The 272,296-nt window shown below is 40.9% G+C and overlaps 18 protein-coding genes and 1 long non-coding RNA gene across 41 annotated transcripts in view; 9 read left to right on the top strand and 10 right to left on the bottom strand.

Annotated features, from left to right (window-relative positions):
- The first annotated feature begins 3,008 nt into the window (after positions 1–3,008).
- LOC131105568 (uncharacterized) lies at positions 3,009–3,407 on the top strand. Its single transcript, XR_009119960.1, has 2 exons — positions 3,009–3,182; positions 3,253–3,407. It is a non-coding gene; the product is annotated as an uncharacterized LOC131105568 (long non-coding RNA).
- Positions 3,408–5,146: 1,739 nt separating this feature from the next.
- Positions 5,147–28,140, bottom strand: cnot10 (CCR4-NOT transcription complex, subunit 10). 2 transcript variants are annotated; one of them, XM_058053826.1, is made up of 20 exons: positions 27,907–28,140; positions 24,045–24,136; positions 21,271–21,432; positions 21,059–21,209; positions 20,274–20,413; positions 20,087–20,161; positions 19,934–20,017; positions 17,108–17,225; positions 16,813–16,962; positions 15,709–15,911; positions 13,543–13,664; positions 13,278–13,457; positions 11,309–11,389; positions 11,129–11,242; positions 10,901–11,031; positions 9,218–9,250; positions 8,153–8,280; positions 6,246–6,321; positions 5,371–5,493; positions 5,147–5,295 (listed from the first exon to the last, which is right to left on the bottom strand). In XM_058053826.1, the coding sequence occupies exons 1-20, from the start codon at positions 27,920–27,922 to the stop codon at positions 5,255–5,257; spliced, it is 2,220 nt and encodes a 739-aa protein (XP_057909809.1). In that variant the 5' UTR covers positions 27,923–28,140; the 3' UTR covers positions 5,147–5,254. The 2 variants fall into 2 exon arrangements, with proteins under 2 accessions (XP_057909809.1, XP_057909810.1); XM_058053827.1 differs by having other exon boundaries at positions 20,274–20,410; positions 27,907–28,138.
- A 3,904-nt stretch (positions 28,141–32,044) lies between these two features.
- LOC131105337 (calcium homeostasis modulator protein 5-like) lies at positions 32,045–37,181 on the top strand. Its single transcript, XM_058053348.1, has 2 exons — positions 32,045–32,745; positions 35,129–37,181. The coding sequence occupies exons 1-2, from the start codon at positions 32,203–32,205 to the stop codon at positions 35,516–35,518; spliced, it is 933 nt and encodes a 310-aa protein (XP_057909331.1). The 5' UTR covers positions 32,045–32,202; the 3' UTR covers positions 35,519–37,181.
- Positions 37,182–39,516: 2,335 nt separating this feature from the next.
- Positions 39,517–48,667, top strand: rwdd1 (RWD domain containing 1). The gene is made up of 7 exons (XM_058053895.1): positions 39,517–39,695; positions 39,998–40,063; positions 41,020–41,150; positions 41,647–41,790; positions 44,967–45,099; positions 46,590–46,652; positions 48,411–48,667. The coding sequence occupies exons 1-7, from the start codon at positions 39,623–39,625 to the stop codon at positions 48,521–48,523; spliced, it is 723 nt and encodes a 240-aa protein (XP_057909878.1). The 5' UTR covers positions 39,517–39,622; the 3' UTR covers positions 48,524–48,667.
- A 1,242-nt stretch (positions 48,668–49,909) lies between these two features.
- On the bottom strand, positions 49,910–57,650 carry LOC131105597 (amine sulfotransferase-like). Its single transcript, XM_058053894.1, has 7 exons — positions 57,503–57,650; positions 54,232–54,375; positions 53,929–54,146; positions 53,726–53,852; positions 53,558–53,652; positions 52,699–52,879; positions 49,910–50,875 (listed from the first exon to the last, which is right to left on the bottom strand). The coding sequence occupies exons 1-7, from the start codon at positions 57,633–57,635 to the stop codon at positions 50,751–50,753; spliced, it is 1,023 nt and encodes a 340-aa protein (XP_057909877.1). The 5' UTR covers positions 57,636–57,650; the 3' UTR covers positions 49,910–50,750.
- Positions 57,651–64,769: 7,119 nt separating this feature from the next.
- Positions 64,770–86,958, bottom strand: zufsp (zinc finger containing ubiquitin peptidase 1). Of its 4 annotated transcripts, XM_058053889.1 has the most exons (12): positions 86,834–86,851; positions 86,437–86,561; positions 83,315–83,789; positions 81,591–81,689; positions 79,839–79,934; positions 79,657–79,754; positions 78,100–78,268; positions 75,957–76,151; positions 73,395–73,560; positions 71,934–72,094; positions 69,314–69,534; positions 64,770–64,945 (listed from the first exon to the last, which is right to left on the bottom strand). In XM_058053889.1, exons 3-12 carry the CDS (start codon positions 83,778–83,780, stop codon positions 64,898–64,900), a joined length of 1,719 nt encoding a protein of 572 aa, XP_057909872.1. In that variant the 5' UTR covers positions 83,781–83,789; positions 86,437–86,561; positions 86,834–86,851; the 3' UTR covers positions 64,770–64,897. The 4 variants fall into 4 exon arrangements, with proteins under 4 accessions (XP_057909872.1, XP_057909873.1, XP_057909874.1 ...); XM_058053890.1 differs by lacking the exon at positions 86,437–86,561 and having other exon boundaries at positions 86,834–86,958; XM_058053891.1 differs by lacking the exon at positions 86,834–86,851 and having other exon boundaries at positions 86,437–86,648.
- Positions 86,959–87,058: 100 nt separating this feature from the next.
- Positions 87,059–107,345, top strand: kpna5 (karyopherin alpha 5 (importin alpha 6)). The gene is made up of 14 exons (XM_058053893.1): positions 87,059–87,163; positions 89,046–89,179; positions 89,255–89,356; positions 89,443–89,542; positions 90,491–90,585; positions 91,988–92,119; positions 94,603–94,691; positions 94,765–94,864; positions 94,957–95,120; positions 97,914–97,992; positions 98,075–98,200; positions 98,270–98,397; positions 101,241–101,419; positions 105,198–107,345. The coding sequence occupies exons 1-14, from the start codon at positions 87,070–87,072 to the stop codon at positions 105,383–105,385; spliced, it is 1,710 nt and encodes a 569-aa protein (XP_057909876.1). The 5' UTR covers positions 87,059–87,069; the 3' UTR covers positions 105,386–107,345.
- Positions 107,346–109,206: 1,861 nt separating this feature from the next.
- On the top strand, positions 109,207–135,773 carry cnih4 (cornichon family AMPA receptor auxiliary protein 4). 3 transcript variants are annotated; one of them, XM_058053899.1, is made up of 5 exons: positions 109,207–109,234; positions 130,558–130,635; positions 130,749–130,861; positions 133,361–133,501; positions 133,610–135,773. In XM_058053899.1, exons 3-5 carry the CDS (start codon positions 130,764–130,766, stop codon positions 133,635–133,637), a joined length of 267 nt encoding a protein of 88 aa, XP_057909882.1. In that variant the 5' UTR covers positions 109,207–109,234; positions 130,558–130,635; positions 130,749–130,763; the 3' UTR covers positions 133,638–135,773. The 3 variants fall into 3 exon arrangements, with proteins under 3 accessions (XP_057909882.1, XP_057909881.1, XP_057909879.1); XM_058053898.1 differs by lacking the exon at positions 109,207–109,234 and adding an exon at positions 130,028–130,151 and having other exon boundaries at positions 130,567–130,635; positions 133,610–135,772; XM_058053896.1 differs by lacking the exon at positions 109,207–109,234 and adding an exon at positions 130,423–130,458.
- gprc6a (G protein-coupled receptor, class C, group 6, member A) lies at positions 113,301–128,322 on the bottom strand. Its single transcript, XM_058053882.1, has 6 exons — positions 127,988–128,322; positions 125,706–125,985; positions 123,400–124,203; positions 121,049–121,264; positions 119,813–119,936; positions 113,301–118,476 (listed from the first exon to the last, which is right to left on the bottom strand). The coding sequence occupies exons 1-6, from the start codon at positions 128,188–128,190 to the stop codon at positions 117,374–117,376; spliced, it is 2,730 nt and encodes a 909-aa protein (XP_057909865.1). The 5' UTR covers positions 128,191–128,322; the 3' UTR covers positions 113,301–117,373.
- A 338-nt stretch (positions 135,774–136,111) lies between the features above and the next one.
- Positions 136,112–154,866, bottom strand: LOC131105594 (WD repeat-containing protein 26). Of its 5 annotated transcripts, none has more exons than XM_058053884.1 (15): positions 154,398–154,866; positions 154,234–154,326; positions 152,659–152,758; positions 152,489–152,545; positions 151,009–151,145; positions 147,853–147,950; positions 147,331–147,487; positions 145,171–145,309; positions 144,943–145,083; positions 144,369–144,488; positions 141,988–142,133; positions 141,718–141,796; positions 141,355–141,484; positions 141,093–141,287; positions 136,112–139,956 (listed from the first exon to the last, which is right to left on the bottom strand). In XM_058053884.1, the coding sequence occupies exons 1-15, from the start codon at positions 154,406–154,408 to the stop codon at positions 139,934–139,936; spliced, it is 1,626 nt and encodes a 541-aa protein (XP_057909867.1). In that variant the 5' UTR covers positions 154,409–154,866; the 3' UTR covers positions 136,112–139,933. The 5 variants fall into 5 exon arrangements, with proteins under 5 accessions (XP_057909867.1, XP_057909870.1, XP_057909866.1 ...); XM_058053887.1 differs by lacking the exons at positions 154,234–154,326; positions 154,398–154,866 and adding exons at positions 153,341–153,436; positions 153,527–153,992; XM_058053883.1 differs by having other exon boundaries at positions 154,234–154,866.
- Positions 154,867–159,110: 4,244 nt separating this feature from the next.
- On the bottom strand, positions 159,111–190,635 carry adcy3a (adenylate cyclase 3a). Of its 3 annotated transcripts, none has more exons than XM_058053139.1 (21): positions 190,464–190,635; positions 185,240–186,359; positions 181,768–181,917; positions 180,388–180,518; positions 179,516–179,627; positions 178,628–178,755; positions 178,022–178,180; positions 176,754–176,913; positions 175,776–175,895; positions 174,920–175,062; positions 173,994–174,155; positions 171,600–171,687; positions 170,391–170,507; positions 170,051–170,319; positions 169,896–169,977; positions 167,572–167,730; positions 165,941–166,087; positions 164,014–164,127; positions 163,811–163,937; positions 161,565–161,689; positions 159,111–160,491 (listed from the first exon to the last, which is right to left on the bottom strand). In XM_058053139.1, exons 2-21 carry the CDS (start codon positions 185,912–185,914, stop codon positions 160,312–160,314), a joined length of 3,348 nt encoding a protein of 1,115 aa, XP_057909122.1. In that variant the 5' UTR covers positions 185,915–186,359; positions 190,464–190,635; the 3' UTR covers positions 159,111–160,311. The 3 variants fall into 3 exon arrangements, with proteins under 3 accessions (XP_057909122.1, XP_057909123.1, XP_057909124.1); XM_058053140.1 differs by having other exon boundaries at positions 163,811–163,934; XM_058053141.1 differs by having other exon boundaries at positions 170,391–170,428; positions 171,632–171,687.
- A 2,360-nt stretch (positions 190,636–192,995) lies between these two features.
- Positions 192,996–202,322, top strand: preb (prolactin regulatory element binding). The gene is made up of 10 exons (XM_058053142.1): positions 192,996–193,153; positions 193,966–194,156; positions 195,873–196,071; positions 196,362–196,612; positions 196,689–196,769; positions 196,858–196,985; positions 198,972–199,145; positions 199,241–199,313; positions 200,402–200,561; positions 200,635–202,322. Exons 2-10 carry the CDS (start codon positions 194,022–194,024, stop codon positions 200,724–200,726), a joined length of 1,293 nt encoding a protein of 430 aa, XP_057909125.1. The 5' UTR covers positions 192,996–193,153; positions 193,966–194,021; the 3' UTR covers positions 200,727–202,322.
- A 9,321-nt stretch (positions 202,323–211,643) lies between these two features.
- scn1ba (sodium channel, voltage-gated, type I, beta a) lies at positions 211,644–225,110 on the top strand. 3 transcript variants are annotated; one of them, XM_058052834.1, is made up of 8 exons: positions 211,644–212,469; positions 217,623–217,676; positions 217,792–217,868; positions 220,050–220,216; positions 221,753–221,990; positions 222,163–222,304; positions 223,750–223,824; positions 224,262–225,110. In XM_058052834.1, the coding sequence occupies exons 4-7, from the start codon at positions 220,055–220,057 to the stop codon at positions 223,814–223,816; spliced, it is 609 nt and encodes a 202-aa protein (XP_057908817.1). In that variant the 5' UTR covers positions 211,644–212,469; positions 217,623–217,676; positions 217,792–217,868; positions 220,050–220,054; the 3' UTR covers positions 223,817–223,824; positions 224,262–225,110. The 3 variants fall into 3 exon arrangements, with proteins under 3 accessions (XP_057908817.1, XP_057908818.1, XP_057908816.1); XM_058052835.1 differs by lacking the exon at positions 217,623–217,676; XM_058052833.1 differs by lacking the exons at positions 217,623–217,676; positions 217,792–217,868.
- Positions 225,111–227,243: 2,133 nt separating this feature from the next.
- On the bottom strand, positions 227,244–266,644 carry gramd1a (GRAM domain containing 1A). Of its 5 annotated transcripts, none has more exons than XM_058052824.1 (25): positions 266,593–266,644; positions 264,959–265,363; positions 264,726–264,816; positions 258,840–258,957; positions 253,405–253,604; positions 253,158–253,260; positions 249,818–250,596; positions 244,639–244,861; positions 243,205–243,225; positions 242,968–243,052; positions 242,785–242,888; positions 241,003–241,098; positions 240,702–240,782; positions 240,510–240,628; positions 238,498–238,786; positions 236,588–236,741; positions 236,318–236,464; positions 234,690–234,811; positions 234,406–234,548; positions 234,123–234,226; positions 233,823–234,047; positions 233,667–233,751; positions 230,230–230,337; positions 230,034–230,154; positions 227,244–228,294 (listed from the first exon to the last, which is right to left on the bottom strand). In XM_058052824.1, the coding sequence occupies exons 7-25, from the start codon at positions 250,267–250,269 to the stop codon at positions 228,190–228,192; spliced, it is 2,784 nt and encodes a 927-aa protein (XP_057908807.1). In that variant the 5' UTR covers positions 250,270–250,596; positions 253,158–253,260; positions 253,405–253,604; positions 258,840–258,957; positions 264,726–264,816; positions 264,959–265,363; positions 266,593–266,644; the 3' UTR covers positions 227,244–228,189. The 5 variants fall into 5 exon arrangements, with proteins under 5 accessions (XP_057908807.1, XP_057908808.1, XP_057908809.1 ...); XM_058052825.1 differs by having other exon boundaries at positions 264,730–264,816; XM_058052826.1 differs by lacking the exons at positions 253,158–253,260; positions 253,405–253,604; positions 258,840–258,957; ... (1 more) ...; positions 264,959–265,363; positions 266,593–266,644 and adding an exon at positions 251,965–252,467.
- Positions 257,339–262,384, top strand: si:ch211-225p5.8 (uncharacterized protein LOC555567 homolog). Of its 2 annotated transcripts, XM_058052831.1 has the most exons (5): positions 257,339–257,526; positions 259,311–259,477; positions 259,553–259,787; positions 259,859–260,027; positions 261,476–262,384. In XM_058052831.1, the coding sequence occupies exons 1-5, from the start codon at positions 257,472–257,474 to the stop codon at positions 261,519–261,521; spliced, it is 672 nt and encodes a 223-aa protein (XP_057908814.1). In that variant the 5' UTR covers positions 257,339–257,471; the 3' UTR covers positions 261,522–262,384. The 2 variants fall into 2 exon arrangements, with proteins under 2 accessions (XP_057908814.1, XP_057908813.1); XM_058052830.1 differs by lacking the exon at positions 261,476–262,384 and having other exon boundaries at positions 259,859–260,128.
- LOC131105729 (potassium voltage-gated channel subfamily E member 2) lies at positions 264,974–265,409 on the top strand. Its single transcript, XM_058054138.1, has one exon. It carries the CDS (start codon positions 265,005–265,007, stop codon positions 265,407–265,409), a length of 405 nt encoding a protein of 134 aa, XP_057910121.1. The 5' UTR covers positions 264,974–265,004.
- Positions 266,645–267,240: 596 nt separating the features above from the next.
- dnajc28 (DnaJ (Hsp40) homolog, subfamily C, member 28) lies at positions 267,241–269,498 on the bottom strand. Its single transcript, XM_058052829.1, has 3 exons — positions 269,076–269,498; positions 268,856–268,994; positions 267,241–268,384 (listed from the first exon to the last, which is right to left on the bottom strand). Exons 1-3 carry the CDS (start codon positions 269,076–269,078, stop codon positions 267,243–267,245), a joined length of 1,284 nt encoding a protein of 427 aa, XP_057908812.1. The 5' UTR covers positions 269,079–269,498; the 3' UTR covers positions 267,241–267,242.
- A 192-nt stretch (positions 269,499–269,690) lies between these two features.
- The window catches only part of LOC131105309 (uncharacterized), a 3,129-nt gene continuing 523 nt past the window's right edge, over positions 269,691–272,296 (bottom strand). The window contains exons 2-5 of one of the 2 annotated variants that reach the window (XM_058053299.1): positions 271,592–271,882; positions 271,255–271,299; positions 271,099–271,182; positions 269,691–270,099 (exon numbers count right to left, since the gene is read on the bottom strand). In XM_058053299.1, coding sequence (XP_057909282.1) covers positions 269,924–270,099; positions 271,099–271,182; positions 271,255–271,299; positions 271,592–271,838 — 552 coding nt within the window. In that variant the 5' untranslated portion in view covers positions 271,839–271,882 and the 3' untranslated portion in view covers positions 269,691–269,923. Of the gene's footprint in view, positions 270,100–271,098; positions 271,300–271,591; positions 271,883–272,296 lie in introns of both variants that reach the window. The other variant, XM_058053298.1, reaches the window with a different exon arrangement.
- pycard (PYD and CARD domain containing) overlaps positions 271,935–272,296 on the bottom strand; it is a 9,180-nt gene continuing 8,818 nt past the window's right edge. For all 3 annotated transcript variants that reach the window (XM_058053301.1, XM_058053302.1, XM_058053300.1), the window contains one exon: positions 271,935–272,296. This exon is cut by the window's right edge and continues 673 nt beyond it. The gene's annotated coding sequence lies outside the window, so the exon portion shown is untranslated.

The raw sequence follows: 272,296 nt of genomic DNA, 5'->3' as shown, positions 1-272,296 counted from the left end.
CTGCAACTTAAACTGTGAAATTCCGCCATCTGGTGGGCACTTAAAATTACTGCAACTTAAACTGTGAAATTCCGCCATCTGGTGGGCACTTAAAATTACTGCAACTATACTTGGGAATTTCCGCCATCTAGTGGTGTTTTTAAGCACTGCTAATCTTCTTGGGAAATTCCGCCATATAGTTGTCACTTGCATGCATTTAAAATACTATAAATACTATTTTAGAGAAAATAAAGATAGAAACAAATGGATTTAAAGGTCCAAAAAAGTACACAACAAGTGGAGTGGCAGGCTGCAGCGTGTCATTCGGTCTGCAGAGAAGGTGATTGGCTGCAATCTCCCGTCCCTCCAGGATCTGTACGCTTCCAGGACCCTGAGGCGTGCAGAAAGGATTGTGGCCGATCCCTCTCACCCCGGACATAGACTCTTCGAGACGCTCCCCTCTGGCAGGAGGCTGCGGTCCATCAGGAACAAAACCTCACGCCACAAGAACAGTTTCTTCCCGTCTGCTGTCAGCCTCATCAACAAGGCCCGGAACCCCACATGACACTCTTCACACCCCACCTCTGCCTCATCCTGCCACTTTGACACTTTGACACTTTCATTGTATACGTTACATTAACGCTCAGTTTGGACTCTTAGGAAAACAATCAGACTGCACTTCCGGAATAACAAACAAAAACAGACTGTGTACATATATTTATACTGTTATTCTGTATATTTTGTATTTTCATATTTTGTATTTCATATTTTCTCTCATTCTTTTTTAATAGATGTGTATGCACCTACTACACCAAAACAAATTCCTAGTATGTGTTTGATCATACATGGCAATAAACCTTTTCTGATTCTGAGTGATTGTAACCCGGAAATACTGGAAAACATTCCTTATACAAAGTGTGACATTATTTGTAAGTACTAACATGACTAGATTATTGCAAAATAATACTTCCATTGTTGTCAACAGATGCTCCACTCGTATAGACAAGTGTTACAGTTGGTTTAGCCTTAAGCTTTTACAAAAAGTACAAGTGGTGATTAAGAAGAGAGTAGTTGTCAGAGCTGGGAAAACATGTAGGCCAATTATAATGACCTCCATGTGGCCGGCTAACATTGTACTGTAACAGCCAGAGCAACCTTTACAGCCAAAGCATTAGTCATGGCACTCGTGTATGAATTGCATATCTTTTGTCATCTATTCATTTATCCTGTGTTATTGTGCTACATGTATGAAGGCCATCATGTCATTTACTTGAACAAGTCTTCCTACCTGTGAAGAATGCCGACGCCATGTTGTTGATGGTCTGCCAACACGATTACATGAGTCCTTCCCCGGGGGCCGACAGACTGCTGATGGACGCAAAAGGTTGAAGCTCCAGAAAATGCCGTCTTCTGCGTGCAATAGGTGAAACTGTCCACTGGAGAACCTATGGCATCAGATGACGCTCCCATTTGGAGCTCATATTGAGATGGATGCAGAGGGATCCCACGGGCTGTTAAGCGACAAGCGGCTTTTCATCTGTAACAGAAGTTGTAAGATTAGCTGCTATTCCTTTGCTGTAATGAAATACTTAGTTTTATAAAATTCATTCCTGCATTGAATACTTATTATTATTATTATTATTATTATTATTATTATTATTATAATACATTTTATTTGTATAACGCTTTTCAAAATACTCAAAGACACTTTACAGAAGAATGGAGTTGAATAAAGTAAGTAAACAGAATAGAAGAATCACCAAAATACAACATTCATTGGTTAATACACAGTTAAAACATGAGTAAAAGCGGGGCGGGGAACAGCAGTCAGATATAAAAAAGTTAGACATTAAAAACTGATTTAAAGAGGTGGGTTTTGAGTTGTTTTTTGAAGGTGGGAAGGTCAGGGCAAGCACGGAGTGAATGGGGCAAAGAGTTCCAGAGGGTGGGGGCAGCGATGGAGAAGGCTCTGTCTCCCCAGGTTCGGAGCTTGGTTATTGTAATGATGCGGTGTACAGAAGTAAGTTTTTTTAGTCGCCATTAAAATAGACCGAATAAGGGAGAAGGGTTATGAGTGTGCTTTCTCCTCCGTTGTCACAATGATGCTCAAAGATAAAATCGGCGGCTTACACTCACCTAACACCTAACACTCACCTAACCTCGCCTCTGACGGCAACAAGTTCCAACACAAACTGAACACGCCATGCACGCGACGTAACCAGGACATCAAGGGATTTTCACGTCAAACGAAATATTTCCAAATAAACCACTTTTAGCTTCAGTTGTCATTGACTATGACGAGGGTAGCGAAACATACTTTTAAAAAATCGTTGTCAATTTGGGCCAAAGTCGTTCACATTATGTTATGGATTGCAAATGAACCGGTTGAAACAATTGCTTCCGTCATTTCGAGCATTCTGCGCGCCAATTATGTCCACAAAATGGCGACCTCGGCTTCAGCTCGTCAACTTCGACATCGTTTATATACTGTATATTCTCCTATTGTCGGAGCGAAACGCCACTATTCGTGCTTCAACGTGATTTAAAACTTTGATACTGACCTTGTAGCATTGCTTGTGCGGCGTCTGAGTTACATGGCAACTCCAGTGTTCTCCGTCAGGGTGTTGGAACGCCGACTCTATACCGAATTAAATTGGCGCCATTGAAAATGATGGTGTTGTAAGACAAACCGTTTACTTCGGCACTTCTCCACGGTCGTGGCGGTGTTAACTGTCACTATTTTCAACCCCAAACCGTGGTAAGGGGCGGCCTGACTTCGTCAGAGAAAGACAGACAGACAGGTTGCCTGCTGCTTCCGGTCAACTTTCTTTTTCGACTAGCCAGCAACGACAGAACAGCGCGCGCGCGCACACACGAGATCCCCGCACTTCCTGGTTCACGCTCAACCCGCCCCACATAGCTGGCCAAACACATGCCTGCAACAGCGTTGAACACTTCAAAAATTAACCCGGATTTTGCATCCACCTCGCGGGAGCGCGCACGCTCAGTTAAAACCGAAAATAAGTGACGCTGCGGGTTTTTTTCGCCACAGGATTTCAGATTAACGAAGATAGTATACCTTTTGTCTGCTTTATCAGTTACTATGAGATACCTAAAGCACACAGTATATGAAAACTTCGATTTATTGGCTTGGTATTTGTTTGGTATGTCAAGCATTTGACGCATGCGTATCCAGGAATACGGTGAGTGGAGCGGGTTAGACATTTACAATGTAATTGTGGCGCTTTGTAACACATTTCTTCCGCCATTTAGGTATTTCTGCATAACTAATGACAAATATGACCAAACCAACCAAACCACAAGGAAGAGTTGTTAACAGACAGTGAATGAGGCATGATGCAACAGTCGATCTCACCCGTTTGACATACTTTGGACTGTAAAATGAAAAATAAAAGTGTTGAACTTGGGGGTTCCACTCATTCATTCATTATGTGGCAACACAATGGTTATTTGGTGAATTTTAAATTCCCCATCTGCAAATATGGGTGCATGCATTCTACAGCGGGTGGATTTTGACCTGCCGAGATTTGCATGCACCCCCCACTTGGACCAGTATAACTGCTACATGTCTATAGTTCACATTATTGCTTTAAAGACATCCATCTCTCATGTGGATGTCATCACTTGAAAAAAAAAAAAGTTCCCATGTTGGAAATATGGGGTGCATGCATTTTACGGCAGGGCAGATTTTTGACCTGCTCATCTACACATTTCTTACATATAGTACCTTTAAGACTGACAGCACTCAGTCTGTGACCATCGCTGTCTATGGTCCTGAAGTCTCAGACAGGTCACAGCCCAGAAGGTCCTGCAATCAAACACATAGGATTTCTGAACATTTACACCTCTGACCACAACAGTCATAGTACATAGTACGGCTGACTTGGGGGCGAGAGGCGGGGTACACCCTGGACCGGTGGCCAGTACACCACAGCTGTAAAGTAAAGTATTACAATATCAAATTGCATTTTGTGAAAACAAACTAAATGATGTTGTAAATAGTACAGGCTATAAACATTAAGCATAACATCTTAAAACATAACCATCTAAAATGATCCTTATGCAGACATCGTCCATATCTTCTGGTCTGCATCTCCCCTGGCAGTAGCTCTAAGGACTTGGTCCAGATCATTGTCAAACTCGAGCCGCTCTCTTTCCATGTTGGCAGCAGGCCACATGACCCGGCGATGTTCGGAATGCCTGACACAGGGTGGGGATTGTGGAGCTTGGAGGTTCTGGGCACTGTGGGTTGACTCCGGGCCCGGCTCCTCCTGCGTCTCACCAGGTACTGGACCTGTGCATTGCACCACCAGCTTCCCCGTCAAGCATTTCATTTTGGTCTGGTGGATCTTCAGACCACGCTGGTTCTTGCAGACTTTGCCACATGGACAGGCTGCATTAGTTGTCGTTTTTCCATTAGCAAGGGTCGTTGCCTGATTGTCCGTCCTGTTGGGGTGCTCATCCTCAACCCCCTCTCGGGCACCCCTGGGGGTATGATTCTGTTGGGTTCTCCGTAGCTTGCTTGTGGGTGCCCCCTCATGGGAGCAGCAGCTTAGGTTGATAGCCCTCACCGCCCCGGTTACTGTCTTTCCAGTTGTCAGCTGTCTCTCCAGCAGTCGCCGTCCTTTTCATGGTTGTCATCCGGCCTATTCCCGGAGGTCACTGGCTTAGCCAGGTCAACTAGTTCTGACATACACTTTCGGTGCAACTTAGACACATCATCAGTGTTGTATTTTAAATAATGTACCTCGTACCAAAGTACGAAGTACATTTTTAACTTATCTTTTATACATTTTAAGAAATTTTTGTTTTTGTGTTACTACCCCAACCTTCCAAAAATGACCCGGTCAGGTTGTTTTATAGAAATATCTTCATAATGAAAAATTGCTATCATTTCATATTCCAGGTATTCCTCAAAAACATATTTGTGATATCATGTCGTTCACATTTTTTACTTATCTTTTATACATTTTAAGAAATTTTAGTTTTTGTGTTACTACCCCAACCTTCCATAAGTTTTCCTTTCTTATCTGATCACATTAGTAGTCAGCAATTCACTTGACCGTTGAAAGCTTCTCAGATGAGAACTTGATATATCTCGGTATATCATGGTTGAGACTATAAAAGTATTCAAGACAGTCACACGTCAAAGTAAATAAAAATGTATTTTTGCAATTCAATTCATACACACAGATCCTGTGGTCAAAATGAATTTAAAAGGTCGAGAAGCCTCAGTCCATGATCGCGTATCACATCAGTCGGCCGCCAGATTTGCATTTAACACACGCCCGGATGCTGAGAGAAGAAGCATAATAAATATCAAGGCTCCTCAGAGTGTCTGGGTGGTCTAACGGACGGAGGCTCATTTACGCTGAACTTGTGTGAAGGACGAGGGCAGCTGGATGGCTTTGCGGGAGTCTGGGGACAACCTCTGGGTGGCCGTGGGCAGCAGTTGGTTCCGTTTGATGATCTGCAAGGCCAACTGCGTGTTCCCTACAAACATCACACCAGAATAAAGCCAAAATGTTAAGAGAATTTTTTTATACAAGAATAAACCTGTGATATTTGAATTATTTGTACATAATAATTCAATTACACGTGTGTACACATGAAAAGGGCTAAAATGCTACTACGCCGATATTAGCATGCTAGCAATGCTAAAATGTCAGCAAGCCAAGTGCTTATATATGTCTACTTGTGAAAATGCAAAAAATGCTAGTATGCTAACAAGTAGCATGAAGTCCTACATTTATTTTATCTACATATTTAGATTCCTTGACCATGAACCATGGAAGAGTATGCTAACATGCTAATGTTAGTAAGAGACTAAGGAGCTGTCGATGGAGAGAGAGAAGGAGTCAACTTTAGATAAGGTGGATTTGGTGCCGATGAGTAAGAATTCAGTTTTATTGCTATTAAGTTTCAGAAAGTTAGAGGTGAACCATGATTTTATTTCAGAGAGACAGGAGGTGAGGGAGGGGGGCGGGAGTGTGGAGTTAGCTTTGGAAGAAAGGTAGAGCTGGGTGTCATCCGTGAAGCAGTGGAAGTGAATGTTAAATTTGCGGAAGATATGGCCGAGGGGGAGAAGATAGGTTATGAAAAGAAGGGGCCCCGGGACAGAGTCCTGGGGCGCACCTGTGGTGACTGGAGAGGGGTCGGAGGAGAAATACTTAAGCTGTATGAACTGATTGCAACAATGACATGTTTTCATGTAAAGTAAATGATAATAATAAGTGACAGCTGACCGTTCTGCAACTCCAGGTAGACTCCCAACAGGATGGCTTCAGGTGGGATCTCCTTGGTGTTCACCATAGAGGCAGCCTGAAAAAAACGACACAAATCCACATCAACTGCAATGCACAAAAAAACAATTAAGCCAAGACCGTAGCTTCAAAAAAACGGAAACCCTAAAATAAAAATAAAATGCTGAAAATGGGGGCGGCATGGTCGTCGAGTGGTTAGCGCGCAGACCTCACAGCTAGAGGACCAGGGTTCAATTCCACCCTCAGCCATCTCTGTGTGGAGTTTGCATGTTCTCCCCGTGCATGTGTGGGTTTTCTCCGGGTACTCCGGTTTCCTCCCACATTCCAAAAACATGCTAGGTTAATTAGCCACTCCAAATTGTCCATAGGTATGAATGTGAGTGTGAATGGTTGTTTGTCTATATGTGCCCTGGGATTGGCTGGCGACCAGTCCAGGGTGTACCCCGCCTCTCGCCCATAGACAGCTGGGATAGGCTCCAGCCCCCCCGCGACCCTCGTGAGGAAAAAGCGATAGAAAATGAATGAATGAATGCTGGAAATGGGAATGAGTATCTGCACTGTTACTGTTAATCAGCTGACAAATGACCTTAGGCATGCTTGATGCCAGTGTTTCCGGGAGACTAGTGGGAATGTTGATCCAGGTGGTGAAGATGCCTTCACGGACGGAATCCACTGTCTGGAATTGATGGCCATTTTTGTTAACTTCCCTTTCCCAATTGTTCCCCATTGGATTTAGATGAAGGGAACGCACTTGATGGTCCAAAATAGCGAGCTTATTGATCTGGAAGAAGTTCTTATTGAAGTGCAGCGTTGTCCTGTTGAAAAAGCCAGAGGGATGCCCTGCAACATCTCCACATAGATGGCTGTCGTTTCACGCCCCTGCACAACCTGAAGCTATATTGTTCCCGTTGAATGATGATCATGATGGCTTCCACCTTTCAATGTCCCATGTTTGGTGCCCTCCTGCCAATTCCGGCTAAGTTTGCTCACTGTGACACCACAATGAGCCAGACTTCATTATATGGGCGTGCCCGGGTACCGGCTGTTAGCTGTGCAAGATGAGTGGGCATGCTCTGAGTCGGGTCGTGGGTGGAATAAATTAAAAAAAAAACCAGAGTGTTTTGGAAAGCCAAGGAAATACAGCTGGAATAGGTGCAGATTCTGGAAGATGGAGAAAGCTTTCTGTGCTGGTTATTGTGTGTAGCTGCTCTATACAAGTCCACAAGTCAATACAAAGGTCCCCTTTAAGCATTTGATGAGCTGATGAACAGCTTATTTCAACTTTAATGCTGGTTTGCAATAAACTGAGACCAGTCCAGAGTACCTCGCCTCTCATCTAAAGTCAGCTGGGATAGGCTCCAGCATACCTGTGACCCTAGTGAAGATAAGTGGCAGAGAAAACGGGTGGATGGACGCTTACACAGAACACTTTTTTGTCGCACTCATTTCTGGCTGCATGGTGACCGAGTGGTTAGCGTGCAGCTAGGAGCTAGCTAGGAGACCCGGGTTCGATTTCCCGCTTGGGAATCTCTGTGTGGAGTTTGCATGTTCTCCCCGTTTGTCAGTTTTCTCCATGTACTGGCCTCTCGCCCGAAGACAGCTGGGATAGGCTCCAGCATGCACGCGGTATAGAAAATGGATGGATGTACTCTCATTTCTTCCTTTTCCATTTTCTCCAACAGTCCATCTCAGTCCATCTTTGATCTCAAGCTCGGCCAAGCCTTCCATAACCATAGCCCCCACCTTGTGGTGGCACAGCAAGCAAATGAGGCGCATTCAGGGACATCAGGTCATGACGCTATTTTTTTTCCAGTGGCGACCGACTGAAAGGAGTTGACAATCAAATCTTTACAAAACCAAATTCCAACTTGTGCGGGAACCCCGGTTACCTGATGAAGGCACTTGCGAGCTTTGTCATATTCGCTGCGCAAGCAGTACGCGCTGCCCAGGTTGAAGAGCATCATGGCCCGAGCTGACGCCACGCTGCTGGGATAACACAGAGGCGTCTGCTTCCCGGCTGCAAACACACAATGAAAACTTGCTCATTGCTGCGTTTCAAGTAAAACTTCCCCCCCATCATCCACAACAATCCTTCGGTGAAACATGAACACACATTTCTCTCTTTACTGTGCCTTCGAAAGAGAGACTAAGCATGTCGGAGCTAACGGTGCACGGAACAGGACAAACCCATTTGGATTATTGTATGAAGTCACAACACAATGCCTTGCTAGTGTCACCGTCACTGGCATTGGCTCAGGCCACTAAGGTAAGACTCCCTACTGGAAATGCTGCTGTGTTTGGAAATCATGCCTTTCATGTGTATCCTAGAAGATTGGGGCAACAAGCAGAAAAGTTGCTCAAATCTGAGATTCCGTCGAGTGGTTAGCACGCAGACCTCACAGCCAGGAGACCAGGGTTCAATCCCACCCTGGGCCATCTCTGTGTGGAGTTTGCATGTTCTCCCCGTGCATGCGTGGGTTTTCTCCGGGTACTCCGGTTTCCTCCCACATTCCAAAAACATGCTAGGTTAATTAGCCACTCCAAATTGTCCATAGGTATGAATGTGAGTGTGAATGGTTGTTTGTCTATATGCGCCCTGTGATTGGCTGGCCACCAGTCCAGGGTGTACCCCGCCTCTCGCCCGAAGACAGTTGGGATAGGCTCCAGCACCCCCCGCGACCCTCGTGAGGATAAGCGGTAGAAAATGAATGAATGAAAACCATAAAATGTTAAAGTTTTGTTTTTGTTTTTGTTTTTTTTTAGAGGGTTTTATCCAAAATTTTATTTTATCCAAATAGGTGTGTCCCATAACATTCATTGTTAGCTCCCTAATGCCAACTGTTTTTCTCACTTTGGCCTGCACAGACATGGGAAATAAATATGTGTTCATGATTGACGTAGCGATAGTGGATGATGGGAAAGAAAGAGTCGTTAGTATTTGGGTATACACTTACAGGATTCAGCTGGCTCATCTCCTTTATCAGATCCTGCTCGGGGAAAGCAAAAAAAAGGAGATTACGCATATTGTGGTGATTATGTGAAATGACCATAAATTTCAAACAAATTTAGTTATAAATGACCCACTTTCTGCGTTTGAGTTAAAAATATGTTTCTGGTCTTGCCCTGTGTTTATGAGCAACGACTGACAGGTGGCGCCAAATCTATTGAAATGTAATGGTAATGGTTTTGGTTCACTTGAACATGCATCAGATTACAATTGAGTGCATCCCATAATCAGTTCCCAGTTCCACATGTCCAAAAGAAGTAGGAAGAAGCAAAGCTTATTAAATCCTACCCCTCCATCTGGTACTTTTACAATCGCTAACTGTTACATTTGTTCACTTCCTGCTTTCTATAATACAGTTTAAGGTTTTTTGGTTTTTTTTAAATAATGTACCTCATACCGAAGTACTCGGTGATATGAGCATCCAATGCCATAATGTGTACCATAGTGCGTGTCAATATAGTGATATATATAGCACATCATGACTGGTTCAAGACTCTTCATCCTTGGATTTAGCAAACATCAACTGCTTGTATTGTTTCTTGAATTGGCTCATCGTTGTGCATTGTTTGATTTCCTTACTCAATCCATTCCATAGTTTGATTCCACATACTGAAATGCTATGGCTAGCATAACGTAGTCCTAGCATAGAAGTGTTTCAAATGTACTTCTTCCCTGAGATCATATTTCTCCTCTCTTGTAGAGAAGTATTGGATGACATTTTTAGCTAATTGCTTATTTTAGCCTTATGCATTATTTTAGCTGTTTGAAGATGAACTATATCAGCAAGTTGAAGTATTTGTCATTTTACAAATAAGGAGTTAGTATGTTCTCTGTAGGCGGCATTATGAATTATCCTTACTGACCTTTTTTGCAGTACATTTAGCCAGTGAAGATTGCTTTTATAGTTATTAGCCCATATTTCCACACAATAAATAAGATATGGTAGAACCAGAGAGCAATAAAGAGTGTGGAGTGATTTCTGATTGACAACAAATTTTGCTTTGTTCAATACTGAAATATTTCTGTCCACCTTATGTTGTATATTTGTAATATGAGGTTTCCAGCTCATATTTTCATCTATTGTGATCCCCAGAAATGTATTTTCCTTCACCCGTTCAATGTCTACACCGTCTATTTGTAGCAAACATCAACTGCTTGTATTGTTTCTTGAATTGGCTCATCGTTGTGCATTGTTTGATTTCCTTACTCAATCCATTCCATAGTTTGATTCCACATACTGAAATGCTATGGCTAGCATAACGTAGTCCTAGCATAGAAGTGTTTCAAATGTACTTCTTCCCTGAGATCATATTTCTCCTCTCGTATTTCTGTATAGGGAAACTGTGGTAAAGCATTCATTCAAATTCTCAAATTAAAATTTGTATAATGTGGTACTACAAATAGTAAATGTAACCAAGTATGAGAATTACCTACACAATAATATCCTCATTTATGGTAGTTAATTGGTACCAGAACTGACCGTGATATGCCAATTGCCGCAAAGTAGGATTCCTTACTTTTGCATGGAATATTTTCATAGACTGAGCATATAAAATCTGTTGACATGAAGAAGACTCATGCACGGATGTGTTCTGGTGTTCTTGTCAAAAGAATCGTAAAAGCAGTAGACCTGGGTCTTGCTCGCTGCTCTGCGTGCCCATCGACACGTCGTTGACATTCTCTGGGTTGAGGTGAGCGATCGCGTCGGAGATCCTGTCAAGTGACATCAGCGCCTCAGCAGCGTAGAGGTGACCGAGGAACCTGAACGCAGCAAACCCAACGGCTGTGTCATTCCAAGCATGGAGTCAAAGGTCGAGAATCGTTCGTGTCAATGTCAAGTTCCAGGCCAAAAACGTACTTGAGGGATCCCGACAGCTTTGATTGATGGAGCAGTTTCTCAGCGTGGTTCAGAGCCATCAGGTTATCGCCCAGTGCTAATGCAACGTAGGCACTGCACGCCAAGATGGAGCACCTGCACGTGACACGTCATGTAGCATTAACAACCGCCCCTCTGCATGTGCACACCCGGTTTGATTACCTGAGGTTTTCCACTTCCTGTTTTCTGAGAGGAGATGATGGCGCTGCAGAGAGTAGCTTGTCGGCTTCCTGACCTTTACCGCTGTCCAACACATGACGTGTAACAGAAGAGTGTGACATAGTTGGTAATGGGTTGATTTCATTTGAACATTTGACGAGACTTAAGACCAAGGGGGGCCGAGCCTTTTCTGTGGTCGGCCCCAAACTACGGAACTCTCTCCCCTCCCAAGTAAAAAAAGCCCCCCAACATCGAAAGCTTTAAGTCTCGTCTTAAAACCCACTTTTATTCTCGGGCTTTTAACTTGGAGTGAGTCGTATGGTCTTGTGTCCTTTAGTTCTTTCTTTTTATTTTAATTGCTTTTATTTTTTATACTAATAACTTGGAGGCTACCGTTTAGGTGGCTAGCTCTCTAGTTTGCGAGTTAGCATGTGTCTCAAGACCCTGCAGTTGCGCAATATGTTGTAAATAAAAAGAGTATAAATGTGACTATAGTCGTGTTTTGTCATGTCTACAGGGCTCTAATAATGCTTTGTTCATTTTAATATGAAAAAAATCATTTGTCTATCCACCAACAATATGTGCTTTCTTAACTTTTTATTATTATTATTATATTTATTTATTACTGATTGATTTTCTTTATTCTTGATCTTATTTTGTGTTTTGTTGTTTTTTTTTGGAAAACCTGATGCGGCCCAGCCTCGTCCAGACCCTAGCTCCAGTGGCCCCCTGGTAAATTGAGTTTGAGACCCCTGCCATACTGCCAAGAGTTTTTTTAAAAGCGGTTCTTGTTGGGTGTTGGTAAAACACGGACTGTGTAATTCCGGTGCTAATTTGCAAACCAATCCTTGCCAATCTTGAAATGGACCAATCAGAATCCTTTATTTAGACCGCGGTCCGCAGTCCGCATTTTACCCACACCCTGAATCTTTCTTGTTGGCGATGAACCAATGAGCGATGGTTTGACTAGGAAAACATCTATCATGGCGTCCCTGCCAACATGGTCTAATTCTTCAACAACTTGTGAAGGAAAAGAGCAAAAAGTGATGAAGCAGTGCCTCCTAAACAAGTATTAAATATAAGTAATAAAGTAATAAATGTGTCTATTCAATAATGTTTGATTGTGGTGCACAACTTGTAAATATCACTGCTTACTACGACTACCATGTGTAAGGTAGTATGGCATGCCATGTTAACATACGTTTCAGACATTCCTCCAAATACAATGCATCGGTACTATTATCTGATGAATTATCAGCATATTCGGGCAAGTAGTTCTCACCTTAAGGATTCCCCATGGGCAAGTCATTTTTGGTTTTAATGTAGAGCCCTGTTTTTAATATTTAAATATCTATTTTACTATTTAATTTCTTAAATGATCTTTTAGTTTTGGATTAAATCCAATTTGTGCCTTTTATTTATTGTATTTTATTTTCACTTTTTATTTTACTAGTCAGTGCAGCACTTTGGAAATTATATTTATAAAATGTGCTATATAAATAAAGTGGATTGGATTGGATTTGAACATGCATCAGATTCCAATTGAGTGCATCCCACAATCAGTTCCCAGTTCCACATGTCCAAAAGGAGTAGGAAGAAGCAAAGCTTATTAAATCCTACCCCTCCATCTGGTACTTTTACAATCATTAACTGTTACATTTGTTCACTTCCTGCTTTCTATAATACAGTTTAAAGTTGTTGTTGTTTTTTTTAATAATGTACCTCGTACCGAAGTACGAGTTGATATGAGCATCCAATGCCATAATGTGTACCATAGTAAGCATCAATATAGTGATATATATAGCACATCATGACTGGTTCAAGACTCTTCATCCTTGGATTTAGCAAACAAGAACACTATTTACTGTTCACATCAATGACGACATTTACCCCCAACAGCGGATCAGATAAAGATACGTTTCCTAAGACCGGGAGAGATTGTGTACATGCTGCGTGTGTGCGTTTGTCTTACCTGCAAGCATCGCTGTTCTCGCTGCCGCTCTCTGTGCTTCCTGACTGACTGGAGCTCTTGGAGCTGTTCTCCGTCTTTGCATCCTGCTGTTGGTGTTCAGGCAACAGCAGGAGAGCGTTCCTTAAGCAGATGGCTGCAAACTCCATACTGGCTACTGGGATGGCTGCTGATTGGCCCTCACTGCACAAAAAAAAACCAAGGAGATTGGATTTGAATCACAAAGACGTCCATGATGAAAGTCAAGGTAGTGAGTGTATGCACTAACCTGTAAATTGTGTTCTGCATGGACTGGGAAGCCAAAACAATCTTGCGATGGTAGCCCTGTCCCACAATTGACTGAACGATTCCTTTTTTACAAGGCAAACCTTTGTTTTCCTGTTCCGAACCCTGAAAGCAAACAATGACAAAAGTCCTCTTAGAGAGCAAGCATTAAAAAATTCCAAAAAACATTCCAAATGAAATTGCACTTGATGTTTATACAATGAAGTGCAAACACAGTAGATCCCTGCTGTTTGCGGGAGTTACATTCTGAGTAAGGATCGACCGATACATCGGCCGATCAATATATCGGGCTGATATTTGCGTTCTTTACTTGAATCGTATCGGCCGATACGCGCGAGGTTTCGCCGATATATTTTTCCGCCACATGATTTACAGACAGGCATCACATCGATGCTAGAAAGAACCTAAACTACGATAGAAAAGTTTTGCATATAGTTGAATATTTACTAGGGATTGACCGATATGGTTTTTTTGGGGCCGATGCATATACTGTTTTTTTTCCATTACCCTTAGCCGATGGCCGATTTTGCTTGTGCCAATATTTGTGGCCGATACTGCTTTTGATCCCTCAATTTACATGAAAAAATGACCATGATAATAAATATTACAGGTCTCATGTTTAAACAAATATTTATTGAAATGTAAACACTAGGGATCGACCGATATATGGGTTTTTTGGGGCCGATGCAGATACCGATTTTTTCCCCATCACCCTTAGTCGATGACCGATTTTGCTTGGGCCGATATCTGTGGCCGATACTGCTTTTGATCCCTCAATTTACATGAAAAAAATGACCATGATAACAAATATTACAGGTCTCATGTTTAATATTTACAAATATTTATTGAAATGTAAACACCGAACACAGTAGGATTCAGCTTTCTTAAACACATTTAAAAGGCATTATCAACTTTAAAAGGAATAAATATTCAACTATGTGCAAAACATTTCTGTCGTAGTTTAAATTTATCTGGCATCCATGTGATGACTGCTCCTTCGCAGCGTATCGGCCGATACCGATACAAGGAAAAAACGCAAATATCGGCTCGATATATCAACCGGCCGATGTATCGGTCGATCCTTAATATTTACTCCTTTTAAAGTTGACCTGTAATATTTGTTATCACTGTCATTTTTTCATATAAATTGAGGAAGCAAAAGCAGTATCGGCCACAAATATAGGCCCAAGCAAAATCGGCCATCGGCCGGAAAAAAAACATATCGGTCGATCCCTAATTCTGAGAGTAATCAATATGCTGGTGAAAATGTTGATTTTTGGGTTTTCTCCGGGTACTCCGGTTTCCTCCCACATTCCAAAAACATGCTAGGTTAATTAGCCACTCCAAATTGTCCATGGGTATGAATGTGAGTGTGAATGGTTGTTTGTCTATATGTGCCCTGGGATTGGCTGGCCACCAGTCCAGGGTGTACCCCGCCTCTCGCCCGAAGACAGCTGGGATAGGCTCCAGCACACCCGCGACCCTCGTGAGGATAAGCGGTAGAAGACTCGGTCCAGAGTTGAGTTTTAGCTTGGCGAGCGTTACGGCTGCAACAGCAGCTAATGTTAGGGATTGTTGCGCTTGTTGCGATGGAGTCTGGTGCGTGTGTGTCTCGCCTAACATTACTCACACCTCTAACCAGTGTAGAATACTACATATCAGGTTTTCTGAATATCTTTTATTTTAAAAAAATGCAAAATGTGCTTAAATATGCATATTTTTTCCCAACCAACCATATTCAACCGTTGCGCTTGTTGCGATGGAGTCTGGTGCTTGTGTGTCTCGCCTAACATGACTCACGCCGACTGACCAGTGTAGAATAGTACATATCATCAGGTTTTCCGAATGTCTTATTAAAAAAAATTGCAAAATGTGCTTAAATATGCATATTTTTTCCCAACAGACCATACTCAACCATGAAAGCGGCTTATTTTCGGGGGGGAAACAAAAATCCACAAACGTACAGGATAGTGAATGCTGGGAATGTGCGAGGATCTACTGTCCCTCTAAGAAGCTCCGACGCCGACCGCTGTACAATAAGTTTTCCACAAAACACACACTATCCTTATGGACTCACCGGACAACTAGAAGGTCTAAAACCAAGACAACTCCAAGATGAAATGAAAGCAAAAGGCTGAATGACTCTTACCCCTTTATTGGCAGAGATGCAACACTCCGCAAGCCGCAGCCACAGCCGAGGGTTGGAATGGTAAACCTGCACAGCCTCAATCAGACACTCGAAGGCGGCCAAAGGTCTGCCGATGTGCAGCAGCTGGATGCCACAGTTGTAGAGAAGCTCATAGCGTTTGTTGGCCAGGAGAGCACACATGGGGATACCTGTGAATTTCTTGGCTGAAGGCAGAGTGAGCAAGGGGGGAAAAAAAGGGAGCAAATAAAAAAAAAACAGTAAAATGACAATGTAGAGTTCTGAGCATCATGGGAATGAATGTTATACCAAATTTTTTTCAACAGTTTATTCTCGAGTGTTTTCCCTCTAAAAACAAGAATTAGGTGCACAAGTTTGAATTTATTTTGAATTTTCCCACATACATCATCCTCTTAACCCTTAGATGCACAAGTGGGTCAAAAATGACCCGGTCAGGTTGTTTTCTTCAAATATCTTCATAATGAAAAATTGTTATCATTTCATATTCCAGGTATTCCTCAAAAAACATGTTTTTGACATCATGCCGTTCACATTTTTAACTTATCTTTTATACATTTTAAGAAATTTTTGTGTTTGTGTTACGACCCCAACCTTCCATAAGTGGGTCAAAAATGACCCGGTCAGGTTGTTTTCTTGAAATATCTTCGTAAAGAAAATTTGTTATTTCATATTCCAGGTATTCCTCAAAAAATATGTTTTTGATATCATGTTGTTCACATTTTTAACTTATCTTTTATACATTTTAAGAAATTTATGGAACCCTAACTTATTACATAGATATTTCAAGTATATAATATACATTATTATAATATTTATCATAGTATCTCAAATGTTTTTTTTTTTGGCATATACCATGTCTATATAGCTCGAGAAGACAATATTCTGTGTGCCTTGAATCAGTGATCATTACAAGAGGAATGGCCGCTACCAAAGGGACAGCTTATGGGATTGAATGAATTAACGTAACTGAAGTGAACTGAATGTCATTTTCCCCAGGTCCGGTCTCAAGGTTATGTTCAGGGGAAATGTGAAATCAAACCTTTCCATACCAACAAGAAATGTTAGAGAAGAAGACAACTGACCCACCTTGCCCGTTACCGCCGTCTCCAAGCTGTGCGCAAGTGTGGTCGTTCTCTTGTAAAGCCTTCTTGAAGTAGAAAATGCCGAAGTTATGTTTCCCCATTGCAAAGTGGATGCAGCCGAGATTGTTCCAGAACATACACCGCATACACTCGCCTGAACGCAGACCAGAGACAGTTCAAATGCCACAAAGACGACAAAGCTGTTCAATGTTGCATTCATGCACATTGACATTTTCATCAATTTCATCAAATTTCATCTGAGCTTCTCCAGACATTTGGAGAGGAACAATATGTGTCACCTGTCTTGATGGGTCCAGGGTGTTCTGCTATGTTGGAGCTGTTGAGCAGCTTCACTGCTTTCCGGTAGTTTCCTCGCAGATATTCAAAGTTACTCTTGAGGAATAGCGAAGGCGCAGACTGACATGGAAGAGAAATTCACCTTCGTCAATTCAATGATGTTTAACAATTTATTTAACATATTTAGCCATGCTAATGCTAATTAGGTTGCAGAAAGTGTCATACATTTAGCATTAACTTTAAATATTATGGGAACATAAGTCATAATTGTGATTTTAAAAAAATTCAAGGAAAAGTTGCAATTGTTGGAAAATTTAAATGAATCCTAAGGAAAGAAAAAAACATTGTTTACAAGAATAAGGACAAAATAATGTCATCTTCGTAGCATTGAGTTAAATTTTAAAAAACCTTTTTTAAAAAAAAAAATATTTTTTTTAATAATATGAGAAACATAATGTGGGGAAAAAAGGACAACATTATGGGAATCATGTCAAAACATAATGGGGATTAAGTCATCATTACAAGAGGAAAATGTACAAAAAAAGTTAAACGTAAAAAAAAAGCAGAAATGAAAAAAACATTGTTTACGAGAATAAGGACAAAATAATGTAATCTTCGTAGCATTGAGTTAAATTAAAATAAAATTTAACTTTTTATAAATAATTTTAAATTTAAACTTTTTAATATTATGAGAAACATAATGTGGGAAAAAAGGACAACATTATGGGAATCATGTCAAAACATAATGCGTATTAAGTCATCATTACAAGAGGAAAATGTACAAAAAAAAGTTCAAATAACGTAAAAAAAAAGGCAGAAATGAAAAAAACATTGGAACGACAAAAGAAGTCTCAATTTTATGAGCATAAACTGACATTATAAAGAAGAATAATGTCATTTTAGTAACAGAGTTGAAATATTAAAGAATACACGTATATTGTTGTAAAGTTATCAGAAAAAAACAAAACACAATTTTGGAAGTTGAGGTTGGGGGAAAAGATCCATACTATTATAGGAATAAAGTCAAAATTTGATGTGAATAAAGTAATCTTAATTAAAAAATGCACAAGAAAAAGTTGAAATAGCTAGAAAAAAAATCCCAAAAAACATAATTTTAAGAGAATAAAATGTAAATATTTTTACGAGAAAAAGTTACTATTTTATGTGAATAAACTGGTAATATTATGAGGAAGAATAATGTCATTGTAGTAGCATGGTGTTAAAATATGAACGCAAAAAGAGTAATATTTAAAGGGGGAACTGCAATTTTTTGGGAATTTTGCTTATGCTCAATCTTAATGCAAAACAGGAACACATTTCTTTGCCTTTTCTGTGCATTTTAACGTGAGAAGACAAGTTAATATGAGCTAGCTAACAACGGACGTCATGGGAAATACCTATTTTTATGCTAAAGCCCTCACAAAAAAAGCCAACAGTGTTACATATACAAGTCTACCGAGTCTTTTTAGCGGGCTTCATATTCGAAATAGGTGTATCCCAGTGACAGCATTGTTAGCTATCATAACTCCTTTTGTTGTGTCATAATGCACAGAAAAGGGAAAAAGATATGTATTCATGTTTCACATAAGGATTGTGAATGATGGGCAAAATTCCAAAGAAAAATGCAGTTCCCCTTTAAATACTATGGGGAAACAAAAAACTTAAAAGTTAAAAAAAAATGACATGAATAAAGTCATAATTACAAGAAGAAAATGTACGAGAAAACTATGATGTAATATTATGAGGAAGAACAATGTCCTTTTAGTGGCATAGATTTAAAATATTAAAGAAAAAACATATTTTTTGTTGTAAAGGATACATAAAACAAAAGTTGTCATTTTAGGAAAATTAGGGTAGGGAAAAAGTTATAAAATTATGAAAATTAAGTCATAATATTACACAAAGAAAATTTTTACATTATTTACGAGGAATATTTTATTTAAAAAAAGGGGGAAAACAAAGCACAAAGTTAAGCTCATACACACCTAAGCTGAGATGTTGTGTTTTTTTTTTAAATACTGACCCCTATTAGGTAAAAAAAAATGACATGAATAAAGTCATAATTACAAGAAGAAAATGTACGAGAAAACTATGATGTAATATTATGAGGAAGAACAATGTCCTTTTAGTGGCATAGAGTTGAAATATTAAAGAAAAAATATATTTTTTGTTGTAATATGATACACAAACAAAACAAAAGTTGTCATATTGGCAAAATTAGGGTAGGGAAAAGTTATAAAATTATGGAAATGAAGTCATAATATTGCACGAAGAGAATTTTTACATTATTTACGAGGAATATTTTATTTAAAAAAGGGGGAAAACAAAGCATAAAGTTAAGTTCATACACACCTAAGCTGAGATGTCGTTTTTTTTTTTTTTAAATAGTGACCCCTATTAAGTAAAAAAAAAATTAAAATGACATGAACAAAGTCATAATTACAAGAAGAAAATGTACGAGAAAACTATGATGTAATATTATGAGGAAGAACAATGTCCTTTTAGTGGCATAGAGTTGAAATATTAAAGAAAAAATATATTTTTGTTGTAATATGATACACAAAACAAAAGTTGTCATTTTGGGAAAATTAGGGTAGGGAAAAAGTTATAAAATTATGGAAATGAAGTCATAATATTGCACGAAGAATTTTTTTTACATTATTTACGAGGAATATTTTATTTAAAAAAAAAAACAAAGCACAAAGTTAAGTTCATACACACCTAAGCTGAGATGTCGTTTTTTTTTGTTTTTTTTTTTAAATACATCTAACTGTGTTGTTTTACGGAATATCAAAACGCATGATTTCATGAAAAACATGGAGACTCACGTTTCCTGCCGTGTTCATCACGGACTTGATCTCCCTTTTACACGCCTTGGAGGATTTCATCTGAATGTAGGCTCTGACTTTATACTGCAGAGGAGGAGTAATAGCTGTGAACAGCAGGTAGAACCCAAACAGCGGAGGAAGTACACCATATACCTGATGCATCTTGGATTTAGCTGCCTCGATCATTGCTGAGAAGTCGGCCTTCTGGCTCCCCCCGTTTTTGTTGTTCTGAAAACAAAGGACGGGGTGAAGTGCTTGCAACGTTGACAGATGCTGAGGTTCAACTGAGGTTCAACTTAACAGCGAATGAACGACAATGTGAGCAGCGGGTCGTCCGTACCTCTCCTTTGCCGTTCTTGTTGCTTCCTTGCACAGACAGTTTGTCCAGCACCGCCAACAGGTGGAGGGCCTTCTCAGGCTGGAAGGTGAGCAGGTACAAATCCACCAGCAGAAAACACACAGCCTGGGAGAACTTTTCTTCTAGGACAAATACCACAATGACTCCATGCCACAACTCCATGGGTTTCCTTTTAAAGCAGGGGTGTCCAAACCTTCTTCCGGCCAGGGGAAAAAAAATTCATATAAATATAAAAATGAATAATAAAATAATAAATAAATACAAATAATAAAAACAATAATAAAAACGTATATTTCAAGACATGCATCTCATCTTTGTCGTATACAGTAACTATGGCCTTTTTCCCCATTTTGTGGCTGTTTTGTTTTTACATTTAAATTATATATTTCCTCACAATATCACAAGACCTTTTCCTCTTAATATTTTGACTTTATTCCAATAACATGAATGCTGATTTTTCTATTTTGATGCATGTGGCTTGTGTTGTTTTTTTTTGTAGTTTGTAGTTACAAATGTAAGAGTTAGTGATTGTAAAAGTACCAGATGGAGGGGTAGGATTTAATAAGCTTTGCTTCTTCCTACTCCTTTTGGACATGTGGAACTGGGAACTGATTATGGGATGCACTCAATTGGAATCTGATGCATGTTCAAATGAAATTAAACCATTACCATTTTCAGAATGTGGCACCGCAGGCCAGAGTTTGGGCACCCCTGTTTTAAAGCAATCAAACATTTCCCAATGAAGACATATCCTTCAGCATTCATACCAAATGGTTCCAGGAACTGATAAAGTCTCTCTCCGATGGAAATGGCTTCAGAGTATTGCCGCATATGATAGTGGATGATGGCTTGATTGTAGTACAACAAGCTGTTCTCGACGTCATCCAGCCCATCCACGTCCTCCGTTGCTGTGTGAACCTGGACGGAAGACAAAGTCTTGTCTCACGATCCACCAGGCGATCTGGTTACAAGCGCTTACCTGGTTCTTCATGGCCATGAGGCTTTGCTTCAGAGTTCCGGTGGTAGTCTGACCGCTCTTGTAAAACTCCACAACGGCTTTATTCAAAGCGATCTTGTAGTCCTCCTTGTTCAGCTCCTGCAGGGCTTCCAGGTGCCTGAGAGACTCGTTGTACTTACCGGCCTGCCAAGACAGGACTGGCGTATTTATTCTCATTGTTCTCAAACGTGGGGGAAAACTTCTGTCAAATCATGCTGTTTTATGAGCGAATTATTAGTCAGAAAATTAGCATATTGAAGCAAACCATACGTATTTATTTCCTAAATGAACTTACAAGCATAAAAATGTTGAAATGATGTACAAGGTAAGGCACTGAGATAAAGCATTCAAAGATGATGTGATGATATGAAGTATTCTACAGTGGTCACTAGGGGTCAGTAATGTTACTGTAAGTGTTGGCTGAGACGCACAAGCATCAGATCCGATCGCCCAAACAAAAGGCTTTTATTGACAATGTCGCACAGGCCTTATGTCTTAAATGTCTTATTTTGTCTTATTATGGTTACTCTATTGGGCAATAGGAGTGTAAAGCTGAAATTTAATGTCTAGATCAGTGATTTTCAACCACTGTGCCGCGGTACACTAGTGTACCTTGAGAAACCGTCAGGTGTGCCGTGAGGAATTATCCAATATCACTTTTTATAATTAACATTTATTAATCATCATTTGCAAATATGATGTCAATAGCCATTATGTCAATAGTATACATGGACCCAAATATTACAATTCACATTGGAATATTCCTTTAACCCAGGGGTCTCAAACACGCGGCCCGCAGGACACTAGTTTGAGGCCCCCGCCTTGATATGAAAGTTTAATGTTTAAGTTTGATACGGATGCTGTATGGTATCATGTACCCAGAAAAAATGATTACGTTTGATTCATGTTCATGTTAAAGGTTAAATAACTGTTAATAGTTATCCTCCCTATCCGTGTGGAAGTGGTAAGTTTTTGGCTTTTTAAGTTTAAAGGAAATAGCTTGGAGGCTACCGTTTAGTTCGCTAGCTCTCTAGCTTGCGAGTTAGCCTGTGTCACATGACCCTGCAGTTGCGCAATATGTTGTAAATAAAAAGAGTATAAATGTGACTATAGTCGTGTTTTGTCATGTCTACAGGGCTCTAATAATGCTTTGTTCATTTTAATCTGAAAAAAAATCCTTTGTCTACCCACCAACTATGTGGTTTCTTAATTTTTAATTATTTGCAGTTTTATTATTATTACATTTATTTATTACTGATTGATTTTCTTTATTCTTGATCTTATTTTGTGTAGAAAAATAAAAATGTTATATAAAAGATATTTGAGAACAGTGGAATGTTTTATCAGAGCTTTTCTTGTAGAAAATCGGAACCAAAACAAAGTTTATTCATTTTTCTGTTTTTAATAAATGCGTTTTTTTTTTTTGGAAAACCTGATGCGGCCCAGCCTCGCCCAGACCCTAGCTCCAGTGGCCCCCAGGTAAATTGAGTTTGATACCCCTGATCTAAACCCTTCTATACTTTATTCACAAGTGCAGTTTTATTAAAAAAGAAAATGTATATCTATATAAAACATGTCCTGAGTTTAATTATAAAATATTAGCAAGATTGAATTTGATCTTTTCCTGTTTAAATTGATCCCGGGTGCGTTCTTCCAGCGCATGCTCAGATATGACGTAACACGCAGATCCAGACGTTCTTCACTTTTAAAAATGGAGGCCAGCAATCGGCACTGGACTAAGCAAAGTTTGTTTTTGATTCAAACTAAATTTCAAGACTGGACAGACGAAAAACTGCCAATACGGAGTTATTCCAACAAGTGAAAGAAAAACTCGGGGAAGCCATATCACGTGATGTTGATGTTTACGTTTTACTGGGCATGCCCTATTGACTATTCTGGTTGATTTTCACGGCGCATGTAGACAAGAGATTGGAATATTCCTTTCCATGGATACCATTGTTTCCCAAAAGGTCATTCGGAAAGAGAAGAAGTGGTGATGTAAAAACGTGGCTACTGTGGAGTGTCTGTGGTGTAAAGACTGGCAGAGCAATGTAATATTATATGTAATATAATATAATGTAATATTGGTCCGTGTGGCAACACCTACCTTGTTCCTCCCATAGACTTATTGATGCACGTGTGAGGTCGTGGGGACATTTTGGAACATTTTTGGTTCGTGGTGTGCCACAAGATTTTTACAATGTAAAAAACGTGCCGTGGCTCAAAAAAGGTTGAAAAACACTGGTCTAGATGACTCTAATAATGTTAAATACTATATATTTAGAAGGTCGGAAATATGTCTTAAATGTCTTATGTTTATCTTATGTTATTTCTTTCTTATTATGGCTGTTATGTTGGGCAAGAGGTGTATAAAGTGACTATGGGGTGTTATTTCATGTCTCGAGGGCTCTAATATTAAAATGGTTTGAATTTACAAGGTCATAAATATGTCTTATTTTTTTCTTATTATATGTACTATATTTGGGTAATAGGAGAGTAAAGGTGTAAAGGTGACTCGTGTCGAGAGGCTATCTGAACAAAACATTCACATCTCGTCTTATAGGTGACAAAGACAAACCCTTATTAGTATAACTTCTCGTAACATATCTTAGCTTGAATGAATTGATTTTATTTTTAGAATATGCAGAGAGTGGATGGACACCCCTGCTGGATATGATCAATACTTGGAGTTAATCATTCGGAGTGTCTTTCCAAGCAAATGGTGCCAATTCTAAGAAAAAAAAGACAACATTTACCAAGAAGGATTCATACGCGCAGGCGGCCATTTCTTTCTCTTGGTCTGTCATTCCGGGCGAAGACGCGTTGTCGTGCTTTGTGTCGTTTTGCTCTGATGGGACAGAAAAACAAGACGAGTTGAATCTTCTACAGACATTCGTATCCATATATATATATATATATATATACCTACTTGTTTTTCAAGGGCATTGAATGTTTTGGTGAATTTTTGGCCAAATAAAAATATGTGTAACACGCTTCAAATCAAATCAACTTTATTTGTAGAGCACTTTTCCTGCAAAGACATGCAACACAAAGTGCTTTACAGAATTCAAAACAATTACCACAATTAAAAGGAAAAACAATTACTAAGAAAGCCCCTCCCTCCCACCCTCCATACTAGACACACACACACACACACACACAGTAGGGAGACATGGCATGGCTTTGAGGATCAAGGAAACGCCACCTTTGGGGCCGTCCACACTGGGAGGAGCCGCAGGCAGTGTCATCGGGGGACCAGCACCCGGGCCCCCCGACTCCGACAGACGGGCGGACCCCCACATCAAAGGGAGGAACCCCCAGCCGGCCGGGTCGAAGGGACCCAAGGATGGCGCCCCCTCAGCAGACCCGACACAGCCCCCAGTGTGGAGGCCCCCCGAGGAAACACTGGAGTTAAAAGCCAAAGACTAAGAGCATAAAATAGGACTAAAAATATTTTTAAAATTTTAAAATATGAGTTAAAAGCCTGATTAAAAAGGTGTGTCTTTAATCTTTTTTAAAAATATCAACAGTCTCCGCAGTCCTGAGGCTCTCCGGCAGGCTGTTCCTCAGGTGGGGGCCATAGTGGCTAAATGCTGCCTCACTGTGGGTTTTGGTTCTGGGTTTTGGTATTGTTACAAGGCCAGTGCCGGAGGGCCGCAGGGTCCGCGGGGGTTGATATGGTAAAAGCAGATCAGAAATATAAGACGGTGCAAGGCCGTTTAGACATTTAAAAACCAGTAAGAGAATCCATCCTGAAGCGGACGCGGAGCCAATGTAGCCACTTTAAAACTGGTGTAATGTGTTAATCCTTATTTGACAACAATTTAACAATATTTCACAAAACTAACGTTTATAAAGTCCATGTTATTTTTTTACTATTTTATGTCAGTGCATAAAATGTCCATAAATGAAAAGTAAAAATCCTTACATTTCCATTGGGTGATTTTGCCCAGTATTTCAGAAAGGGATGTCGCTCACCCAACTTTTTCAATGTGATGTCAGCCTCTGCACACATTGCTACAAAATCTTCAACAAACGGTAGTGGTCCACAATTCTGACCATTATAGGACCATAGATCTCCTGAGACCTCCTTATTAGAATTCATCACTACCATTTATAGTAGGGGTGTCCAAAGTGCGGCCTGAAGTCCATTTCTTTTTAATGACCTATGGCACATTCTAAAAATACTCATTATTAAAAACTTCATTCATTCATTTTCTACCGCTTATCCTCACAAGGGTTGTGGGGGGGCTGGAGCCTATCCCAGCTGTCTTTGGGCGAAAGGCGGGGTACACCCTGGACTGGTGGCCAGCCAATCACAGGGCGCATATAGACAAACAACCATTCACACTCACATTCATACCCATGGACAATTTGGAATGGCTAATTAACCTAGCATGTTTTTGGAATGTGGGAGGAAACCAGAGTACCGGAGAAAACCCACGCATGCACAGGGAGAACATGCAAACTCCACACAGGGACGGCCGAGGGTGGAATTGAACCCTGGTTAACCCTGCGCTAACCACTTGATCGCCGTGCCACCCCAAAAACTTATATTTCAAGACAAAAATGCATCTCATCTTTGTCATATACAGTAACTGTGGCCTTTTCCCCATTTTTGGCTGTTTTGTTTTTACATTTTCCAAATATTTCACCTCTTTTTGTAAATGTTCTTTGTCATACTATGACTTTATTCCCATAGTATCAAAACTTTTTTCTCTACTTCATTTTCCAAAAATGACAACTTTATTTTGTTTTGTGCCTCAGGAAGCACAAATCAGAGGAAAGACAGTTGGAATAGGTGCAGAATCTGGAAAATCTTTTCTGTGCTGGTTATTTGGTGTAGCTGCTCTATAGGAGACCACGACTCAATACAAAGGATCAAAAAAATAACATAATAGGTCCCCTTTATATGATATATTTCCTCACAATATCACAAGACCTTTTCCTCTTAATATTAATATTTTATTTCAATAATATGAATGCTGATTTTTCTATTTTGATGCATGTGGTTTTGTTGGGTTTTTTTGGTAGTTATATTTTAGAAAAATACAAAACAATAAAAAAAAAATTATATCAGAAAGGCAGGAAGTGAACAAATGTAAGAGTTAGTGATTGTAAAAGTACCAGATGGAGGGGTAGGATTTAATAAGCTTTGCTTCTTCCTACTCCTTTTGGACATGTGGAACTGGGAACTGATTATGGGATGCACTCAATTGTAACATGATGCACGTTCAAATGAAGTTTGGGCAAAAAGGGTGGTCATTTTAACAATAGCTGAAATATTAGGGGAATACAGTTAAACCAAAAGTGGTCATCTTTTAACAAAAAAGTCACCATTTTACAAAAATTAGGTTGTAATATGAAGAAAAATATATTTTATATATCTGCTCCGTTTTTAGTGTTTAATAGTGCTTCATTAATTGTTAATTGTGCCAGCTTTTTGTCATGTCTTTTACCTTTAGTATTTCAATTTAATGCTGCTAAAATTACATTATTGCTCATATTATGATGCTATTCTCATAAATTATCATTTAAAAAATTATATATTTTTTTCTTAATATTTGGACTTTGTTCTCCTAACATTTCTGCAACTTAATTTGACAAAAACTACTTGTTTTGTTTGTCATATTAGGACTTTTTGTCATGTCTTTTACCTTTAATATTTCAACTTAATGCTACTAAAATTACATTATTGCTCATATTATGATGCTATTCTCATAAATTATTATTTAAAAAATTATATATTTTTTTCTTATTATTTGGACTTTATTGTTATACATTTACTGCTGTTTTGTTTTTTGGTGTTCTTATTCAGAATATGCAGGAGACCGATAAAAAAAAACGGCAAAGAGACGCACTTTGGACATTTTTCAAGCACTGGATCGGTCACTGCATACGAGCCTGCATCATTTTTTAAAATATATTTAATATATATATATATATATATATATATATATATATATATATATATATATATATATATATATATATATATATATATATATATATATATATATAATAAAATATATTTTGTATTAATTGATATGTAAAATGTGTCTAACCCTGCAAATGCATATGTACACTATAATTGAACAACACATCAACAGAGATTTGTGAAAATAAACATCAAAGAAAACATAAAAATATCGATCTAACCACTCTTGAATGATTCCACACCGATAGTATCGCGGTGCCACCGCGATGATATCGATATTTGGATCGAGCCTCCCACCTCTCGTGCTTTGCGTCGTTGTTTTGAGCCATTTCGACATATTCGTGAGCTGACGTTAGCACACTCCGTCATGAGACCGTTCGTCCATCCCAAATCAACTCCCAGCGCATCGGTATCATTGATGCTCATCACAAAGCACAGAAAACACACACCATCCCAACACGTACAAACGTATGGCAGCGATGCAGGCGCATCAGTGAAGCTCGGAGGAAAGTACATAAACAACTCTAAAAAATGAACACAAACTAACACCCGAACAGCGGCTATTTACACCATGTGTTAGCAACCACGGTGTTTAAGCATGAATTACGTCTACGTTCAAACGCCAATTCAACCGACTCCTAAGCTAAAGCTAACCAGCTAGCATGAACTAATCACCTTACCTGTGTTTTCTGCCATGCTGAGATGTGACTTGGGGCGGTAAGAGATTCAGTTTTCAGTTCTGGTGCCGATTAAATCGCTGGCCTATTTCAGCTGCGTAAATATGAATTCTATGTTTGCACACTGTAGTGTTTCACACAGAAGGTAGCTCACACAAACACACAAAAAAATCTGTCACTTTCCCATGCGTCTTCTTCCTTGTGGTTGTCGACGAGTTGCATGGAACTGCAGCGCCCTCTCTGTATTGGAGTGGAACAGATGCATATAATACCATTTATTTTTTGTCCAATTATTCCGAATTCAAACCACAAACTCATTCTAAAAAATGTGAAAAGAAATGACCTTGATTACAAATTACATTCAGTAATCACGCATGTTATCTGATATGAACTCTTACAGGAAAAAAGGAAGATATACAACAGACCGAGTAGAACACATACAACGCATTTGTTGTGTTTTTAATTAATAACATTTGTTAAATATAGGTCACATTAGGTGTTCATGGTAAATGTATTCCCTACATGACTCTTGTTTATGTTGAGTAACCAGAATATAAGTCTAAATAATTCAAATAGTGACATTATTACGATTTCTGCTATTGGGATGGACAAATAACAGCATTTAAATAAAGTAACGTAGCAGGGGCGAATAATGCAATAGTTACTTTTTTAAGGTAACATGCTCAACACTGAATATTTGACACCCTATTAAATCATTGGAATTGTTCAATGGTTTAATACAGCGCCCGCATTTTGGAGATGAAATTATTTTCAGCCCCATTTTGATGAGCTTGTTGGGTATCGAGACACAGATCTGACCATTTATGAGCCCGGTGACATCATGATGTGAAAATTACATGAGTGAATTTCCTCCCATCACAAACTTTGGGTCATACTGATGATTTTTCTCATTTACAGTACGCATTTATCAATTACCATTTTTAAACTACAACCTGTTGAAATAGTAATATCAAAACTGAAGGGTTAATAATGAGACATGTTCATGGGAGCAATGTCCGCTCTCCTTGGGATGGCTGCGTCTTCCAGCACATGACGTGCTCCAGTCCTTAGGTAAAAATGCTGACAGAAAACCAGGATCTTGTTTAGTCTTTGTAGCAAAATTCTTCTGTCTATGAATAACGCTGAGACGAGTGATTAGGGACGTGTCATGTTAGTCCGCCAGATACAATAATAATATTGCTGTAGCCTGGTTAATATACAAGTCTGTTATAAAATGAACATTGTTGGTGTTTTTTTTTTGTGAGATCTTTGTCACGATGTGGCCGTTACGCCCTCATGACAGCTCTTTTAGTTTCCTTCTTTGCCTCTGTTCTATCAGTATTTTTAGTTTTTATGACAGCAATACAATGTTGTTTACTCAGTGTTTTTCCATAGTCTTTACTAGTGTTTGATGTAAAATTAACAACAATTTTCTGCAAATATTATGTGAAAAAAAACAAAATACCCATGTTGATTTAAAAAAAAATTTAGCAAGTTTGACAACATTCAAGCGTATGCTTTCTGTAAATTGTTACAGTTTACAGTCTATCCTGTAAGAATATTTACACTTCTACTGTAATTTTTACATAATTATTCTGGCAACCACAGCTGCCAGTTTTTTTTTTTTTTTCATAAAAACTACGGATTTTTTTTTACAACGTGTGCCCATGCCCTTATTTTGTCACTACTTCCTTTGTTGTTCGCTTTCTAGTTTAGTTTCTCCTTGAATGCTTTTATTTTTGTATTCACTTCCTGTCTTGCCTGGTTTCCGTTTCCTATCTCCCACACCTGTTTCTAATTTCACTCCATCCTATTTAGTTCACGTGTGTGCTCCCACCGTTTGTTGTTTTTTTGTCATTTGTTTGCCTTGCTAGGCCAGTTGGCGTGTGTTCTGTTTATCTGCAATCATTATTAAAAAAAAACTATTTAATAGCTATTAACTGTTAATAGCTTCATGGGGAGATGAAGCCCCATGAGGCTTCGAACCATTTCAGTCAACTGGTTCGAGATTGGATTCATTTCTTGAAGCTTCATGTGCAAACGACACCACCTACTGGCCTGGGATACAATTACAGGCGGCTGGATCTTCATGTGTGATGCATTGAATGCTGATCTGTTTTGGCTCTTGGAAATGATTATGTACTACAAAAAATGTATAACCAAATGATCAATCTACAAAGTGTAAGTGTAAAGTGTAAAATATACAGTATATATAAAATACTGAACGTTTTCTTGTCCATAAATGCCATGTATTATGTGCTATGGCTAGCTTCATCATGGTTTTATGTCACCTCGCTGGCATGGGCTCAGGGAAAGTGCTTGTGTAACTTGGACAGAATATGGGAGATTTAATTGATTTTTATTCAATAATAATTTTTTCTTAATTTTTGGTTTAAGAAAAAATATTATTATTTTTATTGTTATATATATATATATATATATATATCAACAAGGGTCTCATCGTCTCTTGTTTTCTTGTGGCTGATAAAAACGTGTTCTCTTTCATTTGCACAATGAACATAAGTTGTGTTAGTAATACTGTAATATATTACTATTATAATGTGGTACTATTAACCTTACCATGGATGGGTGAAGGGCCAGTTTTCAGCTGGCTCCATATCTTCTTTCTCTGAACTCCAAACTAATGTAACCATAGTAACCAAACCCTCCAAACTATCAACAAACACTATCCACACGCACACAGAAATAATGTGTTTTCTCAATGATGGGACCAATTTTTTAAATGCAATTCCCCTTTTAAAAATTTTATTTTTTCTGTTTTATTGTTACATTCTATATTTTAAATTGCAAATGGCCCTGTCACCACCGGCCTGGTGTGAGTATGATGATGAAAAATGATAATTGCAAACCCTGAAGGCCCCGTGCGTACTTCCCATGTCAACCTAAATGACTCATTTCCAATCCTTTCCTGACCAGTGAAAGCATCAGCGGTGGTTGTTCTGTAATGCTAATTTCCCCACAGCACAAATGGATGCTAATGTATATCCGGTGTGCTGTTGGTATCTCATGTCAACATCTTTTGCAAGGCACTCATCCCGAGTGCTCTTGTGAGGATGTGAGGACGTCCGACATTCTGCTGTTACGCTAATGGTCTCGTTCCCTCTCGGAAAAATGGTACGTTCTTTTTGGAAACTTTAGACTGAATAAGGTGTTGTTCTGCATGATTTGTGGCGTGCGTGTTGTCCTTTGTCCCAAAATGTGATTTCATCATGGGTTGTAATTTGATAGACGCGAGGGTGACCGTATTCGATACTCAAATGATACTTAGTTTACTACACAGACGACACAGATTCCAAGGAAGAACACTGATTCCAAAACCAGCAGAACACAGGAACTCAGGACCCTGAGCTCGCATGCTTAAGTTGTGGAATGCAATCCACAACTTGTGCAGCCAATCCCAGGGCATATATAGACAAACAACCATTCACACTCACATTTATACCTATGGACAAATTGGAGTGGCTAATTAACCTAGCATGTTTTTGGAATGTGGGAGGAAACCGGAGTACCCGGAGAAAACCCACGCATGCACGGGGAGAACATGCAAACTCCACACAGAGATGGCCCAGGGTGGAATTGAACCCTGGTCTCCTAGCTGTGAGGTCTGTGCGCTAACCACTCTACCACAGTGCCGCCCTGGAGTTTGATTAGATTATTAGTACGTAGTATACACCTTCCCAAGTATCAGCATTTGAGACCAAACATGAGGTGTTTGGGGACCCCTGCAAGTTAAGATATGCCTAAGATATGCCAAAGATATGCCTAAGATATGCCTAAGATATGCCTAAGATATGCCTAAGATATGCCAAAGATATGCCTAAGATATGCCTAAGATATGCCTTTATTCGTCCCTCAGTGGGGAAATTTGTTTAAATGATTGCTGGGTTGATGGGCTTCCATGTGTTTATGTTTGCACGCATGCAGGCTTTGTTGTAAGACGCAGGCTACGCGTCCATGTTGACAGGGTGGTGATCGGAAAAACAGGATTCGCAGGATTCTTGTCGCTGCGTGCAAGTCAAGTGGGACAGCGCAGGAAGAGGGGAAAGGGTGTGCATGTGTAACGTAAAACTGGATTATTCTCTTAGGAGTAATGAGTGGGCTGGAGCAGCAGAGGAACCGAGGGAGGAGTCTGAGGGGAGTGCACCAGTCCAAGGGAGGGGCACGGCTGTTTTTGTCTTGAGCTGGAAGACAGTCCTCAGCTGACTCCAGCGAGACAATCCACTTTTTCATTCTGCTGTCTCTTCTTTTCCGGTTTATTCCTTCACCCCCGCTGGCACGATGGATAAATTCCAGACTGTCCTGCGCTTCCTCATGAACCAGAAGGCCACCATTGGCTACAGTTTTATGGCTCTCCTTACAATAGGCGGGGAGCGAGTCTTCTCCATGGTGTCTTTTCAGTGTCCCTGCAACCACGACCAGAACTTTGCCTATGGGCTTACGTTCCTGCTGGGCCCCGCTGCTGTGCTGCTGGTCTTGGGTCTGTTCTTCAACAACAGGTTGTGGAGGCTTTACACGGGATGCTGCCTCAATCCCATGAAGCTATGCCCCCGCGGGAACTGCTTTGGCTGCTTCCGAGTGCTGACGAGCATCTTCACCGGGGCGTGCGTGGCGCCGTTGATGTGGCTCTCCGTGGCTCTGCTCAATGGGACCTTTTACGAGTGCGCCGTCAGCGGTCTGGATGAAAACGTGGTGGTGGATCTGTTTTGTAAAAACAAAACTATGACGTGTCGGGAGGAGCTGGCCCACGTACCGTGTGGCAGGTCCAAGTTGTCTGCTGATGAGCGCATGGATCTGCTGCTGATGTTCAGAGCTCAATCTCAGGTAAGGAAAGTTGATCTCAGTCTAGTCATGTACAGCCGTGCTTACAGTAGACCTGGACCTGGACCTGGACCTGGACGCACCCTCGCTTTAGTGACGAGACACAACAAGCCCTGACTTGCAACGTGGAAGGAGACAGAACTCTGCTTGTCAACTCGGTTCTATACAACTGAAAAATAACATGAGCTTGTTTTGGTAATGGTTTTATTTTATTTTTATTTGAGATTATGATTAGATTACTATTATTAGTATCAACTCCACTCTTTGCTCCTTTTCCCATTTTTGCTGTTCTATTTAAACATTCCAAATATGTCAACTTTCTTAAATAATCGTGGCAAATCTTCTACTTGTGATATTTTGACTTTATTCCCATAGTATTTTAACTTTTTTACCAACGTAATTTTCCAAAAATGACAAATTAATTTTGTTCTGTTTTTCATAACATCACAACACCTTAATATTACCACTCTATGCCAGAAAATACATTATTTTATTTAGCGTATTCTTATTCAATTACAACTTTTTTCTTAATATTTTGACTTCATTCTCATAAAATGACAGCACTTTATTCATTCCATCAGTTATTTTTCCAACTATGTTAAGTTTCTTCCTGTAAATTTTCTTTTTGTAACTATGACTTTATTTCCATATTATTTCCACTTTATTGTCATTATGGCCGAGTGGTTAGCGTGCAGGCCACACAGCTAGCAGACCTGATTTCGATTCCACCCTCGGCCATCTCTGTGTGGAGTTTGCATGTTCTCCCCGTGCATGCGTGGGTTTTCTCCGGGTACTCCGGTTTCCTCCCACATTCCAAAAACATGCTAGGTTAATTGGCCACTCCAAATTGTCCATAGGAAGACAGCTGGGATAGGCTCCAGCACCCCCGTGACCCTTGTGAGGAAAAGCGGTAGAAAATGAATGAATGAATGAACTATTTTAGATAGTAGAATACTATCTAGTATTCTACACTGGTCACTAGGTGTCAGGAATGTTACATTGATGACCAGACGCCACAGGAAGTACTCATGATCATGTGACTCTCCCAATTGCCATACAATGTCTTATTTTTTCTTATTATGGCCAATATATTCCGTAATAGGAGTGTAAAGGTGACTATAGGGGTGCTATTTCATGTCTAGAGAGCTCCAATGTTAAAATACGTATTTAGTAGATCATTAACAGGTTTTCAATGCACTAATTATAAAAAAAAATTCCATCTATAAACTAGGAATCCTAAAAAATCAGTAGATCAGGGGTGTCCAACCAGTACATCATGAGCTGCCAGTAGCTCCTAAACACGTTTCTATTAGCTCTCCAGGCTTAGCTACTTAGCTACTTGCTACTTATTCATTTATTATCAACTCCTATACCCACTATATTAAAAAAGGGATTCCTTCATAGTTAGGAAGCACTTTGGGCATGTGGCCAATCACAGTGGAGTGGGTGTGCCCGGAGGCGGGTCATTGGTGGAATAAATTAAAACAGACCGTTTTAGCGGGAAGCACAAATCCAAGGAAATACAGCTGCAATAGGTGCAGATTCTGCAGAATCTCTAATTTTTCTGCGCTGGTTATTGTGTGTAGCTGCTCTATAGGGGTCGAAAACTAAAATCATGCTGTTTGGTAACAGCAGAAAGGACACGCACCAGCAAATACAAATAGACCATGTGGACATTGAAAGGTGAACAAAAATCAATTTCTGGGGATCACAATAGATGAAAATATGAGCTGGAAACCTCATATTACAAATATACAACATAAGGTGGACAGAAATATTTCAGTATTGAACAAAGCAAAATTTGTTGTCAATCAGAAATCACTCCACACTCTTTATTGCTCTCTGGTTCTACCATATCTTACTTATTGTGTGGAAATATGGGATCATAACTATAAAAGCAATCTTCACTGGCTAAATGTACTGCAAAAAAGGTCAGTAAGGATAATTCATAATGCCGCCTACAGAGAACATACTAACTCCTTATTTCTAAAAATCAATGTCATGTCATTGTATGGTCATATCACCTTGTACTTCGGTACGAGGTACATTATTTAAAAAAAAACAAAAAAAAACATTAAACTGTATTATGGAAAGCAGGAAGTGAACAAATGTAACAGTTAGTGGTTGTAAAAGTACCAGATGGAGGGGTAGGATTTAATAAGCTTTGCTTCTTCCTACTCCTTTTGGACATGTGGAACTGGGAACTGATTATGGGATGCACTCAATTGGAATCTGATGCATGTTCAAATGAAATCAAACCATTACCATTACCATTACCATTACCATTACCATTACCATTACCATTACCATTACCATTACCATTACCATTACCATTACCATTTCCTGTGTATTGAAGCATCATGTCCAGTTTATTCTTCCTCTCCAGATTCTGGGCTGGTGCATCATCATTATCGCCGCCACTGCCGGGCTTCTTGGCACCTGCTACACTAACTGCCGCTCCAAAGTCAGCTTCTTGCAGCTCACCTTCTGGAAGCGCTACATGGAGAAGGAGAAAGAGCACTTTGACACCTATACACTCGAGTACGCCTCCAAACTGGCGGAAAGAAACTTGAAGAGTTTCTTTGACAACAAGGATCCTGAGCCATTCCCTTTCCCCAACCACAAGGCTTGGGAGGAGATCTCGGCGCTTTACACCTTCTCCAGGAGCGAGCAGTATTACAGCACCCTGCAGAGGTACGTGGAGAGGGTAGACAGGGACTTTACACCAGAGAAGAGACCCGTCATGGACTTGGAGCGTGGAATGGAGATGAGCTAGAGCAGAGCAAAACAGCAGACTGATGAAACTCTTCCAGGAATGAAGAATAAAGACTCAAGACGGGCACGACTACAGATTACGGGATAAATCTGTAATTAACTAATTAATTCAATTTACTGCATTTTAATCCCATTCAATCTACAGTATCATCTGGAAACGAACAAGTATAATAACTAACACTAATGCAGGGGTGTCTAAAGTGTAGCCTGGGGGCCATTTGCGGCCTTTCGCTGTTTTTTTTTTAAATCATCCAGCAGCACGTTCTAAAACTATAACAGTAGAAATGGAAAAATCAGCAATTTTCCAAGAATACAGTAAAAATTTTAAGATTTAAGAAAGGTTGAAATGTCACGAGAATACATCCTGGCTGTCGCCCGCCTCTTGGTTAAAGTCAGCTGGGATAGGCTCCAGCATAGTCCACGACCCAAGTGAGGATAAGCGGCATAGAAGATGGATGGATGGATAATGTTAAAAGAAAAATTCCATTTGACAAGAATTAAGTCAAAATATGACGGGGAAAAAAGTTGTATGCTATTAAAGAGAATACTGTAATGCCGTTTTAGTAGCGTGGAGTTTAAAAATTAAGGGAAAAAAATCTTACTTTTAAAGTCTTAGTTTTGGGGGAAAAAAGTTATGAAAGTAAGGGAATAAAGTCATTATTTACATGTAGACCATTTACACAGATTATGTCAAAAAAGATAACATTTTGGATATTAAAAACAGCCAAATCAAGACGACAGTCAAAGTAGAAAGAGGAACAAGTTGTAATCAAACAAGAAAAAAAATCTAACCACAATAAGGTCCTAATATTACGAGTAAAGATAAACAAATAATTTTAGTAGCATAAAGTATAAATATTTAAAGACAGCCGTTATTTTCTTAAAGTTGCAATAGATTACAAATATTTGTCATTTTTCTAAAAGAAGTTATGACATTCATTCATTCATTTTCTACCGCTTATGCTCAAGAGGGTCGCTGGGGGTGCTGGAGCCTATCCCAGCTGTCTTTGGGCGAGAGGCGGGGTCCACCCTGGACTGGTGGCCAGCCAATCACAGGGCACATATAGACAAACAACCATTCACACTCACATTCATACCTATGGACAATTTGGAGTGGCTAATTAACCTAGCATGTTTTTGGAATGTGGGAGGAAACCGGAGTACCCGGAGAAAACCCACGCATGCACGGGGAGAACATGCAAACTCCACACAGAGATGGCCCAGGGTGGAATCGAAGTCGGGTCTCCTAGCTGTGTGGCCTGCACGCTAACCACTCGGCCGTAATGACAATAAAGTGGAAATAATATGGAAATTAATTCATAGTTACAAAAAGAAAATTCCCAAAGCTGCGCTTTTTTAAAAGAATTATTTCAAAGTGGCCCTCACTCATAAGCACTCATGCGCTCCCAAAACACTGCAGTTTGCAAGCATGCAAACTGAGACACTGCAAAACGTCAATGAATTGAACTGCTAATTTCTAGCAAAACTCACCTGTGTTATGTTACATGTATTGAAAGATTCCTCCTAATGATGGTATTTATTTTTGCACTAAACATGTACAAGCACCAGGCAAGATGCTTAAGAATATTGTTTCAGAACAGCAGACGGTCATTAAAGTGATGATGAGGCTGTCAGGATGAAATACTGTTGTGTTGTTAACCTGTTTGAGCCATTAAACAATTAAAAAAACACTTGTGTCATGTTCTTAAATGGGACCTATTAGGCTCATTTTAATGGTAATGGTAATGGTTTGATTTCATTTGAACATGCATCAGATTCCAATTGAGTGCATCCCATAATCAGTTCCCAGTTCCACATGTCCAAAAGGAGTAGGAAGAAGCAAAGCTTATTAAATCCTACCCCTCCATCTGGTACTTTTACAACCACTAACTGTTACATTTGTTCACTTCCTGCTTTCCATAATACAGTTTAATGTTTTTTTTTGTTTTTTTTTAAATAATGTACCTCGTACCGAAGTACAAGGTGATATGACCATACAATGACATGACATTGATTTTTAGAAATAAGGAGTTAGTATGTTCTCTGTAGGCGGCATTATGAATTATCCTTACTGACCTTTTTTGCAGTACATTTAGCCAGTGAAGATTGCTTTTATAGTTATGATCCCATATTTCCACACAATAAGTAAGATATGGTAGAACCAGAGAGCAATAAAGAGTGTGGAGTGATTTCTGATTGACAACAAATTTTGCTTTGTTCAATACTGAAATATTTCTGTCCACCTTATGTTGTATATTTGTAATATGAGGTTTCCAGCTCATATTTTCATCTATTGTGATCCCCAGAAATTGATTTTTGTTCACCTTTCAATGTCCACATGGTCTATTTGTATTTGCTGGTGCGTGTCCTTTCTGCTGTTACCAAACAGCATGATTTTAGTTTTCGACCCCTATAGAGCAGCTACACACAATAACCAGCGCAGAAAAATTAGAGATTCTGCAGAATCTGCACCTATTGCAGCTGTATTTCCTTGGATTTGTGCTTCCCGCTAAAACGGTCTGTTTTAATTTATTCCACCAATGACCCGCCTCCGGGCACACCCACTCCACTGTGATTGGCCACATGCCCAAAGTGCTTCCTAACTATGAAGGAATCCCTTTTTTAATATAGTGGGTATAGGAGTTGATAATAAATGAATAAGTAGCAAGTAGCTAAGTAGCTAAGCCTGGAGAGCTAATAGAAACGTGTTTAGGAGCTACTGGCAGCTCATGATGTACTGGTTGGACACCCCTGATCTACAACATATGAACTCAGAGTGGTAACGCAGCACCGCTGGAGCTGTGGACCTCAGAAGCCGGATGTGAGGGTGCCGCATGGACATACAGCCTGTCCGAAATTAATGCCCCTTTTCCGGCCAGAGCGTGCTGCTTCTGGCTTCAGGCGGATATTTCACGTTCATGTTCACAAAAACGGTCCCTGGTGAAATTCTGTTGACGATGAAAATATTTTTTTCTTGCTGGGAATAACCAAATACAAAAATCACCTCTGCCTGAACTTGTTTCATAAACAAAGAAGTAGCCCTTTGGCAAGGGCAGAGAGCTTATTTGCCTTTGGCGCCCCGAAGGAAGTCCATACATCTGTGACATCACAAAGGGACAGTTTTACCACGCCTTCTGAAACCGAGTGTTTTGAGCCATCCCAAACTTCTTTCAGGGCTCACTTCCAAATGTGCAAACGTCATTATCTAAAACTTTGACATGATTTAACACAAGAACACAACATTCTAACTACATTTATAGTTCAGAAAAGTGGTCCCCAGAAAAAAAAGTCCCCTCTGTCCTCTTTCAATTCAATTCCACTCTCAGCCATTTCTGTGTGGAGTTTGCATGTTCTCACCGTGCATGCGTGGGTTTTCTCCAGGTATTCCGGTTTCCTCCCACATTCCAAAAACATGCTAGGTTAATTAGCCACTCCAAATTGTCCATAGGTATGAATGTGAGTGTGAATGGTTGTTTGTCTATATGTGCTCTGTGATTGGCTGGCGACCACTCCAGGGTGTACACTGCCTCTCGCCCAAAGACAGCTGGGATAGGCTCCAGCACGCCTGCAACCCTCATGAGGATAAGCGGTTGAAAATGAATGAATGAATGAATGAATGAATTGAACATTTAATTTTGTTTTATTTCGATTTTTAAATTATGTATACTTACATTTCCTCATTTAGCTTTTCATGTACTGCACTGTTTTTGAATTATATTTCATCATGTTGTCATATTTGTTTATTTTGGTTAAAAAAAAATAATACAACCTTTTGTCGCCTTATGATGACGCAACATTCACCATGATTCGGTTTTAGTCTGCAGACCTAAACAGTAGATCACAGATCTACTATTACAACTCGACTGATTATGTTACCGTGACACCAACGACGGAATTATAATTACGAATAAAAGCCGAATATTGTTAAATAAAATTATACCTACAGTTTTAATGATGCGTATTCACATTGTAATTAGATCGTACTGTGACAAGTGTCAGACAAAAAGGCAAGATTACAGAGATCATCGATCGAGACACGCACGCTTGCTAGCTGGAAGTCCGTGATGCCTTTTCCGGATCCCAAATAATTCCCAACTACACAAACATGACAGACTACGCCGAAGAGCAAAGAAATGAATTAGAAGCCATCGAGTCAATTTACCCGGACTCTTTTACAGGTGTGAAACAATGAATAGAAATGACGAGTGAACACATGCTAACACTTGGCTAGCTGTAGCAAAACAAACGTGATTCGTCTTGATGCTTCCTGTTCATTATGTCAGCAGAAATGTAACTTGAAAATCCCCTTATAACGCTTGCCATGGCAAGAACCGGTGTTGATGTCACCGCACTCAGCTTGTAGCAGTATTTGACAGACAAGCTGAAATGTTTACAACAGCTCACATTAGCTTTTTTTAAATACAGCTGTATTTTTTATGAATTATTTTCATCATATGCATGTATTACTATGTGATTGCAGTGTTTTCAGAGGATCCCATCAGCTTCACGATCACTGTCACGTCTGATGCTGGGGAAAACGGGGAAAGTGAGTATGTTGTCTGTGTTGCTTCGATCGAAGCCCAGCAGATCCCTTAAAGTACAGCACCTCTACTTTTATTAATGGATGGGTTGGAAACAGTGCAGGAAGGATCCATCCATGTATCCATTTTCTATGCCGTTTATCCTTACTAGGTTTGCGGGGGTATGCTGGAGCCTATCCCAGCTGACTTCAGGCAAGAGGCGGGGTACACCCTGGAATGGTCTCCAGGTGGAGGAAGGATAACATTGCTTATTCACTTTTTACACTTCATTGCGTAGCTGAGCGCTAAAGAAAAGGAAAGCCATCGCCACATAATTGGAAATTCATTCATTCATTTTCTATCGCTTTTCCTCACAAGGGTCGCGGGGGTGCTGGAGCCTATCCCAGCTGTCTTCAGCGAGAGGCGGGGTACACCCTGGACTGGTCGGCAGCTAATCACAGGGCACATACAGACAAACAACCATTCACACTCACATTCCTACTTATGGACAATTTGGAGTGGCCAATTAACCTAGCATGTTTTTGGAATGTGGGAGGAAACCGGAGTACCCGGAGAAAACCCACACATGCACGGGGAGAACATGCAAGCTCCACACAGAGATGGCCGAGGGTGGAATTGAACCCTGGTCTCCTAGCTGTGAGGTCTGCGCGCTAACCACTCAACCGCCGTGCAGCCCTAATTGGAAATGAACATCAAAAAAGTATATCGACTTTATTGTCAACGTTAGAGGGGTCATGGATTTGGTGGGCTGTGACAAGGAGATCAGTGAGGAAAACTAAAGTGGGACAATAAAACACAAGGAAGTACTCCATTTCATTTTTGTAGTACAGTGTGTATCATTTACTAGGTTCCCACATACACCAAAACTTGTTCCACAGTCTAGGAACGGGACCTCCTGTACAAGTTATGATATGATAGGAGGTTGATGGCGTGATTCTCAGCTGACTGTTTTACCTCCCAGCCGTGGAAGCCACTTTGAAGTTCACCTACGTGGAGAAATACCCCGATGAGCCCCCGCTGTGGGAGGTCCACTCCCAAGAGAACCTGGAGAACAGTGATGTGGAGGGTATCCTCACGTTGCTACAGCAACAGGTCTGTATGCGAGTGTCACAGAGTGGACATAATAAGAGAATAAGCCCTTTCAGATGGAAATACAACTCTGCTTGTGGAGGACAGGAAGTGACTTGGAGGTTCAGAGTTGAGTTTTAGCTTCTTGTGCGTTATGGACCCAAAAGTAGTCCTTGTTATCATAATGATTATGATGTTATTATTGTGCATGTTGTGAGATAATTATAACCGGCAGTAAATGCCTGTCTGACAATTACTGACACCTAGTGGCCAGTTAGGATACTACATTCACAATTAAAATGCTGCTTCTGCCTTGTATTTGCATTTTAACACATTTAGTTAATTTAGCAATGTTTATGCTTAAAAATACTTACTTTGGTACAATTTGCTTAAAATAAATTTTTGACTAATAATAGGCCATATTCAATCACGAAACAGCGATCGTTTATTAACGAATTTGTGAAAAACGGCGAACCGTGATGTGGCAAGGGACGATTGTACATTTGTTTTTCGTCTGCAGGCGGAAGAAAATCTGGGAATGGTGATGATTTTCACCCTGGTGACGGCTGTGCAGGAGAAACTCAATGAAATTGTGGACCTGATAAAGAACAGAAGAGAAGAGGAGAAAATGCGTAAAGAGCGAGAGGCAGAGGAAGCAGAGAAGGTAGGACGGTAGTGTTTTATTTTCACCGTATGTATGTGTACAGTGGCACCTTGCTTAGTGGCATCAGGGGCGGATTTAATCATTTGGAGGCCCGAGGCAAATTTGACTTTCTATCTCATAATTCTGACTTTCTTATGTCATGATTTTGACTTTATTTCATAATTAGGACTTATCCCAAAATTTCAAGCTTTTTATCTCCTAAAAAAAGACTTTTCTTCTCATAATTTTGACTTTTCATCTCATAGTTTCAGCTTTTTATGTCATAAAAAGGCTTTTCTTCTGCTAATTTTGACTTTCTATCTCATAATTGTGACTTTCTTCTGTCACAATTTTGACTTTATTTCATAATTAGGACTTATCTCAAAATTTCAAGCTTTTTATCTCATAAAAAAGACTTTTCTTCTCATAATTTTTACTTTTTATCTCATAGTTTCAGCTTTTTATGTCATAAAAAAGGCTTTTCTTCTTCTAATTTTGACTTTCTATCTCATAATAAAACGGCGCTTGCATCGGATTTTACCGATACCCACAAACGCATCACAATTAATCTAGATTTCACCTGTCAATTGCATCCATCCCCGGTGAATGAGCTGATGCACTCATGATACATCGATATATCAATTAATATCGATTATTTTCCACACCCTTACTAGCGTCGTGCTGAATCATTTTGCACATGTGCAGTAAGATGGAATAGTCCATCGCATGAAAAGGGAGCTTGATGTGGTCGAAACCATCATGATACATTTTGATGTCGTTTTCAGCACATAGATTAAGGCTAAAACAGTGATATATATACTTTAAATAGTTTTTATGATAAGTTTGAGGGGCCCTTTCCTGTGTTTGCCCAGGGCTGGACAATAACGATGTACCGATGCCCGGGGCAAGTTCAAACCAAATTGGGGCAAGTAAATCCAATCAGTGATATTCCCGTGGGGCAAGTGTACTTTGGCATGCCATACTGCCAAGAGTTTTTTTAAAAGCGGTTCTTGTTGGGTGTTGGTAAAACACGGACTGTGTAATTCCGGTGCTAATTTGCAAACCAATCCTTGCAAATCTAGAAATGGACCAATCAGAATCCTTTATTTAGTCCACAGTCAGCGTTTTACCCACACCGGTTCTTGTTGGCGATGAACCAATGAGCGATGGTTTTACTAGGAAAACATCTATCATGGCGTCCCTGCCAACATGGTCTAATTCTTCAACAACTTGTGAAGGAAAAGAGCAAAAAGTGATGAAGCAGTGCCTCCTAAACAAGTATTTTATTAGCGGTTAGCAAATCAAATGATGGCACAGGTGAGTGAATCACATTGCTGTGACAATTTGAAGTGGTCACAATGAAACACCACCCATTAGATCCAATACCAAGTGCTGATTTTGCACAAGCTACAAAATCTAGCGCTTCCATTTCCCGCTGGATTTTTCTCACCTTTGCTTCACAAATTATTGTTTGACCGTTGAGCATTTTTTTCCGGACGAAAAACACTTTACTAGTACACAAATGTGTCTATTCAGTAATGTTTCATTGTGGTGCACAACTTATGAATCCAGATTTCCATGCAACGTCATGATCTATGTAGGAAAACAACCACAAGAAATGATCATCATTTCATCTTTATTTGAGATTCTCATGTGATGCCACAAAAAATTGATCATTATCATTATGGCAGTCTTTTCATTTTACATGGGGCAAGTTGGGGCAAGTAGTTCTCGCCTTAAGGATTCCCCATGGGCAAGTCATTTTTGGTTTTAATGTAGAGCCCTGTTGCCTAATAATAGTAAGTCTGCCCCTCAGCGTCGTCAATTTGTTCCAGAAGGTCCAACTCAAACCAAAACAGACTCTAACTAAGGCAGGTTTTCCCGTAGAAAATCATGACAAGTCAATTTGTTTGTTCTCATTTTAACACAAAACACATTTTATGCACAATACTGTATTTTCTCCTGAGTATAAGTCGCACCAGCCAAAAATGAACAATGAAGAAGAAAAAAAAACATATATACGTATGTTGCACTGGACTCTAAGTGGCATTGTTTTATAAAATCAGATACCAAGTGGAAAGTCAAGTTACAGCAGTAATAAAATGGAACGTGAATAGGTGGAATGGTAACGTAACATATGAACAGTTATTCACATAACTATAACTTAAACAACGTCACATAACTAGTTTAATTGCGGCTTGTAATCCGCAGAATATGACTTTCCTTTTGGGGCATTTGTGTTTTGTCTTTCTCAGTTGTTGTGTACATTTTGTGTACAGGTATGGTAGGAATAGAAGATACTGGCACGCAAGCGTAGAGCAAATTCTCATGGCTGTCAGTGTGAAGAAAAAAACAAACGTGTGGCCACCTTGCAGCCCCGCGTCTGGCAACCATTCCAAATATACAGTAAATGGAGACAATTATCAGGAAAATAATGAAGCCGAAATCAAGTAAACGCATCAAAAACCTAAGCCAATGACAACACATTTGCATTTGTCATGATATAATAAATGAAGAAACAAGTAAACAGGGAAATGCACATTTTTGAAATGGAGATCAGGGTGCAACCGGCACTGTTTTTCACACAAATGTGCGGCTTACAATCTGACGGTAGTGATTGTAAATGTCTATGCCGCTGAGGTATTCCCCATCAGCTGACTGAAGTCATGTGACAGCTCCCGGTTGACATTATACTATTCATTCATTAATTTAATTTCTACCGCTTTTTCCTCACAAGGGTCGCGGGGGTGCTGGAGCCTATCCCAGCTGTCTTCGGGCGAGAGGCGGGGTACACCCTGGACTGGTGGCCAGCCAATCACAGGGCACATATAGACAAACAACCATTCACACTCACATTCATACCTATGGACAATTTGGAGTGGCTAATTAACCTAGCATGTTTTTGGAATGTGGGAGGAAACCGGAGTACCCGGAGAAAACCCACGCATGCACGGGGAGAACATGCAACATTATACTAGTATCACAATATTTCATCTTTGGCACGTCATCCAAAATGGCTACGTAAACAAACATGTCACATGGAATTCATTCATAATTTGTTTAATGTTAACTGAAAACATGCTAACCAGAGCGGATGTTAAGCAAGGCTCCAGTGTATATGCTATACAACACTGTGTAGAAGCTGTGCCTGAGACGCCAAACACGTGGTTAACGTCTCCCGGTCTGTCTCTGACTAGGTGGCGTTCCAGGGCACGGTGGTAACCATCGAGAACTTCCTGGCATGGAAAGCCGCCTTCGACTTGGACATGGCCGAGTTACAGAGGAAAAAGCAGAAAGAAGAGGAGCAATCGGGGAAAGCAAAACTCACCGGTACACTTTGATTGAATTTTTGGTGGTGGGGTGTCCTTTCCACACGTTAACCTTCCTCTTGTGTTAGGGTCGCTTCAGGGGGTTCTCATTTTGACCGCTTTTCCAGTATACCAGCAGAAAAACAAGGTCCAGACATGTGAGGGGAATTCACTCATTTTGTTCAGACTGATGGCTGATTTCACATTTACAATTTGGATCATGGAAAGAATGGCAAGAAGTACAGTGAACCAAGATCTGGACCTGTTCTGCTTTTTCATTTCACTTTATACTAAAGTTGTGTTGCTGAAAACAATCACTTTTTATACCTTTTCTTCACATGAATATATATGGGGCAAAATTCACCCCAACACCATACATGTTTCTTTAGTCATTCATACTCAAATGAGAAAATAAATACAACTAATTGATTTAAGAGATATGTTCTATATCCCTCAGTAATAGCCAGGTAACAAAAGAACCTTCAATTTATGAATATGATTGTTTAGAGGTTGATTTGACCATTTTTGGAAATAGAAATGGAGGGGTATAGTGACAAAAAAAGGCCTCCATGCCCACACCAAAAGTATTAAAAGCAACATTTTCATGGATGAGGAAGCCTAAGAAGGTAACCAAGACATGAGAAGCTAATTTGATGCTAACTTATTGTTTTTAGTGTATTTTATATCTGATTTAATACATGGGTCAAAACCCACCTGTAAACATAAGAGATGATATATGTTAAGAAAGCTAACACAAGAGGAAGGTTAAAAGCTTCACTTTCTAAGCAAACTATATTCAAGTTTTGGAATTCATTCATTGATTAGAATTTCTGTACTCGGTGTTGGAAGCATGTGCAGCAGGGGCGTCCAAAGTGAAACATTTTCCATCGTGAAAAATGAAAAGATTTTCATACTTTTAGTATCATTTAACTTTGAATTTTCCAACTACTTTATTCCAGTATATTTTCATCTCCTAAAAATGACTTTATTTACATGATTGTTTGACTTTAGTAAAGTGGTAAAAAAAACTTTGGACACCTTCTGGAGTACTGCAAGTATGTACTATGTACGTTAGGGGTGAGAATCTTAGCACTGAGGACGATTCGATACACATCTCGATGCACTGCCAGTGATATGATACATGGAATTTTCTGGTGATACGATGCGATACCATTCACCCTCTTCATGATACGATAATCATTTAGTTCAAATCAATGCAATCCCATATGATATGGTGCGATTTCTTGCGATATGATGCAATTCAACGTGATGCATATAAGCAAAGGCAAAAAGGCTGTTCTAATCTCAGCTGCTGTACTGAACACTCGTTCGGTGGGGGGACAAATAGCTCCTGGACAATTTGGTGAATGAGCCGATGCACTCGCATGCCGCGCATCGATGTATGGATTAATATCGATTATTTTCCACACCCTTAATGTACATGTGTGTGTATGTATCAATGTACACACATTAGCAGCTTGTGTTCAACTAACCAGCAGATATCCAATGCAGGTAAACAGCTGTTTGAGAGAGACCACAACCTGGACACGTCAGACATCCAATTCCTGGAAGACGGTAAGTAAGATCTTAAGGAAGACAACAGTACCGTTTCAATATAAAGTAGTTGATGACGTGATGGAAGCCATACTGTATGTTCTAATTATATTCTTTATTAACACTTTATTAACACTCTTTATTAACCTACTTTTGTCAAGCCATTCAAAGCATTCCAACGTCAAAATGTTCAACTCGTTTTGAAATGTCTTTATATGAAGTATTACATTTATGTACACTAGAGGGCAGTGTTTCCTGCAGTAGGAGTTAACAATGGCGGCTGAACTAGTCATTCATCATATTAACTGTGAGTAGGGCTGCCACAATAATGGTTAAATGGTTAAAATAAAAAAAAACGATTATTATGATGTCCTCGATATGGTACGCATGTATTTACCTGTATGCGTGTTCGGGCGACTGCTCTTCTCTCTGTGACACACAGGCTGGATGAAATGAGGTTTGGCTCTGTATCTGCCTGTGATCGGACAGAGTGGGCATTCATCTCATTTCACCTCTTTGTGGAGGCGGGGCTACTAGCTACTACCAGTTAGCCAGCTCCGTGAGCTCCCGGAGCTTAGCGCGCAGGCCACATAGCGAGGAGACGCGCGTTCGATTCCCCACTCTGTCATCTCTGTTTGCACGTTCTCCCCGTGTGTGTGTGTTTTCTCTCCGGGTACTCCGGTTTCCTCCCACATTCCAAAAACATGCTAGGTTAATTGGCCACTCCAAATTGTCCATAGGTATGAATGTGAGTGTGAATGGTTGTTTGTCTATATCAAATCAACTTTATTTGTAGAGCACTTTTCCTGCAAAGACATGCAACACAAAGTGCTTTACACAATTAAAAACAATTACCACAATTAAAAGGAAAAACAATTACAAAGAAAGCCCCTCCCTCCCACCCTCCATACTAGACACACACACACACACACACACACACACCTACACACACAGTAGGGAGACATGGCACAGCACTGAGGATCAAGGAAACGCCACCTTTGGGGCCGTCCACACTGGGGCCGCAGGCCGTGCCATCGGGGGACCAGCACCCAGGCCCCCAGACTCCGACAGACGGGCGGACCCCCACATTAAAGGGAGGAACCCCCTTTTACATCCTTGGGTCGAAGGGACCCAAGGATGGCACCCCTCAGCAGACCCGACACAGCCCCCAGTGTGGAGGACCCCCCCCCCCCGGGGAAACATTGGAGTTAAAAGCCAAAGACTAAGAGCATAAAATAGGACTAAAAATATTTAAAAAAGTTAAAAATATGAGTTAAAAGCCTGATTAAAAAGGTGTGTCTTTAATCTTTTTTAAAAATATCAACAGTCTCCGCAGTCCTGAGGCTCTCCGGCAGGCTGTTCCTCAGGTGGGGGCCATAGTGGCTAAATGCTGCCTCACCGTGGGTTTTGGTTCTGGGTTTTGGTATTGTTAAAAGGCCAGTGCCGGAGGACCGCAGGGTCCCTGCAAGGGGTTGATATGGTAAAAGCAGATCAGATAAATAAGAAGGTGCAAGGCCGTTAAGACATTTAAAAACCAGTAAGAGAATCTTCAAATCCATCCTGAAGCGGACGGGGAGCCAATGTAGCCACTTTAAAACCGGTCCCTCTGGTCCTCGTATATGTGCCCTGTGATTGGCTGGCGACCAGTCCAGGGTCCAGTCCAGTCCACAATTATCGTTCAGCAAAATTGAATATGTTGACAAGCCTACCTGTTGCTGTATATAGTGATATCATTTCCAGAATATTTTTGAGTTTCTGGACTGTCTCTTCCTATTTCAGCTGGAAACAACGTGGAGGTGGATGAATCCTTGTTCCAGGACATCGACGACTTGGATTTGGAGGATGATGACCCTGACTTTGACCCTTTAGAGATGGGCAGTGATGAGGACTAAAGCTGAGAGGAAAGACTGAATGTGTAGAATATGATGAGAAGATCCGACAAGGCTTCGTTTTTTTTTTTTAAAGATGCTAGCAGCTGTTGGAATATAAAGACGTGTTTTTCATGAATGCTACATATTAAATTAGCTTCAAATGCTTTCCTTGGTTCTGGTGCAGTTTCTACATGCAGGACATCAATCCACTTTATAAGTGGCACAGATGCACTGCCAGCGATACGAGACTTTAACCATACATGGAATTTTCTGGCGATACGATACGATTCACCCTCTTCACGATGCAATAATCATTTAGTTCAAATCAGTGCAATCCCATACGGTATGGTGCAATTTCTTGCGATATGATGCAATTCAACTTGATGCAAATAAGCAAAGGGAAAAAATGGAATTCAGTATGGTCCTACAAAAAGGATTTGGTTTTATTCCTTATTGGCATTTGGCAGTAAATTCAACTAAAGTGCTGGTTGTCTTTTTTACTATGCACCACTTCTTCATCATTCTTTTTGCCATCTTAAAACAGCAACAACTTTTCAAAAACAACTTTCCTCCTTTCACATCGACTATGTAATTCCAATAGCAGTGGTTTAGTGGTGGAGTAAAACAATTAAAATAATTACTGCTGTAAAAAACAGTACCAGCAACAACAAAGTTAAAGTGACACTTTCAACAGTACAATCAATGTTTGTTTATATTCCTGTCTGCTAAACATACTGCTAATATGAATCACTAGGAGCTCGGCTAATACAGGAGTGAGGGCAGAAAGTAAAACAATTTATGCCCTTTTAAAATAGTTTCAAAATTCAGGAAGAAACCAACTGCTCTGCTGTTCTAATCTCACCTGTAATACCTCCAGGACAATTTGGAAAGCAGCTGAAGATCCACTGACCTGATTTGCTTGGTTTTTCCCCGGTGTCCGACGAGGAACGAGACGGGGAGGCGGCGGTAGACTTGTCCGTGTTGTGGTGTCCCCTTCTCAAGGGGGTCTGCATGTTTGTATATATATATATACTATATATATGTATATATATATATATGTATATATATATAATATAATACATTATATAATATAATATAAAACAGAAAAAAAAAGAAAAAAAACAGCAATAAATGGTCCAAATACTGAGAGGAAACAGTTGTAATCTAACAAGAAAAATAATGTTTTTGTCATAATATGAGGAATAATTTAGTAATGTCAAGTTGAAATAGTCAAAGAAAAAAACATTAGTTTTTAAAGTTAAACTTAATCAAGAAATAAAAATAAGTCATACTTCATCAATAAGTCAAAATATTGAGAGAGGTAAAAGTTGCAACATAACAAGAAAAAAAGTATTTTTTTGGCCATAATATGATGAAGAAAAATAATGTCAGTATCAAGTTGAAATATTCAACAATAAAAGTCATTGTATTTATTTATTTTTTTGTCATAATATTATGAGGAATAACAATGCCATTTACTAGCGTCAAGTTGAAATAGCCAAAGAAAAAAAACATTAGTTTTTAAAGTTAAACTTAATACACATAGAAAATGTTGTTGTTTCCTAATATTCCTAATATTACAAGTCCAAATGTTATGGGATTAAAGTCATAATTACAGGAATAAAAATTTTCAACAAGAAAGTTGACATTGTTGGAAAATTTAAAAGAAAAAATTATAGTAAAAAGTCATAATTTCAGAAAGAAAATTTCCAAGAAGAAAGTTGAAATTGTTGGAAAATTAAAAAGAAAAAAAACAGCAATAAATAGTCCAAATATTGAGAGAGCCAATCCCAGGGCACATATAGACAAACAACCATTCACACTCACATTCATACCTATGGACAATTTGGAGTGGCTAATTAACCTAGCATGTTTTTGGAATGTGGGAGGAAACTGTAATGTCGGGAGGGCTCGAATGATGTTAAAAACAAATTTAGAAGGTTTGCCTATGAAACTATTCCATGAATAAATAAAGATGGCTACTTCACGGATGTTTAATTATCACAGTGGGGTGTGGAACCACTTTAGGGTGACAAAGGAGGGATTTTGTTTACTTTTGTTTCACTAACATGACTACACACAGACAGTCTGAATAGAAATGCACATCCATGTGAATATTGTTTTTTACAGCTATACGAGGAACCAAAGGTTCAAGAAGAAGAATGCCTGCAGACGCTTTTCACGGCTACAACGGCAGGAGCAGAGGACAAAGGGAACGGAAAAGGTGAAGGCGCTTTGCATGTGCTGATCACGCCATGTCTGTCATGTCCCACGTGAACGACACTGGGAAATCCTCCATCTCCCTCTGGAAGACCTGGTCAAAGATCTCATTCTGGGCCACGGTGAAGTGGTTCTTCCAGTCACCGATGGTTCCTTGAATTTGCACAAAGGAGAACAACGCTGTCATCTCTGGTTTACTAACATGGGATCCAGACTTGATCGGACTGGATGGCTAACTCAGGGCTGGTCCAGCAGGACCACAACTTTCATATTTAGTAAAGATATGCTAAGAAGTGGCATCATCTTAGCTTTGGCGTAGATGTGAAAAGCACATTTTTAAATATTTTTTTCAAAGTTTTTTTTATCGCAAATTTACTTCATTTTCATTTTATTTGGACTTTATTCTCATAATATTAGGACTTATTACCCAATTTAATTTTTTTATAATGACAACTTAACTTGTTTTGTTTGTTCCTCATAACATTATGACTTATACTTACTTAATATTTACTTTTCTTTTTTCTCAAATTATGACAAAAAATTCAGACTACAAGTCTTGACTTTATTTACTGTTCTTTACCACATTTTTACTATCATTTTTTTCTTTTAAATTTTCCAACAATGTCAACTTTCTTGAATATGACTATTTCAACTTGACGCTACTAAATGGCATTATTATTCCTCATAATACTATGACAAAAACATTAATTTTTCTTATTAGATTACAACTGTTTCCTCTCAGTATTTTTGGACTATTTATTGCTGTCTTTTTCTTTTAAATTTTCCAACAATTTCAACTTTCTTCTTGTAAATTTTCTTTCTGAAATTATGACTTTAATCCCATAACATTTTAACTTTCTTGTCACATTAGCATTTTACCCACAACATCATTTTCCAAAAATTACAACTTTATCTGTAGTAATTTTAACCTGGCTTTTGTAAAAAAAATGATAAATATATATACATATAAAATATAAATAAATAAAATGACTTTTATTGCTGAATATTTCAACTTGATACTGACATTATTTTTCTTCATCATATTATACTATAATGTTGTTTTTTTTTCCAACAATGTCAACTTTCTTGTTGAAAAAATTCATTCCTGTAATTATGACTTTAATCCCATAACATTTGGACTTATATTAGGAATTTTAGGAAAATTTTAGGAAAAACAACAACATTTTCCATAAATGACAACTTTATGTGTATTAAGTTTAACTTTAAAAACTAATGTTTTTTTTCTTCTCTTTTTCTTTCAACTTGACATTACTAAATGGCATTATTATTCCTCAAAATATTATGACAAAAACATTTATTTTTCTTGTTAGATTACAACTTTTTTCTCTCAATATTTGGACTATTTATTGCTGGGTTTTTTTTCTTTTTAATTTCCCAACAATTTCAACTTTCTTCTTGTAAATTTATTTTTCTGAAATGATGACTTTAATCCCATAACATTTAGACTTTCTTGTCACATTAGCATTTTACCCACAATATCATTTTCCAAAAATTACAACTTTATCTGTAGTAATTTTAACTTGACTTTTATAAATAAAATGATAAATAAATGATAAATAAACAACAAATAAATAATTTATTATTTATAAAATTTGTTTATAAAATAATTAAATAATCAATTATTATTTTATTATATTTATTATTATTTTTAAATAATATAATATTTTATATATATATATATATATATATATATATATATATATATATATATATATATATATATATATATATATATATATATATATATATATATATATATATATATATATATATATATATATATATATATATATATATATATATATATATATATATATATATATAAATAAAATGACTTATTGTTGAATATTTCAACTTGATACTGACATTATTTTTCTTGATCATATTACGGCCAAAAAAAACCTTTTTTTCTTGTTATATTGCAACTTTGACCTCTGTCAATATTTGGAGCTTACCTTTCCTCATGAATCTGCCCATGTGGTGATTGAACAGGTCATCTGACACGTGCTCGTAGTTGGCCTGAGGAATCTTCTTCATGTTGCTGAAGGTGCTGTACTTCACCACGTCGGCCAGCTGCTCCTCCGTCAGCTCCTTCCCGAGGAACGTGCAGAGCTTCTTCACTGACACGTTCAGATCCTGCACATGAGCACAGCCGCCGGTCATTCGGGATTCTTTCATACGGTCCTCGTAGAGAGGTTGTCTAAGAGCAGGGGCGCACTAAGTGTTTGCAGCTGAATCATATTCCAAAATAGGATTTCATAGGGAAACATATCAGTGGCGGATGATATTTTGAAATTGAGAGTTGGACAATATCGGCATATTGGTTTTTATATGTGACATCCCTAAGTATGAGAATCAAGTTCAAATATTATGGGAATAAAGTCAGAGTTGAAAATGGTGGAACATTCATTCATTCATTTTCCACTGCTTTTTCCTCACGATGGTCGTGGGCGTGCTGGAGCCTATCCCAGCTGTCATTGATCGAGAGGCGGGGTCCACCCTGGACTGGTTGATGTTGGAACATTCATTCATTCATTTTTCACCTCCTAGCTGTGAGGTCTGCGCACTAGGCTCCAGCACGCCCCGCAACCCTCGTGAGGAAAAAGCGGTAGAAAATGAATGAATGAATGAATGAATGAATGAATGAATGAAACATTTCAATTGAAGAAAGTTTAAAATGTTGCAAAAAAAAAAAAAAGCAGAAATATTTCCGAGAATAGTCCAAATATGAAGAATACTAGTAATGCATGCATCTATTCTTCGCTGGCAAACGTTTGGACACCCCTTGGTCTAAGATGCCGCATGAGCTCCTACGTGGATCATTTCCTCATAGGTGATGAAGAACATGTCGATGTCGTCCCTGTGGGAATACCAAGTCTTCACGTGCTGGAACCAGCCGGAGCCAAACACTGAAAGCAGGAACATCCCAACGTTATACGCCTCCGCCGAGACCACGGTCACGGTCCGGCCAAACCATCTCACCATCTCCTCGGAGGAACTTCTCAAAGAAGTCTTCAAAGCTTGTGGGTGTGACCAGCATCTTTGCAAGATGATGGAAGTGGTAGTAAGAAACCAGGACATCTTTGGGGTTTCTCGCCACGTAGATCACCTAAAATGGTTCCAAAGAGGTTTCTTTGTCCTCTGTTTTGAGTTTGCGCGGATGCAGTCGGAGCTACAAAACATACCTTACCCTTCTTCTGCCTGAGGGCCGCGGGCATGAGGTGGTAAGGAAGGTGGGTGACCCTCAGCCTGGGTGACGGTGCAGTCAGGAACGCCTCTCTGCTGCCGATGACCTCAATCCAGGGAACGAGATCACCGTTGCAGGGCATCTTTGCGGCGCTGTAAACCGTCATATCGCCCTTGGCCTCCAGGAGCAGCAAGATCTGCTGCATCCAAACCGTCCCTGTGACACAACACACACATGTAGGACGTCCATTCCCTGCTGATATGCATCACCTTCTTCTCTACTCCGCTCCTCCATCACGTACCTGATTTGGGATAGGTGACGACAAAGATGTCAGAGTCTCTCATCTCCAGTTTGCTGATTCCGTCCACATCGTCAGGATCGTGAATTCCACGAATGAAATTGAAGCCTCTGTGTGCCGCCAGTTCATGTTTATGGTCCATTCCACCTCACAGGGAACACAAGACATCCTCTTTAAACCAGCACAGGCGGCAAGTATGTGACAAGTATCATGACACTAAACGCACCGTCATTCCTGCACATTGCTATAAAGTTGGGCGTCATTTATGAATATGTGACAATACTGGTCAATTGTACAACATACATGTACCGCTGTACACGGTCATCCCTCCTTTTTGGCTGATATGTGCTTCCAGGACCCCACCCTCATACGTGAATATTTTCATAGTTACAGCATAGAAAACCTGTTTACCATCTTATAATCAACATTATTAGAGCCCTACAGACATGAACTAACACCCCTATAGTCACCTTCACACTCCTAGTACCCAACACAGTAGACACACTAAGACGTACAAGAAGACATACATCCAAAACCTGTTTAACACCTAACCCTAACCCTACACAGGCTTTTAATCATTATTAGAGCCATCTAGACATGAAATAACACCCCTATAGCACATATTAAGACATACAAAACATGTTTACAACACCCCTATAGTCATCTTTACACTCCTATTATTCAACATAGTAGTCATAAAATATACAAAACCTGATTACGACCTTCTAAATGCGCTTTTCAACATTAGAGCCCTGTACACATAAAATAACACCCCTATAGTCAGTTCTAAACTCCTTTCACACAATATGGTACACATACCAAGAGAGACTAAGACATAGAAAACCTATTTATGACCTTCTAAATGCGCTTTTCAACATTAGAGCCCTGTAGACATTAAATAACACCCCTATAGTCAGTTCTAAACTCCTTTCACACAATATAGTAGACATACCAAGAGATACTAAGACATAGAAAACCTATTTATGACCTTCTAAATGCGCTTTTCAACATTAGAGCCCTGTAGACATTAAATAACACCCCTATAGTCAGTTCTAAACTCCTTTCACACAATATAGTAGACACACCAAGAGATACTAAGACATAGAAAACCTGTTTACGACCTTCTAAATATGGTTTTCAACATTAGAGCCTTCTAGACATGAATTAACACCCCTATAGTCACCTTTACACTCCTATTACCAAATATAGTAGACATAGTAAGAGATAATAAGATATACAGCAGAAGACATAAAAAAACCTGTTTACGGCCTTCTAAATATGTTTTTTTAACATTATTAAAGCCCTCTAGACATGAATTAACACCCCTATAGTCAGTCCTACACTCCTATTACACAATATAGTAGACATAAGAGAAAGTAAGACATAGAAAACCTGTTTAGCACCTTGGAAATGTGGGTTTTACCATTATTAGAGCCCTCCAGACATAAAATAACACCCCTATAGTCAGTCCTACACTCCTATTATACAATAGAGTATACATGTTTTTTTTTACTGGCCGGTGACACATTCTAATAATAGAATTGAACAAAGTTGAAATATTTGGAAAAAAATCTAGAGGAATAAAGTCAAAATATGAAAAATATGACAAGGAAAACAATATTCTTACAAGAATAAACTTGTAATATATTGAAAAAAAATAGTAAGTAGATATTGTAAGTAGTACTAAATACTATTAAAAGTACTAAATCATTTTAGTAGCATAGTTGAAATAGTCAAGAAAATATCATTCATTTGTAACATTGTAACAAAATGGCAACATTAGGATCCAGGAGGAAGTCCGAGCAGGGGTAGAGGAAGCCCGCTGTCCCGGGACAGTCGGGATGCGGCCCCAGGGAGCATGGACCCGATGGGAGGAGGCAGCTGACCGGAAGATATCGTGGACAGAGCTATGGCCATCTGAGCCACACCGGATTGAGTTCCTCGTCCGGTCGGTGTACGATGTGCTCCCAAGTCCGTCCAACCTCTTTGGCTGGGGCTTGGCGGAGAATGCCCTCTCTGCCGGAGTGCTGGATCACTGGAACACATCCTCAGCTGCTGCCCAAGGGCACTGGGGGACGGGCGCTACCGCTGGCGCCATGACCAAGTGCTGCGGGTCATTGCAGAGGCCATCAGCACAGGAATCTCCACCAGTAAACGCCATCAACCAACAAGGCAGTCCATCGTCTTTGTTAGGGCTGGGGAGAAGCTGAAGCAGTGCCGGAATCGAACAGGGGGGCCGCTGGCGACAGCCCGAGACTGGCAGCTGAAAGTCCACCTAGGGAGACAGCTCAAATTCCCAGAGAACATCGCAGTGACCACTCTCAGGCCAGACATGGTCCTGGTGTCAGAAACAACTCGGCAAGTGGTCCTGCTGGAGATGACTGTTCCCTGGGAAGACCGGACGGAGGAGGCCTTTGAGAGGAAGAGGGCCAAGTAGGAGGGGCTGGCAGACGAATGCCGAAGCAGAGGATGGAGGACCCGATGCAACCCCATGGAGGTCGGGTGCAGAGGATTTGTAGGCCAGTCTCTCATTAGAGCACTCAAGATGTTGGGAGTGAAGGGTCAGCACAACAAAAGAGCCATCAAGAACATCACTGACGCAGCAGAAAAGGCGTCCAGGTGGCTGTGGATCAAGCGGGGAGATCCGTGGAGAACAACAAAAGCTACTTAGACACAAGCCGGGACTGATCAACCCGGCTGGGTCACCTGGGCGAGGGTGTCTGTTGTGAGACCCGAAACCCCAGTGAACCCAGGATCCAACACTGGTGATGTGTCTTAGGTTGCACCCAAAGTCCCAACTGGTTGGGGGAAAAGTCATACACTGTGAGAATAACATTTACAATCAATTTATTTACAATATTATGGGAATAAAGGTTAGATTTACTACAAGAAACTTGAAATATTTTTGGAAAATACAAAAAAACATCGGTATAAAAAAGTGGAGAAAAATAGCAAAGAGTGAAGTTGATCCTAATTGAACATATAATATTACTATATATAGAATATGCTTTGTCACCTTTATGACAGGCTTTTAATGTCACATTGTAAGTTGATGCCAGTAATTGTTCCTGTAAGCTTGCCCTCCATTTCCGTGTACAAATGGAAGAAACTACGAGCGTGTAGTTGAATATGTTGTTGAATATGTCTGTCAATCTCCGTGACGGAGTCTCCGTGGCTAAAGACGTCTCACTACTTCCGTCCACTTGGTACAGGACCTGCCTAAAGAGCGGCTGGTAAACTACCAAGAAAGTCGGGCGTGTTTGCGCGTACTTACTCGGCTTGCTGCTCCCGAATCCGACACAGAAAGCGACCTGGTTTGACGTCCTGTGGAAGAACTCTGATGGATCGTCTTCATCGCTTAAATACGCTGCCAGGTCCCGCCTCCTTCCTCGCTGATGCCTGCACATCAACCGTGACACTTTTAAGCCATATCGGGATTGGAAAACACGTCATTTTGAAGGCTAAAACTCAATGTAGTGATATTTACTAGCTTACTGTTGACTGCATTTCTGAGCTGTTTATTCAGCGCGGACAGGAAGTGAAGTAGAGCGCTATTATGTGTTTATTGTGAAGGCCGGAAGTGTGCACCTCTGGTGTCACCGTCACACATGACTAGATTGGAATTGTAATGTTTGACAGCATAACAATTGTGAAATGGAAATGAGCTCGCTCACCTGATACGGTGAAGCCATATCCGGGATGGTCACGTGACAAGCACACCAGAATGGTGCTTATACGTGACTTGTCAAGCATAGATCACTTATTTATTTTGTGCTGTCTTTGAGAGATTTGGTTTCATGTCAATCGTGTCTCAGATATTCAAAAACCTTTTTCGTGTGTCCTTACAGAAGGAAGAAATACATTTCTGCCTTTTACGAAAATAATTTTACTGCTTTTATGGCTTTGCTGCTGCCCATGTTGCTGTACAGATATTACATTTATACACATTGACACGATTTTTATTAGACGTCCGTTTTCCGCCACTGAAAAAAACCCTCCCAGCATAATGATGAGATACTAAGTGCGCATGTGCCGACTGTCATGTGATGAAGGACGCGGTGAAGGTGAAGTTTTTATCTTAGAAATATGACTTACCTAATAATTTCATCTCATGACTTCAAATTTTCCATAATTATGACTTTCCTATTTAAAAATTATTTGTTTTTATGTCATCATTTTGACTTCTCAAAATTCAGATTTGACTTTTTAGCTCATAGTTCTGACTTTTTATGTCACAATTATGGCTTTTTTCATTTTCTACCGCTTTTCTTCACGAGTGTCGCGGGGGTGCTGGAGCCTATCCCAGCTGTCTTTGGGCAAGAGGCGGGGTACACCCTGGACTGGTGGCCAGCCAATCACAGGGCACATATAGACAAACAACCATTCACACTCACATTCATACCTATGGACAATTTGGAGTGGCTAATTAACCTAGCATGTTTTTGGAATGTGGGAGGAAACCGGAGTACCCGGAGAAAACCCACACAAGCACGGAGAGAACATGCAAACTGTTGGAAACTGGTGGAATTGAACCCTGGTCTCCTAGCTGTGAGGTCTGCACGCTAACCACTAGATCGCCGTGCCGCCGAGGATGCACACAATGAGCTTTAAAATAATAATTTCTGAAAAAAACTCTGGAAACCGGAGTACCCGGAGAAAACCCACGCATGCACGGGGAGAACATGCAAACTCCACACAGAGATGGCAGAGGGTGGGATTGAACTCGGGTCCCCAAGCTGTGAGGTCTACACGCACACCACTCAACCTCCGTGCAGCCCCAAATATGAAAATATTCCATTCATTAATATGGAATCCTGCTTTTTCACTCACATGGTCGGGTATGGAACCGATTAAGAATAATAAACAAGGGATTTGTTTTACCTCAATTAAATATTTTTATGCTTGAAAGTGCTTCATGTAGGCAAAATAATATGTAAATGATACCATAAAAATTTGTAGCGCAAATAAAAAATGGATGTTTGTTAGCAAATGTTGCTAATAAAATATTGGGTAAATATGGGCTAATAACTATAAAAGCAATCTTCACTGGCTAAATGTACTGCAAAAAAGGTCAGTAAGGATAATTCATAATGCCGCCTACAGAGAACATACTAACTCCTTATTTGTAAAATGACAAATACTTCAACTTGCTGATATAGTTCATGTTCAAACAGCTAAAATAATGCATAAGGCTAAAAATAAGCAATTAGCTAAAAATGTCATCCAATACTTCTCTACAAGAGAGGAGAAATATGATCTCAGGGAAGAAGTACATTTGAAACACTTCTATGCTAGGACTACGTTATGCTAGCCATAGCATTTCAGTATGTGGAATCAAACTATGGAATGGATTGAGTAAGGAAATCAAACAATGCACAACGATGAGCCAATTCAAGAAACAATACAAGCAGTTGATGTTTGCTAAATCCAAGGATGAAGAGTCTTGAACCAGTCATGATGTGCTATATATATCACTATATTGACACGCACTATGGTACACATTATGGCATTGGATGCTCATATCACCCAGTACTTCGCTACGAGGTACATTATTAAAAAAACAATCTTAAACAGTATTATGGAAAGCAGGAAGTGAACAAATGTAACAGTTAGTGATTGTAAAAGTACCAGATGGAGGGGTAGGATTTAATAAGCTTTGCTTCTAAGCATGATTATTGACTTTCATCATGGGGTTGGTAGCTATTTTTTTTTATGTATAATTATTATTTTAATCAATTTTTTTCCATGTATAGTTCAGGAGAACCAACGACAGCCATCCATCAAACTCCCCATCAGCCTGGAGAGCAAATGTGAAATTTGGAGAAGAACCTCTGCTCTAACCTCAGAACTGGTTTGTCAGAATGGCTGAAATAAATAATAATAGATAAATAGATATATCCATAAACAATCCGATATAACCATATAACAATCTTTATGAACATTACCAAATGTGTAAACATTATCAAGCATTATTTCAGGGTTATTGCTCCCTGGTTCTACCACATCTAACTTATTATGTGGAGATTTGGGGTAAGGATGATTTGATCATGTAACATTCCCAAAGCAGCAAAGTTTCTGCTTGTCGGAGAACTGTTTTTTTTTTAATTGCTTGTTTGTCAACAGGATTTTTATTATTGATGATTTCTTCAGTGGTGCTTCTTCCAGCATGGGATCCGGCTTGAGAGCTGAGGCCATTCAGAAGGCTGTGAAGAAGTACCGTGCTTGGCTGAGAGTGTACAGCCACACCCATACGTATCAGGAAGCCCGCTCTTCTGTGACATCACAAAAGAACAGTTTTACCACGCCCACTGAAACCCAGAATTTTGAGCCATCCCAAACTTTTTTCAGGGCTCACTTCCAAATGCGTAAACCTCATTGTCTGAAACTTTGGCATCATCAACACCAGAATACAACATTTCTAACTACATTTACAGGTCAGAAAAGTAGAAAAAGCATAATAGGTCCCCTTTAAAATGTGTCTGTGAGATCTTGAACATTTTCAAGCAGAAGAGGAGTACATTTTAGGTCCAGTTCCTCTTGAAATAAACAAAGCCTACACAATGATCACTCCGCCACAAATGTTAGAAAAGATTTCAAACTAGTTCTCGGGTCAAGAAGTATGGATTTTCACACAGCCAGGTTGCATATTGAATGAAACCACAGGAAACCAACTGAAGCCTACATATTGATATTTTTCATTGTTATGGATCCATGTTGGTGCCAATGTTAGGTTTCGATATTATCCATACCTGGATCAATCCGCCCACCACTAAAAGTCTAGTACAGGGCTCTCAAACTCAATTTACCTGTGGGACCCTGGAGCTGGGGTCTGGGCAAGGCTGGGCCACATCAGGTTTTCCAAAAAAAAACACGCATTTATTAAAAACAGAAAAATATACAAACTTTTTCAATGCTTTGGTTCCGATTTTCTACAATAAAAGCTCTGATAAAACATTCCACTGTTATTGTTAATATATTCATTTTTTTCTGCACAAAATAAGATGAAAAATAAATAAACAAATCAAGAATAAAGAAAATCAATCAATCAGTAATAAATAAATATAATAATAATAATAATAATAAAAAGTTAAGAAAGCACATATAGTTGGTGGGTAGACAAATGATTTTTTTCATATTAAAATGAACAAAGCATTATTAGAGCCCTGTAGACATGACAAAACACGACTATAGTCACATTTATACTCTTTTTATTTACAACATATTGCGCAACTGCAGGGTCTTGAGACACATGCTAACTCGCAAACTAGAGAGCTAGCCACCTAAACGGTAGCCTTCAAGTTATTTCCTTTCAACTTAAATAGCCAAAAACTTACCACTTCCACACGGATAGGGAGGATAACTATTAACAGTTATTTAACCTTTAACATGAACATGAATCAAACGTAATCATTTTTTCTGGGTACATGATACCATACAGCATCCATATCAAACATTAAACTTTCATATCAAGGCGGGGGCCTCAAACTAGTGTCCTGCGGGCCACATTTGGCCCGCGGGCCGCGTGTTTGAGACCCCTGGTCTAGTAAATTTTCCTCCAATTTTGGCTCGTATTGCACCGTCAACCAATCCCTCAAAAATGGGTTTCTGCTCTTCTTCAGCTTGTTGGTGATCTAATCTGATGATGACGGGCGGGTCTGTCCTTATCTCATAGTTGTCGAGTTTTCCGCCACATTCTTTCCAGCTATCAACATTTTTGTCTTTGATTGCTGAGGCACGTCTTGCTTGCTGAGTTTTAGTCAGGTTCTTAATGACCACCAAGGTCTAACCTTAACCACTTGTCATAAGTTCCTCAGTAAATACTGCATTTTGTGTACTTTATTGTAAAGTGAGAACTTCTTTTCTGACTCACTTGTTGCCTTGTTTTCGATGGATCACCAAGCTCTTGGTTTGTTGTGGCATTTGGTTAAAATCTATTAAAGGGGACCTATTATACTTGATCCTTTGTATTGAGTTGTGGACTCCTATAGAGCAGTTCCACACAATAAAATAGCTTTCTACATCTTCCAGAATCGGCGCCTTTTCCAGCTGCATTTCATATGTCACATGCCTAAAGTGCTTCTATGGTAATGGGAATGGTTTTATTTCATTTGAACATGCATCAGATTCCAATTGAGTGCATCCCATAATCAGTTCCCAGTTCCACATGTCCAAAAGGAGTAGGAAGAAGCAAAGCTTATTAAATCCTACCCCTCCATCTGGTACTTTTACAATCACTAACTGTTAGTGACTAACTGTTACATACACTTCCTGCTTTCCATAATCCATAAAGATTTTTTTCATTTTAATAATGTACCTCGTACTGAAGTACTCGGTGATGAGCATCCAATGCCATAATGTGTACCATAGTGCGTGTCAATATAGTGATATATATAGCACATCATGACTGGTTCAAGACTCTTCATCCTTGGATTTAGCATCCTTGTATTTCTTAGGATTGCGAACTGCGAACAAACACGACTTTCTAATAAAGTGGGTATAGGAGTTGATGACAACTCATTGTCGGACACACTTTGTCAGAGGCGTTGCTGGTGCCATGGAGCGCAGAAGCCGAATGCGAGGGCGCCGCGTCGACTAACTGCAGACAATCTTAGCACAACACCGCTAGTGAAAATGTCATCATTACACTTTATTTGCGGGGACTACCAAACTGTGGTTCGCTCTACCTCTGTGGACGCACACAGCGTGTCCAACATTAATGTATCTTTGCCGCTGAGAGCGCGTTGCTTTTGGATATTTCACGTTCATGTTCGCAAAAACTGTCCAGAAAAGCACAATTTAAACATTTTCAAGCTGTAGAAGTGAAGCAAATTAGCCTCCAATTTTGGCTTGGAATTCCCCACTGAAAAGTGGAACTTCCTGTTTGTTAAGATTTGATCTAATTCTTGGGTTCCAATTTTTTGCTTGTTTTTAAGCCGGAGATGGATGGTCACTGCCAACGTCAGCCCCCGTGGAGGTGTGTGTCTTGTGGGTGTTAGTACTGCTTCAGAAGCACTTAGACATCCAAATGGAGCATGTTTAAGATATAAACCTCCATGTGCATATGCCGTGTGGTTTACATGGATGCAGTGTTGCCAACAAGGCTGTAAATTCTAAAAGTCCATAGCATCTTTCATTAATTGTCCCTACTCCACATTTTCTGGTTGTTTCTCTCCAGTCTTGATGTTCATCATTGCAGGCTCCCTAAATGCTTCATTTGTCTTTTGTTGTTGTTTTGGCAACAAGCTGTTCCAACTGGTCTCTATCTCCTCATCTGTGTGTTCTGATGTGGGTGCAAACACCTGCATGATAGTCACAATTCCCGCTCCTGCAGAGGGCGTGTATTTAACCCTTAGATGCACGAGTGACTGGACCCTCCACTCTTCCATAAGGGGGTCAAAAATCACCCATACTAGAATCAATGCCTTTTTATGACAATGTTGCCAATTTGGTTAGGAATAATCACTTGTATGATATTTAGTATTATATTTAGGACCACACAAGAATGATTTCATGTTAGAAACATCTTCATTTTTCACTTTTTTACATCTTTGAAAAAGAAAATGACCCCGTACAACAATAGAAAATGGGAGGATCCATTGTGTGTTGCATAAAGGGAAGTTCAAAATGTCAATGGCATGATATCAAAAATAGGATTTTTGAGGAATACCTGGAATATGAAATGATAACAATTTTTCATGACAAAGATATTTCAAGAAAACAACCTGACCGGGTCATTTTTCACCCACTTATGGAAGGTTGGGGTAGTAACACAAAAACTACAATTTCTTAAAATGTATAAAAGATAAGTTAAAAATGTGAACGGCATGATATCAAAAATAGAATTTTTGAGGAATACCTGGAATATGAAATAACAATTTCTCATTACAAAGATATTTGAAGAAAACAACCTTGACCCACTTCTGCATCTAAGGGTTAAGAAGGTTGCTGACCTGTTAAAGGCTCATAGCAGTGGTTCTCCTCCAAATTTCACATTTTGCTGTCCAGGCTGGTGGGGAGTTTGATGGATGGCTGTCGTTGGTTCTCCTGAACTATGCATGGAAAAAATAATTAAAATAAAAATTATAAAAAAATTAGCTACCAACCCCATGATGAAAGTCAATAATCATGCTTACATTAGTTACTTCGGTACGAGGTACATTTAAAAAAAAAAAACACCTTAAACTGTATTATGGAAAGCAGGAAGTGAACAAATGTAACAGTTAGTGATTGTAAAAGTACCAGATGGAGGGGTAGGATTTAATAAGCTTTGCTTCTTCCTACTCCTTTTGGACATGTGGAACTGGGAACTGATTATGGGATGCACTCAATTGGAATCTGATGCATGTTCAAATGAAATTAAACCATTACCATTACCATTACCATTACCATTACCATTACCATTACATTGATGTGCTTCTTTTGGTCTCCGCTTTGCTGTCTTGTCAGTGCTGCATTTGAGGAAGTGTCTCCCACCCCTGATGTCTTATCAGCCGAATCACTAATTAATATTACCTGCTAAAATGACAGAAACAGATTCATTAAAAAAAAAAAACTTTATTAGCAAATACTGTATAGAGCAGAATACTGTACATCTTCAAGTGATATATGTAATACTCATATTAAAAGAAAAAGAGATTGGTGAGAAGATTGGTGGGAAAAGTGTTTGAGTTCACGGGATCCTTTCAGCACTCAGTGTCCGAGAGTTCAGGATCCTGACCTGTTAAAACAGCAGCAATGAAACATAGAAAATCAGACCAGCGCCTAACCCGAACCAACAAAGCCTAGTCATCACAGCACACTGGCTGGGAGGAGTTTGTAGTCGTCCGTCGGATTTTGCGCAAAATTTTTTTTTAATGGTACCATTTACATATTATTTTGCCTACATGAAGCACTTTCAAACATAGAAATATCGAATTGAGGTAAAACAAATCCCTTGTTTATTATTCTTAATCGGTTCCATACCCGACCACGCGAGTGAAAAAGCAGGATTCCATATTAATGAATGGAATATTTTCATATTTGGGGCTGCACGGTTCGAGTAGTTCGCGCTTAGACCTCACAGCTCAGAGACGCAAGTTCAATCCCACCCTGGGCCATCTCTGTGTGGAGTTTGCATGTTCTCCCCGTGCATGCGTGGGTTTTCTCCGGGTACTCCGGTTTCCTCCCACATTCCAAAAACATGCTAGGTTAATTAGCCACTCCAAATTGTCCATAGGTATGAATGTGAGTGTGAATGGTTGTTTGTCTATATGTGCCCTGGGATTGGCTGACAAAACAGTCCAGGGTGGACCCCGCCTTTCAACTGAAGACAGCTGGGATAGGCTCCAGAAAATGAAAAAAAAACATAATTGTGACATAAAAAGGCGGAACTATGGGCTAAAGGGTCAAAATGATGAGATAGGAAAATATGAATTATGAGAAGTCAAAATGATGACATAAAAACAAATAATTATTAGATAGGAAAATCATAATTATGGAAAATTTGAAATTGCAAGATAAGTCATGAGATGAAATTATTAGGTAAGTCATATTTCTAAGATAAAAACTTCACCTTCACCGCGTCCTTCATCACATGACAGTCGGCACATGCGCACTTAGTATCTCATCATTATGCTGGGAGGGTTTTTTTCAGTGGCGGAAAACGGACGTCTAATAAAAATCGTGTCAATGTGTATAAATGTAATATCTGTACAGCAACATGGGCAGCAGCAAAGCCATAAAAGCAGTAAAATTATTTTCGTAAAAGGCAGAAATGTATTTCTTCCTTCTGTAAGGACACACGAAAAAGGTTTTTGAATATCTGAGACACGATTGACATGAAACCAAATCTTCTAAATAACACCCCAGTAGTCAGCTTTACACTCCTATTACCCAATATAGTAGATAGAATCAGAGATGGTAGGACATAGTAGACATAAATAACAGATTCACATGTTCACATTTACAAGTTTTTTTTATCATTGGAGCTCTTTATACATGAATTAACACCCCTATAGCCACAGTCATGATTCATTGCTGATAATAGATTGTCCTTGAACTTAAGTAAAACTAAAATCCTGCTGTTTGCTAACAGCAGAAAGGACACGCACCAGCAAATACAAATAGACGGTGTAGACATTGAACGGGTGAAGGAAAATACATTTCTGGGGATCACAATAGATGAAAATATGAGCTGGAAACCTCATATTACAAATATACAACATAAGGTGGACAGAAATATTTCAGTATTGAACAAAGCAAAATTTGTTGTCAATCAGAAATCACTCCACACTCTTTATTGCTCTCTGGTTCTACCATATCTTACTTATTGTGTGGAAATATGGGATCATAACTATAAAAGCAATCTTCACTGGCTAAATGTACTGCAAAAAAGGCCAGTAAGGATAATTCATAATGCCGCCTACAGAGAACATACTAACTCCTTATTTGTAAAATGACAAATACTTCAACTTGCTGATATAGTTCATCTTCAAACAGCTAAAATAATGCATAAGGCTAAAAATAAGCAATTAGCTAAAAATGTCATCCAATACTTCTCTACAAGAGAGGAGAAATATGATCTCAGGGAAGAAGTACATTTGAAACACTTCTATGCTAGGACTACGTTATGCTAGCCATAGCATTTCAGTATGTGGAATCAAACTATGGAATGGATTGAGTAAGGAAATCAAACAATGCACAACGATGAGCCAATTCAAGAAACAATACAAGCAGTTGATGTTTGCTAAATCCAAGGATGAAGAGTCTTGAACCAGTCATGATGTGCTATATATATCACTATATTGACACGCACTATGGTACACATTATGGCATTGGATGCTCATATCACCCAGTACTTCGCTACGAGGTACATTATTAAAACAAAAACACCAAAACCTTAAACTGTATTATAGAAAGCAGGAAGTGAACAAATGTAAGAGTTAGTGATTGTAAAAGTACCAGATGGAGGGGTAGGATTTAATAAGCTTTGCTTCTTCCTACTCCTTTTGGACATGTGGAACTGGGAACTGATTATGGGATGCACTCAATTGGAATCTGATGCATGTTGAAATGAAATAAAACCATTACCATTACCATTACCATTCCCATTCCCATTCCATGAACGTCTCATCTACTCTACTTCAGAACTACTACTAATCGTTTAAACTGTGTGCCGTGTGCAAGTCAGTGAGGAAACGGTAGCTCTTTCTTCGTTCCTCTGTCCACCAGAGAGAGACAGAGGAACAGAGCCCAGAGGGAGGCTGACGTCATTGCAGCACCCCGGCAGCAATAGCCAATGAAGTACTTAGCTGAGACAAAATGCATTATAGGAAAAAGTTAAAATTGCTGTTTCTCTTTATAAATACATATTGTACAATCCTTAGGTATACCTTTTGTTAAGTAGCTGTGTGATGATGTTAGCATTATTTGTAAGATGTCAGACTGTGACCTCCTCCGTTTGAATTACCTACAACAGGCACAATAATCCCTCGTAAAAAGCGGGCTACTGTTGTGACCGTGACGCACACCAAGCTGAAATGCAACATTGAACCCCCTACGTCTCTTCCTGTCCGCCTCCGTTCAGTCATGGTTGGCAGAGCATTTCCTCCAGCTCAACCAGGACAAAACTGAGGTTTTAGTTATAGGTCCTGAAGGCCAGAGAGAGAGAGACTTTTACCAGCCGAATCAGTTAAAAATTTGGGTTAAAATTTGTTGACCGAGCTAAATTTTATCCCACATATCAAAAATATAACAAAAATCAGTTTTTATCACCTTAAGAACATAGCAAGAGTCCGCCCGTTTCTCTCTCAGGCCAGTACGGAGGTGCTTTTATTTCCTGTCGCTAAATTACTGTAATGCCCTGCTCTCTGGTCTTCCCAAAAAAAGTATTTGAAATCTCCAATTATTACAGAACTTACATTACACCGGTTTTAAAGTGGCTACATTGGCTCCCCGTCCGCCTCAGGATGGATTTGAAGATTCTCTTACTGGTTTTTAAATGTCTTAACGGCCTTGCACCTTCTTATTTATCTGATCTGCTTTTACCGTATCAACCCCCCCCGCGGGGTTGACCCTGCGGTCCTCCGGCACTGGCCTTTTAACAATACCAAAACCCAGAACCAAAACCCACGGTGAGGCAGCATTTAGCCACTATGGCCCCCACCTGAGGAACAGCCTGCCGGAGAGCCTCAGGACTGCGGAGACTGTTGATATTTTTAAAAAAGATTAAAGACACACCTTTTTAATCAGGCTTTTAACTCATATTTTTAACTTGTTAAAATATTTTTAGTCCTATTTTATGCTCTTAGTCTTTGGCTTTTAACTCCAGTGTTTCCTCAGGGGGGGTCCTCCACACTGGGGGCTGTGTCGATCTGCTGAGGGTGTGCCATCCTTGGGTCCCTTCGACCCGGCCGGCTGGGGGTTCCTCCCTTTGATGTGGGGGTCCGCCCGTCTGTTGGAGTCGGGGGGCCCGGGTGCTGGTCCCCCGATGGCACCGACGGCTCCTCCCAGTGTGGACGGCCCCAAAGGTGGCGTTTCCTTGATCCTCAGTGCCATGCCATGTCTCCCTACTGTGTGTGTGTGTGTGTGTGTGTGTGTGTGTGTGTGTGTCTAGTATGGAGGGTGGGAGGGAGGGGCTTTCTTTGTAATTGTTTTTCCTTTTAATTGTGGTAATTGTTTTGAATTGTGTAAAGCACTTTGTGTTGCATGTCTTTGCAGGAAAAGTGCTGTACAAATAAAGTTGATTTGATAAAGTAGAGTATGAACATGACCATAGGGGTGACTTTTCATGTCTCGAGGGCCCTAATAACGTTAAAAAGCGTATTTAGAAGGTCATTAACTGGTTTACTTTGCTCTAACAATGAAAATATTCCTTTTATAAATAAGGAATCATACTTGGCGGAAATTAACTCATCATGGTGGGGTTTGTCAACAATCGATGTTTCATGACGTACAACACGCAAATAGGCATAGCTGGATAGGCTTTCTTGGAATAAACCATATATAGGAAGAAAAGTGAGCTTGTTGCTTTTTTGAGTGAAACAACAACAAATGTAACGGTGGCTTTGGCACTGTTCCAGGTGAGCAGAAAATAAGACACACTCACCCGTTTTTCTTCAGCCGACAACATGCCCTCTACTGCCACCACTTGGTACTGGGTTTGTTTCAGGCTGCCAGGGAGTTTTCGGATATGGCGCAGAGCTGCGGAAATGGTGTCTTTGCTTAGTAACTTCCTGGTTTCGGCCGAGGAAATACCAGGATCCAAAAGCAGGAGGCACAAGTTCCCGTTCTTCCGCTGCTCCAAACCCACGATGCAGCGACTGTGGCCTAGGGGCCAGGGGAAACAGGAAGCAGTGGAAAGGTTAAGAACAATGCTGGTGCTTGCGTTTCCACTCAAAGTAGGACACAAATAACTCGAGAAGCACGTAACTTGGCGCCAGTGTTGCTGCTTTACTCCTAATCGGATACTTTTCCCAACATTTTAACACCACAATGGAATAAAACTTCCTTTGTGGACCACTTCATGTCTACTGCCTCTTTCTTGTCAGAGTACACGCTGCTAAATAGTTTAACCTTGCCAGACCTTAAGTCTTAGTGACTCGCTGGAGCCTACCCCAGCTGACACCAGGACACCGAACCACTCACACCGACAGACCACTTTCGGCAGGGGTGTCCAAAGTGCAGCCCGAACCAAATACAGTATATCAGGGGTCTCAAACTCGCGGCCCGCGTGCCAAATGCGGCGTGCGAGACGCTAGTTTGAGGCCCCCACCTTGATACCAAAGTTTAATGTTGAAATGACAGCTTAAAGCTGTGTGCACACCGGACACAATTAACATGATTTTGCCCCGCCCATACTGTTACCCTACCCTGTTACCCCGCCCTGTTTTGCTTTGGATTAGCAATGAAGCTAAAGGCTTATGACGCTGGGTACAAATAAATGCAGGAAATGATTTGGAATAAAAGGGAAAATACACGTCAAGATAAAGCATCTCATCAAACATGTTGTTAAAGTTACCACACTGAGTACCATGCTAACTTGCTAATTGGGTACAATTATTGAGTTTCATTAATGTTCATGTTGAAGGTTAAACTGTTAATACTGTACATTTGAATATGAAAAAAATCATTTTTCTACCAACTGTATGTGGTTTCTTACATTTTTCTTATTTGCTTGGTTTTTTTTGAAAACCTGATGCGGCCCGGCTTCACCCAGAACCTAGCTCCGGTGGCCCCCAGGTAAATTGAGTTTGAGACCCCTGCAGTATATTATTTATTTTAGATTAAAATATAAATTAACTACTTAAAAATCTGAAGTAATTTTACAACAATGAAGTAAAAATAATCTAATGGGAAAAAGTCACAATAAATTCATAGTATTTATCCAAAAAGTGGAAAGTTAAGAACCGTAATTTACGGCGTATTAAGATGCACCAGTGTTTGAACTGCACCAACTACAGATCTGTGCATATAGAAGACGCACTGTTCTACCAGCCGCACATGTCCAGGTAATAAAATGGCATATTGTGGCATGCACAAGTCCATGAGGACCAGGTAGCTCTAGCCAAAATGAAAAAACTCAACAAAATGATCAACCACAGTAGGAGGTCACAGTCCGACATCTTACAAATAATGCTAACATCATCACACAGCTACTGAACACTCAAAAGGTATACCTAAGGATTGTACAATATGTATTTATAAAGAGAAACAGCAATTTTAACTTTTTCCTATAATGCATTTTGTCTCAGCTAAGTACTTCATTGGTTATTGCTGCCGGGGTGCTGCAATGACGTCAGCCTCCCTCTGGGCTCTGTTCCTCTGTCCCTCTCTGGTGGACAGAGGAACGAAGAAGTAGAGGAGATGTCACAAGATTTGAATACAGCCAGAAATTAGAAAACCGCAGGGTTCAAAGTTGAAGAAAAATGTTTCGTTGGAACATTTAACAAAAACGCAGAAATGGAAAAAAAACGCTGTAATGTTACAAGAAAAAAGACAAGATATTAAAGGGGACCTGTTATGCAAATTTTTCCACCCTTTTTCTTCAGTTGTGGTCTCCTATAGAGCAGCTGCACACAATAACTCACAAAGAAAACCTTTTAGAGTTTCCAGAATCTGCACCTATTCCAGCTGCATTTTCTTTGATTTGTGCTTCCTGCCATACAGGTCTGTTTTAATTTATTCCACCCACGGAAGCACAAATCAAAGAAAATGGAAATGAACCATATAAGGAAGTCCGCCCCTCTGTGACATCACAAAGGAACAGTTTTACCACGCCTTTTGAAACCAAATGTTTTCAACCATCCCAAAGTTCTTTCAAGGCTCACTTCCAAATGTGCAAACGTCATTATCTGAAACTTTGGCATCGTTTAACACGAGAACACAACATTCTAACTACATTTATAGGTCAGTGGAAAAAAGTGGAAAAAGCATAATTATGCATAATGCATTAAGCATAATCTTTCACAGAAAAAAAGTTGCAATCTAATGGGAAATTTTACAAGAATAAAATAAGAGGAAAATAATGTCAGAATCAAACTACCAAACTGGTAAAGTGGCATCCTTTCATTTTGGAAAAACGTTTGGAGACCCCTAATGTGCCCTGTCTATCAATGTTGGGCCTGGCGCTGCCTGTCAAGCCCTGCTAGAGCGAGCGGACACAGGCTGCAGCGCAAGGAGAGAATGTAGCAGATATCCAAATGGCGGAAGGTGGTCTTTGTGTGCACCTTGATGCTGCAGGTACAGCGGGAGCAGGGATGTCTGGATCAGTCTAGGAGGCAATCTGCTACTGCTGCTGGACTGACTGAAGTACCGTCTGACCCACTCAAGGAGCTGGGGATGGGTGCCTCCTGGGCCTGTGGGCTGGTGGAAGTCAATGATGCGGCCACTGAGGAAAAAACACCATTTTTTCTCCTGAATGCCATCATGGAAATGTGGTTTTCTACACTTGTTATTGTTGCTATTATTTTATGATGAATTGACAAAATCTTGTTATGGTATAAGTTTGCGTGTGTTGCCTTGACTGTGGTGATGTTTTGGTTCATTTTTTTCTAATTAATGTTGAATAGCAAACTGGAATAGATGAATTACGTGACATTATCTTTATTACCATGTTTTCCATCCCGACCCCGGATTAAGACCCTGTCCACACACAAGCCTTCTTGGGATTTTTTTTTTTTTTTGTCAATTTGAAAAGAAAAATTGTGTCCACACAAGAACGGATGGCACACCTCGGTGGGGTGCTGTAAACAAACATGAGGACGGAACCACATGAAACTATAAAACGAAGAACGCATGTACATAAGTCCGCCATCTTTCGCCTTCCAAGGCTTATTTAGACTTATGATGAAGTAGAATTTCTCCTGCAAGCCATTCTGGAGAATAAGACAAGAAAGTATCAGGAGAACGATGACTGGTGTGAGTCCTGTTTGTCAAAATATTCAGATCGGCAATGGGCTCGCCATGGGTCGGTGATGTCACCGTTTTTGCTTGTCTACACGGAAACAACAAGCTGCCGTTTTCAGATTTTCCCACTCTGTAATGGGTTTTTAAAACCATTACAGGTCACCCAGAACACCGTTTCCATGTGGTTGAAAAGCTGAAACTATGGAAGCATTTGTGTGGACATCCCTTGAAATGAATGATGGAGTCCCAGCACTCAATCATTTTATTGTGAAAACCCAAAGCTACGCCACAAAGCTCGCTATGCAAGCTCAGAAGGTGCTCACTGAGGCAACTGAGTCTAAGATAGCGAGCAATGTTTGTATGTACACCGGAATTCACAATGTTTGCGGAAAGACAATATTACCTGATTCCTAGCTCTTACAAACAAATTTAAATTATTCACACAGCAACTTAACACTCAAAAGGTACATAGGAAATATTATATAGATATTGTCAAATATAATAGGAAATACTAATAGCCACAGATTAGCCATGCCGCTGCAAAAGCTGCGGGGTTCTGAGGAAAATAGCTGCTTATACACCAAAATTCATGATGTTTGCGGAAAGACAATATTACCTAATACCTAGATCTTTCTAACAAATTTAAATTATTCACACAGCAACTTAACACTCAAAAGGTACATAGGAAATATTATATATTGTCAAATATAATAGGAAATACTAATACGGAAATAGCTGCTTATACACCGGAATTCACGATGTTTGCGGAAAGACAATTTTACCTGATTCCTAGATAGGTAAGTAGGACGTAGATCTCAGTGGCTCCAATCCAAGCTCGCGTTCCTTGTAGCCGATGGTTAAAGTGGGATGCACCTTGAGGATCCAGACCCTCTTTCCATGCCTCCTCGATCATACTCTGCATCCGTGGAATACTTGGCACTACTTTGTCTGTGGGAGAAGGTGAGAAAGAACCCACTTGAAACGTTGACAAAGTGACTGAACATCATGTGCAGTATACAAGGTATGCTAGTGTACACGTTCATCTCATGGATTTACTGTGCAGTGTTTGTCAAGAAAAAGTATTTTATTGCACTGTGATAGTAGTTACTGGGTGATTGCAGGAAGTGTTGCAACATCTGTTCACAATCCAATGTAAGAGACATTTCCAAATGTTAGTGGGGAAGAACAAAAACAAAGACCGGTGGCTGGGGATTGGGTAACCCCATAGCAGTCATCAGATATAAACAAGATATCACCTTCTCACCTATCTGAAAGTTGTCAAACGGGCTCAACTGCATTTTCAACAGGTTTACAGCTACAGTGGAACATCCAAAAGGTTCACAGTGTCACAGTCTGTTCTATGTGTTTGTGTGTGAAGTGAAAAAGTGTTGACGGAGAGAAGGGTACGACCGTTGTTCGAACCTCTGCAGGGCTCGACAATAACGATGTACCGATGCCCGGGGCAAGTTCAAACCAAATTGGGGCAAGTAAATCCAATCAGTGATATTCCCGTGGGGCAAGTGTACTTTGGCATGCCATACTGCCAAGAGTTTTTTAAAAGCGGTTCTTGTTGGGTGTTGGTAAAACACGGACTGCGGAATTCCGGTGCTAGAATCGTTTATTTAGACCGCGGTCCGCAGTCGGCGTTTTACCCACACACTGAATCGTTGTTGTTGGCGATGAACCAATGAGCGATGGTTTGACTAGGAAAACATCTATCATGGCGTCCCTGCCAACATGGTCTAATTCTTCAACAACTTGTGAAGGAAAAGAGCAAAAAGTGATGAAGCAGTGCCTCCTAAACAAGTATTTTATTAGCGGGTGACCGTTGGCTCCATCAAGGCTGTCCTTAGTCATCGATTCTGACCCGGATAAGCGGACGGAATGGAATGGAATATTGCAACTTTAAAATAGAGACATTTTTTCATTACACTACGACTTTCCCCAAAATATTTTGACTTTATTATCGTAAAATATAGCAGTTTTTCAACTATTTTAGCATTCTTGTAAATTTTCTTCTCACAATGACTTTGGTATGAGTGGTATGAATGACTTTTCATACCACTGGAACTTTTGTGAAGCCTAATTTTCCAAAAATTACAACTATGTTGTTTTGTTTGTTTTTCATATTACGACTTTATGCCACTTTTTTTCTTAAATCAAGTGGTTAGCGCGCAGACCTCACAGCCAGGAGACCAGGGTTCAATCCCACCCTGGGCCATCTCTGTGTGGAGTTTGCATGTTCTCCCCGTGCATGCGTGGGTTTTCTCCGGGTACTCCGGTTTCCTCCCACATTCCAAAAACATGCTAGGTTAACCCTTGTATTATGTTACGGGTCAATTTGACCCGTTTCAGTTTTTGTGTTGACCAAAGTACTGGTTATCCTTTCTTTTTCTTCATGAAATTTTGTGACTTTTCCTCATCTAGGGTCATGAACACAAAAACTGAAACGGGTCAAATTGATCCGTAACATAATACAAGGTTAACTAGCATGATTTGTTAACCCTTGTATTATGTTACGGGTCAATTAGACCCGTTTCAGTTTTTGTGTTGACCAAAGTACTGGTTATCCTTTCTTTTTCTTCATGAAATTTTGTGACTTTTCCTCATCTAGGGTCATTAACACAAAAACTGAAACAGGTCAAATTGACCCGTAACATAATACAAGGGTTAACTACCATGATGCTAGCATGATTTGTTAACAAATCATGCTAGTTAACCTTGTTAACCTTAACTGAAACGGGTCAAATGGACCCGCAACATAATACAAGGGTTAACAAATCATGCTAGTTAACCTTGTTAACCTTAACTGAAACGGGTCAAATTGACCCGCAACATAATACAAGGGTTAATTAGCCACTCCAAATTGTCCATAGGTATGAATGTGAGTGTGAATGGTTGTTTGTCTATATGTGCCCTGGGATTGGCTGGCTACCAGTCCAGGGTGTACCCCGCCTCTCGCCCAAAGACAGCTGGGATAGGCTCCGGCACCCCCCGCGACCCTCGTGAGGAAAAGCGGTAGAAAATGAATGAATGAATGAATATCATATTATTATATTACAAGTGTATTATTAAAAATAATAATTAATAATAATAATAAATAATTATTAGAATAATTAAAATAATAAAATTATTAAAAAATAATAATTTAAAAAATAATTATTATTTTTTTTAATTTTTTAAATCAAAAATGGTGCTACTTCTGGGGGCATTTGACTTTGGCACGTCCACTGTACGTAATATGTACCTTTTGTCCCCCAGTTGGAGCTCTGTCATCGAGCTTTCTACAGTAGTAGAATAGTAGTAGTATGCATAAACCTGAGGTGGGCTGAGTGATGGCGCACCTAGAAAAGAGGATGCAGATGCATATGCATCCAGTCTGTGCAGAGAGGACAGCAACATCTGGAAGTTTCTGTAGCCGCAGCCCCAGCCTTGGTCACCCGTTGAGGAGCAGTAGTGATCCGTGTCTGAGCTGAGCCACACGTGCACGCAGTCTTTGCATTCGGACTGATAGTACTCGTACAATGCCGCCATGACACCTACACACAGATACAGAGTGCATTAGAAAGCAGATGGCTAAAAATGTATCCCCAACTATAATATTCTCTTTATTATTGCACTGTATGGTGGTTGAGTGGTTAGCGCGCAGACCTCACAGCTAGGAGACCAGGGTTCAATACCCTCGGCCATCTCTGTGTGGAGTTTGCATGTTCTCCCCGTGCATGCGTGGGTTTTCTCCGGGTACTCCGGTTTCCTCCCACATTCCAAAAACATGCTAGGTTAATTAGCCACTCCAAATTGTCCATAGGTATGAATGTGAGTGTGAATGGTTGTTTGTCTATATGTGCCCTGTGATTGGCTGGCCACCAGTCCAGGGTGGACCCCGCCTCTCACCTAAACAAAGCTGGGATTTTAAGGTCATGCCACAGTATCTCAATAGGATTCAGGTCAGGACTTGGACTAGGCCACTCCAAAGTCTTCATTTGGTTTTTCTTCAGCCAATCAGAGGTGGACTTGCTGATGTGTTTTGGATCATTGTCCTGCTGCACAACCCAAGTTGCTTTCAGCTTGAGGTCACCAAAAGATGGCTGGACATTCTCCTTCAGCAGAATTCATGCGTCAGCCTCAGACCATCACACTACCACCACCATATTTTACAATTGGTATGATGCTCGTTTTCTGAAATGCGACTTTTGTCTGGTATTTTTGGAATTTTCTTCAGCCATTCAGAGGTGGACTTGCTGGTGTGTTTTGGATCATTGTCCTGCTGCACAACACAAGTTGCTTTCAGCTTGAGGTCACCAAAAGATGGCCGGACATTCTCCTTCAGGAGAATTCATGCTTCCGTTTATCACAGCAAGAGAAGCAGCAAAACAGCCAGACCATCACACTACTTCCACCATATTTTACTATTTTAATGATTTCTGAAATGCAGTGTTACATTTACGGCAGATTAAGATAAAGTTCAACTTCTGTCTGGTTAGACCAGAGAGTATTTTCCAAAAGGCCTTGTGGATCATCGAGATGTTTTCTGGCAAAATGGAGACCAGCCTTAATGTTCTTTTTGTTCAGCGGTGGTTTTGGTCTTGGAATTCTGCCATGCAGGCCGTTTTTGCCCAGTGTCTTTCTTATGGTGGAGTCATGGACACTGACCTTAAGGGGGACCTATTATGCTCATTCTACGGCCCTTTGTATTGAGTTGTGGACTCCTATAGAGCAGCTACACATAATAACCAGCACAGAAAGCGTTCTAGTTCTTCCAAATCCAAATTTCTTTGGATTTCGTGCTTCCCAATCTCTGCTTGGGCATCTCTGTGTTTAGTTTCTCCCCAAGCTAACTAACTGCAAATAGACAGCACTCGTGACTTGTTAAATCCATGTCCAAGCATGGCCTATCATTATACTGGCTGTTTGAATTATTCAATATTATACAATTGTGTTGTACAACCAGAAGCTTGTTATATGAGGATTTTCCCCAATAATGGGAACTTAAGTTTGTTCAAATCTGGAAAACAGAACACACACAATAGAACCATGAAGTGTTATTTTCTTTTAACATACACATACCCTGAGTTCTGGTCCTGCCATCATCAACTCCAGAACACATACCCTGAGTTCTGGTCCTGCCATCATCAACTCCAGAACACAGACCCTGAGTTCTGGTCCTGCCATCATCAACTCCAGAACACAGACCCGGAGTTCTGGTCCTGCCATCATCAACTCCAGAACACAGACCCGGAGTTCTGGTCCTGCCATCATCAACTCCAGAACACAGACCCTGAGTTCTGGTCCTGCCATCATCAACTCCAGAACACAGACCCTGAGTTCTGGTCCTGCCATCATCAACTCCAGAACACAGACCCTGAGTTCTGGTCCTGCCATCATCAACTCCAGAACACAGACCCTGAGTTCTGGTCCTGCCATCATCAACTCCAGAACACAGACCCTGAGTTCTGGTCCTGCCATCATCAACTCCAGAACACATACCCTGAGTTCTGGTCCTGCCATCATCAACTCCAGAGGCAAGAGACTCCATCAGCTCCACCCTCTTACAGTGATACTCTGCAGGGGCCATGACACCCCTGGCCACGTCTCTCTCCATGGTTCTTTCCATCTGCGTGCGATAGCCGCCCCTGCCATCCAGGCCAAACTGCCTCTGCAAAAACACATCACACACAGATCAGGGTAATGTGCAGGAACATTGAATAAGAACATCCGTAAGACTCCTGACTTGTATCTTTGACAAGTTCTACATTTTTGAAAGTAGAACTTTTGAAAAAATAACATAATAAGCATGATATAGCATTGTTTTTTAAACAATGGTTGTCCATCATCCACAATCCTCATGTGATACAAGAACACATCTTTCTCTTTTCTATGCATTCTAAAGATATCAAAACAGATAAAAATGGGACAAACAAATTCCGCCTAAAAAGCCTCCAACAAGGTTTCCTGGTTTTACATACATGCCGTGACCATGTAGTAACATGTGCCACTACGCAAGTACGCAAGTACTTCTTGGGTGTAACCATGTTAATAATAATAATAATAATAATAATAATGTCACTGCAGCATGGTTAATATGCAGGTCACATTATGTAAATGGTGTGTTGTTGGCAGTTTTGAGAGTTTTTTTCAGAAATTATTATTTTAAAGCTGATTGTGTGCATCCTCGGCGGCACGGCGATCTAGTGGTTAGCGCGCAGACCTCACAGCTAGGAGACCAGGGTTCAATTCCAACAGGTTCCAACAGTTTGCATGTTCTCCCCGTGCTTGTGTGGGATTTCTCCGGGTACTCCGGTTTCCTCCCACATTCCAAAAACATGCTAGGTTAATTAGCCACTCCAAATTGTCCATAGGTATGAATGTGAGTGTGAATGGTTGTTTGTCTATATGTGCCCTGGGATTGGCTGGCCACCAGTCCAGGGTGTAGCCCGCCTCACGCCCGAAGACAGCTGGGAACTCTTTGCCCCATTCACTCCGTGCTTGCCCTGACCTTCCCACCTTCAAAAAACAACTAAAAACCCACCTCTTTAAATCTGGTTTAATGTCTAACTTTTTATACCTGACTGCTGTGCCCCGCCCCGCCCCGCCCCGCTTTTACTCTTGTTTTAACTGTGTATAAACCAATTAATGTTGTATTTTATCTTTTACTCTGTTTACTTGTTTTTATTCAACTCCATTTTCTGAAAAGTGTCTTTGAGTATTTTGAAAAGCGCTACACAAATAAAATGTATTATTATTATTATTATTATTATTGGCTGGTGGTCCTGTCATGTGACCCCCGCAGGAGGCATCGACTGTTAATAACAACGAAAGAATAAACAAAGCAACTGTCAACGACTATCACAACACAACCACAATATGCTCTTTGCAATGTAAATGCAATGTAGTGTAAACCAAGTCAGGAGAGAGTTGACGTTGATGTACATTGGCAGAACACCAATAAAGCAAGTGACTGGACATGAAATCCCATTAAGTGAAACATTTCAAATACGTGAGCTATAATATAATGCAGTGTGGTTTGCTCTGTCCATTTCAGACCTGCAACTTCTTAAACTCCTCTTTTTCTTCCTCCTTTCTTTTCTCCTCCATTTCCTGTTGGAGTCTCCAGGCCAGCTTTTCGTCAGAATCGGAGCTGCCTGTGGAAGAAACCAGAGTCGTAGCATTGTGCAGTTGACAAAACTCTTTCTAATCAGATACATTGAAGAGAAGCGGAATAACACCTGCTCCGCTGTCTAAATGCACTTCCACGTGTTCCTGCAGAGAGACGCTGTCGTTGCAAACAGCGGGGCACATTGGGCACGTATGGATGTCCTCTCCTAAAAACAAAAAGTCCTTTGACTTTTATTATAACTGTCAAATGATAAAATCAATCAGTACATTTACACACAGTCAATATTCCGCTTTCTGTAAGATTTGGAATAACCGATTAAGCTAATTAACTAAATTAGAAAGGTATGGAATCAGAGGATTAGTTCTGAAGTGGGTCAAAAGCTACTTAGCTGACAGGAAGCAATATGTAAAGCTAGGAGAACACACATCTACACGTTTAAATATTACGTGTGGAGTGCCACAGGGGTCAATACTGGGAGCAAAACTGTTCAACTTTTGCATCAATTACATTTTTCATTGTCACGAAAGTCTTAAAGTTGGTATTATTTGCAGAACATATACTGCTTTTTGTCCCAGAGGAAGCTCGGAAGAAATCATTAGAAAGGTCAGAGATGAAATGATCGTATTAAAAAGATGATTTGATAATAGATTTTCCTTGAACAGAAGTAAAATTAAAATAATGCTGTTTGGTAACAGTAGAAAGGACAGGTACAAATACAAATGTGTAGACATTGAAAGGGTGAGGGAAAATACATTTCTGGGGATCATAATCGATGAAAAAATGAGCCGGAAAACCTCATATTACAAATATACAACATAAGGTGGACAGAAATATTTCAGTATTGAACAAAGCAAAATTTGTTGTCAATCAGAAATCACTCCACACTCTTTATTGCTCTCTGGTTCTACCATATCTTACTTATTGTGTGGAAATATGGGATCATAACTATAAAAGCAATCTTCACTGGCTAAATGTACTGCAAAAAAGGTCAGTAAGGATAATTCATAATGCCGCCTACAGAGAACATACTAACTCCTTATTTGTAAAATGACAAATACTTCAACTTGCTGATATAGTTCATCTTCAAACAGCTAAAATAATGCATAAGGCTAAAAATAAGCAATTAGCTAAAAATGTCATCCAATACTTCTCTACAAGAGAGGAGAAATATGATCTCAGGGAAGAAGTACATTTGAAACACTTCTATGCTAGGACTACGTTATGCTAGCCATAGCATTTCAGTATGTGGAATCAAACTATGGAATGGATTGAGTAAGGAAATCAAACAATGCACAACGATGAGCCAATTCAAGAAACAATACAAGCAGTTGATGTTTGCTAAATCCAAGGATGAAGAGTCTTGAACCAGTCATGATGTGCTATATATATCACTATATTGACACGCACTATGGTACACATTATGGCATTGGATGCTCATATCACCCAGTACTTCGCTACGAGGTACATTATTTTTTTTAAAACCTGAAACTGTATTATGGAAAGCAGGAAGTGAACAAATGTAAGAGTTAGTGATTGTAAAAGTACCAGATGGAGGGGTAGGATACAATAAGCTTTGCTTCTTCCTACTCCTTTTGGACATGTGGAACTGTGAATTGATTATGTGATGCATTCAATTGTAACCTGATGCATGTTCAAATGAAATGAAAGCATTCCCATTACATGCCTGAGCAAACAGGGTCATTCCTGTATACATGGTAATTGTAAACAACACATTTCTGATACGTGTTATTTATAGGCTTTCGAGGGCCACCTGTTGTGCTGCCATACACACCCCTACTGAATGAATACACGAGCACCATGCACAACCAACTGTCTTGTCAGCCAATGGTGTGTTCAATACCTTGGACACCATGATGTTCCTGCAGATGTAACTCCACATGCTCATGCAGGATGAGGCTGCTGCTGAAGACGAGCGCACATATGGGGCAAGAGAACAGCCCTGGAAAGAACCGCAACACAACAACTTTAACATAAGCATTACCAAGCTAAACTATCGCCTGGGGGGCCATTCAACAACAGGAAACATTTTAAAAACAGCCGTTTTATTTCCACTAATTACTCTTAAGATATGGAGAGAAAAGAAAAGTCAGCATTTTAAGAGAATCTATTTGTTTTCTTAAGTCGTAATATTATGAGAAACAAACAAAACAAATTAACATAGTAATGAGGAAAATTATTTTGGAGAAAAAGCTTAAATATTATGGGAATAATTACAAGATAAAAACTTAGTTGAAATATTTACATAATTAAAAAAATGTCATCATAAAGTCTAAATATTACAAAAAAGTAATATTTTAAGAAAAAAGTTTACGAATTTTCAAGACTAAACCAGAAATAGTGTCACAGTAGTAGCATAAAGTTGAAATAAATTCATTTTTTTGTTATAAAAGTTGTAATATTATCAGCAACTAAGCATAAAGTTGCAATTTGGGGAAAACTAAGATGAAGAAAAAGTTAATAAATAAAAACAATATTATGGGAATAAAGTAGGGCTGCAAAGATTATTCTATTTAATTATAAAAAAAAGATTAAAGAGGCTACAAAAAGCAGCAAGGCAACAAAAGAAAAGGAAAACAAAATATAAAAAACAGACAGAAGATGTGGCTTGTACTTGTTTGTTCATTTATTATTGTGTGACTAAGTGACGAGTGGTCCCATTGCCTTACGTTTTTGTTGTGTTACCGTCATTTCATTTCATTTCATTTATTGTATTTTTAATGGTTGCAAACCCCTGAACTGAACTTTCACCAACAAGACTCAAAAAAACTCCATTAAAGTATTATTTCGTTTCCTTTTTTCAACCAAAAAAAACCTTATACTCAGCAACTTAAAGAGGACATAATGTGCTTTTCTGACCTATAAATGTAGTTAAACAATGCCAAAGTTTCAGATAATGAGTACTGCGTATTTGGAAGTGAGCCCTGAAAAAAGTTTGGGATGGCTCAAAACACTCTGTTTGAAAAGGCGTGGTAAAACTGCCCCTTTGTGATGTCACACAGAAAAGGGATGTCATGTTTCATGACTGTAAATGGGCAAACATCAACATCACCGAGTTTTTCTTTCGCTTATTGGAATAACTCCGTATTGCGAGTCCATCCAGTCTTGAAATTTAGTTCGGATCAAAAACAAACTTTCCGCAACTGTCCAGTGCTGATTGCTCGTATACAACGTTTAAATTCTTTCCGTTTGAGCAAATAAACCGAATACAATTGGAATATTAGGGTCCATGTATACGTGGCTACATGATCACAGCATGTATATCCAAACGATGCACCGTTGTTCGGGGCTTCGTCGTCGAAATAGGTGTGTCCCAATGACATACATTGTTAGCTAGCTCATATTAACATCATATCATTTTCTGCTGACATCATGCACAGAAAAGGGATGTCATGTTTCATGACTGTAAATGGGCAAATACCCCCCCTCCCCCAATATGCACCTTCCTTTTATGAAGAAAATTTAAGTATTTGTGCTGGTGGGAGGCCAGAAATATACTAGTCATCAATATCCCAAAACTGACAAAATAAAAAATAAAATATATATAAAATAAAAATGAGAAGTTACCATTATTTGTAGAAGACGGACTCTTCTGTTTGGATAAATATCCAGCCGCTTTCTGAACAGGAATGCTGGAGACAAAACCCTGCTTTGGTGCTGGACTTCCAGAGGTTGATGCCACGACTGAAGCCACCTCAGACACCCCACTTGGCGTGGACACGCCATAACTACCGTGCCGGGGGGGAAAGGGATCAGCATCATCAGCACCACGTGATCCATTAGCTTCTAAATCTGAGCCGGCAGCAAAGCTGCTGCTGCTGGTTGCAGTCGGACCGCCAGTTGAGGAGTGAGGTGAGTCATGATGTTCGTCAGGGTGGGCGGCGCCGATATGGAAGGCGAGTTCATCGTGTGACACCCCAGACAAAGAACACAATGGGCAGCGCACATCATTTTCCAGGTGACTTAGGAGAAGATGCGTCTTCATGTCCTCCTCCAACAAGATTTCCTCGCTGCATATCTCGCACGTCAGCATGACCGCAGCCTGTTGGCAAACATATTACAACTTTCATCTGGAGCAGGGTTCTTCCAACGTTTCACACACAGGCCATTTGGCTTGAAAAAAAAACACAAAAAATAAATCAACTTTTTCTCTGCATCCACAAGGGCTACATCAGTGTGTCCAAAGTGCAGGGTGGGAGCCAATTGCGGACTGTGGCTTTTTTTAATTGGCATGTGGCATATTTAAAAAATAGAATTTAAAAAGAAAACAACAGCAAAAGCTAAAACATCAAGACGAAAAAGTGATACAAAAAATTCACAATTCATTTTTGTGACTTTTGGAAATTGAATTCAGTTTACCCACCCTCGGCCATCTCTGTGTGGAGTTTGCATGTTCTCCCCGTGCATGCGTGGGTTTTCTCCGGGTACTCCGGTTTCCTCCCACATTCCAAAAAAAAAAAATGCTAGGTTAATTAGCCACTCCAAATTGTCCATAGGTATGAATGTGAGTGTGAATGGTTGTTTGTCTATATGTGCCCTGGGATTGGCTGGACACCAGTCCAGGGTGTACCCCGCCTCTCGCCCAAAGACAGCTGGGATAGGCTCCAGCACCCCCCGCGACCCTCGTGAGGAAAAGCGGTAGAAAATGAATGAATGAATTCAGTTTACAGGGCTGGACAATAACGATGTACCGATGGCCCGGTGCAAGTTAAAACCAAATTGGGGCAAGTAAATCCAATCAGTGATATTCCCGTGGGGCAAGTGTACTTTGGCATGCCATACTGCCAAGAGTTTTTTTAAAGCGGTTCTTGTTGGGTGTTGGTAAAACACGGACTGTGTAATTCCGGTGCTAATTTGCAAACCAATCCTTGCAAATCTTGAAATGGACCAATCAGAATCCTTTATTTAGACCGCGGCCCGCAGTCCACAGTCCGCATTTTACCCACACCCTGAATGGTTCTTGTTGGCGATGAACCAATGAGCGATGGTTTGACTAGGAAAACATCTATCATGGCGTCCCTGCCAACATGGTCTAATTCTTCAACAACTTGTGAAGGAAAAGAGCAAAAAGTGATGAAGCAGTGCCTCCTAAACAAGTATTTTATTAGCGGCAGCAAATCAAATGATGGCACAGGTGAGTGAATCACATTGCTGTGACAATTTGAAGTGGTCACAATGAAACACCACCCATTAGATCCAATACCAAGTGCTGATTTTGCACAAGCTACAAAATCTAGCGCTTCCATTTCCCGCTGGATTTTTATCACCTTTGCTTCACAAATTATTGTTTGACCGTTGAGCATTTTTTTCTGGATTAAAAACACTTTACTAGTACACAAATGTGTCTATTCAAAAATGTTTGATTGTGGTGCACAACTTCTAAATCCAGATTTCCATGCAACGTCATGATCTATGTAGGAAAACAACCACAAGAAATGATCATCATTTCATCTTTATTTGAGATTCTCAGATTCTCATATCATTATGGCAGTCTTTTCATTTTACATGGGGCAAGTTGGGGCAAGTAGTTCTCACCTTAAGGATTCCCCATGGGCAAGTTATTTTTGGTTTTAATGTAGAGCCCTGGTTTATCTAGCGGCAAATCACAAAAACAGTTATCTCACGGCGCTTTACATAAATGAATAACAACGTTATAAATGAAAAACAGAGAACCAACTGAAACCCACATGAGCAAGAACTTGGAGACAGAGGCAAGGGGAAAAACTCCCTCGAGGGAAGAACCCTTAGACAGAACCCAGGCTCTCATCTGTGTTGACCGCTTGGTTTAAAATAGAAACAAGAATAGAATGGAGGGATGGATGCTACATCAAGCCAAAGGTCTTGGTCTTCGTCCATTTTAACAACGTCGGCATTAGCAGGTTAACACCTAGCATAGTGTGCAGCTATGAAAATTGCTAAAAATGCAAATATGCCAAAAAAATTGAAAGCTAGCAATGCTAACATTTGTAACAACTAATAGTGTCTAACTATGAAATTGACGGAATGTTCTTAAATACAACAAGCAGGCAGCCTATGCTAATAAATAACTGACTACATATTTGTACTAGTCCTAAAAAGCCCACCATTTTTATGCATCACCGATCATGTTTTTTCCTCAAGCTTTGAGAATTCAAACGTTTTTCTAACAGCCCAACAAACAATGATTAGCTCAAAAGTACATTTTTTAATAACTACATATTTTCCAGGGGCATTTGGCACTATTGGATACATCGGTATCTGAATCAGCAGCATAAAATCCTGATCAGAGCATCCCTAAAAGCTGGCGGCGTGATTATGTTAGCTAGCATAGACCTACAGCGTCAACCACTGATGACGTCATAGACAAGGGGACAGAGCTGACCTCCACTTCCTATTTCCATGTACCAGCGAGTTATTCGGATGCTAGCAAGGAATTTTTTTTGACAAAAATCCAATAAAAACACAGATTGACTCATGGAGTGTTTTAATAACACAACAAGGTGCGAATCATGTGGTACGCGACCTGGAGAACGTACACCAAATTTTGGTGTAAACTAGCCAAAAATTAAAGTTAAATCTATTGTGCTGATTTACAATATGCTGCAGGCCAATCAAAACTCTAATCTAAAGCTCTAATCAAGGGAAAGGTGATTAAAAAAATCAATTTGGAATAAATACATATATATGAAAGAGTTGAATAGGACACCTACATTATTTTGAAGCGTTGAAGCACCACTTGAAACCAGCTTGCTATCGCTCCATTATCTTGCAACCAAACAACTGTATGGCGGAGCTTTATTCAGTTGAAAATGCTTGTGGAATGTCAGATTTTTCCCTAAAATGTTGAAGAAAAAGTTGAGGAATTTGACTAACGTGAGGTAGGTATAATACAGTATTTGTCAAACGATCTTTCAGCTAGTGATGGCCTGGCTGCATGCTGTGTAACGTTATAGGGATTTTAAAATGAGGATTTTGAGAGCCACTACGTGATTATACTCACTAGGTCATACAGAGCTCGACACAAAGACATTAGCTTGAACGTACATTGTTGCGTTTCACCGTCACGCCACTTCGGCAACTTGAATTAATGCGGGGCGGATGACTTACCCAAACAGAAGCACGATATCTTAGGCAATGACCGCGAGAGTTGGAAACTTCCGTTATAAAGTGCCATAATAATAAAACGAAATGCAGATAGACTTACATTTAATTACATCAATATTTATCAATATCATATACCTGTGTAATATTTTATATTCTCCTACACTTTCTATTAAATTTAGGTCAGTTACAAGACACCGGAAACTAAGCGACAGCTGGCGGAAATGACGTATGTCTTGTTGATGCGAGGTGTTTTCTGGGAAAGTGTCATCTGGACGCCATTTCCACTCCAGACAGAGGAGGATAATAGTTTTGGAGAACCTGCGAGCTTTGAAGGTACAGTAGAGTTAAACCGTATTTAGAATCAGTGCCCGCGTTTGCTGGAGAATGTCGTTATCGCAGTTGAAGTTCAGTTTTGTGCACAATGTCCAATGAAAAGAGCTGGTTCAGCAAGGAGCTCAGCTAGCTCGCTAGCACTGATGTTTGATTCGAAACATGTAAAGGGATTATCATAAATATAGTCAGCTACAAGTAAGCACAAAGCTCATTTGGTTGCAACACGTAGGGAGTTCCGGGAGATGTGTGTCGACATCAAAAGCTGTGCAGCGTTAGCATGTTGTTAGCCCTTTGGACTCCCCTTCCCGAGCCTGACAAAGGCTGCTGTCCAGTATACATTTAGATGATTGAGTCCCCTGTTCACTGTCGGGATGTTTTTTCAATGGACAACCGTAGCTATTCAATATAGGGTTTGTGTCTCACTCAGCCTCCAGTCCATTTGCCACACCTCGGTTGCTGCCCACTTCTTGCGGTTCTGTCAGGTCTTAGGTGCTGCTAAAACCTCAAATTTTCATGGAAGTTGTTTTTTTTAGGTGTTTGTTGCGACACAATTGTCGGAGAAACGGGAGTTGGAATGTTTGCCTTGTGTGTGTGTATAGGACAGTACGGATATTGCGTTGAATAATAACTATTGACAAATATCCATCCATCCAACACACACTTTAATTAGGTGGGTAAAAAGTAAGGGTGCTCTGATCGATCGGCCACCAATCGGTATCAGACGATGTCATCCTGGTCCCAACCTTGTTGTACTTGCAAGGTAGGGGAAATTTTGTACGGATTTTGGAGCATGCAGACACTATGTAGCACTTTTAGTGCAGGAGGAACTTTTGTTGTGTGCCCGTGAGCATGCACGTGGTGGTTGCATGTCGGCCACGGCACTTCTCCGGCTCCAAAGAGCTCTCACAGCTTGCGTGGACCATGACGAGTAAGCATTTGAAATGCGCGTTGTGCACACTGATTTCAGCAATGGTGCCAAGCTGACTTGGGAGTGTCTGCATTTTTGTCTCCTCTCTGGGATGCCGAGGGCAGAGAAGAGGGAGTCTGCTGCATCTGCGGTCCACAAGGCAGCGGATGTGGCTGGAGGGGCCCAGCAGAGGTGGATAAACCATAAACCTGCTTTTCATTCAGGTTTTCAGTTAATAATGTGAGAAGATGAGTTGTGGATCCCAGCATTTTGTTCATGTTTGGCTTGAAATAAGCTATGAAAATAGACAGACAGAATACTATAGTAATCCCTGTGGGATTCCCCCGGGTAAATTCTTACAAAAATGAGTTACGCTTGGTAATTTTCATTTTGTAAAAGTAGCTCTCACAAGAAAATTGTTGACCCCTAATTTTACTATGGCCTGTGGTGGAAAAAGTTTGGGCGCCCCGCTCAAACGCATACTCAAGTTTTAATGGACTGTCTGCCACGTATAGGCGGCTGTCTAGAGGGTGCTGTCGTTTGAATGTGCTGCAAGCGTGATAACCTGCCCTCTTCCCGCTCCAAGCTCCGCCTCATGTAATACTGACCTTGTGATGCACAGACATGGTGGCAGCAAGCTTACTAATTATGGATGACAATCAGCTGAGAGGAAAGTGGAGAGCTCAAAACTGCACAAAACTGAAAATAGTTATACTAAAGTGAGAGCACAAAGGGAATAAAGCCAAAACTATAGTCTGCAATGTGTGACATACACACGCTCACTACATGTTTTTATACTTAGTTGACGTGGGAAGCTTTTGGCATCAACGGAAATGCAAATTTCCCCACTGAGGGACGAATGAAGGCATATCTTAAATAACTACTCTGCTCACGGCTGTTCAAACATTTTGAAAAATGATGCAGAGTGTATTTGATGACTAAATTGTCCTTTTTGATGCTGCTTTGTGACCTCAGACACAATGGCAAGCCCGGGTAAAGACAACTACAGGATGAAGAGCTACAAGAACAAGGCCTTGAATCCTCAAGAGATGCGTCGAAGAAGAGAGGAAGAAGGAATTCAGCTTCGCAAACAGAAACGAGAAGAGCAGGTAGCTCATCACCTCATGCCAATGTTAACATTTTCTGGGTGTAGAAGGTTAATATGGCATCATCTCTCTCCACAGCTATTTAAGAGGAGAAATGTATGTGCGCCTTTAGTGGATGAGTCAATGTCAGAATGTCCCATCCAGGATCCTGACATCAGCTCCACCGTACCCGTTGCCAGCGTAAGTCGGGTAGCGTCATCATCAAAACCCTTTAGTGTCATCGTCAAATCCCTTTGTCCACTTGTCTGATGTTGGCCACTGTGCAGGATGGACTCATAACACCTGATATGATCCAGATGATCTTCTCGGAAGACCCGGACCACCAGTTAATTGCTACACAAAAATTCAGAAAACTGCTCTCCAAAGGTTTGTACAACAAGGGGGTGACGCAAAAGAAAACTGCATCATCTCTCGACTCTAAACAGGCACAAAGAGGGTACACTCTCTACATTGATTTGCACTTCATAGAACAACGGCCAACAGAGTGAGATGGGGGGGAGCAGGAGGAGGCGGGGTTGCTAGCACAGCCAAAAAGAGTGGAGTCTCACGCGAAGTAATGCAAGGTAATGTAGTAGAAGCTCAGGAAGGAAAAAGACGAGTATAATGCCACACATACTGAATTGTTTTCCAAGCGGTAGCCTCGCCACATAAAAGGTAACAAAATGAACCTACTGACTGTCAACACTCACCGAGTCGTTGGATTGCCAACTAAATACCAAGGAATCATAACAGAATGTCATGGCAAAAGAAATACTGCTTTATAACACTTGGGAAGCCAGCATTTCGGGAAATGCTGCAAATGTTTCACAGACAGTACGAACTGCCCTAGGACTACCACACTTCTTGTTAGATTTTACTTTTAATAGTTTGACTTTAGCCTTGTAAAATTCTGATTTGTCTGGTTTTGCTGTGTTTTTAATTGTTCTTTTTTAGATTATGTTAATAATGTGCCACAGGCCAATAAAGAAAGAGTTGCAGACTGCAAATGGCCCCTGGGCTGCACATTGGACACTGTTGGACACTTAATTTCCCTGTGGGGAAATGTTCCAGTGGATCAATGACACCTCTGAAATTGTAAAAACAGAATCCCCATTGCATATTACATTTCTTTTCAAAACTTGCAGTAGATAGAAAATCGAAATAGTGAGCATTTGTACATCTTTATTGTGAGCATTTTTGTTTGGATTGATTGCAAAATACTGCCAGTTTACAAATAGTCATATACAAGTGAAGATTTAACTGGTTTTTCGAATGTAGAAGAATACATTGAATGTGTGACCTATTATTCAGCCACAGTTGATTTTTTGTTTTCAGAGCCCAACCCTCCCATAGATGAGGTCATTGCCACTCCCGGCGTTGTGAATCGCTTTGTAGAGTTTCTGAAGAGGAGTGAAAACTGCACATTGCAGGTAAAGTGCTTGCCTGGCCACACATGAAATTCTATTCCACCAAGACATGGAGGCACATCTCAGTGCACATTGTTTCAGTACTAATCACACAGAGACTAATTAAAAACGCTGTGGAAGTTGATGCAATTCAAACCACGTGTTTGCAATATGTTAACGTTTTCACAACACCACATGAAGTGTGACCAATCACAGCGGGGCTGGAAATCCAGCTGGAATAGGTGGAGGTTCTGGAAGATGTAGAAAGCTTTCTGTGTGGGTTATTGTGTGTAGCTGCTTTATAGGAGTCCACAACTCAATACAAAGGGCCCAAAATGAGCATATTAGGTCTCCTTTAATAAAATGAAAACAAATGTCATATTTTAAATCTATGCTGATAAAATGACATTCATTTTTAGCTTCATTTTTGTTTTTTAGAATTACCTTTTTCCCTTAATATTGTGACTTTAGTTTGGTACCTTTTCCAAACATTTCTTGTCATTTCGGAGCACGCAAGCTACAATTTTAACAAGATGAACAGCCCTAGCTGCAGACTTGCTTATGGGGTCGGTATGGCACAAAAGCAAACATTTCTTGTCATTTTTATTTTTTATATAATAATATAATATATAATATTAATTTTATATATATAATATTTTTACCTCATGACCATAGTATAAAAACTTTTCCCCCAAACTAATGTGCGCATGTCTGTGCCGTGCTTCTAATGACATTATTATTCCATCATATTTATTTTTCATATTTTTCATTTTCCATCATATTTATTTTTGTAAAATTGCGAACATTTTTCTGTAACAATGACATTTTTCTCTCAATATTTAGATTTTTTTTTTCAACCATTTAACTTTCTACTTGTTAATTTTGCTCTTATGACTATTACGTTATTACCATAATATTTTCCACAGCCTAATTTTACAAAACAACTTTATTCATTGTTTGGTTTGTTTTTCATGATATCGCAGCTGTATCTGAAATGAAAAAATCTCTTTCTTTAATATTTTGACTTTGTTACTGAAATAATTTTATTTTTCCTCATATTATTTGCAATGTTACTCTCGTAAAAATTAGGACTTTCTTTGATTGAAACATTTTTCTCTTAATATTTGTACTTTATTTTTGTAAAATCTCTGCACATTTTTCCATGTTTGCTGTCTATTTTTTGTTAAATTCTATTATTAGAATGTGTCGCAGGCAAATTGTACTGTTGCACTGTTATACATGTTATACACCGCTCAAACAGAATCATTTTCCACTTAGTACTTACTATTTGAGGTATTTATGAATGGAAAGGTTGCATCAAACACACCAGACATGTCTACAAAGGCAGTGCTGTCAAAAGCCGCCTGGCTTCATCACGACACGGAGTTGCTGAATCGCCATTGACTTCTATTGTCATTTCTTTCAGTTTGAGGCAGCCTGGGCATTAACCAACATCGCCTCGGGCACCTTCCTGCACACCAAAGTTGTCATTGAGACGGGTGCTGTGCCCATTTTCATTGAGCTGCTCAATTCGGAGTATGAGGACGTCCAGGAACAGGTGAAAACACACAATGATTCAATGTAGCAACAGCATTCTTAACATTACCGATTGATTGTTTTAGACTCTAAAATACGCTATAGCAAGCCATTCCATTCTTAGTGTGGACTAAGAACGCGTTGGAATGAAGCAGGGCTGGGCGATATGGACCAAATTTCATATTCTGACATGTTTAGGTTGAATATTGATATACAATATATATCCCAGGAATATATATATCAGGAACCAAAAAGGGGGAGCACATCACGCCAGTTTTGGCCTCCCTGCATTGGTTGCCTGTTCGCTTTAGGATTGATTTTAAGATTTTATTGTGTGTTTTCAAAGCGTTGAATGGGCTGGCTCCCAAATACATCTCGGACCTCATCCAAATTTACTTTCCAGCGCGGTCACTGAGGTCCGAGGGCCAGCTCCAACTTGTGGTGCCCAAGACGAGACTTAACACCAGGGGGGACAGAGCCTTTTCTGTGGTTGGCCCCAAGCTATGGAACTCTGTCCCCTCCCAAGTAAAAAAGGCCCCCAACATCGAAAGCTTTAAGTCTCGTCTTAAAACCCACTTTTATTCTCTGGCTTTTAACTCGGAGTGAGTCGTATGGTCCTGTGTCTTTTAGTTCTTTTTATTTTAATTGGTTTTATTTTTTTATATTTTCATTGCTTCGCTTCTTGTTTTTAATATTTTAATATATATTTTACTATTTTATTTCTTTGATATTTTAGTTTAAATTCAATTTGTGCCTTTATTTATTGTATTTTATTTTTACTTTTTTTATTTTACTAGTCTGTGCAGTAGTAGTGTAGTAGTAGTGCGTAGTAAAGGGTTGCTCAAAGCTTACAGCTGCTCCCGGAGTGTAAACAATGGAGTACGCGAGCTACAATTTTAAGAAGATGAACGGTCCTAGCTGCAGACTTGCTTAAGGGGTCGGTGTGGCACAAAAAACAATAAGAAAGTAATAAATAAGCACTATTAAACTCTAAAATGTCTCTGCACCAAATTCTGTCTATATCCATATGAACCATATGCTTGTCCATTTCCGCCACGGAGTCGCAGTGGCTCATTAGGTGGAGGGCGTCGTCCAGTAACCGGAACGTTGTCCTTCACCCACTGGGCCACCTGACCACTGTGATGTCCCATATTGCTGTTTGCCCTTCATGCAAATACAGCTGATAAAGGACTAGGGATGTAAAGCTCTGTGATGGACTATTCCATTCCATTCGGGAAACACACCTTATGATGTATGTTTTAAAAACCGTACAATTCGTTTCTATGGTGTCAGGAAATTGGGAAGCTCTGGATTCAAATCTCCACTTGGGTATCCCTGTGTGGGTTTTCTCCGGGTACTCCGGTTTCCTCCCACGTTACCAAAAAAACATACATGGGCTCTACATTAAAACCAAAAATGACTTGCCCATGGGCAATCCGTAAGGTGAGAACTACTTGCCCGAACATGCTGATAATTCATCAGATAATAGTACCGATGCATTGTATTTGGAGGAATGTCTGAAACGTATGTTAACATGGCATGCCATACTACCTTACACATGGTAGTCGTAGTAAGCAGTGATATTTACAAGTTGTGCACCACAATGAAACGTTATTGAATAGACACATTTGTGTACTAGTAAAGTGTTTTGAATCCGGAAAAAAATGCTCAACGGTCAAACAATAATTTGTGAAGCAAAGGTGATAAAAATCCAGCGAGAAATGGAAGCGCTAGATTTTGTAGCTTGTGCAAAATCAGCACTTGGTATTGGATCTAATGGGTGGTGTTTCATTGTGACCACTTCAAATTGTCACAGCAATGTGATTCACTCACCTGTGCCATCATTTGATTTGCTAACCGCTAATAAAATACTTGTTTAGGAGGCACTGCTTCATCACTTTTTGCTCTTTTCCTTCACAAGTTGTTGAAGAATTAGACCATGTTGGCAGGGACGCCATGATAGATGTTTTCCTAGTCAAACCATCGCTCATTGGCTCATCGCCAACAAGAACCATTCAGGGTGTGGGTAAAACTCGGACCTGATTCGGTCTAAATAAAGGATTCTGATTGGTCCATTTCTAGATTTGCAAGGATTGGTTTGCAAATTAGCACCGGAATTACGCAGTCCGTGTTTTACCAACACCCAACAAGAACCGCTTTTAAAAAAACTCTTGGCAGTATGGCATGCCAAAGTGCACTTGCCCCACGGGAATATCACTGATTGGATTTACTTGCCCCAATTTGGTTTGAACTTGCCCCGGGCCATCGGTACATCGTTATTGTCCAGCCCTGGGTATGAATGGTTGTCTATATGCGATTGGCTGGCGACCAGTTCAGGGTGTACCCCACCTCTTGCCGGAAGTCAGCTGGGATAGGCTCCAGCATATCCGCGACCCTATGAGGATGAGCGGCATAGAAAATGGATGAGTGGATGGTTTGTAATGAATGTGTGGTGATCAGACTCGTAGTCCAGGAAGAGTTCTGCTGATGCATAGTGTTTTGCAGGCGGTGTGGGCTTTGGGGAATATTGCTGGAGATAATGCAGAGTGCAGAGACTACGTGCTCAACTGTGACATCCTGCCCTCTCTCCAGCAGTATGTCCTTCCTCCTTGGTCACTGTGTTCTGTTCATGTGTTGCACACTGCGTAATCTTCCATCCTGTTCCAGGTTGCTTGCAAAATCCAACCGCCTCACGACGACCCGAAATGCTGTTTGGGCTCTGTCCAACTTGTGCCGCGGGAAGAACCCCCCACCGGATTTTTCCAAGGTCAGTTGTCTCTGAGTGGAAACTCCATCGGTTTGTGTAATGCAGGTTTCATTTGAATGTGAATTTATCCTTCTTCCTTTAATGGGCACTAGGTGTCGCCGTGCCTTAGTGTGCTGTCCAGGCTTCTTTTCAGCAGTGATCCTGATGTGCTAGCTGATGCTTGCTGGGCTCTGTCCTACCTGTCTGATGGACCCAACGAGAAGATCCAGACAGTAATTGACTCTGGAGTCTGTCGCAGGCTCGTGGAGCTGCTCATGTAAGATGAGAGGCTACTGCTAACTAGCTTACACGTTTGATTTATTTGGTTTTATTTGGTTTATTGCTTGCTACAGGGCAGCACGCCGGTTGAGTGGTTAGCGTGCAGACCTCACAGCTAGGAGACCAGGGTTCAATTCCACCCTCGGCCATCTCTGTGTGGAGTTTGCATGTTCTCCCCGTGCATGCGTGGGTTTTCTCCGGGTACTCCGGTTTCCTCCCACATTCCAAAAACATGCTAGGTCAATTAGCCACTCCAAATTGTCCATAGGTATGAATGTGAGTGTGAATGGTTGTTTGTCTATATGTGCCCTGGGATTGGCTGGCCACCAGTCCAGGGTGTACCCCGCCTCTCGCCCGAAAACAGCTAGGGTAGGCTCCAGCACCCCCGCGACCTTCGTGAGGAAAAAGCTTGCGCCATTCATGCTCAACTTTCAGAAATGTGACAACCAAGGACCTGTTTTACGTCTTTACTCCAAGTATTAGTACAACCCAGCAGATGTTAGCTCACCTTATTTGTTCTTAGTAAATGAAAGAACGTACTATACTGCACTGTGTACTGTAGAGTACTGTGTGCTAAATGAAACATACACCAGGAAAGTAAATATTGGATCCCATCTTAGTCTTAGTCATCTTAGTCTAGGGTCAGTCTTCAACTGATTAAAGAGCAACACGGCCGACAGAAAGCAATATGTGAAGCGAGAAAACAAATATCTCGTGTGGCGTACACTAAGGGTCGAAAAAGCAAATAAAAAGCATCACAGATGAAATGATTGTACAAAAAAGATGGTTTGATAAAAATAGATAAAAATCTCTGAACCTAAGTCACACTAAAATAATGCTGAAAGATTATTTCCCTGTTTGCATGAATAACCAACTTTACACAGATCATTGAAAAAGAATTTGTTTTATAGATCAATTACACACATACACAGTACACATTTTGTGGAATAATAATAAATATAGCAACTTCTTATCATTCATTCATTCATTTTCTACCGCTGGTCCTCACGAGGGTTGCGTCTTCGGGCGAGAGGTACACCCTGGTGGGTGGAATCGAACTCAGGTCTCCTAACTGTGAGGTCTGCGCGCTCACCACTCTTTAGGTTGGGGGAAAGGTTATATGAGAATAAAGTACACATATTGTGTGAATAAAAAGAAAATGTTCAAGAAGAAAGTTTAAATAGTTTGGAAATAAATGTAAAAAAAAACAGCTCTAATTTTATGAGAAATAAAGTAAAAATATTATAACAAAATACACTCGGGGGGGCTGCAGAACAGCCCCCAGCGCAGAGAGCCCCCACTGAGGAAACACTGGATGTATGGGATAAAAATATTTAAAAAAATATAAAAATGAATAAAAACTATAAAAACAAAAAATAAGAATATAGAAAGTATATATAGAAATAATAATAATAATAATAATAATAATGACATAAAAAGTAAAATAACCATGTGTAAAAATATAAAAACATTTGGTTAAGATCCAAAACAAAAGGTATAGGGTATAAAATAACCATTAGATAAAAGTCAAATTCAAAGGTTAAAAAAAAAGAGTATACTAAGAGCATGAGTTAAAAGCCAAATGAAATAGGTGGGTCTTGAGTCTATTTTTAAAAATCTCAGCGTTCTCTACGGCCCTCAGGTCCTCCGGGAATACATAACAGGCCGGTGTCGGAAGACCTGAGGGTCCGCAAGGGTTCGTAACTTAAAAGCAATTCAGAAAGATAAGAAGGCCCACAACCCCTAAGACATTTAAAAACTGTTAAGAAACCTTAAAATTGATCCTGAAACATACAGGGAATATGAGAAAATGAAAATTATGTTGTTATTTTTCAGAAAATGAGGTTGTGGAAAAAGGAAGAATATAAAGGCCCCTTCGAGGCTGTTTTGTGATTAAGGGCTATATAAATAAACTTGACTTAAAGTCCAAATATTCTCAGAATAAAGTTTTTAAAATATTACAAGAAAAAAATGAAAAAAGGATGTTTTTATGTTTTGGGCCACTGTCATGCTGCAAGACACATCTTCAGAGATTGGCTGAGACCTAGAGGTTCTCATCCAAGACTATGAGGCCATAGAACAGGGTCTCAAACTCAATTTACCTGGGGGCCACTGGTGCTAGGGTCTGGGCAAGGCTGGGCCGCATCAGGTTTTCCAAAAAAAAAAAAAAACGCATTTATTAAAAACAATCAATCAGTAATAAATAAATATAATAATAATAATAATAAAAGGGCAAATAGTAAAAAGTTAAGAAAGCACATATAGTTGGTGGGGAGACAAATTATTTTTTTCCGATTAAAATGAACAAAGCATTATTAGAGCCCTGTAGACATGACAAAACACGACTATAGTCACATTTATACTTTTTTTTATTTACAACATATTGCGCAACTGCAGGGTCTTGAGACACATGCTAACTCACAAGCTAGAGAGCTAGCGACCTAAACGGTAGCCTTCAAGTTATTTCCTTTCAACTTAAATAGCCAAAAACCTACCACTTCCACACGGATAGGGAGGATAACTATTAACAGTTATTTAACCTTTAACATGAACATGAATCAAACGTAATCATTTTTTCTGGGTACATGATACCATACAGCATCCATATCAAACTTAAACATTAAACTTTCATATCAAGGCGGGGGCCTCAAACTAGTGTCCTGCGGGCCACATTTGGCCCGCGTGTTTGAGACCCCGCCATAGAAGGAATATACCCTTTGTAATTGTTGTGTAGAAAACAGAGGAGTGTTAAGTGGTGACTTTTAATGGCGTATGTTCTGTCTGTCCATAGGCACGGCGACTATAAGGTGGTGTCTCCTGCTTTGCGTGCGGTGGGCAACATCGTTACAGGAGATGACATTCAGACCCAGGTCCATCTAATAACTTGGCTAACGTCTTGGTGAATCCTATGTACAAACACTAAATGTTGCTGTCTGCTATTGGTCGCCCCAGGTGATCTTGAACTGTGCAGCACTGCCTTGTTTACTACACTTGCTCAGCAGTCCCAAGGAGTCAATCAAAAAGGAGGCCTGCTGGACCGTGTCCAACATCACTGCCGGAAACAGAGCTCAGATTCAAGTCAATGTCTCATTTTTAAGATGTTTGCTGCGTCCTGTTACTGTAGCTTGACGTCCCTTCTCTTACCAGAATGTGATTGATGCCAACATCTTCCCGGTACTGATTGAGATCCTTCAGAAGGCAGAGTTCCGCACAAGGAAAGAGGCAGCGTGGGCAATCACCAACGCCACCTCTGGTGGCACCCCTGCACAAATACGGTACCAAATGTTTGCCATGCTGGGGTAGCTTGAAGTGTATTAGGGTTATTAGGTGTTTCTTTTAGGCATTCCATTCAGTTTGTGGAAGAGATCTCAACATGGGCCAAACCTGTTATTTCATATAGCAATGGTACCCTGGCCAAAACCTACAATTCAACCATATTGTTGAGTGCAGCTTCAGGATGGAGGGACTTTCTGTTTGTTTAGACCAGTTCTTCCCTAACTTTTTACAGTGGCGTACCCCTTAACCTTCCTCTTATGTTAGCTTTCTGGTGTCATCTCTTATGTTACCGGGTCGGTTTTGACCCATGTATTATTATCAGCTATAAAATACACTAAAAAACAATAAGTTACCATCAAATGTGCTTCTCATGTCTTGGTTACCTTCTTAGGCTTCCTCATCCATGAAAATGTTGCTTTTAATACTTTTGGTGTGGGCATGGAGGCCTTTTTTTGTCACTATACCCCTCCATTTCTATTTCCAAAAATGGTCAAATCAACCTCTAAAGAATCATATTCATAAATTGAAGGTTCTTTTGTTACCTGGCTATTACTGAGGGATATAGACCAGCTTCACCACCAGCAACCTCTTCATGTGACTCACATCATCTTTGTCTTCCTGATCATACTCCACGTTGTCCTTCTGCTCATCTCAATGGTCACCAAAAATGTGGTCCAGATCTTGGTTCACTGTACTTCTTGCCATTCTTTCCATGATCCAAATTGTAAATGTGAAATCAGCCATCAGTCTGAACAAAATGAGTGAATTCCCCTCACATGTCTGGACCTTGTTTTTCTGCTGGTATACTGGAAAAGCGGTCAAAATGAGAATCCCCTGAAGCTTCCATGATGAGAAGAGGAGCTGGTTGTCATTGTGTTGGCTAATTGGACACTTAGGATATCAGTTTTGGCTCAAAATATTGCTTTATAGTCATATTATTATAACCGGGTCCAAACCCACCCTAACAATACAGTGGTCATCATTTCAACCAGACCATTTTAAAATGTAGTAAAAATGATTATTTTGGTTTTATTTTTTTGAAATAGAGTTTCCTGACAAAGTCAAAAAGCCTTGATGCAATAAACAAATGTTATGGGATTCTTTTTATGCATTAAAATGTTGCTGACCCTAACACAAGAGGAGGGTTAAGACATTTGACCTGAAGCCATGTAACCTTAAAAAACATAAAACTTTTGATATTATCACCCGAACAATAGTCTTTTATTGCTGCTTTCAATTATCTCACAAACGGGCACAATAATAACATACAGGAATAATAATAATAATGACCATAATAATAATAGCCCACAAAAAGCTAACACTCAACCCCTGACATCACATCCTGTCCACCACCGATCTGTCCTAAATCTAAAAGGTAAACTGTCTTAAAAGGCTTGTTTTCTGTGATTTGAAATACAATATTGGGTAATATGGATGTTAAGGTGACTGTATTTCATGTCTAAAGGGTTCTAATAATGTAAAAAACTAAAACAAATTAGAAGATCATAAAAAGTTTTCTATGCTATACCTCCCAATTCTCATTGGGAGTGACCAGGATGGATAGGATCAGGAAGGAGTACATGAGAGGGACATTACATGTCAGAGGGCTTGGAGATAAAGTCAGTTATGGGCCAGACTGAGATGGTTGGGAGTGACCAGGATGGATAGGATCAGGAAGGAGTCCATGAGAGGGACATTACATGTCAGAGGGCTTGGAGATAAAGTCAGTTATGGGCCAGACTGAGATGGTTGAGACATGTCCAGAGGAGAGAGTGAATATATTGGTAGAAGGATGCTGCGTTTCGAGCCTTCAGGTAGGAAGCGTAGAGGAAGACCAACGAACGAGGACATGAGGGTAGTTGGTGAGACAGATGCAGAAGACAGAGTTGGATGGAGGAGATTGATTTGCTGCAGCAACACTTGAAGGGAAAAAACCCAAAGAGAAAGAAGCTAAAGAAGGAAACTTTGGAAATGCGCTTATCATAGTCTTAGATGGCTTGTTTTCTGTGATTTTAAATACAATATTGGGTAATATGAATGTAAAGGTGACTATATTTCATGTCTAGGGTTCTAATAATAATAATAAAAACGTAAACAAAATTATTAGAAGATCATAAAAAGTTTTCGATGCTGAACCTATGAAAATATTGAATTTATAATTCTCATTGGGAGTGACCAGGATGGATAGGATCAGGAAGGAGTACATGAGAGGGACATTACATGTCAGAGGCCTTGGAGATAAAGTCAGAGAGGCCAGCAACCCCTGAAGGGAAAAACCCAAAGAGAAAGAAGGAATCTTTGGAAATGTGCTTATCATAGTCGGGTCTGGAAGCAATTAACCCCCGACAAAGTTTTTTTAATTTGAGGCAAATTACAGAGGCTGACAAGGCCTTCTTTAATAGTCCTTTGGATGGGAGAGTACATTGGTGGAGCTTTAGCGGGACGTTCGGTGAGGGAGCAAGTAGTCGCCAGACCCTTTGTCTTCCTGGTCATGTCCGATGAATTATTTTATTGTTTATTAGTTATTTTGGGGTTATGAGCTTAGCCTTCTGACGGGCGAGTGTTAGACATACGGCTACGTTAGCTGCTGTTTGATGATCGCACCATGAGCCTCCAACGCACCATACTCTGTCACCTGTTTGTTGACGCCCAAGACGTTAGTTAGGGTAAGACACCACAATGCACGCAGAGATTGCATGTGATTTTTCACCAAAAGTTGGAATTTGTCCAAAAAGTACACCAAGCGCATAAAAAATTCCAACATTTACCATATGCACACATAATCCTCAGTCATGAATGAAAACTCCTGCTGAACTATTTTTCCCTTTTGTTGTGTGCCCAGGTACCTGGTTTCTTTGAACACTATCAAGCCCATGTGTGACCTTCTCACGGTGATGGACTCCAAGATCGTGCAGGTGTCACTGAATGGTCTGGAGAATATCCTCCGACTGGGAGAACAGGAGGCCAAACAGAACGGAACGGGCATCAACCCTTACTGTGCTCTTATTGAGGAGGCTTATGGTAAGGTTCTACACCTGAACACACCTTAACACTTGTTAGACGAAAGAATCTTCATCCATACAAACCATGACCATGGAATGTAGGGATTTAGCTTTGTGTTGCTTGGTGTATACCAGTGCTTCTCAACTGAGACCTCCTGAAAGGGGGGGTGCGAGAGGGTTCGTTTTAATGCAGACCTACCAACACGTACACATGTATAGTACTCAAGATGCTATTTGACTCCTGAATATGCTTGTATGCTCTCTATTTTGTTGCACTTTCAAGTTCAGAGAAATGAATAAATATCAGTTTCTCTCGTGTTTCAAATTTGGGGCCCAGGCAAAAATTGTCCCTTGGGGGGGGCCATGACAGAATAAATTGTGTTATTTTTGTATAAAAATATTTATTTATTTATTTAATTTGTAATTTTTTTTCTTGAGAAGCACTGGTGTATACATAGCGGTGTATGACTTGCAATTCTCAGCAAAAAGCCCTAGGGGGTAGTGTTTTCCTGAGAGTGAGCAACTACAACTCTTGTTCACTAGCTATTGAGCTTCCTGTGTAGTCGTAGCGAATAATTCCTGGGTTGATTGATCAGATATCGGCAAAAAACAAAACAAAATTTGATTGTATCGGCCTGCATGTTAAATCTCCGATGAATTGGCACTCCTGACACAAGCAGTCGGTTCTAGACTGTGTATGATTAGTACTTTAACGTTCCACACTACAAAATAAATAATTAAAGCATTTATGATTTCTCATCTCATCTCTGCTATTTGCAGATGATGTGGTCTTATGGCCTCTTCAGGCTGTGACCTTCAGCGTTTACTGGGACGGTTTGCATCTGAGTGTGAAGCGTCTGGGATGAGACTCGGTACCTCCAAATCAGAGGCCATGGTTCTCAGTCGGAAAAGGGTGGAGTGCTCCCTCCGGGTTGGAATGAGGTCCTGCCCCAGGTGGAGGAGTTGAAGTATCTCGGGGTCTTGTTCACGAGTGAGGGAAGGTGGGAGCGTGAGGTCGACAGACGGATCGGTGCAGCCTCGGCAGTAATGCGGTCGCTGTACCGGACCGTCGTGGTGAAAAGAGAGCTGAGCCGGAGGGCAAAGCTCTCAATTTAGCGGTGGATCTATGTTCCCACCCTCACCTATGGTCATGAGCTTTGGGTCATGACCCAAAGAATGATGGCGGATACAGGCGGCTGAAATGAGTTTCCTCCGTAGGGTAGCTGGACTCACCCTAAGAGTTAAGGTGAGGAGCTCAGCCATCCGGGAGGGGCTCAGAGTAGAGCCGCTTCTCCTTCACATCGAGAGGAGTCAGTTGAGGTGGCTCGGGCATCTAGTCCGGATGCCTCCCGGACGCCTCCCTGGTGAGGTGTTCCGGGCATGCCCAGCCGGGAAAAGGCCCCGGGGCAGACCTAGGACACGCTGGAGGGACTATGTCTCACAGCTGGCCTGGGAACGCCTTGGTGTCCTCCCGGTGGAGCTGGAGGAGGTGGCCGGGGACCGGGAAGTCTGGGCTTCCCTACTAAGACTGCTGCCCCCGCGACCCAGACCCGGATAAGCGGAGGAAAGTGGATGGATGGATTTATGATTTGTGTTGATATCGGTATTGGACTTCAAGGCAGTGTCATATCGGGAGATACGGAGGGAGGGTGACACCCCTAGTTGCGCCCATGTGACCTAGTCTGCTAGTCTTCCGCTATCTTTGTACAAGGGTTGGCAGATGAATGCAAATAAGTTTGGATTCCATTTCCTAATGATTATTGATTCCAATGCTGTCAAAGGCAGGGTTAAACCACGTTTGCATGGTTTAAATGAGGGTTCTTTTTGTTCTTTCATCAGAAAAAAAGATATCTATAGACGTCTTTGGCAGTGAATGATTTAAGAAAGAAACCTTTGAACTGATTTTGGGTTTCCATGGGACAAAAACAAGCTCCTAACTAAACGCAGTGCTCGATTGTTTTTAAAACAAAATGTCAATGTGATCAAGAGTCACATTAGTAGTCTGAAACCAGAAGCTTGACAGATGACTCTAGCTGTCTATCTAGCTGCCGCCAATTCATTTATCAAAGTACAGCCAGTGACAAACTGGCAAAGTGCGTCTGCTAAGAGTACATGTCGACTGTTTTTTTTGTCATCGGCTTTGAAAGGTATTTATCGGTAACATGTTTATTTTTATGGAGGGCGTGCCACCGTCGAGTTGAGTGGTTAGCGCACAGACCTCACAGCTAGGAGACCAGGGTTCAATTCCACCCTCGTTTGCATGTTCTCCTCGTGCATGTGTGGGTTTTCTCCGGGTACTCCGGTTTCCTCCCACATTCCAAAAACATGCTAGGTTAATTGCCAACTCCAAATTGTCCATAGGTATGAATGTGAGTGTGAATGGTTGTTTGTGCCCTGTGATTGGCTGGCCAATGTACCCCGCCTCTTGCCCCAAGACAGCTGGGATAGGCTCCAGAAAAAGTTCAGATTTTAGGGTTTTTCAAACAAACCCCTAAAGTCACTCAGTAGTGCCCCCCTTTAGTCCCACCCACTCGTTCCACAGATCTTCACAAAATTTATAGTGAAGGGCTGCACGGTGGTCGAGTGGTTAGCACGCAGACCTCACAGGTAGAAGACCCGAGTTCAATCCCACCCTCGGCCATCTCTGTGTGGAGTTTGCATGTTCTCCCCGTGCATGCGTGGGTTTTCTCCGGGTACTCCGGTTTCCTCCCACATTCCAAAAACATGCTAGGTTAATTAGCCACTCCAAATTGTCCATAGGTATGAATGTGAGTGTGAATGGTTGTTTGTCTATATGTGCCCTGGGATTGGCTGGCCACCAGTCCAGGGTGGACCCCGCCTCTCGCCCAAAGACAGCTGGGATGGGCTCCCTCTGTGACCCTCGTGAGGAAAAATCGGTAGAAAATGAATGAATGAAGAATGTTTTTTATGGAAATCAGACAATATTGATTGGAAGCTTATTGATCTGAGTATCTCTAACAGTTGACTTATTTTGTTCTGTGGAATGTTAGAAAATGGTATATTACTTAAAACAGACAACACTAATCCGCAATGCAAGTTCCCCGTGTACACTGTTTGAGTTTGGTCGTATTAAACTCCCCTGGTTCTACGTTTCTTTGTGCCAGAGGCACAAAGAGGTGATGATGCAACTCCACAATAGAAGAGATCATGTTTTATGCAGTTTTAAGCCGGAAAAAACGACCATGAGGTGGCAGAAGTGTATTTTATAAGAGCCCGGCCTGCATCTCTCCCATAGAAATATAGAAATACACTCGCTAGGGCAACCAGGAAGTCAAAAGGCATCTGGATGTTTAGCAAGAAGGACGTTACGCATTGAAATTGCAACGCGTAAACGCGCAAACATGTGAACACATATTTCAAGTGCAAATGTAACCATTTTTTATGGTTTATATTTGTAAGAAAATGGTTATTGTCACGTAAAACTACAATATTTTTGAGTTGCTCATGTTGTGGCAGACATTTTGACTAAATATATATAGATACATTTATTCCTTCTCTTTTTTTGGTTGATATTTTATTGCAAATTCCATATGTCCAACTTCTGATTACTAAAGAACTGAAAAAGGTAGAACCAAATGTTTTTTTTTCCTGATGAAAGATGAGAGTCTAATCTTTTGGTATACGTATAGCCATGTCTATGAGCCTTGAAGAATCAGTTCAAATCCTGAAAAAGGGCCGATACCAAGAGTTCATTTAGCTAGCAGTAGCAGGCACACTAGCATCCATGAGGACCGATTCGGGGGGGTTTCATGATTGGCACATCTCTGCTGCTTCAGGCCTGGACAAGATCGAATTCCTGCAGAGCCACGAGAACCAGGAGATCTACCAGAAGGCCTTCGACCTGATTGAACACTACTTCGGCGTGGATGAGGAGGACGCCAGCCTGGCACCACAGGTGGACCAGGGCCAGGGCCAGTTTATCTTTCAGCAGCAGGAGGGACCCATGGAGGGTTTCCAGCTCTAACGCAGACCTCAAGGATTCGTACCTTGGCCACATGTTCACATCCTCAACGTCTTACAAAGAAACTGGTGTGAAGAGGCGTGGGGTGTGATTACTGAGATACTGTGGGCAAATTGATGTTGCCCTGGCATGTGGGGGGCCTGGAGGGGCACTAGTCCCCATGCCGCTGAACAACTCCCCGTTTGGATATAATTCTGCTACAATTGTATCTTTTTTGGCTTCCTGTGATCTTATTTGTACGATTCTGAATTGTGTCAATGCTACTTGTGTTACAGTTGGAATACTAGTTAGTATACATATCTCCATTTGAATGTGTAACTACCTCTACAGTCCTCAGACACACAGACACGGAGGACAAATCAGTGAGCAGGTGGTGTTTTTCTTCTTTTATTCTCGTGCAAAATGTTGCAGCAGGTAGCGGATGGAAATGCCGTGCAAGTTGTAAGCCTTCCTGTTGATTTCCTTGATTACTCATCCGAGAGTAGCGCCTGTTTCTGTTCAAGATGAACGTACGTGACAGAATTGGCTAATGTGTCGTGTTTTAGTGTTGCAGTTCATTCATCAATACATTTAATGCCTTTCTGCAACATCACTGATGTTTATTGATGCAGCCGGATTTGTTTATCGCACATGTTGAAGTAGTCCGCTTCTCTTTAATACCTCCATTCATTGATTATGATCAGCTGTCCTTCGTTAGAAGGCTATGCTTCTCACCCATTGGGCTGTTGAGTTTCCTGTCGTGACGTTCATCCTGAAAAATAAAGCCCTGCTTGAGGCCAACACCGCCTGCTCCTTTAATTGACACGTAGGATCACGTCGGGGTGGTAGTTAGATGCCGCATGCACTGTTGGTCTCAAGCAGGACTTTATTCAACACAAGGACAAGACAGGAAACATCGAACACCATCCATCCACTATGCTACTTATCCTCATTAGGATCCCAGCTGACTTTGGGCGAGAGGCGGGGTCCACCCTGGACTGGTGGCCAGCCAATCACAGGGCACATATAGACAAACAACCATTCACACTCGCATTCATACCTATGGACAATTTAGAGTCGCTAATGTTTTTGGAATGTGTGAGGAAACCGGAGAAAACATGCAAACTCCGCACAAGAGACGCCCAAGCGGAGAATTGAACCCGGGTCTTCCCTGTATGGCCAACATGCCAATCACCCGGGCCCATCGAATACTTGCGCAAACCCAGTCCACAGACCACGCCCTACAACCCAATGGGTGAGAGGCATGCCCTCTCGTGTCCGCCACGCCATGCATATTGGATTGTCTTTATATATGAAGTGTTCTTTTTCTACTTTAGTCATTTGGCATCAATATTTCCTGCGCGTAACGTGATTACTGATTCATGTCAATTGACGGAAAACATGAAATGTTCTATATTTGCAAGAAATAGAAAATATTTGTAATGCAGAATTTATTTCATCTAGGCCATTCTACAGTGTATAGTTTTCTAATATCTGTGGTTTGTAAGATTGTATAGACACTAGGGCTGTCAATCATTAAAATATTGAATTGCGATTAATTGCGTTTTATTTATAGTTAACTCACATTTAATCATGGCACAGAAGCGCTTATAATAAGTAGGGATGGAAATCTCTTTGTGGTAAACAATTCAGTACACATGCACTTCAAAAGCTATATACCGTATTTTGTGGACTGTAAGTCGCACTTTTTTCATAGGTTGGCTGTTCCTGCAACTTGTACTCTAGAGCGACTTAAATGAAATAAATGAAAAAAATGTTTTTATTCCATAAACACTGGACACCTTTTGTGTTCATGTTTATTTTTTGTGTAGCTGAATTAGCATTGTGTTAGCATATCTGACATCGATTCAGCCTGTTCTCTAGTCTTTATTGGTAGATCTTGCCTTCCAAGAGGACCTAATGTCTGTTTTGGTCAAGTAGTTTGGAAAATAAATTACCAGCAAAAAATGCCACTTATACTCCAGTGTGACTTATGGATGTTTTTTTTCTACCTAATTATACATTTTTGGCCGGATGGTCGGTTTAGACCAGGGGTGGGCAAACTACGGCCCGGGGGCCACATCCGGCCCGCCAAGTGTTTGAATACGGCCTGCCCGATCTTTCCAAAGTATTTCATTTAAACTCAACATGCAACCTGGCATCATGGCTTGAGCCAACCTTTTGATGGTTTTTATCAATTTCGTTATTTGATGTGGTCTGTTGTTTACAAAGTGCTCCTGAAAAAAGGGACACGAGCACATAATAATAATAGCAATAATAATAATATAAATAATAATATATAAAATATATATAATATATAAAATAATTTAAAATAATATATATATAATATAAAATATTTCAATACAAATATACAATTATAAATAATAATAGCAGATTGCATGACACTTTTCACTTTCATACCAGGTGGACTGTTATGTGTAAAATATATAGTCTGGCCCCGTGTCAATTTTGTTAAATCAATGCGGCCCGCGAGTCAAAAAGTTTGCCCACCCCTGGTTTAGACCCATGTATTAAATCAGATATAAAATACACTAAAAACAATAAGTTACCATCAAATGTGCTTCTCATGTCTTGGTTACCTTCTTAGGCTTCCTCATCCATGAAAATGTTGCTTTTAATACTTTTGGTGTGGGCATGGAGGCCTTTTTTTGTCACTATACCCCTCCATTTCTATTTCCAAAAATGGTCAAATCAACCTCTAAACAATCATATTCATAAACTGAAGGTTCTTTTGTTACCTGGCTATTACTGAGGGATATAGACCAGCTTCACCACCAGCAACCTCTTCATCTGACTCACATCATCTTTGTCTTCCTGATCATACTCCACGTTGTCCTTCTGCTCATCTCAATGGTCACCAAAAATGTGGTCCAGATCTTGGTTCACTGTACTTCTTGCCATTCTTTCCATCATCCAAATTGTAAATGTGAAATCAGCCATCAGTCAAATGAGTGAATTTTTTTATGCATTAAAATGTAAAACGGGTCGGTGCCGACCCTAACACAAGAGGAGGGTTAAACTCCGCAGCGAGTTATAGTCCGGTAAATACGGTATTAAAAAAACAACGATGCTATACCACGTACAAATGATAATCCCCCAGTTTTACAAGTTTAATGAAAGCGGTGACTTGTCCCACTTTGTTAGACAGTCCTTAAACTCAATTTTCTTCCAGGCTGCTGATGTACTACTATGCTGTGTTTTTTTCTTTCATCTCATATTTGCTCCCAAATGTTGACATTGCATAAAGCATGTGCCATCAACGTCTTTTCTTGTGAGGGCTAACATTTACAAATGAAAATGGCCAAGAGCTGTTTTTCCAACACTTATTTTCATAGCTTATTTCAAACCGAATATGCTTGGTTTAGCAGAACATGAGCAACAAAACTCGTATTTTATATTTCAGAATGCACTGCGTTCTATTGTTGTCACATTATGAACTGAAAAGCGTCTGTATTCATTTAGTGTTTTGATTTATGTTGTTCCTCACATAGTTTCATACAATAAAATGAGTTAGATCGTTGTATGCTTTGCTGATGTGTAAAAAAGAATTCCTAGTTACATTTGCGCCTTCAGTCGCGTTCACGTTGACACAAGCCCCCAAATAGCTGTCCTTGGCTATGCCGGAGGGTAACTAGCAGCTCGTAACACAAATTATAGCTCGCAGTTTAAAGCAGCTAAGAGATAGCGCTTATCTTTAAAACACTGGTTAGTTGGGACACATAGTACAGTGTGTCAAGGTTTCACTTTATAAATGACAATTAAAAAAATGATCTCTACTCCCCGGCATTTGAAAGGCGTCCACGTCCAGATTGATGGCGGCTTTATTTATTTAGATCACGTGTCACGTCACAGGTAAGTGGGTGCGCATGGTGGCTTGTGAATGTAAATGCGTGCGTGCGTGTGTGTGGTTTGTTTATAGACGCACACAGCTATACATAGCTATACATAGCTATACATAGCATAGTATCAACCACGAAGTCTCGGAGTTAAACAGTTACCGTGATATCAACTCCGGAAGCTAGCAGCTAACTTGACGCGTTCAGGTACCCGACCAGCGTAGTAATTCCGAGCAACGCACACATGTCAGCCTGAAATAAACCAGAACAGAACAAGGTGTAACTAGGAGTCTTTTGTACAGTTTTCATGGATTAATTTGCTGTGTTCTTTTGGACACAGCTGCAATCTCCGTGAATGTATTTGTTCAAAATAAACACGATATATAAGGCATTACACATAACCTACACTGGAAAATACAGTCCACGGAGGTGCTACCTGTCCATTAGATGGCAGCATGCTTGTTTTTTTCAATTCAGCTCGATCCCGTGTGTGTGTTGTCTAGTGTGTTGTCTAGTGTGTTGTCTAGTGTGTTGTCACTTCACAGCCAGATTTGAACATTTGATTTTCTTTGGGGCCAAACAGGGCGTACCAAAATATTCTATACAGGACTGCGGTTGGACATCACCGCAAAGTGCAATCACTGATTCTGAGGATTTAAAGGTCCTGAGTTCCATTTCTAATGTCCCAGTAAAGTTTTATACAGCTACAGTGTTGTGAAAGTGTTTTCTTGGTTGTGACTAGGCCACTCCAAAGTCTTCATTTGATGGTTTTTCTTCAGCCAATCAGAGGTGGACTTGCTGGTGTGTTTGGATCATTGTCCTGCTGCACAACAAGTTGCTTTCAGCTTGAGGTCACCAAAAGAAAAAAAAAAGTTCATTCATTCATTTTCTACCGCTTATACTCACGAGAGTCGCAGGGGTGCTGGAGCCTATCCCAGCTGTCTTCAGACCCTGGACTGGTGGCCAGCCAATCCTAGGGCACATATAGACAAACAACCATTCACACTCACATTCATACCTATGGACAATTTGGAGTGGCTAATTAACCTAGCATGTTTTTGGAATGTGGGAGGAAACCGGAGTACCCGGAGAAAACCCACGCATGCACGGGGAGAACATGCAAACTCCACACAGAGATGGCCCAGGGCATTCCTGCTCTAGTTACATTAAACACAGCAGCAGGCTAATCCAGGCTTCTTGCTTGTTTTCCACCAGCATTCCTGCTCTACGTCGCCAAATAGGAGAACCTTTGGTGGTATATTGGCGCTATCACCTCCTCATCCTCTTTGAGGAAAAAAATGAACAGTAAAAAATATATCCTACAGCCAGATTTTAACAACCAACTTCATATTAATCTTTGTTTTATTCATTCATTCATTTTGTACCGCTTTTCCTCACGAGAGTCACAGGGGTGCTGGAGCCTATCCCAGCTGTCTTCGGGCGAGAGGCGGGCACATATGGACAACAACAAAATTGGCAACTCCAAATTGTCCATAGGTATGAATGTGAGTGTGAATGGTTGTTTGTGCCCTGTGATTGGCTGGCCAATGTACCCCGCCTCTCGCCCGAAGACAGCTGGGATAGGCTCCAGCACCCCCGTGACTCTCGTGAGGAAAAGCGGTACAAAATGAATGAAAAGGTTCTCCTATTTGGCGACGTGGAGCAGGAATGCTGGTGGAAAGCAAGTGAGGCGCCTGGATTAGCCTGCTGCTGTGTTTAATGTAACTCAAGCAGGAATGCTGGTGGAAAACAAGCGAGGCGCCTGGATTAGCCTGCTGCTGTGTTTAATGTAACTAGAGCAGGAATGCTGGTGGAAAACAAGCAAGACGCCTGGATTAGCCTGCTGCTGTGTTTAATGTAACAGTCAGGTACTAGAGGCGTTCATCTGATTGGTTAAGATTATATATGGCTGTGTTAAACCCTCTCGCGTCTTCTCTCCTCCGTCTTTGAATGAATGAATATTTCATGACATTATTCTTGCAAAATTACATATTTTAGTTAGATTACAATTTTTTCTTCTTTTCAGGGTTGACGTCTTTCTTGGAAATGTTGATTTTCCCATTTTTGCTGTTTAGTTTTCTTGTTATATTTGAATATCACTGCTTTTTTTTACCAGGGTAGAAATGTTCAAATGTTAGCACGACTTTGTTATCAAAACAGCTCTTGAAGTGAGTTGATGCGAGATAAAGCACATCTGTGGGAGGAACGTGTGGGAGGCAAACAAAAGCTCTGGTCCTGGCACGGTGCCGTGTGGCATTGTACAGATGTGGATTCCTGGACTGGTTGGACCGGCCGAGCAACTTCTGTTGGCTGCGGAACGAGACAGGACTCAATCACAAAGAATGAAGATGAAGTCCATGCCGAACAAGTTTAATGAAGTAATCATGTTTACACGTACACGGTCATAACGTGGGAGTTGGCCTGCGTGACCCTTTCTGTGCCTTAGTTCCTGTTTCCATGCTCTTATTTTGTAGTCGCTTCCTTTGTTGTTCCTTGTATTATTGTAGCTTGGTTAATATACAAGTCAGTTATGTAAACGGGACACTGTTGGATTTTTTTTGGTCAGAGCTTTTGCGTCAAAATAGGTGTTTCTCATGACGTCCGTTGTAGCTAGCTCATATTAACTCGGAAGAAATATGTCTTCATGTTTGACAGAAGGATGGAAAACTCACCAATATTTCAGAGTATTTCAGGCAGGGGTGAAAAAGTTCAGATTTTAGGGTTTTTCAAACACAAACCCCTAAAGTCACTCAGTAGTGCCCCCCCTAGTCCCACCCACTCGTTCCACAGATCTTCACAAAATTTATAGTGAAGGGCTGCACGGCGGACGAGTGGTTAGCACGCAGACCTCACAGCTAGGGGACCAGGGTTCAATTCCACCCTCGGCCATCTCTGTGTGGAGTTTGCATGTTCTCCCCGTGCATGCGTGGGTTTTCTCCGGGTACTCCGGTTTCCTCCCACATTCCAAAAACATGCTAGGTTAATTAGCCACTCCAAATTGTCCATAGGTATGAATGTGAGTGTGAATGGTTGTTTGTCTATATGTGCCCTGGGATTGGCTGGCCACCAGTCCAGGGTGTACCGTCTCACCCGAAGACAGCTGGGATAGGCTCCAGCACCCCCGCGACCCTCGTGAGGAAAAGCAGTAGAAAATGAATGAAGTCTACAATGAAAGGACACCAAAAACGTCTGAAGAACCCATGTTCCAAAACAAAGAGGAAGTCAGCCATTTTTATCCGTAGAGGCCATTTTGGGTAAAAATGAGGGACTTAGAGCAAATGAGCCCAAATGAAAATCAAACTTTGATGGTGAAAGTGGCTAGAGAAGATGAGATCTTCATCATCATTGGTTGGTTCATTTGATGTGATATCATTATTATTTCTTCCATACAGAAGAAGTCATGAATCCATGTTGCAGAAAAGTACGCATCACTTCACTCAACAGCGTCTGTATTTCGATGCAACAATGCGTGACGATTATGATTCTTTATTGGTTTGCATGTGCCGTGAACATGAGATACAATCATTTCAACATGGGAAATTCACTCGTTACAGTATCAAGCGTAAAATATGACAATAAAGCCATCATAAATAATAACTTGTTTTCAGACCACTACTTTAGTAAGTACAAATAGCTGCACAGTGGTAAGACACTGGATATTGCATATACTTCGTATATACCTGTAACACCTTTGGAATATTGCACAATTAGCATTAATTAGCATCTAAAGCAGCAAACCGCAAAAGATGAGCAACCCATCAAAATACATGACTGAGAAAACTACAAGTACAAGTACTACATTACTGTAGCTACAAGCATGTTGGGTTGTACATGACAACACCAATACGGTGGTACTCGCTCATTCTTATACAGTTTCTAGCGTTTTGGTAGATACGGTATCGTGTGTGGTGCTGAGCTGGGATTCGGGAATTGGGCTTTTGGGGTGATGGCCTGCTAGTTCGAGCCAGACCAAGACAGAAGAAGAATGCTGAGCGCAGTTGGACAGTGTAGAGCAGGGGTCTCAAACACGTGGCCCGCGGGCCAAATGTGGGGGGGGGGGGGGGGGGGGGGGGGTTTCTACATGAGCAACAAATTCAGCTCAACATCAGAAAATCATTCCACAATCGTTTGGAACGTTTCAAACAAAACATATCAGTATCACCAATACTGGCCTTCTACTTGGTATCAAATGGATACCAAAATGTGCAGTATCGCCCACCCCCTCTCTTTGTGTTACGTCGTGTCCCCAGAAGAGAAACCGAAAGAGCTATGAGGGTCTTTTTGTCGGAATGTTGACATGAAAGTTTCTTCTTCTCTTGTCGTCTGCTTTGTGTTGCTCGCCCGACCAGAAGGACGAGTCGGACAGTCTGGGATTTTCAATACACGGGAAACTCGATGACAAAGCCTGAGGCTGCCGACGCTTTGGCTGGAACAATCAAATAGTTCATTGTCTTCAATGGGACTTTATTCTCAGAATATTTTTGCGTTATTCCCATATTACAACTTTTCCCCCACTCAAATTAAAAAAAAAAATACAATATTTGTTTTCTCATACTATTACGCCTTAAAAAATGTTATATTTGAACTCTTTGTCATTGTTTTTCATGACCATATTAGCACCATTTGCCTGTCAATATTCTCATTCATAAAGTCTTTGTTTTCTCGGGGCATTCAATCCATCAGGTAGAGCTGTCCTATCTAGTCTGACTGCTGTGTGTCCCACCGAGTGTTTTAGCATGAACTCTCCCATATAAAGCCTGAATCAGAATCAGAATCCCACTTTATTTGTTGTTTATTTGTTTCTCATAATATTTTGACTTTGAAATGTAATGTTATACTCCTGAAATGATGCTAATTTTGTACATAATATTACACCATCATTCCTGTAAAATTGCAATGTTTTCTTGCGAGAGTACAACTTTTTTTCTCTTAGTATTTGGACTTTATTATTGTAAAATGACTGCTGGTTTTTCTACTTTTTCTACTCTAAGTTGCATTTCTAGAATGTACCACGGGCAAAAATAAATGCCTTCTCTGTGTCCGTCCTTCACCACCTTGCGGAGCTAAAAAAATGAACAAGTGATTGACTAATAAATAGAAATAAGAAATGACTTGTTTAAGAAGTGGCGTGTGTGACGTCAGCTAGCAAGAGTTGACTATTAGCTGAGAGTGATGTTACATTCATGAGACGACAGCCACCAGGAAGTACGCTGTCAATGCTGATATGTGATTTATGTCTAAGATGGATTGTTTTCTATTAGTGTACTATGTTGGGTATATACGTACTATGTAGTGTACTATGTTGGGTATATACGTACTATGTAGTGTACTATGTTGGGTATATACGTACTATGTAGTGTACTATGTTGGGTAATAGGAGTGTAACGATGACCACAGGGTGTTAACAATTCCATGTCTAATGACGGTAAAAAGTAGAAGGTCAACCAGGTTTTCTATGCTTTCAGTACAAAAATGTTCTATTTATGAATAATAATTGAATCCTACTTGGCGGAAATGGACTTATCACGATGGAGGCTGGAACCAATTTACCTACTGAAGAGCTTTAACTGAACTCAAATGCTGTATGGAAAATGGAAAATTATTGGTAAAGTGGGAATTTTGGAATGTACAAAATGTTTTGACACTGGAATGCTTTGATCTGGTTGAGAAATGTGGAAAAATTCTATTCATTTCCATGGGAATTTTGGAGCTGGAAAGTATGGAATCCTGAAGAAAATTTTGAAACTTTTTTTGTTGGAATAATTCGAATAAATCGTTAAATGTGGAAGGAGACTGATTCATTATCAACTCCTATACCGACTAGATTAGAAAGTAAGGTTTGGCAGTAGTCCGGAAGTCCTCGGAAAAAATTGGGAGTGTGACCAATCACAGCAAAGTGGGCGGGCTGTGGGTGGAATAGATGAAAACAGACCATTTTGGAAAATCCAGCTGAATAGGTGCAGATGCTGGAAGTTTTAGAAAGCTTTCTGTGCTGGTTATTGTGTGTAGCTGCTCTATAGGAGACCACAACTCAATACAAAGGGCCCCTTTAATATTATGACTTATTATTATTATGATGTAACTCAATCTAATTTTCCTAATATTCCCACGTTATTATAAACTGTCAGTTTATGAAGCATGAATTTGACATATAAAAAAAATATTTTCTAAAGTCATAATAGAAAATAGAATGAAAATTTTGGAAAATCGTTTTGGGGAAAAAGTCATAATATTATGAGAATAAAGTCCAAATATTATGGGAATAAAGTCATAACATTACAAGAAAAAGGAAATATAAATGTGGAAATATTTGAAAAGAAACAAAAAAGTGTAATTGAAGGCGAAAAGGTTTTTCACTACGTGCAAAATTTCAAAATTTTGAAAAATGGCAAACTTTTTTTATTGGAATAATTCGAATAAATAGTTAAATGTGGAAGTAGTCCAATTTTTTCTGATGCGGGCAATTACTCGTCCAAACGTTTTCATGTTGGAATGGTTTGAATTGGTTCCGAAACCAGAACGCGAGACAAATTCTTACTGAAAAATCATCTTTTGCTGCAGGTGATGTAGCATTGGAGAAAAAATAATGTTTGTTTTCTCACAGGAAATTTGTACCGTCTGTCAAATGTTGGCAGCATTTCTGGAAATGCTGGCTTTCCAACTGTGTTAAAGAGCAGCATTTCTTTTGCGATGCAGAAAAGTACACTTTCTGTGAACATGCACCACTTCCTGAACGCTGCTTCGTTTGGCTAGTTAGTTTGTTAGTTTGGCGAGTTGTCAAAGTGATCTTTCACTCAGCTAGCAACGAGTGAAAGAAGTCTTTGCCCGGAATACAAAGGCAGGGCGTGACTCTGACATTGTTGCCATCATGGACACATTTAATTACGTTCATTAAAAAGCCTGAGCAGCTGCAGTAAACAAGTCACACCCAATGCAATGCGGATGCTGAGGCCTTCACTTGTCACACTGACCAGAAACGCTATTCTGTCATCTTTCCTGTCCCCTTGTCAATAAGATTCAATGATAATTATGTCTTTGCATGTCAAGAACGGAACACGCTTTGCTCGTCCACATTCCGGAATGCCTTTCAAAGTCAACATCTTGATTGTCGCTTCTTAATCCTGGCTTGCTTCGAGACAGACAAGAACAGTCTCAGTCTCTTTTGCATGTTTATTTCAGCCTGCCGGGCCTCGCTAATCAAAACAGGGGTCGGGTGCAAGGATCCGCGACTGTTACTATCAAAAAGTACATTTTGCCCCTTCGGCCACTCGAGAAAAATAGTCTGGTGTCACAAAACATTGCCTTAAAACAACACGAATGGAAGTTGTTGTTTATTTTGGGGGTTTGGGGACCCCCCAAAGGGGCCTTAAAACAACCTGGATGGAAGTGAATGTGTAATGGATGCTAAGAAACGCCCAGATATAAATAAGGGACGTTGTTGTTTGTTTTGGGGGTTTGGGGACCCCCCAAAGGGTTGAATTATATTGAAGAATGAATCTTTCTGGGAAATTGAATTGCACTAATGTCTTTTGTGTAAAGTGTGTCGTTGACCTCGTTGGTTAAACCCCACTCCATGACGCCATAAGAAACACGCAGCAGAGTGAAATGTTTCTGTTTAGCTTGCCAGCTAACATGGTCTTTCATGGCCGCCGGTTCGAGCCCGTCATTTTGCTCCATTGTATCCCAACGACTGTCATTTGACACCACTGCCTTCTTCTTTGGAGGATAAATACACTGGGTCTTGCACCAGGTTCTCAGACCAGATCTGTCCTATCCAGTCCGACTGGTGTTTGTCCTAGCTAGTCTTTGATGAGAGGCGAAACGTCTTGTAAAACAACCTGAACAGTCCAGATGCAATCGATTTTGATGTCCATTTGATATCCCTGTTCTTCCTGTCTTGAGTGAGTTCTTCCTTCCATGTCGGCCCAGGTCCACATAAGACCCAAACGGTATGTTAAGATGACAACCTAAAACAGGAAGGTTTTTTTTCTTAAATTTGGTTTTTTTTGGACCTTCCAAAAAAATTGTCTGAAAATATCGATGACATGCACACCAGGCAAAGTGTTCCAAAACTACTGGGACTGGTTTCCAAATGTGGTGATGTGACCCCCGAGAGGAACGTGTGAACAGTTTGTAGTTTTTGACAATCCAGAAGCTAGAGGCTGATGCTTCTTTTGTAGATACGAAATCCATTTATCGGACCTTTGAAAGAAACTTTGCGACTGTCACTTTCCTCCACGGCAGCTTTGGTATCTTCTTTAGGCAAGGAGAAGGACGAAGACGGGCTGATGGTTTGAACGCCGACTGGTTGGTCCGCCACGGAGTTTCCAGACACAGAAAAGGAATCGGTACGTTTGACGGTATACTGGTAAAGCTTTTCCCTGAAAGCGCTACAGGTGTTTTGGTCTTTCCTAAAAAGCATAATGTAGCACTTTGGGAAGAAGTGACAGCCCAGGATTCCGTAGTTGGACATGAGTATGATCACCATCTCCACAGCTGGAAGATACACTCCAGATGTTGTGATGTACACGGGGATGAACAGCAGCCATGAGATGAGGTACAGCAGCATGCTGAAGGTGATGAATCTAGCCTCGTTGTACTGCTGTGGTAACTTACGGCCGATGAAAGCGCAGACGAAGCAAACGAAAGCCAACAGAGCGATGTAACCCAGCATCACCCCAAAAACCAAATACGACCCCTCATAGCAGTCTTCCAAAATAGTTTTGGGTTGCAAAATACTGTGACTGTATGGACTTTTGAGGACCAACCAGCTGATGCAAATGGCCGCCTGTACGCCCACACACGCGACGATAATCAAGACGGACTGGTAGACTTTCCGCAGAGCCCCCTGAACGTTGATGTTCAACTGGAATGCCAGGAGGATCTTCAGGGATTTGACCAGGATGCAAGACACGCACAGAGTGAAGCTGATGCCAAAGAGCACCTGTCGCATTTTACACTGGAGATGGTTGGGCTTGCCGACAAACAGCACGGCGCTGATGAAACTGACCACCAGAGAGAAGAGGATGACCTGGTTCAGGGGCCCTCCGGAGGCCTTCACCACTGGGGTGTTTCGCTGATGCACAAACAGAGCCGACACCATCAGAACCAGCACGATGCCCAGAGAGGAGAAGGTCAGGAGGACCACGGCGAAGCGGTCGTGCCACGAAAAGAAGATCCGCCTTTTACGCAAGCAAGTGGAACTTCCCTTGGGAGACCATTCTTGGGTGATGTCACAGCTCAGACACTGGTCCATATCTGGAAGGGGAAAGGAGGGAATCAAGAATTTTACGCTAAAAACAAAATTCTAATTCAAAAAAGAATTCATTCATAAATGATGACAAAATATTGAAAGAGAAGTTCATATGTAGTACAACTTTTCATTTTCAAGAAAGAAAAAGGGCCCAATTTCCTCCATTCAACTTTTGCACAAATCCAAGACTAAACAAAGAAAAATGAAAACAATTCATTGATCCGTATTCGGTGGAACCTCAGTTAGCGTCCGCCTTGGTTAGTGTGTTTTTGATTAATGCCTCAATTTTGCCTCGGCTGCGATTGCCTAACCACCGGTCCAGGGTGGACCCCCCCGAGTGGTTAGCGCGCAGACCTCACAGCGAGGAGACGAGGGTTCAATTCCACCCTCGGTTTGCATGTTCTCCCCGTGCATGCGTGGGTTTTCTCAAATTGTCCATAGGTATGAATGTGAGTGTGAATGGTTGTTTGTCTATATGTGCCCTGTGATTGGCTGGCCACCAGTCCAGGGTGTACCCCGACTCTCGCCCCGAAGACAGCTGGGATAGGCTCCAGCACCCCCGCAACCCTCGTGAGGAAAAGCGGTAGAAAATGAAATGAAATGAAAACAGCGTTGGGCCTAAAATGGAGCCTTGCGGCACCCCTTTAGTTGATGTTTTCCATCTTTACTTGCTGGACTCGGTTGTTTAAGTACCTGCCAAAGTAGTTACAGGAGTGTGATGACATATGAGATGTTGTCCATCTACTGTATTTGTTTAACAGTACTACTAACGTTACTGTAGGATTGTCTGGTATAACAGTACTACTAACGTTACTGTAAGATGTGTCTGGTATAACAATACTACTAACGTTACTGTAGGATTGTCTGGTATAACAATACTACTAACGTTACTGTAAGATGTGTCTGGTATAACAATACTACTAACGTTACTGTAAGATGTGTCTGGTATAACAATACTACTAACATTACTGTAAGATGTGTACTGTAAGATGTGTCTGGTATAACAATACTACTAACGTTACTGTAAGATGTGTCTGGTATAACAATACTACTAACGTTACTGTAAGATGTGTCTGGTATAACAATACTACTAACGTTACTGTAAGATGTGTCTGGTATAACAATACTACTAACGTTACTGTAAGATGTGTACTGTAAGATGTGTCTGGTATAACAATACTACTACTTTGAGTTATGATGACTGAAATGATAAAAACACATTTGTCAATCTGCCCCAAATTGAAGTAACATCCCTTCACTCCTTTTGAGATGTCCTGACATTGGTTACCATTATTTGCATGTGTGTGCGTGTGTGTGTGTGTGTAGGTTACCTGTATTTACCTGTATTGTTGGAGAAGTAGTTCTCAGTACAGTTAATACATTCATAACAACACGTATGTTGACCCTCTGCAGTTTTCTTGAACTCCCCAGGGATGCAGCTATTGGAGCATTTGGAGAATATTTGCTGTGGGAAGAACAAACGTGTGCATTTTTATTTCAAGCACGCTGCAAAAAATCCTAGGCCACCATTTGTTGTTTTAGCAACGCTATTGATGCTATTGATGCTATTGATGCTATTGATGCTATTGATGCTATTGATGCTATTGATGCTATTGATACTCAGGCCTAACATTCATTCATTCATTTTCTACCGCTTATCCTCACAAGGCTGCTGGAGCCTATCCCAGCTGTCTTGGGGCGAGAGGCGGGGTCCACCCTGGACTGGTGGCCAGCCAATCCCAGGGCACATATAGACAAACAACCATTCACACTCACATTCATACCTATGGACAATTTGGAGTGGCTAATTAACCTAGCATGTTTTTGGAATGTGGGAGGAAACCAGAGTACCCGGAGAAAACCCACGCATGCACGGGGAGAACATGCAAACTCCACACAGAGATGGCCCAGGGTGGAATTGAACCCGTGCTGTGACCGCCGTGCAACTATTGCTGTGAGTTTAGAGTTTCTTGAATTGGCTCATCGTTGTGCATTGTTTGATTTCCTTACTCAATCCATTCCATAGTTTGATTCCACATACTGAAATGCTATGGCTAGCATAACGTAGTCCTAGCATAGAAGTGTTTCAAATGTACTTCTTCCCTGAGATCATATTTCTCCTCTCTTGTAGAGAAGTATTGGATGACATTTTGAGCTAATTGCTTATTTTTAGCCTTATGCATTATTTTAGCTGTTTGAAGATGAACTATATCAGCAAGTTGAAGTATTTGTCATTTTACAAATAAGGAGTTAGTATGTTCTCTGTAGGCGGCATTATGAATTATCCTTACTGACCTTTTTTGCAGTACATTTAGCCAGTGAAGATTGCTTTTATAGTTATGATCCCATATTTCCACACAATAAGTAAGATATGGTAGAACCAGAGTAATATAATAATAATACAGTATTTAGAAAGCCAAAAAGGTTTTCTATGCTGTAACTATGAAAATGTTCCATTTATTAACAGTGAATCCTATATTGCAGAAATGAATTTAAGGTGTCCGGGTCCAGAGTCAAGTGGACGACTTGTATGCAAGTACTTCTTTGTGTTTATTAAAAGTAATCACAACGACCCACCTGTAAATCCTGAAAACGCTTGGCGGTGTCGCTGTCCATTACGGTGAAGCTGTTGTCATGCGTCAGGTACTCGGCCACGATGTCATTGACCTGAATTTTCCCTTCAACGGATGTCCACATGGTGACATCATAACCTTGGTTGATGTCTCCTTGGTTGTCAAAGGCGTACATCCTCCCTTGATGCTCAAACTCATGGTTCCAAAGTGCTTCTAGTACCTGCGGAGGAACAAATCATTTTCAATAGCGATAAAGATACGGGAATAAAGTTGTAAAACGGGAATGTGTGGATAATGAAGATGATGACTGTGGAGGATCTTGTCAGACGTGGCCTGAAGCACAGTCTAAAAATAGAATTTAACAACCAAAATGGAAGAATCTGTAGTAATTGTACAAGAATAAAGTCAAAATATGACAAGAAAAAAGTGATAATTTTACAATCATAACAATTCAATTCAGTTGAATTCAATTTGTTTCTAAAGCAGTTATCACGTGAAAACAGAACCAACTGAAACCACACGAGGAATTAGGCGAGGAAAAACTCCCTCTGGGGATGAAACCTCGGACAGAAGCCAAGCTCTGTGGGGCGGCTGTCTGTCTCGACCAGAGCTGGAAAGTCCAAGCAACATAGTGGAGTGTTTCTGCTACTAGCTTATCAGGGGTCCATTCTAACTGTATGCTTTAGAGCAGGGGTCTCAAACACGCGGCCCGCGGGCCAAATGTGGCCCGCAGGACACTAGTTTGAGGCCCCCGCCTTGATATGAAAGTTGAATGTTTAAGTTTGATATGGATGCTGTATGGTATCATGTACCCAGAAAAAATGATTACGTTTGATTCATGTTCATGTTAAAGGTTAAATAACTGTTAATAGTTATCCTCCCTATCCGTGTGGAAGTGGTAAGTTTTTGGCTATTTAAGTTGAAAGGAAATAACTTGAAGGCTACTGTTTAGGTGGCTAGCTCTCTAGTTTGCGAGTTAGCATGTGTCTCAAGACCCTGCAGTTGCGCAATATGTTGTAAATAAAAAGAGCATAAATGTGACTATAGTCGTGTTAATATTTCAAGTGCCTAGAAGTCTCTTGCCAATCCAGATTTCCATGCAACGTCATGATCTATGTAGGAAAACAACCACAAGAAATGAATTTCATCTGAGATTCTCATGTGATGCCCCAAAAATGAGATGATATCATTATGGCAGTCTTTTCATTTTACATGGGGCAAGTTGGGGCAAGTAGTTCTCACCTTAAGGATTCCCCATGGGCAAGTCATTTTTGGTTTTAATGTAGAGCCCTGATATATTTATGAAAAACCTGATATCAAATGCTTGTTAGGTTTTGGAATTGAACCCGTGTTTTTGAGATACAATGTGCCCTCTAGTAGTAAGTCGGAAGAACTTAATTGACTTAACTGAATTTTAGTTTTCTTTGGATTTTTGCAGCTCTTTCACAGCATTAATTCAAAAATGTGCAAACACAGAAGCCTCTTATAGATGACGTAATTTGTCAGGTTGCTTTCGTGTTTACTTTCTATTTATTATTTGGATTTATGATTTCCTTTGTGTTTATTTCAAGACAGCACTACCAGGAATCAAATGGTTCCTCATTGTTCTTCCTGGCAGATGTCGTCCTCCAACATTTTTGTCCTCTGTCGTTTTGATTCCCGCTCTGTGTGTGTGTGTGTGTGTGTGTGTGTGTGTGTGCGTGTGTGTGTGTGTGTTTGTGTGGCGTCTTTGTCATACCATTTGCAGCCCGTGGCTCCTTTTTTTTTAATTGGCCTGTGGCACATTCTAAAAATAGACTTTAATAAGTAAACCTAAAATAAAACTCAACAACAGCAAAAATGGAAAATCAGCAGTAATTTGATAAGAATTATATAATATTGACAATATAATATTAGATATATAATATTATTCATTCATTCATTTTCTACCGCTTATCCTCACGAGGGTCGCAGGGGTGCTGGAGCCTATCCCAGCTGTCCACCCTGGACTGGTGGCCAGCCAATCCCAGGGCACATATAGACAAACAACCATTCACACTCACATTCATACCTATGGACAATTTGGAGTGGCTAATTAACCTAGCATGTTTTTGGAATGTGGGAGGAAACCGGAGTACCCGGAGAAAACCCACGCATGCACGGGGAGAACATGCAAACTCCACACAGAGATGGCCCAGGGTGGAATCGAACCCTGCTGTGAGGTCTGCATGCTAACTCACTCGTCCGAATGTTGACAATAATATATTTGAGCATCAATTTGTTGACAATAAATATTTCAAAACGCACCTTTCATTTCTTCTTCATTTCTTCCTTAACATTCCTTAACATTCCTTAACATTCCTTAACATTCCTTACCTCCCAAGGTTGCAGGCTGCCTGGCGCCTTGCAGTCTCTGCTCCTGCAGATGGACGCCACAGCTTGAGCGACGGCGCTCACGGCCATTTCAGTACTCAAGGTCAAGGCCTTGTTGGTGTTTTCTTTGAGGGTCTTCACCACTTCAGATGCCAGGCCAGCATCTCCAGAAAGGCTACTTTCATTCACCACGTGGAAGACTTGTTCCAGGAAAGGGTTGTTCAACGTGCTCTTGTATCCGGTCGTCTCCACCTGGTTCAGGTACTCGTAGAAAGAGAGCAGGTTTCCCGTCTTGAAGTTGAATCCCACAACGTGTCCGATGTCTTCAAGACTTATATCCCCCTGCACATGGCCCGAGGAGGACCAACTATCGCTGGCCACCCACACTCTTCTCATGTCCCCCATGCTTTGTCCCGTTCTCAGCATCGTGTTCCTCAGCTCCTGGTAAAGGTCTCTCATCTGACTTGACGTTACAAAAGACACGATGACCTGTGCTTTGGGGTTTTGGGAGATGGTTACTGCAGTCTGTTTGATGGCAGAGGTCACCGTGCCATCTGAGCCGGTATGGGGCAGGATAGACCTGAATGCTATACAGATCCCGTTCTCAGACGCTTGAGATGCAAAACGCTCGAGCGCCGAGCGTCCGTAGTCGCCATCCGTGACAACTATTCCCACCCAGTTCCAACCGTTGAGGTTGAGAAGCCGGACCATGGCGGCCGTCTGGTGTTCGTCGTTAGGAACCGTCCTCATGAAAGTCGGGAAACGCCGCTTGTCGCTCAGAGTCACAGATGTTGATGAGTAACTTATCTGCGGAAAACAAACACATCGTTTGGCCATCAGGGACACAAGGCTGGATCTGACATAGCTGACATAGCCCGGGGTTAGGGTTAGGGCTTAGGGTTGGGGGGGCTTAGGGTTGGGCCTAGGGTTAGGGTTAGGGGGGTTAGGGTGAGGGTAGGGTTAGGCTTAGGCTTAGGCTTAGGCTTAGGCTTAGGCTTAGGCTTAGGGTTAGGGGGTTAGGGTTAGGGGGTTAGGGGGTTAGGGGGTTAGGGTTAAGGTTAGGGGTTAGGGTTAACCCTAAAATTGGTAATGGTAATGGTTTAATTTCATTTGAACATGCATCAGATTCCAATTGAGTGCATCCCATAATCAGTTCCCAGTTCCACATGTCCAAAAGGAGTAGGAAGAAGCATTCATTCATTCATTCATTCATTTTCTACCGCTTTTTCCTCACGAGGGTCACGGGGGTGCTGGAGCCTATCCCAGCTGTCTTCGGGCGAGAGGCGGGGTACACCCTGGACTGGTGGCCAGCCAATCCCAGGGCACATATAGACAAACAACCATTCACACTCACATTCATACCTATGGACAATTTGGAGTGGCTAATTAACCTAGCATGTTTTTGGAATGTGGGAGGAAACCAGAGTACCCGGTGGACGGTATTGGGGAATTATACCAGATAACTTTGGTAAGATCAAGAAAACTTAGATACAACATGACTGACAACATCATATTGATTGACAAGATAGACTTAGGAGATCCATAACAATCGTTATCTTTCGTGTCGCTTTAACCCTTAGATGCATAAGTGGGTCAAAAATGACCCGCTCAGGTTGTTTTCTTCAAATATCTTTGTAATGAAAAAATTTTATCATTTCATATTCCAGGTATTCCTCAAAAATCCTATTTTTGATATCATGCCATTCACATTTTTAACTTATCTTTTATACATTTTAAGAAATTGTAGTTTTTGTGTTACTACCCCAACCTTCCATAAGTGGGTGAAAAATGACCCGGTCAGGTTGTTTTCTTCAAATATCTTTGTAATGAACAATTGTTATCATTTCATATTCCAGGTATTCCTAAAAAAATCCTATTTTTGATATCATACCATTGACATTTTGAACTTCCCTTTATGCAACACACAATGGATCCTCCCATTTTCTATTGTTGTACGGGGTCATTTTCTTTTTCAAAGATGTAAAAAAGTGAAAAATGAAGATGTTTCTAACATGAAATCATTCTTGTGTGGTCCTAAATATAATACTAAATATCATACAAGTGATTATTCCTAACCAAAATGGCAACATTGTCATAAAAAGGCATTGATTCTAGTATGGGTGATTTTTGACCCCCTTATGGAAGAGTGGAGGGTCCAGTCACTGGTGCATCTAAGGGTTAATTAGCATCAGCTAGGCTACCGTTCTGGGTGTTCTGGGTGTTGTGGGTGTTGTGGGTGTTGTGGGTGTTGTGGGTGTTGTGGGTGTTGTGGGTGTGTTTGTGGATCGATACTCATACTCAACACTCACCTGAGGGATCATGTCGAGGGTCAGCTGCCTGGCAACAGCAATAGACATTTCGGAAAAAGCAGCGCCGATGACGGCGACAACCGGCTGCTCGCACGTAGGGGCACACTGTGCCTGCTGGGTGAGGGCGGCGGTGGCCCTGAGACCCGTGCTGACGTCTGTGCAGGAGTCTTGGATTTGATAGCCCAGCGTGACGTTAGCGTCCATCAGCAAAGGAGATTGATTCATCTTCTCGATGGCGTTGATCATAGCCAGAGTGAGCGCCACCGTTCCAGTTTTGAGCCTGTGTGAGCAATTATTTATTAATACCACAAATTCAGATTTTAGGGTTTTTAAACACGAACACCCAAAAAACCCCAAATGAATATGACCAGCATGCCCAGCGGGAGCTTTTGTTTCATGCGAAACGATCTTGCCTTCTTCTCCATCTGGTTTAAGTTGCTCCAAAGCGTTGGTAGTCCCACAAGGCCCATGCAGTCACAGGTATCATTTTTATGATCACCAGCTGACTCTCACAGCAATACAGTACATACAGTACATACAGTACATACAGTACATACAGTACATACAGTACATACAGTAGCAGTAGCAGTAGCAGTACATAAGGAAGTGGGGCTATCCTGTGAGGGCCACACGGTGAAAAATGAAAGGAAGTGGAAGAATTTATACGTCATTCAACAATACGGGGGAAAAAGCATTTTATTATAATCAGATTTTCTCAATTATATTTTTTTCCACATTGGTGCTGTTTTTTGTTTGAATTTTATTAAATGTAATATTTAAATTTTCATCTTAAATAGGGTCTTTAGGGTCTAAATCTCTGTGAATTTTCTTATTATTCTTATTATTATTTATTATGACTTTATTCCAATTATATTTTGAATTTATTCTCAAAAAATTACAGCTGTTTTTATTTCTTTCTGCTGTTGGTTTTTTTCCAATTAATTCAATTTCCAGCCCTAACCCTTAAACCCTAACCCCGAACTCTAATCAGAACCCTCTAACCCTAACCCTAACACCTGAACTCTAATCAGAACCCCCTAACCCTAACCCTAACCCTAACACCTGAACTCTAATCAGAACCCCCTAACCCTAACCCTAACCCTAACACCCGAACTCTAATCAGAACCCTCTAACCCTAACCCTAACACCCGAACTCTAATCAGAACCCCCTAACCCTAACCCCGAACTCTAATCAGAACCCTCTAACCCTAACCCTAACACCTGAACTCTAATCAGAACCCTCTAACCCTAACCCTAACCCTAACACCCGAACTCTAATCAGAACCCTCTAACCCTAAGCCTGTAACCCCTAACTCTAACCCTAATCCTAACCCTAACGCTAACCCTCTAACGCCTAACCTCTAACCCAAACACCCAACTCTAACCCTAACGCTAACCCTCTAACCCTATCCCCTAACCCTAACGATCTAACCAGAACCCCCAACCTCCTAACCCTTTAACCTTAACCCCTAACTGTAACCCTAACCCTAACCTTCTATCCCGCTGACCCTCTAACCCTAACTCCTAACTCTAGCCCTAAACCCAAAACCCTAACCATCTAACCATCTAACCTTAACCCCTAACGCTAACCCCTAACCATCTAACCAGAACCCCTAACTCTAACCCTAAGTCTGAACCTCTAACTCCAAACCCTGTAACCCTAACCACCAAGTTTTAAACTGTCAAACCCTAACTTCCTAATACCCCATCATATTTTTTATGTTATATAACATTATCAAATTTCACCAAACTTCTTTTCCCCAAATGACAAGTTTATTTCGTTTGTTTGTCATACCTATGGACTATTTGGAGTCGCCAATTAGCTGAGCTAGTTTTTGGAATGTGGGAGGAAACCGGAGTACCCGGAGAAAACCCACACACGCATGCACGGGGAGAACATGCAAACTCCACACAGAGGGTGGAATCGAACTCGGGCCTCGTGTTTCCTAGCTGTGTGGCCTACGCGCTAACCACTCGTCCGCCGTGTAACCCGTTTATATTTATTTGGGTTGTCAATTTCTTTTTCAACCTTATTTATACATGCTAACCACCACAAATATGTTTGCAACATAATATAATACTAGAATTATAATATTACATTCAAATGCTAAATAATAACATATCCATAAATATATAATAAATAATATAAAAATAAATAAATATAATAAAAATATACTGTATATTATACTCTATATCATATTAACACATAAATACATAATAATAATAATGAAAATGAATAAGGAATAAGAAGTACAAAAATATTGTCATGATGACAAACTTACCCAAAACACGTGTGAACGTGGGGAGCAAAGGTCTCATCGTTTTTGTCAACGCCTCGATGAACCGGGAATATTCCTCCGATAACAACATCCCCCATGGCTGTTACTCGGAATGCTTTAGTATCATTCTCCGAGGCATCGCCTTCCCTCAGAATCATACAGACAATAACTATGTGTACAAACATGAGGGAATAAACAGAGGCCATAGTGTCGCCTCTGCTTGTGTGTGTTTTATGAAAAGAAATTTCCCTCCCTCCTTCCTTTCTTTCTTTCCTTCTCTCTTTCTCTCTTTCTCTCTTTCTGGCTACACGGCACCTCTTCACCTCAGGCAAGGTGAGACATTTGGAAGCATCTTTGCTTCCTCATTCACAGACCTCATTCTCATTTTCTCTCTCTCTCTCTCTCTCTCTCTCAGCGTCATGCGTGCCCTGCCCACGCATGACGCTGTGCTTCATCAACATACAGCATTACTCGTTGTGCATAATCATATTTTCGTCAGGCGCTGACTCATTGAAAAAGGATTAGGGCACGGTGGCAGGAAGTGCTCTGGAAATAAAATGAACACTTTCTGGTCATAAATAATAGTAAAAATATACACTCCCATAGACTACATGAGTCCAAATAAACCCTCAAATCAAATCAAACCTCTGCAAAGAATTCAAAAACAAATATATACATAAATATATTGGGGGATTACACACATATGCTAAGAAGATACATTATATATATATATATATATATATATATATATATATATATATATATATACAGTAAATATAATTCAATTTGACATACATGGCAAAAATTTGAAAAAAAATTAGTCCTTTAGTATAGTAAAAATTTTCTTCATCGAGTTTAATTCCAGAATATTTTGACATTATTCTCTCAATATTATAACTTTTTCCACAACCTACTTTCCTTGTAATGTTTTTTTCTTGAATATTTCAACTCTTTGCTACTAAAGTGATTTATTTTATTTTATTTTTCCTCATAATATTATGAGTTTATTTTCAAAAAATTGCAAATATATTTGCCATCGGAATACAACTTTTTTCCTTGAATATTTTGACTTTATGCAACTTCTTTCTCATAATATTTAGCTTGTATTTATTTTTTCCATTTGAGCTGTTGTTTTTTTTCCAGCAATTTAAACTTTCAAATTTTTTTAAATAAAATTTTGACTTCATTCACTTTTTTCCCCTGCCTAATTAAAAAAAACAACAATTTGCAACTTTATTTGGTTTTGTTTGTTTCTCATAATATTACAACAAAAACAATGAATACATTTCTTTAATATTTCAGTTCCATTCTACTAAAATGACATTATTTTTTCTTCATGATATTATGAGTTTATTCTGGTAAAATGTCAATATTTTTTTTTTACATTTAACCTCTTCATTTCATATGGTTAGCCTTTTTTTGCTTTTGCAACTATTTTAATGTTTTCCTTGTAAATATTATTCTATTAATTATGATTATATTACGGTTGTTTGTCTATATGTGCCCTGTGATTGGCTGGCCACCAGTCCAGGGTGGACCCCGCCTCTCGCCTGAAGACAGCTGGGATAGGCTCCAGCAGGATAAGCGGTAGTAAATGAATGAATTATTTTACTACCATGGTAAGATATTTTCACTTTATTCTTCTAACATTATAAAACTGTTCTGAATGTAATTTTCCTAAAATTACAACATCATTCATTTATTTCATTTGTATGTTTAAAAAAAAATCTGTTTTCTTTAATATTTCGTCTTTCTTCATCTAAAACGATATGCTTTTTCCTCAGAATATAACGCCTTTTTCTTGGAGATTGCAATGTTTTTTTCTTAATATTTTGTTTTCTCTTTCATTTTTATTTGTAGAGTGCATGACATTATATACAGTATATATGTTGATGATATGGACAAAGAGCAATTCATTTAACGATACCACATCAAAGTAAATCAACAATAATCAAAACATAATATCTGTAAATAATATAACCCCTGATAGTGTCAATATGCAGTATGATGATAACTATCGTCAAAGCGAGCGCCGTTGCCTCCCCCGTCCGCCAGGTGGCAGTAACATCGGCCGGCTCAGGCTAATCAGCAAAGAAAGATGGAGGCGGCCGTGTTCATTTTGTCGCTAATCGACTGTTGTGCGCTGATTTTCCTTGCGGTGTATTTTGTATCCTTTCCGGTGTTGCTTTGTCATGTAGACGTACATGGAGCTTATTTGTGGACGTCAGTAGCCATTGTGAATTTCGTTTTCCGTATCAGAAAATGAGCGGAAAAGCTGCTTCGATGCTAATCGGTTAGCCACCATGCTAGCGTGTCACTTGGGAAATACTGGTTATTTTTACACTCGTAAAAGTCTAAGTCTGTGAGTAGTAAGCGGAAACACTATTTTCTGAAGCACGGCAGAAATGAGATATAATGAGATATATTCGCAATTTCAAGTTATTCTACATTTCATGTGGAAATCTGGACGTCTGGTATTGGCCACTTGATAGGCGACACTGGATGTGTCGATAATGTTGATATCAAATGTGTTGACGTGATTTCGTTGTTAATGATTCATGTCACCTTGACAGAAAATTCAGATCATCACCTTGTCTGATTTAGAATGTGACTACATCAACGCCAGGGCCTGCTGCTCCAAACTCAACAAAGTAAGTCTGGACCGTTAGCTCGTTTGCCGTAAATAACATCTTTCACATGCTGATATCGTGGATTGCTAAGGTATTGCCTGCGTTATCATTCACTGTCCGTGTCTTGTTATCAGTGGGTTATTCCAGAGATGGTTGGCCAGTGTCTCTCCACGCTGCTGATGTTTATTTCCACGCACTGGTTCATCTTCCTCCTCAATCTCCCAGTAGCAGCCTGGGACATTTATAGGTAAAGTGGCCATGTTCCTCCTCCTCCATGAACACCATCCACTGGTCCACGTAGTCCATGATGCACTGCAGGCAAACCTTGGTATCATTTGGTTTTTGGCGACCCTATACCCTAACAAAGCAGTCTATCTATTTTTGATTGAGTTTGACTGCTCATTTGTAATTTGATAAAGGAGCTGAGAAAAACGGGTGTAAAAAAATGGATGTACGGGCAAGACCTCATCAACAATAAGTTCCATCCCTTCCTCATTTATGCTAATGCTAATGCTAATGGTTTTATTTCATTTGAACATGCATCAGATTCCAATTGAGTGCATCCCATAATCAGTTCCCAGTTCCACATGTCCAAAAGGAGTAGGAAGAAGCAAAGCTTATTAAATCCTACCCCTCCATCTGGTACTTTTACAATCACTAACTGTTACATTTGTTCACTTCCTGCTTTCCATAATACAGTTTAAGGTTGTTTTTTTAATTTATTTTTTAATATATATATTTTTTAATAATTGTCCTTACTCAATCCATTCCATAGTTTGATTCCACATACTGAAATGCTATGGCTAGCATAACGTAGTCCTAGCATAGAAGTGTTTCAAATGTACTTCTTCCCTGAGATCATATTTCTCCTCTCTTGTAGAGAAGTATTGGATGACATTTTTAGCTAATTGCTTATTTTTAGCCTTATGCATTATTTGAGCTGTTTGAAGATGAACTATATCAGCAAGTTGAAGTATTTGTCATTTTACAAATAAGGAGTTAGTATGTTCTCTGTAGGCGGCATTATGAATTATCCTTACTGACCTTTTTTGCAGTACATTTAGCCAGTGAAGATTGCTTTTATAGTTATGATCCCATATTTCCACACAATAAGTAAGATATGGTAGAACCAGAGAGCAATAAAGAGTGTGGAGTGATTTCTGATTGACAACTAATTTTGCTTTGTTCAATACTGAAATATTTCTGTCCACCTTATGTTGTATATTTGTAATATGAGGTTTCCAGCTCATATTTTCATCCATAGTGATATATTTATTTATATATACTATACATTGTTTTTTGCATGTAAGTGTATTTTTTCCTCATTTTTGTGTGTCCAGAACGGATTGATTACATTAGCACCGATGTGATGAAGTTGCATAGATTTTTTCAAACCTTCTGGCACAAACAAATAATGACAAATATTTTGTTAGCGTTTTGCTTTATGGAAACAATGCAAGGCAACGTGCAACAAAATGTCATTATGGCGGCTAAATGGAATATTTTTATAGTTAAAGCGTAGAAAACCTGTGTATGACCTTCTAAATACGCCTAGTGACCAGTGTGGAATACTAAATATCTAAATATCACAACTTCAATCTGTTTTCTGAATGCCTCATATTTGTATTTTACTTCATTTAGCCATTTGTATGCTTGTAAATGCTTACTTTAGACCACAAATATATCAAATCTGCTCAAATATGCATATTTTGTACTACTTATAAACCGTATTCAACCACAAAATGATTGAACGTGATCGTTGGGCTCTAATTTAATTTCATATTTATGCACGTACCCCACTTTGGGAACCTAGGATTCCGATGCTACAATCAATGGAATGTTGTGTATCATATGCAGCTCATACGCGCCATCAAAAGAGAGCAATGGTTTGCCCCAAAATGGGAAGCTGTGTTGGAATAGTGCGGTTCATACTTAACACCACAAGATGGCACTGTTTCCACACTGGTTTTCCAGTCTACCTAATTATGGTGCCATGCAAAGGGGGGGAAATGATTTATTATTATGACATATATGATGATGCATTAGTGGTTACTTTGGTCTCAACAAAAGGAGAGACTTGTGCTCAGGCTCAAGTGAAGCTGCTAGCAGTTTGGGGTGACATGAGATGAGGCGACACGGGATTGGCTCAACTCCATTCAATTGATTGTGTGATTATTATTATTTTTTTATTTTATTTTATTTGGACAAATATATGAAACATTACAGTGCATTTCTTACATCAATGAAAATATAACTTTCCATTATTTCCATTTGTATTCAACTATCTGATCACAAGCCCAAAAAGGAGAAAAAAGCTTCTAAATGCTATAATTAAATTATAGAAATATAATTCTAACTAAAATCTATTATTATCATTGTAGTATTATTATTGTTATTATCATTATAATCACTATTGTTATCATCTTTATCATTATTACCATCATTATAATCATCAGTAATATTACCAATTTCATCATTATAGTTGTAACAATTTTTGGATTTTTTAAAATTATTATTTAGTTTGACAGACTTCATTGCTTCTTGTAGAATGCTGTATCATTCCATTTGTTGTTTTCTGAAATCTGCAGTATTTGTGCTTTTATTGTCAATTTATTAGCCCACTTTCTTGATTGATTTCTGATTTCTGATTAATTTATCATAGACTCACCGACACCGTAGATGCCCCAGATAGGACTGCGTCATATGGAAAGCAACAGGAAAGGTTAACCGCTTGTTGTCCTTGCAGGTACGTCAAGGTCCCGATGGGAAACATGGGCGTGTTTGACCCCACTGAGATCCACAACCGGGGTCAGCTCAAGTCTCACATGAAGGAGGCCATGATTAAACTGGGCTACCACCTGCTTTGCTTCTTCATTTACTTATACAGGTAGAACACGCACACACACACACACACGCACACACACACACACACACACGCACACACACACACACACCTGAAGTCACATTTCCATGAACACGGCGTTTGTTTTTGCAGCATGATACTGGCTCTGATCAATGACTGAAACCACCTGTCAGACTCCTGGATTGGACCCCATGTAGAACCTCCCCGACTCAACCCGAACAATCTCATGGATTTTTGACCAACAATCAAATTGCGTGTGTTTCTAAGAATACTTGAAATCTCAAACTGGGCCAAACATCGTAACTCCCACGGTTTCATGTTGTCATTTGCACTGACATTATCGGAATCTTTATTTTTATTTTTTTTTATGTGCGTCTGTATCGCACACACGTACAGTGGAACCTTGGTTAGCGGCAAAGATTTATTCCAGAGGGTCCGACTCTAACTGAAACGGATGCTAACCAAATCATAATCGTTTCCCATAAGAAATCCTGTACATTCAATCCAATTCATCCCATCCAGAAAGCTAAACTGTTTTTGTAGTTTTACATCCTCACAAAGGTCGTAGGCATGCTGGAGCCTATCCCAGCAGTCTTTGGCGTAGTCAAATATCACACCTTCACTCTTTCATGTTCAAAAAAAATTGCTCATTATTAGTGGAAACGTGCATATTTTAGCTAATTGTACTTATTCTTGGCCTAAATGACGTAAATTAGGTCCTGAATTAGGTTTCAACTATCCCGATACAGTCCAACACCTCATTAGCGATATCAATTGATACCAACACTTTTTCACTGTGATGTCACAAATAGACACTGTTGCTACAAAATAAGACAAATACCACAATGCAATGCGAGCTGAAGAAAAAGTGGCATGTCTCAAGAAAAGGCATTAAAAACCACGAGCGATTCCAGGAAGACGCCTTACTTGCCCCTCGCTTAACCAGCGTCCGTTGCCACTTCAAGCTATTTTCCTGAGACCCTGCGCTTTTATTATGAAGGCAGGAAGTGTGCTGTTTTGTGTCTTTGGGCAGAAAAAGTGCCTCCCGAGCATAAAAAATATCTTGCATTTTGATTTGGGTGGGGGGAAAAAACTGCAGGCTTTTCCTCTCTATGGAAGGACGGCACTCAGGATGACACGTCTTGTATAGCAGACATGCTAGCAGCAGCCTCACCTGATCAGGAAATGTTCAAATTCATCGATTTTTACTTCAACAAAATGTTCAAAATGATTGGACTCATAAATTGAGAATGCAAATATTCATGTTTGTTTTATAAGATCATTATTATTATTATTATTAGTTTTTATTTTTCATCATGACTGCTGAGACTCTGCCTCCCCTGACTGCACAAAACACATTTTTATCGTTTTATTATTGTATTTATTATTTTGCTATTGTAGTTCTACGTGCTTACGGCAATTCAAAATGGTGAATGAAATTACCATCATTGAAGACGTGATAGTTGCCAGACGTGGACACCACCTGCCTGTTTTGCCATGACTTATTTCTTGATTTATATACTTGACACTCACTTCAAGTACTTTTTGAAAAATAAGCCAAAATGGAGCCAAAGAAAAGTGTTTTGCAGCGTGAGGAAAATTCAAGCAATAACTCATGGCAAAACAGGAAGGTGGCGTCCGTGTTGATCTTGCTTTGTCTTTGGCAACCATCACGTCTTCGGTGAAGGTTGAGTCAACTTAAACGTTCATTTATTCCTTTCATTCAGCATTGAGATGCATGTAGAATTGCTTTATGCTTGTAAAACTACAACAACGTGTGCTAACGGTGTTAGTTAGCAAAAAGCTAACCGCTTCCAGTTTGATGCGTTAGCAAGCCAAGACTGCTCACAGGGACATGATGTGATAGAAAAATGATTTATTTTACGTTAGCTGGTAAAACGCGCAGCACAGGATGTTTACCGTACTCAGACTTGCCAAAACTTGCATCCTCACAAGTATTTTCTCTAAATGATGGCTATACTAATAATAATATTTTCTCTAGTTGATGGCTATACTAATAATAATAAATATTTTCTCTAGTTGATGGCTATACTAATAATAATAAATATTTTCTCTAGTTGATGGCTATACTAATAATAATAAAAACTAACTATTAATAACTAATAATATGAAAAAACAATAAACATGGCATCAGTAGGCTTCATTGAGTCTGGACATCATACACTCCCCCCATTCCATTGGGGGCATGGGGGCCGTCTTGAGGAGCCAAACAAGACTAACGATGATTGAACGCCACCAGTGTTAATTTCTTTTTTTTTTTACATTTTGAGTTTCACAAATAAAAGTGAAAAAGCAAATATTGTCTTTGCTTCATGTGTCCTTCATATGACAAATACTTGATGCCAGTAGCCTTGCTTCATGAGATGGAGCGGCTTGTCTTAGTTCAGGGATCTCCAACATGTGGACCGCAGCTCAGGTTTTATTATATATTTTATTATACCCTCGCAATATCACACTTTTAAGTTTTTCAGAACTGAAGATATGTCTGTTGGGTGGTAGACACTGTTAGGACTCTATTAGTCAAAACATACGGAAATACAAGTCATATGTCCTATTCTGGTCACAAGGTGGCAGTAATGACACAAACCGAAAAAGGTCTCCTCCAAGCCAGTGTGGAAGTGGTACAACTGAACAAGAAGGGATTTTTAAACCCTGAATGTTTATTTCAAATATGTTTACAGGACAATACACAACAGTACAATCACTTGTGTAAATCACACGTTAAAATGTCAAACGGCGTCTGGCAGAAACCACCTGCAAGCAAAGGAAGTTCCTACTTTGAGAAGCCCCAAGTACACAAAGAACAGAAATTAGAAGCAGAAAGTAGAACACCACAGCTGGGACTGACTCGTGTGTGTGTGCGTGTGCGTGTGCGTGTGCGTGTGTGTTGGGTGATGACGTGTGGACAGATAAACAGGCTTCCAAGTACAAGTGAGGCAAGTGCAGTCTTTCTGAAAAATGTATAAAAGCAATTTCTAATGTTAGATATTCCTTATAGACATGAAACGACTCCTCCCGTGTGAATTTACTTCCATTTTTTGTGTCGTGTAAATATTCCCGTAACAGTCACACAACTCCAAAATAAAAATCCAGGAACCCTGTGACGCATTTCCTGTTGTCCCGTCCGACACATGCCATAAGACAAATATACAGCACATACGACAACAGAAACCAGATTTGTACAAATTCACCGTTTGGCTTTTTTTTTTACACGTTCAACATGATTTCCTTTTTCTCCGTGGTCACGCGCTCTTCCAGGGAAGAGGAACGCTGTGGTGAAAGGGATTCAAACATTCACGCCCAGCACGTCCACCGGTGTCGGGTGTATTTGGAGCACTCCGGTTCAGCGGTTCTAGACGGGCCCCCACGCACGCCAAGTGAAAATAAACGCACAGCTGCAACGCCATGAGAGGATTAGCATTACAAATGAATCCAGGTCGGGAAGTCAAAGTCCGGAATGACGCCAAAAGTTCAAGTTCTATTTGCTGGACGCTATGAATCAGGGGTGTCCAAACTTTTTCCAGCAAGCGCCACATACCGACAGATGAAAAGAGAAGATAAGAGCTTTGATATATTCCAAGAAAAAGTCAAACTTTGTCTTATAAGCGGAAAAAGCAGTTTTTTAGTATCCACTTTTTTTGATACTTTTTACAATTTTTGCTGCCTTTTTACGGTTATAAAAATGTTATTTAAAAAAAAAAACTTGTACAATGATGGGATTAAAGTCATAATATTACAAAAATAGAAAGAAAAAAATATTACAGAAAATATTAATATTAGAATAATATTAATATTAACAAATATTACAGAAAAAACAGGTTGTTAGGTTGGGGAAAAAGTTATAAAGTCAAAATATTCTAGGAATGAAGTCATACGGTTATAAAAATGTTATTACTTATAACTTAAAAACATAACATATCAGAATGTGTTATTTAAAAAAAACTTAAAAACAACATATAAAAATATGTTATTTAAAAAAAAAAACTTGTGCAATGATGGGAATAAAGTCATAATATTACAAAAATAGAAAGAAAAGAAATATTACAGAAAATATTAACAGATGAAAAGAGAAGCTAAGAGTTTTGATATATTCCCAGAAAAAGTCAAACTTATAAGTCTTATAATGTCTTATAAGTGGAAAAGCATATTTTTAGTATCCACTTTTTTTTATACTTTTTCCAATTTTTGCTGCCTTTTTTCCCCCCAAATATTTCAGCCGCCTTCTTAAATAATCTTCATGTTCTTTTCATAATTTTATGACTCCATCCCCAAAATATTCCCTCACCTAATTCTCCAAAATCTTTCTCAATTTACAATTTATTAAAATGATTTTTTTTCAGTATTTCACAACTAAAATGACATAATTTTGCCTTCATTTTCATAAAATTTTGACTTTTCTCCACCATTTTTAAAAACTTTTTTCATACTAATTTTCTTCCTTGTAATTCTGACATTACTCCCATCATATTTTGACTTCATTCTCCAAATAGCGTATTTTCTGGACTATAGTCGCTCCTGAGTATAAGTCGCAAAAATGCATAATTAGGTAGAAAAAAAACATACATAAGTCGCACTGGAGTACAAGTCGCATTTTTTGCAGGTAAATGATTTATAAATTTTATTATTATTATTATTATTATTATTATATAAAGTCACAGGAACAGCCAACCTATGAAAAAAAGTGCGACTTATAGTCGAAATTTTCGAAAATAATATTCTGTCATAATATTACGACTTGGACTTCTTGAACTTAGTTTGTTCTCATCAAATTGCAAATGATCTTTGACATTTTTCTCGTCATAATTCTAACTTTATTCCAATATTATGACTTTATTCTGCTAACTTAACGTTTTCCGCAAACCTAAATTAAAAAAATAAAAACTTTTTGCTGTTTTCTGATAATATGACTTGTCTTTTTACATTTATAATATTCTTAATATTACTAGTTTATGACTTTTTTATTGTTATTTTTGATATTTCCCAACTATTTCAGCTTTTTTCCACAATCCCCAAAAATAAACACGTTTTTTTTTCCTCATCCTATTACAGGTGCGAAAAATGTATTTTTCATTAATACTTCAACTTTATGCTACCAAAATGACATCATTTTCCTCTCTGCTGTGACTTTATTCCCAGAATATTTAGTTTGTCCAATCGTAACTTTTTCCACAACCTGATAAAAAAAAAGACAAGAAAAATAAGACATTTTTCTGTTTTGCTTTTCATAATTTTACAACTTGGAAAAATAATGTATTTTTTATTGAATATGTCGACTTTATGCTACCAAAATGACATAATTTTCCTCTCTGCTGTTTTAACTTTTTTCTTGCAAATTTCCTTCTGGTAATTGTGTTTTTATTCCCAGAATATTTTGTCTAATCGTAACTTTTTCCACAACCGTATATAAAAAAAAGAGACAAGAAAAATAAAAAAAAATTCTGTTTTGCTTTTCATATTACAACTTGGAAAAATAATGTATTTTTTATTGAATATGTCAACTTTATGCTACTAAAATGACATAATTTTCCTCTCTGCTGTTTTAACTTTTTCTTGCAAATTTCCTTCTGGTAATTGTGTTTTTATTCCCAGAATATTTTGTCTAAATGTAACTTTTTCCACAACCTGATATTAAAAAAAAGACAAGAAAAATAAGAATTTTTTCCTGTTTTGCTTTTCATAATATTACAACTTGGAAAAATAATGTATTTTTTATTGAATATGTCAACTTTATGCTACTAAAATGACAACATTTTCTCAATTACAACTTTTTTCTTCTTAATATTTGGACTTTATTCTTGTAAAATCACTGCATATTTTTCCAATCATCCACGCGCCGCATTTTGGACACCCCCTGCTATAAATGAAAAGTGAAATGTACTAAAAGAGGCGAGTGTCAGGGTGTGGGGTGTGGGGTGGGGGGTGGGGTGTGGGGTGGTGTGAGGGCGTCAAATCTCTTCTGCACTTATTTGATTAGTGGAGGATATTTCTTTAACAAGACCTCTCGGGTGGGGATTACATCCAACGTTCTCCTGCAGGTCAAATCCTTCAAAGGTCGGGGAAAGAAGGGCTGAAGACAGCAAACACACACACACACACACGCGCGCGCGCACACACACACACACACGCACACACACGCGCACACACACACACACACACACACACACACCCCCTCCACCAGCTATGTGAGGGAACACAGTAAATAAACGTCTGTGATAATAAATAAGAGGAGGAGGATGGTCCTACGTGGTGGTGGTGATCATCCAATCAGGAGGAGGTGGACGTCCAAGTGCGATGGAGTCTGGCATCTCCGTGACTTGCCGACACACTGGTCCCGCCTCCAGGAAGCAGCTGCCCAATCAGCAAAGCTTCAGCCGTTCAAGTTTCAACAGAGTCTTGGATCTCCTCGGCTTCCCGGCAAGCAGCGGCCGCGCCGCATCAGCTGTCCATGCTGCAACAATCTGGCGGGACCACGACAGGACAGGGATCACGGTCGCTGTTAGGTGCTTGCTGCTCTACGAGCAGGAAAGATGGACTCGTTTTTTACAAGCACACATGATAAATATTCAGGGAAAAAAGTTGGAAGCTAGCGAGAATTTTTTTTGTTTACAAATTTTACGAGGATATCATCATTTTCAAAAGGTAAAAATATGAGAAACAAGCAAAGCAAAATAGAGGGCAAAAGGTAATATTATTATTATTATGGGAATAAGGTTTAACTATTACTAAGTGAACATTTCTAAGAAGGAAGTTGAAATAGAAACCAAAAATTAGATTCTAACAAGGAAAAAAGTTGAGAGAATAAAAAAGTGGAAATGATATGGGAAAAATGTGGTCATTTTAGTGAATAAAATTAATATTTGAAGATTATTTAATATTAGATTGATTATTATATTTAAAAAACCCTGCAGAAATGGAAAAAAGCAGTTTATTTTAATTTACTACAATCAAGTATATTATGAGGCTAAATAATGTTAGTAGCAGAGAAGAAATATTACAGAAAAAACAGTTTGTTAGGTTGGGGGGGAAAGTTATAAAGTCAAAATATTCTAGGAATAAAGTTATATGGTTATAAAAATATGTTATTAAAAAAACTTGTGCAATGATGGGAATAAAGTCATAATATTACAAAAATAGAAAGAAAAGAAATATTACAGAAAATATTAGAATAATATGAATATATATATATTAATATATTCTATTAATATTAATAAATATAATATTTTCTAATGAAGCTGGGCACATGTTTAATATAGATATGTATTTTCTTGTGAATAAAAGTATAGAAGGGTTTAGATTGTGTTCCCCAGATGGCGCTAATGTACACCAAAGCTGCTTGCCAACCGCCAATAAACAACAGAAGAAGAAAAACACCAGGAAGAAGAACTTTCCGATTGAGCGGGTACAAGATACCTCAATCGGATTGAGGAAAGGAATATTCCACCCCTGGGAATGCCATTCTATATTCACTTTTCTTTGGGAATGAGGCGTTTGAGCAAATAAATGGAATTGGAATATTTGGTTCCAAGTAAACGTGGCTATTGATGTGATGCGTACGTGGAAGTTAAGACATCAGCCCCCCCCAACAACTTCCTACCGTTGAGTCCCTCTGCTTCCTGAACATCGAGGAAAGGGGCGGGTCCCCAGATTCGGACGGTGCCATCGTCGGAGGCGCTCGCCAGCAGCCCGGGAAGTACGGGATTCCAGCTGACGCAGTTGACCGTGCGGGTGTGCCCGGTCAGCTCGGCGATGGGCAACTCACTGCGCCGATGCCAGATGTAAACTTTGTGGTCTGTGGGAAGATGGAAGCTTTGTCAGCTGACGTCACGCCTCCGTGTGGCGGGAAGATGGCCACTTGCCTTCACTGCCGCTCGCCACGAAGTCTTCGTTGTGGCCTCCGAAGCAGGAGTGGATGGTGTAGAAGCCTTGGGTCACACCTTGGTACTTCCTCACCAGCACTCGGTCCTGCAGGTCCCACAGGTGCACGCCCTAAAAACACATGGATCATATATCATATTCATATTCATATCTACATCAACAAACATGAAGTGGAGAATCAAATCATATGGACTTCTTCTGGTTTTTTATCATATCATAACTTGTATCTAGATTCAAATGGAACCATCTACCACAAAGATACATTTAGATCCCTCATGTCTACGATATGAAATACAGGGGGGGGTTATTTCACGTCTAGTGGGAGGAGCCAACACGGCACTCACCTGTGTCGCAACATTGAGCAGAGCTAGTCTTCCATTCTTGGAGACCGTGAAGGACATGATGGGATGGTCCTCCTGGACTCTGGAAGCAAACATTAACCACCAACATTGAGTCCCAGACCAGTACCCCCCCGTATTTAGAACCATGCAAATTAGCAGATTTTGGTTTTTCCTTCTCCAAAAACTATTTTTTGACTTTTATTGCAAATGTTGATCCAAATCAGAGCAGACCAGTAAATGTATTATTAGTAAAGGCAAATGCAACTGACTTACATGTTTCTGTCGGTCAGGTCTTCAAAATTGTATCCCCGGATGCGCTGGTGGGTGTCGGACGCGAGGACAGTGCGGCCATCGCCCAAACACCACAGGCACTGCACACGAACGCCTTCCCAGGAGTCCAGCAGGTTTCCATCCAGGTCCTGCCAGACAAAAAGGATACACCTGTTACCCTTTCCTACAGTTGGTACGGTCCTGGCGAGGAGACATTTTCATTTTAGAATCATGTGAACGTTGGAAATAATCCACTTAGTTGTGCAATACAGTCGTGTGAAAAGGTGTTTGAACCCTCCCTGACTTTTTGTTACACTTGAACGTTTCAGATCATCAAATAAATGTAAATATTAGTCAAGGACAAAACAACTCCACATAAAAGGCTGTTTTTCATTTAAACCTTTTATGAATAAGGAAGAAAAAAAGTCCAAAGCTCCAAGTGACCCCCCCCCAAAGCTAAGAACTGGTTGGGTCATCTTTAGCAGCAACAACTGCAATCAAGCGTTTGTGATAGCTTGCAATGAGTCTCTTGCAGCGCTGTAAGGTAAGGCAGGTAAGCTGGACGCGAGCACACACACACACCCATCTTTGCACAATTGTTGCCTGGCAACCTTATCAAACACACACACACACACACACACACACACACACACACACACACACACACACACACACACCATTAATTGACCCAAGCTTGAGCCAGTTAACTGCTAACACAGTGTGACACGCTGATCCACTGAGGAGAGAGGAAGGACCCTAGTGGGCGGGACTCAAGGACAGCATATCAGAGTCGGCTCTTTTGACTTTCTGGACTTGAAGAGCAGGGATCCAGCACGTTCATTTCAAAGTCAAGTCAAATCTTTGGTCATTTGGTAATACAAGCTGCAACAACTGCAATCAAGCGTTGATGAGTCTCTTCCAGCGCCGTGGAGGAATGTTGGCCCACTCATCTTTGCACAATTGTTGTCATTCAGCCACATTGGAGGCTTTTTTTAAGGTCATGCCACAGCATCTCAATAGGATTCAGGTCAGGACTTGGACTAGGCCTCTCCAAAGTCTTCATTTGGTTTTTCTTCAGCCAATCAGAGGTGGACTTGCTGGTGTGTTTTGGATCATTGTCCTGCTGCACAACAAGTTGCTTTCAGCTTGAGGTCACCAACATGCTCCTTCTGCAGAATTCATGCTTCCATTTATCACAGCAAGTCTTCCAGGTCCTGAAGCAGCAAAACAGCCCCAGACCATCACACTACCACCACCATGTTTTACTGTTGCTATGATGTTCTTTGTCTGAAATGCGGTGTCACTTTTACACCAGATGTAATGGGACACACACCTTCCAAAAAGTTCAACTTTTGTCTGGTCAGACCATTTAAGTATTTTCCCAAAGTCTTGGGGATCATCGACACGTTTTCTGGCAAAATGGAGACAATGTCCTTTTTGTTCAGCGGTGGTTTTGGTCTGACATGCGTGTCTTTTTTATGGTGGAGTCATGAACACTGACCTTAACTACAATATATTCACTCCCCCCGCTCCCGTCAACACATTACCCCTGTCCTCCAAAACCTCCACTGGCTTCCCGTCCCCCAACGCATTCACTTCAACGTTCTTCTCATCACCTACAAAGCCCTCCACGATCTGACCCCCCCATATCTCACAGACCTCCTCCATCCACACAATCCCTCCTCAGACTCCAACCTCCTGGTACTCCCCTGTAAGACCAAGCTCCCAACCTGGGGAGACAGAGCCTTCTCCATGGCTGCCCCCACCCTCTGGAACTCTTTGCCCCATTCACTCCGTGCTTGCCCTGACCTTCCCACCTTCAAAAAACAACTAAAACCCACCTCTTTAAATCTGGTTTTAATGTCTTTGAGTATTTTGAAAAGCTCTGTACAAATAAAATGTATTATTATGATTATTATTATTATTATTAACTGAGGCCTGCACTTCTTTGGATGTTGTTGTGGGGTCTTTTGTGACCTCTTGGATGTCGTCGCTGCGTTCTTGGGGTCATTTTGCTTGTTCGGCCACTCCTGGGAAGGTTCACCACAGTTCCATGTTTTCGCCATTTGAGGATAATGGCTCTCACTGTGGTTGGCTGGAGTCCCAAAATTTAAGAAACGGCCTTATTGGGGGGCAATGACTTTTTCCACACAGAGCCATGTGGGTTTGGGTGTTTCTTCTCCATTCATAATAAAAAGTTTCATTTAAAAACTGCATTTTGTAGTCAGTTATGTCATGTCATTGACTAAATATGTTTGATGGTCTGAAACATGTCAGTGTAAAAAAAGAATAAGTTAATAATAATTTTTCCACACCACTGTACATTTTCATGGTGAGTGGGCTCAGCAGTTACCATGTTTGTGTGTGCTGAGAAAGATACTCACACACTGGTAGAACTGGCCTCTCTGCCCACCCGTGATGAAGCGTTTGCCATCTGGATTCCACGCCACACTGGTGAGGCTATCTTCATGAGACTGACTCATCTTTGTTCGTAACTCCCCCGTCTACACAAAACAGCAGAGCACACGCTTGCATTCAAGTCACGTTTCTTTAGGGCGTGCGTACAGTACAGATACACAAAGAGATATTATCCGTTACTAAACAGTATTTCAAAATGGCTGCACTTTGGACACCCCTGATTTACCAGCATCAACATCTTGACTTTGGTGTTGCATGTGTTCACCCCATCCAGGAGATGGCACCGTTTTGTTTTGTTTTGTTCATACTGTTCCCAAAGTGTATGGAGGAAACCACTCATACTAGTAGCATTTGGAGATCAAAAATGTGCCTTCATCTATCAGAAAGCATCAACATAGAAGTGGATTAAGCTTTCATATAGCAGAAAGAGCAGGGCGGCAAGAGTGGGGAAAAAATGGCCGCCTATTAAGGGGCTGTGGCTGGAAGGAATGAGTCAGTGAAGAATCATTTGCCATCCATCCATCCATCCATCCATCGTACCTGTACATTCCACAGCCACAACTCAGAGCAGTCATCGGGACCACAGGCGATGAGATAGGAATCGTCGGGGCTCCACGCCAAGTAGGAGACCCCGTACGCGTGACCCTCCAGAGTCTTCATCAACTTCACCTGTCTTGTTTCCTATTTTGAAAAGAAAACAGTGTTCCAGCTGGCATGTGAAAAGCCACCCCCAACAGAGGACGGTGACATCCAGTGACCATGGATTACCGTGTCGACGTGCCAGATAATCACTGTGGTGTCTTTGGAGCCGGTTGCCAATTTGGTGCCATTGTTGGAGAATTTGCAGAACCAGACTTCGTTGCAGTGTTCAGTAAGGATTTGTTGAGTGTAGCAGGGGAACTGCTTCCTAGAGCAATCAAGGAATTACAACAGTTAAAGTCAAACCTAGCATCATTGTAACATATACAATACATTGTATACAATACATTACAATACATATACAATACATTATATACATATACATTGTAACATAATATCATTTTAGTAGCATACAGCTGAAATATTAGAGAACACATACATTCATTTTTCAAGTTCATTCAAGTTGTAATATTATGAGAAACAAAACAAAACAATGAATAAAGATGTAGTTTTTTTAAATCAGGTAATGGAAAAAGTTACGAGCATAAAGTATATGGCAATACCGTCATAATTACCAGAAGAAAATGTACGAGTTAAGTTGAAATAGTTGGAAAACAAACAAACAAAGAAAAAGACAACAGCCAAAGATTTTGGAATTTTGCAAGAATAAAGTCATAGAATATGAAAAAAAAAGTTGCAATATTAGGAGAATAATCTTGTAATATGAAAATAATAATAGGAAAAATAATGTCATTTTAGGAACACAGCATTGAAATACAAAACAAATATTAAAAAAATAAGATATTGAAAAATTAGGTTGGGGGAAAAGTTATAATATGGGAATAGTCAAAATATTCAGGGAATAAAATTGTATTATTACAAAACAAAATTTAGAAAGATTATTTAAGAAGAAAGTTATATATATGTGAAATATTTGGGGTGGACCTATAGTCGTAGAAAAAATGATTAGACCAGTCTTGTTTGTTCATTTGAATGTCTGGTACCACTACAAGTAAGTTACCTGAAGAATACAATCAATATGACAACATGGAATGCCCAAAAGTGTAAAGGTGTGTAAAAAAACACACACACACAACAAAAACAAAGGGGTTTTCATTTAACCTTCCTATCATTTGTGGTTGAAAGTAGGGCACTTTGGCTGCTCGGTGCTGTTGCACAGTGGCGCCACAGGGGGGCGGTGCGGCTTGGTTGTTGGGAAGGCCGACACACAGCGGTGAAGAAGAAATAAATGAACTGCTGTGTTGGAGAGACGACCAACTGTTCCCGCTCTTTCATGTGTTTCAGGTTGGCGAAAAAGAAGTGTTTTTAAGTACACCACGATATGTAGTATAGACATGTAGAGTGACTTTTGATGCCGCTTGTATATGTATATTAGTTGTTTATGTGAGAAAAGAAAGTCTGTGTGTGTATACATGTGTATATTCGCTAATGCTAACAGGCCTAGCGGTGAGAACCGAAGCCTTTTAGCACCCATTTTAGATGCAAGTGAAGTAGATAGACAAAAGAATGAGTGAAGGAACAAAACGGATGTATATTTTTCACATATATATATGTATATATATTATCTTAATATGGCTGTTTCCTGTCAACTAGCAGAGCATGCTTGAATGGCTCCATGGTTGTAGTTCCGTCAAAGAAATAAATCAACTGCTGTGTTGGAGAGAAGACCAACTGTTCCCGGCAGTGAGCAGTAAAATTATAACTGTGTATTTCCCTAAGTCTACTATGCCACAGTTATTGATGGAAGAATAATAGAAGTGATTTGATTATTATCAAGAAAACTTGGGAAATGGCTATTTTTGTTGTCGGCATATTTATAATAAACAAATGTACCTTTAGTTGTACCAGTATTAAAGTGAGCAAATAAACTGAAGAAACAAGGCTGGTCTAATCATTTTTTTCATATGATTCCGTTTTCAGAAAAAATGTCTCGGTAATGATACAACAACAAGCAAGCGCTGCTGTCTTTTTTTTTTTGCTAAATAACCCGCTGGCACTAGCAACAAAGAATGTTGCCAGTAATAAAAGGTGTGAAACACTATTGAATTAAAAAAAAAAGTCATCACAAAGTATAAATCTGGCACTGCTGCCCCCCATAAAAGTCCAAGCAATGCACAATTTCCATCCATCCATTTTCTATTTCTATAATTATTCATAAAAGGAAACCAGAAACATGTTTAGAGTCACTGACGACAAGCCTTAGCGACTAAATTTATGTTGGAGAAAAATCCACGTACAGTAGTAGGTAGGGTTATAGTGGGTTCTTACCGGCTGCAGCCGTGGTCCAGCAGCAAAGACACAGAGTCCAGTCCACTGTCCAGCTTCGTGTTGTGGTAGAGGCAACGCTCCCTCTGAAGCTCCACCGCCTGCTTTAACAGAGTCTGCAGTCGGCGGGGAGGCAGCATCACCGATGGTGGCAGGTAAGCTGTACGCGAGCACACACATTATATAGCACATACTGTGTAGAAGCCCACTAACCCCAGCCCTTGAAAATGGTCTATATCAGGGGTGTCCAATGTGCAGCTGTTGGTATTATTGGGCCGCAGCACATTAGAAAAATGTCATTTAAGAAAACTGACAAACAAAACACAGCAACAATGAAATCAACACTTGATGTGCTTGACTCAATGTGTACCATCCCATCCCAAACAAATCCGATTGTGAATAAATGTACTATTACATCCCACATGGCGAAGTGATGTAGGAGACAGCCGCAGGATTAGAGTAAAGAAAAACCCGCAGCGTGTACGCCATATACAGTTGGCTGTGTGTGAGTCACACCGCACTCACTCTGGAGTTTGTCCAGCAGCTTTGTTCGGGACGCAGTGCCTTTGCCTTCCCAGTCGGATTTGGCTCGTAGGTCCTCTGCGTGACTGCACATCAGGTACCTTCACAGCACACCATCAACTTTCTTAGCACAAACACATGTCATTGTATTGTTCTAAAATGAAAGTAAATCTTGAAAATACTTGAAGTCATACACGTTGAAGTAACCAGTGCTTATGATTACATTACAAAAATCTAATTCATTACAGCACACGTAATAAAAATGTGATGTTCAGAGTGTCCATGAATGCACCTCGAGAAGATGCTCAAAGTGTTGTTCTCAGGACCAGCAGGTCACGCTTGTGAGTTGGAGATAAATATATGACCTTGGAATGGTACTACTCTTGATGTGTTCAGGGCGGAATAAAGTTATAGAAGAGCACCAAACTCTCTGTGACTCTTTGTTGTGTTGTGGCTGATGCAAGCACATTCATTATATTACAATTGCAAGGTTTGACCATTTGCACTGTTGGATTTTAAGGATGTATATTAAGTATAGATTCAAAATGCAGAAATAGGAGCATTTGAGTTTGAGTGAGCAATCGATTGCAAACAAGTGAAATTTGCTGTTCATAAGTTTTAAAACCATAACTCATAAAAACCCTGCAACCCTCCTAAAATATGGTAATGGGAATGGTTTAATTTCATTTGAACATGCATCAGATTCCAATTGAGTGCATCCCATAATCAGTTCCCAGTTCCACATGTCCAAAAGGAGTAGGAAGAAGCAAAGCTTATTAAATCCTACCCCTCCATCTGGTACTTTTACAATCACTAACTGTTACATTTGTTCACTTCCTGCTTTCCATAATACAGTTTAAGGTTTTTTTAAAAAATAATGTACCTCGTAGCGAAGTACTGGGTGATATGAGCATCCAATGCCATAATGTGTACCATAGTGCGTGTCAATATAGTGATATATATAGCACATCATGACTGGTTCAAGACTCTTCATCCTTGGATTTAGCAAACATCAACTGCTTGTATTGTTTCTTGAATTGGCTCATCGTTGTGCATTGTTTGATTTCCTTACTCAATCCATTCCATATATTCCAAATATAGAAAAAGTATGTTTGATGCCAGTCTCGAGGTGGCTAGTAGGAATGTCGCTCCAGGTGGTGAAGATGGCTTCACGTAGGGCATCCACTGTCCATTTTTGTGAACTTCCCTTGCCATCCATCCTCAAATGTTCTCCATTGGATTTAGATGAGAGGAACAGTCCAAAATAGTGAGCTTATTCCTCTGGAAGACGTCCTTTGTGAAGTGCAGCGTTGTCCTGTTGAAAAAGCCTGTCATTACCACACAGACGAGGGCCTTCAGCCATGAGGGATGCCCCCTGCAACATCTCCACATATGTAGATGGCCACCGTTTGATGCCTATGCACAACCTGAAGTTCCATTGTTCCATTGAAGGATCATGATGGCTCCCCCCTTCACTTTGCCATGGGGTTACATTTTTTCTCATCAGAGAATAAAACTTGCTTCCACTTTCAATGTCCCATGTTCGGTGGTCTGCAAATTCCAAACGGCCAATATTGTGCCCTTGAAGGAGATGAGATGTCCTCTGGCAGAAGCCTTCTCTGGCAGAGGGCACCTGATGGTTATTGGACTGCACTCAGCACCAGTAACGACTTTCATTTGGGCCGAGCATGGTCCTGTGTCTTGACGGACAGCCAATGGGATCCTCTGGCTCAGGATCTTTGAAGAAGTTCCCAATGACTGTCTGCGTCCACCCTCAGCAGCTATGGCGCGCTGCCAGAGGCCTTGCTGATGCAGCTCAACAATCCCACCAAGAGTTCATGAGTGGCAATACCAGAAAACCACATTGAATCCACATTTCTGACAAGATTTTCCCTTTTAAAGCCTGTGCTCTTAAACTTTTGATCAGCTGATGAACATCCTATTTCACTTCAATGCCTGTTTGCAATAAACTGCTTACTCTACATTTTTTTCATCTCACTCCCATTTCTTCTTTTTATTTCTTCTTTAGTTTTATTTATTTTCTCATTTGACTATTAATGACTAAAGAAACATGTATGGTGTTGGGGTGAATTTTGCCCCATATATATTCATGTGAAGAAAAGGTATAAAAAGTGATTGTTTTCAGCAACACAACTTTAGTATAAAGTGAAATGAAAAAGCAGAACAGGTCCAGATCTTGGTTCACTGTACTTCTTGCCATTCTTTCCATGATCCAAATTGTAAATGTGAAATCAGCCATCAGTCTGAACAAAATGAGTGAATTCCCCTCACATGTGTGGACCTTGTTTTTCTGCTGGTATACTGGAAAAGCGGTCAAAATGAGAATCCCCTGAAGCTTCCATGATGAGAAGAGGAGCTGGTTGTCATTGTGTTGGCTAATTGGACACTTAGGATATCAGTTTTGGCTCAAAATATTGCTTTATAGTCATATTATTATAACCGGGTCAAAACCGACCCTAACAATACAGTGGTCATCATTTCAACCAGACCATTTTAAAATGTAGTAAAAATGATTATTTTGGTTTTATTTAGTTGAAATAGAGTTTCCTGACAAAGTCAAAAAGCCTTGATGCAATAAACAAATGTTATGGGATTCTTTTCATGCATTAAAATGTAAAACGGAGGGTTAAGATCCAACAGTGCAAAAAGTGTATTCTTGCAATTTTCAACTGGTCGTTACAGTTTGATCGGGAGTGTATACAACCCCATATTTTCACCTACATTAGAGTTTCCTACAAGACAAGACTGCAAAGTGTCTTTGGTGATGCAGGGTGGTGAGTGGTGGGGGGTGGGGGAATTGGGCGGGGGTCACATCATTTGCATCAGGACTGATTAAAAGGGAGCTTCCTGGGCCCCATGTAAGAGTGTGCTGATATAACGTACACGTCATAGCATAAAGGGATAGCAGGGAAGCAAAGGAAGCATATCTTGCGGCTATTTTGCAAAAAAATACCAGTTTAAGTTCGCCCGTTTGTTGTTCTTGTGCAGTCGGGTTGCTAAAAATAAAATAAATTTAAATCCACCTATTTAGACATATTGCATTATGAATAGTGATACACTTATTAAGGTAAATGAGTTGTTTGATCAAAAAAAAAGCAAAACATGATGATTATTGATAGCAACAGTAGGAGAACTGACCCGCTCAGAATGTGGATGCGCTCCGTGTTGTACTTGAGAGGAGTGAGTTCGGCCCGGAGAACCTGCAGAGCTTCCAACACTTTACCGTCCTCCAAGTACTCCAGGTACTTTTGCTGCAGCAGCAGGAACTTCATACGCTGCGCCATCCCAAAGGCAAGATGAAGAAGAAGAAAAAGGCATCAGACATGTTTGGTGTTCTGCATGGCTCAACCAAAACAAACGATGACATGATGTTAGCGCACTAAAGTCAGACTTATCCCTCACTGAGCATTTGTGCCAAGTCCCATGACTTCTATTCTGGTATGTGAATTGTATCAGTAGCTGCAGATACACAAATTCAAGTATCAGGATGGGAAGTTAAAAAATGTGAATTGCTCATGCGTACATTAAGGGTGTGGAAAATAATCCATATTAATCATTCACTGGTTATGGATGCAATTGACGGGTGAAATCTAGATTCATCATAATGCGTTTGGGGGCCCCGGTTTATTAATGTTCAACTTCACCCATATGCTGTTCCCCAGGTGCAATGAATGCACCATCATTATTTCGAATTTTGTGTTGAATACGGACAGAAGCCGTGAGGCACGTACAAGTACTAGTAAAACAGCATGGACGTTTGCACGCAAGCAGCAGAGAGGAAGTTTCTATATTTAACCCCCCCGCAACGTTTAAATGGTATGTTTGGAAACACTACGGATTCTCAAAGAACGGCGGAAAGCTCGACAAAATGTCCGTCATTTGCAAAGAATGTCGTGTTAAGAAGCCGCCACGGCCCGCCACACCACAACACGGACAAGTCTACCGCCGCCTCCCCGTCTAGTTCCTCGTCGGACACCGGGGAAAAACCCAGCAAATCAGGTCAGTGGATCTTCCACTGCTTTTAAAATTGTCCAGGAGCTATTTGTCCGTCCCTGCAACAATTGTTTTACTCCACCGCTGAACCACTGCTATTGTAATTGCATAAAGATGTGACATTGTGAGGAAAAGTGGTTGCTGTTTTAAGATGGCAAAAAGGATGATGAAGAAGTGGTGCATAGTAAAAAAGACAAACAGCACTTTAGTTGAATTTGCTGCCAAATGCCAATAAGGAATAAAGCCAAATCCTTTTTGTAGGACCAGACTGAATTCCATTTTTTCCCTTTGCTTATTTGCATCATGTTGAATTGCATCATATCGCAAGAAATTGCACCATACCGTATCGGATTGCAATGATTTGTACTAAATGATTATCGCATCGCAGGGTGAATCGTATCGCCAGAAAATTCCATGTATCATTAAAGTATCGTATCGAATCGTCCTCAGTGCTGAGATTCACACCTCTAGTGCACATCTGTCGTTGTCAAGACTCATTAGTTCAACCCGTCCACCATTAGAACGGCAGCAGACTAGAAATAACACTGCTACTTCAAATAATAAAAATATCTGTAGTGCTTAAGTGGGTTAGAAAGGAGTTGTTTTTGTGTTGAGAGTGACTCACCACTATAGCAGTAGGAGAATGCATCAGTGCCTTCAGCTCATTTAGATCACTTTCAGCCTAAATGAGGGAGGTACAGCCAAAGTGATTCATGAATTTCACATGGCAAATAAAACAATGGGATGTCGTGCATCCTTGAGAATACGGTCATTCAGAAAAGAATGTGTTTCAACCTTGTCCCATTCTCCTTCCATGACGTGATTGCGAAACTTGGTGGCAGAAGGATGCTCCAGCCTGCAGCCCGATTCTTGCATCAGGAGGTCCACCGTCTGACTACAAACAAAGAGTTGAAAATAAGACGCGCAATAGATATGCAGCATGCGTATCATATATATATACACACACACATACACACACACACACACACACACACACACACACACAATGGATTTTGTGAGCTTTGTTTATTTAAAGAAGAAAGTGATTTTGTGCTTTGTGTTGTTTCCAAATAAAAACGTTTGTGTTTTAGACTTACTTCATTAATATAATTAAAATAACTAATATTCATCAGGAAAATGCTGAAAGAAAAACATAATAAAATAATTATTTCCTGAATTAATTTTTTTTCAGATTTTTCATTGGCATCTGCGATACTTGCCTTGTATTTACTTGGTATCATAATTGTTATTCATAATGTATTATCCAATTAGCTGGCTAAACAAAATGGACACTGGAACCGGAAGTCCCTACGTGACGTCGCACGTCTATGATGTCATCATCACTTGACTAAAAAAATGTTTGATACAAAACTAGTTTTCCTGATTTCTCAAATATAGTTTTACATGCAAAAACTATTCTAAATCCATACAGACGATGAATGAACGGAATGAATTTGAGGTTCAAGGTTATTTTTACCTTCAATGAAGTTGTGTTGGCTGGCAGATACGATTTGGCAGCGAGATTAAACACCACCATCTTCATGTTTTAGTAACGTCAAGAATAACGTCTTCACTGTAACCAGTATCGGTATTGTTGAGACGAATAAACTAATGAGAAACCCCACCTCAGACATGAGGATAACATTGATGACGCGTCACGTACCGAAGCATTGCATCTCTTCCGGTGTTTTACCACTTCACGTGCCGTGTAAAGTACAATAATCTGCCTGCCAACAAAAAGTTAGTCCCCGCCACACAGGTGTGTGCGTTATTTCTACGATGAACCACGCTAATGACGTAAATGTCCGCTCACGTGACTACCCACACACGCGTACACTTCGGGGAGAAAACAAACACAAACTAATAAGGCTCACGCGCATGTTTATTTTTTCAATGCTAATAAGTAAACTGTATTGTATCGAAATAAGAAATGTGCTATTTATCACTCGTCTCTGTGTCTTCTCCACGCCCACATTTCATTCTCCACCAATCACACGCAAGGTACATTCACCGACATCGGAACTCCCAACGTCAAACACAGACCACAAGCAGGTGGTTCCATGAGACACACGCCACATATTTTCATGTTTTTTCACAAAAAACGATCCCAATAATTACTCTCTGGTAACTAATTCCATTTGTGAAGGAGTAGTAGTGCCCAACACTGAATATAGTATGAGGTCAAATGAGGTTATTTTGGCAAAAGTGGTCATTAAGTCATTAGCCAAATAACATAAGCGAGAGCATTCATCACAAGTGACGTCATAAAAGACCGTGCTTCCATTTTTGTGTCAAGGTTTGCATTTCAATATGTTTGCGTAAACATGTCACGGGGAGTAAATGGCGGGCAGAGTTGAGGACGACACTTACTTGAGACCTAAATCGTGTAAATGTTGTCCGATGAGCCTGATGACGTCTTCCTCGGACTGAGACAAGCGCTTCTTCTTCTTGCCGCCACAGTTGCTGTCGGTTGGGTTGTTGTTGTTGTTGTTGTTGGACGCGGGCTGTGCTGACACTCCGTTGTTTGTACTCACCGTGTTTCCATTGTTGACTGACACCAGTCCGTTGGAGCGAGCTGCCCCGGCGGCGGACGACTCGCAGTTCTGGGTGCCGTTTCGACAGGACAATTCCGGGTCTCTGTCTTGTGCGTCCCCGTTAGCCTGCATGCTAGCACGGTTTGGGTGCAGGAGGTGAAACGGAACGGATGATCAAGCACCGGTACAGCTGCCGATAGGCCCACTGACCCAGATGCAGCCCCGAACTGTCTTGGTCCCTAGCGGCCGAGTCTGCTGTTTGATTCGCGGCGCTTGCTGCGACGAAAACGCGCAATTCGACTGAGAGGAAGAGGAGACGAAGGCGAGGCTTACTCCGACCGCCGCATCCTGCTAAATGTGGTCGTATTTGGCGCTGTCATGTCGCGCTTCGGTCGCGTTGAAGTAGCTGCTGGATGAGGCTTGTTATTGTTGCTCTCAGACAGCTGCAGCCTGCTAGGACTTACGCAGTGACGTCAGCGGAAATTCCTTCATGTTTTCTGGGCACGTCACCGCTAGGGGCGCACACGTGTCTCACCACGGTGGACTTTTTATTCTTTTTTCTGTTTGTGTGTTTTATGTATTGTTTTTATTTATTTTTGTGTGTAATATGTACTTTTAAGAATTTTGTGTTTTAATTAGGTTTTAAATATATTTTTGTGTTTTAAGTATTTTTTGTGTGTTTTATGTATTATTTGTATTTCTTTTTGTGTGTAATATGTAGTTTTAAGAATTTTGTGTTTTAATTAGGTTTTAAAAATATTTTTTGTTTTAAGTATTTTTTGGTCTGTGTTTTATGTATTATTTGTATTTCTTTTTGTGTGTAATATGTAGTTTTAACAATTTTGTGTTTTAATTAGGTTTTTCCAGTATACCAGCAGAAAAACAAGGTCCAGACATGTGAGGGGAATTCACTCATTTTGTTCAGACTGATGGCTGATTTCACATTTACAATTTGGATCATGGAAAGAATGGCAAGAAGTACAGTGAACCAAGATCTGGACCTGTTCTGCTTTTTCATTTCACTTTATACTAAAGTTGTGTTGCTGAAAACAATCACTTTTTATACCTTTTCTTCACATGAATATATATGGGGCGAAATTCACCCCAACACCATAGATCAGGGGTCTCAAACTCAATTTACCTGGGCCGCATCAGGTTTTCCAAAAAAAAAAAAAAAAATGCATTTATTAAAAACAGAAAAATGAATAAATTTTGCTTTGGTTCCAATTTTCGACAAGAAAAGCTCTGATAAAACATTCCACTGTTCTCAAATATCTTACTTTATTTACAACATATTGCGCAACAGCAGGGTCTTGAGACACATAGCCTTCAAGTTATTTCCTTTAAACTTAAATAGCCAAAAACTTACCACTTCCACACGGATAGGGAGGATAACTATTAACAGTTATTTAACCTTTAACATGAACATGAATCAAACGTAATCATTTTTTCTGGGTACATGATACCATACAGCATCCATATCAAACGTTAAACTTTCATATCAAAGCGGGGGCCTCAAACTAGTGTCCTGCGGGCCACATTTGGTCCGCGGGCCGTGTGTTTGAGACCCCTGCCATAGATGTTTCTTTAGTGATTCATACTCAAATGAGAAAATAAATACAACTAATTGATGTAAGAGATATGTTCTATATCCCTCAGTAATAGCCAGGTAACAAAAGAACCTTCAATTTATGAATATGATTCTTTAGAGGTAGATTTGACCATTTTTGGAAATAGAAATGGAGGGGTATAGTGACAAAAAAAGGCCTCCATGCCCACACCAAAAGTATTAAAAGCAACATTTTCATGGATGAGGAAGCCTAAGAAGGTAACCAAGACATGAGAAGCTAATTTGATGCTAACTTATTATTGTTTTTAGTGTATTTTATAGCTGATTTAATACATGGGTCAAAACCCACCTGTTAACATAAGAGATGATAGCAGAAAGCTAACACAAGAGGAAGGTTAAGTGTTTTTAAAAGTATTTTGAACCTGACATTCTCGTGGTGAGATTTTCTCTTTTCCTTTTTTTCTCGCCACCATCTTGGAATTTTTTTGACTTTTTATTAAAGACTCCTCATGTTGCCCGCGTCTGCATCTGGGATCCAAACGTCAACAAACCGTGAAGCGAAGCGAAGTGTTTGTTTGATAAGAATTGATACATATTGATTGTGTACTGCTCCAGATGATGTAGTAGTGTATGGATTTGTTGTACGTTTATTGCTGCTTTGTATAATAGCGACATAATAGTTAGCGCTAAGATGTGGATTGGGTACTTTAAGGAAGGCCTAGTTATGAAATGCACCATCACAGGTATATTAATATCATTGTTGAGCAGCAGTTACCATCGCAACACAAATTCAAAAATGTGAACACTAGAAATATTATTGATGATTCTAATGAGAAGGATTGTTTTTCAAACAGACTTTATTATGACAAGTGAAATGAACAAATGATGGTGACTTCTAAGAATCTCTACTGAAAAGGCAGTGAATGGTACATGCTTACATAAAATCAATAAAGAAACATTAGTTGGCTCATTGCTTGGTCACATGTGGAGGAAATGAGGACACGGAGGGTGACGGAAGTAAATCATTTGGTCTTTTGGTTTTAGTCGCTGGCGCAGCTTAAGGAATTTTACAGTAAACTCGGTTGCACATTATTAAAGTGCTCATGTATTCTTTAAAAGTTCTTTAACAAAAATACAAATTTCAAATCCATGATTGGCACATTGACATGAGTGTTATGTCATCCGGACACCATGAACAACACACATTGTCCTTCTTAAAATGAAGCACAATCTTTATAAAAATATCAATCAAGGGGAAGGACTGATTTCCATGACAATACATTGTAAAGGTTGGCTTAACAAACTATTGCACACGTTCCCAATGGACTCCAAAACATCTTTCCACATTCTTCTGTGTCCCGGCTGCCGTTCCGACGCAAGTGTAGCGTCCAATCTCGCTTTTCTTTTCCTTTTTGTATGACTCGCTTTTCCTTGGAAAATGTTTGCTTCAGTTTTCACACCGTATTTTTCACTATTCCTCTTTCCAAAACATCTCCAGTTGAGTCAGGTTTGATGGTTTCCAAGCATGGACGGCCATCTTTAAATCACATCACAGATTTTCAATTATATTTAGTCTGGGCCTCACAGCTAGGAGACCAGGGTTCAATTCCACCCTCGTCCCAATGGCTGATAATTATCAGACATCCCGATTATTATTCTTTTTCACAGAGGAAAAAAACAAGATCGGCACGGCAGTCGAGTGGTTAGCGTGCAGACCTCACAGCTAGGAGACCAGGGTTCAATTCCACCCTGGGCCATCTCTGTGTGGAGTTTGCATGTTCTCCCCGTGCATGCGTGGGTTTTCTCCGGGTACTCCGGTTTCCTCCCACATTCCAAAAACATGCTAGGTTAATTAGCCACTCCAAATTGTCCATAGGTATGAATGTGAGTGTGAATGGTTGTTTGTCTATATGTGCCCTGTGATTGGCTGGCCACCAGTCCAGGGTGTACCCCGCCTCTCGCCCGAAGACAGCTGGGATAGGCTCCAGCACCCCCGCGACCCTTGTGAGGACAAGCGGTAGAAAATGAAGAGTACAGGGAATGATGACAAAATTCAAAAATTTTTTTTTTATAAATGTAATATTTTAGTAGATTTATGATTAATAAATATTAACATATCAAAATTGTAATATTAATACAAATGTATATAATAATATCCACATATGAATATATTAATATTTTTTAATATAAGTACTGTTTTTATTTTTCTCACTTCAACAGTTTTTGTTATATCATTTTGTAAAAAGGCTACAAATATTTATGATTTTAAATTCATTCATTCATTCATTTTCTACCGCTTTTCCTCACGAGGGTCGCGGGGGGTGCTGGAGCCTATCCCAGCTGTCTTGGGGCGAGAGGCGGGGTCCACCCTGGACTGGTGGCCAGCCAATCCCAGGGCACATATAGACAAACAACCCTATTTTAAATTGTATTTTGAAATGATTTTATTATGAGTAGATATTGAGATATTGCCATGTTGATACATTTGGTCGATACTAAAAGCAATCCGAAGTACGCGGCGCCCATCGCGGGATAAAGTTTGGACCCCAAGCCCTAAACCCACACCCTTTATTCATTTGTATTTAATGTGAATTCACTTGCCAGCATATATAAAATATCATAAAATTCATTTAAGAAGTTATTTCTTTCCTGTTGGGGAAGTTCACCGAAGCTTGAAGCCGTACTCAACGTTAGACCCCCAAATAATAAATACATTCACGCATTCATGGTGTTAACTCATGAAGCATCGCACACACACAATAATAATAATAATAATAATAATAATAATAATAATAATAATAATAATAATAATAATAATAATAATAATAATAATAATAATAATAATAATAATAGCTTTCATTTTGGTTTGCTTGCCAATTTACGCTGATCACCATATTTAATAAGACTGCATGAAAATATGATGCTGGAAAAGGAAGTGTGATGGAATCCTTCATCATCTCTTCTAGGCACAAAATGAATGTAAATATATTCCTGCTGTGTGGATTTTCCCCAAAAAGCTCCCACGGTTCCTGACCACCGGAGAGATCTAATGTGCTCCTGCTCAGGAACGCAAGAACGTGGGAACACCAGCCCCTCCGCCCCTCCACCCCGAAGCCCCTCCACCCCTCCGCCCCGAAGAGCGCTTCACCTCAGCTTGTATGTTTCGGAATCCTAAATGCCGATACAGGAAGTCTGCACATGGACTTTGTGTATCAGATCCACGGGTCATAAAAATGTGAACCTTCAACGTCTTGCTGCTCTTTGAGGGAAGTGTATGTTTAAAGGTGCATCGCACATTTAAGAATCACAGTTTGATTGCACTCCATGCTTTTTGTGGTTGGTTCCACCAATGACCCTTTGGGGACGTTTAACCATCGCTTGAACGATGTGGAGATGCTAATACGACGGCTACATCATGACTAAGGATCCACCGATACATCGGGCCGATATTTGCCTTTTTTCCTTCATTATTTATTATTTATTATTTATTATTACATGGCAGCGACATTTCATAAAACATTTCATTAAACATCAGACCCGTAATATTTGTTATCATGGTCATTTTTCATGTAAATTGAGGGATCAAAAGCAGTATCGGCCAAAAATATCAGCCCAAGCAAAATCGGCCATCGGCTAAGGGTGATAGAAAAAAATCGGTATCGGCATCGGCCCCAAAAATCCATATGGGTGGATCCCTCATCATGACACATATCATATTCTCAGGGCCTTTTTATTTAAAAACTCTTCAGATTGTCTTGGATGGACGTCTGGCGTCTCATCCATTCAAGACTAGACAGGACGGAAGGCGTCCTACCCGGTACCAGACAACCTGAAGAGTCCATTGGCATCCCTTCAGTGGTCCGAGAAGCAAATGAGCTGCATGAATGTTCATTTTCAAGTTCATCCACAATTCTTTGGATAACCCCCTCATTCAGTGACTTAGGCCGTTTTAGTGGGGACCATCAGTGTGGACCATCAGTGTGGACCATCGGTGTGGACCATCGGTGTGGACCATGAGTGTGGACCATGGGTGTGGACCATGAGAGTGGACCATGAGTGTGGACCATGAGTAGCGTGTGTGGACCATGAGAGTGGACCATGAGTGTGGACCATGAGAGTGGACCATGAGAGTGGACCATGAGTGTGGACCATGAGAGTGGACCATGAGTGTGGACCAAGTGGATTAATATAACAGCATGAATGAACATTTGCCTGCAGGACAAGGTGGTCCCACAGATTTGGGCATTTCATGGTTTCAAGGCAAACGACTTCCTATTCCAGAAGTTCTTTCCTCAGGCCTATCTGCATTTGGAACACGTTTGGGTTTGGGGTTTGGGTTTGGGTTTAACTGTCCACCACCTGATGTGGAAGTGTAACAGAGGAGCCGTTAATAAAGGAACCTTGTTTGTCTCGTCCCTTCAGGAAGTAGGTGAGGAGCTCCCCTTTGCCCTTCACAAAGATCGGCCCCCTCCTCACAAAGCGGAAGCCGTACTCTTTCAGGATGTTGTAGCAATCCTCCACCACCTGGGACACACACACACACACACACACACACACACACACACACACACTTTACCCAAACACAGAATCAACCTGCTTCAATGGTAGACGTCACACTTTGAATATCGCAGCTTTGAAAAAATTCATTCATGATTGTTCATTTTTAAAATGCATATATCTTATTCTTGGCCTAAACTAAGTATTTACAAGCATAAAAATAAAAATAAAAATAAAAATAAAAATAAAAATAAAAATAAAAATAAAAATAAAAATAAAAATAAAAATAAAAATAAAAATAAAAATAAAAATAAAAATAAAAATAAAAATAAAAATAAAAATAAAAATAAAAATAAAAATAAAAATAAAAATAAAAATAAAAATAAAAATAAAAATAAAAATAAAAATAAAAATAAAAATAAAAATAAAAATAAAAATAAAAATAAAAATAAAAATAAAAATAAAAATAAAAATAAAAATAAAAATAAAAATAAAAATAAAAATAAAAATAAAAATAAAAATAAAAATAAAAATAAAAATAAAAATAAAAATAAAAATAAAAATAAAAATAAAAATAAAAATAAAAATAAAAATAAAAATAAAAATAAAAATAAAAATAAAAATAAAAATAAAAATAAAAATAAAAATAATGTCTGTGTGGAGGATGCAGGAGTGTTCTCCCCCCATGAATGCGGGGGTTTTCTCCAGGTAAAAAAAACAAAAATGCATGTTAGGTTCATTGGCGACTCCGACGTGTCCACAATGTCGTTTTGCAGCCCTGGAGGCGTGGTGGACGTTAAGCTACGTACTGTGCGTATTACGTCATGTTCTCTGATTGGTTTATCGCTGCCAGTCTTTATCGCCAGTTTATCGCCCCCCTCCCTCCCCGCAACGTTTAAATGGTATGTTTGTAAACACGACCATATCTTACTTATTGTGTGGAAATATGGGCTAATAACTATAAAGGCAATCTTCATTCGCCATGATCATCGTCAATGAATCCCTCAACATGTGACAGCGTCATCAAACCTCCGCTTCTCTTGCTGCATTGCAGTTTTGAGCCACCGTTCCCACGGCGTATGTAGCAAGGTGTGTTGTACCTGAATATTCCCCATCACCCCCGTGGACTCCATCCGACTGGCCACATTCACCGTGTTTCCCCAGATGTCATAGTGAGGTTTCCGGGCTCCAATCACTCCTGCTAAAACTCCTCCCTTGTTCAGACCTGGCGTACAGAACCCACAAAGCAAATACATGAAATAGAAGACCTGCAAAGTACAACTGACCGCATGTAAATATATATTTTTTTCCCATGGACAAGGATAAATCACCCCAGATCATTTTCAAGATTTTCCTTTAAATTGACTGTTTTTTGGGGTCAGCCATTTCAGTGAAATATATATATATATAAATATATATATATAATATATATATATATATATATATATATATATATATATATATATATATATATATATATAATCATATAGCAGACAAACACGGTGATGGATGAGAAGTGGAATTCATTTCATAGGTTTTACACAAAGTGTTCAATCATTATTGAAACAAAAGTAGGCAGGTTAACCTATTCATTCATTAATTAACCTAGCATGTTTTTGGAATGTGGGAGGAAACCGGAGTACCCGGAGAAAACCCACGCATGCACGGGGAGAACATGCAAACTCCACACAGAGATGGCCCAGGGTGGAATTGAACCACTAACCGCTAACCGCTAACCACTCGACCGCCGTGCCGATCTTGTTTTTTTCCTCTGTGAAAAATAATAATAATCGGGATGTCTGATAATTATCAGCCTTTGGGACGAGGGTGGAATTGAACCCTGGTCTCCTAGCTGTGAGGCCCAGATTGAAAATCTGTGATGTGATTTAAAGATGGCCGTCCATGCTTGGAAACCATCAAACCTGACTCAACTGGAGATGTTTTGGAAAGAGGAATAGTGAAAAATACCTTCAACCACAATCTAGAACCTCATTGGAAGCTATAGGAAGCATTTATTTATAATAAATATTCATGATATTTTTATGTTGGGGTGCACTAATTTATGCACATGCCTACTTTTGTTTAAATAACTATTACACACTTTCTGTACATCCTATAAACTTCAAATCTATTACTGTGTTTGTCTGCTATATGATATAACCTTCCTCTTGTGTTAGCTTTCTGCTATCATCTCTTATGTTTACAGGTGGGTTTTGACCCATGTATTAAATCAGCTATAAAATACACTAAAAACAATAAGTTAGCATCAAATTAGCTTCTCATGTCTTGGTTACCTTCTTAGGCTTCCTCATCCATGAAAATGTTGCTTTTAATACTTTTGGTGTGGGCATGGAGGCCTTTTTTTGTCACTATACCCCTCCATTTCTATTTCCAAAAATGGTCAAATCAACCTCTAAACAATCATATTCATAAATTGAAGGTTCTTTTGTTACCTGGCTATTACTGAGGGATATAGAACATATCTCTTACATCAATTAGTTGTATTTATTTTCTCATTTGAGTATGAATGACTAAAGAAACATGTATGGTGTTGGGGTGAATTTTGCCCCATATATATTCATGTGAAGAAAAGGTATAAAAAGTGATTGTTTTCAGCAACACAACTTTAGTATAAAGTGAAATGAAAAAGCAGAACAGGTCCAGATCTTGGTTCACTGTACTTCTTGCCATTCTTTCCATGATCCAAATTGTAAAAGTGAAATCAGCCATCAGTCTGAACAAAATGAGTGAATTCCCCTCACATGTCTGGACCTTGTTTTTCTGCTGGTATACTGGAAAAGCGGTCAAAATGAGAATCCCCTGAAGCTTCCATGATGAGAAGAGGAGCTGGTTGTCATTGTGTTGGCTAATTGGACACTTAGGATATCAGTTTTGGCTCAAAATATTGCTTTATAGTCATATTATTATAACTGGGTGGAAACCCACCCTAACAATACAGTGGTCATCATTTCAACCAGACCATTTTAAAATGTAGTAAAAATGATTATTTTGGTTTTATTTTGTTGAAATAGAGTTTCCTGACAAAGTCAAAAAGCCTTGATGCAATAAACAAATGTTATGGGATTCTTTTTATGCATTAAAATGTAAAACACAAGAGGAGGGTTAATGAAGTGAAATGTCTGATTCCAATAACGAGTCATTTATATATATATATTTATAAAGGAGAATCTTGTAAATGATGAGGGGTGCCCAAACCTTTTCATCCCACTCTACTACCTGACCCTGATGTAAGCGTTCGGGGGGGTTTGTGTCAACAATGTTGGGACATTGAATGTTTACTTGACTTTTTACTACATTGTAAAGTAGCACAAGTGTGAAGACCTACCAATTCGAAGCATGAAGTTGTTGAATGACTGATAGTTGATGTTCATCAGTGTGACCTTCATGGCGAGGGCAAAGTCGGCCAGGTCCGCCAGGTGCTGCCAGCGCTCTTTGTCCGACTGCTCCTCCTTCTGAGGAACATCCAAACTGGTATGTTTCCTTGGGTGGTCAATTCATCATGCCTCGCCACGCGGGCACTGTACTGACCTTCATGCAGGTGTAGCCATTACTGACATCTGAAGTCACACCTGATGCTGCCATGTAGGTGCTTCCGATGGTCTTGATTTTTGTGATGCAGCGAAACTGGGGATCATCCAGCAGCTGGAATGGACACAAGTCACATGTTCAAAACAACACATTGTCTTGCTTTTGGTCCAGACATGACCGAAACCAGGGGTCTCAAACATGCGGCCCGCGGGGGACACTAGTTTGAGGCCCCCGCCTTGATATGAAAGTTTAATGTTTAAGTTTGATATGGATGCTGTATGGTATCATGTACCCAGAAAAAATGATTACGTTTGATTCATGTTCATGTTAAAGGTTAAATAACTGTTAATAGTTATCCTCCCTATCCGTGTGGAAGTGGTAAGTTTTTGGCTATTTAAGTTGAAAGGAAATAACTTGAAGGCTACCGTTTAGGTCGCTAGCTCTCTAGTTTGCGAGTTAGCATGTGTCTCAAGACCCTGCTGTTGCGCAATATGTTGTAAATAAAAAGAGTATAAATGTGACTATAGTCGTGTTTTGTCATGTCTACAGGGCTCTAATAATGCTTTGTTCATTTTAATCTGAAAAAAATCATTTGTCTACCCACCAACTATATGTGCTTTCTTAACTTTTTATTATTATTATTATATTTATTTATTACTGATTGATTGATTTTCTTTATTCTTGATTTGTTTATTTATTTTTCATCTTATTTTGTGTAGAAAAATAAAAAGTAAGATATTTGAGAACAGTGGAATGTTTTATCAGAGCTTTTCTTGTAGAAAATTGGAACCAAAATGAAGTTTTTAAATTTTTTTTGTTTTTAATAAATACGTTTTTTTTTGTTTTTTTTTTGAAAACCTGATGCGGCCCAGTCTCACCCAGACCCTAGTTCCAGTGGCCCCCAGGTAAATTGAGTTTGAGACCCCTGCTTTAGAGGTTGATTTGACCATTTTTGGAAATAGAAATGGAGGGGTATAGTGACAAAAAAAGGCCTCCATGCCCACACCAAAAGTATTAAAAGCAACATTTTCATGGATGAGGAAGCCTAAGAAGGTAACCAAGACATGAGAAGCTAATTTGATGCTAACTTATTGTTTTTAGTGTATTTTATAGCTGATTTAATACACGGGTCAAACCCCCCCGTTAGCAGAAAGCTAACACAAGAGGAAGGTTAAACACAAAGTTGTCAAAGACAGAAACGTCACTGACTTAAGTATACAAAAGAATACTAGTAGTTCTAATGTTCTACTTTTACTCTTCACTTCCCTGTTCCCTTTGTGGTTCCGCTGTAAAGTATCAAGTATAGTGGCACCTCGGCTGCATGTTTTTTGGTTAACATCCAAAATGTACTGAAATGTTGCCTTGGTTTGCATTCACCAACCTGGTTTGCCTGCAATATGGCGTACGTAACACACATTGTTCTATTTGATACCCGATAGCTGGGAATCGGAAGCAGCCCTTAACGATAGGAAGGGATGAAAGGACAGTATTGGGAGTATCTGGGAGAAAGGTAGCGTCGTCCCAATGAGACACTGGACCACGGTCCCAATGAGACACTGGACCACGGTCCCAATGAGACACTGGACCACGGTCCCAATGAGACACGGGACCACGGTCCCAATGAGACACGGGACCACGGTCCCAATGAGACACGGGACCACGGTCCCAATGAGACACTGGACCACGGTCCCAATGAGACACTGGACCACGGTCCCAATGAGACACTGGACCACGGTCCCAATGAGACACGGGACCACGGTCCCAATGAGACACTGGACCACGGTCCCAATGAGACACGGGACCACGGTCCCAATGAGACACTGGACCACGGTCCCAATGAGACACCGGACCACGGTCCCAATGAGACACCGGACCACGGTCCCAATGAGACACGGGACCACAGAAGACAAGAAATCAAGCAACTTACGCTGTCAAAGTCAGAAATAATCTCATTGAGGAAGCGCAAGCATTCGATGCCTCCGTTGTTGATGCTCTCCTCAGTGTAGAAGTCGGAGAAGTTGGGGATGGAGGCAAACATGACTCCGATCTCATCGTACGACTGACTGTACAACTCCTGGTACACAGAAGGTGGAAAGGAAGAAGATGACTTCCACCTCCAGGCAAACGTCACAAAGTCATTTCCTTCTTTGTTTCTCATGCTTTGAAACCTGCTGCTTGTCATTCATTCATTCATTCATTCATTCATTCATTCATTCATTCATTCATTCATTCATTCATTCATTCATTCATTCATTCATTCATTCATTCATTTTCTACCGCTTATCCTCACGAGGGTCACGGGGGTGCTGGAGCCTATCCCAGCTGTCTCATTTAGGGATAAAAACCACATTTCACGTAATGCTCTCAGTAAGATGGATAAAGACAGCAATGAAACACTTTTATGAAAAAAAATATTATTTAATGTAACATCTCTGGCGTGGATACCTGCAGCTTGGAGACAGGTGTGGTCTAAAAATAGATTTATTCATGAATTATATATAATTATATATATTATTATATCATATATATACTTATATATAATTATATAGCCGCGACCCTCGTGAGGAAAAAGTGGTAGAAAATGAATGAATGATATAGTGTATAGATAATATAATATATAATATATATATTATATTATAATATAATATGATATAATATATATATTATATTAAATATAGATATAAATATATTAAAATAAGAACAAGGAAGGATAAAAATAAAACAAGGAATAACAATATAATTAATCTAAATATATATATATGTGTATATATATACACATATAATATTATATCATTATAATATAATATATTCATTATATTATATCATTATATTATAATATATATATATATATATATATAGTCATATTAATAGGATAAAAATATAACAAGGAATAACAATATAATTAATCTAAATATATATATATAATGTATATATTATATCATTATATTATATTATAATATATATTCATTATATTATGTCATTCTATCATAATATATACATTATATATATGTTTAGATTAATTATATTGTTATTCCTTGTTTTATTTTTATCCTTCCTTATATATAATATATATATATTATAATATATATGAATATAATATATATATATATAATATATTTTATATATGTATATTTAGATTAATTATATTGTTATTCCTTGTTTTATTTTTATCCTTCCTTATATATAATATATATATATATATATATATTATAATATATATGAATATAATATATACTATATAAATTCTATTGTTATTCCTTGTTTTATTCTTATCCTTCCTCATTCTTCTTTTGACTTTCTACAAAATGCAGCGTGGAGTTGCACTCAAATTGAGTTGTCTTCAATCCAATAAAGGTGATTGTGATGTTATTGTAAATGTCCAAATAATTGAGTGAGGTGTCTTACATACAGGTACTAGTATACATACGTATAGTCATGAATAGTCATGAATAGTCATGAGATGAACGGAACAAATGAAGACAATGAACGCATCAGCGTACGTATGCACACATGCATAGTGGAGGATGATCTCATGTTGTGTTGCTGGCTGGTCCTCACCTCGTCTCTTTTCTTGGAGCCCAGGAAGTGTCGGGCCACATGTTCAGGAAGCATGTTGGTCACCAACGCCTCGTTCCAGCGCCTCATCTCGTACACTTTCTCCTTCTGCTCGTGAACCTCAAGCTTCCACAGAAACAGGGTGCGAGCCAGCTTCTCCACCTTCACACATCATTGCATGTTCTTAGCCGACATCTTTTAGTAGCTTCCACAGCTTCTTCTTACCAAATTTATCTTCACTTCCTTAGATTCAGACTGATAATGGGGGACTACAGTTAGCGTGTTTTAGTGGAAACAATTTACGGCACAATTTTGACTTGGTTTACATACATACAGTATGACGCGTGATGTTGTTGTATTGTTACTAATGCAGTGGGTCCAACTGCATTGTTATTCAATATTTTAGCTCAAAACGTCCTTCCTGGTTAGCATCCTATTAGCTAGCAAACAAAATGGCAACTGCAACTGGAAGTTGTCATCAGCTGTTTACTCATTTACTTACTAAATGTTATCGCTCCCTCGCTATATCACGTTTTTACACAAATGAATTCATTCATAAACGATGGTGGTAGACTTTGGTCTATTATTGGTCAAAACATGACCTCATTTGACCTCAAATTTGAGGCTAACTGGTTAGCTCGCTCGCTAACGGCCGTCTTAAGTCACTCAAGTGTAATAAACAATGCAAAATCCGACGGTGAAGCTATTTAAGCTGTGTCTCGCGGGCTCTGATAATAATAAAAAACATCATTAAAAAGTCATAAACAGGTTTTCTATGCGCTAACTATGAAAATATGACATTTATTTACATTGAATCTTAAATGGTGGAAATTCATTTATCACAGTTGGGTCTGGAACCAATGAACCTCTATAAACGAGGGACAATTGTACGATGATCGGACCTGTGCATTGTGTTTTGGGTGGCGGTCGAGGACGTTACAATGTTCCACGGATGAGACAATAGCCAGCTCAGGAAGTTAAAAAAAACAACAACAAAGGAGTCTATTGTGTTTTATTGATGTCTAATTTGTACTCATGTATCTTGTGTCGACTATATTAGGTAATAGGAGTGGAAAGGTGACTATAGGGGTGTTAGTTCATGTCTAGAGGGCTCTAATAATGTTACAAAATGGCCTCAATTTCCACAGCTACGCCGATGATATTCACTATACATTCCTACCACCTCCATCACCTCCAACATCTACTCCACCCTCACCAACTGCTTAGCTGATATCAGAACTTGGATGGAACTACATTTTCTTACTTAATAGTGACAAAACAGATATTATCATCATGGGGCCCAAAAACATCCCAACACCCCCCCATAACTTCTATCTTCAATTTGACAGCGCCACCCTCACTCCATCCCCGCTCATCCGCAACCTTGGTATCCTCCTGGACCCCCCCCCCCCCCTTTCATTTGAACCCCACATCCAACAGTTAACCCGGACTGCATTCTTCCATCTTAAGAACATAGCCCGACTCCATCCATCACTTCCATTCTCTGCCGCTGAATCCCTGATCCATGCTTTCATCCCAACCAGGATGGACTACTGGAACAGTATTCCCTACGGTACACCTTCCAAACCCTCAACAAACTACAATATATTCACAACCTCACCCCCACCCGCTCCCGTGGACACATTACCCCCGTCCTCCAAAACCTCCACTGGCTTCCCGTCCCCCAACGCATTCACTTCAAAGTTCTTCTCATCACCTACAAAGCCCTCCACGATCTGACCCCCCCATATCTCACAGACCTGCTCCATCCACACAATCCCTCCTCAGACTCCAACCTCCTGGTACTCCCCTGTAAGACCAAGCTCCCAACCTGGGGAGACAGAGCCTTCTCCATGGCTGCCCCCACCCTCTGGAACTCTTTGCCCCATTCACTCCGTGCTTGCCCTGACCTTCCCACCTTCAAAAAACAACTCAAAACCCACCTCTTTAAATCTGGTTTAATGTCTAACTTTTTTATATCTGACTGCTGTGCCCCGCCCCTCCCTCCCCGCTTTTACTCTTGTTTTAACTGTGTATTAACCAATCAATGTTGTATTTTAATGTATCTTTTACTCGGTTTACTTGCTTTTATTCAACTCCATTTTCTGTAAAGCGACTTTGAGTATTTACTCAATTTACGCTACACAAATAAAATGTATTATTATTATTATTATAAAAAGCGTATGTAGATGGTCGTGAATGTTTTTTGTGATCTAATTCCAAGAATATTCCATTCCTACATAAGGAATCCGCCAATGAACGGCCATAAATGAGAGATTATTGTTATTATTATTATTTGAAAAAAACAAAATTGCAAGTCAACTTACATGTCGGGAGAAATAATAAAAGCTGAGCATCATAATGAAGATCATAACTGTCATTGTGACCTTGGAGGGCACCAGATAGGACCTGTGAAGATGACATGAAGATACGCAGGATTAGAAACGGTAGAAAGAATAAAAGGTTTAGTCCAGATGATCACCTGTATTCCTGAAAGCGTGCCGTGTCGTAGTGGTCAAACACGTCCCTCCAGCTGTACACGTTAACAACGCCAGTCGCCACGGTGATGAGCAGCATCAGCGTCAGCTTGACCATGTGACTGACTTGGACCAGCATGGTGGTGGCCATCAGCGCCAGCACAGCAATGTAGCTGTAGTACTTGGGGTTGTTCAGACAGCCTTCGGGACTCGACCACGTGGAGGAGAAAGACGAGGCACCGGCGGACGTTGGGCTTTGAGGCAGACAGCTGAGCTGGAGGACGGACAGAAGAACCGGCTCGGTCACGGCTCGGTCTGGCGGGCCCCCGCGCTAAAGAACCTTACCATATCCACAATGTCCGTCATGGTAAGTATGAAGATGGCCGCCATGGCCCAGGTGTTGCGAGCCCAGCGAGTGTGGTCGATCCAAGTGGAGAACCCGACAAGCTTCTTGGGAAAAACCTGACGGAAACACAAAAGAACTGCTTGCTTCAAATTCTAATATAATACAGTTCAAATAAACGGTACGGTAATAAAGTCATAATTACAAGAAGAAATCTGATGAAAAAATATGAAAAGAAAGGAGCTGATATTAGAACTTTAACTATTTGCTTGTGATTAATTACATTTTCCCTGCAGTTAACGCAGAATTAATCACATTTAATTACATTTATCTATAATAAATTCTCTTTGTGGTAAACCATTTGTTGTGCAACTACAATGCTAACTATATTACATTTTATGTAAAAGAATATACATTTCGGTCATATGGGCCATTATTTAAAAAATAATATTATTATACATTCAAAAGCATATTTTAGTATTACTATTTGTCTTTATTATTCGCATATTAGCTCTTAAACTCGGCCACAAAAGTTCAGCAAATACGACAGTGTTACCTCAAAATTAAATTTGTTTAGATTTGAGTCAGACTGTTCGCAAAAGTCGACCAGTCCAGGGTGGACCTGCCTCTCACCCAAAGACAGCTGGGATAGGCTCCAGCATGCCTGCAACCCTCGTGAGGTATAGAAAATGGATGGATGTTTTGATTTGCGTCAGACGGTTCTATAGAGTCCACCAGTCCAGGGTGTACCCCGCATCTCACCTGAAGACAGCTGGGATAGGCTCCAGCATGCCTGCAACCCTGGTGAGGATAACTGGTATAGAAAATGGATGGATGTTTTGATCTGCGTCAGACGGTTCTATAGAGTCCACCAGTCCAGGTTGTAACCTGCATCTCAGCCAAAGACAGCTGGGATAGGCTCCAGCCCCCCCGCGACCCTCGTGAGGAAAAGCGGTAGAGAATGAATGAATGAATGAATTTAGTGGGTGTGGGGTAAACACTGTTCCGTTGTTTGGGGCAGCATCTGATAGAAAGTGAAAGTCGTACGCGTTCACTCAGAGCACACGACTATGGTGTGTTCAAGGACCGCCGTCAAACAAAGTGGGAATAAATGCCTGTAGAAAGATCATGAAAGAAAACAACCAAAACATACCGACAGACAGTTATTTGGTACGCCATCTAAGCTGTAGAGAAATTCAAACAAGACTTACCCTGGGCAAGATGGCGGCCAGCGAGCAGATGGTGAGGATTAGGAGGAGGACTTCTCCCACGGCAAAGGTGATGTAATTTGCAATCAACCTGCGGATTTCAGAAAACAACAGATGGAATGATACAGCACTCTACAAGAAGCCATGAAGTATGGAAAATTTCATAATTTAAAAAAAATCCAAATATTTTTATGATTATAACGATGAAAATGGTCATATTAATGATGATTACAATAATGGTGATAATAATAGCAATAATAATGATAATAATGATAATAATAATATTCCAATGATAATAATAAGACAGTGGCATGAACATGATTATATCTTCCCAAAAGGGGTAGGCATTTATTATCTTCTGCTTCAGCCTACTCCTTTTTGGCTTGTGATCAGATAGTTGAATACAAATGTAAATAATGGAAAGTTATATTTTCATTGATGTAACAAATGTACTGTAATGTTTCATATACAGGGTGGCCCAAAATGTGACATCTCCATTATTTATTGACTGATTGACTGCCATCTTGGTCGTTGATGGCACAATCAACGAGCGCGAGTACACCAAGACCCCAGTGGGAGTTGGGACAAACAATCCACTGGCTTCCATTTTATTCCCAGTTGGAATGCGTCAGTTGGAATGTGAAAAGGCTCCAATCCAAAAGCAGAGTTCAGATCTGGGTGGACCACTTGGAGAAGTATGGGAGCGTGGAGAACCTCAACGCTGCCAGTGAGAACCGTCCAAGCCACTCGGGACGTCCCAAGAAGCGAACAGCCGAGCTGGTTGAGCGAGTGAGAGAGTCTCCCCAGCAGAGTCGGAACCGCTCAGTCAGTCCCTCGGTATGTCCCGTGAGACTGGCAGGAGACTTGAACCATATCGGAATACAGATGCTGCAGACCCTTACAGCCTATGGCAGTCAAGATGCTCCAGAAGATCGAGGAGACACCAAGTTTCCTTAACCTCCTTTGGACCTCAGATGAAGCCCACTTCCATCCTGATGGAAAGACGAACTCAAACGTCCACAAATGTCTTCTGGGGGTCCTCCAGACCCAATGAATTATGCATTATTGGACCAATTATTGCATTATTGGCCCAATTATTGCATTATTGGACCAATTATTGCATTATTGGACCAATTATTGCATTATTGGACCAATTATGCATTATTGGACCAATTATGCATTATTGGACCAATTATTGCGTTATTGGACCAATTATTGCATTATTGGACCAATTATTGCATTATTGGACCAATTATTGCATTATTGGACCAATTATGCATTATTGGACCAATTATGCATTATTGGACCAATTATTGCATTATTGGACCAATTATGCATTATTGGACCAATTATTGCATTATTGGACCAATTACTGCATTATTGGACCAATTATGCATTATTGGACCAATTATTGCGTTATTGGCCCAATTATTGCGTTATTGGACCAATTATTGCATTATTGGACCAATTATTGCATTATTGGATCAATTATTGCATTATTGGACCAATTACTGCATTATTGGACCAATTATTGCATTATTGGACCAATTATTGCATTATTGGACCAATTACTGCATTATTGGACCAATTATGCATTATTGGCCCAATTATTGCATTATTGGACCAATTATTGCATTATTGGACCAATTATGCATTATTGGACCAATTATGCATTATTGGACCAATTATTGCATTATTGGCCCAATTATTGCATTATTGGTCCAATTATTGCATTATTGGACCAATTATTGCATTATTGGACCAATTATTGCATTATTGGCCCAATTATTGCATTATTGGACCAATTATTGCATTATTGGCCCAATTATTGCATTATTGGCCCAATCTTCATGGAGGAATGTGGCGCAGCAGTGACAGTCACCAAGGAGCGGTATGTGGAGGTCCTCAAAACCTTCAAGAATGAACTTGAAGACCTACCTTGTTCCCCCCATAGACTTATTGATGGACGTGTGAGGTCGTGGGGACATTTTGGAACATTTTTGGTTCGTGGTGTGCCACAAGATTTTTACAATGTAAAAAAGGTGCCGTGGCTCAAAAACGGTTGAAAAACACTGGTCTAGAACAGAAGCTGTAGAACGGAGAAAAAGGCCAAAGACCCTCGTGTTTTGATGTGAGGTTTTGAATATAATAAACTAGTTATGACAAGTTTCATATCATTCAGACAAAACACTAAGAAACGGGGCCTAATTAGAGTTGGGGCCCTTTTTTTGGGTCACCCTGTATTTGCCCAAATAAAATAAAAAAAATAAAAATAAAAAACCCTGTCCAATCATGACAATGTTATGAGTCATATCCAAACCATCTAGAGATCTCTCTCAGCAGCCGCTAGCTATCATTGCTTCCAAACAGGAAGTAGATGTTGCAGATGCAGCCTACCTTGGATCTATGAGAGCCTCCATAGCGGTGGTGAAGAGCAGTACCACACAAGAACAGCAGAAGGCAGCACCACTCTGCTTCTCCTTCTCCACGGAGTAGCGGGTCTCCAAGTCTGGGTCCACGAACCTCAGGGAGAGACGGTTGGTGTGTTTCCCCTTCAGCCTAATGAGAGAGGACAACATGAACTACGCTAAGGAAGTAAAACTCTTCATTTGGATACAACACATGAAACTATGACACCCTACTCAATAAATGACTTGGGGGGGGGGGGGGGGGGGGGGGGCTCCGAAAGCCAAAACTCCGTCAAAAAAGCACAAGACTGCTTCACTCATCGCCTCATCTTCATGGCTGTGCATACACGCCCCTCCCTCCCATCCAATCCCAAACATTCAAAGTCAATTCATTTCATTGAATAATAATAATAATAATAATAATAATAATAATAATAATAATAATAATAATAATAATAATAATAGGGTGGCACAGATTAAAATGAACAAAGCATTATTAGAGCCCTGTAGACATGACAAAACACGACTATAGTCACATTTTATTTTATAGCCAAAAACTTACCACTTCCACACGGATAGGGAGGATAACTATTAACAGTTATTTAACCTTTAACATGAACATGAATCAAACGTAATCATTTTTTCTGGGTACATGATACCATACAGCATCCATATCAAACTTAAACATTAAACTTTCATATCAAGGCGGGGGCCTCAAACTAGTGTCCCCCACGGGCCGCATGTTTGAGACCCCTGTTGTAGGACTTTGGTCACTGGTGACAAAGGTAGCAAAATGGCGGTAGAGTGTCAGACAGTGGAAATACCCCCCCCTACTGTTTCGGCTGAGAAGTGCATGGCAGGCGTTCAACCCCAAAACGGAGCGATGCCTTTTTGTGTGCTGAAGTTAGAACTTACGCCTGGACAGTTTCCCTTTCCAGCAGAGCCTCGTTGAGCAGTTTGCTGAGCTCCTGTTCGTTCTCTTGGGCATCAATCACCCTTTCGGCCAGGTCCCGCAGACGCAGTCTTCGCCGAGGGTTTGGGAAGGAAGGGTTTACCACCTGCGGTTCCACGAATCATCAGTTCATGTTTCTAACACACTCCGCTAGCCAGAACACTTAGCATCAAGACAAAGTAGTAACTGTACACACCGGGGGGGGGGGGGGGGGGGGGGGGTGATGTAATTCCACAAGAGTAAAGCGCACGTCTGATGCAGGTTTAAAGGAGACCTACAGTATTATGTTCATTTTGGTCTTTTTGTATTGAGTTGTTGACTCCTATAGAGCAGCTACACACAATAACCAGCACAGAAAGCTTTCTAGTTCTTCCAGAATCTGCACCTATTCCAGCTGGATTTCTTTGGAAGTCATGCTTCTCGTGAAAAGCGTCTGTTTGAACTTATTCCACCCACTCCGAATGTTTGTTCCGCTAAGCTGCGAACCCAACTTTATAGGCGTTGATTAACAACAAAAACAACCATTTTGTGTTCTTTTACATAAAAATATTTATATTTGATATTATCACACTACCTTATTACTTTCCTGTGTATTTTAGAGACTACATTTGGAATACAGGAAGTGAGTAAATGTATTGCAATAGATGTGAAACAGATGGGGGGGGGGGGGGATTAAATAAGCTTTGCTTCTTCCTACTCCTTTTTGGACATGTGGGAATGTGAATCATATTATGTGATGTATTCCAGTACATACATTTTTTACATACTTTGTTTACATTTGAAATGAGCGTAGGCAGTGATGCGGACTACTATGTTTACCCTTGTGTCCAGTTCTTCAGGTTCCTCCGGTGTGGTGCAGGCTGTGTTCACGCTGCCGTTACAGTCACTTGTGTTGATCAGCAACGGAGAGTTTCCATTGGACGACGACACGGACAGTTTCTAACATGAAACAAAAGCAGTGAGTGATTGGTCGTCTTATTCCTACAATAAAATGGAACAATAATATCAAACAGTGGAAGAGTTTAGGCTGCACGGCGGTTGAGCGGTTAGCACGCAGGCCTCACAGCTAGAGGACGCGAGTTTGATTCCGACCACGGCCATCTCTGTGTGGAGTTTGCATGTTCTCCCCGTGCATGCGTGGGTTTTCTCCGGGTACTCCGGTTTCCTCCCACATTCCAAAAACATGCTAGGTTAATTAGCCACTCCAAATTGTCCATAGGTATGAATGTGAGTGTGAATGGTTGTTTGTCTATATGTGCCCTGGGATTGGCTGGCCACCAGTCCAGGGTGTACCCCGCCTCTCGCCCTAAGACAGCTGGGATAGGCTCCAGCACCCCCGCGACCCTCGTGAGGAAAAAGCGGTAGAAAATGAATGAATGAATGAAGTAAAAATATGAAGAAAAAAACGGTGGTGTTCTAATCGGGAAAAAAGTTGAAATTTTACGAGAATAAACTTGTAATATTATGATTTAAAAAGCGTCACTTTAGTAGCATAGAGCTGAAATATTTGTAAACAAATACATGATTTTCCAAAAGGCGCAGACACATTGGAAACATGGACATATCCATTATGGTGACAGGCCTACTAATTGACTTGACCAATATACTAAGAACAATTAGTCCAATTAGCTGAGTGAACATCTACGAGGGACTCGTATATTGATAGACAGTTTCTAGAAAGTCATAGAAATGTATGTTGCAGGACAATATTGACGTAGAGGGCCGTAGCTTGTGACCACAGGTGCATGAGGAGTACATATGTACTCAGTAGGTGTACTACGTATAGGTTGTACTCACTACACTGTTGATGCCGTTCTTTCCCCCTTTAGAGACAACCACCAGGTAGGTCTCGATTCCTCGCTCCCTCAGGTAGTCACAGCGCTCCCCTCCATTCCCCGGCTCCACTTCAAACTCCCCATGAAGACACTCCATGGTGTTCTGTGAGATGTGGACACGACTGGTCCACACAAAAAGGGTCAAGCGGGAAACCATCAGATGCTGGCGGCGTGGAGCACGACAGTATCACTGACTTTGCAGCAAGACATTTATCAATCACATTTTACACTGGTTTTACACAATGACGTGCATTTTAGCTAGCTCGTATTAACTTGTTTTTCTTTGTCCCAATGACGTGCATTTTAGCTAGCTCGTATTAACTTGTTTTTCTTTGTCCCAATGATGTGCATTTTAGCTAGCTCGTATTAACTTGTTTTTCTTTGTCCCAATGACGTGCATTTTAGCTAGCTCGTATTAACTTGTTTTTCTTTGTCCTAACGACGTGCATTTTAGCTAGCTCGTATTAACTTGTTTTTCTTTGTCCCAATGATGTGCATTTTAGCTAGCTCGTATTAACTTGTTTTTCTTTGTCCTAACAATGTGCATTTTAGCTAGCTCGTATTAACTTGTTTTTCTTTGTCCTAACGATGTGCATTTTAGCTAGCTCGTATTAACTTGTTTTTCTTTGTCCCAATGACGTGCATTTTAGCTAGCTCGTATTAACTTGTTTTTCTTTGTCCCAATGACGTGCATTTTAGCTAGCTCGTATTATCATGTTTACTGACATCATAATGCACAAAAGGGAAAGAAACATGTGTTCATCTTTACATCAGGATTGTAAATGATGGGCAAAAAATGTATCTATTTTGTGTATTTTGTTTTAAAATCACAATGTTCTTCCTTGTTAGCGTCCTATTACCTAGCTAAACAAAATGGCAACCGGAAGCGGACGTTACATCGCCCCGTCTGCGATGCATATCAGCAGACTCCAACATGTTAACAGAAAACCTTTTTATAGTTTTACCAAGGATAGTATTACAAGCATAAAACAATACTAAATGCATAGAAATGATGAATGAACTTTGACGCTTAAGACATGAATGTTCCCAAAGACACCACAAGGGCACCATCGTCCCCTTTTGAAATCAATGTATCATAAATCCAGCGGTGTTTGTCACCTTCTAGATCACCATGCTGCCACTTTTAATGAGATTCCCATTGTAAATTAGGACGGGTAACATTTGCACTCCACCAAATCCAGTCAAATACAAACCATGTTACGTTCTTACCCCGGTATCCCTCCGGCTTCCATCTTGTTGGCGACGGTGACGTCAGTGGACCATACGTCGTATTGCCAGCGTTTCTGACCCAGCACCCCCCCCAGGACCGTACCACTGTGCACTCCGACCCGCATGTCAACATCTGTCTGGGTTTTCTCCCGCACGTACCTGGAATTAGTTAGACACACGGTATCCCATGATGTAGTATAGCATAGTAAAATAAATACAGCACAGTGAAGGACACTAATAGACAGCCAGTGGGCTTTTTAAACTGTAGTTTACCCATATTCCCATTATTCCCATTATTCCCATTATGTCATAGGCCCAACCTTAACATCTCCCAAACCAAAGCAGCACAAACGTTCATTTTAACTGCACAAATCAGCACTAACTATTTTGGTTTCATTCCGAGCATGGTCGTGAACACCTCTCACCTTCAGCATCACGAGGGCCACGATAAAAGCCACGATAAAAGCCACCCTCACGCGGACTCATGTTCACGTCAGAGCTCCACAGAAATCCATCCCAGCCCATCAGTGGGGTAAATTGACAACCCTCGCCACGACACAAACAGCCATTGACTTGTGGGAACACGTGAGGGAGAGCGATACTCACGATATGGCCTCAACCATGGCGAGGCCCATCATGATGGAGCAGGCGGCATGGTCCTCCCTGTAGTCTGGCAAGCCGCAGATGCAATAGTAACAGTCCCCCAGGATCTTGATCCTCAGCTGGTGATATTTCTGTCAAGGTGGACTTGGTTTTACTAAGAGATGGTTTTTCACTGATGACATGCACAAGTACAAATGCTAACAGCGCTACACGCAATGGTACCAAAGCCCATTTCCGGCTTTCCACTGATAAAAAAAAACAAACAAACAAAAAACATATCTGAACGGTACGTCATAATTCTGAAAGTGTTGAAATTGTGAGATTTATTTGTATTTCATAATTTCGACTCTTAACACTTCAACGTTTCTGGTCATCAAATAAAGTTAATGACAACAACACAAAATGTCATTTTTATTAAAGGAGGAAACCAATCCAAACCTACACCATCCTGTGTTGAAATAAATCTGACATTCATTGAGATCCATCAGTGAGGAAGCAAAGTTATGAAGCAAATTCTAAAGCTTTTCCAGCCAAACATAGTGAGAGCTATTATCCACAAACGGCGACATCGGCCAGTTTTGGACCTTCCCAGGAGTAGCTGGCCAACCAAAATGACCCTAAAAGCACAGCAATGACTGGATGAGGTAAGGATTAGGTTTTATTTATTGTTCCTATGAAAGGAATAATAACGCAGTACAGCGGTTTCATTGGCCGCAGGACCGGAATCAATACTTCAGTGAGTCTTATGTTGATTCAGAAGAAGGTTAAAGGATTGTTTTCGTTTGTTCCTTTGCCTTTTCTACATAACCTGACAACCACCGCGCATGAATTGATGGGGAAAATGTACGTATGTACACAACCATAATAGGCTGGTCATGATGAGACACTCACCGCCGCCAGTTTGTCAAATCGAGCAAAGAGTTCATTGAGTAGTTTGACCAGCTCCTGAGCACTGCATGACGATGACAGCTGGGTGAAGCCGACGATGTCTGCAAACAAAATACTGCAACAACAAGAGATGGACAGATTGTCAACACGCGTCACTGGACCCTCCACTCTTCCATAAGGGGGTCAAAAATCACCCATACTAGAATCAATGCCTTTTTATGACAATGTTGCCATTTTGGTTAGGAATAATCACTTGTATGATATTTAGTATTATATTTAGGACCACACAAGAATGATTTCATGTTAGAAACATCTTCATTTTTCACTTTTTTACATCTTTGAAAAAGAAAATGACCCCGTACAACAATAGAAAATGGGAGGATCCATTGTGTGTTGCATAAAGGGAAGTTCAAAATGTCAATGGCATGATATCAAAAATAGGATTTTTGAGGAATACCTGGAATATGAAATGATAAAAAAATTTAATTAAGAAGATATTTAAAGAAAACAACCTGGTTGGGGTAGTAACACAAAAACTACAATTTCTTAAAATGTATAAAAGATAAGTTAAAAATGTGAATGGCATGATATCAAAAAGATGTTTTTTGAGGAATACCTGGAATATGAAACAGAGGAAATGCATCTGGTTTACGTGTGTGCTCCACAGGTGAAGAAGAATAGACAGGTAACAGTGCACAGAGATATAGCGGAGACAAATGATTTTTTTTAAATGCAGATCCATTCCTCTTTTGAACGCATGTTGTTTTGAGATCCCCAAGTCCTTATTTGTGTAACACCTATCTAGAAAACATTGCCATCTTGCTACTTTTACCCACTATAACGTACAGGCTATAATTCCACAGCTGTGACATTACCTGACATTTTCATGTCTGTACATGTACATGGTGTTGAACTGCTGCATCTCTTTCTGACTGGGCTCCTTCTTCATGTCCTGCAGCATCTCATCGGCTATGTGCTTCGGGAGGATGGACAGCAGCAGGCGTTCCTACAAAACCAATGAATATGCCGTTAACGATGCTCGATGTTGAAGAAATGAATGAACGGTGCATCGTCATCCGGGGCTTCAATCGACAGCGACCTGAATGAGTCAACCCTAAAATGTGCATAACAGGGTGTTTCACTTGGAAAAAATGGGGGTGCTGGAGCCTATCCCAGCTGTCTTTGGGCGAGAGGCGGGGTCCACCCTGGACTGGTGGCCAGCCAATCCCAGGGCACATATAGACAAACAACCATTCACACTCACATTCATACCTATGGACAATTTGGAGTGGCTAATTAACCTAGCATGTTTTTGGAATGTGGGAGGAAACCGGAGTACCCGGAGAAAACCCACGCATGCACGGGGAGAACATGCAAACTCCACACAGAGATGGCCAAGGTGGAATTGAACCCTGGTCTCCTAGCTGTGAGGTCTGCGCTAACCACTCGACCGCCATGTCGATCTTTGTTAAAATACTCATTTAAAAACATTGAAAACATGATCTACATACATGTTTTTTAATGCACAAGATTAGACACATGAAATCCATAAAATGATATGTAAATGTTACACTTAGGGGGAAAAGTGGGCTCATAAATTGACAATAAAAGCAGAAATAATGGGATTTCAGAAAACAACAGATGGAATCATACAGCACTCTACAAGAAGCAATGAAGTCGGTAAAATTAGGGTTAGGGTTAAAAAAAATTAAATTTAACTTTTTTTTCAATTAATTTAAAAAATAAAATCAAATTTAAAAAATCCAAAAATTGTTGCAACTATCATGATGAAAATGGTAATATAAATGATGATAATAATGGTGATAATAATAACACTAATAATGGTAATAATGATAATGATTATAACAACAATGATAATAATGATAATAACAATAATAATATTACAATGATAATAATAAGACTGTGGCATTAACATGATTATATCTTGCAAAAAGGGGTAGGCATTTATTAGCTTTTGCTTCAGCCTACTCCTTTTGGGCTTGTCATCACATATTTCATATATTTGCCCAAATAAAATAAAATAAAAGAAATAAAATGCTGTGAACGTCTGTTGTGCATAATCATTGGGATGTTTATTCAATAACATTCAAATTCTACTCTAAAGGTTGATGACTTGAAAATGACGTAATTTGACCGTAATTAATTTACTATTTAGCAAAATCAGAAAAAAAAATCCTTTGCATATCAGTTTGGAAAAGCAGTGTACATGACATAACGGATAATTGACCTCTGACCTGTTGCTGGCTCTGCTCCTCCAGGTTTAGTTTCACTTCGAGGGACTGTCTAGCCTCCAGGAAGGCTTTCCGATGCTTTCGGTCAGCCATGTAATACGACATGACCCCCACGGTGATAGCGCAAACGTAGATCACAATGTTGGCCAGGAGCTGGAACATACGTATACATTTGCAGCGTTTATGGTTTTACACAACAACACAACATGGCTTTATGCTTTTACAACAACAATATCAAGGTGAGAAATGCATTAAATATGTACTGGATATTTTCCTATCATTCCTATTTATTCACAATGTTCAAGAATAAGTAAAACAATCTGTTTTGGAAAAGTGTCTCTTGCAAAATAAAGTCGCTTGCAAATAAATTATGTATTCACGTCTGTGCCATCTGTTAGTCTCTCTGTGTTACACAGGCTGGATGACAAGATTTAAAATTAAAATTAAAATTAAAATTAAAATTAAAATTAAAATTAAAATTAAAATTAAAATTAAAATTAAAATTAAAATTAAAATTAAAATTAAAATTAAAATTAAAATTAAAATTAAAATTAAAATTAAAATTAAAAACTAAATTATATTATGAAAGCAGGAAGTGAACAAATGTAAGAGTTAGTGATTGTAAAAGTACCAGATGGAGGGGTAGGATTTAATAAGCTTTGCTTCTTCCTACTCCTTTTGGACATGTGGAACTGGGAACTGATTATGGGATGCACTCAATTGGAATCTGATGCATGTTCAAATGAAATCAAACCATGACCAAATTTAAGAAATGTATCCCTTAGATACAAAAGTCCTGGGGAGAAAACTGGGATATCAATGATTTTTTGCGTGCACGCAGAAAAGCCTTGCAAGCTGGTTGCAAGGTTAAGGCGGGGGAGGAGTGAGAGTGTCGAGAGTTTAAAAGTACATTGGTCACCACGGCAGCGGGTGACGTCCTCCCTGTCCCCACCTTGTGGGCGGCTTCTACGGCAAGATAGCATGAAAAATTGCAGCTCGTTTGTGTAGTAGCAAGCCGGTATGGTGTGTAATTCCCGATGTAAATGAAAGCCTCATTGAAACACACACTACCATATTTGGGAAACAGTTAGGCACCAAAACCACGTTTTTGTACAGCTTGTGGCTACAGAGTTACCGAGCTTCAATCAAACTACACTTTGGGCCGAGAGTCAAACAGGACGACCGCACGTGAATGGCGCATCAAAAGAATGACCGCCATTAAAGGAAACGTCTGTTAACTGGTTAACTTTGCCCTAGTAATAATATTGTAATAGAATAGTAATAAATGGATCTAATAGTTGAAGATCCATTTATATTCCAGGTACAGGCAGCCGTGAGGGTAACAACCATTACTGCGATGTGGCCTGAAGCGAAAAGGAGCTTGGTACAACCCTGCTCTGTCCGTGTCGTTGCAAGGGCGTGAAAAGCAGCCAAAATAGGGATCAAATACTTATTGTTCCCAGGGTGCGTGTAATATATGCTTGTTGAGTCAGGATTTGCATGATCAGCTCAGACTGGTTCTAATTTTCTTATGCTCACATAGTCTGAGCAGTAAAACAAATAGGGTGCTGTCACATTGTCACATTGTGTATCAGCTTTCTGTGTTGTACAAGGACTTTGGAAAAAAACATTCTCAAGTTGCATCTGTAGCAAATAACTAACAATTTATTTACTACTTTATTTATTTATTAAAGAGACTAATTCTTTTTCTAATTCTAATTTTGACAGAAAAGTAATCCCAGACAAAATACACTACAGTATATGAAAATGCTTTGGGACGTCTGCTGCTTGAAATGAGGTATTTAGTAGTATTTACACAAAAATATACAGTAAACCTCGGATATATCGGACTCGGATATATCGGAAATTCGCTCACAACGGACAGATAAAAAAGAACCGATTTTTCTGTAATGCATTTCCAATAAAAATTCATTGCATATATCGGATTTTTTATAACGGATTTCGCCTAATTCGGACAAAATCTCCAGTCCCGTTCCAATGCATTTCCATGAAATTTCCCTGGCATATATCGGATGGCGTAACAGGGCCTAGCTTAATTAACAATTTGTTATGCTCAGAGTCCAATAAAGTTCAATTCTCATCACCTTACGTCTCTTTTCATTGCCCAGTCCAGGTACATTGGAAACATAGTCAAGGAAGTGCCTTTTTATAACGGATAAAATCCCATTTACGCATATACCGGATATAAATCCCATATATGCGTAAAACAGACATTTTCCGGTATACGCATATAACGGATTTCGCTTATATCGGACAAAACCAGTGGGAACAATTGAATCCGATATATCCCAGGTTTACTGTATAACATTATGATCAAAGGGTTTTTTCTCACTGACTGAAATTGTACAGTATTGATGAGTCTCATAAAGTATGGATGCTAATTAATGGCTATGACCTGAGGGGCTCCCCAGGTATCAATCCTGAGACCCCTATTGTTTCATCTGTATATGCTTCCTTTAGACCAGCTAACAGGCCGCTATAATGCGTCCTACCACCACTATGCAGACTGACACTCAGCTCACCCACATTTATTTTGTCACTTTGTGTGGATGCAAAACTATTTTCTCCAACTAAAAAATAGAAACAATAACAAATTTTAACAAAAAAAAGTGTTAATAGTGACCTTTCTTTCTTAGACCTCACAAATCTACGGTGAAAAGGGGACCTATTGTGCTCATTTTCCGGCCCTTTGTATTGAGTTGTGGACTCCTGTAGAGCAGCTCTACACAATAACCAGCACAGAAAGTGTTATTTTTCTTCCATAATCTGCACCTAATTCAGATGTCCATATTTCTTTGGCTTTTGCGATTCCTGCAAAAACCGTTTTTTTAAGTAAGTAAGGGAGGGCGGGGGAAGCAGAAAGTTTATCTGGCCCACAGCGACGTCCATATATGGAATTCCGACCTTCTGTGACATCACAAAGGGGCAGTTTTACCACGCCTTCTGAAACCGAGCCATCCCAAACTTCTTTCAGAGCTCACTTCCAATAATACTTCCAAAGAAATAGGACTTTTCTTGTTATATTACAACATCTTCTCTTAATATTTTGACTTTATTTTTGTCAAATGACGGCTGATTCTTCCATTTATGCTGTTGATTGGACTTTTTCTGGCTAAATTCTTTTTTGGAGGATTTTTACATAGTAGATAGTTGTGCAGCATGGGAGAAGTTATATTACGGTGCGTTCAAGGACCGTCAAACAAAGTGGGACAGGTCAGCGCTCACAGCATAAACATACAAAAACTGTGGGATTTATAACTGTGTATTATTTTTTGAATAAGATGGTGTCCCTTATTTCCAAAAATGATATCTATTTACGTAAAATTCAATGTAGTTATTGAGAAATATTTGTGTGATTGGCTTGGAATTATACATTGCTTTGCTTTCTCACACTGTATGTACAGTACTGTATTATGCAGCACATTTAGTATTTTCACGTCTTGTCAAGTCTCACCTGTCGTCCAAGTGCCGCCCCGTGGATGTTCTCCTGCTGCTGCTGGGCGATGGTGACCCCCAGAACCAGGGTGTGCACCCCGCAGGTGACGGTGGCAATGAGGACAATGGGCGTCAGCCTCAAGGGCAGCGTGAGGAAAAAGGAAAAACTGAAGAAGGCCTGCCAGCCCACCGTGTCACTGGCCTGGTGAAAGCGGGCATAGTTCAGACCCAGGTAGGAGAAGATCTGGGCCGCTATGAGAACCCACAGGGCGTAGGGTACCACGCGCCTTGAGATCCGATCCGGCAGGAGCCCGAATCGGCACAGCAGGTAAAGGACGATGTCAGCCAGAAGTCCCAGCGATGCCACCAACACGGACGCCAGTTTGTCGCTGGTGTAGACCACCGCACACATGACGATGATGAAGCTGTCAAAGAGCGCGGCAAACACGACCAGAACCAGGAGGGTGTCGTGTCTTTGGCGCCTGAAGTAGGTCTGGTAGAGGTTCTCCAGCGACTCTGGTGCAAAGGTGAGGCGCATGAATCTGGGCAGGCAGAGGCAGCATCCTGAGCTCCTCACCGTGACCTCGTGTGTTCGTCCGACTGCCTGCCCGGGGTCAGAGGGCAAGGTCACGGAGCAGTCCGCGGAATACTCCGCTGAGTACTCGGGCTCTGAGAAGGCTCGGTTGCGAGGCATGCTGGACGTTCAGAGTCGGAGTCTTTGTCCTGGACGTCTTTGTCCTACTTGACGCTTCTTTGTTTTGGAGGCAAATCAAATCCTGGGATGCATGGTCTCTCCACGTCGCCGCACGAAAACACTCTCTTCCGCACCTCCGCTTACATTGCTGCGCCTGTGCTCACTGCGTGGATTTGTTGGCGTGGGGATTCAGTCCTGTGTCGTCTCCACGGGCTGGCCCCACCTCTTCAGCGACATGATCCACAGATTGTCTTCTTTCCACATTGGGCATCGGCGATGTGAGCGTGTCACTGGCTCATTTCCATAGTGGCACTCCACGGTGATGTAACCGGTCTGAGTGGGTACCTTCCATAACTGGAGTGCAGCTGGCCAGATGACAGCGTGGCCTCCTCATACTTCTGGGCCAGACGGGCTTTTGCCAGATGGGCTTCCATCGTCACATGGCCTGAATAAATGAGGGGGTGACATGGAGGGTGTTATCACAATCTGTGTGAAACATGAACACATATTTATTTACCTTTTCTGTGCATTATAACACCGGAAAACGAGTTAATATGAGCTAGCTAACAATGCACATCATTGGGATACACCTATTTCAAGTACAAAACACTCGAAAAAAAACCTCCTACAACGTTTTATGGTTCTATATCCACGCTGCGACACATATTTCTTTCCCTTTTCTGTGCTTTATAACACCACAAAACGAGTTAATATGAGCTAGCTAACAATGCACATCATTGGGATACACCTATTTCGAGTAAAAAACCCTTACAAAAAAAACCTCCTACAACGTTTTATGGTTCTATATCCACGCTGCGACACATATTTCTTTCCCTTTTGTGTGCATTATAACACCAGAACATTAGTTAATATGAGCTAGCTAACAATGCACATCATTGGGATACACCTATTTCGAGTACAAAACACTCGGAAAAAAAAAACCTACAACATTTTATGGTTCTATATCCAGCCTGCGACACATATTTCTTTCCCTTTTCTGTGCATTATAACACCAGAAAACGAGTTAATATGAGTTAGCTAACAATGAACATCATTGGGATACACCCATTTCGAGTACAAAACCCTCCTACAACGTTTTATGGTTCTATATCCAGCCTGCGACACATATTTCTTTCCCTTTTCTGTGCATTATAACACCGGAAAACGAGTTAATATGAGCTGGCTAACAATGCACATTATTGGGATACACCTACTTCGAGTACAAAACCCTCTAAAAAAATCCTCCTACAACGTTTTATGGTTCTATATCCACCCTGCAACACATATTTCTTTCCCTTTTCTGTGCATTATAACACCAGAAAACGAGTTAATATGAGCTAGCTAACAATGCACATCATTGGGATACACCTATTTCGAGTACAAAACACTCGAAAAAAAACCTCCTACAACGTTTTATGGTTCTATATCCATGCTGTGACACATATTTCTTTCCCTTTTCTGTGCATTATAACACCAGAAAATTAGTTAATATGAGCTAGCTAACAATGCACATCATTGGGATACACCTATTTCAAGTAAAAAATCCTCTAAAAAAAACCCTCCTACAACGTTTTATGGTTCTATATCCACGCTGCGATCATGCAAGAAGAAGTACATAGATGATAAATGTATTACAGTATATTGCTGTATTTTGGTGATTTAAAACACTACTGGAACATCTTTCCAAGCATTGATTTCAGTGTCATTTTCCGTGTAAAAAGGTAAGACGCCTCCTTCCCCCAGGCTGTTGAGCTGGTAAATAAATAAAAAAAAACGCTCAGAACAAAACGAGCATCTTGCTGAGTCTCCGTAGCGATGTGATCTGGTCTAAGTTGAGAACCGAAGAATCCACTGCGTCAGTCTGTCCTGTTGTTGGCCTGATTTATAACCTAGCATGAACTTCTCAAAACTAACAGCACAATACCAGCATTGTTAGGTAGCATTTTATTGTAGCTTGAGGCATTGTGAGATGTTATGATACTCCGCCAGAAATGCAGTACTCAATAGTAACAATATCGCTGAAGCTCAGTTAATATTCAGGTCAGTTATGGAAATGGAACACTGTTGGTGTTTATTAACTTTTTTTTTGTTAGGTCCAAGTCGCTGTGGCATCGTTAGCTAGCTCATATTAACTTGTTTTGTTGTGTTAGAAAGCACAGAAAAGGGAAAGACATATGTGTTCATGTTTCACATAAGGATTATGAATGATGGCCAAAGTTTTTCAAAAAGCGCAGTTCCCATTGAAATCATTTTTTTTATATACTTTATTCCTTTAATATTATAACTTTTTCCCCAACCCAACATTCTAAAAATGACAACTTTATTTTGTTTCATTTGTTTCTAATACAACAATTAATATCATAACAGTAATATAGTATAATATTGTGTATATTGTCTAGATTTATTTAACTTAGTCCATTTATATTGTCCTTTTTTTTTATTACTGGCCTGTCTTATGTTGTACCTGCACTACAATGGCAATAAAACCTATTTGGATTCTGACCAGTGTCTAAAACGGCATACTTTTGCCTCATAATATATATAATTGAATAGTTTATTTTCATAAAATTTTTCATGCTGGACAACTTTTTTCTCTTAATATTTTGACTTAATTCAACTTCATTTAATTTTCCAACCATTTCAAGCTTCTTCTCTGTAAATGATCTTCTCTTATTTATGACTTTACGATCGTAACATTAGAACTTCTACCACAACACAATTTTGTCAATATTAATAGTCATTGTCATTTCGTGCACCCAATTTTTCATATGATTTTTGTCTGTTATGCACTGTAATGTATTGTGTAAACATAAGCACCCTACGTGCTCCTAAGTCATTGTCCGTGCGTTTTTCTTTGTTGAGTGTAACGTCTACATAACCCACCATGGGGCCAAAAAAGTTGCCGGTGGCAGCAATTTGATAAAGGAGGCGAGAAAAACTATTGAATTCAATCTTGTCAGGATGTACAGGAAGTCTGCATCAACGCTAAGTTCCATCCGTTCTTCATTTGTAATTATTTAGCAGTGTAAAACTCGAATATTTCACTTTTTTAGGGGTGGAATTACATCATTTTCTATGGAAAGACTTAAACCAGGGGTCTCAAACTCAATTTACCTGGGGGCCACTGGAGCTAGGGTCTGGGCAAGGCTGGGCCGCATCAGGTTTTCCAAAAAAAAAAAACGCATTTATTAAAAACAGAAAAATGAATAAACTTTGCTTTGGTTCCAATTTTCTACAATAAAAGCTCTGATAAAACATTCCACTGTTCTCAAATATCTTACTTTTTATTTTTCTACACAAAATAAGATGAAAAATAAATAAACAAATCAAGAATAAAGAAAATCAATCAATCAGTAATAAATAAATGTAATAATAATAATAAAAAGTTAAGAAAGCACATATAGTTGGTGGGTAGACAAATGATTTTTTTCATATTAAAATGAACAAAGCATTATTAGAGCCCTGTAGACATGACAAAACACGACTATAGTCACATTTATACTCTTTTTATTTACAACATATTGCGCAACTGCAGGGTCTTGAGACACATGCTAACTCGCAAACTAGAGAGCTAGCCACCTAAACGGTAGCCTTCAAGTTATTTCCTTTCAACTTAAATAGCCAAAAACGTACCACTTCCACACGGATAGGGAGGATAACTATTAACAGTTATTTAACCTTTAACATGAACATGAATCAAACGTAATCATTTTTTCTGGGTACATGATACCATACAGCATCCATATCAAACTTAAACATTAAACTTTCATATCAAGGCGGGGGCCTCAAACTAGTGTCCAGTGGGCCACATTTGGCCCGCGGGCCGCGTGTTTGAGACCCCTGACTTAACCCAAGGTTCCCCTGTATGTGTTTGTGTTTAACACAACACAAGGTCATCAGGATTGCTACAGATGGATGAATAATTATTTTATGTCTCCTTGGTGGGGACAGCCATGTTTTTTATTTTTTTTTTAAAAAGGCAGTTTGAGTGTCAAGTCCAACGTGGCTATGAGGGTTGATTTAAAACGTGACTACAATGCATGGATGGGCTGTGCTGGGAGCAACACGGTAAGGTATTGGTATTGGTATTGGTATTGGTATTGGTATTGGTAATGGTAATGGTATTGGTATTGGTATTGGTATTGGTATTATCATCAGCATCCAGCATCCAGGATCCAGGCCGTGTCGTGGGCCTACCGGACTTACCTACATGTTGCACATCGTAAAAACACTTCCACTTTCCTATCTTATTCAAACATTGAACGCCGCCACAGTGAGCGTCGCCTGGGCACAGTAAGCACAAGTCGTGCGAAGGAAGGATGGAAGCGTTTCCATCCGGAAAGAAGCCCATGCGCCTACTAACAGTTCAGCGTCTTTTAGAGTTGAATAATTACACACATTGTTTTGGCTGCGATGGGAATGTTTGTGTCCACGGCGTCCATAGTAAATGGTGAATTAAGCTCATTGTCATTTCCTACCGCTACTGCTGGACGCTGCTTTTCAGCGCTCATGCTTCCAGATGTCGACAAATTGTCCGTGTTTTACCTACCGTGTGTAGAGTCGGTGCTTCGGGGTTCCGTAAATGTTGTAGCAAAGGTAGGAATTACAAAAAATATCACTCTCTGTCTGCTGGGAATAAAGAAGTAGAAAATTAAAAGTGGCCTCCACATAAATTCGTGGTTTTTTGGCTTGGGTGTTTTCCGCAGCTTCGTCATGAGGACGTGAGCTATCACGAACACTATTTCCGGTACTTTCAAAATAAACTTTTTAAGTGACGTCAAGAATATACATATTTTTCGGTCAGGTGCATATCAAACACGCAGAAATGTTGTAATAAATTAATAATAGTGTACTATAAATAATACATTATATTAAATCATTTATTATCATTGTTCATATTTCATTCATTCATTTTCTACCGCTTTTCCTCACGAGGGTCGCGGGGGTGCTGGAGCCTATCCCAGCTGTCTTCGGGCAAGAGGCGGGGTACACCCTGGACTGGTGGCCAGCCAATCCCTGGGCACATATAGACAAACAACCATTCACACTCACATTCATACCTATGGACAATTTGGAGTGGCTAATTAACCTAGCATGTTTTTGGAATGTGGGAGGAAACCGGAGTACCCGGAGAAAACCCACGCATGCACGGGGAGAACATGCAAACTCCACACAGAGATGGCTCAGGGTGGAATTGAACCCTGGTCTCCTAGCTCTGAGGCCTGCGTGCTAACCACTCGCCCACCGTGCAGCCGTCCAAATAAGAAAAAACAAAGCCTGTACTACTAAAAATAATACAACAGATACAACTTAATGATTGTAGGAAGTTGACATTACCTGTCATTGTTGTGTAAATTGTTGTGTAATTGTTGTGTGTTGTGTAATACAAAGTAACAAATTCAAGCATGTTCATGTAAAGGACGTAACCAACGCAATGGAATCTGCCTGCCGATGTTATGTAAAAGAAACACGTGATAATTGAGCCCACATTGCTAGTAGGCTTATATTGATTGTTCCACTCAAACCCAGCACTTCCTGTGATCGATGCAGATTGCTGGCGATCTACCAACAACGTTTTAATCGGCATCATGTAGCACCAAGGTTATTTTGGAGTTTTCCATGCCTCTAGACTAAACATTTAAAAACTGTAATTAACACAGTGACGATTGTATAATTACCAGTACTGTATGTATTTTGATGACTTTCAGCAAGTGAAATTATTTAGCATTGTTTGTGTGCATTTTTGTGCATTCAATGTGAGACTCAATAATACACCACTACCTATAGTATCGGTCAATATCAGTTTTACACTAAAATATCACCATTTTGAAAACAATCAATGAAATGCAGTTGGAAATTGAAATGGGTGTATGTAAGAAATGGGCGGTCATTTTTAATTTTAATTAACCTAGCATGTTTTTTTATGGTAATGGTAATGGTTTAATTTCATTTGAACATGCATCAGATTCCAATTGAGTGCATCCCATAATCAGTTCCCAGTTCCACATGTCCAAAAGGAGTAGGAAGAAGCAAAGCTTATTAAATCCTACCCCTCCTTGCCAATTTCCCCACTGAGGGACGAATAAAGGCATATCTTAATCCATCTGGTACTTTTACAATCAGTAACTTTTAATTTTAATTTTAATTTTAATTTTAATTTTAATTTTAATTTTAATTTTAATTTTAATTTTAATTTTAATTTTAATTTTAATTTTAATTTTTTTATTCTTTATTCATTTTCTACTGCTTATGCTCATGAGGGTTGTGGGGGTTGCTGGAGCCTATCCCAGCTGTCTTTGGGCAAGAGGCGGGGTACACCCTGGACTGGTGGCCAGCCAATCCCAGGGCACATATAGACAAACAACCATTCACACTCACATTCATACCTATGGACAATTTGGAGTGGCTAATTAACCTAGCATGTTTTTGGAATGCTGGAGGAAACCGGAGTACCCGGAGAAAACCCACACATCCACACAGAGATGGCAGAGGGTGGAATTGAGCCCTGGTCTCCTAGCTGTGAGGTCTGCGCGCTAACCACTCGACCACCATGCCGCCGCAAACAAAACAAATAAATTAAAATTAATGAAAATGAAAATAAATTTTCATTTATATCACCAAACTGATTTGTGAAGAATTTTATAATATGTAAATACAATAGAAGAACAAGACAATATGACAAGAGCAACAAAATATATATATTTATTTTTTTAACATACATCTTTTGAGTAAAACAAAAACACTTTTAGGACGCACCCCCCACATTCAGACACAGCCAATATTGTAGTTCACGACCATAGAATTCTTATGCTTTCTTTTTTTTCTTTCTACAAAAGAAACAACAACACATCAAAACCAAAACAACATATGTGACAATAAATAAGCGAATTGAAAAATATTGATCTCATATCAATCTGATAACGACCACTGTTGGTATCGATGTCGTCGATACCGTAAATAGTCCAGTCTAAAGACATGTCTACATTTTCAATGCCAAATTATTCATCGTTTGTATTATTGAAGGGTATTAGAGGGTTTTTTTAAAGATACGCTCGCGCAGTGACGTCACTACGCAATTGACGTTGCTGACGTGTTACGGAAGTAGTCGTGTGTTGCCTTTAGCCGCTAGCTTTAGCCCTTTATAACATCACAAGCCTTTCAAGCCAGAATGAAATAAAACAATATTGTCGCTTCTGTTCTTCATCAAGTGACTACAGGGGATAAAGTGAACCAGCACAGGTAGGAGACCTGACATGTGCCGTATAAATATAAACATAGCACGCAGAGCTGGAAGCCTTAAGCTGTTGCTGCTCCACGATGATGTTAAGCCCTTAACGTAGCAATGTTACACAATTTTGAAAAAAAATCAAGTCTGTCATTAATTCTGTCTGACAAAGAATGACTTGAATTTTAATTCGATACCTCATTTACGTCTCTACTCCAAATATTAAAGAGGCTACATCATATTTTATATGGGGAAAATAGTGTCTTTGGTGCCCATTGCTTGAACATTAAGTCAAGACAAAAGCTGGGATCGACCCACGGATAAAATACATAGCTTAGGCTGTGAAAATCTGTTTTAAAAGTCAACAGAGTAGCCATTTCGAGTGTTTATTGCCCGGAAATACGGAATACATGTCGCGTTTGCGTTGTGGTTAGTGTGGAGTGAAAAGGAATACACAATTGTGAGGCAAATACATCACAAATATGACACTTGACTTTCTTACCTGGACTTTTTGTTTGTCAGAAACATGTAAGTGGCTACTCTGTTGACTTTTAAAACATATTTTCACAGGCCAAGTTATTAATGTTTGGTAGAGGGTCTGTCGCAGCTTTTGTTTTGACGAACCACAATGCAAACACGACTTGTAGTATTTCCGGGCAAAAATGTCTTATGCAGATAGAGCCATCCGTTTTCTATACCACTTAACCTCACTAGGGTCGCGGGTATGCTGGAGCCTATCCCAGCTGTCTTCGGGCAAGGGAGTTGCAATGGAGTCGCATACTGTTCAGCACATTTAAAAGTGAACCAAGACTTTGTTTGACCGCAGGTGCACTTGAATGCGGCGTGAAGCTTGCATGAAGAACGATAAGCTGCAAGACAACAATGGGCAAACGGAAGGTGCCAGATCTCTACAGAGCCCCCTTTCCCCTCTACGCCGTTAAAGTTGACCCTAAAACAGGATTGGTGATCTTAGCAGGAGGAGGAGGGGCTTCCAAGACCGGCATAAAGAATGCTGTGGTAAGTACTGTGTATAAGTGATTCCAATTACATCATATTTAAATGTCTACAGTTGAGGTCAAAATTATTAGCCCCACCCAGGAATATTTTTACATTATAAACCATTCATCAACGACATGGTTCTGTTTTGGTACACTTTTGAATGGAAAATTGATTTTTAAGAGGTTTTATGACGATGGGATGAAAACTGAGGTAGTCAAAATATTAGCCCTCATGTAGGTCACTGCTTTAAAAACACACCTGAGCGGTCATTTATCACCAAATCTTATTGAATTGATCAAAAGGGACTGGTCTAGAGTTGCTAGATATATACTCTGGTCCGTTACTTTGTAGATGTCCGTGTTAAACCCAAACAACAATAATAATTCCTACTGTGTAAGCCAGCTTCTCAGCTGTCGTAGAGTTGGACAGTGTTATTCTTTTTTTTATGGTAATGGTTTTATTTCATTTGAACATGCATCAGATTCCAATTGAGTGCATCCCATAATCAGTTCCCAGTTCCACATGTCCAAAAGGAGTAGGAAGAAGCAAAGCTTATTAAATCCTACCCCTCCATCTGGTACTTTTACAATCACTAACTGTTACATTTGTTCACTTCCTGCTTTCATAATATAATTTAGTTTGTTTTTTTATCCTAATTTTAATTTTAAATTAAAATAATTTTAGTCACGTACCAAAGTAGTCGGTGATATGAGCATCCAATGCCATAATGTGTACCATAGTGCGTGTCAATATAGTGATATATATAGCACATCATGACTGGTTCAAGACTCTTCATCCTTGGATTTAGCAAACATCAACTGCTTGTATTGTTTCTTGAATTGGCTCATCGTTGTGCATTGTTTGATTTCCTTACTCAATCCATTCCATAGTTTGATTCCACATACTGAAATGCTATGGCTAGCATAACGTAGTCCTAGCATAGAAGTGTTTCAAATGTACTTCTTCCCTGAGATCATATTTCTCCTCTCTTGTAGAGAAGTATTGGATGACATTTTTAGCTAATTGCTTATTTTTAGCCTTATGCATTATTTTAGCTGTTTGAAGATGAACTATATCAGCAAGTTGAAGTATTTGTCATATGTGATTTTCATGACGAAAACAAGACGAGACAAAAACGTGATGAGTCGTTTGTGTTTGTGTGTCTTACAAATCTCATTTTTTTTGGAATTTCAGTCACAATCTTTACGTGAAACATGAACACATATTTCTTTTTCTGTGCATTATAACATGAGAACGGGTTAAGATGAGCTAGCTAACAACAGATGTCATTGGGATACACCTATTTTGGCTATGAAGCCCTCTAAAAAAACTTAAACAACGTTGCATGGTTTGATATACATGCTGCGATCATGCATTAACACGTACATTCATGATAGTATGTAATAGTTGCAGTATCTTGCCCTATTTTGATGGTTTAAAACACTACCAAAACCTCTTTATACAGTACAGCGACAACACTTACAATGTCTGCTCTCATTGGGAGGTCTTAGAGGTGTATCCCAATGACGTGCATTGTTAGCTAGCTCATATTGACTTGTTTTCTGTTTTTATAATGCACAGAAAAGGGAAATGAATGAGTTCAAGTTTCACATAAGGATTGGGAATGTTGGGCAAAATTCCCACAAAAGTGCAGTTCCTTTTTAAGTTCTGAATATCAAATCATGGAAATGAAAAGCACATCTTGCAAAATGGACTTGTGACTTTGTGCTTCAGCACTTCCTGGATCTCCAGTTGGTTGGACAAAACCAGTACAGTGCCAGCCTGCTTCACTCACATGACACGGACACGCGTGCCACCATGAATTTGGCCATAGGCGACGGTGTGATTGCTGCCGGTCAGGACGGAAGCTGCTCTTTGATGACATTTGAGGACCGCACACGGACAACCGGAACCAACGGCGATGCTAATGATGGTATGACCATAACTTGGTATTCCCACTATACCCACTGACCCTACAAGGAGTGGTCTTCATGGCATGCTGTCCGCTATCGTTCATCATATATCATTACATTGCTCACTAAACAAGCGGTAAAGCAGCTGCAGTACATCCAGAATGCTGCTGCTCGAGTCCTGACTAGAAGCAGAAAATATGAGCATGTTAGTCCAGTACTCGGGTATCCTGACCAACAACTTGTGGGCTATGTTCAGTCTTGGGACAGTGGTTTGTAATTTAAACTTAGAACACCTTTGTTCTCCTTGCAGAGAACAACGTGCATCAAGGCACCGCCAGGCAACGAGCTGGCAGAAAAGGCAAAGGTGGTCCAGATGATGCTTGTGTCTCAGGAGACAGGTCGCATATGAAGGATGAGACGGCACATATCGCTGTGACAGAAATGGCTGAACTAGAGTCAGATGTGAACCCTCAGGATCCGCTCCAAAAGGTGGTGAGATTCAGTCCTGACCTGAGCCTACTCCTCACTGGAGGCACAGATGGACACGTCAGAGTCTGGGAGGTGAAGACGGCCTGCTCTATTCTCTATTACCATGCAGTGTAGGGGTCATCTGAAGCCTACACTTTATTCTCTACAGTTTCCATCCCTGAAGAAAAAACACGACTTCCAAGCCCATAAAGGAGAAATTGAAGACTTGGACCTGAGCAGAGACAACAAGGTAACACATGAATGTCTTCTGGTCTTTCTGATACAGGACATTGATTCCTTCATGTCAATATGTTACAATGTCCATTGTTGTCATGCAGCACCTGGTGACTGTTGGCAGGGACTTTTCTTGCAGCGTGTGGAGCAACAACCAACTAGTGACGGCTCTTAAATGGCATGAAACAACATCTCACATAGCTGAGAAGACGTATCGGTATATGGCTTGCAGGTAAATATGATACATTTCAGCGTACAGTAGATTCCCGCTACATCCCACGTGTACGAGCGAATGGTGTCAAAACCACCAGTAATTCATACACCCCTAAACATTCTGTAGACTTTTTGGATTTAACTGCCAGACAGTGGCTCGTAGGAAGCCAGTACGGCACTAGGGTGCATCAAAAAACACAATTATTGAATTTTGATATGGCTGGGTACTAAAAGTGTTCCAATATATGTAGAAACAATATTTCCAATCCATGATTATTTAGGGGTGCCACCATACATCTGTTTTAGTGGAATAAAGTGGTGAACAGTTCAATGGTCGCCATGGAGATTTGAGGTCAGCAAAGACTGCAGCTCAAGAACTCTCAGGTGATCTTTATGTTTTTGTTGGTATTTATACTCCTATTACATATTACTAGCAAATTTGTGGTTTTGTCTTTGTCATTTGAATGATTTATAGTCATATTTATAGGTATTTAGTGCTCATTGACTGTACTGTAGCTAACATTAGCTAGCTACAGTTTGCTAATGACAGTTAGCTAATAGCTGAGCAAGCATAACATCAATAACAGTAATATAGAGTAGACAGTATTGCTGATGCTTCATATTTATTGAGAGTGGTACTGTAGTACTACATAATCTGATATACACTTTTTTATTATTTTATTTTTATCATTATTTTATCATGTATTATTTGAGGCACTGTGCAGCACAACCCACCAGCTCTCCTAAGATGCTGCCCCCTGGTCTTTGGTCTGGGCCCCCTTTGGTACCCCTATAGAAAATATGTATAGAAGTTCATTGTACTCAACATTTCCAGGTCAACTTTTTGGCAATTAGACTAGAAATTGCACATTTTCTGACATTTTACTAAAGTTTGTGTGAGGTGGCACCCCTAAATCTCAATGGATTTCCTCAAGACTTTGCAAAAGACATTTTTATGTTCATTAGCAAAAAATGGAATACCAGCCAAATTGATATTATGAATTAAAAATTCCCCATTCAAATGTGATGCACCCTACTGAGTCCGCCCATATTGTAATGGACATGAGTGGGCAGCACGAGCCTCGTGTGATGCCCGCACACGCCTAGTGAGTGAAAGATATGACAAGCCTTACATAATTACTGATGGGGAAGTGTTAATATCACCTTTTAATGGCCACAGAGGTCCATAAACAGAGGTGGTGGGGTCCGTAAGCGGGTCACTATATTACAAGACTCAGCTGTAAGAAAACTGCTGTCATGGTCTCGGTGCAGGGGAACAATTACAGGAGTTGTACACACGCCATATACACGTACGTACGTCATCATCAGCAAAGGGTTACTGCGGTGAGAAGACGCGCCTGCAGAGGCCGTGTATTTAAGAAGGCTCATCCGGCGTGCCGGGGTGGGGGGTGGAAGAAAAAAAAAGTAGTGACGTCACACGCCGACGGGATCCTGAGAGACGGCGTTCGAGCCACGAGGATCAAATCTGGCAAGCGCCCGTCTGATGGGATTTCCTTTTCCCTTCTCTCGGCTTGAGCTTTTGGACTTTGTGGAAGGTTCCACACCCAGGGATTAACACCAGGTGGATGCGCGTCCGTGAGGGACTTCGGGGAATTTAGGGACACTTTCATGGTGGGGGGTAAACGTTGGGGTTAATTAGTGTTTCATGTTTGTCTTTGTTGGCGGGTGGGAAGTTTAGTTAGTTAGTGGGAGGGGATGATATGCGGGTTTGGTTTGGCTAATATCCGCTCCCCCCACGACCTTCTTGTTTGCGTTGTAGCATCGTTACCTCTATCGGAAGGCGAGATCTTTACAACCTTTAGCTAGTTTTACCCAGAAAACATGCATTAAGATTTCATATTCATAACATCTACTGGTAAACAAGTAAAAAAAAACAACCAGCCACACGTCACGCCACTGTGCAGGGATCTACTGTACACGATGCTCAGTAGTCATTAGTACCATGAGTATTTACTCATCATGACCATGCTGGTGTTCACGTCAGGTTTGGAAAGGTGGAAGACCACAAAGATGCACTCAGGCTTTACACGGTTCAGATCCCCCACAAACGGGACAGAAAACCTCCGCCTTGCTACCTCACCAAGTGGGACGGCAAGAACTTCCTGCCCATGCTCACCGCTCCGTGTGGGGCAGAGGTCGTCTCCAGCCTGGCTGTCAGGTATGTTGCAAATGCAGACAACGCCTGGTTCTAAGTCATTCAGGGAATTGACTTTTTTGGACATCATGTTTGTAATTAAAACCTGGTCTCTACAGTGACTCTGGAACGTTTCTTGGACTTGGAACTGTGACAGGATCAGTTGCAATATACATTGCATTCTCCCTTCAGGTACGGACATGGTGGACACTGCACGGACATCATAGAGCAGGGGTCTCAAACTCAGCGGGGGGCGCTAGATGAGCCATTGCACGCCGTATTGCTGTTCCGTAGGCGACGGCCTGTTTTTCCAAAAACTGCATATTTAAGCAAATGTTACATACTCTAGTCCTAAATAAAGCATTTCCAAGTATAAAATGTTTTCAATGAGCTAAGACGCTAATAAGTGTAGTCTACACTGGCCACCAGGTGGCACTACTACCACGCACCAGACCATCGCCATTACCGTACAACAGCCACAATAACATAAGCCACCATCATCATAACACGGACTGCAGCTCAAATTGAACTCGGAATCTCTCAACGTCACTTCCTGTCCACTTCCTGAAACACACCAGCCTGAGTCTTATTTATGTCTGAAACTTTATTGGGTAATATGACTATAGGGGGTCTATTTCTTGTCTTGAGGTCTCGAATAATATTAAAAATTGTATTTCTAAGGTCATTATCAGGTTTTTGATCCTCTTAGCTACGAAAATGTCAACATTGAATCCTACTTACCCACTAAATTAATTGGTTAACCAATTAACCATGATCAAGGAGGGATTAGTATTCTGATAAAATGACTACTTTTCCTAAAAAAATTTTTTTTTGCTTTTTCCTTTTATTTCTTTCATTCAATCCTTTAATTTACTGCCGCTTTTTCCTCACGAGGGTCGCGGAGGGTGCTGGAGCCTATCCCAGCTGTCTTGGGGCGAGAGGCGGGGTGGGAGAACATGCAAACTCCACACATGGCCGAGAGTGGAATTGAACCCTGGTCTTTATTAGAAAAATTAGAAAAATATATAAAAAAATTAGACAAATAAATATAAATTATTAATTTATATAAATACAAATTATGAATACAAATTATAAATAATTCTAAAAATTAGATATATATATATATATATAATTATATATATAAAAAAATAGTTTGCCATGCGGGCCGTGAGTTTGAGACCCCTGTATCTGCCTTGCTCATTCTAACTTGGTTTCCAACACTGTGTGTGTGTGTGTGTGTGTGTGTGTGTGTGTGTGCGTGTGCATGTGTGTGCGTGTAGAGATTGTACTATGTGCAGGAGTCCCACGGCATTGTTGTGACAGACCTGGCGTTCCTGCCCGACACGCTCAAAGGCCAAAATGTGAAAGGAAACAAGGAAACGGCCATGTTCAGTGTTGCCGTGGACAGCCGCTGTCAGCTCCATGCGGTTGCTTACCGAAGTAAGTCTGGAGCCGACATCGGCATAGCGACCGCCACACCCGCCTCATGTGCCTTTCTTGCTGTTTTCCCAAGGAATGTTTCCCATCTGGCTGGTGTTGGTCTTCTGTGGCCTGCTGGTGCTGGGAATCGTCCTGATGCACTACTTCTTCCCAGGATTGTTTTAAGTCTCGTTCATAGCGTTATCAAATGTTTTTACCAAGGAGCTTGGATCGGTCCTTAGCAGACACTTTTATGGTGTCCCCCAAATGTTTCCAGACTCGGAATCGTGGAACCACATAGACTCAAAGTGGGATTTAATCATAATAATAATAATTTTATAGACACAAGTAAAACCAACGCACACATGAAATAATCATGATCAGTTATAGAAAGTAAGATGTCCTGAATAAATGGGTTTTGGGCAGAGCTGCAAATAACCATTTAATAACCGATAATCTGTTGATTATTGTATTGATTAATCGGATTAAAAAAACCCATTTTCAATTCCCGCCTCTTTATTCCCAAATAAAATATATGAAGTGCACAAACACGAGGTTGCCGCTTGGATATTCTGTTAAAATAATGATAAATAATAAATGGCACGGTGGGCGAGTGGTTAGGGTGCAGACCTCACAGCTAGGAGACCAGGGTTCAATGCCACCCTGGGCCATCTCTGTGTGGAGTTTGCATGTTCTCCCCGTGCATGCGTGGGTTTTCTCCGGGTACTCCGGTTTCCTCCCACATTCCAAAAACATGCTAGGTTAATTAGCCACTCCAAATTGTCCATAGGTATGAATGTGAGTGTGAATGGTTGTTTGTCTATATGTGCCCTGTGATTGGCTGGCCACCAGTCCAGGGTGGACCCCACCTCTCACCCCAAGACAGCTGGGATAGGCTCCACCACCCCCGTGACCCTCGTGAGGAAAAAGCGGTAGAAAATGAATGAATGAAATGTAAATGTTTGTTAAATAGCTTCAGTAAAACAAATAATAATAATAATAATAATAATGATATTTTTTTAGTCAGTGAGACTGAACCTTGTTTAACTTTTTTAAGTTATGGGTTTTTAGCTACGAGCCATGAAAGTTTGAAATGTATTTCAGTAACATTGACTATACATGTGGACCTATTATGCTCATTTTTCGGCCCTTTGTATTGAGTTGTAGACTCCTATAGAGCAGCTCCACACAATAACCCACACTGAAAACTTTCCAGAATCTGCACCTATTCCAGCTGTATTTCCTCGGATGGGCTGTTTGAATTGATTGCATCCTTATTCCGCCTCCAGGCACGCCGTGATTGGTCACTCCCTAGCGCGTCTGTGTCGTGCAGATAGCTACAGAACCCAACTTTATAGGAGTTGATAAGAAATGGCGATATCTATATAAACTCTGGTAGAGCCACTGATTGTGGTGGGAAATGGCTATTAGCAACCCCGCTCCCTGTATGCACACTCTATATTGCTACACAGACAAGTGCTTTTGCTTACAGTTAGGACACTGATAAATCGTTACTTAGTATTGTTACTCTTCTGAATCTTCCACACGGCCAAGTAATGTTGGAAAGGCGTCGGGCTTCAGCAACAGTTTTTGGGCTAGTCCAGCTGCATACTAGCCCATGTTCACAAAACAGTCCAGTGTGAAATAAACAAATAAACATCCATGTTTTGCTGCTAGGTCATCAAGAACTCCAACCACTTGGAAACAAATGGCGCTTAAACGCAAAGAAACACTTCCTGGGGGACATTGCTAACAACGTAAAGAGAATCAAAGCTTGGGGGGGGGCAGGGAGCAAGACATTGCTAACAACGTAAAGAGAATCAAAGCTTGGGGGGGGGCAGGGAGCAAGACATTGCTAACAACGTAAAGACAATCAAAGCTTGGGGGGGCAGGGAGCAAATACGACCTACAGTGTACGCCCGTCTATGTGTGACATCACAAACGTCCAGCGTTAGAACGCCCTCAGAAACCGAATGTTCAGAGCCATCCCAAAGTTCTTTGAAGGCTCACTTCCAAATATGCAAACCTCATTATGTGAAACTTTGGCATCATTTAACACGGGAATATTATATTCTAACTACATTTATAGGTCAGAAAAGTGGAAAACGCATAATAGGTCCCCTTTAACCAAGAGCCAACACATTTTGAATATAATAAATCTCATTTTAATAACTGTCATACTGAAACTAATCAATGAATAAATTAAATACTTCTTACCGTCTTCCTCGTCTAAAGGTGTCTGACCCGGAAAATAATGGAAGGACAGCTGGGATTGGTTCTGGCCATCTGCACTGTATTGGCCTAACAGATGGATAGATTAGAATGCATGGAAAAGTTTAGATTATGAACATTATTTTTTACATTTCTGGAATGTTCTACTTTAGAATGCTATTGAAAATGTAAAACTAAACGTGTAAGAATGAGAGCCAGATGAAGTCATCAAAAGAGCCACATCTGGCTCTCGAGCCATAGGTTCCCTGCCCCTGGGCGAGGCCTTAGATGGACCAAATATGAAATATGAATATGAAGCAACATATCAGAAAATAGGGTACATTTTCCAAAGTCAACGCTGATGTGTGCATATCTTGGTAACAGGTCTGCTTTCGTGGACGACTAGAGAAATGACTAAATATTCACATGTAAATATGTAAAAACATATTTTCATCAAAAGCAATCTAATTCATTGTGCAATGAATTCATTGTTGCAGCTCTCGTTTTGAGGGTGGATTTGAAAAGAGGAAGCAGGTCTATGTAGCAGAAATCTTACGTGTAAAAATCCAAGGGCATCTTGAATCATGAATATTCCAAGTTTTTGGAATCTTTTTATTCAAATATTTAAGGATGGGTGTAACCATAGAAATAATTGATGCCATTATCCAATTGAATTTGGAGCTATTTTCATTCCTTCCCAAGTGAAGTGCATGTGCGGGACCTTAACTGTCATGAAAAAAAATGAAAAACTTGAAATAAATATGAATATTTGTACACTGCTCTGTTGTAAATGTATTTATTGTATGTGTGTTGTTGATGTACATTTCCATTTTTGTTTATGTACAGTCAAAATGACATTTAAAAATGTCATATACTTACGAGTTGGGTATTGACGGGAACCAGGACTAACGTTCCGGTTCTCCCATTGTCATTGAATGATTCCTAGATTTGATGCTCGATTCCTCGACTGGACGAAATATCCATGAATACAAACAAAGCGGCTAAAAAGTTTAGCTTAACTTAAATGGTGACTACACTTTCTTTGGAATTTTGCCCAACATTCCCAATCGTTATGTGAAACATGAACACATTTATTTCCCTTTTCTGTGCATTCTATCACGAGAAAACTAGTCAGTATGAGCTGGCTAACAATGCCGTCATTGGGATACACCTATTTCAACTATGAAGACCTCTAAAAAAACAATATCATGCATGAACACGTACTCTGATGATAACATGTAATAGTTGCAGTATTTTGGCACATTGATACACATACTTCTGCTAGTTCTATCAACAACAGCGTAGCTACAGCAACGACACCACGCTCATTGGGATGGCTGCGTCTTCCAGCACAAGAATTGTGTTCCAGTCCTCAGTTAAAAAAGGCTAACGGTAAACAAAGCATCTTGTTGAGTCTTTGTAGCAAAATAGAGAGCTAGTATCCACTCTTCCGTCTGTGAATGACGCTGAGACTAGCGGTAAGCGATGTGTTGTGATAATAGTTTTTCTGCTATTAGCTGCTACAATATGGCTGTAACTTTGTTAATATACAAGTCAGTAGTGTAAATGGAACACTTGGCTTTTTTTGTTAGGACCATTTGCGTAAAAATAGGTATTTCCCATGATGTCTGTTGTGAGCTAGCTTATATTAACTTCTTTTTTCACGCTAGAAAGGGAAAGAAATATGTGTTCATGTTTCACATCAGGATTCTGACTGATGGGCAAAATTCCCCAAAAAGTGCAGTTGCAGCAAAGTGGTGGGTGCAGTGCAACACCATGATATGCAAAGGAGGGGGAACGATCAATATGATTAATATTCACACATTTATGGTGGAGAAGTACCTTGTCTGTGATGACCTACGTCAGTCAGAATCATTCATCCATTCTCCACCGCTTATCCTCACGAGGGACGTGGGGGGTGCTGGAGCCTATCCCAGCTGTCTTGGGGATCATGTAGATGTTTCCTGGCAAAATGGAGACCAGCCATAATGTGTAGTTCTTTTTGTTCAGCAGTGGTTTTGGTCTTGGAGCTCTGTCATGCAAGCTGTTTGTGAACATTACCATGAACTACCATTGAATTACCATGGAGGGGTAGGATTTAATAAGCTTTGCTTCTTCCTACTCCTTTTGGACATGTGGAACTGGGAACTGATTATGGGATGCACTCAATTGGAATCTGATGCATGTTCTAATGAAATAAAACCATTACCAGTACCAGTACCATTACCATTACCATTACCATGAATAGGTGGACCGGGTGCCCACTGAGGCCTTGGTCCAAAATGCAGCGGCCTACTTGAAAGTAACGTCAGATGCAGTATCTCATGGGACAGATGCAGTACACGCAGTATTTGACCTGCTCTGATTGATGACACCGTACATGAAAGTGACACATTCCTCTCTGATGATGTCATAAAGACACAATGCTCTGCCTTGAAAGAACCCCTTGCAACACTGCAGATCAGCATGAAGATCCTCTGCAATCCTCTGGAATTTGTTCCGTTTAAAGATGAAAACCAGGAGCACAAGGCATTGATCTTGGGTTCCAGATCAATGACCAGGGGACATGGACCCGACCAAGATGGAGACTTAAAGGTCATTAAAGCAGAGCCGACTGAAACCAAAGATGGAAAAAATGAAAGAAGACTTGAGGGCACAAGTTCAAGTTCTTGAAGAAATCAAGAATATTCTCGATGAGCAAAACCGCTTCCTCGGTGAAGCTCTGCTGGAATGTCAGAGCCTGAAGATGGAGACAGACACGGGACGCTTGAGGGGACAGGTGGAGGATCTTCAAGAAAGCGAGGACAATCTGATGAAGGAAACGGCGTTCCTCAATCGTGAGCTGGCCCACCTGCAAAACCAGAGTGTGAGGATCGGGAAACAAAATGAAAACCTTCACGCGGTGGTGAAAGCTCTGAAAAAAAATGTCGTCATCATCAATGAAAGCGCAGAGAACCTCATTGCTGACTTCCATCATCTTGAATCTCAGAGGGACAAAAAACAGACAGAAATGTATCATCTCAGAACGGAGCTGCAGACGCTCAGATCCATGCTCCAAGACCAGGAAGATCTAACCAGGCGGATGGATGAAGCTGAAGCGCTCATTAAGAATGAATGGCTCCAAAATACTCACTTGGGCATCAAAGTCCAGGACCTCGAGGAGCATAACGCCTTCCTGAAAAAGCAGAACGAGATGATTCGGGAGGAGTTGGGGAAAAGTAAATCCGTCCAAAGTCAACAAAGTCAGCAGATTTCCCAACTAAAGACAACTTTGAAAGATCACGAAGTCTCCGCAGAGGAAGCTCAGTTTCTCCTCTACAGTAAAGACGACATGATCGAGAAGCAGAGAAGGAAGATAGGATACCAAGAAGAAGTCACAGAGGAGCTTAGTGCTTTCAATATCAGCCTGAGACAAACAATACGTGACCTTCAGGGTCAGCTGGAGCAGACGGAGGAGACTTCTCTGATGGGCGCCTATGGGGAGCCTATCAATGACCTGGACCTGGACCTGGACCCTCGAGACTTTCAAGAACTAATTACTGATTCTCAGCAATCCGGTCTGATGAAACCAAATCCTCTTTTCAGTCACAACCCGAGTTTCAAAATGGAAACAGAGAATGAAGATCTGAAGTCGCGTGTGAAAGGTCTGGAAGAAGCAAAAAACATCCTAACGGAGCAGAACGAGTCCCTGAGTGAGGAGCTGAAGCTGCTTCGATGTTGGTGTGAGAAGATGGAAACCGAGAAAGAGGCGCTGAAGGCGCTGCCGGTTCTTCAAGTACGGAAGTGCGTTGTTGACGATAGGAACATCTTCCCCGACGTGCTGGCTGATCTTGAACTGCTGAGCGTCAGGACAGACGAAGCAGACGACACCCGAGCAGCACAAATGAATATTCTGGCAGAAAAGGAAAACCCGGCAGCCGAGAGGAACGTTCAATGTCAGCGAGATAAACATCAGCTGGAGATCTATCATCTGAAGACGGAGATGCAGACCCTAATAAGGAGGGTAAATGACGCTGAAACGCTGGTAGAGAAGACTTGGACGGAGAATGAAAGGTTGCGGAACACGCAGCTTGAGCTGGAAGAAATCAATATCTTTCTCCAAAAGCAGAACGACATGATGAGAGAAGAACTTGCAGGAAGTACAACCATTCGGAATCAGCATAGTCAACAGATTGCGTTGGTTAGGGCGGCCTTAAAAGACTGCAAGATCCCCAACCACGACAGAGTCCACTTTCTTCTCTGCCGGAAAGACCAAGTGTCGGCCAAGCAAAGGATGGAAAGATCTTACCAACAAGACACGGCCCAGGAGGTCAGCACTCTGAATATCAGCTTGATGCAAACTATTTGTCATCCTCAAGGTCAGATTTGGCAGATCCAAGAATTAGATGGCGCCAGAATGAATTTGGACCGTCTCCTCGAGAACGGGGATCCGGTGGGTCCTGTTGATGTGGACCTCTACGGACTGAAGAGAGACTTAAAGGCGCAAACGCCAACCCCTCAACAATACAAAGGTTGTGGAATTGAACAGAACAAGGTCATCCGTCCGACTTTGGCACTGCCTGGACTTCAGAGCTTGAACGTGGGGACAGAGTACTTGAGGGGACAAGTTCTAGAAAAAACCAAGATTGTTAAATCTCATCATCTGAAGACGGAGAATGAAAAAGGATCTGAAAGCTCAGAGACCTTTGATGCGGATTTGACCAGTGGGAAATGTCGAGGAGACGAGGAGACTCATCAAATGGAAGCGAGTGGAAAGCTGCGGGATCAGACGAGGACGATCCATCCCACCGTGTCCCACGCAGACCAAACACAAGCTGTGCAGGAAAGGTTGAAGAAGAAACTCCGTGATCTTAGTGACCAGAATCAGATGATCCGAGAGGACATGGCAGCATATCAAGCTCTTCGAGAGAAATACGTTTTGGAGCAGAAAAAACACTTGACAGATCCTGATCTTCATGTTGACAAGCTGGACTTTCTCCGCTACGAACTGTTAGCCAAACAAAGACGGGAAAAAACGTATCGACACGAAGTGGCGGTGATTGACCGTATCAATACCAGGTTGAGGCAAATGAATGTTGATCTTCAAGGACAACTAGATCTCAGGCAGAAGAAAGGATCATTGACTACATGTTGGACTTTTGGGAACCGACTGAAAAGACCAGAGGATCCTTTTGAAGGGTGTTGTGGAGAGCCAAGGACTGAGGACAACCTTGCTGATAAGGTTAGACTAGAAACACCAACTGAGGTGGACTCTGTTGGAGGCGACGTTCGAGAGAAAGCAGCTGGAGATCCTGTCCATGAAGGCTTTGGAGAGACAGAGAAGGATTCTGTCGAAGAGACAGCCGTTGAGGACTGTGTTTCTGAAGGTCTTCTAGAAACAGAAACTGATGACAAGTCCGTAGAAAACAACCAAAGGGCTTCAACAACGGTGGAGGACCAAGCAGAAGAGAAAATACATGAAGATGAAGACTTTTTGGAGGATTCTGTTGATGTGAGCCTTCTAGAAACCGATGAAGATCCTCTTGATGAGGGCGTTTTGGAGACAATTGAGGAGGGGTCTGATTATTTAGATCTCATAGCAACTGAAGAGCATTCTGCTGATGTGGAGGATCCTCTTGTAGAGGACCTTGTCTATGTAAGCCTGAGGGAAACCTTAACGCAGGACGAGAAGGTTGATGTGGTCCTCCTAGAGTCCCTATCTCCCCAATTTAAGAGTCAGACCAGAAGTTTTTTGTCTCGTGCTAAAAAAATCATGCAAGGTCTTAAGAAATGTTTGTTTGTAGGAATGGTTTCCGTCAGCGTAATTGGGACTGGAGCGTTGGTGGTGTTGACCATACTTGGAACCTACGCTGACCTTTGTGAATGTTTTTGACCTCTATTACAACCTTTTTGGAAAACGTCTTTCCATCCATCGCACCTTCTTCCCAAAATGGAGGCTAATATGTTGTGATGAAGAAGCAGATCCAATGGGGTGAACCAGTTGAACAAAGAGTACCCAGTCTCATAAGAGCTTGGTCGCCCTGTGAGAAAGTCATGTCTGTTAGATGTGGTTAAGCTCGCAGACCCAACTCAGTTCATACAGCTTAAGGCTTTCTCCTCCGACCCCTCCCCAGTCACCACAGGTGTGCCCCAGGGCTCTATCCTGGGGCCCCTTCTTTTCATAACCTACCTTCTCCCCCTCGGCCATATCTTCTGCAAATTTAACATTCACTTCCACTGCTTCGCGGATGAGTAATAGTCGGGAATGTTCCCAACAAAAACTTTTAAAAAACTTAAAAACTCCGGCGCCAAAGCCAGAGCTCATGCCGCCCATGTCCGTTCTTGTCAACAGGAAATGACGTCCACTATATTGCATAAGGCTAAAATATTGACAGTTACTATGGTACACATTATGTCATTGGATGCTCATATCACCGAGTACTTCGGTATGAGGTACATTATTAAAAAAAACACAAAAAAAACTGTATTATGGAAAGCAGGAAGTGAACAAATGTAAGAGTTAGTGATTGTAAAAGTGACAAAAAAAAGGCCTCCATGCCCACACCAAAAGTATTAAAAGCAACATTTTCATGGATGAGGAAGCCTAAGAAGGTAACCAAGACATGAGAAGCTAATTTGATGCTAACTTATTATTATTTTTAGTGTATTTTATAGCTGATTTAATACATGGGTCAAAACCCCCCGTTAACATAAGAGATGATAGCAGAAAGCTAACACAACACTGCATGACGTCATCCATCGCATGTCCGCCATGATGGAGTGAAAAGGAATGAAAGAAATCGATTCAGAGATAACTGGTTAGCTTGCTAGCTAGCGGCCGTCTTGAGTGAAGTAAACAATGAATAACGGGAGTGTAATGGTGACAATAGGCGGGTTGTTTCATGTCTATGGAGCTCTAATAATATTAAAACCAGAATTTAGAAAGGCATAAACAGAATTTTTATGCTCTAACTACGAAAGTAAACATTGAATTCATTGAATTCGGCGGACCTCATAGGCAGGGACCAGTAAGCTTTTACATGGTTATGTTGTACATATGTTTTTATGTTTACTAATGTCAAGACGTCACTAAGGGAGACCACAGCATGTTTAAACCAGAAAAGTCATCTAAATGATTGAGTAATAAAAAAAAACATTGCGAAGTGCAAACTAAAGCTGTATTGCTGTTGATTAAAGCTGCTATTCATACATTTGGCCACAAGATGTCACCAAAGCACTGTTTAAAAGCTTCGTGTAATGAAACACTTTTTCAGTCACTGCTTCAGAAAACACCCAAGCTTGAGTTTTAAGATGAAAACCAAATGACTGTATCGTGAATACAACAAACACAAAGAAACCAATCTCTTATATCCAATATCTATCTCTTTTCAACAGCGATGATGTGCCTCCATGTTGGATTATGCTGGCGTACGCAGTGACGTCGTGACGTCACACGCCGACGTACGGGTTCATGGGTAATGTAGTTCAGTCACGGAACTCCTCTTTGATGCTTGATTTTCTGGTTTGTTCCAGTAAAAAACAACCATCAAAACGTGACATGGACATAATTGTGTTCGCTGAGGGAGTTTTCACAAATATGCATTATTCCAATTGATGTCATACAACAGGGGTGCTCACACTTTTTCAGCATGCGAGCTACTTTTAAAATGACCGAGTCAAAATGATCTACCCACTACAAAAATGCAAAACATCTATTTCTTTTCAAATGTATTGAGGATTATTTGTACGTACAATGTATGTTGATGTACCTTACATAACCAAATGAGCCAATATTGCAAAACACACATAATTAACAATTAAATTTTTTTGTAATTACCTGAGTTTACTTTGATGACTTGCACTGAATTGAACCAGCCAGGGATGCATAGTCCGGACAGTAGCTGCTGATAGCCAGCCTCAAGCACACTTCCAAATGTTTATCAGTCATGGATAATATCCGTATCACAATATCCGTATAATATTCCATATCCGTATGGAAGTGATATGTTTTTTGCCTTTTTACTTGGTCCAGTTTTTGCCTTTTTACTTGGTCCAGCTCCTTCACTCATTTTAGTGACCATAAACTTTAGCAATTCGCCGACTAGCTTAGCACTTTGCATCGTTGTTTACGCATGAGCGGTGACCTAAAGGTCAAAATTCAGTTGTCATCTGATTGGTTGTCCTGTATGTCAATCAAGTAACGGGGATGGATGATAGGCTGACATCGTAAGTTCTGCTGCACTTAGAGACGTTGTTTGATTTGATTGGTCGCCCGAAGGGCAACATTCAGTTGTCATCTGAATGGCTGCCCTGTATGTCAATCAAGTGACGGCATTGATGCTGGGATGATATTTTTTTAATGTCACGCCGCGATCGACCAGCGATCGACCAGTACCACTTCCGCGATCGACCGGTAGATCGCGATCGACTTAATGAGCACCCCTGCCATACAACAATTACACAATAAGTATTATCGATACTTTACTACCCTCTTGCGGTCATTTTGTGCTATTGCACGGGGGTTTGTTAGACGGGATTCAGAAAAATGACAATTAGAATTACATTTTGTCGACAAACAAAGGAATGTCGCAGTAAAATGCAAACGCTACGTATTTTAAATAATAATATATAAAAAAGAATTTAAAAAATAAAATGTAATTGAATTGCATTACAAAAATTCAACCCAAGTGCATTGAATGTATTTTTTGTATGCAAATGAAATTGTCACTCCTGCGCTACACGTGGAGTGGAGTGGGGGGGGGGGGGGGGGGGTGCTGAGGATGGAAGCGCCACATCAAATCCCTGTTGCCGTGACAACACCTCTCCATCCTCTTCCTGCTCCTCCTCTCTGCTGCTGCATTGCATCACAGCCCCCCCCGCCCCCATCCCTCCATCCCAAACACTGGCAGCATCCTTCCACGCAGGACATGCCATCCTTGCACCGCCTAGCACGTGGAGCGACGTGGCAAGGAGGCTAGAGATCTATCCATCCCTGTCGCTGGTGGTGATGGACGGGACGCAGCCACCTCTGGACCATCGCTAGGAGGTCATTGTCCACCAAGAAGGGCTTTCAAAAAGAGGATATCTCGCGTGGCTTTTATTTCTTTGTGTTTATTTGGAACGGGCTAATTTGAATGTGACCTGTGTGTCATATTACTTAAGAATTCATATTCATCACCGAGTGTAGCTTTATTTCTGAACACCTAAGACTGGACTCCACGGCATCCACATTCAGGGACCCTTGTTGTTTAAACCAGAGTCAGTTTGCCGCCCACTGGGATCCATCCTGAGCTTTGGATCCCGTCCATATTCCCCCCCCCCCCCCCCCCCCCACCTGTGTCTTCCATCGCCATCGTGCTTCTTCCATCTTGTTGCTTGTGCTTCCAAGCCAAGAAAAGGAGAGAGAAAGAAGTAGTTGAAGGAACGCAACAAGAGGCTGAAACGCGACACCACGAGTGATTCTTCTTCTGTGGTGGAACTCGATACTCTGGCACGCCGTGGAGCCGAGACTGGACCGGGGCTGTGAACCAGTCTTTCTTCGTCTTCTTAGCAGGGGGTGGACGGCACACCCACATTGGCCCCTCTCCTCGGAGACACGCTTTTCATTTTGGACCTTTTTTTCCGGGGGTTTGGGGTGGGGTGGATATCTCCTTCAGGTGTGGGAAGAGCAGCAGCATGTCTTCGTGGATCACGTCGTCCCTGATGCTGGCACCTCTGGTCCTCCTCGTGGCGCTTCAAGGTGAGTCCAGTACCAGTACCAGTACCAGTACCAGTACCAGTACCAGTACCAGTACCAGGCCAACACCTCCTACGAGCTGTGTGCTAGAGGGGTTTACCGTTAGGACCCGTGGCACAAAAAAAAAACATTCATAAAAAATTACAATCAAAATGTCATTGAATTTTTTTTTATCAATTTCAGCCGGAATTTTGCAAGAATAAAGTCAAAATATGTCAAGAAAAAGGTTGCAATTCAACAAAAACTGTTTAGAAGAATAAAGTAAAAATATTAAGCAAAAACAAGTCTACCTTTTTCGAGAATAAACTCTTTGAGGAAAAACTTCTGTAGCATTAGATTGAGATATGAATGAAAAGTCCTAATATTATGACAAACCCAACAAAAAAGTTATGATAAAGTAAAAATATTATGGGAGTAATGTCATAATTATGGCGAGAAAATTGCCAAGAAGGAAGTTGACAGTTGACTTGGGGGGGGGGGGGGTGTAATAGGACTGCAAAAATCAAAAATGTTGTAATTTAAGAAGAATAAATTCAATGTATTAAGAGAAAAAAAGCCCCAATTTTACAAGAATAAACTCATTTTAGTTACACAGAGTTGAAATAGAAGCAAATATTATTATTTTTTAAAATCCTAATATTATGACAAACACAAGAAAATAAAGGTGTAATATACAGAAAATGAGGTTAGTGAAAAGTATTATGAGAATAAAGTATAATATTATGACAGTAAAGAAAACTAACAAAGCTTTGGTGACTGTACGGGTCATACAATAAAACTAAAATACATTAAAACTGCTCTCCTCAAGTTGTCCATACTGCCACCTGGTGGTGTTTTATGGGTACTGCTGTAGTTACAGGATGGGATGATCTACTTGGGGAAAGACTCGTGTCTGCTTTGACGGTTCTCGTCACTCGCTTGCTAACGGCAGACATCTGGCATGATTATGTTGCGTTCTATGAATTTTCATACATGTTTCTCTCTCTTGATTGACACCCGTCACGGAATTTACACATTTCTTTCCCCGTGTTTTTGTGTTTGGTTGGATTCCTTCGTATCTTGTTCTGACATAGAACATTTTTTTAAGGATGGCCGTCACAGATCATCTCGTTTTAACCTTCCTCTTATGTTAGCTTTCTGCTATCATCTCTTATGTTTACAGGTGGGTTTAGACCCATGTATTAAATCAGATATAAAATACACTAAAAACAATAAGTTACCATCAAATTAGCTTCTCATGTCTTGGTTACCTTCTTAGGCTTCCTCATCCATGAAAATGTTGCTTTTAATACTTTTGGTGTGGGCATGGAGGCCTTTTTTTGTCACTATACCCCTCCATTTCTATTTCCAAAAATGGTCAAATCAACCTCTAAACAATCATATTCATAAATTGAAGGTTCTTTTGTTACCTGGCTATTACTGAGAGCTATAGAACATATCTCTTAAATCAATTAGTTGTATTTATTTTCTCATTTGAGTATGAATGACTAAAGAAACATGTATGGTGTTGGGGTGAATTTTGCCCCATATATATTCATGTGAAGAAAAGGTATAAAAAGTGATTGTTTTCAGCAACACAACTTTAGTATAAAGTGAAATGAAAAAGCAGAACAGGTCCAGATCTTGGTTCACTGTACTTCTTGCCATTCTTTCCATGATCCAAATTGTAAAAGTGAAATCAGCCATCAGTCTGAACAAAATGAGTGAATTCCCCTCACATGTCTGGACCTTGTTTTTCTGCTGGTATACTGGAAAAGCGGTCAAAATGAGAATCCCCTGAAGCTTCCATGATGAGAAGAGGAGCTGGTTGTCATTGTGTTGGCTAATTGGACACTTAGGATATCAGTTTTGGCTCAAAATATTGCTTTATAGTCATATTATTATAACCGGGTCCAAACCCACCCTAACAATACAGTGGTCATCATTTCAACCAGACCATTTTAAAATGTAGTAAAAATGATTATTTTGGTTTTATTTAGTTGAAATAGAGTTTCCTGACAAAGTCAAAAAGCCTTGATGCAATAAACAAATGTTATGGGATTCTTTTGATGCATTCAAATGTAAAACACAAGAGGAGGGTTAAGCAGTGGGATCTAAAAGCGGCCACTAAAAAGGATGCAACACTTTACAGGGGATTTATTTCCAGCTCATCTGTGTCAGCCAGATGTTGACGTTTGTTTTATTATTTGTCTTTGACAGTCTCACACACACACACACACACACACACACACACACACACACACACACACACATAGACACACACTCCAGCTGAAGATAGGTGATGCTTCCACAACCTCAGTAAAGCTCGTTAAGTGAGCACATCTGGAACTGGACCAGGCAGGAAAGCGGACGAGAGCTCGTAAGATTGAAGGTTTGATTAAAAATAGCCACAGGCCGTTTCAGCCGGGTGGCGAGCAGCGACGTGAGCGATGGACGCCAGCAGAGGGTTCCTTCAGGGAAGGAAATATATACCAGCATATCCAGAGCACTACTTCCTGTCCAGCCATGGTGTAGTGCTGTAGTGCACCTCTTAACTAATTCATGCACCCCGGCCCCGAGTCTCGGGGCGGATCATCTATCTGTGCTGCAAATGGCGGCGGCATTAACGCGAGTGACCTCATCGTCTCTGACCATCAGCAACAGTACTTTGCTAACACATGTGGTCGTGGTTATCATGGAGACGTTTTGACCCCGGAACAGATGATTGCTATTTGCATGATGTCCAACTGTCCAACGTTAGCATTGGAAAGGGTAAAAAACAAAGATGTCCTTTACTAGCAGTGATGACACACTACTTCCTGTGTGTGTGTGTGTGTGTGTGTGTGTGTGTGTGTGTGTGTGCGTGTCCAAGGACAAGTGCGTCTGATGGAGAGGTGAGCGTGTCATCATTGCAGATGGATGAAGACAATATGTCAGCTGCCCTTTAGCGTCTTCATCCATCAATCAAAGCGTGACTGCACTTTCCCTTCCCTCCCGTATCCCGTATCACCTCCCAGGTGACCAACCTGTCACCGCTGCCCTCCAGAGGACGGAGGAATTAGCACTCATGTTGGCGTGTTTTTATGCTAATGGTTCGTACTTTTTTAAATTTAAAACGACAGAACAGAACAGAACCTTTGGGTTCCTTCCTGCTGCTCCGACACCGTCGCCGACGCATACGCTGCAATCGTCTCGTTGTCATCTGGAAACCTTCCAATTATTTTGGCGATACGGGAAGCGTCATGTATTTCGGCACTTCCTGTTGCTTCTCTGGGCTTACATCTTCACTGCAGAAACACCAGTCAAAGATCCTCTATATGACAGGAGTGTTTACTCAAAGATCAGACGAGGACGCAACAAGAAAACGTTAGCAGAAGCCAAAAGGAGACAAGTTACTGTATTAAATATTAAAAGTGAGCTAGCTTGTTGTTGTTGTAGTCATCATCCGTTGATCCAAGGGTTAGCCAAGGCCGCTGACATGCAGGATTAGGATACGTGTTGCGTAATCCTGCACGGATTACGCAATGGCGTGCTGACATTTTTGCTGCACTCTGCAAAAATGTCGTACGGCGTCTCCTTCTTTAATTTTGCCCGACTGATGTCTCTTCACTTCTATACCGTCCTTTAACGATGGCTTCCTGAAGCATCCTTCAACGACGCCTTCTTGAAGCATCCTTTAACAACTCACCTTTAACAACTATTGCTATCATTTTAACTGAACTATCCTTCAACGATGGCTTCCTGAACCATCCTTGAACGATGCCTTCTTGAAGCATCCTTTAACAACGGCTTCTAACAACTCACCTTTAACAACTATTGCTATCATTTTAACTGAACTATCCTTCAACTATGGCTTCCTGAACCATCCTTCAATGGTAGCTTCTTGAACTGTCCTCCAACCATGGTGTCCTGAACCATCTTTCCATGGCTGCTTCTCATCCATCTTTTGTTGACATGAGTTTTATCTCAGCCCTCTATTATTATTATTATTATTATTATTCATTATGATTATTCAAGGATTTACTCGGGATTATCAGCGGCAATTACCAATGACAGATGGCGCCATTTCAAGCAACTCATAATTAACGCAAACCATCATCATGCCGCCCTTGGGGAGAAAAAAACACAATATCACTAATTGTGGCGTCCATTAAAGAGGACGCTTAGACGATAAAATTATTGCTTCGTTGCTTGCATTCTTTGCCAGGCACTCAGTAGAACCCCCCCCCCCCCCAACACTCAGTAGAGCCCCCCGACCCTCAGTAGAGCCCCCCCTAACCCTCAGTAGAGCCCCCCCAACACTCAGTAGAGCCCCCCGACACTCAGTAGAGCCCCCCCAACCCTCAGTAGAGCCCCCCTAACACTCAGTAGAGCCCCCCAACACTCAGTAGAGCCCCCCCCAACACTCAGTAGAGCCCCCCCAACACTCAGTAGAGCCCCCCAACACTCAGTAGAGCCCCCCCAACACTCAGTAGAGCCCCCCAACACTGAGTAGAGCCCCCCCAACACTCAGTAGAGCCCCCCGACCCTCAGTAGAGCCCCCCCAACACTCAGTAGAGCCCCCCAACACCCAGTAGAGCCCCCCAACCCTCAGTAGAGCCCCCCCTAACACTCAGTAGAGCCCCCCTAACACTCAGTAGAGCCCCCCCGACACTCAGTAGAGCCCCCCTGACACTCAGTAGAGCCCCCCCGACACTCATTAGAGCCCCCCCGACACTCAGTAGAGCCCCCCTGACACTCAGTAGAGCCCCCCGACACTCATTAGAGCCCCCCCCGACACTCAGTAGAGCCCCCCCGACCCTCAGTAGAGCCCCCCTAACACTCAGTAGAGCCCCCCAACACTCAGTAGAGAACCCCCTAACCCTCAGTAGAGCCCCCCCTGACACTCAGTAGAGCCCCCTCTAGTGGCCGCTTAATCCCAGGGCACATATAGACAAACAACCATTCACACTCACATTCATACCTATGGACAATTTGGAGTGGCTAATTAACCTAGCATGTTTTTGGAATGTGGGAGGAAACCGGAGTAATTTTTCATATGAATCATATTTTGGGCCCTTTCAATAACATCTGAGTTATGTTCCTATTATGTTCCTATTATGTTCCTATTATGTTCCTAACTTGTCCTCCTGTCCTCTGCTTATGGGCTTGTCCTCTTCTCTTCCTTCTCTCTGCAGAGCATCGGCTTCTTCCCTCCCCATGCTAACCTCTCCCCCGCTAACAACTACCATGTATGCTAACTGTGCTACTTAGTTTGTGTCCAATGGGACGCTGCAGTGTGGTTAGCCTGCTATGAGCAAGCTACGTATGTGTCTCCTGTCCTAACATCCCTTTTCCCCCCAAAAGCGTGCCCTGGGGTCAGAGTTCAGGGTAGCAGGCCGTGATTGGCTGAGGCCTGCAGTGTGAGACAGAAAGGGTTGCAGGTGTGTAACGCTCATGATGATACCAGTGGTGGCATATATAGATTCCCGCTTCTATATATGGATGAATGTAAAGCAATACAGCGTATGAATATGATGCCGCATCAGCAGCATCGCTCTTTATTTCCCCTCCGTTTTGGCCCAAACCAAAAAGCAGCACTGAAATGCACCCGAGAGGAAATAAAAACCACATGCAAGAGAAAGCTGCATGGCATCCAAGAACGGAAGCCTAACCAGCATCGCCGGGACACTTTTGTGGAAATACTGTATCATAAAATAAACGTATTACCAGCAAACGTGTGGCGAGCCGTGCAACCGCATCTTCATCCGCGTGAGAAGATGCGCAAACATGAATATAATATGTTGGTCTCCATATCATTTACAGTCACGGTATGATGCAATGCTGATGTTAGTGCCTCCAAATCAAATACAAGACAAGTGAAGACAGAAGACTCGACTCTGGGGCAACTAAGTCCTTCAAACACACTTTTTCATTTTCACTATCAAAGTTATTTTACTCATTATTTCATAGTCAATATTTAGGAATTACATATTTAACCCTTAGATGCATAAGTGGCTCAAAAATGACCCGCTCAGGTTGTTTTCTTCAAATATCTTCCTAATGAAAAATTTTAATCATTTCATATTCCAGGTATTCCTAAAAAAAACATGTTTTGATATCATGCCATTCACATTTTTAACTTACCTTTTATACATTTTAAGAAATTGTAGTTTTTGTGTTACTACCCCAACCTTCCATAAGTGGGTCAAAAATGACCCGGTCAGGTTGTTTTCTTCAAATATCTTCATAATGAAAATTTTTTATAATTTCATATTCCGGGTATTCCTAAAAAAAACATGTTTTTGATATCATGCCGTTCACATTTTAACTTATCTTTTATACATTTTAAGAAATTGTAGTTTTTGTGTTACTACCCCAACCTTCCATAAGTGGGTCAAAAATGACCCGGTCAGGTTGTTTTCTTCAAATATCTTCATAATGAAACATTTTTATCATTTCATATTCCAGGTATTGCTCAAAACACACAATGGATCCTCCCATTTTCTATTGTTGTACGGGGTCATTTTCTTTTTCAAAGATGTCAAAAAGTGAAAAATGACTTATGGAAGAGTGTAGGGTCCAGTCACTCGTGCATCTAAGGGTTAAATACACTTATACATAAATTGTTATTATTTATGAAGTATATATCATACCATATATTATTCTTATAATCATTATCAATAGGTTATTTTTATATACAGCATATTGCTATATTTAACATTACAGCTGGCACACATTTTAACGGATGAAATACAATATAATATATATATATATTACATAATACATCAAATGTATTGTTTTAATAATATATTGATTTTCTAAATCTAGATTCAAAGATATTATTGTTATTGTTACATAGTCATGGTGGATGGCATTATTTATGGGTTATTATCATTATTATTGCAATATGATTACAATAATCACATGTGTAATCACATTTCATTTATCAATTAAATATAATAAAAATGACATAAATAATAAAAAATGACCTAATAAAAATATTATTATATACTCTAATCATATAATACTATGTATGATAATAAAAATGGATCAAATGTTATATAGTACTTTTCAAGGTACCCAAAGTACTTCAAGTGAAGTACCCCATTATTCATTATATGTCATAATGACAGTAATATATAATAAATAACATATAATTGACAATAAATATAATAGTTACAATATAAAAAACACACCATATAACAATACAGTACTTCTTATTTCTGTTATATTAATAACAATAATTGATTTTTTAGAAATAAAAATCCAAATGTGGAGAAAGCTGTGTCTTCAGGACTTAGTTTGCCCTGAGCCTGATCTTCCAGGCTGCTATGAAAACATGACATGTACTTACACATTCCCACGTGCATGTTCCACATTTCCTGTGCACGTTCCTCGGATGGGGGGGGGGGGGGGGGGGGGGGGGGGGGCAGTTGAGTTACCAGTAATGAGTCTGGAAGAAGAGCACCTGAAAGCACGCCAAGGCAAAGCTTAGTACATTTCATAGTACATTTAGTAGTAGTACAATGTTTTAGTGGTACAATGCACCCCCCCCCATGTACAATTAGCGTCTGTCTGCTGTCCTTGGTGCATCCTTCTCACGGCCTCCCCCTGTCGCCCAGCGTGGATGTGCGGCGCGGCGTGCGTGGAGGTGGACTCGGACACGGAGGCGGTGGCCAACCAGGGCTTCAAGCTGGGCTGCATTTCCTGCAAGATGAGGGGGGAGGTGAAAGCCACGGCCACCGTCACCTGGCTCTTCAAGGCCGACGGCGAGACCGACTTCTCCGAAGTGAGTCAGCAGGAACATCACATGACCACATCTTCCACCACAAACTCATCACAAAAGCCATCCATTTATTGTGGAAACGTGGCCGCCATGTTCTCTAGAACATTAGTCCTCCATTTTTCATTGCATCTCCTCCCCGAGGAGCAGAGAAGAAGCTTTCAGTGGAGCCTTTTAGCATAGCATACATTAGTGGACACTCAGCACTTGAATGCAGCAGGAAGTGGTTGTATCCATCCACACCCAAAAGCATCATGTGACCTGCCTCCATCATCTGGATGTCACATCACCACTTTCACTTTCTTTCTTAAAACCTTGATGATGAAGGGATGAATGGATGTTCACAATACAGTGAAGGAATGATGGTGAACGGGTGAACCAATAGATGGACGGTCAAGAAAAGGATGGATGGATGGATGGATGGATGTTGTTAAAATAGATGGATGGATGAATGGATGGATGGATGGATGAATGAATGAATGGATGGGTGGATGAATGGATGAATGGATGGATGGATGGATGGATGAATGGATGAATGGATGAATGAATGAATGAATGAATGGATGAATGAATGGGTGGATGAATGAATGAATGAATGGATGGGTGGATGAATGGATGGATGGATGAATGAATTAATGAATGGATGGATGGATGGATGGATGGATGGATGGATGAATGGATGAATGAATGAATGAATGAATGAATGAATGAATGAATGGATGAATGGATGGATGGATGAATGAATTAATGAATGAATGGATGGATGAATGAATGAATGAATGAATGAATGGATGAATGAATGGGTGGATGAATGAATGAATGAATGAATGAATGGATGGGTGGATGAATGGATGGATGGATGGATGGATGAATGGATGAATGAATGAATGAATGAATGGGTGGATGAATGGATGGATGGATGGATGGATGGATGGATGGATGGATGGATGAATGAATGAATGGATGGATGAATGGATGAATGGATGGATGGATGAATGAATTAATGAATGAATGGATGGATGAATGAAGGGATGGATGAATGAATGAATGGATGGATGGATGAATGGATGGATGGATGAATGAATGAATGAATGAATGGATGGATGGATGAATGGATGGATGGATGGCTGAATGAATGAATGAATGAATGAATGGATGGATGAATGAATGAATGGATGGATGGATGGATGGATGAATGGATGAATGGATGAATGGATGAATGGATGAATGGATGAATGGATGAATGGATGAATGAATGAATGAATGGATGGATGAATGAAGGGGTTGTACTGGAAGGATCTGTGCACTGCAAACATTTTTTTTCCATATTTTTTAAGTCAGGCGGCACGGTGGTCGAGTGGTTAGCGCGCAGACCTCACAGCTCGGAGACCAGGGTTCAATTCCACCCTGGGCCATCTCTGTGTGGAGTTTGCATGTTCTCCCCGTGCATGCGTGGGTTTTCTCCGGGTACTCCGGTTTCCTCCCACATTCCAAAAACATGCTAGGTTAATTAGCCTTTTCCCATGATGCTTTGTGATGCAGCTGTACAGCTACGAGGGGCAACGGGGTGAGGTGATAGACCCGCGTTTCGCCGAGCGTCTGCACTGGAAAGGCAGCAAGCATACGGACGACCTTCAGGACGGCTCCATCTACATCGTGAAGGTCACGTACAACGACACGGGAACGTACAAGTGCATCTTCAACCGCCTGCTCATCTACTCCAACTACGTCTACGAGACCAACCACAGCAAGAACATCACCATCAGGGTGGTGCCGCGAGGTAACGCCTTATTTCACACGTCAATCATGGAACTGCACGGTGGGGGGGTCGGGATCCGAGAAGATGTCCTGCCCGCCCCCCCCCCCCCCCCCCCCCACTTGGTACCTTTCAAACAGAGCAGTGAGGCAGATGTTAAAGGATGTTAAATGTCACCATGTGTGTGTGTGTGCAGTGACACGGGGTATGGCGTCCATCCTGTCGGAGGTCATGATGTACGTGTCCATCATCGGCTTGCAGTTCTGGTTGGTGGTGGAGATGATCTACTGCTACAGGAAGATCTCTGCGGCTGGCGAGGAGGCGTTGAGGGAGAGCGCGTGAGTGGACGCCACAAACGCTCACGGAATTCTTAGAAGCTTCCAGAAGCTCGCTGAGACACACCAAATGTTCTACTCACAAACCTTCTTCCTGTCCACGGCCCCCGCTGGCACCGTCTGCTTCCTGTTGCAACACATCACATACACTACATAGTACTCCTGACTCAAACACATACACTACATAGTACTCCTGACTCAAACACATACACTACATAGTACTCCTGACTCAAACACATACTACACTACATAGTACTACTGACTCAAACACATACACTACATAGTACTCCTTACTCAAACACATACACTACATAGTACTCCTTACTCAAACACATACACTACATAGTACTCCTTACTCAAACACATACACTACATAGTACTCCTTACTCAAACACATACACTACATAGTACTCCTTACTCAAACACATATAGTACATAGTACTCCTTACTCAAACACATACACTACATAGTACTCCTTACTCAAACACATACACTACATAGTACCCCTGACTCAAACACATACACTACATAGTATTCCTGACTCAAACACATACACTACACAGTACTCCTGACTCAAACACATACACTACATAGTACCCCTGACTCAAACACATACACTACATAGTACTCCTGACTCAAACACATACACTACATAGTACTCCTGACTCAAACACATACACTACACAGTACTCCTGACTCAAACACATACACTACATAGTACCCCTGACTCAAACACATACACTACATAGTATTCCTGACTCAAACACATACACTACATAGTACTCCTGACTCAAACACATACAGTACGTAGTACTCCTGACTCAAACACATACAGTACATAGTACTCCTGACTCAAACACATACAGTACATAGTACTCCTGACTCAAACACATACAGTACATAGTACTCCTGACTCAAACACATACAGTACATAGTACTCCTGACTCAAACACATACAGTACGTAGTACTCCTGACTCAAACACATACAGTACATAGTACTCCTTACTCAAACACATACACTACATAGTACTCCTGACTCAAACACATACACTACATAGTACTCCTGACTCAAACACATACAGTACATAGTACTCCTTACTCAAACACATACAGTACATAGTACTCCTGACTCAAACACATACACTACATAGTACTCCTTACTCAAACACATACAGTACACAGTACCCCTGACTCAAACACATACATAGTACTCCTGACTCAAACACATACAGTACGTAGTACTCCTGACTCAAACACATACGAGTACTGTTTACTCAAACAGAGATAGTACTCTCTGTGAAACAGATAGTATAGGACAGGAAATACGTAGACAGTATTCTTGATTGTTCTCCTTCACTGAAACTGTTTGACTCCTCTTGATGGTCCTCCTGCTCCTCCTCCTTTCTCCTCCTCCTTTCTCCTCCTCCTCCTCCTTTCTCCCTCTCAGGGCGGAGTATTTAGCGATAGCGTCGGAAAGTAAAGATAACTGTGCAGCCGTGCAAGTATCAGAGTAGCCATGACGGTACGTGACGTCTAGTACTTTCTACTATTCTATCATATCGTCCGTCTGCAGGCTTTCATGTCCTCGTTTGGCCTTCTTCTCATGCCGGTCTTTTGATTAGCAACAAGGGATTTTGGACACACGTAACATCTTCATCTTTAACTCGCCTTTTTCATAACAGCTTCCTAAAAACAACATGGTGTCCCTGCCTTATCTTTGACTGGTGTGTGTCGTAATATGTTCTTCAAAACTGCAAGTGCTCCAGTAATATACTATGATATACTCAATACTCAAAGAAAATGTGGTCCAAAAAAGCAAGTGTTGAGTTGAACGGAGGTCAAATATCCCGCATAAAAAATTGTTGTTTTTGTCTTATAATAACTCCAGCATCAATACAAAATCAGCAGGTTCACGTGACTTATGAAGTATGAATAATTGGTGTGTGTTTGTCACCTCAGCTTGGGCAAGAACTGGCGCAGGAATGGATTCTCACATCCACCTTCATCGTCACCATCCTCCTCGCATCACGCCGACCCACAAAAGCCAGACTGACTTCCTGTCGTATCAACAGAGCAACGCATGCTCGCCACCAACAGCAGGGAGGTTTTTAAAGTCTTCTACTAAAATTAGATTTCGAGGCCCCAAAGTTGAATGTCGATTTAAAAAATGACTTCAATAAATACTAGCCATATTTCTATTCATTGTAGTCATAAAAAACAACACAAAATCAAGTCAAAAACGGAATCAAATTTCAAATAAATATTAAAACATCTCTCCAAGCACATCATTTTACCACAAAGGTGATGAATTCCGCAAGAATTTTCCATCTGTTATGTAGTTTTTAACTCATAAAACAACATAAATTTGCTTTAAACTTCTTCAAAAATATTTTAAATCTATTTAAATGTTAGTTTATAGTTATACTACTAATTAATAATAGTACTACATTTTTTCTTCTTCAAACATGCAGCCTTTCATCTGTGTAAAATCTATTAAGTGTTTTGATAAACTAAACCTACAATAGAAAAATGGGGGTAAAATCTACTATAGCAACACCAAATATTCCGTTTTTTTTTCTTTTGCTATTCTTATTTTAAATCTATACAGTCTATGTGTTTTTTTAAGATTAAGATATGCCTTTATTCGTCCCTCAGTGGGGACAATTTTAAGACTACATATTGGCTTTTTACAACGTAAATATTATTTAAAGGATATCCATGGTGACAGTTGTCGACAAAAATGAGGTGAGGGCTAATTATCTAATTATGCATGTGGTGCATGTGTCACCTTGTAGCTGCCCCCCCCCCCCCCCCCCCAAAAAAAAAAAACCCACACTCACACACACACTCAGTGTCTTCGTAGAAACTAAGGGCTGAGACAAATAGCTGTCAATCAAAATCTAATAAACTGCCGTGGACGGACGAGAGCGCCACCCACATAAATAACATGCCAGTGGAAACCAAAAGAGCCTTCGTGCGAATCTCCCATTTTATAGGAAATGATATTTCATTTATTTGAAAAATGACCACTAATGTCCACTAGAGGGCAGCCGAGCACTGCCTTTGCATCATCAATTTCCCACGATGATGACTGCCATCTCTTAATGTTTGTCCAGTTTGTGTTTGTCTTGAGTGAAGTTTACGCAAATCAAAATGACTTTAATGTTGACTGATAGAATCACTAGTGAAGAAAACCAAAAAGCTCACTGCCAGTCTGCTTGTGTTCATTTTCACATAAACGTGTATGTGCAAGACACACAAATAAACTTGTCATGCTAACATCAAACTGTCTCGTTTATACCTGCATACATTTTTGTGTGACGCGTTATGCTGCCCCTGGTGGCTGAAGAGGGTAAGCACACCTTTTTTGTTCTCGGTCGTAAAAAATTGTATTAGGTATTTATGTGAAAAGTGTTTGAATAAATAATAAAGCTAAAAAGGTACGACTTTTAACATTAAAGCACTGTAGACACCCATATAGTCACATTTAAACTCCTGTTGTTGTTTTACACCACAATGCTAAACTTTTATGCTGCCACGACCGCGAGCTAACATAACAAGCTAACCAGTTAGCATCGAATTCTAAGAAGCCAAAAACTTACCACTATCTACTATCTATCATGTCGGACAGGCCGTGGTCACGCAGTGTTGAGGTCATGTCTCAATGTTTTGTGTAGTTCCTGCCGCCCAGTGACCAGAATAAACAAATAAAATATCACTGGTCTTTCAATGTTTTGTCTAATAATTAGGAGTGCAACGATTCGTTCGTGACATCCATTTCTATTTCTAGGATTCAACAACATCGATCTGTGTTTAGCAAGGTTTTCATTCGAGACGGCATATATCGCTTTAATATTGTTTAAAAAAGTAATCTCCCCATTAAATCGATACTAGGAAATATAGCATAGGATTTAAGCACGATTTGATCGATTTAACTAGGGTACTAGTAATTAGGGTACTGAATCGTTTCGGGTCGTATCGTTCTAAATGACCCACAAATCGTTACACCCCTACTAATAGTAGACCAATATTAATGAAAGGTATTAAGTTATTTTCATGAAATTATTAGTTTACCAATTTTTGTTATTCTTAATTTTTACATTTTTAAATCCTTTAAATCAATGGTTTTTTATTTTTTTATTTGATGAGCACTTTTGGTAATATGTTCTTAAAGGGGACCTAATATGCTTTTTCCAGTTTTCTGACCTATAAATTTAGTTAGAAAGTTGTATTGTCATGTTCAACCATGCCAAAGTTTCAGATAATGAGGTTTGCAAATTTGGAAGTGAACTTATTTTCATGAAATTATTAGTTTACCATTTTTTTTTAATTAATTTTTAGATAAGCGCTTTAAACCCTTGAAATGGTTGTCTCAATATGATTATTTTTCTTTTAAAGAAATTAGGTTAATTTTAGATTTGACATATTTAATTTCATTCAAATACTTGATGCCTTTAAGACATTCTTCAAATGAAGGCATATTTATTAATGCCAGCTTATTTTGCTTTAATTTACTTGACAGTTTACCCATTTTATCTTTATTATATATATATATGTTATCCATATTTAACATTGACACCTTGAAGAAATTCTTGACACGATTGCCTAACCAAGTAAAGACGATATTAACAAAAGCTCATCTTTAATGTGAATGTATTTTACTGAATTATATATATTTTTATTTAAGCAATTTTATACATATTTATTTGAATTTCTTAAAAATGTTTCTCCAATATTCAGCATATTTAATAGCTAAATAATATTAGCATGTGATGGTCAACACATACACATGGACACACACTCAAAAGACAAGTGAGGACTTCTTTCTGTTTTGGATTTTTTTTTGTTTCCCCATTTCTCTCCGTGTGCACAATCACATGTTCACAGTACATTCTGGACTCTGCCCCCCCCCCCCCCCCCCTACGAATTTGCTTCACAGTCTTGGCCCCCTCCCCCTGAATAAATAATACAACATGGTATTGTCGTGTCGGCCGCCGTGCACAGCAGGGCCAAAACCAGTGGGAAGGCGGGAGGAAGTGAAGGAGTGAGGAGTGGGCGTGGCCAAGCAACATGTGTAGGTGGGTGGGTGGTGGAAATGGAAAGATAGAAAAAGAATTGAGTTTTTTTTCTTAAAAAAAAAAAACAGAGAGAGAGAGAGAAAAATTCACAAACAGAATGAAAAGAGATTCCCTTCTTTCGCCCCCTCCCCCCCACAATTTCCGGTTGGTCCTTCAAGATCGGCAAACGATGATCCCGCTCAGGTCAAATGCCAAAAATAGGAAAATGTAACATCTGAAATGTAACATGGACTCCTTGTCATCACACACACACATACACTCATAATAATTCTTCTTGTACTATTCTACTCTGAAACATTCTAGAAGAATGACTACCGTCGTTATTGCCGCTAGCAGAAATGGTCCTCCAGTAGCTCCGCCTCCTGGTCCGACAGCAACAGAGCAGGACTTGAGGTCAAAGGTTCAAATAAATACTTGTGACTGGTCCAACTACAGCAACCTTCCTCTTCTTCATTATATTAAAAAACAGCCTTGGGAGGAGGAAGAGGAGCGTCTTCAAGATTTACACCCAATGCTCTCCACAGCGGTCTTCTGAAATGTTGTGGATTGGGGAAAAAAAAAAAAGTGATTTCTGTGACGTGGGTTCTTGCTTGGATGGGGGGCGGGCCCCACTGTGACCCCGTTCCCTATCCTAATTATTGCTGATTGACCACTTGTGTGTGTGGTTTCAAGTCAAACAGGTGAGGGTGCTTGTGGGTAATGTAGTCTTGTTCTTCTGTCGGGCTGGAGCACACACAACCCCCGCTGCAGGTGAGTAGAGGGATGGTGAGTGGGCGTGACGGTACTCAGGTACTCGGGTACTCGGGTACTCAGGCGTCCACCAGTGTCTCTGTGATTGGGTCAGAGTCAGGGGTGTCCTGTTGGACTCCCGGGACTACGATGCCTTGGTGCAGTTTCTCAAGCGATTGCTTCATCTGGGTGGAAGAAGTTTGGATCACATTCAAATGTTGCGGCTTTTGATGACATCACAAAAGGAAAAACAAAACACAAAAAGGCTTTGCTACATATCGAAAGCTCCCAGAAGTTGCGCAATTTGGAATTCAACGTTTGACTAGAAAAAAAACTAAACTGCTAACATTTCTTAAACAATTCTTAAAATGCAGACTGGAGCTCTGCCAACTACAGAGATGTAAGTTTAATCATTTGGTTTTTCTTCGCTCAATATGCTGACCTAGCAGGATGTCAAAATGTAATGTTAGCACTTTAGCATGACAAAGCTATGCTAGTGTTGCTAACATTTTTAAAATAGGCTCAAGACCCACTTATTTAATTTAGCTTTTAACTTTTGCTCCTAGTATACTTTAACTTTTCAACTTGACTTTTATCTAATGATTATTTTATACCCTATACCAGGGGTCTCAAACATGTGGCCCGCAGGACACTAGTTTGAGGCCCCCGCCTTGATATGAAAGTTTAATGTTTAAGTTTGATATGGATGCTGTATGGTATCATGTACCCAGAAAAAATGATTACGTTTGATTCATGTTCATGTTAAAGGTTAAATAACTGTTAATAGTTATCCTCCCTATCCGTGTGGAAGTGGTAAGTTTTTGGCTATTTAAGTTGAAAGGAAATAACTTGAAGGCTACCGTTTAGGTGGCTAGCTCTCTAGTTTGCGAGTTAGCATGTGTCTCAAGACCCTGCAGTTGCGCAATATGTTGTAAATAAAAAGAGTATAAATGTGACTATAGTCGTGTTTTGTCATGTCTACAGGGCTCTAATAATGCTTTGTTCATTTTAATATGAAAAAAATCATTTGTCTACCCACCAACTATATGTGCTTTCTTAACTTTTTATTATTATTATTATATTTATTTATTACTGATTGATTGATTTTCTTTATTCTTGATTTGTTTATTTATTTTTCATCATATTTTGTGTAGAAACATAAAAAGTAAGATATTTGAGAACAGTGGAATGTTTTATCAGAGCTTTTCTTGTAGAAAATTGGAACCAAAGCAAAGTTTAAAAAAAAATTTTGTTTTTAATAAATGCGTTTTTGGGGGGGGGGTTGGAAAACCTGATGCGGCCCAGTCTCACCCAGACCCTAGCTCCAGTGGCCCCCAAGTAAATTGAGTTTGAGACCCCTGCCCTATACCTTTTGTTTTGGATTTTAACCAAATGTTTTTATAGTTTCACACATGCTTATTTTAGTTTTTATTAATGTTCTTATATATTTCACTTTTATGTTTTATTTTTATTTCTATATATACTTTCTATATTCTTATTTTATGTTTTTATATTTCTTATCCCATATAGCCAGTGTTTCCTCAGTGGGGGGCTCTCTGCGCTGGGGGCTGTCCTCGGTTGGGGTCTGGGGTGTCTCCTCTCGTGGGGCTAACCGACTGGGGTGGCTGGGAGCTCTGTGGCGGTGCCCCACTGCCTACCTGTTGTGTGGTGGCCCCCTGAGTTGCTGTGGCTGTGGGCAACCCCCAGCGCAGATGGCAGCGCCTCCTGAACTGGTTCCTCTGTACTCGGGCAAACAAACTTCTTGTGTGTGTGTGTGTGTGTGTGTGTACATGTGTGTTGTTGTTGTCTCTTTTTAAACACGCCAAGCACTGTGCTCCATTCTATGTATGAAAAGTGCTGTACAAATAAAGTTTGATTGATGCGTGTCCTCCTGCACGCCCAAGCGATACCACACAACACGTACCTGGTCGAGAAGCGCCACAGACGACTGCAGGATCTGCTGCCACTTGCTGAGCTGCGCCTGGTGGAACTGCCTCTGAAGCTGCAGCACCTGAGCCCACTCCCCCGCCGTCTGTGGCAAAGGACTGAGAGACGGAGACGGGGCGGCGGTGAGATCGCGTCACGGCCACCATACGGGGGGGGGCTAACGGAGTGCTCACCTGTCTGCTAGCGAGTAGGAGTGCCAGGTCTCCAGTGTGTGAGCCGCTCGCTCCAGAGCGTAGAGCTTGTAAAAGAGCAGCATGTTGAGCGCCACCAGCACCACCAGGCTGACAAGGACGAGAAACACACACATTCAAAACAGATTTAAAGAGGTCAAATGCTTTCTCATCATATAAACACCAAGCGCCACCTTTCCACCAAGCAGTCCATCCTCGCTACCAAAACAGTGTGATGACACACACAAAAAACGATAGCATACAGTAGATGATAGCACAAGTATCCATGAAGCATGTGCGTGCAATTTTTCCAAAAGCAAAATATGTTTAGAAATACAAATAAACTTTCTTCTGTTGCTTGTTTTTTTGATGGCACAAGCAAGATGGAAAAAGCCACTTTGACTTTTGGCTCCGGTATGTCCAATACAAGTATGTCCTCTACATCCTTCCGCTTGGCAATATCATCCGTCGACATGGCCTCAATTTCCACAGCTACGCCGATGGTATTCAACTATACATTCCTACCACCTCCATCACCTCCAACATCTACTCCACCCTCACCAACTGCTTAGCTGATATCAAAACTTGGATGGAACTACATTTTCTTCAACTTAATAGTGACAAAACAGATATTATCATCATGGGGCCCAAAAACATCCCAACACCCCCCCATAACTTCTATCTTCAATTTGACAGCGCCACCCTCACTCCATCCCGTCTTATCTGGGGAGGGGTCACACCGCATCACCCGCTTGCTAAATACTTGCTAAATGTAGCGACAAAGTGGCTAAAAATGTTCAGGAGAACCCGGAACTCTCCCTTGGGCAACTGAGTGAGGAAGTGAGCTCAACTGAAGAACTTGGTGGAAAGCAGACTTGTTTTGTGTGATGACTGACGGATCAGAAGCACATGAGGGTCACAAACATTTGAGGGTGAGGCACGTCACTGTGGGGCTTTGTTACAGGAAATATCAAAGCAAGAGGGCGGTGTCAAGTTGGCGGTGTGAATTCTCTGTCCAATTGGCGACACTTAACAAGATGTTTCCTGTAAGAAAGCAGCGCTTGGCCTGGTGATTGGGGCGGTGCGACTGTGTGAGAAAGTAGAAGCCTGACCAACAGTACCTGATACAGATCCTGCACACCCGGAGAAAGGCAGAGAGTGTTGCAAAGGAGAGAGAACATAGCGACAAAGGCATCATGAGGCTGCCTGTATGCAAAGCATCCCAGCGCGTCCCAACTAGGGCAGGCCAGAGGCACACAACACACCATCAATTAACTCTTTTTTTTATCAAATTAACTCAGTAAATCTAATTTGGACCTATTTCTGCAAATCCAACTTTTTTCATGGTACTAAAAAAATATGATGTTTATTACAATATACCAAAATAACACAATTTGGCATCGTGGTGGGATTTTATTTAACAAATAAAGAAATCAATAAAAATGCATCCTGGTTATGTTCAATGTTTTGTATAAACGGAAAAAAAACAGTTTGGAGATACATGCTTTTATTACTGCATATAATATAATAATTTGTGGGTTTTTCATCTTACATACTATTATTACATATTCTGCAATGTATTAAATGTTTGACTTAAAATTATAATAAAAACAGTATTAATACAAATGTGGATCTCTCTCTCGCTCTCACACACTCGCTCTCACACACTCGCTCTCACACACTCGCTCTCACACACTCGCTCTCACACACTCGCTCGCTCACTCGCTCTCACACACTCGCTCTCACACACTCGCTCTCACACACTCGCTCTCACACACTCGCTCTCACACACTCGCTCTCACACACTCGCTCTCACACACTCGCTCTCACACACTCGCTCGCTCACTCGCTCTCACACACTCGCTCTCACACACTCGCTCTCACACACTCGCTCGCTCACTCGCTCTCACACACTCGCTCGCTCACTCGCTCTCACACACTCGCTCTCACACACTCGCTCTCACACACTCGCTCTCACACACTCGCTCTCACACACTCGCTCTCACACACTCGCTCGCTCACTCGCTCGCTCGCTCACTCGCTCGCTCACTCGCTCGCTCGCTCACTCGCTCTCACACACTCGCTCTCACACACTCGCTCTCACACACTCGCTCTCACACACTCGCTCTCACACACTCGCTCTCACACACTCGCTCTCACACACTCGCTCTCACACACTCGCTCTCACACACTCGCTCTCACACACTCGCTCGCTCACTCGCTCTCACACACTCGCTCTCACACACTCGCTCTCACACACTCGCTCTCACACACTCGCTCTCACACACTCGCTCTCACACACTCGCTCTCACACACTCGCTCTCACACACTCGCTCTCACACACTCGCTCGCTCACTCGCTCTCACACACTCGCTCTCACACACTCGCTCTCACACACTCGCTCGCTCACTCGCTCTCACACACTCGCTCGCTCACTCGCTCTCACACACTCGCTCTCACACACTCGCTCTCACACACTCGCTCTCACACACTCGCTCTCACACACTCGCTCTCACACACTCGCTCTCACACACTCGCTCTCACACACTCGCTCGCTCACTCGCTCGCTCACTCGCTCTCACACACTCGCTCTCACACACTCGCTCTCACACACTCGCTCTCACACACTCGCTCTCACACACTCGCTCTCACACACTCGCTCTCACACACTCGCTCTCACACACTCGCTCTCACACACTCGCTCTCACACACTCGCTCTCACACACTCGCTCTCACACACTCGCTCTCACACACTCGCTCTCACACACTCGCTCTCACACACTCGCTCTCACACACTCGCTCTCACACACTCGCTCTCACACACTCGCTCTCACACACTCGCTCTCACACACTCGCTCTCACACACTCGCTCACTCGCTCGCTCTCACACACTCGCTCGCTCACTCGCTCCATCTAGCTATCTCACTTCCTGTCCACTATCGATTCTGCTCCCCGACAAGAGAAACTGTCTTAACTGGCTTATCTTCTCTGATTTGAGCAACTATATATTGGGCAATATGATTGTAAAGGTGATTATAGGGCTGAATCACCACCATAATAATAAAGTGGTGAAAAACTGCACTTCCAAAAATGGCTAATAGTCTTCTCAGAGTTAACGCCCCTGGCCACTATTTGAGGAAATACAGCAAAAAGGACGTTTTGTTCCTCCATCCAAGTTTTATAAATTCTCTTATCCAAAAGGCAGAGAAAGAGCATTCTCTTTGTGATGTGCTTATTATGCTTTGAAAAAAGAAATGACTCCTGAGGACATACGCCGGGTGCACTTAAAATGACATCCTTTGTTTTACCATCTGATTTAGAAGACATGAGGGTGAATAAGACAACAGCCTTATTCAGTGATTCAGTGCCTTATTCAAAATGGATCAGCAAAAAGAAGAAACTAAGCTGAGGACAGCCGGGGGCGGTAAGAAGCAACTTACATGAAGCTGACGATGAGTAGGATAGTGGAGATACTGTTCTGTGCTCCAGCACGTGCACGCTCTCCAAGCTTCAAGTACTCAGCACCTACAAATAAAATATTGCCTTTTTTTGAAATAATGCACATAAAAGTGAAAGCATCCTGCTGGCTCACTGACCGGCTTCCCTGCGGTCGCGGTCCTCGCCGACTCCCCTGTCCCCTCGGTCGGCGGCACCCGCGCCTCCATCCCTGTCTCGCTCTCCCTGCCGGCGGGAGCAGGTTCGTTTCCGTCGGCGCATGGCCGGTGGGGTCTTGGCAGTGTCGGCGGCGCTCGCCGCATTGCCGGTGGTGACCACGGACACCTCGGACTGCAGCAGCGTCTCCAGCTTGCACACCTCGCTCTCTGCCAGCGAAACAGGCCGGGTTTGGTCGTGTGCTGTGGGGGCGCTTGTTTTCTTCTCCTTAGCGTGTGACTCACCCATGTGGCGGTAGTACTCCTCAATGCCGCTCCACGTGTTCTTCTCAATTAGCGCTTTGACCAAACTCCACGGCTGCTTCCTGTAGCAGATGTCTGAGGACACTCTGGAAGAAGGAGCAGGTGATGTTTACAACGTTCCAGAAGGTTGATTTCTTTTCTGCTGTGGAGCTAAATGAGTGACTGATTAGGATTCATTCATTCATTAATAAATATGATTATGAATAATGGTTAGCGGAAAGTCGCTTATCACGGCCAAATCTAGAACATGGGAAACCAAACACACCTGAGCCGACTCTTATGCTTGCTGATGGCGGTGAGGCAGTATCTGTGCACGGTGTAAAAGTAATCCTGGTACGGGATACCCGAAGTGATGACCTCCGAGTCCACCACGTAGCACTCGCCCTGAGTGCTGCTCTTGTGTAAGGTCTAGGCGCGGAAGACAGCATGTTAGCGAGACATGGTAACTGTTGCCATGGAAACACGGCTTAATCTTGGCTGATAGAAAAAAGGCCTGCTGATAAAGCATTTTGATGTGGTGGCGATTGGAGACATGGTTCATGTGCTCACCTGCGTCTCCACCACAGGGGCGGTCTTGGGGCCGAGAGGGTTGTTGAGGGCGATGGTGTAGCTCAGCACCCGGCTGGTGTTCCCGTTGCTGGCGTCCTGCTGCCACTCGCCCACCGTCAGTTCTGGATGCGGCGCCGGTGCACAAGGGTCAGCGTCAGAGATTTTGTGAAAGCAAAAGAAGAAGAATCAGAATGAAATCTTGAAAAGCGACAGGAGAGTTTGTGCATGAAAAGAAGAAAGGAACAATCATTGAAAAGGGAACGCAGAGGGAAAAAGTGGGTTAGGCCACCCTCCATCAAAAACAAAACAAAGGAACACCCCAATTAGAGCAACACAATGTTCCCAGCCCCAACGGGGACACCCACAGTCCAAATCCACTGGGTGGCCTCAGCATTGACAGAAAGAACCTCAGGACAGATAGAACACTGACCTGATCACAAACACCACGCAATGCGGAAGGTTAACAGGGCTGGACAATAACCATGTACCGATGGCCCGGGGCAAGTTCAAACCAAATTGGGGCAAGTAAATCCAATCAGTGATATTCCCGTGGGGCAAGTGTACTTTGGCATGCCAAGAGTTTTTTTAAAAGCGGTTCTTGTTGGGTGTTGGTAAAACACGGACTGCGTAATTCCGGTGCTAATTTGCAAACCAATCCCTGCAAATCTTGAAATGGACCAATCAGAATCCTTTATTTAGACCGCAGTCCGAGTTTTACCCACACCCTGAATGGTTCTTGTTGGCGATGAGCCAATGAGCGATGGTTTGACTAGGAAAACATCTATCATGGCGTCCCTGCCAACATGGTCTAATTCTTCAACAACTTGTGAAGGAAAAGAGCAAAAAGTGATGAAGCAGTGCCTCCTAAACAAGTATTTTATTAGCGGTTAGCAAATCAAATGATGGCACAGGTGAGTGAATCACATTGCTGTGACAATTTGAAGTGGTCACAATGAAACACCACCCATTAGATCCAATACCAAGTGCTGATTTTGCACAAGATACAAAATCTAGCGCTTCCATTTCTCGCTGGATTTTTATCACCTTTGCTTCACAAATTATTGTTTGACCATTGAGCATTTTTTTTTCTGGATTCAAAACACTTTACTAGTACACTAATGTGTCTATTCAATAATGTTGGATTGTGGTGCACAACTTGTAAATATCACTGCTTACTACGACTACCATGTGTAAGGTAGTATGGCATGCCATGTTAACATACGTTTCAGACATTCCTCCAAATACAATGCATCAGTACTATTATCTGATGAATTATCAGCATGTATTGATATATGATATCATTATGGTAGTCTTTTCATTTTACATGGGGCAAGTTGGGGCAAGTAGTTCTCACCTTAAGGATTCCCCATGGGCAAGTTATTTTTGGTTTTGGTTAATCGAGTGTGCCATGCTCATTAGGGCCACATGGCGCTCCAGTGTTACTCTTCCTGATTGACTTGCACGAGTTCAAAGCGTAACGTCCTTAATGAAGGAAGGGTAACGTTACCTCCACAAAGGGGGTTAGGTGTCTACGTGTTTTTGTGCAACTTTCCCCAACCTATATTCTTTCTAATGTCCTCCGGGACAAATAAGAGGTCTGCAAGTGCCTTGATGGCGTGTGTGCGTACCGGTGAAGTGTCGCTGGGAGAAGAGGTGCTGGATGAAGTGTGTGTCGGCAGAGAATAGCAGGTCGTGCAGCTTGTCCACACTCATTCGCACGGCAGCGTTGATATGCAGCCGCCCGTTCAGGTTGGCGCAGAACGACTCCACCTCACCTGAGGGTGTTGGGGACAGGAAGTTTGTAAGAGTTCCCCTCTTGGCTTCTTGAGCGACAACGTGACAATCATGACAAGAGGTTTTGTCAGGAAGTCATTTCAGACCTTTGTTCTCACACTCACTCTCTTCCTGTGTGTCAGACGAGTTGCTCGGGTCAGTGGGCAGGTCCTCGTCGTTGGTGATGTCCAGTGACGACAGGTTACCCAGGCTGGTGTTTGGCAAGGGCAGCATGTGATTGGCCGATTCAGACAAGCTGTCCCCGCCCTCCTCGAGGTTCTGATGCAGACGCGAGAGGGAAACATCAGCCCACAGTCATACGACATTTACGGGGGAACGCACATCAACGTGAACCCGGCAGCACACTGCGTTCCATTTATTCAAGCGAGTGTGTCGAGTGTCTGCTTTTAACTCTACATGCACGGAACCAGGCTGCAGAGAGAAACCCACAAGACACAAATACCTACTTGTTACACACTGCTCTCATTGTGCTTTAGTTACATGACACCGTTAATAAGTCATTTACTTACCAGCGTATTTATACTCTATTTCAGCAGACCATTCCCTACTATGGTGGGGGAGTTGATTTACTAACTGTAGAGAGTAGCACACTTCTATTTGTGGCTCCTAGTACAATAGGTGGTGCTTTGCCACCTTTTAGTGCAGGGGTCTCAAACTCAATTTACTTGGGGGCCACTAGAGCTAGGGTCTGGGTGAGACTGGGCCGCATCAGGTTTTCCAAAAAAAAAAAAACGCATTTATTAAAAACGGAAAAATGAATAAACTTTGCTTTGGTTCCAATTTTCTACAATAAAAGCTCTGATAAAACATTCCACTGTTCTCAAATATCTTACTTTTTATTTTTCTACACAAAATAAGATGAAAAATAAATAAACAAATCAAGAATAAAGAAAATCAATCAATCAGTAATAAATAAATATAATAATAATAAAAAGTTAAGAAAGCACATATAGTTGGTGGGTAGACAAATGATTTTTTTCATATTAAAATGAACAAAGCATTATTAGAGCCCTGTAGACATGACAAAACACGACTATAGTCACATTTATACTCTTTTTATTTACAACATATTGCGCAACTGCAGGGTCTTGAGACACATGCTAACTCGCAAACTAGAGAGCTAGCCACCTAAACGGTAGCCTTCAAGTTATTTCCTTTCAACTTAAATAGCCAAAAACTTACCACTTCCACACGGATAGGGAGGATAACTATTAACAGTTATTTAACCTTTAACATGAACATGAATCAAACGTAATCATTTTTTCTGGGTACATGATACCATACAGCATCCATATCAAACTTAAACATTAAACTTTCATATCAAGGCGGGGGCCTCAAACTAGTGTCCTGCGGGCCACGTGTTTGAGACCCCTGTTTTAGTGCCTTAATACTGGACCCACTTTCCAAATTAAGCAAGCTGGTGGCAAACTGCAAGCTAGGCTCTGTCCATGTGGTATACTAGGTGTAATTATGTGGTAGACTAGGTGTAATTATGTGGTATACTAGGTGTAATTATGTGGTAGACTAGGTGTAATTATGTGGTAGACTAGGTGTAATTATGTGGTATACTAGGTGTAATTATGTGGTAGACTAGGTGTAATTATGTGGTATACTAGGTGTAATTATGTGGTATACTAGGTGTAATTATGTGGTATACTAGGTGTAATTATGTGGTAGACTAGGTGTAATTATGTGGTATACTAGGTGTAATTATGTGGTATACTAGGTGTAATTATGTGGTATACTAGGTGTAATTATGTGGTATACTAGGTGTAATTATGTGGTATACTAGGTGTAATTATGTGGTATACTAGGTGTAATTATGTGGTATACTAGGTGTAATTATGTGGTATACTAGGTGTAATTATGTGGTATACTAGGTGTAATTATGTGGTATACTAGGTGTAATTATGTAGTAGACTAGGTGTAATTATGTGGTATACTAGGTGTAATTATGTGGTATACTAGGTGTAATTATGTGGTATACTAGGTGTAATTAAAAAAAAAAACTCACAGAGGAGGCTGAGGCGTTGGTAGGAGCAGCTGCGGCCGGAAGCGAGCCGACGGAGCTGGGTGGGCTGTGATCCGCAGGGTCCAAGCTGAGCCTGTGGCTCGATGAAGTGGGCAACTCAATGGGCAAGCAGGAGGCCGCGGACGGAGGAGACGAGCCGACGGCGGCGGTGGCGGAGGGGGAGCTGGCCTGACTGCAGGGCACCAGCGGAGGAGGGGAGCTGCCCGAAGAGGGAACGGACACCGAGCTCAAGTCTAGAAGATCAGTGACAGACACAGACTCTTCCCCTGGCCTGGTGGGACAGAGACAGGGGATGTGGGAATGAATGAACAGACACAGCAGGAGCATCGCACCATCAAACATTACCAGGGGACCTATTATGCTTTTTCCACATTGAAAATGTTTTTTCAATGTTGTATTCTTGTGTTAAACAACGCCAAAGTTTCAGATAACAATGTTTGTGCATTTGCAAGTGAGCCCTGAAAAAAGTTTGGGATGGCTGAAAGCGCTCGGTTTCAGGAGGCGTGGTAAAACTGCCCCTTTGTGATGTCACAGAGTGGCAGACTTCCTTACATGGGCGTTGGGGTGCATCAAAAAACACAATTATTGAATTTTGATATGGCTGGGTACTAAAAGTGTTCCAATATATGTAGAAACAATATTTCCAATCCATGATTATTTAGGGGTGCCACCATACATCTGTTTTAGTGGAATAAAGTGGTGAACAGTTCAATGGTCGCCATGGAGATTTGAGGTCAGCAAAGACTGCAGCTCTAGAACTCTCAGGTGATTTTTATGTTTTTGTTGGTATTTATACTCCTATTACATATTACTAGCAAATTTGTGGTTTTGTCTTTGTAATTTGTTTTGTCTTTGGTATTTAGTGCTCATTGCCTCTACTGTAGCTAACATTAGCTAGCTACAGTTTGCTAATGACAGTTAGCTAATAGCTGAGCAAGCATAACATCAATAACAGTAATATAGAGTAGACATTATTGCTGATGCCTCATATTTATTGAGAGTGGTACTGTAGTACTACATAATCTGATATACACTTTTTTATTATTTTATTTTTATCATTATTTTATCATGTATTATTTGAGGCACTGTGCAGCACAACCCACCAGCTCTCCTAAGATGCTGCCCTCAACAACTCCTTCCTAGTTCCTTTCAGACTAGCAGTCTCAGCTTGGTCTTTGGTCTGGGCCCCCTTTGATACCCCTATAGAAAATGATGCTGTATACAAGTTCATTGTACTCAACATTTCCAGGTCAACTTTTTGGTAATTAGACTAGAAATTGCACATTTTCTGACATTTTACTAAAGTTTGTGTGAGGTGGCACCCCTAAATCTCAATGGATTTCCTCAAGACTTTGCAAAAGACATTTTTATGTTCATTAGAAAAAAATGAACAGTGTCCTACAGCGTAGTGTTCAGTGTCTAACCATTCATAGGTTAGTATTTGATTTGTACATTGGTTCATTTGCCTTTTTCATTTCATGTCAAAGGACAACAACATTTGCTATGTTGCAACTTGGTTCGTATTTGGTATTTATATGTGATCCACAAGTCCAGGACGACACGCTAAAGTCATTTGAAACAACAAACCTTTTAGAACCCTTTCCAATACTTGTTTGAAACTGAGAATGAAACACCAAATTTGAATCTGTTGACTAGGCTTCTCCAAAAACGTTTATTTGAAATGTTAAACCAACCACTAAAACACTAAACACCCTACACTGAAACAGGATGTGGTTTGATGGTGCTATCTGCAGGGGAAAAGGGCTGCAGCAGAGCTCTGACAAGACACAATAACATGTAACTGTAACCGTACTCAGTACAATCCAATATACTTCATGGGATTTGGAATTTGCCGGGAACCGGGTGTGTCCATTATCTGTGAGCATCTACCATTGGTTGTGAAAGTGTACCAAATGAAGTGATCTGTGCCATACAGCACTTGGAAAGGTGGAAAGGTGGCTTTGCAATGGAGGTTCAGAGAGTGCAGCACTCACAGGAGGCCGTTCATGTGCTCGGCCGTCGGGGAAACGTAGTCGTCATCTTCACTGGTGAGGCCGAGCTCAGTGCCGTAACACTGGTGTACGATGTGCCACAACTCCTTGGGGGACATGGACTGCACCAAGCAGAGAGAGCAAACGTGCAGTATTGCATGTTGGACAAGCGCTTTTACAACGTGGGGGTCATACCTTGTCCATCAGTGCGTTCTGCCACAGGCGGAAGATCATCATGAAGCTGCGATCCCGTGCACCGAATGATGTGAAAAAGTGCTGAGAATTCCAACGCAGCAACAAGGAAGGCAGGAAAAAGGTGACAGACACTGTTAACAAATGTTTTGCAGCCAATGGAGATACAGCGGAGTCAGCTGATTTCATACTGCATACACCAAGTACGAGATTGGCAAAGTGTGTCTATGTGTGTGTGTGTGTGTGTGTGTGTGTGTGTGTGTGCACAGCATAGCAAGAAATGTGCAATGTGCTCCCGGCTGACCTTCTCATTGTCTGTGCTGATCTGGATGGCATTCGGAATGAGCTTGGCGGTCTTCTCCTTGGTCATAGAGGTCACGTCTTTCAGCAGGATAGTGATCTGCAAAGACCAGCACACACCAATGCAACTGTTTTTCATTCACATGGTCTTATTGCTCGATGCCTTTTGGCCTCTTTTTGAATTTCCTGTGCACGATTTCAAATAAAGCTATCAGAGCGCTCTGCTCTGGATTGCTGACTCAGCAGAAAGTGCATGCAATAAAGTAGGAGTATGGCTGCCATTGTGGTAAGCAACTGACCTGTACGGGGCCAGGTGCACCGGAATCCAAACCACTTTATTTATATAGCACATTTCATAAACAGCCTTTCGTCACTGGCTAAATGTACTGCAAAAAAGGTCAGTAAGGATAATTCATAATGCCGCCTAGAACATACTAACTCCTTATTTGTAAAATCACAAATACTTCAACTTGCTAAACAGCTAAAATAATGCATAAGGCTAAAAATAAGCAATTAGCTAAAAATGTCATCCAATACTTCTCTACAAGAGAGGAGAAATATGATCTCAGGGAAGAAGTACATTTGAAACACTTCTATGCTAGGACTACGTTATGCTAGCCATAGCATTTCAGTATGTGGAATCAAACTATGGAATGGATTGAGTAAGGAAATCAAACAATGCACAACGATGAGCCAATTCAAGAAACAATACAAGCAGTTGATGTTTGCTAAATCCAAGGATGAAGAGTCTTGAACCAGTCATGATGTGCTATATATATCACTATATTGACACGCACTATGGTACACATTATGGCATTGGATGCTCATATCACCTCGTACTTCGCTACGAGGTACATTATTAAAAAAACAAAACAAAAAAACCCTTAAACTGTATTATGGAAAGCAGGAAGTGAACAAATGTAACAGTTAAGTGATTGTAAAAGTACCAGATGGAGGGGTAGGATTTAATAAGCTTTGCTTCTTCCTACTCCTTTTGGACATGTGGAACTGGGAACTGATTATGGGATGCACTCAATTGGAATCTGATGCATGTTGAAATGAAATAAAACCATTAAACCATTTACTGAATGAACGAATGTCCTCAAAATGAGAACCTTGACTAGCAAGTGTGTGTAATAGGGGTGAAAATCTCAGCACTGAGGACAAATCGATGCACATCTCGATGCACTGACAGCAATACGATACATGGAATTATGTGGTGATACGATGCGATTATCATTTAGTTCGGATCAATGCGATCTGATACGATATGGTGCAATCTCTGGTGATATGATGCAATTCAACATGATTTTAGCAATACATTTATAGCAATACACATGAACACAAGTCTTACTTATGTCTCATTTTCTTTTATTACGTGTACTATATGGGGTAAAACAAGTGTAAATGTGACTATGGGGTATTCTTTCATGTCTGGAGGGCTCTAATAATGTTAAAAAGTGTATTTAGAAGGTCGTAAAAAGGGTGTCTTATGCTTCAATTATGAAAATATTCCATTTGGGATTACTGTCCTGAAATAAATGAAATTTTCAAAGATATTCCGATTTCAAATACTTTCCCTTTTCTTTCATTAATGGCTGTCGTTATTGGGCATTTTCCCTTCACAAATCATAGAAGTACAAATACAAGAGGTGTTGTTTTGTTAGGTAGGATTGTGCAACCAAGGTGCACACAATGTGTGCACTGACTCTATGGTATCAGAGGGCAGAGAAGGACTTTGTAAATGTGATACGGGTGTGAAGAGAGGCATGCACTGGGTGCTTACAGTGGTTTCCCAGCGGAAGATGTTGCTGTAGAAACACAGCCAGTTCTCAGAGAGATAAAGGCGGCCCTGAAGCAGGATGTCCTTCTGCAGAGCACACGAGTAGTCTGCAGGAAGAGACGACAGGTCAGTGGACTGACGGGACACCTGCAGACAATCCTGCCGACGGAGCCTCCTGGCACTCACCCACAATGAGGCGCTCAGTGTCCGGAAGCTTCTTGAAGATTTTACGAAAGTCCTCGTTCCGCTGCTTGTACGTGGGACTGAGAACCTGAGGAAGCGGACGAGAGCTCGTGAGGACCCCTCATGCACCGGCAACACACACACACACACACACACACACACACACAGAGAAGGTCACGGCTGTACCGACAACAAAGTCCTGATCTGAAGTTAAACATGAGACAGCTGATGGATACTCACATTGTACCAGCTTTGCATTTTCTGTAATGACAATGACAACACCATCATTAGTTAACATTTCATACTGATTATACTGAATATAAAGATTCAAATGTGTCAAAAATAAAGTCATGTTGTTGCTGCGCATGTTGGAATCAGATTTCTGAGCGATGCGAATGACGCACAATACAATTTCAAGGGCCATGCAACACTTGAAGCAAGTTAATTATTCACGGAAAATTCAAGAGAAATCTGCTGTCATTCTTGGATTAGTGTTCACATACTTTTATTGGGCCACTCTCCATAACCTAACCAAGCCTCACATAAAAGGGAACTCTTGATAATACACACATAACACAATTAAGCAATCTATTTGATCTGAAGGAGAGTCAAATGTGCATTATTATTATTATTATTATTATTATTATTATTATTATTATTAAGTAGAATCTCTGGAGCTTTCCCCAAAAGAACGGAAAATTGAAATAGGCATCATCTATTTCAAGGTCATGGGCTCTTTTTGAATTTCCTGTGCACGATTTAAAATAAAGATATCAGAGCGCTCTGCTCTGGATTGCTGACTCAGCAGAAAGTGCATGCAATAAAGTAGGAGTATGGCTGCCATTGTGGTAAGCAACTGACCTGTACGGGGCCAGGTGCACCGGAATCCAATCCACTTTATTTATATAGCACATTTCATAAACACCCTTTCGTCAGGGAAGAAGTACATTTGAAACACTTCTATGCTAGGACTACGTTATGCTAGCCATAGCATTTCAGTATGTGGAATCAAACTATGGAATGGATTGAGTAAGGAAATCAAACAATGCACAACGATGAGCCAATTCAAGAAACAATACAAGCAGTTGATGTTTGCTAAATCCAAGGATGAAGAGTCTTGAACCAGTCATGATGTGCTATATATATCACTATATTGACACGCACTATGGTACACATTATGGCATTGGATGCTCATATCACCCAGTACTTCACTACGAGGTGCATTATTAAAAAAAAAAAAAACAAAAAAACCTTAAACTGTATTATGGAAAGCAGGAAGTGAACAAATGTAACAGTTAGTGATTGTAAAAGTACCAGATGGAGGGGTAGGATTTAATAAGCAAAGTGTCGCAGTCATAAAACCTTTGTTAAGTGCACAGGCATTATAATAAGTAAAGTTACACATATGTATACTTCACTGTCATACAAGTGTAAAAAAAAAAATTGCATATTCCTAATTTTGTGACGTATGTCCCCAACATGCGAATAGTACAAAGTTAGGGTCCCTGTGTGTGCAGCCATGCTTTGGTGTCCATGTGGTTCATGCTTCCTGAATACGTCTTTACAAGCGGTGTAAAGTACACAATGATGCATCTTCTTCCGTACGAGCGTGGAGCCAACCCTCATGATTGGAGTCCGAACACAACACAGGAGAGTTTTAGCGGTGGCATTTACCTTGGCATTGCTCCTGAAATGTCTGGAAGCGAGCGGGTAAGCCGACGTGAGGGAGGACGCCGACGATATGGACGGCAGGGGGCTGTCCGAGCCCCCACCGCCACCTCCTCCGCCACTCTTTTCCCCACCTCCCTCACTCTCGCTGGCCCTGCCGCCCCCCAGCACCCGGCGCCGCAGGGAAGGTGAGCTGCCCGGCGTGCTGCGTGGAGAATTACTGGCAGTGCTACGAAGACAAGAGACACAAAAAAAAGCTTCAAACAGCAGATGATGAGGAGGAGAGGCTGCAGGGGCCTCCAGTTTGACAACAACACGAGCAAGAAGCAAAGAGGAGGCCTCACAGGGAGAGTTTTATCAGCTGAACTTATTCTGACTGATAAAGCAGCCAGCCCAGTGCCAATGCAAGGACTCTTGTATTCCCACTACAAGGTCATCTTTCTCTCTGCTGCAGTCATGACTTATTTGGAAAGCAAAACCAAGCATTCTTCTTGCTTATATAGCCACAAAATACTGTTAATATTTATCTAGTCTAGGCCACACAAAAGCAGATCAGCCACATCCACCAGGAGTGATTACCATACATACAGGCTGGTAATGGGCTTACAGCTGATCCCCGTCTAGCAAATATGAATCTGTGTCAGCCATTGTTTCCCCAAAGTGTCACTAAACTAATCACCATCATGATCGCCACGTCGTGACGTCATTCATTGGCGTCACACCTCCATGCAATGTCAACAGCAGCCGGCTTGCTAGCTAATTTGGCTACAAACAAATCCTGCTTTATATCGATGGCTATGTTCGAGGAAAATAATAACAAAAAAGAAAACCGCGCGGCAGGTGATGCCGAGGAATCGTTAGTTTGGTTTCATGCTGCGAAAAACACCGCTTGCGGGAGGATGGAGAGGGCGGGGGGCGAAAGAGGAAAGACTGTGACCGGATGACCGCTGATCGCAGGGTGTCACTTGAACGCACCACAGTCGCCGTGTTGACAAAACGATGCGTAAAACGTTCGTTTGCCTCCTTTGTTTACGTCTCTATTGTAAACATGAGCGATCAAATCAGTGCGTCTTTTCCGGGCATCGCGTCTGAAGACTTACTCGAACATGTCATGAGGCGTACGCGGTCCAGCCGAGAGAGCACAAAACGTCACAACAACCGTGGGTCCCGTTGCTTGAGCAGCCGACAGCGAGGCAGACTCGGCCGGAGGAGGGAGGGTTGGCGTGTGAGCGGCGTCCCCCAGCCTCTTCCCCCCACCCTTGATCCGTATCCCTGGGTGTAGAGATCCTCCAGCGGGTCCGCGCTGATGCGGACGTCAGTTTGCCATCCTCGCGGTGGTCGACGCCCCTGCGTCTCGGACGGCTGCTGCCTGTGCAGGATGAGCCGCCGACGGGCTGCCGTCCATCCGTAATCCCCTCAGATCACAGATGGAGGGGGAGGAGGTGCGGTTTTATGCCAGGGGGAGGGGGCTTGAGGGGGGCCTCCGATAAACATAGTGGTAACTGGCGGGGCACCGATAAGACCGAATACAGTATGGTGATATGAATTTAAAAAAAGAAAAGAAAACCATGTTAGCATTAAATAAAACAATCTATACAGTATTTGTATGCTTTTTGTGTGGCCCCTCAGTGTACAAAGCAGAAGCATGCTTGGATGAGTTTAGCATGGATGAGTTTAGCATGGAAGAACAGGCCTGGAGATGAGCCAGTTGGCCCTCTTGACCTCAGAAAATGGCAAATCTTTGTCAAGACAGTCATCGCAGAAGAGTGGAAGCTGTCACAGCTGCAGGGGGTGGCCAAAATAGTAACTTCCTATTTCACTTCCTGTAGTTGTAATGGTGTGTTATCTCAATACTTCCGCCCATATTGTGTGTCCTTCAAGTGCTGCAAGCCAAGTCAAGCAGTGCTAAGGACAGACAAGCCAAGACAGGTTGTTATTGTCATATTATCACAAATGGATGTCAACATTTCACCGGTCTGGGACCAGCAGATTTTGCTAAATGTGTGCTAGATTGTTATTCTATATTCTGTATTCTTGAAGTAAGGGATGCCATTACGCTCCTGTGTCAAGGGGGCAAATATATTCACTACTCTAGCATGCCCCCCCCCCCTCCAAAACTGCTGGCAAGTGGTGAAAAAACAAGAGTAATTGATACATCCATAAAATGGTCTATTTTTAACACAATCCTCAAAATCCTCTTGCTCGCCTGACGGTCACGTTCTCCTCCAATTTCAAATCAACATGACAAAAAAAGTGAGATGAAATTCAGCTCCAAATACCCCCCCCTCCTCTCTTCAATTGCCATTGTTCGCTCTCAACACCCTAAATATGTCTGACAGACTCATTAAACACACTTAGTATAAATATGTACAGCTAGTCACCACTAATCAATGAACAAATGGAATAGCCAGTCACGGCACATAACTATGGTACATTCAGGGGCCGCCAAAAAGTGTGGAATCTCAACACTTGATGGAAAAACTCAGTCAAGTATAAAGATATACTGTAAATATGTAAAAAAAAAAATGTGGGCAATCTAACACTGGTACATTTGACCTGTATTAACAGACATTTATACATTACCCACTGTGTGGAAAAAAATGCATTTTTTTTTTTTTACAAAAAAATGCAAATTTGCATGGCCACAAATGTGTGGCAATCCACTGTATTCTCACGAAATGAAACCTTGTTTCTAATATTTGTTTTTCCATCACAGCCTTCAAGATAGTGGACTTAATATGAAAAACTTCAAAGGCTGTATGACATGGTTCCATTGGGCATTTCCCTTCGGTTGCCGTCTCCAGCAAGTCCACCTGGCCCAAGCCCAGAGTCCACCCAATCCCTTCACCCTCAATCTTTGTCCATCCCGTTGGATTAGAGTCCACATAATAATCCAGCCTGGCCTGAGCGATGGACCCACACCAGCCTCGTTCTCGCTCTGTCTGCGTAGTTTGTTTTCCTGTCAGGCACACGAGAGATTGCGCTAACTTGCCAGCCACAGGAAGCAATCAGTGCCTCTTCCCGTAAGCAGACATGCTCTTACATCAGGCAGAGTGGAAAAAAGGGGGTGAATGGCTCAACTCTGACCTACTGGGGGCTTTATTCTAATGTTTCTTCTGCAATAAAATGAGCGTGCCCTCATGGGGAAGTGAAGTTACAGTACACGGTTTTGTACGGTAGCATCTACTTCTTGTTTTCTGCTATTCCGAGAGTGGGAATACGCGTGAGGTCAATTTCATAATGCAATTGTTACACTTTCAAGGGAAAATGAGCACAGCATTTGCTCAGAATGTAGCATAAAAATATGCTAAAGCCATGTCATCACTCACAGGTGCTTGTTAGTTTATCTCCATTAAAACAAACACAAAACAACCATCATTTATGAGATGAAAATGCCAATCAAATTGATAATGATGTATGGAGGTGGGGGTGGGGGTGGGGGGAATGACCCTCATCCTGCCCTCTGCAGCGACACCCTCCTGTGATTGGTCATGCATGACATCATCAGACTACAGACCGGCCAGTATTGGCTCAGGGTGATGTCATGATTCAGGGGACGGGTGCACGCAGCCCGAGCCCCGCCCCCCTGCCTGCTGTGACTGTCAGCCGCTATGTTGTTGTTGTTGTTGTCCAGCAGTGTCACTTTACAAGTGTACGGCGTGAATAAGTTGGAAATGTTTTTGATGTGTTGTCTTGCCTCCGACGCACACCACAAAATATTGGCGTGTTTTTAAAACATGAGGTAATTATCTCCATGGTGATCCAAAGGAGCGGGCCACAAGAGGACTTTGGGAAACAATCCTATTGATTCTGCGCACGTTTGTGCTCAGCTGTTTGATGCAAGCGTCAGCGCAGAATACCCTGAGCTGAGCCCGTCACACGTCATGCTGACTCTGCAGACCACGCTGTGCTCTGAGCCAGCGGACCTCCTGCACATCAAGCACACGCAGCCTCCCAAGATAAGGAGTTCAGGACCAAATAAACTGTGAATACAGCGGAAACACTGAAGTACAACTGAACGATGGATGCTTTTTGATGCCGCTAGCACCAAAACAAATAACTTCAATAAAGAACGTGTGACAATGACAATAGAACCAGGAATTGAACATTGTACATGTGACATGTTTGTCACTGCATCAGAATTCATTCATTCTCTTTCCACTTTAATATAGTTGGTTAAAGCTGCCGTTTGTCACGGATGGGCGCTGCTAACTTTATTATCATGTCCCGCCGTCTTCCTGCTTTGAGTATGTTAAGCATGCCCCACGTCACATACGTTTGACAAAGGTTTAGCTACTAATGTTAGCTATCGCTAAACGCAGAGCCCATCATTCCAACAAAATGACTTAAAACTTATCGATGTGAAGATTCTCTTACTGCTTTTTAAATGTCTTAACGGCCTTGCACCTTCTTATTTATCTGATCTGCTTTTACCGTATCAACCCCCCCGCGGGGTTGACCCTGCGGTCCTCCGGCACTGGCCTTTTAACAATACCAAAACCCAGAACCAAAACCCACGGTGAGGCAGCATTTAGCCACTATGGCCCCCACCTGAGGAACAGCCTGCCGGAGAGCCTCAGGACTGCGGAGACTGTTGATATTTTTAAAAAAGATTAAAGACACACCTTTTTAATCAGGCTTTTAACTCATATTTTTAAACTTTTATTATGTTTTTATCTTTTTAGTCCTATTTTATGCTTTTAGTCTTTTAACTCCAGTATTTCCTCAGGGGGGTCCTCCACACTGGGGGCTGTGTCGGGTCTGCTGAGGGGGTGCCGTCCTTGGGTCCCTTCGACCCGGCCGGCTGGTATGTCGAAATGGTATGACGCCGTTTGAAATCGAATTTTCACACCATGGTACACTACTAACCGGCCCATGCTTACAATGGACGTGCATATGTACGCAAATACCGCACAGCCGTTTGTGACCAGTCATCTCAGTCAGACCGTTGAGGAGAATACTTAAACGACGGCGACAGTTTACTACAGAACGGTGAACTTATTGTTACACATGAATGAGGGCTGACAATGTTACTGAAAACATTGCCTGTGCAATGAATAAATCCTATATGACGGCCACAGTTTACCCTTCAATATCTATTCTTTCCTATCGGAAAATACATGTTTTACTGGAGATGAAATCTTGCTGTAAGCGGCTGGTTTTTGTGTATGAATCCAGCACTAACCTGCAGCTGTCCCAGTCTGAGTCTCTGCCGAGCAGGCTCCTAAGGGACCAGCGGGAGCGCCGGCTGGGAGAAGGGCTACGAGACCAGGATTGGGATGGGGGCAGGAGGTGGTCTTGAGAGGGGCTGCCCCGATCCTGATCTGCCACAGAGGCGGTGGTGGAAGGCGAGGGACTCCCATGCGGGTCAGTTCCCTTGGGGATGCACTCTTCTATAACGATCTGCGGGGTTCCGGTCCGCTTGCGCGTCGGAGGTCGGTCTTCTGAGTTTCGTTTTTTGGTCCGGTTCCTACTGCGGTGACAGCGCGACTGCCGGCCAGAGCGGGTCAGCCTCGGGCTTGGCGAGCGGGACCAGGACTCCGTGTCGGAGGACGGGGGCAAGATTGTCAGCGTCGGGACGGGGATGGGCTGAGTCAGAGTGACGGTTTCTGGCCTCACAGGAGAGGACATTGTCATTTTCAGAGTCCTGCTCGGGAATAGACTGCCGGATGGTCAAAGCTGATCGGGACCTTAAGGAATATGTGGAACCGCATCAAGTCCATTCATTCATTTCCACATGAAATAATAAAGCAGTAATTCTTCAGTCCTAGCTCACAGTGGGCTTCCTCCTCTTCAGGACGTCCAGCTGTCCACCGTGTCGGCTAAGAGTGACTAAGACACTCAATCATGCTTTTTTTTTTGGTTCGTGGGCGGTCTTGCGTTGCCTCTTGCATTGTTTCCTCACAGCTCCTCCGCAAGTGAGAAGTCAGGCTTGCGCTAGGAGGCTCGTCTTTGCAAGCGCACCTGAGAAGTGAGAAGAAGAGCACAGGCTTTGCACACTCATCTAGTTGTGCACCAACGAGGCTTGCCGTATAGAATGCGCCAATAAAGCCGTCCACTGAGCAAACTATTGTATTTCTCTCTGGTCTTTACATACGGCCTGTTCTGCCAGTTCTGACAATGTGAGCTATCACATAAGGTGACTAAACATACATTTATTTGTCCAAAGCAGGGGTGTCCAAGGACCATTGGTGGCACATAGCTCCTTTTCATTTTTCAAACATAAGCCTGGCCTCCAAACAAGACAATGATTAATGATTTAAACCACCAAGGTGGCTGCTTTTTATTGCCCCTGCGGCACATTCTGTAAATAAACAAGAAAACTAAAAGAATAAGCTGAAGAATGTTTGCGATAGTTAAAAAAGTGACAGAAGAAAGTCCATTTGTAGTTCTAAACATGTATTTAACTTGTTTAATTATGCCTCTATTAAGCAAAAATACATAGCAGTCCTGTGGGAAATATCTTAACCACCATTGTTGGACACCCCTTGGTTAAAAAGTATCTTGGGGAAGAATATGGGAACATTTTGGGAAATGGTTCCATTGAAAGTAGGCTCATTTAAGCCGGTTAATAATATTTGTGGCAGGGTTAAATACATTGCATTTGAATGCCTAGCTCCAGTACGGTCACCCGATATCACGCGACATGGGTATGTTGCATTAAAAAGTTATTCCAGCTTAAAAGTTGGAAAAGAGAGTCTGAGAGCGCTTTGATTCCTGTTATGTGTATTATTTGGCAGGACATTCGAGAATTACCGGACAATGTACTCCCTTTAAATGAACTCCTAAAAAGCCCCAACGTTCTGGATGAAAGAGATACGGAGGAAAACTGGGTACAAATGTCCTGAAGGTCAAAAGGCAACATTCCAGTAAGACTGAAGTTTATCAGCGGCCACAAAAAGACACACAGAAATGTCTCCACGGTGTTTGCTGGAATCCTCATGCATACAAATGGGGGGGGGGGGGGGGGGGAACTTTTACAAGCCAACACAAAGCACAGAACAGCCTTTGCATTCGACTGTTGTGACTTGTAAGACGCTGAAGGTGTACGTGTGTGTGTGTGTGTGTGTGTGTGTGTGTCACTTCTGCAAAAGCAGCACTGCAAAAAAAGAGGCAGCACGGCAACATTGTTTGCTTTCCTGTGTTTGAACAAGAACAATCTTAGCACGGACATGTTTAACCATCCTAATCTTGCAAATAAATCCAAACACACAACGTGAGCACGTACAAGTCAACCCCCAAGCAACCATAATGTCATTCTGCAGAGTGTAAACTTGGCTGTCCCCCCCCCCCCCCCCCCCACCACCACCACCACCACCACCATCTCCATACCTGCCGTTGGAAGAGTTGCCTCCATTCCTGTGCTCTTGCTCGGCCTCCAAGACGAGCCGGGCGACGGTTCGCGAAGTGATGTTAAAATCCACTTTTTCGACAGAACACATCAACATTGTCGGGGGGGTGGGATGCTCAAGCAGCATCTGTCGGCCCGCGGCGGCTAACCGTTAGCCCTCCTCCGCCAAGCTAAGCTACGCTAGCTAGCACTCGGGACTCTATACAAAGTTTTGCTAACTTTTTTTTTTTTTAGCCCCGCCGAGCCTCTTTTGGAAGGAGGTCTGCCGCTCTCCAAAGAGATGGACAACTTCAAACGTCTATCATCTTAACACTTAAAACACCAGGCTAAAAAAAGAAACAATTAAATGCGGACAGTTAAATGGTAGCGTTTATTGTTGTGGAGAAGCGGAGGAGAAAAAAGACTCGACTCAATACATTTACCCTTCGGTTGGGGGAGTCACAATAGTATACAGACATCTTATTTGTCTTATTTATGAAATACCCCACACTAATGTGTGTTCTCTACAATTACGACATTAGATGTTATACAGAATACATGCCAAGTGAGTCATATCATCTAGATATGCAAAACAAAAAGAACCAACGTGATACGTGCACCCCTCCACGAAACTTTGTGGTTCCGTCCGGGAAATAACTGTTCCCAGCAAGCTGCAGGTGAAAGGATGTCGTGCCCGGCGTTACTAACTTCACCACGATAACAATTCGCAACTAAAACATGTTTTATTCCGTACCAATCACTATTCTGAAATCAACGTTAAAATAGAACGTCGTAGTGAATCAGGTCGATTTGTGTTCAAACATCTGAGATAAAAGATAGGACTGTTGGCATCACAACAATAGCGCTAAAATATTTCTGATATATGAGTCATACTATATTCATATTCACCCTTGGACTTTTTTGCTGCTAATTTTAAAGGGAGTCATTGTCCAATAAAAACTGAGCAACACGGCGCCCTCTTGTGTTAAACAATGCGGTGTAACACGAACCCTCGTCGAATGCGCATGCGTGAACGTGGGCTTCCGGGAACAGATGCACAACTTGATAAATAGTCTATTTATGACTCGCGAATGCGCTTTGACGACACCACAGCGAGCCACACTGTCATAATAATTATAATAATAATAATAATAAACAATGTTTAAGCAAATAGGACTCCAAAAATGCTCCTCACCTTCCTGCTGCTGCAGCATCACTTCACAAGTCAGCATGCTGGGCAGCCTCTAAAAGATGAAATATCTTCTTCTTGCCTGGCAGCCCACAACAGGTAACCTTGTCTGATGGGAAGAATACATCAACAAACAGGATGATAATGCACAAGACTGTTATTGTTGTCCTGAGTGTGACGGGCCTCAATCCCTGACTTTTTAAAGGCACCTGAAGTACACCTCCATCAGTGAGCAGCATCACCTTGTATTTACCTGCCTGGGGAGTCAGCACTGGCTTCCCTTTCTTCAAATCGCCAGCCCAGTCACGTCACAGTGACTTGGCACTTTGCAGCATGCGGTGCATCTCCGTGTGGCATCTTTTCGGACCTCCTGGTTTCGGGCTGCCGATGCTTGGGACCGCTACGGGCTGCGTGGAGAGCTGACGCTGGCTGGGAGGGGACTGGAAACTCGATCTGTGCTAAAAATAAGAAAACATCAGCAGCAAAGGGAGGAAGGAGGTGTGTGACCGGAATGTGTGTGTGTGTGTGTGTGCAGCCCCCACTTCCACACACACATGCATGCCCCCCACCCAAGCTCTTGTCCAAGGTTTTGATGTCACTCTCGCCACTGTTGTCATAATCGCTCACATGAGACTGGAAGGTTAAAAGTGGCAAGGACCCCCCCCCCCACCCCCATGGAGAGCTTCACTCTATCATCGAGCTACATCACATGACAACAACCCTGACCCCCCCCAGTGCACCTACACAAACACACACAAACATATCAGCGTGTGGATGTGGTGTTAGGAAGGCTATCAAGGCCTTTCAATGTGTCGTGTTTACCTTTGACCCTTAAAACAAACCACGAGCGACGCTGATGTGCTCCTGCTATCTTCCACCACTTGAGACCTTCATTCACAGCCCCGACCTGAGATGATTTGGCTTTTTATTTGCTATCTTCCACCACTTGAGACCTTCATTCACAGCCCTGACCTGAGATGATTTGGCTTTTTATTTGCAACACACGCAACTGCACTCAAACCTTGATTTTCTTACGCCAATGTTGTCAGATGATTCGGTTTTCGCTTTGACAAATCTGTTTGTTCTGTGGTGTCGTTCCGCGGAATGGAAAGCCCAAAAGCGACTCATTAACCGTTACTCGTGATTTTTTTTATTGAGCGCCACCATGAGGTCAGAGAAATTAAATTATGGATGGAGGTTCGCATCAATCATAACCTAGCATGTTTTTGGAATGTGGGAGGAAACGGGAGTACCCGGCCACACAGCTAGGACACCCGAGTTCAATTCCACCCTCGGCCATCTCTGTGTGGAGTTTGCATGTTCTCCCCGTGCATGCGTGGGTTTTCTCCGGGTACTCCGGTTTCCTCCCACATTCCAAAAACATGCTAGGTTAATTGGCCACTCCAAATTGTCCATTTTTTCTTATTATGGCCACTATATTGCGTAATAGGAGTGTAAAGGTGACTATAGGGGTGCTATTTCATGTCTCGAGGGCTCCAGGGTTAAAAAACGTATTTAGTAGATCATAAATAAAAGTATTCTTCCTTCCTAGTATTTCATATAGAATATATTATTCATACATAAAAGTATATACAGTATTTGTAAATGAGTAATTATTAAGCCTTCCTAGTATTAAATAAAAAATAAAACATAAAAACAAATAAAAAGCACCGTGCCGGGTAGAAAACATCTCAGGTGGGATCTCTGTTGGAAGCCATCTGGACCGCCAAGGTTACATTTTTTCTCCTAGGAGAATAAAACTTTTTCCACCAGTCAATGTACCATGTTCGATGCTCCCTGGCAAAGTCTAAATGGGCAGTTTTGTGGCGTTGAAGGAGACCAGCTCTTTGAATTCTTTTGAAACCCACAGATACCGTGGGATGGTTATTGTGCTGCAGTCGGCATTTGGGTGGAGGACTGCCCCGTGTCTTGACGGACAGCCGAATCGGGTTGGATCCTACGGCTCACCACAGGTGAATGTTTTTGGGTCTACCACTTGACTTTTGTGTTCCGTAGTGCTCAGGATCTTTCCAAAAATGTAGAATGACTGTCTTACTGCGTCCAACCTCAGCCAGAGGCCTTGCTGATGCAGCTCCACCATGCGACCACGTTCAACAAAGGAATGCTTCTTAGCTTTAGCCATCAGGAGGGCATGACCGTGCCAATGCCTGACAGAAAATGACAATTTGAGGCAGATTTTGGCTTTTATAGCCTCTGGTCGTAAACCTTTGATCAGGTGAAAAACAACCTCATTAAAAGCCTCATTAATGTCCAAATGCGAAAAATGCATATTCTTTTTGTCAACTGGTCTTAAGATTTTGATTTGGACTGTTTATAAAGAAAAAACATCTGATTTACGATGCTATTTGACACTTTCATCTTCTTTCCAGAAAACAAAAAAGGTGTTAATACTGAATTGATGTTGTTTTTGTTCTTTGACTGTGCTAAGCTTTGATGATACTATGAAGTAAAAATAATAATACTATTAAAAACAAAAGCATGGAGTTCAATCATGTGACGCTAAAAGACGTTCTTGAAGGTCTCGCTAGTCGTGTGTGTGAATGTTGTGGTATCTGGGCCACCTGGTGACATTATTCTAATTGGTACGGTCTCAGTGGGAAAGTCCAAAATATCATACCAAGTCGGCGCGCACAACCACACACTTTGTACGCACTGCTAGTTAGCGGAAGAGCAATACCATGCGCAATGTGTATCAGCTTAATAAACGCAAGCTAATGCACTAGCTAACGTCTAGATGCCGGAGGTGGCCGTGAACTTTGACCTGAGAAGGGTGGGTAAGCAATGATGCGCGCATTTTTATGAGGAGGCAGAGACCTTTAAAGTTTGGCCTTGAACCATCCCTACCTGTGCGTATATTATATTATATTATATTATGGTAATGGTAATGGTAATGGTAATGGTAATGGTAATGGTTTTATTTCATTTGAACATGCATCAGATTCCAATTGAGTGCATCCCATAATCAGTTCCCAGTTCCACATGTCCAAAAGGAGTAGGAAGACGCAAAGCTTATTAAATCCTACCCCTCCATCTGGTACTTTTACAATCACTAACTCTTACATTTGTTCACTTCCTGCTTTCCATAATACAGTTTAAGGTTTTTTTTTGTTGTTTTTTTTTTAATAATGTACCTTGTACCGAAGTACGAGGTGATATGACCATACAATGACATAATGTGTACCATAGTACACCTTGCATTTAGCAAATCCTTTAATCCCTTATTGAACGCACACTTATTAATCTCTTGTTTATGGCAGTTTATTGTTTCAGGACCCGACTGTGAACTAGGATTCCTTATTGATGAATGGAATATTTTTTATAATTAGTGCATTGAAAACCTGTTAATGATCTACTATATAAGTTTTTTAACACTGGAGCCCTCTAGACATGAAATAGCACCCCTATAGTCACCTTTATACTCCTATCACGCAATATAGTGGCCATAATAAGACAAAATAGGACATTGTATGAACTAACACATCTTGGCAATTGGGGGAGTCACATGATCATGAGTACTTCCTGTGGCGGCTAGTCATCAATACAACATTCCTGACACCTGGTGACCAGTGTGGAATACTAGATAGTGTAGAATACTAGATAGTATTCTACTGACTAAAGTAGTTCATTCATTCATTCATTTTCTACAGCTTTTCCTCACGAGGGTGCTGGAGCCTATCCCAGCTGTCTTTGAGCTAAAGGTGGGGTACACCCTGGACTGGTGGCCAGCCAATCCCAGGGCACATATAGACAAACAACCATTCACACTCACATTCATACCTATGGACAATTTGGAGTGGCTAATTAACCTAGCATGTTTTTGGAATGTGGGAGGAAACCGGAGTACCCGGAGAAAACCCACAGGGAGAACATGCAAACTCCACACAGAGAATCAAACCCAGGTCTTCCAGATCTCCTGACTGTGTGGCCTACATGCTAACCACTTGTCCACCATGTGGCCCAATCATGATAATTTTAGAGATAATAATAATAAACATCAAATGTTTTATTGATGCAAGTCTCATAGTCCCTCGAAGGACTTTATATAAACATCTTCTGGTATGAAGTCTCATCATCTCCAGTTTCCCTGGCTGGCTCTCGGCCCTCATCAGGATTACTGACACCCCCTAAATAGAAAGTGGGACCAAGTCTTTTTGGGGATACGGCAAACGAGTGCGAGGGCGATCTGTGATTGTTTCAGACGGACTGGATGGAGCCCGGATGATTAGCATGCGGACACATGGAAAGACTTAGTGGCGAGGCGGGCCTGGTTCACTACGCGTGAAGTCCGTGTTGCGTTCAATGGCCGCCACAGACATCAGGTGGATTTTTGGCATGGTCATGGTCGGCCTGCTTGGTGAGTCCCGACGTCCTCACAAGTTTCTTGTGGACTCAGAATCATCCACATAACCACCACAGACAAATGACCAATGAATCTTCATAAACTGATCATGATATGTTATATTAATATTGTGAAATATTTCATGTCAATACATAAAGCAGTCATTTTATTTGATCACTAAAACTCACTGTCTATTACCATAACATACGTAAGACTTGGACTTACATACGTGGACTTTCCCCTGTCAATCAATGAATCATTTATGAATAATGACATAACGTCAGTGTCAATACGATGCAGAATGAAATGTGTTATCTTGGTAAAGGCAATGTTACATTATTCATATGTTTTATGAACTACTAAGAAGACATACAACTCATCTTTTTATCAAGTCATTTTATGTATCATTTTTTTATTCAATGTTAAGAAGGAATAATACCTCATTATTTTGTAATTTACTTTTTTGTATAAATATTTTAAATACTATAATTATAATAATTATAATAATATTAATATTTATATACAATAATATATTTAATATATAAAATATATATAATTTTCATACATTCATTCATTTTCTACCGCTTTTTCCTCACGAGGGTCACAGGGGGTGCTGGAGCCTATCCCAGCTGTCTTTGGGCGAGAGGCGGGGTACACCCTGGACTGGTGGCCAGCCAATCAGAGGGCACATATAGATAATAATATAATATATTAATTATAATAATATTTTCAATATTAGTATTACTGAACACCAAATGCAGTTTTTAAATTTAAATGCAGCCTTTATACGGCACGGCGGTCGAGTGGTTAGCGCGCAGACCGACTTCACAGCTAGGAGACCAGGGTTCAATTCCACCCTCGGCCATCTCTGTGTGGAGTTTGCATGTTCTCCCCGTGCATGCGTGGGTTTTCTCCGGGTACTCCGGTTTCCTCCCACATTCCAAAAACATGCTAGGTTAATTAGCCACTCCAAATTGTCCATAGGTATGAATGTGAGTGTGAATGGTTGTTTGTCTATATGTGCCCTGGGATTGGCTGGCCACCAGTCCAGGGTGGACCCCGCCTCTCACCTGAAGACAGCTGGGATAGGCTCCAGCACGCTCACGACCCTTGTGAGGATAAGCGGTAGAAAATGAATGAATAATTTGTTCCAAAAGGGTGAATGAAAACCAAAAAATATAAAAATAGAGGTAATTGTTCCCATAAGAAATAATATCAATCCAATCCAGACCCATAAGAATATGAATAAAAAATACAATTGAGAGAAAAGAATTGCAGTTGTACATGCAGAAAACAATGAGAAATAATAAAGTGAGGAATGGATGTACCTTATTGTTGATGCGGATATCCCATCCCGTACTTCCTGATGAGATTGAATTCAATTGTGGTTCTCACCATCTTTAGCGAGTTGCCACTCCCAACCTTCTTTGGCCCCATGGCGTGTTACTGAGCATAGAAAAATGAATGTTTAGTGAGTCAGCCACATGTAGGCTGCCTTGTTTGGGCACATCATTCCATGGAACAATAGAACAATACACGCAATATTCTACATATTTCTGTACTATTACAGTATTTGTGAGCTTTTTGTTTCATTTCATTGATTTGAAATATTTACTGTTTATCTAATTATATTTTACAAATTATTTTTTCAGCTGTATCGGTTGTCTTCAATTGTATTTTTCAATGCAAATATACTGGAAACCTCATATTACAAATATACAACATAAGGTGGCCAGAAATATTTCAGTATTCCCATTCCCGATGTGTATTAATACATATTATTTTTGCTGGTCTGGCAGCGTGCGAGTGTCAGGGGGGCTGTGCGGAGGTGGACTCCCTGGCGGAGGCTGTGGAGGGCCAAAGTTTCAAGCTGGGTTGCATCTGGTGTAAAAATCGAGCTGAAGTGACGGCGAGAACCAGCGTGGACTGGCACTTCAAAGCTCCAGGACAAGACCGCTTCACACACGTGAGCACGAGCGCTTCAGCCACTTTTAGTCTGACATGACTCACGATGAACCAGCATTCCCGCTTTGGCTGCCAGATTTTCCACTACGACCACCCGAGCGCCGATATCCTCCACGGGGCCTTCAGGGGCCGCCTGGACTGGCTCGGGACACAAAGCCAGGACGTCCAGGTGGGTAGCATCGCCATCAGCAACGTCAGCTTCAGTGACGCCGGGACGTATCGCTGCACCTTGCGGCGCATGCTCCTCCTGCCCGGCTTCCGTCCCAACGTGACCGTGGAGAAGGAGGTGGAGCTTAGCGTTGCGGCCGTGGGTAAGCCACGTGGCTCCGCCGCCATCTCTGATTGCGATTTTTCGTCTTAACTTCTCGTTTGTGCTGTGAAGGCTCCCGGGAGACGACGGCAGTGATCTCGGAGATGGTGATGTACGTGCTGATTGTGGTCCTGCAGCTGTGGCTCATTGTGGTTCTGGTCTACTGCTACAAGAAGATTTCAGCCGACATGGACGCTTGGGAGGCCCGCAAGGCCCGAAAGGCTCTTGTGGAACAGCAAGAGTGCGTGCAAACTTCTTCAATGGTTCAGATGGTCAAACAAATTGAAATATTAGTCAATGACAATACAACTGAACACAAAATATAACTTTAAATTATTAAGAAATAAGCAAAATTAAGCAAAACAGCCCCAGACCATCACACTACCACCACCATATTTTACTCTTCTATGATGTTCTTTTTTTGAAATGGGATACACACCTTCCAAAAAGTTCAACTTTTGTCTCATCTGAGTATTTTTCTAAAGGTCTTGAGGAAAATGGAGACCAGCATTAAAAGCATTTCTTTTTGTTCAGTAGTGGTTTTGGTCTTGGAACTCTGCCATGCAGGCCGTTTTTGACTTTCTTTTGGTGGAGTCATGAACACTGACCTTAACTGAGGCAAGTGAGGCCTGCACTGGATGTTTTTGTGGGGTCTTTTGTGACCTCTCTGGGTTATTTTGGTTGGCCGGCCACTCCTGGGAAGGTTCACCACTGTTCCGTGTTTTCACCATTTGTGGATAATGGCTCTCACTGTGGTTGGCTGGAGTCCCAAAGCTCTACAAAATGGCTTTATATCATTTTCCACACTGATCGATCTCAATTCATCTCAGTTATGTTTTTTTTTCACACAGGGCCGTGTAGCTTTGTAGTTTCTCTTCCTTAATAAGTTTTCTTATAAAACTGCATTTTGTGTTCAGTTGTGTTGATATGAAATATTTAAATGTGACAAACATGCAAAAAAAAAAAGGCGGGGGGGCAGGGGGGGGGGACACTTTTTTTGTACCACAGGTGAAAAAGTTTATTTTCTTATCAACTTCACTCTTTCTTGCCAATCTTTGCTGTTGCTTTTTTTATTTTCCAACTTTTTCTGAAATAATAATGTTATAATTTTGTTCCCCAACCTAATTTTCCAAAACATACAACTTAGTTTTTTTTCCCCTCATGGTATCAACATGTGTTTCTTTAATAGTTTAACTCTATGCTACTAAAATGACATTATTATTGCAGTTTTCTCATCATATTTTGACTTTATTCTCATAAAAATTACAGATTTTTTTAACATTCACTTTGCCATTTTTCTTCTCATAATATGATGACTTTATTGCCTTTATTTATTTGAACTGTACTCTCGTAACATTCTAACTTTTTCCAAAAATGAAAACTTTAGTCATTGTTTTTTTTCTTTAATATTTCAACCTTATGCTACTAAAATGACATAATTTTTTCCTCACAATATTAACTCCTAAAAATATGACTTTTTCTTTTTACATTAAAATGCTTTTCTAATTATTTTTTCTTAATTCTTGTAAAATCATTGCTGATTTATCGCTGTTGGAAATTCAGTAGCTGGGTTGTATTTTAGTTTTCTTGTCCAATTCGATTTTTAGAATGTGCTGCGGGCCACAACTGGCCCCCAGGTCGCAGTCTGGACACCCCCTGATTGAACAGTTTCTCTTATTTTCTTTGCAGATTGCTGGAATCCAAGGTGGATGGTGCTGGGATGCCGGTAGCTTAACATGCCACTAGAGGGCGGTGTTGTGCATTGGGATACTCTTCCACATCGCTACCCGTTACTCTTCATCTTATAGTATTTTGGAATAGTATCTTTGAAATACTAATTTGAAATACATGTCAGAAGTACACAATAGTGTATTGGATGTGGGTTAGCCTTGATGCCTTTATTAGTCGGTTTTGTGTGTGTGTAGTGTTTCTGCATACAAGTTGATTGTGTCTCTGACAGCATTATTTAGCACTTTAGCATTTGATTCATTTGTGTACTTTTGACATATACACTGTATCTGAGCACTTGTCCAACATAATACATGCCATATATCATGCGGGACAGGAGGACACAGACGTTAGCAACACTCGGCTAGCTATGTGATGCTAAATTGCTAACATTACACTCACATATGAACAGCAACATGATGCTAGGTTAGTCTATTTGCTGAATAAAAAAGAATAACACAATCAATATTTTAATTTTAAGATGTGTAGTGAAGCCTGATTTATGTCATTGTAGCCTTTAAAGTCCCGCTTTGAACCTCCTTCGCGAAAGACCTCAACGTACTTCACCGGTTTTCAATTGAGGTCAATACGTCAGAACGTGTGGTCAAATATGGCCGAGGTGGTACCATTTGGATTTCGGACAAATGTTTTGGAACTATACGCTGAAATATCGTCACCACAACAGCAACACTATCATCGCTAGTATGCAATGCTAACATTACACTCACAGTTTAACAGCGACCGCATGCTAGCATAGCCTATTTGCTGCACCTGTTGCTGACTAATGGATAGCTAGCATAGCTCCAGGCTACATTTTGAGATGTGTAGCGAAGCCTGTGGGGCGGCTCAGAGGTGGTATCACGCCCACGAGGAAGGAGGTTGTTTCTTTAGTAATGTCATGAAAAACCCGCAAATTTCAAAATAGCTACGTGAGCTAAAGCGCTAACATTACATTTTAACAGCTTCCGGATAGTTAGCAACACACCAGGCTGTGTTTTGAGACGTGTAGCGAAGCCTGTGGGGCGGCTCAGAGGTGGTATCACGCCCACGAGGAAGGAGGTTGTTTCTTTTATGATGTCATGAAAAACCCGCAAACTTCAAAATAGCTATGTGAGCTAAAGCGCTAACATTACATTTTAACAGCTTCCGGATAGTTGGCAGCCCACCAGGCTGTGTTTTGAGACGTGTAGCAAAGCCTGTGGGGCGGCTCAGAGGTGGTATCACGCCCACGAGGAAGGAGGTTGTTTCTTTAATAATGTCATGAAAAACCCGCAAACTTCAAAATAGCTATGTGAGCTAAAGCGCTAACATTACATTTTAACAGCTTCCGGATAGTCAGCAGCACACCAGGCTGTGTTTTGAGACGTGTAGCGAAGCCTGTGGGGCGGCTCGGAGGTGGTATCATGCCCACAAGGAGGTTGTTTCTTTTATGATGTCATGAAAAACCCACAAACTTCAAAATAGCTTTGTGAGCTAAAGCGCTAACATTACATTTTAACAGCTTCCGGATACTCGGCAGCACACCAGGCTGTGTTGATGAGACGTGTAGCGAAGCCTGTTTTTCTTCCTGGAATTTCCCAAGTAAGCGTTTGAGCGCCTCTTCTCTCAAAGGCTGTATGAAACTAGTTAGGAAGTACAAACTTTTTATCCCATATTACTGCACCAACATTATTAAAAAGTGCTTTTTGCTTCAACTCAACTTGAAGCTTCTTTTAGCTTGCGCCTGAATCGGAGTGTTGGCGCAGGTTCGTGCACGTGGTGCACACGTGGGGTCTGTGTAACGGTGTCTGTTCTGCCCTGCAAAAAGGTGACTTAGAGGACGTGTGAAGGTGACGCTTTAAGAGCTGGGTGCCACAGTTGAAGCATTGTTCTCTGCAGGAACTCCACCAGTCTTAAATATGAGACTGTACGTTACGTCCACATGCACAAGCGTTCATTTAGCCCTTGGATGACATTTTTTGACCTCCGGTGCCGTCCTTTCATTAAACGTGTTGACATGCGCCGGGTGTGACGATGGAGGAGGGAACGTTCCATCATCCAGGGGGAGGTTTGACTGTTTTTCAGTCAAGTCTTGCTGGACGTGCACCAAAACCCCCACGGAACTAGCCAGCCAGGTAAGCTTTTCCTTCTTTACAACATTTGAATACTATATCATGACTACGTAGCATTCATGCTAACACTGACATGACGGCGATCATGCAGGAAGAGAAATACTTAGACCTCACGCTTCTTCCTTAAATCCTTTCTAACATTGCTAACCTAAACCGGGGCTCTCCATTTTTATTAGCGCTTAGCACAGTCCTCACCAAAACATAACAGCAAAAGTAGACAACATTCAAATACCATTCATTGTCTACCGCTTATCCTCACGAGGGGGTGCTGGAGCCTATCCCAGCTGTCTTGGGGCAAGAGGAGGGGCACACCCTGGACTGGTGGCCAGCCAATCACAGGCAATTTTTCTTCTCTTAAAGGGGACCTATTATGCTGATTTTTCGGTGGACTCCTATAGAGCAGCTACACACCATAACCCGCACAGAAAGCTTTTTAGATCGTCCAGGACCTGCACCTATACCAGCTGTATTTCCTTGGATTTTGTGCTTGCCAGTGGCGTCATTAGGCCTATTTTAGGGGGGCTTCAGCTCCCCTAAATAATTTGATTTTTTTTTTTTTTTACAAAAAAAACCTCTGACAAATTTCATATAATAGGGCAAAAGCAGGCTAATAAGAAAGCCAATAAGCAGGCTAATACTAGCCTACTACTAGTAGTAGTAGTAATCAGAAGAAGAAGAATGATTCATTCATTCATTTGCTACCACTTTTTCCTGATAGTAATAATAATAGGCTAATTAATAATATAATATGATTATGATATGATTGATGACTGTCCACTGGACAGAATGGTTGCAGAGCTTGAGTAGCGTTTGTGCAGTGTAGATTGTGTGTACTTGTGTCAATTTAATGGTGGCCTAAAACAATTGAGTATCTCTACTAAATCTGTCCAAAAGTTTCTCAAGTTTCTCAATGGTAAGTAGTTTTAGCAATTTAGCTTTGGTAGCATCGGTAACATCTAATGTGTTTTGCAGTATTACCAGTGTTTAAAAAACTCAGGTATAGCCGCCGATTATGGTGGGAAATGGCGATTAGCAACTCCGCTCCCTGTATGCACATGCTATAGTACTACACAGACAAGTGCTTTTGCTCCATGACTTACTTACAGCTTGCTCTTCTGACTCTTCCACACAACCAAGTAATGTTGGAAAGCCGTCGGGATTCAGCAAGTTGTCGGCTACTCCAGCTGCATACTGGTCCATGTTCACAAAACGGCAAAAAGGCTACATGTTCATTATTATTAAAGTTTGTGGGATCAAAAATATATCATGTAATATCATTGCAAAGTGCATGTTCCTGACTAATAAAGGAAATTGAAATAAAATAAAAACTTACCACCCTTTGCAGCTGCAGTTCGCGGAGTGTCCAACAGAGGGCGGCCATGTCACACATCAACGCCACCGAGTTGACTTCCTTGCTGCTCTCTCTCTTGCATCACTGCCTCAACAGAACCGCTCCGCCGCAGCCTCCCTCCCTCCCGCAGAATCACACCAACACCGCCGCACCACCGTGGGCGGCTCGGGCCCAGTCCCAATCTCAGTCCGTGTTCTACATCCTCGTGGTGCTCGGCATGTTCAGCTTCTTCTCCTTCGGCGTCATGCTCAGCTTCATCCGCTCCAAGAAGCTGGAGAGCTCCCACGACCCGTACCACTTGTACATCGCACACGACTGGACCCGGAAGAAGACACCGTGCAGAGCCGCCACGGGCCAGGCATGGGGAGCAACGGGGTCTGTGGTCATCTGTAACCCAGCGACGGGGCAAGGGACAGCAGAACAAGAGCAGTAACACATTTGGACCGCGCTCGCAGTCATTTAGTTTGTTTGTACGTCACAAGTACGTACACGTTGATAATACGCACAAACTCATTTTCATGAAAATAACACGTGACGAGCATTTTTGACTAGCGTTAGAGCACAGCGCCATACACGTCCAGCAGATGGCGCCACTAGGCCAATAAAGGACGTCATTACCCTGATAAAGTCATTCAGCAACAATTTGCGTCGTACGTTTATGGATTTTTTTTTACATTTCCTTTACCCCAAGGACTTGTGATGGTCAGAAATGAATAAAGAGAAAATGATATCACGACATTGTGCAGTCACACACTTTATTATCGGCACGTGGATATGCTAACAATCAAAACAATCTCAATCTCATTTGCATATTGGCACATCAATCACATCAATAACTTCCAAAAGGTAAGCATTGATTCCCGACGGCTGTGCTGCATCATGACAGATATCCAATTTCACTTGGATTATGAATAAAAACTGCATCACAGCTTTGTGATGTGAAAAAGCTTCAATCAACTTCATTCTTTGCTGTTTTTTTCAAATTTTTGCTGTTTTTTGAAATTTTCCTCTTAAATAATCTTTATAAATGTTCTTCTTGTAACATTATGACTTTATTTCCATAATGTTATAACTTTGTTCCCAACCTATCTGACTGTATCGTTTATCATATTTCAACTTTTCTTTAAAAATTTGAACTTCATGCTTGTACAATTATTTTCCCTCACAATATTAACTTATTGCAACTTTTTCCCGTTATAGCCATTATTTTGATTGCTTTTAAAAATATTTAATATTTCAAATATTAAGTTATTATAATGTAAATGTTGTGTGCCTTGAAAATCCTGTGGTACAGAATAAGGAAGACAATCCACGATGACTTGACGTATATTCACCCTCAGGATTTATTCTTCCTCTTAAAAATAACATTTCAGATATCATAAGATGATTACATCAACAATTACCAATTTGTTTCCAGACACATTTCACATTTTTCAATTAGCCTGCTTCATGCTATTAACTGTCCATTAAAGCTGGATAGCATTAGCCATTTCGCTTCTGTTCAAATGTTCTACAACACATTTTGTAACAAACATTTAGCAGTCAGCTGTTTACTCTAGCAACTTTCTAAACTCTTTACAGCCATTAAATATAAATTATCTCTACTTTGTACTAACCTGTGGTACAGAATAAGGAAGACAATCCACGATGACTTGACGTATATTCACCCTCAGGATTTATTCTTCCTCTGTGGTTTTGTCACCAACTCTATACCACCATGGCTGCTAGCACCCCCTAGTGGACATTGCGGTATTACACCCAAACGCCAACAATGGAGATTTGGTTATTTTAGAAACAAACACATAAAAAAATAGTAGGGTGTCTTTTTTTCTTTTACAACTGAATTTTATATGTATGACATGAACTATTACTACTCTTAAATGCTCTAACCATATTTATGCAGTTTTTTTAAACCATGTTACCTTATCTTTTATGTACCTTACATAAAAGTAAAATACTTAAAACCTAATACTTTACTAAAATATTTTTATTCTTAATATTACAATGTTATTTTCATACAGTTGTGACTTTTATCATTAGATAATATATGGAATTTTTCTAATTTGCTGTAACTACTGAATTGAGCCCTGCTGGAGAAGATGGAGGATTGGAATCTCTGTTGGAACACCTGTCTGGTGTCCTCATGATCCATGGTGTGAAAGTGAGCGTGAATGCATATTTGTAGTGTCCTGCGATGAGCTGACGACCAGTCCTTTCGCTCCCAAAGTCAGCTGGAGTAGGCTCCAGCTCAGCGGTTCCACGTCATTCATCTCAACCAGCTTTGCATCCAAGACATCAGGCCCGGTTTTGTGTCTGCAGACTGTGCTTTGGCAGCGTTGGCTCTTTTCCTCTCCTCCTTCCTCCTCTCCCGTTCCCTCCGCTGCTCCAGTCGGCGTTGGCCGGCCGCCATCTCGGCACGTTCCAACTCCCGCGATAAGCTAAAGTGCACCATTTGCATATGGAGCATGGGCACAATCAGGTTGTAGTTGTCCACCATCTTGTTCAGCTTGGCCAGCTCCTCCTCGGCACCGGTACACAGCTCCTGCCATCGGCCACGCTCCGACGGGTCCATGGCTTCCCCCATCTGGACCCTGCCCTCCAGTAAAGCGCTGCGGATGTGCGCGGCGGCCTGACGGATGTCACGCTGCGTCACCACCCAGGGTGGCTGGTAGCCGTTGTCGATGAGGATGCGGTTGAGGTTGTGGGTCATGGGGTCGGCGTAGGGGTTGTGCTCAAACTTGTTGAGAGGCTTCCCGGCGCCGCTCAGATTGCGGAAGTCCCCACGTGCCATGGACTCCTGGATCAGGTCCTCCACCAGCCGCTCCACCGCTTGGGTGATTTGGATCTTCCTGCTGCGCTGACGCATGTCCCGCTCCACCAGCGCCCCCTCCGCAGCCGCCGCCTTCTCGTGCTCCCTTTGCCGGTAGTCCAGGACCTGCTCGGATGCCCGATCCACACGGAACTGCCGGTACTGGCGTTGGCGTTGACTGGGGGTGCCTGAGCCTACGCCCTCGTAGCTGAGGTAGTGTCTATGCTGGGGGGCCACGCCTGCCCGCTTGTCCTCATCCTCCTGGTCTGCATCCTTCGCCGCCTCGCTCCGGTGAGCCAGAACAGAGCGATAGGCCTCCTCGACCCGGGCGAACAGGGCCGCATCGGCAGTAGGAGCACCAGAGTCAGGGTGATAAAGCTTGGCCAGGCGCAGGTAGGACTCCTTGACACGCACGGTGCTAACTGGCTCGCCGATGGGCAGCTGCAGCAGTTGGTAGCTCTCTCGCAGGCTGATGCTGAGCTGAGGTCTGCTACTCAACGCTCGGAGCCACCAGGACCTCCCGGAGCGGAGCAACAGGAGCGGTCTGTGACGGGTGGAACCGCAGGAGACCAGGAGATGGCAAGTGAAGATCATGTCTCCTGTAATAAGAGCAAGGACAAGACAATGAGTATCAAAACAAGGAACTCGTTTGTTTTAGTTTTATTGTGGTTTTACAACATGTTACAGAGAATGAATGTCTTTAAATACGACTGAAAGAAAGTACTCACCAGCCAAAACATTAGGCACACCTCAACACCGCCTTTGAGAGTCTTATTATGAAACAGTGAAGATAATGCTTCACTATCAGATTTTGTTGTATTTTACTATATACTCTTATTTAACATTGTTGAATCATGTTTTAATATCCCTATTTGTCCTATATTGTCCGCCAAAAATGTAATTTAAAAGACTAATGTAGTGTATGTTCGGGCCATGGAAGACGTCATCAAATACCCGGATGTTAGCCTTCCTGACGCGCTAGCATCCATTTAGCTAGTAGCGAACAGCCACATTCATTCACAAAGATGTCACTTAACACGCAGAACATCGACATTAAGATGCCAACTTACTCACACAGCGGACTGTAAAAACATATTTCAGGAGAACAGGGGCTGAAAATGGGGTCGCCGGTTTGGGTTGGGGTTGTTTTGAAACGTCTTTTTCTTCTTCTTCTGCTAACGTCCCTGGCATCCCGCGGACCCGCAATACCTAGTGGACGGGAGTGTACCCGACACGCACACATAAGACAGATACAATTTTATTTTATTTACAAGGTACACACAAGCTTACCATATTCACAGTTCACAGGTCTGATAAGTTCTGAAGTCATTTCTTCTATCCAAAATGCTTGAACGAGGTCATAAGTTGAAGCGGAAGTACACATGAAGTACTCCACTTGCTTCACACTACATTACCCACGTAGCATTGCGCGCACTAGCGAAACAAACAAGCAATTCTTAAAGGGGAAATATTGTGATCCTGTTCGTCGCTTTGTATTGAGTTGTGGACTCCTATAGAGCAGCTACACACCATGGCCGCACATAAAGCTAGCTATTCAGCTTGCACCTCCTTCGTGGACTTTCTGCTTTCGACACAAATTTTTCTTTTTTTAACTCCACTTCCGGCCCGCCTCTAGGTACGCCTACTCGGCTGTGATTGGTCACAATTTTAAGCGCTCTGTTTACTAATTAGTTTCATTGAATGCTAAAATTGGTTGTAGCTATAAAGAAATAAAAATGCATAAGCTAAAAAGCATGAATAAAGAAAACCACTTCAATATTGTTCCACAATTCCACTAGGATAATATACTTTTAGGTGATGGATTTCATAGTTTTCTTTTAAAATCAGTGTCAGTCACTCATTCTCATTTTTCACTGAAAAAATTGAAATGATGTGAACGTTGAAGTAGTTCAAAATTGAAATGAACTTGAATTATTCATGTTTGAACAAGTATGAACACTGCTGAAATGATACAATATGCATTTGGCAGAGTATACTGTATACCGTAATCTGTAATCTGTGTTAAGATCCAGTATATGACCCCGATGAAGCACAGTAATGTAAGTGGAGGTACACGAGTATTCAGGGTAAAAGTATCCTATGAGGATGCAAATGTGCATCAGGATTTACCATTACTCCTAATTGAGAAAATGTTTTCTGCCAAATTTGATAGCCCGGTTGCAGAGTTTCATCATCGTGTTCTCAAACATGTCTGATACACTTTCAACAACTTGATCAATGCCGCCACCGTTGTCATCTTCGTCTTCATCATCATCGTCATCGTCTTCATCGGACTGATTGTTGTCAGACTCCTCTGAGCAACCAAAGTAAAAGAAAAACATAGTTTAGATTTGGAGAAACAAACAACAAAAAATCAGACTATTTCCTTTCCTCATGACTGACATGTTGCAAATTGTAAAACTGGGATGTATAGACCCGATCAATATAGGATTCAATTAATAAATGGAATATTTTTGTATTAGTGCGTAGAAAACCTGATTAGGACTTTCTAAATACAATTTTGACATTATTAGAGCCCCGTAGACACTCATATAGTCACCTTTACACTTATATTATTCTTTGTTTACAACACATTGCTCAGCGCTTATACTGCTGGGACTCAAGACAGCCGCTAGCTAGCAAGCTAACCAGATGGTCTTGAATTTATTTCTTCTAAAGTGAAGCCCAAAAACGTACCACTTCCACATTGAATGGGATTTAAATGGGACCTGTTTTGATTTTATCGTATAAGACATGCCATGGCTGATGTCATGCAGGGTTAAGGTAATGTCATGTAAGCTAATGTCTGGCATATGTCTTTGTATCTGTTTTGACTAATAATAGACCATAGTCAACCACCAAACAGCCATCATTTAGGAAGTCTGAAATCCACTGAATGACAGTCGAAAGCGCTCGGAATCGAACTAAAAATCCAAGCTGTCAATGCTACTCTTAAGGCATCACATAGATGACTTTTACAGTCAAACCTCTGTTTTTGTCCCAAATTTTCTGCAAAATTTTGCCTAATTTTTGTACAATATTGCACATAACAAACGAGACCCTTTTGCACTGTGGTGTATTGACAGTTTTCTGCATATATAACTAGAATTATTCTTTATAAACTGCATTTTTATTCATATTTGTGAGTGTTTGTGGGTGTCTTTAGATTTACTTTATTATCTAAAGTAACTAATTTTTTCAGTTTTCAGGATGAAATTAATTTGATGAGTCTGAAAAGTTATAAAATGGACTCATAATAATGATTATTGATTACACGTGCACACATTTTAGCTACAACGTTTGTTCCACTCACCGTGATAATGCACCCGGTAGACGTCTGAGCGTCTCACGGCAATCACGGCTGCAGCTCCGTCTCCATCTCCATCTCCGTCTCCTGCTGTGGAGACAAAACTAAACAACAAACCAAGACTACATATTTTTACACGTGTAGCGAAGTAGCTGACCTCACCTTGGGGCAACCTGTGAAGCGGGAGCAGGTTTCTCATTTTGTCGTCTGCAGAAACAACAACAGGGCAAGATTTACACAGATGGGGCTGGATGGCCAAGACTGCTCAATAACCCACCATGGGGCCAAAGAAATGACCAAGAAAGGTGACAAACCCTAACAACTGAAACTTCAACAAGGAGCTCATCGTAAAGGGTCAGGAACACCAAAACACCCGGGTCTTACCGATCTTCTGACTGTGTCGCCGACATGCTAACCACTTTCACAAAAAGTGAAAGTGAAAGTAGAAAAACGTGTTCAGGAAATAGCTCTGCAATGCATGAGGCTAAAACGCACTAACCTAGCTTCTTGGCCTCGTCGTGGCATCCGATCTGCCTCAAGACCTCAGAGGTCACGGTCGGAGCTTTAGCTTGGGTGAAGGTGGACACCAACACGTTGGTGACCTCCAATCGGTTCTGGTCCTCCACCTGGCAGAGCGGCACCCGCTGGTCCCCGGGACGGTCCACTAGAGCCTGGCGGAACTTCTCAAAGTTGCTCCTGGAGAGGTTCTCCAGCGATTCATTGATGGACCTCTTGGCAGTGGTCATCTCTTACAGAAGCTACACACTCAGCTCCAAGAGGGACGAGATGTCTGCGAATAGTCCAAAGGGCGTTGCCATCTGTATACGTCATGTTAATTATTCACAACATGGCACCCTGACATACTCTTGACCTCACTGCGCTTGGTTGCCTCCATGCATCTACAGCTTTCACATTAAAGGTCCCCCATTGGGACAAATATGATTAAACATGTTATACATATAACTAACTGTTACATTTGTTCACTTCCTGCTTTCCATAATACAGTTTAAGGTTTTTTTTGAATCACCTGAGACATGTCCCTGCTTTCACTAATGGAAAATCTCAAATCTCTGCTATTTTTCACCAGCAGAGGGCGCCATAATTTAAATAATTAATCATGAATAAATTGCCCATTCATTTCCATTTTAATTTCATTTCCTACCGCTTTTCCTCACGAGGGTCACGGGGGGTGCTGGAGCCTATC

This window comes from Doryrhamphus excisus, chromosome 17 (genome assembly GCF_030265055.1).
Source record: "Doryrhamphus excisus isolate RoL2022-K1 chromosome 17, RoL_Dexc_1.0, whole genome shotgun sequence".
NCBI classification, from domain to species: Eukaryota; Metazoa; Chordata; class Actinopteri; order Syngnathiformes; family Syngnathidae; genus Doryrhamphus; species Doryrhamphus excisus.
This window is presented reverse-complemented; position numbering and strand designations above follow the sequence as displayed.

Coding starts and splice junctions, on each gene's coding strand:
- cnih4 (XM_058053898.1), top strand. CDS start 130,083: ATGGAGGCGGCCGTGTTCATTTTGTCGCTAATCGACTGTTGTGCGCTG. Junction 130,152..130,566: donor TTTTCCTTGCGGTGTATTTT/GTATCCTTTCCG, acceptor CAGAAAATTCAG/ATCATCACCTTGTCTGATTT. Junction 133,502..133,609: donor TTCTTCATTTACTTATACAG/GTAGAACACGCA, acceptor TTGTTTTTGCAG/CATGATACTGGCTCTGATCA.
- LOC131105594 (XM_058053883.1), bottom strand. CDS start 154,529: ATGCAGGCTAACGGGGACGCACAAGACAGAGACCCGGAATTGTCCTGT. Junction 145,310..147,330: donor CTGGACCACGGCTGCAGCCG/GTAAGAACCCAC, acceptor TGATTGCTCTAG/GAAGCAGTTCCCCTGCTACA. Junction 145,084..145,170: donor TTATCTGGCACGTCGACACG/GTAATCCATGGT, acceptor TTTTCAAAATAG/GAAACAAGACAGGTGAAGTT.
- gprc6a (XM_058053882.1), bottom strand. CDS start 128,190: ATGGCCTCTGTTTATTCCCTCATGTTTGTACACATAGTTATTGTCTGT. Junction 121,265..123,399: donor GCAGCCTGCAACCTTGGGAG/GTAAGGAATGTT, acceptor GTTCCTCCGCAG/GTACTAGAAGCACTTTGGAA. Junction 118,477..119,812: donor CTACTTCTCCAACAATACAG/GTAAATACAGGT, acceptor TTCCCCTTCCAG/ATATGGACCAGTGTCTGAGC.
- rwdd1 (XM_058053895.1), top strand. CDS start 39,623: ATGACAGACTACGCCGAAGAGCAAAGAAATGAATTAGAAGCCATCGAG. Junction 39,696..39,997: donor TTACCCGGACTCTTTTACAG/GTGTGAAACAAT, acceptor ATGTGATTGCAG/TGTTTTCAGAGGATCCCATC. Junction 45,100..46,589: donor GGGGAAAGCAAAACTCACCG/GTACACTTTGAT, acceptor TATCCAATGCAG/GTAAACAGCTGTTTGAGAGA.
- si:ch211-225p5.8 (XM_058052830.1), top strand. CDS start 257,472: ATGGCCGCCACAGACATCAGGTGGATTTTTGGCATGGTCATGGTCGGC. Junction 259,478..259,552: donor GACAAGACCGCTTCACACAC/GTGAGCACGAGC, acceptor TTTGGCTGCCAG/ATTTTCCACTACGACCACCC. Junction 259,788..259,858: donor GCTTAGCGTTGCGGCCGTGG/GTAAGCCACGTG, acceptor TGTGCTGTGAAG/GCTCCCGGGAGACGACGGCA.
- gramd1a (XM_058052824.1), bottom strand. CDS start 250,269: ATGACAATGTCCTCTCCTGTGAGGCCAGAAACCGTCACTCTGACTCAG. Junction 243,053..243,204: donor AAATGCAAAGCTGGTACAAT/GTGAGTATCCAT, acceptor CCGCTTCCTCAG/GTTCTCAGTCCCACGTACAA. Junction 242,889..242,967: donor CACTGAGCGCCTCATTGTGG/GTGAGTGCCAGG, acceptor CTCTTCCTGCAG/ACTACTCGTGTGCTCTGCAG.
- dnajc28 (XM_058052829.1), bottom strand. Junction 268,385..268,855: donor TTTTACAGTCCGCTGTGTGA/GTAAGTTGGCAT, acceptor CTCTTATTACAG/GAGACATGATCTTCACTTGC.
- LOC131105729 (XM_058054138.1), top strand. CDS start 265,005: ATGTCACACATCAACGCCACCGAGTTGACTTCCTTGCTGCTCTCTCTC.
- zufsp (XM_058053890.1), bottom strand. CDS start 83,780: ATGCTGACGTGCGAGATATGCAGCGAGGAAATCTTGTTGGAGGAGGAC. Junction 79,935..81,590: donor GGAACATCATGGTGTCCAAG/GTATTGAACACA, acceptor TTTTGTTTTTAG/GAGAGGACATCCATACGTGC. Junction 78,269..79,656: donor AGGAGTTTAAGAAGTTGCAG/GTCTGAAATGGA, acceptor GTGTTTTTGCAG/AGGCAGTTTGGCCTGGATGG.
- LOC131105337 (XM_058053348.1), top strand. CDS start 32,203: ATGGATAAATTCCAGACTGTCCTGCGCTTCCTCATGAACCAGAAGGCC. Junction 32,746..35,128: donor TGTTCAGAGCTCAATCTCAG/GTAAGGAAAGTT, acceptor CTTCCTCTCCAG/ATTCTGGGCTGGTGCATCAT.
- cnot10 (XM_058053826.1), bottom strand. Junction 15,912..16,812: donor AGACGGCGGTAACGGGCAAG/GTGGGTCAGTTG, acceptor CTCTGCCTTCAG/CCAAGAAATTCACAGGTATC. Junction 11,390..13,277: donor GAGAACAGCGATGCTTGCAG/GTAAGACAAACG, acceptor TGTGTTGGACAG/CGGTAAAGGTCAGGAAGCCG.
- adcy3a (XM_058053139.1), bottom strand. CDS start 185,914: ATGCCTCGCAACCGAGCCTTCTCAGAGCCCGAGTACTCAGCGGAGTAT. Junction 180,519..181,767: donor AGGAGCAGAGCCAGCAACAG/GTCAGAGGTCAA, acceptor TTGGTTTTGTAG/GAACGCCTGCTGCTGTCCAT. Junction 166,088..167,571: donor GCTCCAAGAAAAGAGACGAG/GTGAGGACCAGC, acceptor TCTGTGTACCAG/GAGTTGTACAGTCAGTCGTA.
- kpna5 (XM_058053893.1), top strand. CDS start 87,070: ATGCGAGGTGTTTTCTGGGAAAGTGTCATCTGGACGCCATTTCCACTC. Junction 92,120..94,602: donor ATGAGGACGTCCAGGAACAG/GTGAAAACACAC, acceptor AGTGTTTTGCAG/GCGGTGTGGGCTTTGGGGAA. Junction 97,993..98,074: donor GAGATGACATTCAGACCCAG/GTCCATCTAATA, acceptor TGGTCGCCCCAG/GTGATCTTGAACTGTGCAGC.
- LOC131105597 (XM_058053894.1), bottom strand. CDS start 57,635: ATGTGCAGGCATCAGCGAGGAAGGAGGCGGGACCTGGCAGCGTATTTA. Junction 53,653..53,725: donor GAAGTTCCTCCGAGGAGATG/GTGAGATGGTTT, acceptor TCCTGCTTTCAG/TGTTTGGCTCCGGCTGGTTC. Junction 52,880..53,557: donor CCTATGAGGAAATGATCCAC/GTAGGAGCTCAT, acceptor GCTCATGTGCAG/GATCTGAACGTGTCAGTGAA.
- preb (XM_058053142.1), top strand. CDS start 194,022: ATGGGCAAACGGAAGGTGCCAGATCTCTACAGAGCCCCCTTTCCCCTC. Junction 196,072..196,361: donor CAACGGCGATGCTAATGATG/GTATGACCATAA, acceptor TTCTCCTTGCAG/AGAACAACGTGCATCAAGGC. Junction 196,613..196,688: donor GACACGTCAGAGTCTGGGAG/GTGAAGACGGCC, acceptor TATTCTCTACAG/TTTCCATCCCTGAAGAAAAA.
- scn1ba (XM_058052833.1), top strand. CDS start 212,406: ATGTCTTCGTGGATCACGTCGTCCCTGATGCTGGCACCTCTGGTCCTC. Junction 220,217..221,752: donor GCGAGACCGACTTCTCCGAA/GTGAGTCAGCAG, acceptor TTTGTGATGCAG/CTGTACAGCTACGAGGGGCA. Junction 222,305..223,749: donor GAGGCGTTGAGGGAGAGCGC/GTGAGTGGACGC, acceptor TCTCCCTCTCAG/GGCGGAGTATTTAGCGATAG.